Source organism: Cryptomeria japonica, chromosome 8 (assembly GCF_030272615.1).
Source record: "Cryptomeria japonica chromosome 8, Sugi_1.0, whole genome shotgun sequence".
In the NCBI taxonomy this organism is placed as follows: domain Eukaryota; kingdom Viridiplantae; phylum Streptophyta; class Pinopsida; order Cupressales; family Cupressaceae; genus Cryptomeria; species Cryptomeria japonica.
In genome coordinates this window covers 692,027,491-692,315,848 of record NC_081412.1, presented here as the reverse complement: position 1 = coordinate 692,315,848, position 288,358 = coordinate 692,027,491, and positions in this window count along the sequence as shown.

The window sequence follows — 288,358 nt, the reverse complement described above, 5'->3', positions numbered from 1 at the left end:
GTTACCTATTTGTTTTAACTTTATTTTATGTTACTGAACTATTTGGTTTATGCATAATAGTAAAGTTATTATTCAAGAAAAGTTTTGAAGTACTGATTCACCCCTCCCCTCTTAGTACATTAGCTTTCCATATTGGGCTTAACAATTGGTATTAGAGCTTGAATCTTGGGAAATGATTTAACTACCTAAAGAGAAAGATCTTATCAATGGAAGGCTATAAACAATCTCAGAGGATTGTATATCTACAAGAAGAGCTGGATCATGCAAATCAAGTGATTGCAGACATGCAAAGGCAAATGCAAAAATCTCTGAAAGTAAGAAGAAGATTATCTGATGACTTGTAGGATTCTCAAGAGTTAGTGGAACAAATTGAGACATCATCTGAGAACAGTATATCTGAAGAAACTAAAGAAATGATTGGAGTATTGAAAGAAAAGAACAAAGCACTGGCTAATCAACTAAAAGCAATGAAAAGAGAACATGAACATTTTAGCACACAGATGACTGAAAATCTAGATGTATTAAGGACAGTTGAGGATAAAGCAAGAGATCTACAGAGAGAGAAACAACAACTTGAAGTCTTAGTATCTAATAAGAATGATGAAATCATAAGGTTGATTGAGATTCAACAAAATATGATAGATCAACTAGGCTATGCACATCATGAAGCAATTCTAAAGAATGATGAGAATCAAGCATTGAAACTTGAAGTATCAAGGTTGATTGATGAACTTGAAACAAAGAAAAAATCCAAAGAAACATTGAAGAAGAGTTATGAAGCATCAAAGATGTTGGATGAGCAACTGAATACAAGAAGACCCAACAAAGATGTAGGACTCGGTTACAAAGGAAAAGACTCTACTGAGAAAGGAATTCATACTACTGAGAGAGGAGAATCATCAAAGCAAGCTAGAAATAGGAATAAAATCAAAAGGAAGAAGCCTATTTGCTACTACTATGGAAATCAAGGTCATACTGCCAACATATTCTAGATCAGAAAAGGTAAGCAACCAAATATCACTAAGTCAAATGAGTATTGTTACAATTGGCAATAAATATGGTCACACATCTAATCAATGTAGAACAAAGTCTGTTAACAACCATCAAAAGGAAAAATTCAAAGGGTTTTGTAAAAACTGAAATAGATATGGACATAGTACCGAGATGTGTTGGTTTAAGCAAAAGAACCACATGTGGTCTGCACACCGAGCAAACACTAGTGGTTACCGAACTCACACAGATCCTCACCGACAATATGCAGTAGTACCATGGGATTACAATACAAGGATATGGTGCGAATGTTGTGGAAGGTATGGACACATTAGTGCTAACTGTTTTATAAGGTTTGGAATGAACAACCGAAGATCATGGAGAAATATTGGTATGGCATGTTTTCATTGTCACAAAGCTCGACATTTAGCTGGAGATTGCAGAGATCAACCTAGAGGAGACACTGAAGAGATAAAAGAAAAATTCAAGATGATTTGGAAAAAGAAGGAAATCATGTCAAATGAAGAAAGAACCTTAGCTACCAAGTTAGGTGCACCTATTCCAAATTAATTAGAAAAGGATGAAGGGACTGCATTCTCTGAAGGTTAAAATCATAACAGTTCCTATTCTTTTATGTACTAAATTCAAAATCTGCATAGTTAAGATGCATTAGTAAGTTTGAAATTCTATCAAAAGTACTTTACAGAAAACCTGTCAAGTCGGTAAACAAGGAAATTTGGTTACTCGGTTAAAACGAAAGAAAAGAGAGTAAATTAGTTAAAGGTAAACCGAGTGCATTTAATGTTTTGACCTAACTCGCACGAAGCCCGATAAGATATTTTGTGTACTTAAAGGTATTTTCACGGTCATTTTCATTCACCAAGTTTTCAAGAGAGCAGAGCAGAGTGAATCAAGGTGATCAAACTTCATTCAAAGTGAATCCAAGGTATCTACATCAAATCTCATCACATTGTCAAGCTAGTTTTCTGATCTTGTCAAAAACCTAAGGATATGTCGTTTGAAAACCTATCCATTTTGCTATTATCTATCGAGTGTGAATCATCTGTCGTTTGAAAACCGTCAAAACCTAAGGATAGTTTGCTAAGTTTTATCTAAAATTTACAAATGGCACCCAAGATCCAAGATCCCGTAGTTGTCAAGAATGTGGAGAAGCCCTCACTAAAATACACTTTGACTCCTAAAGTTGCCTCTGAACCAGATGACAAAATTGCCTTTTCACTCATCTCGGATCAAGTCTTGTTAGTCGAAGATGTTAGATTATTCACCAAATGCCATGTTGAAGAACTCAGTCATGTTGAGATTAGTGACACGTATGATGAGCTATGTACCGATGGCAAAATGGATAGCAAGTTCAAGCATATCAAAATCAAGGGATTAACTAAAGCCCTAGCCTATCCCCGTGTGTTCAAACCCCAGTGGGTTAAGTTTGTTTTAAGTAGGGTTCATGATGATTTTATGTGGCTAGAGGAGCAACCATTCAAAATCACTAAGGAAATCATTCATGTGACCACTGGATATCCTATCTATGATCATGCATGAGCATAGAAAATGATATCACAGAAGGAGTTAATCAGTTTAACTAGAGTAGAATCTGATTACCGAGGACTGAAACTAAATAATGTCACTGATGCAGAACTTAAATTTGCAATTAGAGTAATTGGTTACTGTTTCTTCCAATTAGCAAGGGAAAACAGTGTACCCTTTGCAGCAGTTGACTTAGCCTATAAAATAGTGAAAAAGGGAATGAAAGTAGATTTATGTGAAGTGTTATTGAAAAACTTGTTTGAGAACCTGAACACAATAAGGAAGCCAAAAAAGAACAACTCGGCAAACACACTGAAGTTTGGTTCACTTCTTGTATGCATGTTTTTCTACTTTGAGAAGTTCTTTCCCTCAGTCGGTAAAGTAGTTTGGGAGCTACACCGACCTATCACCCATCAAATTAATGACTTTATCAAGAAATTGGGAGATAATTTTAATGATATCATGGATGACTACTTCAGAAAATTTCAAGAAAAGATGCACAACAGGTACCGGATTCCACCACAGCTGGTAGAGAAATATAAGGATGATATATGTTTTAAGGTAGACACTGATTACTACTATGTGAATGTTGTAGAACCTAGGACTCAATCTTTGCCACCAATGGGTTACAAGATTGACTATGATATCACACAACAACAAATTGATGCATATCTTACACTGCCAAGGCATGCTACTGAACTAAGATATGGAACTTATGAAGAAGTTAAGGAAAAGATGAAAATGAGCATTGTAGTACCTAAAGCTACAAGAAAGGCTACAAAGATGATAAATGTTTTATTTGAGAAATTCAGAGAAGAATCCTCCTCTACACCTATCAAAGGCACTCTTGCCATTACCAAAGAGGAATCTGAAGCTCAAGAGGTAGTAATAACATTGAGTACCAAGTTGCCTAAGGGAAAAGTTTTGAAAAGAAAGAAACTAGACACTACAAAGGCCCTACCGACTCCACCAACAAAGAGACCCAACACTAGAGCATTAGCTGCATCACCAAGTAAGAAACAAAATAGTGTTACTATTCCCAAGGTAACCAAAACCTACAAGAAATCTAATTGAAGACTCATTTTGGCAAAAGAGTCTAGTGATATAGAATCAAAAGATGCCAACAAATTCTAGATTGTAAAAAGCAAGAAGGTAAATATTCATAGTGTCGAAAACTTTTGTGCCAATCTTAAAGAATATGGTGGATTTGCAGGATTTAGATATGTCAAGTATGAGACTAGGAATAATGATGAGAAGCGACAAATTGAAGAAGTTGTCATCTGCACACTTCTAAAGTTTCGGCTAGCTCCATTAGAATTAGTAAAGTCACTTCTGAGTGAATTGTACTTACATATTGATAACAGGTGGAAATATGCAATGGACTCAGAGAAACAAATTAGAGAAAGAAGTCTAGTCCATCTATTTCCTGATATGTCTATAGTAGAAATAAAGGAGCATTTGACAACCTACAATTATAAATTTCTTGTCAAACAGAGAGCCTTAAAATTGATGAATGGGCTATACATTGATGTAGAAAAGGAGACAAAAGCAAAGTGGTAGGAAATCTTCAAACTAAAAGATGTCAGTGACCAATATCAAGTTGAAATTGTTGATGTCACCGAGCAAGATCCTGATGTCACCGAGCAAGGTCCTCATGCTACCAAGCAAGACCTGGCTGACACTATTCAAATTGATGAAGATGTCATGGATGTAGAAGCACCAGAGCAGGAATTAATAGAAGGAACTACCTATGCAAAACTTGTATCTAGTGAATTTGTGATAGTACAAGTTCAACCTTATACACCGGTCAAGCCACCTCTCTCTACCGAAGCTCCTAAAGATACAACACAAGGCACTGAAGGTCACAAGTCTGAAGCAGTAGAAGGTCCAACTAAAGATCAGACCTCTCAAGCACTGCCAAACACTAAAAATGTTACAGCTGAGACCCCTAGTACTGAGACACCCAAGGACACCACAACGGCTATAGGAACTGACCAAAGTGTTGCCTCTACCGAGCAACCTACCGAGGGTCAGCAAGCCTCACAAGAAATTGTCTTGGTACAACCAACCAAAGGTAAAGAGAAGAAAGTGAAAAAGCATAGTTTTAAAGTTGATTTAAGTAAACCGATAGTGTTGCCCAATGTGGATATCTCAAAATTAAAGGGGAAAGCACTTATTGATTTCAATGAACTATGCAAAGCAAAGGCTGAACAAGAAAAATAGATGGCCATTCAAAAGAAGAATAAAATACTACAGAAGGTGAAAACACTGCTAATAGAAATGCTACCATTAGCTACAGTGTCAACCAATGCAGCCATCCACATTCAACTGGATGAACTCCTTAATCAAATAGAAACATCTGGAGTTGATGCATCTGAGTACTTGAGCAAGCTAAAAGATAAAGAGCTTACTGCAAAAATGATAGAAGAGGTACAAAAAGCTCTAGCTATAGGAAAAGTCAAGCTTGTCAAATTCATTGCTGAGTTGTCCCCTCAACTCAAGCATATTCTTTATTTATTTCACAAACTTTGTACATTTTCCTTATTTATTAAAAATATCAAGAATAAAACTGATGCAATTGAGAAAGAGATCACCGATCTCTCAACTAAGTTGACCACAGAGCCAAATTCAGTTTAGAATTTTTATACCAAGCTTCAATAGCTCATGGCTCAACAGTTAGAACTCATAAATGAAGAGCATAAGATTAGGATGGATATAATGACCCTCTAGACATTATTCCTTCCTCATCTTTCATCAGTTCAAGAACAGATTCACTGAGCTACACACCTATCTACTACACAAGAGGGAAGCACTCTTGATGGCTTAATATCACTATTGGCTGATATTCAAGCACAAAATTCTTTAATGGAAAGTGTAAAGGATGCACTCTCAGTCGCACTCACCGACACCTGGAAGAAGTATAAATCTATTTTTGATCAGTTACCGCCCCCAGATGGAAATTAAGTTTTTAATGTTTGTCAAAAAGGGGAAGTAATACTACAAAAGGGGAGTAATATACTATATTTAGGGAGTGATACAATTTTGATAATACAGTTTTGAGTATTGTATACAAGGGGTATATACCGAGCATAGTATATAGAGTATGCAGAGCAAGTAGAGAGCATACAAAATCAGAGTTATGTACAATAAAATGATAAGGGGAGTATATCTGATTATACTATTTCATTGACTATTGTATATATTGTCATTTATAGTCATTTTGCAAAGTATATAGATTTTTGAGTTATGACTTTGAAAGTAGTTTTTGTCAAACATCTCAACTAATGTCAAAAGGGGAGATTGTTACTACTTATCAAGTTGCCATTAGTTTTATATTCAAAGTCATACTATACATTCTAGTTAGTTAAGCACTACCGAATCATGCAGTCGGTATACACACAGAGAAGTCGGTATGCATAGTCTAGTCGGTTACAGAAGAAAGCAGTTACAAAACATAGTATACACCGAGCTATCTACCGAGTATCTTTTTGAGACTATCGAGTAGTAAAGATGACACACCGAGTTGATATTCACCAAGTGAAATGTGTTACCAGATACATTGAACCTAGACATGCATATGAAAATGTGTTACAAGATCAAGGCACATCTAACCGTTATTACATTGGAAATTGCACCAGAAGATTGTGTATGATTTTGAGATCAATCTAACCAATGAAATATTTTGTTTAGTTATTCATTCGATAAATCTTGTTTATAAGATCAAAGCAATGAATTGGATCACTGTTTTAAGAGATCTATTTATACAGCATGAGTTAAGAGCAAGGTGTGTGCATGTATGAATGAAGGAAGACTGTTATAGAGACACAGAGGTCACCGAGAAGGTTTTCAGAGAACAATCGAAGAACAGAGTAAACAGAAGGGTTTAATGAGTTACTATATGGGTTACCAAGGTATGTTATAAGCAAGATAATCTTATTCTGAGCACATAGAATCTGCTATAACATTTCAGATGTAAAGTTGCAGATATTTGTAATGATTTTATTGTAATATTGTGAAGTTGAAAGAGAAACCTTTAATAGGGTAAAAGACTCTAACCAGGTGCAACATTCAGAATAAATGTTGTAAAATCCTTTAGCAAGGTAGATCTAATAGATATTGATACTCCTAACAGGGTAAGCTATCAGAAATAGCTAAATGTAGCTCTAACCAAGCATTCTTTATTATTGCAGTAGTGAAGTTGTGGGTGTCATCCCCACCACAGTTTTTCTCTCTAACCAAGAGTTTCTGCATAACCAAAATATATGTGTTATGGAGTGAATCATGTATGATTGTTACCTATTTGTTTTAACTTTATTTTATGTTACTGCACTATTCGGTTTATGCATAATAGTAAAGTTATTATTCAAGAAAAGTTTTGAAGTACTGATTCACCCGTCCCCTCTCAGTACATTAGCTTTCCATATTGGGCCTAACAAGATTGTTTTTGGCTTTAGCAGCACATTATAACTACAAAGTATATCAAATGGATATTAAATGTGCATTTTTGAATGGAGATCTTGAAGAGGAAGTTTACATTGAACGACTTGATGGATTTTCTTTGACAGATAGAAAATATATGGTTTGCAGGTTAAGGAAAGCTTTGTATGGATTGAAGCAAGCTCCAGGAGCTTGGTATGCAAGATTGGATAAGTATCTTTTAAAAATTGTTTTTTTTAAAGGTAATGCCGATAGTAACTTATACTATAAAGTGACTAATGGTGACATCTTGGCTATAGAAGTTTTTGTTGATGATATAGTCTTTGGAGGAGAAGATGGATTGTGTAAAGACTTTTCTATTAAAATGCAACAAGAATTTCAAATGTCTATGATTGGTGAAATAAAATTCTTTTTGGGATTGCAGATTTCATAGACTGACAAAGGTATATTCTTGAATCAATCTAAATACTTAAAAGAGTTACTTAAGAAATTTGGGATGGAGAACTGTAAACTGGTAAGCACACCTATGACTACAAATGACAAACTATCTTTAAGGGATGAATCTACACCTGTTAATCCAACAAGGTACAAATCTATGATAGGAGGTTTACTGTATTTGACACAAACAAGACCTGATATTATGAATGCAATATGTATTGTTTCAAGATTTCAGAGTAATCCTAGAGAAGTAAGGCCCTCCCCAACCAAGCTTTGATTAACTTAGCTGACCATGTTTTACCCTACTAATAAATGCTATAATTCAATAGGATGAGCTATGTTAGACAGATAGATTGGTGAGAAAAGTAATTGAACTAGGTTACAGAATCATTTCACCTTGAGGTGTACATTTTTTATGTATTATGGATTTAGAACGTATACGATTCCATGATTTGGATAACATTGCTATATGTTGATGCTTCATTTATATGCTTTATGATATAGAACTCTATATGATTCTAGAATAGGATGAATTTGAGATGATATATGTCATTATTGGATTTGCAGGACTTTACTATGATGATAGAAATATGATGCATGTTTTATGTGTGGATCAAAATTATGAGAATTATGATAATTGCTTATGTGGATTTATTTGGATATAAGATGTATTGATTTGTTTAAGTGTATATTGTATGCAAAGTGTTTGATGTGTATTCTTATTCATGTGTTTTATATTATATGAGATTATTTGAAATTACTAATGTGTAATTGAGATGCGCAGGAAAATTATCCATGTGACCATGGAAATATTATGGAGAACCAAACCTGGACCTATGTACATTCGTAAAACCAGGGTCTGTCTATTTGGAGAGAAAACACCCCGTTTGTATAGTATTTTATTTGTAAAAGTGGATGTTGCATGTGTGTTAGATTGAATTTATTTATTTGTGTAAATCCAACAAGAGACAAGATTTCATGTATAATTTTGTAAAAGTATTTTTATTATGTCACTTGACACATGTGTTGATTTATGTTTTGTTTTTTTAAAATTATCTCTTGCAGGGAGTTGTTTAACCATAGCTTTTTCAATTAATTTAATGTGAGTCAATAATTACCTTGGGAAGAGAATCTTTGGGGTGGTCAACTTAAGTTTGACCCAAAAATTAACTTCAGAGGTGTTTAAAAGGGGTTAAATGGATACCTAGGGGTAGTTTAAGAGTGTTTCCTAAAGCCCATTCGGTATATCTAAGGGTTAGGAGTAATTTTAGGCATGTTTCAACTCTCATGTGACCATTTAGACACCCTAGAAAGTGGGTTTCCTAAGTTGAGCGAAAATTGAAAATTAGAAGGCATCACCTAAGTTGTTAACTTTCCTTTTTGATGAGAGATTATTTTGGATCTTTTTCTGACTTTTCCTTTTTCAATTTTAGAAACCTATGAGAACTATCACTGAGGCCTTTTTAGGCAAGAATGAGAGATTTTGCGAGTAATCACCCACTCTCCATTTTTGGAGACAAGAATTTTTGAAAGAAAAGATAGATTTGGTTTTAGGAAATTGGCTAAGGGTAGAGAAGGAAGGAAATTGTGGAATTGGGTTGCTCATCCTCAACTAATCTAGCATTCCTTTGGACATTTGAAGGTTGGTTAAATTTCTCCTGTATTGTTTTTTATATTGCACGTTATGTTGAAAGGAATTGCTTGTATGGAAAAGGCTTGTTTCTTGTATTTTCCCCTATGAAAATTATTTTGTGTTCTACAGTTTACTCTTGCGTATATCTTGTGTTTCAGGCGTAACCAAGACCTCCTACTCCTGGGAGAGAGGATGGTCTTGTGGGTGGTAGAAGTTTTACAGCCCTCGAATGAGAGGCTCTTGTTAAGAGAGTGTTCTCAAGGGATTCCTATGTAACCCTTGCTGCATGACTTGTTTATGCATTTGGGGGTCATAAGGAGGGAAATAAGGCATGAATGCCTTGGGGGGCATAAGGTTGTGGGGTTGTTATACTTATGATGTATTTGGTTTGCCATGAGGTGGCTTTGTGTTTTGTCATACTTGCAGTCTCCTTAGGGTATTTGGTCCACTACCACCCATGTAAAGACATCGCATTGTGTGGTGCTGTGTAGCTTGGGTTGCGAATATGTTTGTGATTGTTTTCCCTTGTTTGTTGTGTTTGCATGTGTGTTACCTGTCTAGGGCTTGGTTCTCCAAGCTCGGGGGTGGCTACTAGTTAGCCTAGGCTGGGAGGTGAGCACTCCATGGTCATAGCTTTTGATTTATTGCAGGTTGTGGGAAGAAAGAAATAGGACAAGTAGAAGTGGTTGGAGTTATTGATGTAGAAAAATATTTGTAAATATAATTATTATTCTTTGAAACTCTTCATTTATTAGAAATGAGAGACCTATTTGTAAAGTGATGATAGTGTCTTTTAAATGCACTTTAAGGAAATGAAATATTTTATTATGCTATACTGCAGAAAAGAAATGAATATTTGTGGATTAGTTCCTAAAGTTCTGAAAAATAATATCTGATGTGTATATGATAATTTGAAAAGCAAGAAATTTACTTTATTCCTTATGAATTTAAAATGAAATGAAATAGGAAAGGAATGAATAGCTTCGCATGCATGTAGTAGGTTGGAAATAAAAAATTTAGATCTATACATGGAAGTGCAAAAGTTAGCTTATTTAAATATGTCATTTTATTTATTGTAGAAAATAAAATCTAAAAGTTATGATAGCCATCTCTAAAGAATTATTTTAATAAATTCTAGATTTATATAGTTACTGTTTTAAGTTCACTTAAATCTGTTATTTACATTTGCAACAAATTAAAATCTAAAGTTGAATGTCTATTTTAAATAATAACCTATTTATATAGTTGCTAGATAAATATATTTAATTCTGTCATTTGTTCATTTGCAGAAAGTAAAACCTAGGGTTAAACAAACTTTTCGAATTAAATAACATCATATTTCTCTAGATTGTTGTTTAATTTTTATTAGATTTTGTCAGTCATAAAAAGGGAGTACATTGTTTTTAATCTGGAATTTTATTAATGGATCTGTTAAAAGTTTTGTTTTATAAAAAAATAAAATATACATCATACATTGCATGAAAAAAAAAAGAGACTAACCCAAGAAATTCAGAGCATCTAAATATATAAAAGCATATTTTAAATATATATATATATATATATATGAATTTAATTTCAAAAAAAATATATATATAAAATAAAAAAGGGAAATTTTTTTAGGGGTTTTCGGGGGGGGGGGGGGGCAAACCCCACTGTGCATACACATAGTGGGCGGTGCCAAGGCACCGCCACTATGTGGGCACACAGTGGGTGGCGCCCGCAACACCACCACTATTTGGACACATAGTGGGTGGCGCCCGTGGCACCACCATCGTGTGCACACACAGTGGGCGGTGCCTAGCCGGGGAGAATCCAGCCACCGCCTCCTCCAAGCTACCTCTCAAACAAAAAAAAAACCCCTCCATGCATTCGTTCAGCCCTGTAATTTTGAAAAAAATATATATAAAAAAAATAAAGCCCTAGCCCAAAGATTTGGGGTTAGGGCAAGTAATGAGGTTAAAATAAAATAAAAGGGAGTTTTATAATATTAAAAAAAAGGATTAGGGTTTTCATGGACATTTTTAATAATGGAAAAATATAAAAGGGTTTATTCATATATATTTTCCTAGTTAGGGTTTACATGGACATTTTATAAATATGTGAAAATTATTATAATATATATATATATATATATATATAGTTTGAAAAAAGAATGGCTAGGGTAAATTTGATATGTTTTAATAAACATATGGACAATTATTTGTTTTGATAAACATAAGCATTTTTTTTTTTTTAAAAGAGGATGTTTAAAATTATATTATTATTTTGGAGTTAAATCTGATATAGGGTTCGAGATTAAACTTTATGTTTAATTGAATCGGTTATGAAGTTTATGAAGTTTAATCTTTTAGAAAGTTCATAACCAATTGGGGTAAGTTATTTTTTGGCTAGGGGAAAATAATTTTAGCCCTCTTAAATATAGGTATACAATGTGTATGCAGGAAAAGTGGGCGAATAAAACTTAATATGTGAAAATATATAAAAATGAATTGTCCACACACACACACAGGACTTCTTGGTGCAAGCTATGGAGTAATAATGTATTACTCAGCTTCCCAAGGAGGGTCCCATGGTTCTCTATCTCACAATGTCCCTCAAACCAATGTTTTTGCTCTCAGATCACTGAGCAAAATGGTTTAGGGATGGTAAATGCAAGAACGAGGGATGCTCTGATAGATTTTTAGAATGAGATGTGTTATAATCTATGTATGATAATAAACTAAATGATAAGATGACAAGATTAGTATGAATACTATCCTAGCATACTATATTTAGTCTATGATGGAACTAAAATGATAAAGAAAGTAATCTAAACATGCATATTTAATCTACTTCCTGATTTAAAGAGAGGCTAAATGATGAGCATATATGAAATGAAAGCTTGAATATATTTGAGCATAAGTGTGATGCTTCAAATTTGAAAGATGATTGTTTAGAATGGAGGAATGAGAGCTCTATTTATAGCAAAAACAGGGCAATGGATGGTCAAGATTGAATGGTTTAATCAAGGGTTGAGTTTGAAAGTTGGGGATCCATGTGCACAATTGGCACCAATGAAATGGTGACAAGTGTCAATATAGGATTGGGTTGAGAGAAGGGGTTGGAGGCATTAAAGGCCTGAGAAGACCTCATGGTTATCTAAAGGCTAAGGGTCAAGTCTAAGTTAGGCTTACCCACTGGATTAAGAGTTAATCCAAGGATAAACCTTTGTGCAAATGATTAAGAGATAATCATGGTCAAAGCATTAATGGCCTGATGAGACCCTTGGGTTGGATAGAGGTTGAGTCAAAACAAATTTTTTAACCATGTGGGAGGGTTTGAGTTAACCATTAATAGTTATTGGAGACTTTGGGGATTAAGTGGTTGAAGGTTGAAAGCCTTCAATGGTTATCAAAGACTTTGAGCCATTTAGTGGTTGAAGGTTGAAAACCTTTAATGGTTATCAAAGACTTTAAGGGTTTTGAGAAGTGACTTCCCTTTGCTTAGGTATGTGACAAAATTTAGAGGAGGGTTAGGTTGATTAGAAGTGATTAGAAGATTCTAGAAGGTATTAGGAATAGGTTTAGGATTTTGCAAGTGGATGGAGGGATAATAGGATTTAATTGAAATAATTTAATTCAATTTGGTTGCTATTTGGGGAAATTAAATAAATTAGATTTATTCAATTTAGGATAACTATTTAATTAAATTTGAATTTAATTAAAAGTGGATAGGGGGATTTAATTGAATAAAATGATTTATTCATTAAATGGTATAGTGAATTTAATTTAAATAAATTGAATAATTTATTTAATTAAATAGAGGAATGTGGGTAATTTAATTAAATTGGATTTAATTAAATAGAGAAATGAACATAAAATATTCATTTAGGAATATGGTCATTTTTATACGTCTACATTTTGCCCCTCTTTGAAGTGACGTGTGTGCACATGTTATTTCAAAGAAAATGATGCTTTATCATGATTTATGATTAAATGCAATTGTTGTGTCACTCTTTTGATTTGCCGGCCATGCCCTGGTTTTGATTTGATGCATGATGCCCCAGATTTGAGATTTGATGGTGATGCCCCAGATTCGATATTTGATGTGTGATGATGCCCCAGATTTGATATTTGATGGTGATGAATTTATCCAATATGAGTGTTGGTATAACTTGTTTTGATTTGTGGTTTTCCAAGTTATGTATAGATATCAATGTGTTGTATTGATCAAAATATGATTTATTTGCGTGTTCTGTTTCAAGTTCAATGTTTGTGAAAAGCCTGAGTTGTGTTACAAGCCAATATGGGTTGGAAACTTGAGTTGTGTTACAAGCTGATATGGGTGGGAAACTTGAGTTGTTTTACAAGTTTATGTGATTGTGGAGACTTGAGTTGTATTACAAGTTTTGATATGGTTTGTGATAACTTGAGTTGTTTTACAAGTTGATATGAAATGAGAGGATTTTGAACTTGATGTAGATGAGAAAATTGTTTCATGTTGTTGATGTAAATTGTATTTTGATATCTTTGTTTTGATGTGGAAACTGATATTGGATTTGATGTTGAGATTTGATATGATAATGCCCCCTCGGGAGATCATTTGTGCACACAAAGCATGAATGATCTCTCGAAAGAAGAAGAATGTTGTTTGAAAGATAGAAGAGTAGATAGTGATGGCATGCATGGGTTTGATAAGATTGATTAGATTGATTGGAATGAGAGAAAGTCCTGTTTCAGGTATGACACCTTCTGTATAAGACATGGATGATCAAGCATCTAGTTTCAAGAATGATACTACCTGTATAAGACATGGATGATCGAGTGTCTGATTTTAGGAATGATACTGCCTGTATAAGATATGGATGATCAAGCATCTAGTTTCAAGAATGATACTGCCTATATAAGAGCTGATCAAAACATCTGGTTTCAGGAAAGATACATCCTGTATAAGACATGATAGAAGATAGTTTAGAAGAATGATGAAGATAGTTTGGAAGAATGATAGAGATAGTTTGGAAGAATGATGAAGATAGTTTGGAAGAATGATAGAAGATAGTTTGGAAGAATGATAGAAGATAGTTTGGAAGAATGATGAAAATAGTTTAGAAGAATGATAGAAGATAGTTTGGAAGAATGATAGAAGATATGAAAGTGAAGAAAGATTCCATGATGATGTGATAGATATGCATGTGAGGGATGAAATGATGAATGATATTTTGAAAATGAGATGTATGATATGATATGCAACTAATTGTAAAATGATATGCAACTAATTGTAAAATGATATGTAACTATGTGTAAAATGATATGCAACTATGTGTAAAATGATATGCAACTATGTTTCTGGTAGCATCCTCATTCTGCATTTGCCATCCGATATAGTCATTTGTTTGCTTTCTTTGTAGATATCATCATTGAGCATTGATTTGTTTAGGATATGTTGAAAATTTATACAAGCATAATGGTATAATTGAACCATAATGACCTGAGAAAAATTTACATGATATTTGATTTTGCAAGATAGCACAAGCGTCAAGGTATAATTGAACCAGGACAACTTGAGTGCGTATTGCGTAAACAGACAAGAATTAACCTTTGTCCCATACAAATTAGAAATGTCCTCAGAGATATGCCACCTGATTTCTTCATAGGACAAATTTGCATGGTAAAAGACTTCACTCATAGATAGAAGACAAATAAAACATCACATTCCTTCCTTGCTTCTCTAGTCGTAAGACATCCTTGAGTCACTTAGGAGATATGATAAGCAAAAATTAACAACCATAAGTAATCATGCATGCTATTGGAAATGTATTCTTGTCAATTAAAACATCTTGCAAATAGATCTTTCTTTAGTTGAAATCAGTTCAAGTCTGTGATGTTTAGCCTTCTCGCATTGTCATTTGGCATTTGTTGGTTGTTTTGATCCTTGTTGTCTTGCTATGTTTTTGGTCTGATGTTGAAAACCTTGAAGGCAAGATGCCCCTAGCGAGGCCAGGATTTTGCCCCTTGCTGTTGCCCCTTGCTGTTGATACTACTTTGATATGGATATGTACACTGATCACCTAGCCATGGTGGGATATTATTTGGATAATTGTTTCAGATAAACCAAGGATAGTGACTATGCTAAGTATGTCCAAGATTGATAAGCATTTGTGAATTTCTAGTGATGCCTCAGATGGGTGGATATGATATGTACAATATGATTTGTGAAACATGTATTTCCATCAATTGATAAAGACAAGGCTAACTAGAACAAAACCCAGCAGTCATACTGATTGATGTCATTGTTATGATTTGGTCGATGATTGATAAGAATGTCTGGTTTCAAAGAGTGAGTACCCCGTATAAGACCGATCTGTCTGGTTTTGAGTGTACCTATCCTTGTATAAGACATGTTTGATGTTGATGTTGATTTCAAGTAATGAATTGATTAACAAGACAGGTGATAAGTTTGATTGCAGGCTTTGAGAGTTTTCCTATTGTTGATCTGATTTGATGGATGGTCCATGTGTTCATGCTTTGATTTTTTTTGATTTTGTTGATTTTTAGTTTCTGGATATTTTGATTTTTTTTGAGTTTTTGGATTAGAAGAAAGATGTATTTGGTTGCCCCTAATGTATATTAAGACAAGGAATGGATGAATGGATGACTGAACCATTGAGGTGGAAATAGATTTGTTGTCCATAGTTGTGATCAAGATCAAGGATGAAAAAGGGGATATGGATAGAGATAGGATATATATAGCATTGGATGATGGAAGCAAAGAATAGATAGGATAGATAGATATGAATTAGAGTGAAGCAAGATTGTAGAAAGAATTGGATGATAGAAGATATGAATAGATAGGATAGATAGATATGAATTAGAATGAAGCAAGATTGTAGAAAGAATTGGATGATAGAAGAAATGAATAGATAGGATAGATAGATATGAATTAGAATGAAGCAAGATTGTAGAAAGAATTGGATGATAGAAGAAATAAATAGATAGGATAGATAGATATGAATTAGAATGAAGCAAGATTGTAGAAAGAATTGGATGATAGAAGAAATGAATAGATAGGATAAGGGATATGGATTAGAGGACATGGGAGATATGGTAGGAAGAATAGAATGGATGAACTTTGCCCCCAAGCATATAGGTTTCCATTTGCAAAAAGGTGATATGTAAGATTGTCATAGTATTTAGCACCATCTGAATAAGTGTTCTCGAACTTTTCAAAGATAGAGACCCAACCCACACTTAGAACCTCTGGAAATTTCAATTGAACATTTCTAGCAACTAGGAAGTAGACTCACAAGGGAAGAAGAATCCCAAACTGGATCAAGGTACTTAGTCTTTGATTACCCATGTGTGTGCAAGTGGGTTCATTCTGGCTCATATGCTCATGGTAATCTTCAGAATCCAACATGGCGAGCTACATGAGTTACCTTGACATCAAAAGCATCTTGGATAGAGCCTCGCTGCCAGCAAGCGTCCATAGCCCCGATGAGGTTATCGCTGTAATCTCACAAATATTGCTCCATTGCCAGCCAGGCGTCCATAGCCCCGATGGAGTTACTTGCATGTTCTCATAGCCAATCATTTTGATATTGCATTTCATTGCCTTTTGCTTTTCTTGATATTCATTTTCTTGCTCATGCTTTTGATATTTTTTTTTTTTTCTTTTTTTTTTTCTTGCATTGGCTTGTAAGTGATGAAACTTACATGGGTCTGATAATTATAGTGGCGCTGAAGGAAGATTTTAGATTTTTCACTAGCCATGTCTTCAATTTAAGAGATCACAATGATTTAGAGCAATCAATTAAGTGTATGAGATATAGTAATCAAAAGATGTCGGTACCAAGATACGATAAGTGGTTCTTTTCTGGATTGAGTGTGTATCCCAACCAAAAGAAAATGTTAAAGAGGAACAACCTCGGATTCTAAAGCATTTCATGAATAGATATCTAAGAAAAGGACTGAACATGAGATTTGAGCATGGGCAAGTATGTGACAAAATGACACAAACACCTATCTCACAGATGAAGGATTTATGCAAAGGATTGAATGATAGGGATGGAAAGAGGTGTTGGATAATAGATAGAATGTTTGAAGATTTGTGCAAGGATAGATAGAAATGTTTTCAGGATGAGTGTTGGTACTTGAGAAGTGATGAAGAGATGGAGGAAAATTGAATTTTGGGATAGAAGGACCCAAAATAGATAGAGGAAATGATAGAAGAATAGTTTTGGAAAGATGTTTCGATAGAGGGTTGAAAGAATTTCAAAGATGTGCTCCTCGTTGATCTTTCTTATGGATCATTTGAGGTGATAGATTTGTGGATGGAGGGAAATAAGGACCCAAGATGGATGAAAGGGATGGAGAGTTTGATTGTGGAATGAAAGGACCTAAGATAGATTTAGAAGAAGAAGAGTTTGACTTTGGAATGAAAGGACCTAAGATAGATTTGGAGGATGAAGAGATTGACTTTGGAATGAAAGGACCTAAGATAGATTTGGAGGATGAAGAGATTACTTGATCTTGATCTTGACTTGGAGTAGGATCATTTGAGTTTGTGCTTTTCTCTTGATTTTGAATTAGAATAGTGGAGGATATGGAAGGAATATCATGATTTTGCTTAAGAGATGGATGTTGAATGGGAATCTGCTCTTGAGATGAAAGGGGAGCATCAGGGATGGAATACCAAAATTTGAGGGGATCATCATAAGATTCTTGACAGGTGGGATCTTGATAAAAAATGGGATTAGATTGGAGAGCCATGATATCTTGATCTTGATTTATGTTAGGACTCATTTCCTTTGACTGAGTTTCGTTGTCAAATGAGTTGGGTTGGTTTTGGATATAACGTTTGATGTGATGAAGGAATACCTGATGAGATTTGAATAGTTGATGATTGATGTATAAAAACTTATTTCTCTTGATGAATTTGAAAAAATTAGGTTGTTTCTTCAACGTGATGTTACGATAGAGGTTCTCTCTTCTCAGAATAAGGGGATTAGTCATGCATGAGTGATCAATGGTTTCCTTTGATTTGTTTGGATTCAGTTGATCTTGTTTGAAAAATTTCAAATCTTACTTTATTAGAGTGAAGGTTTAGATGTCCCTTCATGACAAAGCATGTCAAATGATATGGATAAAAGCTTCCCAATCTGAAAACTGGATTTGACAATTTGAAAATCTTAAACAAGTGTTTTGAGATAAAAATCCGTAAGATGGTAAAGGATTTTGTTGATACTGATGATGAAGTTTCCAGATTATGATAGGAGAGACATCCTCTATTGCGCGATTCGTTTAGGATTTTACAACTTCGTTTTGACACAAATTTAGCTCAAGAAATAGTTTTAATGGTTTGTTTTTGTCACTCTGGTTTGAGGAAAAATGATGTTTGATGAAAAAGGCTTCTAAATTTTTTTTTGAAATTTCAAAACTTTTCTCGGTTTTGCCCTCTGTTTTTCTGTTTTGGATCACGCACTAGAACAGAGTCTATATGTGCTACTGAAATTACTCAATGCGCTAAAAGAATAACTACACGTGCTAGGCTGCCCCCAGACACACGCTAAAGTTTGGACTATTTAAAAAATTGTTGTCTAACTGTTGAAAAAGTTATGCACTATTCTGGGCCTGTGACGTGCTAACTATTTGACTTTATGTGCTAATGTTTGGTTTCCACGTGCTAAGTTGTTGCTGCCACGCGTTAGGCTATTTTTTGGATGCGCTAAAGGATTTTACACTTTTTTGCCTTAAGATGAAAACGCTACTGTTTTAACCCAACGCGCTAATTTGAGGTTTGGATGTGCTAATAGAAGTACTTTACGCGCTAAGAAGTTGTTCTGATGCTCTAAACTGCTCTGATATATTTTGACTTGGTTGAATTTCTGTGATTTTTGGAATTTTTTAACACTTGTGATTTTGATGGATGATTTCTTTTTGGATACTCAAGCTTACTATGTCGAATAGATAAATTCTTGATTACTTGGTTTGATATTCCCCTAATCTTGTTGGATGAAAGTCTTTCCTAAAGATAGTTGAAATGTTGATAACCATCTCAAAAGATGCTTTGTTGGATTTGGAAATCTTCTCCACTTTATGATTCTTCCTTGTTTGAACTGACTTTTGAGTTTGATTGTTGGATACTTTGCAAGATATTTTAACATTTGTGACAAGAATACATAGCACACATGAAGACAATGATCATCCTAATGCTAAACATTGAGTGTATATTCTTTTGAGGATGTGTTCAAATCCCCGATGTTATCACTGGTTTGATTTACAACAAAAGACACATCAGATAGACTCTTTATTCAAAGGTCATTGACAATATCATAGCCCACTAGTCTCGATACTCTGTAAGCTCAAACAGTCGTGTCACCCCCTAGAGGGCGCCCATTTTTTTGCCTTTTGCCAGAAATTAACTCAAAGTGAATTGCTTCACAATTGAGTAGTTATCTTGGGAGATATATGGTGAGTAATCTTTGGGGCGTATTCTTCCCCACCCTTGCACTATGATATTGCCAATGTTTGGTGACTAACTCAGCTCAGAGTTTCTAATGCTAAGGTTCTTAATCAGGCTTCCTGTTTGGCCATCAGTGATAAACTCCCTTAGGAGGCTTCCCAACCTTTAGAACAAAGGCTTTATGTATCTCAAGGATACTGGGGGAAGGCTAATCACTGCGCGTAACCGTTGAAAAGGACTTTCGTCACTTTCCACATTTGATTATAGTGGGTTGGAATACTTGGCGTCAAAGTCGTTCCCCACTTAGATCGTTCCCTTCACACTAGCCAAAGAATGGCTTTAAAAGTTTTTCAACCCCTCGGGACGACAGGCCTGCTAAAGGATGTAAATGCTTGAAGTACAGAAAGCTTAAGAGTGGTTTGACTTTTTGGTCACCCAGTTATGGGGAGAGCATATACCTTTCACTTTCGAGACAAGGCAATCAAGTTGTTCTTTTTAGCCTTCAAGACAATGATTTGCTAACTTCTACTTGGAGATGTTGCTCCAACAAGCATGATGTTCTTTTTAACCTTTCATAGCAAAGTGTGTATTTCCATAAGTTTTGTAAAACAAGCCTGGTCAACAAAAGTAAGTCGTGATGTTTGGTCAACAAAATTAAAGTCGATAGGGGAAAACTTTCCCTCTTTGCTTTGCACAAAATGAAGATGAGGTTCTTTTACTTTGCAAAATGAAGTGAATCTTTTTAAACACCAAAGGATGGTGAGGTTATTTTTAAAACTTTTGCCAAAGTAAAGATTGTTGGTTCTTTTTACAGCTTCCAAAATGAAGTGTTTTTCCTCTAATCTTGCAAGAAAGCAAATATGAAGTTTGTTGTTCTTTTTACCTTGCAATAAAGAAAAGATGAAGTTTTATTTTAAAACACCAAAAAGGAAGGCATGAAGTTCATTTTATGCATCCAAATGAAATGATGAGGTTTATTTTAACTTGTGCAAAAAATGAGAGTGAGTTCTTTTTAACCAACTTTTGTTGAAAGAAAGTAAAAAAAAGAAACTTAAAGCCTCTAAACTTGCTCCTTCCCCTGCACAAAAAATATTAGAACTTGCACACAGTCAGTGATCAAATGTTAGTGTGGGCTTACACAAGCCTAAATTCTGATCTTGGTTACAAATTTTACAATCCTGATTCTGAAATGTCCTAAAATTTGACTAAGTCTGAAATTTGGAAGATCTTCCAAAAACTAGATTTTGCATTACAATTCCTAGAGGTCTGAAACCCCTCTCAAACATCCTGACAATATATATGGAATATAACTTAAAGTATAAGAAAGAGAAAAGAGAAGAGGAAATGTCACTTATACTCCATATATATAAATGTTATATTCCATATATATTATGCCTCCCACAAGCCTAATTTTTGACTTTGTCATAAATTTTTGGCTCTGCCAACTCTATGCACTAAGAAATGATGTCTATGCGCTAAGAAAAAGCACCTACATGCTATTATGTGCCCCCAATGCGCTAAGCTATTTTCCTGATGCGCTATTCTATGTTTTCTCTCATGTTGATACCTACAGAAAATTGTTCGAAATATGATGCGCTAAGGAAAAGACTTCACGCGCCATAGAATAGACTCCACGCGCTAAACAGTGAGTCGGATGCGCTATTTAACAGACCTGATGCGCCAAATTGTTTTTTAGATGCGCTACTCTATTTTTCTCCCGCGTTGATACCTACAAGAAAAGATTAGTGGAAGTCATGCGCTAAAAACAGGACTTCACGCGCTAGAGTATAGACCCCACGCACTAAACAGTAAGCGGGATGCGCTAGACTATTAACCGGATGCGCTAGGAAATGTTTCCCATGCGCTGATTCATGTTTCCCACGGACCTGCAAAAGTGGTTAAATTCAAAAACTGATTTGATATATGTGGTCGTGGGTTTGAGCCCCACGGTGGACGTCAGAAATGTATGCGGGAAAAGTGGGCAAATAAAACTTAATATGTGAAAATATATAAAAATGACTTGTCCACACACACACAGAGGACTTCTTGGTGCAAGCTATGGAGTAATAACGTATTACTCAGCTTCCCAAGGAGGGTCCCATGGTTCTCTATCTCACAATGTCCCTCAAACCAATGTTTTTGCTCTCAGATCACTGAGCAAAATGGTTTAGGGATGGCAAATGCAAGAACGAAGGATGCTCTGATAGATTTTTAGAATGAGATCTGTTATAAGCTATGTATGATAATAAACTAAATGATAAGATGACAAGATTAGTATGAATACTATCCTAGCATACTATATTTAGTCTATGATGGAACTAAAATGATAAAGAAAGTAATCTAAACATGCATATTTAATCTACTTCCCGATTTAAAGAGAGGCTAAATGATGAGCATATATGAAATGAAAGCTTGAATATATTTGAGCATAAGTGTGATGCTTCAAATTTGAAAGATGATTGTTTAGAATGGAGGAATGAGAGCTCTATTTATAGCAAAAACAGGGCAATGGATGGTCAAGATTGAATGGTTTAATCAAGGGTTGAGTTTGAAAGTTGGGGATCCATGTGCACAATTGGCACCAATGAAATGGTGACAAGTGTCAATATAGGATTGGGTTGAGAGAAGGGGTTGGAGGCATTAAAGGCCTGAGAAGACCTCATGGTTATCTAAAGGCTAAGGGTCAAGTCTAAGTTAGGCTTACCCACTGGATTAAGAGTTAATCCAAGGATAAACCTTTGTGCAAATGATTAAGAGATAATCATGGTCAAAGCATTAATGGCCTGATGAGACCCTTGGGTTGGATAGAGGTTGAGTCAAAACAAATGTTTTAACTATGTGGGAGGGTTTGAGTTAACCATTAATGGTTATTGGAGACTTTGGGGATTAAGTGGTTGAAGGTTGAAAGCCTTCAATGGTTATCAAAGACTTTGAGCCATTTAGTGGTTGAACGTTGAAAACCTTTAATGGTTATCAAAGACTTTAAGGGTTTTGAGAAGTGACTTCCCTTTGCTTAGGTATGTGACAAAATTTAGAGGAGGGTTAGGTTGATTAGAAGTGATTAGAAGATTCTAGAAGGTATTAGGAATAGGTTTAGGATTTTGCAAGTGGATGGAGGGATAATAGGATTTAATTGAAATAATTTAATTCAATTTGGTTGCTATTTGGGGAAATTAAATAAATTAGATTTATTCAATTTAGGATAACTATTTAATTAAATTTGAATTTAATTAAAAGTGGATAGGGAGATTTAATTAAATAAAATGATTTATTCATTAAATGGTATAGTGAATTTAATTTAAATAAATTGAATATTTTATTTAATTAAATAGAGGAATGTGTGTAATTTAATTAAATTGGATTTAATTAAATAGAGAAATGAACATAAAATGGTCATTTAGGAATATGGTCATTTTTATACGTCTACACAATGAGATTAAACTTTATAGGAAAATCCCATTATGGATTTAATTGATCCTTTAGTCAATTTAGTTTAAACATTTTTAATTATTGCTAAAATAAAAATATAGACATTTATAAACTAATTGCTAGGACTAATTTAATTAGATCCTAAAAAAACAAATAATGGTTATTGGAGATTAATTTTATCTTCATCAATTATTTTTAGAGAGTTTTTGATTTAATTAAACTATTGACTAAATTTGATGAGATAATAAATTAATTTCATTTAGTATTCTGCATTTAATTTTAAATTAATATCACTTACTTGAGTTAGTGGTTAGAATTAACTCATGCATAGTTAAGACAAATTTGCTAGTGCATTTCATATTACCGCTTTAATGTTATTTAGTTGCGATTTAAAAAAAATTATCCCATTCTTGCCCAAAAGTTTGGGTATGACATCATGAATCAACAGTAAAAAGGATTTTCTGGTACTTACAAGGCACTACAAACCTTGGATTATGGTATCCTAGAAATGAAAACTTTGACCTATGTGCATACACAGATGCAAATTGGGCAAGAGATATTGATGATAGAAAAAGCACCACCGGTGGAGTATTTTTTCTTGGAAGTAGATTAGTTTCTTGGTTGAGTAAGAAACATAGTTGTACATCTTTATCAAGAGTAGAATTAGAATATGTTGCAGCAACAACTAACTGTACATAGGTACTATGGCTTAAACAAATGTTGAAAGATTTAAAGGTAAAATGCAAGGAACCTATAACTATCTATTGTGACAACACAACATCAATTGATATATCTAATAATCCGGTATTACATTCTAAAACAAAACATGTTTCAATCAAATTGAATTTTCTAAGGGAGCATATTGAAGCAAAAGAAATAAAATTGGTTTATGTGAATACTAAAGAACAACTTGTAGATATTTTCACTAAACCTTTGCCTAAGGAGACTTTTGAATATCTTAGAGAATAGCTTGGGGTTATACCCCCATGGGTAGATACTTACAAAGTTGATGTGTGTCATCAACTGATAGAATTCACAGAGAAATATTTTACTCTGGCTTTCATGAGGAAGCTACTTCAAAGGTGGAGTAGTTGGTATATTTGTATTGATTGGTATTTTGTATATGAACTTGGTTTTGTTGTAACTTTGGCATTTGATGTCAAAGGGGGAGTGATATATATGGAAAAACACATTATCTTTTCAAGAGATTGGTAAAGAAAAACATAAGGTAACTCAAATTACTCTTAGGGGGAGAGATTGTTGGTTTTTATATTTGGCATTTGTGTTTTGGCACTTTGATGGTGTTGTCTTCAAAATCTGATTCACTTCAATATTCTTATAATAATATGATAACTCTGTGCAGAAGAGATATTAAAGGGAAGGAAACTCTTAGGACAACATATGACAAGGTTTCATTTAACATTCTACACTTCGGACGTACTCAGAGTCCAGGCGGGTATACCTTTGTGAACTAAATTCACACTTTAAAAAATAAATCCATAGCAAACCAGTCCAGAAAACCAGTGGATCTACTCACCTTAAAACTTACTGAAACAAAGGAATGAAAACCGTATTCATATTCAATATTTTGACCTATAAAATATGTAATAGACAACCTCAATCTATACCAGTGCCTTATCCAAGGTCACAGAGTCATCTAGGTTCAAACAATACTCTCATAGTCAAATATCGATACTGTAGCATAGGAAATAGGAAATCATCACAAACATTATAAACATTAATCAATAGCTCAATCACAAAAACTCATTACAATGATCTATCCTAAACAACACTCAATAGAGACATGAAACAAAAACATTCAAAAGCAAAGATTATGCAAACCATAGGCACGATTTGAATGCTCCTTCATGCGGCTCCATTGTTCTTCTTTCCTCTCCAAATGGTTTGGTTGTGGATCTCACCTACAAGCACACACACACAATTGAAAGCAAGTAGACGGGATTTTTGATCAAGAGTACTAGAAGCGTAAATTCGATAGTCTGATTACCAATTATTAATTAAGGGTTCAGGGATTTTATTGAAGAAAATTCATCCAATTTATAGAAGAATTGGAGAGATGACAAGATTAGCATGATTCAATTCAAATGGAAATTGCAAATCAATTATGTCAATTATGAAAAATTATGACAAATTATGACAAATAATGCACTTTCTATGCAAAATTTGTTGATTGATAATTTATGACAAATTATGACAACTTCTATGTCAAAATTGATTGATTGTTAATTATGACAAATTTATGACAAATTGACATGTCATTTCCATGAATTTTGGGAGAGAAATAGGAGGAAATTGAAATTAGGAATTAGAAAATTAAGAAATTAGGAAATTGATGGAAATTAGAAATTAGGTAAATTAATTAATAATTTGTCATTTATTAATTAATTCACAAAGAGGAATAATTAGCCAATTAAATGAACATTTAATTGCAACAAGAAGACTTAGGATAAATTATTAATCCTAGAGAGAGAAATGACACACAAGGTTAAATGATTAGCAATGCGAGAATGACAATTAGGTCTTGACAAAGGATAGTTGATATCGATTCGATCATGATTTTGAATTCATAAATGACTAGTGTGATAAATGATTTGATTGAGATTGGTTGACAAAAATCAATGACAAATTGACCAAATTGACATGATTGAAAAGGACAAGGATCGATAACGAATCAATCGCAATATGACAAGATTGACAAGGACAAAGATTGACCAAAATCATGACTGAAGATTGTTGTCGACAAGACCAAATTTGAGAGCGAGATGAATGAAGAATGTAGAAGAATAAATCGATGCTCGCAAATAATAAAGACCAAATGCGTGACATAGGAGAAATGTTAATGCGATGCAAAAACCCTAAAATAAGGCAATGCGCAAATGTTAAAGTATGATCCCGCAAGCGTTGACCATTTTTAGGTGTCTACAGATACATATCCCATTAGTTTGGCTTCTGTAGATCCCTATATATGCCTGACACATATAAGAATTTATGCATACCAAAGTAAACTATGCTCATCAAGATTCAAAATATCTCACAAGAAATTTACTGGTAGAAGTGATCCCCGCATATTTAATTTCCCTCCTAAAGAGAAAGCTAGCAAACACATCTACTGAAAGTTACCTTACAACCCTTATTCAAACAAAATAACCCTAGATTTTTCAAAATGAAACAGTAAACAATTGCAAACACATTTGAAGACGACACAAAGTTTTAACTCAACATCAATGGTTTGTATATTGAGATTATCTTCAAGAAAGTATTACAAAAAATTTTGAATATTCTCCATTAAACTTAGAAAACCTTAGATAAATTTCTGCACCATTGTCTTACAATTCTTTGCGATCATTTTTTTACTAGTCCTAGTATCCATTTATAACAATATGGATGCACATAGCTTCGGACTTTCCTAGGAGAATTTGTTACAATTATTGATTCTGAAGAAGAAGTTACAAAGATCTTTTACAAAAATGGTTACAAGTCCTTTTCGACTTCCGCAGCTTCTTCTACTTGTTGTCCGGTTGCAACCTCTTCTATCTATTCAGGAGTGCCCTCTAACTGCTTTACATCTTGGATGGCATATTTTCTTGTCCACTCATTGTAGACATCATCAGTTGGCCATGTGAAATTAGTCACTTTTGCCTTTTCCTTGGTTAACCTCTTCCAAGAATTTCTCATCTTGTTGACTTCTAAATTGAGAAAACCATAATGAGATTTGACTTTCTATATCTCCTGAATTGTTACAACAAAAAAGGAAGCATCATCTAAATCAACAATTCCTTTTATTCTGGCTAATAGTTTGGCCTCTAATTCCTTAAGCCACACTTGTTTGTCCTTCAGTTGATCTGGGCTAACAAAAACTCCTGGGAGCAATTCAAAAACCTGATCGGTGTACTCCTTGTATAAGTTGATTTTCCTGTCAGCATTATCCACCCCTTCTACCAATTTTACTAAGTCCTTGGTGGCATCACAAGTGGATTTGATGATAGGATCAGCCCTTGCTTCATCATAAGATACACAAATGAGCTCCAAATCCTGCTCTCTAGGCCTCCACTTGTCAAAAATAGGTGTCAAAATGGCCTTATCTCAATTAAGCTCACTCCACATATCCAAAATCCTACTTATGTTGTTGTACAATAGTGAGACACTTATGGTGTCTGCAAAACTTGGAATGGTAGCCCTTACTCTTTCTTCATACTTCTTTGCATACAAGGCCTAAGCTTGTTTTAAATTCTCCAATTCTTGGGGAGTAATCTCAACCATTTGGGAGCTACAAGGTGTTGGAGATGGTGGGAACTCAATGATGGGGCTGGTAGGTGGAGGTCATGTAGGAGAAGAGGAGATCATCAGTGTTGAAGACTCACCTTGATGGTACTATCCTGTCAACTGGCTTTGCAGCTTAGCAATGATGCTATCTTTACCTCTTACCTCTTCCTTAGCACTATTGTAAGCCTTCAAAATTGTCTCCAACTTGACTTGGAGATCTACTTTTTCCTTAGCTTCCCTTTCTGCTATTGCAACACTAAATTTTGCAATCTCTAGCACAGTGCTAGCAGCTTCCACCACCACTGTATTTTGCACTCTTTTTACTATCATTCCACCAAGGTAACTTGACCCTGGGGTGTCCTTATTTCTCCTATTTTCATCTCTTTTGAGGGACCACATGACCAATGCAGCATTGTCTTTGCTAAAAGTGATTCCCTCCATGGGCTTGGTTTCTTTTCTCACTGCCTCTAGTACCAAGGCATCTACTATGTCCCACTCAGGGAGAATGAGTACTCTAGCTTGTGCCACCATATCTCTTCCTTGCTCAGGGGTGATGGTTTTAAACTCATCCATCATTTCTTGCTTTATTTCCTCCTCCACTAGAGCTAGATCTTTGTGAGGTTGCTCACCTTTTCTCTTCTCACATCTTGCATTGTATTTGTCAATATTTTTCTTCCATACAAATTGCATGAATGATCCTCATGTAACAAAGTTATTGTCAGCCAAGAAGTCCTCACTAGCCTATTTGATCTTAGGATCCCACTCCTAGCCCTTAAATTCATTGGTAGTGATGTTCATCTCAGCAGCAAGGGGCTCTTCTGGCATTCCCTCTTCTACTTTATCATAAGTGTAGGCTATTTCTCCTAGACTGCCTAACTATATCAGTTGTTCAGCTACTGCCTGTTCATCTCCTATGTGAATAGGGGATTGGGATGGAGAGTACAAGGGTGTATCAGATTGTATCTCTTTTCCTACTCTCTGCTTCTTTGGGCTCTCTTGGATGTCAATGACATCTTGTATTTTCCTCTTTCCTTTAGAGGTAGAGGGCTCCCCTGTTGTAGGCATCAACACACTATAATTAGACTTCTTGTGCAATGTATAGTCACCGGGAGGGATTTCTCTAGTGGAGGCAGACCTACTTCGAACCATTCTTGCCTTTTCAGGGTTGCTTTTAACCACGACCTCCCTCTTTTCTTTCAAAGTCTGCATTACATCCTCAATGCAAACAATTAGGAACTTTATTTTCTCCTCAAAAGGGAAAAAGATAGACAATGGGTCATAGCTAGCATCAAACTAATGTACAAAATCTAAGGCTTTTTTATAAGCCACCCATTTTTCCTTCCTCAGCTCCTGCTCATCTAGATCAAACTCATTTCTAATGAGGTCTTTAGGAAACTGAAATTGATGGGGTCTACCTCTGCACACTGCTCTCTTTCTAAACATGCCATTGAAGAAATCTTCTGGATCAGCACACCTAGATATTGCAGTTAACAAATGATAAGCTTTGAGAAAATATTCAAAACAATTCCAACCTCCCTTGGTTATTATAAATTGATGGGCTATAGTAACCATAGGGAAAATAGTCCCTTTACCCCTGCCTGTCAACTCTGCCTCTTGCACACTACCAATTTGTCTGAGGACTTCTGTAATTCCCACTTTGAAAGGGACCTAATAGGGCAATAAGAATGGAGTGCCTCTGAAACCAAAAACTTTGAAAACTATGGAGACAGGGTATAAGTAAATATCACCCCAATTATGGACAATCTTTATACTTTCTGCAAATTCTTTTGGTCTAATAAATTCCAAAAGAACCTTGGGGATTCTTGGGTTTTCTGAACAGAGGAGAGTTCTAATCTTTGATGCAAAATATTTATCAAATTTTAAGAAACTGGCATCATCTCTATCCCATGAAAGCACAGTACTCCATAGTTGCACTGGCATCTTTTCTCCATCTTTCTCTTTTATGAGGTCTATTCCACTTGCAAAGTAATCACCACCTTTGAATAAAAATAGATGCATGAGGAGTGAATACCATCTGAAAGGCCTATCAACCCTCCATGGATAGCATTAGTAATAAAAGAAGCATAATCAAAGGTTACTGCAAGAGAAAGATTCAAAATCTGAGCAATCATTAACATGTAGTGATTGGGCATATTTTCCTTAGCATCCTCTCCTAAAATCTACCAAAGTGACCAATACAACCCCTTAGCCCTAAGGGTGAATAGATTCAATGAGAAGGGCTCTTCAGTGTTGGGTCCTACAACTATCAACCCACCTATTTTCACAAAAAATTCCTTAAGAGGACCATTTCTAAGGTGGTTCCTCTATGCACTATATATTTGTGCTAATGATTTGAAGTTAATGGGTTCCAGAAAATTGGTAAACTCATTAAGCCCAAAAGCACTTCTGAATTCCTCATTATTGATTTCAATGAGGGCTTTCCCATTTATATCCCTAATGCTCCTTATAACTGGATCATAATTATGTGCAATCTAAGTCAAGAGATCCATATCCATGAATACTCATGGAACTACCAATTTCCCTACATCTAACTCCTAGATGCTATTCTGCGGGGCTAGGGAGTTTCTCATGCCAAATTTGACTTTGAATAACCCCAACCCAGACAACCCAACCTATGGATCTCTCAACCAATTACCCTTATCATACAACCCTTCTCCTATTTTCAAATGAGGAGCTCTTGGCACTAATTCTCTCACTTTCAATGCCTGATTAGTCGACAATGTCAACTGCTCAAGAAAATCATCACAAATGGCCCTTTCTTGGTAATTAACTTTCCCTGAAAATTATCTCTTAGGTGCCATCTTAAAATATGTAGGCAATTTAAACTATTACCCCAATTGGTTTTGTTACAAAATCAAGACCTCAATTAGCATGCACTACTAAGGAATTACCACACAAAAGTACAAGAAAACCTATTTCAGCTTGAAGGAATCCACTCTGCAACTGAATGAATTTGCTTTGTATTTGAAGAAGATAGCTCTACAACCGCTCCTCTGCAATAATTCTTTGGAATGATACCTTTACTCAATCAACAGGAGATTATATATGGTACCCAGGCTCTTAACTGCAACATTGATACCACATGCTTCGACCATCCCTTCAGAATTGAATTCATGAGAGAATTCAAATTTTTCGCTCCAACGGGTCACAACATTTCTGCACATTCTTTCCTTTCGCTCTTTCGCTGTTTTGCAAAGCATAACCTACGGGCAATTTCGTTAAACGAAATCATGCCAACCGTTCGATCAAAAGAAACTTAATCAGCCTTTACACTGACTTAACAGCTTTGCGTTTGCATCGGACCCTACCTCCTTTTCGCCATTTCACGAAGCATATCCCTTGATTACTTTTCCTTCATGAAGCTATGCCAGGCATTAGATGAAACTTTAACTACTCGACATTTAACTCTTACCAGGACCGATAACTTCTTCATTAACCACACCTTTATCTTGACTGCTAACGGTCTTTCGCTATTTCGCATAGCTTAAACTGTTCTCAACTTAGGGCCACGAAACAACGTGAAGCATTGGATCAAATCAGAGATGACCATCCTTTAAGGGAGACCTTTATGCTTGCTTTACTTATGCCACCTTTTCATTGGTTACTGACTACCACGTGGCATTCAACCATTAGCTTTGGAAAACTGTTCGAATCTAGTTCAATGTCAGCCATGTGTCTCTCCCTTATAACCACCAGTTACACCTTGGTGGGCCCTCAACTTCTTCTGAAACCACGTGTCAATCGACACGTCACCATCTAGCATTACACCTAGATACCTTCTCTTCTTTTTGCTATTTCGTGAAGCATATCCTTCGATTGGTTCGCAACCGTGAAACAACATAAGCCCTTGGATCAAAACGGAGTTGATCCTCTTTTAACCTCATGCTTTATCTGACTTTGGGGCTGAAAAACCTTTTTGCCATTTCATGGGGCATAAAACATGAGCACTTTACCATTGCGAATTCACGCGGGCTGTTATATTATATTTGACTTGCTCGATGCTTAACAACTTACTGAATTTGGTAGATGTGGGCCCTCTGACTCAACTCCATCCACTTGGCATCTAGTCACTTTCAAATTGACAAGTCAGTCTTTCATTTGCTGAGAGAAAACACTAGGTTCCACCTTATCCTTGCCACCTGTATCTGCCAAGTCACTTCTTATCCCGCGACATAACTCACCTCTCAGACCCACCTTTTAATCCTTAGACCCGTCTTGCTAACTATTGTGGCCTTCTGCCACATGCCATCATCTCACTTGCCCTCTTGACTAGCTAGACCGTCTGCTTGGAGTGCCATGTCATTTCGCTACTTTGCAAAAGCTAACTGTCAAGCATCTTCATCCTATGAAACAACATGAACCGTCGGATCAGAATGGACTTGATCACCTTTTAGTCACTTAGAAAGTCTTCGCTGCAGGGTCCCACCAGACACTTTCGCCATTTCACAAAAGGTATTTCACTTGCAAGTTCAGGCTATGAAATAACACCAGCCATTGGATCTTGGATGAGATGAAGTCATTTTAAACTAGGCCAAATGCGCTATTTAGAACGCATTTCCCTTTCACCATTTCGCGAGTCATAAACCACATGCAACTTCGCCTAACGAATTAGTGAAAACCATAGATCCACCTGAGAACTGCGCACAACTTACTGGGCTTGACAACATTAGGAAGAAAAGACATAAGGCATAAATTTTTCAATTAATTCAATGATCACCTAGGCAAATGACATGGGGGGACACCTCTTACGACCCTAAGACCCATTACTTAAGTGGATAAAGTAACGTATGAATATAAACTAGAGGGTTTTAATCAGACATTTGAACGATTCAAAACCAAAAACCCTAAACCCTTAAGACCTAACACAGAGCTTGAAGCAATTAAAAGTGTGTCTAACTCAGAATTTCAAAAACTTAACCAATTATGGGAAAGGAAAACCCATTTTTTAAACAGTGATAACAGATGGTTTTTCCATCTTGTGTTGCCATCAATGCCAAAGGGGGAGATTGTTGGTATTTTGGTATGGTTTTTTCATTGATGTCAATACCTACTAAAACTCTAGCACTTTGGAGATCCAACAACATTTACCGGTAAGCAAGTGACTTTTGCAAAGTCACCAGTATATGGTGACACTTGGAATGGCATGGAAAACACTTGGTAATGTCGAAGACATTGTTTGGACATCTTACCTTGGAGAATTCTTGATTGGCATATTTGTATTTGCATATTTGCTATTACACACAAATAGGTCTAGGTTATGCACTGATAGGTTTATCTTTTCTAGATTAGCACGACATGCTATGGAGATGATTAATTATTGTTGTAAATGTATTAAGCCGACATGTTGAATTGGTTATTGCATTGGATATTGTATTATTTGTAAAATAATTTTATTGTAATATCTTGTAGAGCTGACCTACTAAAATTGGTCTTAGGCTATGGTATACATGTAAGATCTTAATTGTAAGATCAAGTGTGGAATGTGAAAAATATTTGTGTGAAGGTATATGTGAGATTAAGAAGAGCTATACATGCAAACATAATTTGAAGATGAAGCTAGGTTTTTGTAAGGACAATCAAAACTACATCGGTATTGAATCTAGCATATGAAGATGCTATTTTGAGTAGTACATTCTTATTAGATTTAACCATCCAATTGTAGTCAGTGTGACTCCCATTTGTGATGAGCAGTGAGCTCTAGGTGATTGGCCTTTCTGCATGTGCAGATCCCATCTATGTACACTTACTATCTACAGTAGTATCATCTGATTGTGGGTAAGGTTTCCCACCATGGGTTTTCCCCTTACAGGGTTTCCACGTACAAATATTGGTGTTATGTGTTGTGGATGACTTTGTCTTTTTGTTTTATGCATTAATTTTTACTGGTATTAAATAGTAAAATTGGTTAAGTTGTTTTGGTTTAAATTTATTTAGACAACTGATTCACCCCCACTCTCAGTTGCCTCTAGGACCTAACATATACCGGTTGACACAAAGTACTGGTTAGAGATAAACCTCTTGATATAACATACCAGTTATAGTATAAACAACTTGAAATATTGGTAGACAATATAATCATATGTGTGTGTCTGTGTGAGTGTTTCATCAATGGTGATATGATGAATACATTACAATCATCGTCAAGCCAACAATCTCCCCCTTTGGCATTGATGGCAACACTTAGAAAATTTTATAGTAATATCGCTAAGTGTACATACACAACAAATTTACACATATACTCATGCTCCCCCTTAATGCATACAATTATACAAAATTTTCAAAAACACACATACATATTTCTACTCCCCCTTTGACAACAATGCCAAATTGAAAAAGTAAAATATATATATAGATACAAAATTTGTATCAAATTGTTTGTAGCTCTTCTTCAACTATGACAAAGAATTGGTCCATGACTCCAACATGTTCTCAGTATACTCAAACATAGACATTACCTGTGAATGGAATTCTTCTATTGAGTTCAATGTGCAGGTTTCAGGAGTTGCAAGGACAACTTCTACATTTAAGTAGGCTATTTGTAGTATGTCTACTTGTTATGTGAGTAGACCCTCGAGTTATTTTAGAGCATGGAGTCTCTTTGCCTTCTCATTATCATAGATATCCAGCTTGTTATGCAAATCATCTACAGATTTGCTAAAGGAAATATAGAGTCCTAAAGTGGGACATATGCCTTGCATATCCTTTCTAGTTCTTGCTCTGTTTCTGTATGCCTTTTTAAAATGTCAGAATAAAATAAAGAAACATTAGAGGTGGAAGCAAGATACTTTCCTCCTATTTCAATAGCTTTATTCAATAGATCTTTATTGTGTGAAAGAGCCATTTTTCCACTATCTATATCCTTTGCCAGTTTTTCTCCATACTTCTTCTTGTGACTCTTTTCAACATAGAGTTGAGCAACATCTTCTAGTGACTTAATTTGATCAGATGCATCTGCAACTAATTGACCAAGTTTTCTAATAGGTGTAGGTAGATGTGTTGTTGATGTTTTCGATAGCAGACTAGATAAAATATCTACTACAATTTGAATTGTTTTAGCTTCAACCCTTTGCTCTTTTAGTATCTTCTTATGCATTGTAGACTGCATGACACTTGCAATCTTCATCATTTCCAATGTTCTCATGTTGTTCATATGATTAGGTCCTAAAATACTTAAAGAATCATCATCATCCTCATCAAATTTCTTTTGCTTTGTTGGTTCAGAGGATACAACCTTAATAATTATTTTCTTTGTATTCTTCTCCATTTCCTTTTCAGAGGACTGTGTGACAACAATTTCAGTAGACTCCTTCTAAGTAACTTGAATGATCGATGGAGATTGGGGTTTTTCCAGTTGTGTTGTTTCTAGTGGATTTTCCACTTTTAGTTGAGTTGTCAGATGCTCAACTATGGTAACCTGTACATTAGTAATTGCAGGAGGCTCCATATCTAGTTCAGTGTTGTCTCCAAATAGATCAACTATGTCCTGAACATCATCAAAAACGTGAATAATGGAGTCATCTTTTTTCTTGATATGGTAGCAATCATCAGCTTGAATAATCTCTTCTTCATCCATTTTCAGTCGATTAAAATCATCTACAATAGTATCGTCATTCATAGAGGATTGGATGAGTTCTTCCATTCTTTTGATTTCATAGGCTATTTGGTGGGTCTCAGTTTCAATAATTGCCTTATTTCCACTAACTAACTTCAGTCTTCTTGCTCTCCACAAACATGGATTTTTTTTTCCTAACAGGTGCTCTCTTTGTTGCAGGGAGGAGAAGTCTACTTGTCATATCCTCTACCAGTGTAATTTCAGTCAGGAAATCTAGAATATGATTTTTAGTAGGTGGAAGTTGTGTTGGGTTTTCCCGAATTCTTTGGAAGAGTTTTGGCAGCAATGGTTTTGTCCTACTTCCAATTCTAAGAATGTTGAGCTCTGGAAACTTACTCTCCCTAATGTTATATGGAACATTTGGAAGGAGTGAAACAAAAATATTTTTAGGGACAAAAGTGTTAACCCTCAAGTGGTGGTGGATAAAATCTATAGAGGGATTTTCGAATGTTTAAATGGAACTGATCATGGTTTAGCTACTAAAGAAGACTTTAATGAAAGATGGAATTTATCCAATAATAGAATCAGCATGGGTAAGGGTCGAGATGGTCTTGCATAGTTCTTTCCTTCCTAGGGATGGATTAAGGCCAACTTTGATGGGGGGTATAAGGGGAATCCAAGGAAAGCTCGTTATGGGGGAATTGTTAGGAATTTTGTTGGAAGTTGCATTATGGCAGTTGCTGGCCCCTTGGGTAATCAGACTAGTCATTATGCTGAAGCTACTATGGTGTTGAATGCTTTGATTATTGTAAAAGTTCTTAATCATGATAATCTATGGTTGGAAGGAGATTCTCTTAACATAATTAAATGCCTTAAGGGAGAAATTGAGCCTTCATGGACTATAGAAAATATTATTTTTAGAGCTAGAGAAACAATTGCTAGCTTTAAATTTATTATTATAGAGCATGCCTATAGAGAAAAAAATGGGATTACGGATGGGTTAGTAAACCTAGGCGTTATGTCTGAATCCCAATGTATATGGAATGGGGAAGTTAATATGAATTTTAATATTAAAGATCTTATTAGAAAGGACAGATTCATGGGGAAAGAGGGATCACATGATTAATCATGAATGTTGTAATGAGTAATATTCAAATTTTTAGAAAGGTAATTATGACACATCAAAATGGAAGAGTCCTAATAAAAAATATTAATTTACCGCACACTTTGTGGGTATTCATTTTCAAAATTCTAAGTGTCACTGGGAAGAAAGCTTTGAAGTTGTAGAAGAGAAGAAAGTATAAATCAAATTCTACAATGGGGGGGGCTCTAAGAAGAGAGGAACCTGATAATATTTCAACATGGAAGGAGATGCCTAAGGTTTGGGCTAAGCTGGAGAAAGGATTCATGATGGATTTCATGGAAAGGCTGGTCGACTATGATAAAGGTAATGTTAACCTAGCGGTCACGAAAATCACTGAAAAATTGGATTAATGGACCCTTCAAAATTCATGGCGTGAGGTTTAAGCTAGATGCAGATCTTATAGCAATGGTTACAAGTATGCCCCAATTTGGTCTTAACTTCTTTAGAGACCTGAAAGTGTCTAATAATGTTGTTAAACTTTTTCTATGAAAAGAGGAGAGAGCAAAAATAGGAAAAGCTATGGGGGGGGTTTTATGATGCTTCCAATATTAAGAAAATCTATGATTGTGTGCTCAATGCCATCATGGAATATATTACTATGGAGGGTCATTTTACCAGGGTCCACACATACCATTTTATGTTTTAAAATAATTTTAGACATGAGAAAAGGATATCTCTTTGTTATTACCTCTTTAGGTCTTTGTCGTGGTCTCTGAATAAACATAGCAAGAACCCTACCTCACCTGTGATTCATAGCGGCCTTATTTTGCTCATTTACGAGAATTGCAAGATCTTGGCTATCTAGGAAAACGAGAGATTATCGATGTCTCTGGGGAAAGGTAAGAGGAAGATGGAGGAAGGCGGGCCTAGCAAGGAAGAGGGTACACAGAGTAAAAAACGTAAAAAAGCTACTTTGGAGAAAATTCAAGAGGATAAGAGTAATCAGAAGAACACGAAGATTGATCATGAGGACATTGGTAAAGATGGAAATGAGATGGAAACCAATGAGTCTAATGGAGAGGAAATCTAGAAGGAAGAGGAAGTGGGAGAAGAGGAAGGAGGAGCTGAGGAAGTATCCGATCAAAATAGTTTGACCCATAGTATGAGCATAGGAATTGTTAACAGTCAGCCACTAGAAGAGAAGGACAAGGTTAATGAGGAAAAGGAAATGGAAATTGAGGAGAAAAAGGACAAGGAAACTGAGTAGGAGAAGGACAAGAAGAATTTGAGAAGGTGTCAGGATAAAGATGGAGAGGGGATTATTCTGGACAAACTCAAAAACTAGTTTGAGGCTCGCATGGATTTTGATAGGTGGGTTTATGAAGGAATCAAGAAGATGGAAAAAATTGAGAAATAGAAGAAAGAAAAAGGGAAGAAAGCCGAAATAAACTAGGAACAGTAGAAAAAAGGAATGGGGGAAAAGTTGGAGAAGTTGGAAGCTTAGATTGGTAATCTTGAGGAAGAAAAAACAGCTATGAAAAACTTTTTGATGATGATTCTGAACATCCTTACCTCAGTTACTAAGAATTTAGAGGATATTTCCAAGTTCCTTGAAGGTTCGAGGATCCCCAAACCTATAGTGGATCTTGATGTGGATGACGATACTATTGAGGGAGGAATAGTGGAAAGTTCTCTTGGTGATGCGGTGAAAAGAACAAGGGCAAGCATGAAGAAAGTTGTTGCAACCTCTTCCAAGGATATCCCTAAGCCTAGGGATAATATCAAAGATTTGCAAGGGATTAGCGGAAATTTGGCTAAAGCCCTAAAAAAAATGAAGTAATTTTTTTTTTTGTTTCGTTTATGTTTTAGTTGGAATTGGTTGGTTTTGTTGGGCTTTTATGCTGATTTATGCCCATGATTGTGCTGGTTTTTTCGTAGTTTGTCTTTTCTTGTTGCTTAATTATTTTATCTCTTAAGGATGTTATGTAAAGGATTTAAGGATCCCTTCAAAACCTTCTTTTCCCGTAATCAAAAAATTCAGTCTTCTTGCTTTCAATGTAAATTGAGATTGGTATCGAGTGACTAAGGCACTAATATCATCTTTAGAAAGTTCAGAAAAATAATGTACAAATATTTCATCATTGATTTATTTTTCTAATTTTATAGCTTCATCCCATTTACCCAAAATAATAGTGTACAAATAATTTGAGATATCATTTTCTAGTTCATGTGGATATCTACTATAATGACATAAATGAGTGATTGCCTGTTGAATGACTTACTCTTTCTCAATTTTTCAGTGAAGGAATCAAAATGCTCTTTGACATTGTACAACCTATTCCTCTCCAATGTCTTCATTGTTCATTAAAAATGTGTTTCAGGCTTGTAAGATGCAATATCAATAGGTACAATTTCCTTTGGCACTTCCTTAACTAATTTTGCTACTCTACCGGTAGCAATTTTCTTCTTAGGTTCTTCCTTAGTATCTGAAATTTTAGATTCTAGTTGGAGAATAAGTTTTTGATTCCTCTTCTTTGGTGCATTCTCCTTCTTTGTATATGCTTTAGGTGTTGGTTCCTTTTTGGATTGGATACTCCAAGTCACCCTTGTAGTATTTATCATTGGAGGTGATTCATCAGACTTCTTTTTTATTCTTTTCACATTAGTAACAGGAGTGGTAATGGTTTCTGATGGTGCAACTTGGACTGCCATAATGTCCAATTTTGCCTTCTTTTTGTCTTTAGGCAATGCTAATAGGGTATTAGCATAGCCAACCAGTAGATCATAGTTCACCTCATTACTCGTGTCTTCCATCTCTTTTTCTCTTGGCTCAATTGCTTGCATCAAGCAAAAGTCAATGGTAATAGTAAAGATTATGTCTTTTGCAAAGTGCCTCACCACATCTTTTGGTAATCTCATTCTCATGCTCAACTTTTTCTGAAATTCATTAAAATACTTATTCATGGCTGCAGGGAAAGTATTATTTATGGCCTTAATGTTGTTCTTGATTTGTGTAGAGACTAGTAGGTCTTTTGACCATTCAATGTCTCCAATTCCTGGTAGAAAGTTCTGGAAATAGAAGAATAACCCAACCAATAGCTGACCATATTTGAACTTATGATTGTTGTCCTTTTTAATAGATTGTAAATTTAGAAATAGTTGACTTCTGATAGCTTCGAAGAGATCATAATTTGCATTATCAACAGTCATTCTGTGAGCTGTATGAATTTCTACAGATGGAACACTATTAAGTCTACTAGAGTAAAATACTTGGTAGCCTATCACCATTGTTGCTAGTTTCACTGTAGGGTCTTTAATATTGTTAACAAAAAAGGCACGTGCATCAGAAGTAGAACCGATTAAGGGGAATACCATATCTTTTGAAATTTTTAACGAATAGGTACTTCACCTATTGAGAAATGACCAGTTACAACCTGAATGGCTTCCTTACTTATTGTGTGAGTTCTCTCTAAATACATGTTCTCTCCATGAAATCGACTCAAAATGATTCTGATATGTTCTTCCTTGAAATATTCAAGAAATAAAGTGGCATTATGAAAAGCCTTTTTGAAAACCCTAGCATACTCCACTCAACTAAGTATAAATGTATAGAGATCCTAGATCTTCTATCTTGCAATCAATATAACTGGATAAATCACCTTTGACCAGAACTCCACTCAGAACTTGTGACAATGCATTATACGACACAATTTGTTCCGCCTTTACAACTTCCATAGGCTCAGAAGTAATCTTTAATGTTTCTACACTCTTTGAAGATGATGCCATTCCATATGAACAGGATTCCAAGTAGGATGTTCAAAGAAATACCTTGTTTCATGCACGTTGCCCAATTTACTAGTTGAAATGCCCAAGTGCACACTAGTTTAACTTTTTGCAACCTTCAATTTAACTTGATTACACAAATCACAAAGCAATTTGACAGTTGACAACAAATAATCTTTCTTTGCTCAGCAAGCACTCCAATTTCTTTCTTGAATGCGTTAGGGTAAAAATGACAAAGTAAAACTCGCTTTTATTTTTTTTACCTACTGCATTAAATGCTCACCCGTTAGGGTTACAAACCATAATTTCACCGCTCAAGGAGAAAACCGGCTGATAACATATTGACAAAAAGTTACCAAAAATTTCATGCTTCAAAATTATTCTACCACTCATTTTTCTCAAGGGGTCAAGAGGTAATTTGACCGTTAAGCTCCCCTTAGCCATATGAAAAAGGCTTAAGTCACCGGTGCAGGGTTATCTTCACTGGGTGAAGGAACATTTTCTTCTCTAGGTGAGTCATCACTTTTCTTCTTCCAAATCCGACTCATTTTCTCTTTGGTTTCTTTAGCATTAACATTCTTTTCCTTTATGATCCTTATAAGAATTGACTATTTTGTTATTTCTAGATCTAAAAATTTTTGCTAAGGGCCCCAGTTTGTTATAGTGATGACATGCCATACCAAATGATCTCCAAGGTCTTGCATTTAATCTTCCTATTCTTCTTCTACAGTTCATAGCCACATGACTAAAGTTATTATAGATGGTGAAAATAACATTTGTTACCTTTTCCATCTCAAATGGACTAAACCAGTTGTCATAGCTTCATTGCCAGTTCAGATTTACCTGGTTGTCAAAATTCCTCATCTGGTCACCATTTGGTCTTGGATGCATGTGCGGTATAGAATTGTTTGCTTCATATCTACACTCAACATATCTATATCCATAAATTCCACATGTGAAGCAATGACCTTCAAAATTATTGGACTCATACCTAGCATTACTATTGAACTAGGATTTCTATTAGGTTTGTCTCTACAAACATTTGCAGTGTGACTGGGTTTATAGCAAACAAAACAAACAGGTTTAAAGACCTTCTTACTGTTAGGATTATTGATCTTAAGAGCAATTTTTTTCTTAAGAGTGTTTCTCTTTGTACTAGAGGATTCACCTTTTTTAGATATGTGAAAACCAAGTCCAAAGATATCACCCTTCATCCTTTGTGACTGAATTTGTTTTTCTAGCATGGTAGAATTTCTGCTAAACTTCTCCAATTTCTCATTGGCTTCAGTAAGTTGTTTGGTGAGATCTCCATAATGCTTTGACAAGGTCTCTCTCATAGATGATGCAATTTCTAGAACTAGTCGTAGGTTCTCCTTTTCTTCTCTTTCAGAAACCAAATTCTCATGCATAGTGATATTTTCCCGCTTGATCTTGGAAATCTCTTGATCTATTTCCTTGATAAGATCTTTAGCAACTCTTCTGGCTTCTAGTTACTGACTCATGTGGATATTGAGACCGTCTATCTCTCTCCTTAGATTTAGTTTATCACCATTTAACTTTTCAACTTCCTCTACTAAAGTATCAATGTTGGCTTCATCTGAAGAGCTATTATCATATATCTCTAATAGTTGTTTAGTTAGCTCTCTCCTTTTGACTTGTGAAGCTTTCAGTTTGACCCTAAGGGTTTCAAGCTCATTTTTGCTAGCTTCTATCTCTCTAGCCATCTTGAAGTAGCTCATGTCCCCCATGGTGGTTTCAAGGCTCCCTTCTAAGCAATTAGGCTTCAAAGAATTTAGGCTTTGATACCAATTGATGGACTTGAAAAACACTGAGGAGGGGGGTGAATTAGTGACACCAAATATAAAACTACTTCAAACACTAACCGATAGATGAACTTAACAAATCTTTTAAACGCAATTCATGCAATCCAAAATGATATAGAAACATCCACAAAGAGTAAAGAATCCACTATAACACAAGTGTTTGTATGTGGAAAACCCAAATAGGTAAAAACCATGGTTAGATGGAACTCACAAGTTAACTATCTGCAGTAATAGATAACTTACCGGTTAAGGTCTACAAAGTGCTCTCATGGGACCGAATCTTGTTAGAGATTGCAAAGCTTGATTAGAAGCTTATACCCTATTAAAGGTATTACCCTATTAGGAGTAACCTCAGTGGAGGATTTCTAAATCCAAACTAATGGATCACCCTGTTAGAGGATTTATTCATTGAAGCTTGTTAGAGCTTACTAGGTAAGGGATTTGATTCTTCTATAATTATTAGAAAACAACATGATTGGTTTGATCTGTTCTGAGTAGCACATTACTTGCTTGATCAGATCCTTCTAACATATTAAGCACTTCTCTTCTACATACTCTGCAACTTAACAATTTTTTCCTTTTGCACACAACATATAAATTTTCACTTCTGTCAAATAATTCATTGCGATGTGAATATATAGACCTTCTGATTTCATGTCAGGCTTAAGAAATCTTAACACAATTTCCTAGGTGTAGTGTGTCTGGACAGGTGATCATAACTCATCAAAAAAATTACTGCCAAGTAGTTGGTGCTAGTAACTCATCATGATATGTGGTAACTCATCACAAAATTACTGAATATCTGTTGGAACAACCAAATACCAGTTTTAGTAAAACATATGAACCATTATCCTTGAATCTCCACTTGATCTCCATCTTGATCTTTATATTGATGCCAACTAAGTATAATCACAGGTTGTCTCTTATGCACATACCATTTGACACAAAGTATTGGTTAGAGATAAACCTCTTAGTATAACCTCTAACATACCGGTTGTAGTATAACAAAACTTGAAGTTATACCGGTAGACAATATAATCATATGTGTATGTGTGTGAGTGTTTATTCAATGACAAACTATGATGAATACATTACAATCATCATCAAGCCAACAATCTCCCCCTTTGGCATTGATGGCAACACTTAGAAAATTTTACAGTAATATCACTAAGTGTGCATACACAACAAATTTACACATATACTCATGCTCCCCCTTAATGCATACAATTATACAAAATTTTCAAAAACACACATACATATTTTTACTCCCCCTTTGACAACAATGACAAATTGAAAAAGAAAAATATATATATAGAAAATTTATATCAAAGTGTTTAGCATATACAATAATAACCAAAAAACTTGAATCAAAGTTCAGGCATAAGCGATTCTCATGAAAATAACATTGTAGCTCTTCTTCAACTGTGACAAATCATTGGTCCAAGACTCCAACATGCTCTCAGTATACTCAAATGTAGACATTAGTTGTGAATGGAATTCTTCCATTGAGTCCAATGTGCAAGTTTCAAGAGTTGCAAGGATAGCTTCTGCATTTAAGTAGGCTCTCTATAGTATGTCTACTTGTGATGTGAGTAGACCCTTGAGTTATTTTAGAGACCAGAGTCTTTTTACCTTCTCATTATCATAGATATCCAACTTGTTATACAAATCATCTATAGATTTGCCAAACAAAAATATAGAGTCCTGAAGTGGGACATATGCCTTGCATATCCTTTCCATCTCTTGCCCTATTTCTGTATGCCTTTTTGAAATGTCATAATAAAATAAAGAAAAATAGAGGTGGAAGCAAGATACTTTCCTCTTGTTTCAATAGCTTTACTCAATATATCTTTATTATGCGACAAAGCCATTTTTCCACTATCAATATTCTTTGCTAGTTTTTCTCCATACTTCTTCTTGTGACTCTTTTCAACATAGTGTTGAGAAACATCTTCAACTAATTGACCAAGTTTTCTAGGAGGTATAGGTAGATGTGTTGTTGATGTTTCAGGTAGTAGACTAGATAAAATATCTACTGTAGTCTCAATTGTTTTAGCTTCAACCCTTTACTCTTTCAATCTCTTCTTATGCACTCTAGATTGCATGACACTTGCAATATTCATCATTTTTTATGTTCTCATGTTGTTCATATCAATAGGTCCTAAAATACTTAAAGGTTCATCATCATCCTCATCAAGTTGCTTTTAATTTGCTAGTTCATAGGATACAACCTTAATGATTGTTTTCTCTGTATTCTTCTCTGTTTCCTTTTCAGAGGATTGTGTGACAACAATTTCAGTAGACTCCTTCTGAGTAACTTGAATGACCGGTGGAGATTGGGGTTTCTCCAATTGTGCTATTTCTGGTGGATTGTCCACTTTTAGTTGAGTTGCCTAGTGTTCAACTATGGTAACCTGTACATTAGTAATTGTAGGAGGCTCCATATCTAGTGCAGTTTTGTCTCTAGATATATCAAATGTGTCCTTAACATCATCAACAACATGAATAATGGAGTCATCCTTTTTCTTGATAAGATAGACCTCATCAGCTAGAATTATCTCTTCTTCATCCATTTCCAATCGATTAACATCATCTACAACATTATCCTCATTCATAGAGGATTGAATGAGTTCTTCCATTCTTTTGATTTCATAGACTATTCGATGTTAGGATTCCCACAAATACTGAGAGGGTGGGGTGAATTAGTATCTAATTGGTCTATTAAATTTCTTAACTTAAAACATGTAGAACATATTAAAACTGTGTACCGGTAAACAAGAAGTAATGCAATAAATAGAGATAAAAGCAACCACATGAAAAACACATCATAACACAAAGATTTAATGAGGAAACCTGGTGTGGGGAAAACCTTGGTGCGATTTATGACCCACAATATTCACTTACTAGCCAATAAGAGAATATTACTGCTACAAGAGGGGCCTGCACATGCAGGAGGACCAAGTGCCTAGAGCTCACTACTCAATTACAAAATGGGAAGTCTCACTGACTTACAAAATGTATTATCTAAATCCAGTGTCTTGTACTTCTTCAAAATAGCATGTATAATGCCAAATCTAGTACCAGTTTCTACTCTGCTTCTTACATAAACCCTTGACCTATAATTTGCATAATAGTTTTGCCTTATTTCACCTAATTACATTCTACCATAATAATCCTCCTTTCTCTCAATGTTCTATAATGAACTCTTATATATATGAGTCATTTTACATCTTGCCAAGTTGGCTTACAATGTTTTTACAATAATAAACAAAATATATTACAACAAAAATCATGTCAGCCTCTGTGTTGGTATGCTTCCTTTCACTGCCAGTGCCATTGGTTTGAGTGCCGGTGTAGAGTCTGATCTTGCTAGTGTCGATGGAATGCCTTGTTGGTGTCATAGGATTGTAAGGTTGCCATCAATGACAAAATCTTCAATCACCTACAATGTCTCATTGGAGTGTGCATATGCCAACAATCTCCCCCTTTGGCATTGATGGCAACACTCATGAGAAAATTTCAAAAAGTGTATCCAAAACTTGTAATCCAAAAATTGTGTACCAAAAATATGTGAGCTCCCCCTGAGTAGATAAGTCTTTTGCTGATTATTTTCTCATACTACTACTCCCCCTTTGGCATCAATGACAAAGGTTGTCAAAGTGTCAATAGAGTTGTAGTTTTCTGTCTCAACCTTGTAACTAGGTGGTTACAATTTGAAAAAGATCTGCCAAAACCAAATTTATGCTTTCCAAAAACTTCTTACTATCTTTTATTGCTGCCTCTGTTATTTGAACTATACCAGTGAGGTGTTGCATATGCTCTATCGGTGTTTTCTGTCCTTGTACTAATGCCTCAGATATTTCCTTCCTCAAGGATGCTAGATAGTCCAGTCTTGGACTTAGTCTTAATCTCATATTCTTAGCCTTGTTTATTATTCTCTCCTTTTCTCTCTCCAACTTCAGTAATTCTTCCTCAAAACTAGTTATCTTTTGCTCAAAAACTGATAATGTATCAGGTGAATTAACAAAATTGTCAGCAAGTTTATTTATTTCTTCTTGTACCTTGCTCATTTTATTATCTATGTCAATTGTCAAGAAATTTGTCTTGCAGATGTCTCTGTACAGAGTTTTAAATTCCTTCAATGAACTGCATAGTTCTAGTAGAAGTGTGTCAAATTCCCTAGTACACTTCTTTATTTGATCCTCAAAGAATTTTTGTTTTTCAATTTCCAACCTGTCTTTGAATGCCTCTTCCTTTATTTGCTCAATTGTCACTGTGTTGTCAGTAATGTACTTAGACAAAGTGTCGAGTTGGCTCAAAGAATCCTTATTATCTACATTGTAGTTTGGAGCTATCATCTTCAAAATTGGGATTGTGTCATCTATAGCTTTATATGCCTGTGAACTACCTGTTATTCTCTTAATGGAGTCCAAAAGAACTTTAGTTACATTTGTTGATTTATATTATGTAGAGGAGGAACCAACATTCTAAATTCTGTCGGTGGAGGAAATAACCATGCTTGTAGTGACCTCTAGTAGGTTAGTCTGTGTTTCCATTTCCTTAAGCAAAGGTTTTTGTTTCTCTCCTATTGCCGGTGGCACTATTTCCACATGAACCTATTGTTGTTTCAGAGCTTGTTGCTCTTCTTGTCTCTCTGTTTGTTGATCTGTTTGAGTCTCTGTTTGAGTCTCTGCTTGTTTCCCTGTGTTATCATTTGCCTCTTTCCCTTCAGTGTTATTAATGTTATTAGTTGCCAGTGGTTGGCTGGCCATATCTGTGTTACTGGTTGTGTCCTCGTCTATCATAATGTTGATTTTTTGAGTATCAACAACAACTATATATAGTACCTTAGGATTAGGATTTGTGTCCTCTATATCCATACTCTCATCTACCGGTTGATCTTTAGTTGTTGCTATCGGTGGAGTAATTAGAGGCAGTGGGGATAAGTTATCTCTTATTTTGATACTAGGAGGTCCATGAACCTTTCCTTTTCCTTTGTCCTTGTCTTTCTGATATACTTTTATTGGTTTAGGGTTTCTGTACTCTTCCTATTTTTCCTTCTCAATAAGGAATATATCCCATGGATTTTCAGATTCCTTTGTTACCTCATTTACCCTTCCAACCATTAGTGCAATATGCCGGTGTGCAATAGAGAATGCTGATCAGATGGCTTCTGCAATTAGATCATTTATCTCCTTCGGTGAGTTAACTGGGTAAACAACAAGCAATTTTTCAACTTTAATTTTCTTATCAAGCTCTACAATAGCTTGTCTTCTTGCTTCCAGTCTCTTGAATATTTCATCTGGTAGTTCATCTACAACTTGCATTAAGAACTTCTTATAGATATCTAGGTGTAAAATAACACTATTTTCAACTTGCTCTTTTTCATCAACTAATAGTGTATCATATAATTTTTGTATGTTCTTAAGCTTTCCTTCCTCAGTTATTCCATTCAGTAGTTTGTCAATTGGGGAAATGTTTTGTTGAGTCCTTTTCTTCTTTGGTGTTAGCTTTTTCTTTGGAGTTGTCTTCTTGACCGGAGACCTCACTACCTATTGTTTTTGTCTGGTTCTCCTAGGTGAGGGTGTGGATGCCGGTGAAGGATTCCTTTTTCTTACAAATCTTTTAAATGTTGTTGGCATATCATTCTCTGAAGAAGTTGCTACCGGTGATAGGTGAGTTTCAGGTTGTAATGTTACTAACTCATCCTCAGTGATACCAGTTTGTTTTAGTACATCTTCTTTGATATCCTTAGCCTGCCTTCAACCTCTTCTCATAGTTGCTTCAACTTTCTTTACTCTCTTCGTAGATTGAATTTGGCTTTCAATGGTTTTAGCACTACCAAAGACCTCTTCCTTAGGTTCCTTGGGTGCATCCAGAAGGGCTTTTGCATATGTTTCAATGATGTGATCATTGATCTCATATCCCATCTCAGTAACCCAAATTGTTCTTGGGATAAATGCTTCCATCCAAATCTCATCCTTTTTAATCAGAAAACATATATCATCTTTGTATTTGTTAACAATTTCCTGTGATAGTCTGACTCTAGAGTTCATTCTGGCCTTTAGTGTTTGAAAATACTCATCAATATTCTTTTGTTTGCTTTCACCCATGTTGTTGAACAAGTTTGATAACTATTTCCCTACCGGTATGTCAAATCCAAGGTTCTTGTTACCTATATCAGGCACCTGTTTGGTTATGTGTAGCATTAAGCATACAAGTAAGTTGCCAAATGTAAATGCTCCTTTCCTGTCCTTCTTGGTCTTCCCTAAATTGTCAATCAATTCATCCTTTAACCATTCACATACATCAATTTTCACATTCTCATTTACCATATCATGTGCGCTTTTTATGCATAAACTGGAGACTGAGTTAAGTCTATTTGTATGAGTTACTTTGTAACCTAGAATCATGCTAATGAATCTTACATTTATGTTGGTTACATCATTAACCCTCAAGGACCTTTTGTTGGATGTTGCACCTCTTAGGTTTGTTACTAGGTCATTTGAGACCTTCTTTGTCTTGTCTGGTTTGTTACAGGTGGAAGGTAACCCTATTATAGCTTTCATAGCTTCCTTGTTAATTTTGTGAACCGAATCTAACCAAAAGAATGCACCATAAACTCTTCTCAATACTATCCTAATAACTTCCTTAGGAAAGTTTGGAATGCTAAGGATTTCAGTGAATCCTAGGGTTTCAACAATTTTATGTTCAAGTTTCACATTTCTAGAATCATCACATATAATAGTTTTGTACATGTTTTTGATTTCTTCATCTCCTAATTCTTCTATATGGCAATGGATATAAATTCTAGGGTCTTCTGCGTAAACAACTCCTTTGAGAATTTGGGAAAAAGCACCTACATTATCATCCTTCTTTGCTATCTCGGGAACTAGCTGAAATACGGGCCTAGGGTGCTTGATCACTTCCACAACAGTAGGGCTTGCTATGAATTTAGGTACAAAGGAGGATGCCATGATTATAAATACCTTTTTCTGCCTTTGGAAAGATTGCTTGCTGAAATGTCTTGCCTCTTTGCTCAAAATGCCTTAGCTCTAGAAATTTCATGCTCTTCGAATGTTTGAATGATTGGTGAAGTCAAATGGAGCCAAAACCACTAATTTATAATGTTAATTTGCCAACTACCTAATTTAATGTATGCCGATTAAGTAGTCACTTAACTTTATTTGCCAGTATAGAAGTAATTTTCTACTTTTCACCATCAACCGAGGGAATAATAGCATATTTCACATTGATTGCCAAACCCTCAAAGAAATTTCTTCAATTGGATGAAGAGACTCCTAATAGTGGAGTGCTACTCTGTTTTGCCAGTGGACGAGTATTCCTATCCACATTCAGTTTTGATTTCCTGATCCATTGTTTTGAAAATTCATGCTTAACTTCTTCAACTTTTTCTTTTCCTTTCAAACTAGAACTTTTGTTGTCTGCCAGTGATGCTTTACTTCTGCAGAATTTTGCAATATGTCCAATCCTGTTACATGCATAGCAAGTCACATTATTTTTCTAAATAGCTTTCCCATAACCTATGTCAGTTTGTGTTCTACATTGATTAGATAATTGTCCAAATCTTCCACAAACATAACATCTCACATTCATTTTGCAATTTTTAGAGTTATGACCAACTTTGTTGCATTTTGAACATTGACTGGTGGGGGTGTTGATATTCTAATAATTTCTAGATCTACATTGATTTTCTCTATGACCATACTTATTACAATTAAAGCATTTTTCATTAAACTTGTAAGTAGTAGGATGTCTTATCAGTTTGCCATGATCTTGTTTGTTTGTAGTACCGGAGCTTTCTCCTGCCTCAAAGCCAATTCGACAAGTGTCACCATTAGGTTTCTGAATCTTCAACAAGTCACCAAGTTCTTCTGAGCTTTTCTTGAATTTTTCTTTGTGCTCATTTGCAATATCTAGGTCTCTTTCTAAGATCTCTTTTTGCCTCATCAATTCATTTGAGTCATTCTGTGTATGCATCAGATTTGTCTTCAACAAGTCATTTTCATAGCTAAGTCTTGTTTTCTCATTTGCTGAATCATTTAGTCTTCTAGTCAACTCTTCTTCATTCTTCTTCCTATCTTCAATTTTGTTACAGAATCTCATAGTCATGTCCTGTATTTCATTCTTCATTGTTATGTTCTCTTGTTTCAACTTGCATATCTGATCATTAAGTGATTCCTTTTCATCATTTTGATTTTGCATCTTTTCACATCGTTATCTTCTCTTATTTCTTGCAATGGTAAAATTTTCTTGAAGTGCCTGACTGATATCCTAAGCTGCCTTTAGATCATCTTCAAGTTTGATGTTTTTCAATTTTTTCTATATCATAGTCTAAGAGAGCTGCTTCTAGTTGCTTCATCAGATTTTCCTTCTCTACCAGTGTCACTATCTTCCTCAAGTTGTTAGGCTTCTGAAAATAGAGGACCAAGCTCTAATACCAATTGTTAGGATTCCCACAGATACTAAGAGGGGGGCATGAATCAGTATCTAACCGGTGTATTAAATTTCTTAACTTAAAACATGTAGAACATATCAAAACTATGTACCAGTAAACAAGAAGTAATGCAATAAATAGAGATAAAGCAACCACATGAAAAACACACCATAACACAGATTTAACGAGGAAACCTAGTGTGGGAAAAACCTCGGTGGGATTTTTGACCCACAGTATTCACTTACTAGCCAATAAGAGAATATTACTGCTACAAGAGGGGCCTGCACATGTAGGAAGGCCAAGTGCCTAGAGCTCACTACTCAATTACAAAATGGGATGTCTCACTAACTTACAAAATGGATTATATAAATCTAGTGTCTTGTACTGCTTCAAAATAGCATCTATAATGCCAGATCCAGTACCAGTTTCTGCTCTTCTTCTTACATAAACCCTTAACCTATAATTCACATAATAGGTCTACCTTATTTCGCCCAATTACATTCTACCATAATAATCCTACCTTCTCTCAATGTTCTATAATGAACTCTTATATAGATGAGTCATTTTACATCTTGCCAAGTCAGCTTACAATGTTTTTACAATAATAAACAAAATATATTACAACAAAAATCCTATCGGTCTCTATGTCGGTATGCTTCCTTTCACTACCAGTGCCAGTGGTTTGAGTGCTAATGTAGAGTTTGATCTTGCTAGTGTCGGTGGAATGCCTTGTCGATGTCATAGGATTGTAAGGTTGCCATCAATGACAAAACCTTCAATCACCTAAAATGTCTCATTGGAGTGTGCATATGCCAACATTCGATGGGTCTCAATTTCAATAATTACCTTCTTTCCACTGAGTAACTTCAGTCTTCTTGCTTTGAATGTAAACTGAGATTTGTATCGAGTGACTAAGGCACTAATATCATCTTTAGAAAGTTCATAAAAAATATTGTACAAATATTTCATCAATGATTTATTTTTCTAATTTTATAGCTTCCTCCCATTTACCCAAAAGAATAGTGTACAAAGAATTTGAGATATCCTTTTCCAATTCATGTGGATATCCACTCTAATAACACAAATGAGTGATTACCTATTGAATGACTTGCTCTTTCTCATTTTCAGTGAAGGAATCAAAATGCTCTTTGACATTGCCAAACCTACTCCTCCCTAGTATCTTCATTGTTCTTTCAAAATGGGTTTCCGGCTTGTAAGATGCTTTATCAATAGGCACAGTTGCCTTTGGCACTTCCTTAACTGATTTGGCTACTCTACCGGTAGCCTTTTTCTTCTTAGGTTCTTCCTTAGTATCTAAACTTTCAGATTCTGGCTAGAGAATAAGTTTTTGATTCCTCTTCTTTGGTGCATTCTCCTTCTTTGTATATACTTTAGGTGTCGGTTCCTTTTTGGATTGGATACTCTGAGTCACGCTTGTAGTCTTTATCACTGAAGGTGCTTCATTAGACTTATTTTTCCTTCCTTTCACATTAGTAATAGGAGTGGTACTGGTTTCTGTTGGTGCAACATGGACTGCCACAATGTCCAATTTTTCCTTCTTTTTGTCTTTAGGCGATGCTAATAGGGTATTAGCATAACCAACCAGTAGATCATAGTTCACCTCATAACTCATGTCTTCCATCTCTTCTTCTCTTGTCTCAATTGCTTGTAGCAAGCAAAAGTTAGTGGTAACAGTAAAGATTATGTCTTTTGCAAAGTGCCTTAGCACATCTTCTAGTAATATCATTTTCATGGTCATCTTTTTTTGAAATTCATTAAAATACTTATTCATAGGTGGAGGGAAATTATTCTTTATGCCCTTAATGTTGTTCTTGATTTGTGCAGAGACTAGTAGGTCTTTTGACCATTCAATGTCTCCAATTCCTGGTAGAAATTTTTGGTAATAGAAGAATAACCCAACCAATAATTGACCATATTTGAACTTTTGACTATTGTCATTTTTAATAGATTGCAAAATTTAGAAACAGTTGACTCCTGATAGCTTCATAGAGATCATAATTTGCAGTATCAACAATCATTCTGTGAGTTGTATGAATTGCTGCAGATGGAACACTATTAAGTCTCACCATTGCCTCTAGTTTCACTGCACGATCTTTAATATTGTTAATAGAAAAGGCAGGCCCATCAAAAGTAGAACCAGTTAAGGAGAATACCGTATTTTTTGAAATTCATCTTAGAACAGGTACTTCACTGGTTGAGAAATAACCAGTTACAACCTAAATGGATTCCTTAGTTATTGTGTGAATTCTCTCTAAATAAATGTTTTCCCCATTAACTTGACTCAAAATGATTCTGATATGTTCTTCCTCAAAATCTTCAAGAAAATAAGCGGCATTATGAAGAGAATTTTCAAAAATCCTAGCATACTTTCTTTCAATCTTTTTGTTCTCATCACAAAGTGATTTCAACTAAGTATAAATGTATAGATATGATAAATCTTCTATCTTTCAGTTAATATAACTAGATAAATCACCTTTGACTAGAACTCCACTCGGAACTTGTGACAATGCATTATACGACACAATTTGTTCTACCTCTATAGCTTCCATAGGCTCAAAAGTAATCATTAACTTTTATATAGTCTTTCAAGATGATACCACCCCAGATGAATATGATTCAAAGTAGGATGTTCAAAGAAATATGTCATTTCACACACGTTGCCCCATTTACCAGTTGAAATGCCCAAGTGCACACCAGTTCAACTTTCTGCAACCTTCAATTTAGCTCGATTACACAAATCATAAAGCAATTCAGTAATTGATAGCAATTAATCTTTCTCATCTTAGCAAGCGCTCCAATTTCTTTCTTCAATGCATTAGGGTAAAAATGACAAAGTAAAACTCATTGCTATCCTTTTTACCTACTGTATTAAATGCCCGCCCGTTAGGGTTACAAACCCTAATTTCACCGCTCAAGGAGAAAACTGATTGATAACATATTGACAAAAAGTTACCAAAAATTTCATGCTTCAAAATTCTTTTACCGCTCATTTTTTCTCAAGGGGTCTAGAGGTAATTTCACCATTAAGCTCCCCTTAGCCATATTAAAAAGGCTTAAGTCACCCGTGTAGGGTTCTCTTCATTGGGTGAAGGAATAGTTTCTTCTCCAAGTGAGTCATCACTTTTCTTCTTTCAAATCCGATTCATTTCGTCTCTAGTTTCTTTAACATTAACTTTCTACTTTCCTTTGTGATCCTTATAAGAATTTACCGGTTTGCTATTTCTAGATCTACAAAATTTTGCTAAATGCCCCGGTTTGTTACAGTGATACCAAGCCATACCAGATGATCTCCAAGGTCCTGAATTTCCTATTCTTGTTCTTCTTCTATAGTTCATAGCCATATGAACAAAGTTATTACAGATGGTGCAAAACATTTGTTATCTTTTTCCATCTCAAATGGACTAAACCAGTTGCCATAGGGTCTTTGCCAATTCAGGTTTATCCAATTGTCAAAATTCCTCATCTAGTCACCATTTGGTCTTGGATGCATGTATGATATAGGATTGTTTGCTGATGCTCCATATCCGCACTTAACAGATCTATGTCCATACATTCCACATTTGAAGCATTGACCTTCAAACTTCTTGGACACATACCTAGCATTAGTATTGTAACTAGTATTTCTGTTAGGTTTTTCTCTACAAATATTTGCAGTGTGACCAGGTTTATGGGAAACAAAACAAACAGGTTTAAAGACCTTCTTACTAGTAAGATTATTGATCTTAGGATCAGATTTGATCTTAAGAGTGTTTCTCATTGTACCAGAGGATTCACCTTTTTTAGATGTGTGAAAAACAAGTCCAAAGATATCACCCTTCATCCTTTGTGATTGAATTTGTTCTTCTAGTATGGTAGAACTTTTGCTAGACTTCTCCAACTTCTCATTGGCTTCAGTAAGTTGTATTATGAGATTTTTATTATGCTTTGATAGGTTCTCTCTCAGAGATTATGGAAGTTCAATATCTAGTTGTAGGTTCTCCTTTTCTTCTCTTTCAACAATCAAATTCTCATCCATAGTGATGTTTTCCCTCTTGATCTTGGCAATCTCTTGATCTCTTTCCTTGATAATATTTTCAGCAACTCTTCTAGCTTCTAGTTCTTGACTCATGTGGATAGTGAAACGTTCTAGCTCACTCCTCATATTTAGTTTCTCACTATTCAAATTTTCAACTTCCTCTGCTAAAGCATCAATATTGGCTTCATATGAAGAACTATTATCATATATCTCTAATAGTTGTTTAGTTAGCTCTCTCATTTTGACTTGTGAATCTTTCAGTTTGACCCTAAGGGTTTCAAGCTCATTTCTGCTAGCTTCTATCACTCTAGCCATCTCAAAGTAGCTCATGTCCCCCATGGTGGTTTCAAGGCTCCCTTCTAAGCAATTAGGCTTCAAAGAATTTAGGATTTGATACCAATTGATGGACTTCAAAAGCACTGAGAGGGCGGGGTGAATCAGTGACACCAAAAATAAAACTACTTCAAACACTAATCGATAGATGAACTTAACAAAGCTTTTAAACACAATGCATGCAATCCAAAATGATATAGCATCATCACTAAATGTAAAGCATCCACCATAAGACAAGTGTTTGTACGTGGAAAACACAAATAGGTAAAAACCAAGGTGAGATGGAACTCACAAGTTAACTATCTACAGTAATAGATAACTCATCGGTTAAGGTCTACAAAGTACTCTGCTAGGAGCGAATCTTGTTAGAGATCCCAAAGCTTGATTACAAGCTTATACCTTGTTAAAGGTAGTACCCTATTAGGAGTAACCTCAGTGGAGGATTTCTGAATCCAAACTAATGGATCACCCTGTTAGAGGATTTATTAATTGAAGCTTGTTAGAGCTTACCCGGTTAGGGGATTTGATTCTATTGTAATTGTTCGAAAATAATAGGATTGGTTTAATCTATTCTGAGTAGCACAATACTTGCTTGATCAGATCCTTCTAAACATATTGCACATTACTCTTCTATAGACTCTACAACTTAACTCTTTTTTCTTTCACACACAACATAACACTTTTCACTTCTGTCAAATAATTCATTGGGATGTCAATATATAGACCTTATGATTTCATGTCGGCCTTAACAAATCAGAACGTAATTTCCTAGGCACAATGTATCTGGACAAGTGATCATAACTGATCACAAAAATTACCACCAAGCAATCAGTGCTAGTAACTTATCATGATTTGTGGTAACTCATCACAAAATATTGAATACCAGTTGGAACAATCAAATACTGGTTTGAGTAAAATATATGAACCGTTATCCTTGAATCTTCACTTGATCTCCGTCTTGATCTTCATCTTGATGTCTACTAGGTATAATGATAGGTTGTCTCTTATGCACATACGAGTTGACACAAAGTATTGATTAGAGATAAACCTCTTAGTATAACCTCTAACATACTGGTTGCAGTATAAACAACTTGAAGATATATCAATAGAAAATATAATCATATGTGTGTGTGGGAGTGTTTCATCAATGACAACATATGATGAATACATTACAATCCTCATCAAGCCAACACACTTGGTAGATAAGAAATTGGTATGAGTTAGTCTCTGAGATGTCTATCTCAAGTGTTGTTAATTGAAAGGATGCACAGTGAAATGGCCAAAAAGAGAAGAAACAACCAATAAAATGCTCTGCCAGTACCCTTTTCCAGTGTTGTCAAAGGGGGGGAGAAAGTGTGTAGTATACTAGATACTATAGGCATTGACATTAATGCCAAAGGGGGAGATTGTTGGAACTTTTTTGTCATTGATGTCAACTAGTATAGCATGGCAACCAGTATGGAAGATTATTTGCATTGTGTTGTTATTGATGTCAACCGGTATGGGATTTTAACTGGTGAGTAAGGAATGGATACTGGTATGGAATGACAACCAGTGAGTGATTTGTTGGAAATGTATGGTTGCCAACTGGTAAGCATATGACCGGTAAGAAAGAAAGAATGATCCATAAAGAATGTGTAGACAACCGGTATGCAGTTGGATGTTTGGGTGTGAAACAACAGGAATCTGACCGGATAAAGATGTTGTCATAGGATGAAGAAAAGGCTGACAAAGAGTGTGCTCAACTAGATCATATGTCAGGTTGAAGTTGTGTCTTCTCAAATAGGGATGACATATCTATACAATACTAGAAGTAGGATGTGTGAAAAGGATCTACTCCCACCAATAAGTGATAATGATCTGGGATAAGACAAAGAAGTTAAAGGTAGGTGACTGAAGGCACATACCAGAAGAACAAGTGAAACACAAAGATACCTCGGGTGCATGAAATCAGAGAAATGCACATGTTCAACAAGTGAAGGCATGATGTGCCACTGGAACATAAGAGGAAGAGTAATTGGTGATGAGGTCATCACTTTAGCAAACCGGTTGAGAGGAGAATCAGTGAAATGATGATGAAGGCAAGGTCTATCATTTGTAGACATGGTTTCAGTCTAGGTTGCTGATATCAATAGAAATGCCTATTGATGATTGATGTTTGAGATTATATTGCAATCGGTAAGAGAGAAAAGAGGAAAAGTGATGTTCTCCTATCAGATGGACATGAGTTTGAGTTTTGTGACTAGGCAAATGTGATCCAACCGACAGAATACTAAAGTGCAAACATGAAGGTTAACCGGTTAGGGTATAACCGACATGGTTAGAAAACCGATAGGTAAGCACCGATAGTGTATGATGTGGTTAATGATAGAGTCTAAAATGACACAATGGACTGAACTGAGTTGAATGTCAACAATGATGACACAAATACCCCACATGCCAAATATTTTATGGTCGGTGAAGTGTGAGTTGGTGAGGTAGTTGCTCACTAAATCTGCATTTGTAGTCGACCTCAAAAATTATGGGTGAGTTGCAGAGGTTTGTGACTCGATGTAGACTGGATATCTGAGTAATTCACTGATTAATGCATGTTGTGTAGATGGAGATCAGATTTGGTGACAAGGACCATGAACTCATTCATTATGATTGACAAGTACAGGCCAACATATAGGCCATATTTGCTAAATATAGAAAATGTGTTTTGGATACAATGGGATTGGTAGAGTTGAGTGATCCATTACAGGTGGTCAATCTCTGGGACAAGATCTGATTGGGTTTGTTACCCCTCATGGTCAATGAAGAAACACTAGGCATGCAAATTTTGAATGTCGGTCTTGGTAGGAAACCTCACATATAAATATGCAAACTAGAGATCATATTTGGTTGATGCTGCTAGATGATTAGGTGTCAGATATTGAACAAAAGAGTGTGAAAGTGCAGCAGAGAACCAACTAGTCAGAGAGTTAATCGAAGATCATAGTGACTGAGTGTTGGAAGGTGTAATTGGTAAGAGGGTTTAATAGACGCTTAAATGGTAAGGTCAGAGTGACCAAGAAGCTACTAAAGATTGTAACAGTCAAGTGAACCAATAGTGTTCCAACTAGTAAGAAGGTAACAAAGAGGGAAGCAGTGCAGTGTGAGAATCAGTGAAGATCTGACAAGGCAAGATCAGACTAGGGCTTGACTAGTAAACAAAGAACTGGCAATGATCAGAGTGAACATAAACAACAAATTGAAGAGTACTGGTGATGGTTAGCAGAAGTGTATCTAAGTGAGCAAAGAATCGATAGCGATCAGAGTAGAGGAAGACCAATTGAGAAGAGTAGAACCAAAAGAAAGATTGTAGAGGTTACAAAACTCATTTGTAATCGAGTTATTACTTTGTATTGATATATGTCATTATAATCACTGAATTAAAGCTTGAGTTCAGGGGTTGGTGCTCTATAATTTGTAATACAATGTTTATTATGAGGTTAGATTGGAGCAGTAGACTCCAACAAAATTTCTCACCGAGGTTTTCCCAATGTTGAATTTTCCTTGTACATCTGGTGTTATGTAATATTCATTTTGTGTGTGCTTGCATTTGAGTCATCTCCCTATCTCACTAGTATATCCACCTTGTGTTAGATCTTCTAACTAGGACTCATAGTCAAGGTTTAATAAGGCTTAAGTTTGGAAACCACTAATTCACCCCCCTCTCAATGGCATCTTGTGCTTTGCAATTGCCAACTCTTAGCCAAAAAATTACACGCCTTCAAATGAAGAAAGAGAGATCTTATGTATGAAACCCTAGATCTTAATTTCATCTTTAGGCTGACCTAGGATTTGAATTTTCCACTAATTTCTTGGGGTTAACTATTATAATATCATATAATTATGCTCTCCAAATTTTGAGAAAAATGTTAGGGACCATGCGTAACTTACACACGGTCCAACCAACTTTCGACCAAATTTTCAAGGTCATTAGATATGATGATATTAGAGTGAATCCCAAAGTTAAAACTAATTTTGAGATGTTTTAACATGCAAAATTGGGCCTTAAAGGTTGAAATAAGACATAATTAGGGTTTATGATTTAATGATTTATTGGAGGAAATAAAATGAAAAGGGCACACTTAAAGAAAACGGTCCCAACTTTATAATGTATGAAGTCATGAAACATAAATTTAGATTTAATTAAATTAATTAATTAAATGCTTAAAGGGAATTAGAAATGCAAGATGCAAAACACACTAAGGCAGGTGCTAAACCAACCATGGAATTGTACCACCCTAGCAAGGGTGTATAATTTACGATGCCACAAATTGGTATAAGAGCTAGATCCTCTGGAAGAAGCTTGACTACTTGAGGAGATCCAAGATGGAAACCTTTACTTTTAAAAAGGATAGTCCAAGATTTGATGGAATAAATTACACTCTCTGGAAGAACTTGATGGAATGTCATTTGAGATGCATTAGTGAAAACTATTGAAAGATTACTAAGAATGTGTATAATGTTGGCATTTGCATGAAGATTGCATTAATGATATGTTACATTGTCAGTGATGTCAATTGAACTGGTAATGATATTGTTGATATTGTTGTTATTGTTGATATTGTCTTATAGTCGGTAGGAAGAGTTTTGTGAAGGTTATTGTAAACCAGTATGTAAGTTTGTGAGTTGAACCAGTAATAAGAGTAAAAGGTTAAACACTTTCTATGTTATGTAACCGTTAAACCCTACCATTTTTTTTTGTTAAACCCTAACCGATTAAGGTTGTTGAATTGGTTATGTTGGTTTATGATCTGATGTTGAGTGGTAATGTGGTGACACGTAAGGTCATTGTATGAAGACAAGTTCAAGATGTTTTGGTGCATTTGTTTGTCTAGGGAATGAGAAAAATGTATTCCATCTAATGCAAAGTGTGTGATGAATTATTGAGCTCGATGAAGCAGTAATCAAGGAGTGGTTGAGGTTTTCTTGATTGATGTGTAGAGATTGCTATGAAATCCAATGGTCATGCTTGTACTGACTTTTTTGTAATCTCGATGAGAGGATTAGATTTTTGTTGTGTTATCGACCTAAGTGATTTGTATTTAAGGTCAATGAAGTTGTTTTGTTTAGAGTTGGCAAGAGTTGACAAAAATCAGTTGAGTGTGTGGTTGCCAAACCGAAGAATGAGTCTGTAGTTTGAGTAAAGGCAGATAGAAGCTTAAATGGATTTGATCAAAGAAATGTAGTGTTATTCAAACAGATCAAGAAACTCATGTTGTTTTCTAACAATTACAACAGAATTGAAATCCCTTAATCGGGTAAGCTCTAACAAGCTTGGTTACTTATTAAATCCTCTAACAAGGTGGTCCATTAGATTGGATTTTCAAATCCTCTACCGAGGTTACTCCTTACAGGGTATTTTCTTTTAACAAGGCATTTGTAGTCAATCCCTTAAATGGGTGATTCCTAACAGGATCAGTTCTTAACAAGACTTTTGTAAAAGCTTTAACAGGCTTGGCTCCTAACAAGGTGAACTTTAGAAGAGTTTAGATATTATCTTGTGAGTCTCATCTCACTGTTGTTTTTACCTATTTGGGTTTTCCACATATAAATACTTGTGTCATGTGGTGAATATTTTTATGGTTATGATCTTACTGTTGATTTGATTAACTATTTCTGATAAGGCATGATAACTGGAAGCATTGAGAAATGAAGTATTGGCATATGATAAAGCATTTGGATGTTTACAAGTTAAATGATGTTTACTGTTAAGTTGTAATAGTCAATCGGTATTCTTATGAGTATTGATCTTGACAATGATATTTTATTGATAAGTTTACCTTGTATTGTTATCACTATTTAAAAAATGGGTATTCTTGTCCCATAATTGGCTAAATCTATGAAAATTTTGAGTCTGGTATGGCCTTGTTACCTCTAATTTCTTTAGGTCCAAAGAAGGTTGAGGGTTTAAGTCTTAATTGCTCTAGTGTCTGAGAAAACCCCTCTCTTTCTAATTCTATGTTACTTTATTCACTTAAAGAAGGGTCCATTTGTCATGAGAAGTGTGCCCCCTTCTTATTTCTTCCTAGGCGGGTCTAGCAGTGCATTATTTTTCTAAGATTTTCCTAAAGTTTTTAATTTTTAATCGGGTTTCCTAACAAGTGAGTAGGTTCCTTTTAATCTAAAGGTACGCATGATTTTGCAGCCCTAAGATGCCCGTGAGTTACCATTTGCGAAGTGGCAAAAGGCGGAAGTGGGTCCAGCATCCAGGTTTTCACTAAAGATAAAGACTGATCAAGTTCTATTTGATCAGAGCGACCCACGTGGTTTCACAAGATAAAGGTGACTGGGATTTAACCTTTACAAAATGGCAAAAAGGAAATTGGCTCTGGCATGCAACCAAAGACTAAGGTAAAGAATGATCAACCTCCTTTTGATCAGATGGTTTTCGCTATTTCGCTAGATGAAGATGCATGGGTTTTAGCTTTCGTGAAGTATCGAAGTGGAGGATGGATCCGCGAGGCAGTAAAAACTGAAGGTAAGTACCGATCAAGTTCCTTTTGATCGGACGGTCGGTGCTATTTCGCAGACCTAAGGTGCCTGAGATTTAACCTTCATGAAGTAGCGAAGTGACATGGCAGCCACTTGGTCAATGTCATGGCAGAACGGATGGATTAGACCATTGATGATTAGACAGGTTGTCAGATACACATGGCGGACCTAAAGTGGATCCTATGGAAGTTGTTCGATGAATAAAAGATTGACACGATGGTTTCCTTTGCTAGTAGGTTGCCAGGTCAGATGGTGCTGAGTCAAAGGGCCCACTTCTACTGGTTAAGTTTGTTAAAGGGTAGGTATCTCAAAACGGATCCTACAGTGAGTGCTATTTCATAGCCCAAAGATGCAAGGCAATTATCGTTCGTGAAACAGTGAAACTGCTAGTCTTAAACGATTGGTGCACGATTAGTGGGTTAACTGCTAGTCACAACATAGAATAAAGACTGATCAAGTTCCTTTTGATCGGACAGCCTGCGCAGTTTCACTAGGTGAATGTGCACGATGTTTAGATTTCGCGAAATAGTGAAAGAGATCTAAGCCCCTCACTGGATGAAGAATAATCAATAAAGTGAAAGCCTTGCAAGTTTCACTGGATCTAATGGTTGGTGTGATTTTGCTTGATGAAGAAGCATGGATTTTAGGCTTTGTGAAATGGCAAAACATGAAAGTGATAGAAACACAGACATTTTGTGATTTGTTGGAGCAAAATTTTTGAATTCATTCATGAATTCAATTTTGAGGTGATGGTCGAAGCATGTGGTGTTAATGTTGCAGTTAAGAACCCAATTTTCATATATACGCTCACATCAATTGAATATAGGCATCATTTCGAAGAGTTATTGCAAAAAAGCTGGTGCAGAGCAAAGTTCTTCAGGCCGAAAATAGGTTTTCTTATATCTTGCTTACCAGTTCCTTGAAAGTTTGATTGAATTGTGGTTTTGTTCTATTAAATAATTGTTGTGATAGTAACTGAATTAATTGCATATCATTGAGATGGAACCCAGAAGGGACTTCACAGGGAAAGTTAATTACCAAGAGAGACCAATTTATGATGATTTCCTAGAATAGTTGTCTATGTACACAAATGTAGCAGCTAAGGTTAAAGAATTAGTGCCCAAGGCTCCTCATTTGAGAATAGGAGAAGGGTTGTATGACAAGGGTAATTCGCTAAGAGACCCATAGATAGGGTTGTCTGGTTTGGGTTTATTCAAGGTTGGATTTAGTATGAGACACTCCCCAACCCCAATGAACAATATTTGGGAGTTGGATGTAGGTAAATTGGTGGTCCCTGGAGTGTTCATGGATGTGGATCTCCTAACTCAGATTGCACACAACTATGACCCTATTACCAAAAGCGTTACGGATATAAATGGAAAAAACCTCATTGAAATAAATGATGATGAGTTCGGAAATGTATTTGGTCTCAGTGAGGTGTCCAATAATTGGGAGCCTAATAATTTTAAATCATTGGCTTAATGCATAGAGGAATCATCTTAGAAATGGCCCTCTTAAAGAATTCTTTGTTAAAATAGGTGGATTGACTGTTGTGGGACCTAATTCCATGGAGCCTTTCTCCTTAAATTTATTCACTCTTAGAGCCAAAGGACTATACTAGTCACTCTGCTAGATTTTTCAAGAGGATGTTGAAGTGAACATGCCAACTCATTACATGTTAATGATAGCTCAAATTTTAAATCCTTCTCTGGCAGTCACATTTGATTATGCCCCCTATATTACTGATGCAATCCATGAAGTCTTGATAGGGATAAAGAATGGTAAGGTGGATAGTCCTTTTCGATGGTACTCCCTTCTCATGCATCTATTTCTATTCAAGGGAGGTGACTACTTTGCCAATGAGATGGATCTGGTAAAAGAAAAGAATGGGGATAAAATACTAGTTCAATTATCGAGCATAGTGCTGTCATGGAACAGGGAAGATGCTAGCTACTTAAAGTTTGATAAATGCTTTGCATCCAAGATTAGAATTCTCTTATGCTCAGAGAATCCAAGGGTCCCTAAAGCTCTTTTGGAGTTTCTTAGGCCAAAGAAGTTTGTTGAAGGAATCAAAATTGTCCACAATTGGGGTGACATGTACTTGTACCCTGTTTCCATAGTTTTTAGAGTGTATGGTTTCAGAGGCACTCCATTTTTGTTGCCATATCCGGTCCCACTGAAAGTAGGAATTGCAGAAGTCCTCAGGAAGATTTGAAGTGTGTAAGAGGCAGAGCTATCTAACAGAGGAAAAGGGACCATTTCCCCTATAGTAACAATAGCACATCACTTTGTGATTACTAAAGGTGGGTGGAAGTGTTTTGAGGAGTTCTTTCAACCCTACCATTTATCCACTGCAGTGTCTTGGTTTTCTGACCCTGAATAATTCTTTAACAATATGTTTAGGAAGAGGGTAGTATGCAAAGGCAGACCTCACCAATTCCAATTTCCCAAAGACGTCATCAAAAATGAGTTTGATTTGGATGAGCAGGAGCTAAGGAAAGAAAAATTCATGGCCTACAAGAGGGCTTTAGATTTTGTGCACCAATTTGATACCAGCTATGACCCTTTGTCCAGTTTTCACCCCTTTGAAGAAAAGGCACAATTCCTAATTCTTTGCTTTAAAGATGTAATGCAAACATTGAAGGAGAAGAGGGAAGTGGTGATTAAAAATAACCTTGAGAAGGAAAGAGTAGTTCTTGTTAGGTCTACATCTATGAAAGCAATCCCTCCTAGTGACTATGTATTGCATAGAAAATCCAAGTATAGTGTAGTGGTGCCAACAATAGGGGAGCCTTCTACTTCAAGAGGGAAGAGGAAAATACAAGATTTCATTGACATTCAAGACTCCCCAAAGAAGCAAAGGGTGGGAAAGGAAGTGAAATATAATGAGCCCTTGTATTCCCCATCTCAATCCCCTATTTATATAGGAGATGAGCAGGCACTAGCTGAGCAATTGTCGTAGTTAGGGAGTCTTGGGGAGATAGCCTATGTCTATGATGAAATAGAAGAGGGAATGCCTCAAGAGCCAAAAGATGCTAAGATGAACATAACCACCAATGAGTTTAAAGGCCATGAACTAGATCCTATCATTAAAAAGGCCAGTGAGGAGTTCTTAGCTAATAGCAACTTTGTTACCTCGGGAGCTTTCATGCAATTTGTGTGGAAGCAGAATATCAATAAATTTAATGCGAGATGTGAGAAGAGGAAGAGTGAGCAGCCCCACAAGGATGCAGCTATGGTGGAGGAAGAAATAAAGCAAGAAATGGTCACTAAGTTTAAGAACATTACTCCTAAGCAAGGAAGGGAAATGGTAACAAAGGTTGGTGTACTCATCCTCCCTGAATGGGATATAGAAGATGCCTTGGTTCTAGAGGCAGTCAGGAAAGAGATGAAGCCTATGGAAGGAGTAACCTTCAGCAAGGATGATGCTGCCTTGTTCATGTGGTCTCTGAAAAGAGATGAAAATAGAAAGAGAAAGGATACCCCAGAGTCAAGCTACCTTGGAGGTATGATAGTGAAGAGAGTACAAAATACTAGAGTGGTGGAGGCTGCTAGCACAATCTTAGAGAATGCAAAATTTAGTGTTGCACTAGCAGAGAAGGAAGCAAAGGAAAACAAGGATCTCCAGGCTAAGTTGGAGATAGTTTTAAAAGCTTACAATGATGCCAAAGGAGAGGTAATGAGATGAGACACTATTATTGCTAATTTGAAAAGCCAATTGGCAGGTCAATACCATCAAGGTGAGACCTCAATCTTAATGATTGCATCGTCTCCTGCATAGCCTCCATCTACTAACCCTATCATTGCATTCCCACCTTCTCCTACACCTTCAAGTTCCCAATCAGTTGAGATCACTCCTCAGGAGTTGGAGAAGCTAAAACAGGCTCAAACCCTATTTGCAAATAAATATGAGGAGAGAGTGAGGGCCACAATTTTGAGTTTTGCTGACACTATAGGACCATCATTGGTATCTAATAATATGAGTAAATTTTTGGAGATGTGGAATGAGCTCAATGGAAACAAGGTTGTCTTAATGCCTATTTTTTACAAGTGGAAGCCTATGGAGGAGGATCTAGAACTTATATGTGTATCTTATGATGAGGTAGGGGCTAACCCCACTATCAAATCCACTTGTGACATGACAAAGGATCTAGAAAAGTTAGCAGAAGGAGTAGATAATGCAGAGAGGAAGATCAACTTGTATAAGAAAGAGTACACTGAGAAAGTATTTGAATTATTCCCAGGTCTGAAGTTTGTTGTAACAAACCTTTTGAAAAGGTCTGAAGCTTGTATGCATCCATGCTATTATAAATGGATACTAGGACTAATTAGAAATGATCACAAGAATTTGTAAAGAAACTCTGCAGAAATATATTTGGGATTTTCTAGTTTGACAGAGAATATTTTGAGTTTTATAAGATTTAAAAAAAAAAAAATATCAATATACAGACCATGAACTTTTGAGCCTAGAACTTGTGTTGTCTTTTGGTGTGCTTTCAATAATTTATTGGTTTCATTTGGGTAATCTAGGGTTATTCAATTGAACATGGATTGTAATGCAGTCTTTATAGATATGTTTCTTAGCTTTCTTCTTTAGGAGAGGAATTAAAAATGTGAGGAATATCTATGTCAGTATGTTATTTTTTGGAGACTTTGAATCTGATGAACACTGTCTAGTCTAATAAGGAAAGACACTTATATATGTCAGGCATGTATGGGTTTGATAGAAGCCGAAGTGATGATATGTATGGAGATGTTTAATTGTGTAATCCTTGTTTAATTTAGATGACTCTGTGGCCTGGACAAGGCACTGGTATCAATTATAGTTCTCTTCCTACATTTCTTGTAGATCAATACTGAACATGAGCATAAGCTTTCTTTTATTGTTTCAGTTTGTGTTTGAGGCAATAAGATTCACTGGTTTTGGACTGGTTTACTGTGGATCTATTTTAAGAGTGTGAATTTATTCAAAAGAGGTATACCTGCCTAAACTTTGGATAAGTTTGAAGTGTAGAAGGTTCTTGAAACCTTGTCATATGTTACTCTAAGGTTCTTTTTCCTTGATCTCTCTATTTGCAGACATAGTTACTAATTTCTTATAGGGGAAAGGGGAATCAAAATTTGAGAACAACAAAAGTGGTGAATCTACTAGGGAGAGTCATAGTGTGAATCGAGATGCAGATTGGCATTTGGATTAGTTCGGAATATTGCTTGGATATCTATGTTCAAAATTGTTTGTCTGACCTTTGATTCATGTGTTCCTTTCTCTTTCTGAAAATCTTCATGATTTTGATTTTTAAAGATCAGAAAATTTTCTGTGTAAAGCTTGTTCCCATATTTCCCACAGTCTTTGTGGGTGGCGACTCTAATAATCTTAACTAGTCCTTTTGAAATAATTGAAATAATTTAAGGAAACAAGCATAATGCAGGGAAGAAAAAACACTAGATCTCTCATGAAGAAGCATCCTCATGAGACATTGCAGGAAGGATTACCTAAACAGTCACATAGAGGTCAAAAGAGATCAGTGGTTCATGAAGCATAAAATGTTTCTTGGGTGCAGAAAAGCACTAATACAGGTAAGATATCTAAAAGACCTATTTATGCAAATTCAAATTCATCTTCTCGTGAATCTGAGAATGATGTTGTAGGTTTCCATTCTGGTTTATTTGGGAATGTAGAAGATGTCCATTTTTCAAATCAAAGGATATCTCATACTAGTTTTTTTTGGGAAAGACAGAACTAGTTCAAACATAGTCAGAGATTCTGTACCTAGAACAATTGATGGAAACATCAGTTTAATTGATATTGATCAAGTCAATATCTCAGACTCTGAAGAAATCTTCCTTGATGAAGATAAGGTATCCCAGGAAATAGAGGACCTGGATAGAAGAGTCCATCATTTGATCTCCTTAAGAACACAAAAGGAAGAAAATAAGGAGAGAGAAGTGAAAGCGAAGTTGATGGAGAGAGACAGGCTCCTAAGACAAATCGTTGACCTCGAGTTGCTTGCCCAACAAAAGGCTAAAAGTGAAGATGAAGGTCCTATGATTAGAGAGATTCTAGTTCCCAAGGCCAAACCAGCATATAAGTTAGTAGTCCAATCAAGTAAGAAAGTTCTTAGTGACCCACAGCCTGCTAGAAATGATGTTGATAAAGGAAAGCAAAAAAGCATGGAAGATGGGTCTAGATCTAAGAATACAGTGGAGATCTCTCATAGGCTTTCAACACATGAAAGAGAGATGGAGAGGATGAGAAAAGAGAAGGAAGCTTTAAAAATGGAATTAGAAAAGGTTGAATTAGAAGCAGCTAATCAAGAAGTCAAAAGGAAGATTAGCTATCTGAAAGCACCTCCCATCACATTTGCTTTAGTAGATCATAATCAGCCTGTTCCTCCGCAAATCCCACTCCTTCCTGTTAAAATTCAACCAACTCTGTCTGTTAGCATAACAACAACCAATCAAGCCTCTGGTACTAACCAAGGTAACCAGATCTGTCTAACTCAGAGCCCCAATGTAAGAATGAACATGGGTAATAACCATGCTGTTAATCCATTCTAGAGAAGACCTATTAACTTAGAACTGTATAGGAAGCTTTTTTTTTATGGAATCCTAGGGTACCCTAACCATGTTCCTACTGAGTTAAGAGATAGACCTCATAAATTTGTAGGAAATAATGCAATTAGTGCAAAAGAGCACTTAAAATCTTTTGGTGACTTGATTAATGATTATGAAATTATGGATGAAGATGTCATCATGAAACTATTTGTATAGTCTTTAGTAGATGATGCAAGAGACTAGTATAGAGGTCTTCCTATGAATAGCATTAGCTCTTGGGAGGATTTTAAAAATTGCTTTCAGGAATAGTATGGTGATAAAACAAATGTGAGCTTCATGCTTAATGAGTTTAACAATATCAGAAAGTTTGATAATGAAATAGTCACTGATTTTAATCCTATATTTCAGAAAGCAATGCATAGATTGTATCAGGTAATGAGATTAGATGATAACATGTTCCTGAACACTTATTACAATGCATTTGATTCCAAAATGGCTTATATTTTGAGGGATAAAAATCCACATAGCCTTAGGGATGCATTTATAATTGCTATCAATGTAGAGAGCAATAGAAAAGCATCTGGAAAATTAGGAAGAAGAACTGATGGTAGGCTATGGCAGGAAATAAAACAACAACCTAACAAAGTTGCTAAGGAAGAAGATAAAATAGAGAAGTTAGTGACTGCTATGAAATATCTTACTGCCAAGGTGAGCAAAAATGATAAACCCCATTATAACTGGCAAGACAGACCTCCCAGGTTGCATGACATGCCCTATAACACTACCTGGAAGGATAGTAAACCTTAGAATGAAAAGCCAAAAAATACTCAGAGCTAGGATACCCCTGATCCTTTAAAAGGAAAAAATATTCATAACATAGAGAACACTCTTTGGTGTATTGCTTGTGATGGGCCACATTCTCCTCATCAATGTGTTGTAGCTCAAGCCCTTGAGGAATCCATGAGACAAGAGGCTGAGCCTGATATCAATATGTTTGAAACTATCATAGAAAGTGATGAGGAGTCTCTACAAAGTGAGTTTAGTGATTGTGATGTGCTGGATAGTAAAAGGTCCTACCAAGGACAACTAACACTTGATTGGCATCCCACTTTGAATGTGGTAACAATCGAAGATGAAGAAGTTCATCTTAGGAGGCCTAGTGATGAAGAAATAAAAAATCTCACTAAGGCTGCTATAGCCAAAGCCAAGCACAATTACAACTTAAGGAGCACTAAAAGGGATAGTGATCAAGGTGAACCTGGTTCTATGTTTATAAAAGAGGTATCCAAGAAGAAAGCAGTAAGTAGTGCTATTGTGCCTCAAGCTGGTCAAGAGAAGAATGATCAAGTTAAAGAAGTACCCAAGAGTATAGATGATAAAGCTACTAATGATACACAAGGAGCTGCCACAACAAAGAAGGCAAGTCAGCATAAGGCAGAAAGAGCTGAAGCTAATACTAAGTTGAGCAGTAATTCCACATTTGATATGGCTCAGGCTCTTACCCAAATGAAAGTTACTGTCCCATTGATAGAATTATTGAAAATAAAGGAACATAGAGAAGCTGCTTTGTCTTTATTTTCTAACATATCTGACAGTAACATAGTTTTACCTACTGGTTCAATTAAAGATGAAAAGGATCAGGAGTTCCAAACCCCAGAGGTATATGTTGGAACAACTATTTCCCAATAACCCTAACAGGTGGATCCTTTCTATGTTACATTATTAGTAAATAACCGGTTGATTAAAAATTGTATGATAGATTCTAGTGCAGCTGCGAATGTAATGCCTTATGATGTTATAAAAGAATTAGGACTGTCAGTGAGCACAGTATATGGGAAATGCTATGCTATGGATAACAAAGAAGTGCCTGTGATAGTTACAATGAGAGATATTGAAGTGAAGATAGCAGCATTCCTTGAAGCGACATATAAGATGGATGTTATTGTAACTGACACCAAGCCTTATTATGGCATGTTATTATCTAGGTAGTGGGCTGCAATAGTAGGTGGAAATGTTCAGTTGGATTTGTTATATGCTACCATCCCAATTAATGGGAATCAAGTCAAATTGTATAGAGAACCACGTGCCCCTAGGGTAATTGAGAAAGTAGATCCTAACATGCTCAACTGTATGATTGATGTGGATCTTGATAATTTTAGATTACAACCAATATTACCCCAGTTAAAGAATACTGACTCCATTATGATTGAATTGGAATCTCAACAACATGGTTTGTGGTAGATGTATTTTGATAGAGCTTGCTCTAAAGAAGGATCTAGAGTAGGAGTTATTTTTGTGTCCCCATCAGGTATAACTTTTAAGTATTCTTTCTTGTTAGCCTTCTAGTGTACAAATAACACTACTGAATATGAAGCCCTGTTATTGGGGCTTGAAGTTGCAAAAAGGCATGGGATACAATTGTTGAGAGTGTTAGGAGATTTAGAATTGGTTGTTTCTCAAGTAAGATCCAAATTTGCATCCAAGAATGATAGATTGAAAAGATACAAACATGCAGTCTGGGATGTGATTGAGCATTTTAGTACTTTTTCTATAAATTGGATAGAAAGATCTAAGAATATCATGGCAGACTTCTTAGCAAATGTTGCATTAAAAAATGATGATGTAACATTAACTAGTATATCCACAGTGGAGATAAAAGCTAGGCCTGCTATTCCTGACAATGTGTATAATTGGCAAGTGTTTGCTAATGATGAAGATATTCTTAGGTTCATACAATGCATTGATGATTACGATGGACAAAAAATTGACTACAACGCCTTGGTGGAAGTGGTTGACAATAGAGAAACTATATTTGGAAATGACTTAGTCCAATTAGAAACTAATGAAATACCAAAAGGGTTGGTAGAGCTTGAAGGTATGTTCAGCTACAGTGACAGTCATCTGCACCAGCAATCAACCACTAAGTTGGATGAACTAGAGGAAGTAAACTTGGGGATAGAATCATCCCCTAAGGTGGAATATATTGGGAAAAAATTGCCTCCTCATGTCAAAATGAAGCTCATTAATTTATTAAAAAAATATAAACATGTATTTTCTTGGTCTTATGAAGATCTAAAGGCGTATAGACAGGATTTGTTTTAGTATGAAGTCCCTTTGCTTCCAGATGCTAAGCCTTGCAGACAAAAGCAAAGACCTATTAGCCCCTTGCTGGAATCCAAGATGCAGCAAGAACTAACCAAATTAAGGGAAGAGGAAATTATTAAGCCTATAAGGCATTCTTCATGGGTCTCAAATTCGGTCTCGGTGAGAAAGAAGAATGGGGACATAAGGCTCTGTGTTAACTTTAGAAACCTGAATGTTGCTTCCTTAAAGGATAATTATTCTTCTCCTAATATGGAAGCTATGTTGCAAAGAGTGACTGGCTATGACCTATTGTCAATGATGGATGGGTTCTCAAGGTATAACCAGGTGTTGGTAAAAGAATCAGAACAATTCAAAACTGCTTTCACCACCCCTTGGGGAACTTATGTGTATGTCAGAATGCCTTTTGGTTTGAAAAATGCTGGAACTACTTTTCAGAGGGCGATGGATGTCACTTTCAAAGAACTCATCAATATCATCATGGTAGTATATCAATATGATTTGACATGCTTTTCTAAAAGGGTGGATGACCACTATGGACCTTTTGAATAGGTTTTCAGTAAAGCTTTGGAATTTGGGGTGTCTTTAAATCCTGAGAAGTGTCATTTTGCTATTACTAAAGGGAAGATGCTAGGGCATATTGTCTCTAAAGAAGGAATAAGAATAGACCTTGAAAGAATCGAGGCAATAAACAATGTGCCTGAACCAAAGAATGTTAAAGGTATCTAATCTTTCTTGGGCAAAGTTAATTTTGTTAGAACATTTATTGCAAATTTTGCAGAGATAGTCAAGCCCATTGTCAAATTGCTTAAAAAGGATACAAAATTCTACTGGGATCAAGAAGCTTCAAAGGCTTTTGATGAGATCAAAATGGCTATTCAGGAGGCACCAGTGTTGAAATCCCCTGATTACAGTAAGCCTTTCTCTTTGTTTTCTTTTGCTTCATATCACACAGTGGTTGTAGTTCTATTAGAAAAGGATAATGAAGGATATGAACATCATATAGCTTTCTATAGCAAATCTTTACAGGCTGCAGAGTTAAAATATGAAATCATGGAGAAGCAAGCATATGCTTTGGTCAAAGTTGTCAAAGCTTTTAGGCCATATCTTGTAAATGCACAAGTAGTTGCATATTTCCCACATGCTGTTGTCAAAGATATCTTTTCCCAATTTGAGGTCATAGGTAGGAGATGTAGATGGATAAATAGAATCTAGGAGTTTGATTTGGAAATAAAGATCACCAAATTGGTGAGAGGTTTAGACCTTGCTAAGCTCATGGCTGAGTCAAACCTTCTTGATGTTGAAATAAACAATGTTGAAGTTGAGAACATCCTGGTCACCAGTATTGAAAAAGAGCCTTGGTACTTAGAGATAGTACCTTTCTTAAATGATGCAACGTTTTCAAAAGGAATGGCACATAATCAAAGAAGAACTCTGAAGTTGAAGTCACAAAAATATGTCCTCATTCGGGGTGATCTATTTTGGAGGAATAGAGATGGAATGCACGATGGAGTGTGTGGAGGTCATTACTCTGCTAAGACAACTATTGGTAAGACATTCTGAGCTGGATATTATTGGCCCACTCTGTTTAAAGATGCCCATGAATATGTCAGGAGATGTGACCCATGCCAGAAGTTTTCATCAAAGTTGAAGTATGAGGGAGCTTTACCCCTCAACCCAGTCACAGTGGAAGCCCCTTTTGTCCAATGGGGCATTGATTTTATTGGAGAGATTATTGAGAAATCAGGAAGAGGTCATAGGTGGATTATAGTAGCTACTAACTGTTTTACTAAACGGATTGAAGCTATACCCACCAAGAGAGCCACAAGTAAGGTTGTTATTGACTTTCTGATGGATAATGTTATAACTAGATTCAGAGTCCCTGTAAAACTAGTAATGGATAATGCCATGAGCTTCAGGTCAGAAGAGTTTGTTGAATTTTGCACTAGTCATGGAATAATTACGTCTTACTCTTCACCTTATCATCCTCAGGGTAATGGGCAAGCTGAATCTAGTAACAAGAGCCTCTTGAATATTATCAAGAAAATCCTGGAAGAGAATAAAAGGTCTTGGGACCAAAAGTTAAAATTGTCTTTATGGGCTGTTAGTTTATGGCACACAATCCAGGGTGCCTATCAATAATTTACTTCTAGTGTATAAGTTCCTGCGAGCTGAAGACATGGAATTATCTAAACCTATGGAAGACCGGATGATTCAGATAGTGGAAGTCGAAGAAATTAGAACTTTGGCCCACACGAGGAATCTAAAGGTCCAGTTGCAGTCCAAATACCTATTTGACAAGAGAACCTCATTGAGAAAGTTCTAAATTGGTGATGTAATTCTTCAATGGAATGTGAAAGGATAGGATAAGCGAAAGCATAAAAAATTTGAGTCATTGTTGATCAGCCCCTCTGTGGTCTGTGATCTAAATGGAAATGACTCATAGTTTTTGAAGAATATGAATGATGAAGTATAGGAATTTCTAGTGCATGGACAATTCCTAAAATATTACTTCTCTTGAAGTCCATGCATAGTAGGTCCTTGTTTGTATATATTTAGATTTGCTTTAGTTGTTTTATTTGGGCTTGTGATTGGTCTGTTTCTCCAGAGTTTCTAAATTCTTGTGTTGATCTGCCGATCAACCATCCCCAGTCAGAGCCGTTATTATCATTGTTTAAAAAATGGGTATTCTTGTCCCATAATTGGCTAAGTCTATAAAATTTTTGAGTCTGGTATGACCTTGTTACCTCTAATTGCTTTAGGTCCAAAGAAGGTTTAGGGTTTAAGTCTTAATCACCCCAGTGTCTGAGAAAAACCCTCTCTTTCTAATTCAGTGTTACTTTATTCACTTAAAGAAGGGTCTGTTTGTCGTGAGAAGTATCCCCCCCTTCTCATTTCTTCCTAGATGGGTCTAGCAGTGCATTATTTTTCTAAGCTTTTCCTAAAGTTTTTAATTTTTAATCAAGTTTCCTAACCAGTGAGCATGTTCCTTTTAATCTAAAGGCACACATGATTTCACAACCCTAAGATGCCCATGAGTTACCATTCATGCAGTGGTGAAAGGTGGAAGTGGGTTCAACATCCAGGTTTTCACTAAAGATAAAGACTGATCAAGTTCTATTTGATTGGACGGCCCGCGTGGTTTCGCAAGATAAAAGTGACTGGGATTTAACCTTCGCGAAATGGCGGAAAGGAAATTGGCTCCGGCATCCAAGCAAAGACTAAAGTAAAGATCGATCAAGTTCCTTTTGATCAAATGGTTTTTGCTATTTCACTAGATGAAGATGCACGAATTTTAGCCTTCATGAAGTAGTGAAGTGGAGGATGGATCCGCGAGGCAGTAAAAACTGAAGGTAAGTACTGATCAAGTTCCTTTTGATCGAATGGTTGACACTATTTCATAGCCCTAAGGTTCCTGAGATTTAACCTTCATGAAGTAGCAAAGTGACATGGCGGCCACTTGGTCGATGTTGTGGCAGAATGGATGGATTAGACCACTAACGAAAAGATAGGTTGTTAGATACACGTGGCGGACCTGAAGTGGATCTTGTGGAAGTTGTTCAATGAATAAAATATTGACACGATGGTTTCCTTTGCTAGTAGGTTGCCAAGTCGGATGGTGCTGAGTCAGAGGGCCCACTTCTATGAGTTAAGTTTGTTAAAGGGTAGGTATCTCAAAAGGGATCCTATGGTGAGCACTATTTCGCAGCCTGAAGATGCAAGGTAATTACCATTCGTGAAACAGCGAAAACCGCTAGCCTTAAATGCTTGGTGCATGGTTAGTGGGGTTAACCGCCAGTCATAGGATAGAATAAAGACCGATCAAGTTCCTTTTGATCAGATGACCCACATGGTTTCGCTAGGTGAATGTGCACGATGTTTAGATTTCACGAAATGGTGGAAGAGATCTAAGCCCGTCAATAGATGAAGAATAGTTAATAAAGTAAAAGCCTTGCAAGTTTCGCTGGATCTAATGGTTGGCATGATTTCGCTTGATGAAGAAGTGCAGATTTTAGGCTTCACAAAATGACGAAACAAGAAAGTGATAGAAACACAAACATTTTGTGATCCGTTGGAGCAAAATTTTCAAATTCATTCGTGAATTCAATTCTGAGGTGATGGCCGAAGCATGTGGTGTTAATGTCGCAGTTAAGAACTGGATTGCCATATATATGCTCACATCAATTGAATCTAGGCTTCATTATGAAGAGTTGTTGCAGAAAAGCTACTGTGGAGCAAAGTTCTTTAGGCCGAAAATAGGTTTTCTTGTATCTTTCTTACTAGTAACTTGAAATTTTGATTGAATTGTGGTTTTATTCTATTAAAGAATCGCTGTGATTAGTAATTGAATTACTTGCATATCATTGAGATGGCACCCAAAAGGGACTTCATAGGGAAAGTTAATTACTAGGAGAGAAAAATTTGTGATGATTTCCTGGATTAGTTGTCTATGTCCACAAATGTAGCAGCTAAGGTTAAAGAATTAGTGCCCAAGGCTCCTCATTTGAGAATAGGAGAAGGGTTGTATGACAAGGGTAATTGGCTAAGAGACCCACAGATAGGGTTGTCTGGTTTGGGTTTATTGAAGGTTGGATTTAGTATGAGAAACTCCCCAGCCCCAATGAACAGTATTTGGGAGTTGGATGTAGGTAAATTGGTGGTCCCTGGAGTGTTCATGGATGTGGATCTCCTAACTCATATTGCACACAACTATGACCTTATTACCAAAAGTGTTACGGATATAAATGGAAAAAACCTCATTGAAATAAATGATGATGAGTTCATAAATGTATTTGGGCTTAGTGAGGTGTCCAATTATTTGGAGCCCATTAATTTAAAACTATTGGCTTAGGTCTACAATGCACAGACGAATCATCTTAGAAATGGGAATCTTAAAGAATTCTTTGTTAAAATAGGTGGATTGACTGTTGTGGGACCTAATACCATGGAGGCTTTCTCCTTAAATTTATTCACTTTTAGAGCCAAAGGACTATACTGGTCACTCTGCTAGATTTTTGGAGAGGATGCTGAAGTGAACATGCCAACTCATTACATGTTAATGATAGCTCAAATTTTAAGTCCTTCTCTAGCAAGTCACATTTGATTATGCCCCCTATATTACTGATGCAATCCATGAAGACTTGATAGCGATAAATAATGGTAAGGTGGATAGGCCTTTTGGATGGTACTTCCTTCTCATGCATCTATTTCTATTTAAGGGAGGTGACTACTTTCCCAATGAGATGGATCTAGTGAAAGAAAAGGATGGGGCAAAAATGCGAGTTCAATTATGGAGCATAGTATTTTCATGGGACAGGGAAGATACTAGCTACTTAAAGTTTGATAAATGCTTTGCATCAAAGATTAGAATTCTCTTATGCTCAGAGAATCCAAGGGTCCCGATTAAGTACCGATCAAAGATTAGAATTCTCTTATGCTCAGAGAATCCAAGGGTACTGAAGGTAAGTACCGATCAAGTTCCTTTTGATCGAACGGTCGGTGCTATTTCATAGACCTAAGGTGCCTGAGATTTAACCTTCATGAAGTAGCGAAGTGACATGGCAGCCACTTGGTCAATGTCATGGCAGAACGGATGGATTAGACCATTGATGATTAGACAGGTTGTCAGATACACATGGCGGACCTAAAGTGGATCCTATGGAAGTTGTTCGATGAATAAAAGATTGACACGATGGTTTCCTTTGCTAGTAGGTTGCCAAGTCAGATGGTGCTGAGTCAGAGGGCCCACTTCTACTGGTTAAGTTTGTTAAAGGGTAGGTATCTCAAAACGGGTCCTACAGTGAGTGCTATTTCACAGCCCAAAGATGCAAGGCAATTATCATTCGTGAAACAGTGAAACTGCTAGTCTTAAATGATTGGTGCATGATTAGTGGGTTAACTGCTAGTCACAACATAGAATAAAGACTGATCAAGTTCCTTTTGATCGGACAGCCTGCGTAGTTTCACTAGGTGAATGTGCACGATGTTTAGATTTCGCAAAATAGTGAAAGAGATCTAAGCCACTCACTGGATGAAGAATAATCAATAAAGTGAAAGCCTTGCAAGTTTCACTAGATCTAATGGTTGGTGTGATTTTGCTTGATGAAGAAGCACGGATTTTAGGCTTTGTGAAATCGCAAAACATGAAAGTGATAGAAACACAGACATTTTGTGATTTGTTGGAGCAAAATTTTTGAATTCATTCATGAATTCAATTTTGAGGTGATGGTCAAAGCATGTGGTGTTACTATTGTAGTTAAGAACCCAATTGTCATATATACGCTCACATCAATTGAATATAGGCATCATTTCGAAGAGTTATTGCAAAAAAGCTGGTGCAGAGCAAAGTTCTTCAGGCCAAAAATAGGTTTTCTTGTATCTTGCTTACCAGTTACTTGAAAGTTTGATTGAATTGTGGTTTTGTTCTGTTAAAGAATTGTTGTGATAGTAACTAAATTAATTGCATATCATTGAGATGGAACCCAGAAGGGACTTCACAGGGAAAGTTAATTACCAAGAGAGACCAATTTATGATGATTTCCTAGAATAGTTGTCTATGTACACAAACGTAGCAGCTAAGGTTAAAGAATTAGTGCCCAAGGCTCCTCGTTTGAGAATAGGAGAAGGGTTGTATGACAAGGGTAATTGGCTAAGAGAGCCATAGATAGGGTTGTCTAGTTTGGGTTTATTCAAGGTTGGATTTAGTATGAGACACTCCCCAACCCCAATGAACAATATTTGGGAGTTGGATGTAGGTAAATTGGTGGTCCCTGGAGTGTTCATGGATGTGGATCTCCTAACTCAGATTGCACACAACTATGACCCTATTACCAAAAGTGTTACGGATATAAATGGAAAAACCCTCATTGAAATAAATGATGATGAGTTCGGAAATGTATTTGGTCTCAGTGAGGTGTCCAATAATTTGGAGCCCAATAATTTTAAATCATTGGCTTAGGTCTACAATGCATAGAGGAATCATCTTAGAAATGGCCCTCTTAAAGAATTCTTTGTTAAAATAGGTGGATTGACTGTTGTGGGACCTAATTCCATGGAGCCTTTCTCCTTAAATTTATTCACTCTTAGAGCCAAAGGACTATACTAGTCACTCTGCTAGATTTTTCAAGAGGATGTTGAAGTGAACATGCCAACTCATTACATGTTAATGATAGCTCAAATTTTAAATCCTTCTCTGGTAGTCACATTTGATTATGCCCCCTATATTACTGATGCAATCCATGAAGTCTTGATAGGGATAAAGAATGGTAAGGTGGATAGTCCTTTTCGATGGTACTCCCTTCTCATGCATCTATTTCTATTCAAGGGAGGTGACTACTTTGCCAATGAGATGGATCTGGTAAAAGAAAAGGATGGGGATAAAATACTAGTTCAATTATCGAGCATAGTGCTGTCATGGAACAGGGAAGATGCTAGCTACTTAAAGTTTGATAAATGCTTTGCATCCAAGATTAGAATTCTCTTATGCTCAGAGAATCCAAGGGTCCCTAATGCTCTTTTGGAGTTTCTTAGGCCAAAAGAGTTTGCTGAAGGAATCAAAATTATCCACAATTGGGGTGACATGTACTTGTACCCTGTTTTCATAGTTTTCAGAATATGTGGTTTCAGAGGCACTCCATTTTTGTTGCAATATTAGGTCCCACTGAAAGTAGGAATTGTAGAAGTCCTCAGGCAGATTGGAAGTGTGCAATAGGTAGAGCTATCTAACAAAGGAAAAGGGACCATTTTCCCTATAGTAACAATAGCACATCAGTTTGTGATTACTAAAGGTGGGTGGAAGTGTTTTGAGGATTTCTTTCAGCCCTACCATTTATCCATTGCAGTGTCAAGGTTTTCTGACCCTGAAGACTTCTTTAACAGTATGTTTAGGATGAGGGCAGTATGAAAAGGCAGACCACACCAATTCCAATTTCCCAAAGACCTCATAAAAAATGAGTTTGATTTGGATGAGCAGGAGCTAAGGAAAGAAAAATGGGTGGCCTACAAGAGGGCTTTATAATTGGTGCACCAATTTGACACCAGCTATGACCCTTTGTCAAATTTTCACCCCTTTGAGGAAAAGACAAAATTCCTAATTCTTTTATTTGAAGATGTAATGAAAACATTGAAGGAGAAGAGGGAAGTGGTGATTAAAAATAACCTTGAGAAGGTAAGACTAGCTCTTTCTAGGTCTACATCTACCAGAGCAATCCCTCCTCATGACTATGTATTGCATAGAAAATCCTAGTACAGTGTGTTAGAGCCAACAACAGGGGAGCCTTCTACTTCAAGAGGGAAGAGGAAAATATAAGATGTCATTGACATTCAGGACTCCCCAAAGAAGAAAAGGGTGGGAAAGGAAGTGCAATCTAATGAGCCCTTGTCTTCCCCATCTCAATCCCCTATACATATAGGAGATGAGCAGGCAACAGCTGGGCAATTGTTGCAATTAGGGAGTCTTGGGGAGAAAGACTATACCTATGATGAAATAGAAGAGGGAATGCCTCAAGAGCCAGAAGATGTTGAGATGAACATAACCACCAATGAGTTCAAAGGCCATGAATTGGATCCTACCATTAAATAAGCCAGTGAGGAGTTCTTAGCTGATAGCAAATTTGTTACCTCAGGAGCTTTCATGCAATTTGTGTGGAAGTAGAATATTGATAAATTTAATGCCAGATGTGAGAAGAGGAAGAGTGAGAAGCCCCACAAGGATGTAGTTGTGGTGGAGGAAGAAATAAAGCAAGATATGCTCACTGAGTTTAAGACCATTACTCCTGACCAAGGAAGGGAAATGTTAGAAAAGGTGTACTCATCCTCCTTGAATGGGATATAGTAGATGCCTTAGCTCTAGAGGCAGTCAGGAAAGAGACCAAGACTATGGAAGCAGTAACCTTCTGCAAGGATGATGTTTCCTTGGTCATGTGGCCTCTGGAAAGAGATGAAAATAAAAAGAGAATGGATATCCCAGAGTCGAGCTACCTTGGAGGTATGATAGTGAAGAGAGTACAAAATACTGGAGTGGTGGAGACTGCTAGCATAGTCTTAGAGAGTGCAAAATTTAGTGTTGTAGTGGTAGAGAAGGAAACAAAGGAAAAGGCAGATCTCTAGGCTAAGTTGCAGATAGTTTTAAAAGCTTACAATGATGCCAAAGGAGAGGTAATGAGATGAGACACTATTATTGCTAATTTGAAAAGCCAATTGGCAGGTCAATACCATCAAGGTGAGACCTCAAACTTGATGATTGCTTCTTCTCCTGCACAGCCTCCATCTACTAGTCCTATCACTGAATTCCCACGTTCTCCTACACCTTCAAGTTCCCAATCAGTTGAGATCACTCCTTAGGAGTTGCAGAAGCTAAAACAGGCTCAAACCCTATTTGCAAATAAATATGAAGAGATAGTGAGGGCCACAATTTTGAGTTTTGCTGACACTATAGGATCACCATTGGTATATAATAATGTGATTAAAGTTTTGGAGATGTGGAATGAGCTCAATGGAGACAAGGTTGTCTTAATACCTATTTTTAACAAATGGAAGCCTAGGGAGGAGGATCTAGAACTTATATGTGTATCTTATGATGAGGCAGGGGCTAACCCCATTATCAAATCTACTTGTGACATGACAAAGGATCTAGAAAAGTTAGCAGAAGGAGTAGATAATGTAGAGAGGAAGATCAACTTGTATAAGAAAGAGTACACTGAGCAAGTATTTGAATTATTCCTAGGGGGTTTTGCCAGTATAATTCAATTGAAGGATAAACAAATATGGCTTAATAAATTAGGAACCAATCTATCTTTAAGGGTAAAGGGAATCATTAATACAGATGATACTTCCCTATTTGTCAGAACGGTTGAAGAGATAGAGAAAATTAGATCACACTATGGTTTCCTAAATTCGAAGGTCAATAAAATGAGGAACTCTTGGAAGAGATTAGCCAAGACAAAAGGGAAATTTTTCAACTTCTCATGGCCTGCTGATGATGTGTACTAGGAATGGATAGGAAAGTATGTTGTTCTCGATGTAGAGGTTCAAGAAGAAGCCACAAAATGACAACTGCGAGAAAGGGGTTGTTAGAAAGTGGAAAAGATTTGCTACTTCTTGTTCAAACAAGAAGTTTGTTGTAACAAACCTTTTGAAAAGGTCCAAAGCTTGTATGCATCCATACTATTATAAATGGATACCATGACTAATTAGAAATGATCGCAAGAATTTGTAAAGAAACTCTACAGAAATATATCTGGGATTTTCTAAGTTTATAGAGAATATTTTGAGTTTTGTAAGATTTTTTTCAAAATAAATATCAATATACAGACCATGAACTTTTGAGCCTAGAACTTGTGTTGTCTTCTGGTGTGCTTTCAATAATTTACTAGTTTCATTTGGGTAATCTAGGGTTATTCAATTGAACATGGATTGTAATGCAGTCTTTATAGATATGTTTCTTAGCTTTCTTCTTTAGGAGAGGAATTAAAAACATGAGGAACACCTCTGTCAGTATGTTATTTTGTTGGAGACTTTGAATCTGATGAACACTGTCTAGTCTAATAAGGAAAGACTCTTACATATGTCAGGCATGTATGGGGTTGATAGAAGCCAAAGTGATGATATGTATGGAGATGTTTAATTGTGAAATCCTTGTTTAATTTAGATTACTTTGTGGCCTGGATAAGGCACTGGTATCAATTGTAGTTCTCTTCCTACATTTCTTGTAGATCAATACTGAACATGAGCATAAGCTTTCTTTTATTGTTTTAGTTTGTGTTTGAGGCGATAAGATTCATTGGTTTTAGATTGGTTTACTGTGGATCTATTTTAAGAGTGTGAATTTATTCACAAGAGGTATACTTGCCTGAACTTTGGATAATTTTGAAGTGTAGAAGGTTCTTGAAACCTTGTCATATGTTTCTCTAAGGTTCTTTTTTCTTGATCTCTCTATTTTCAGACAGAGTTGCTAATTTCTTACAGAGGGGAAAGGGGAATCAGAATTTGAGAACAACATGTATTTTTAAGTTTGAGTTTGGGAAGTTTGTATCAATTTTTCTATTTACTGATTCAAACCCCCTGTCTGTAATCTACCAGATACTTTTTATTTCATCATACCATCAATTGGTATCAGAGCATCTAAGGTCCTCTAAGGTCTAAGCCTAACAAATTGAGGAAAAGATTTGCTAGATCATGATGAAGAAGGAAGATCTGAAGTTCAATAGAGAAAACTATAGGATATGGAGCGACATAATGAAGATTTACATGAAGAGTCTAGGAAGTTAGTATTGGGATCATGTAGATACTAAGTATATTGCATTAGAGGCTATTATTAGTTCCCTATCCAATGCTGAATATGTAGATGTTCATGGTCTTGAAACTACATATGAAGTATGGAAAAAAATTGAAGAGATTTATAGTGGTTATGAACATGTTAAGATTGCTAAAGAAGAGAGTCTAAGAGGAAAGTTTGATGACATGAGGATGTCTAAAGGTGAGAATATCTAGCAGTATGGTCAAAGGATAAAAGAGATAGTCGGTTAAATTAAGAGTGCAGGAGGGAAAGTGGAAGATGCCATAGTAATTAGTAAGGTACTGAGAACCCTACTGTCGGTCTATGCTATTAGAGTTGCAGCTATTCAGGTGCTGAAGTCCATTGATAAAACTAAGGTAACTCTTGACTCCATCATTGGCCAGCTTACTTCTTTTGAATTAAACGGTTATGATGGTAGAAGTGTACAGAAATCTGATTCTATATTTAGACCTTCTATTTCTAACCCATCTGTGAGAAAAAGTAGAGATACTAGTCATGGTTGTGAATCTAGATCCAGCAGAGATGCTGATGATGAAGATAATTTAGTGGAGCTTGAAGCATTATTGACAAAGCAGTTGTCTAGAGGCACTGGTAAATACAAAGGTAAATTACCTTTAAAATGTTTTGCATGCAATAAGATTGGTCACATAGAAGCTAATTGTCCTAATGGTCAAAATGAACACAAGAGAGATAAATTCAAGAAGTATAAGGGTAAAGGCAAAAGAGATTTTCTTATTGCTATTGATAGTGGTATCAATGATGAAGAATCTGATGATGATGCTAGTGAAGATATTGTCTTTGTAGCTATTAAGGAAGATATATCAGACTAGAAGGCATTAGTATCTAGGATGGATAACTCTGATGATTGGATCATTGATAGTGGTTGTTCACATCACATGACTGGTGATTGGAGCAAATTTATTTCCTTGAAAGAATTTGATGGAGGTGTTGTTAATTTAGCAACGACTCACCCTGCACGGTTAAAGGTAAAGGAGTTATTTCTCTTAATAGGAAGAGCAATGCAGATGATGTCTACTGGGTTGAAGGACTAAAGAACAATCTTTTGAGTGTGGCACAACTCAATGAAAAAGGATACCCACTAGAGTTTAAAAATGGTATGTGCAAAATCTTTGACAATAAAGGTGAATTGATTGCAACTAGGAAACAAACTAAAGGTAACTTGTTTCATCTTAATTCTAAAGTTAGCAACTATTTTATTGCTAAAATAGATGATAGTTGGCTTTGGCATAGGAGATTTTGTCATATAAACTTTGATAACATTGTTAAAGTGAGTAAGTCCAAGGCAGTGAGAGGTTTGCCCCAGTTAGACAAATTGGTTAATGATCTTTGCAAAGAATGTCAATTAGGAAAGATGACTTCTTCAACTTTCAAAAGAAAATCCTTTTTCAGCGGAGCACTTATTAGATTTGGTTCATACTAATCTTTGTGGACCAATAAGAACAAAAATCATGCAAGGTGATAGTCATTTTATGATTCTCACTAATGATTGCTCAAGGATGACGTGGGTCACATTTTTGAAGGATAACACTAAAGCTTTTGGTAAGTTCAAGGCATTTAGGGCCTTAACTGAGAAAGAGAGTGGTATGAAGATAAAATGTCCGAGGATAGATCAAGGTGGTGAATTTACTTTTGAGGAATTCATTAGGTACTGTGAAGAGAATGGTATCAAACGACATGTTTTTGCACTAAGGACACCACAACAGAATGGTATCACAGAAAGGAACAACTGGTCAGTTGTTGAAGCTACTAGGAAAATGTTGATACAAGGAGGTGTGTCGAAAACCTTTTGGAGAGAAGCTATCAACATAGCTATCTACACAATGAACCAGGTTTTGGTAAAGAGAGGTAAGGAAAAGAATCCTTATGAATATTGGTATGGAAGATCACCTAATGTTAGCTATTTTAAGATATTTGGAAGCAACTGTTTTATTAAGAGAGGTGATTACATTAGAAAATTTAAGACCAAGAGTGATGAAGGCATATTTCTTGGAGATTCCACCAAGAGTAAGGCCTACAAATGTTTTAACAACTGGACATGGAGAATTGTTGAGAGTGTTGATGTTCGAGTGGATGAATTTCCTGAAGTCTCAAAAGGAACCAATTCAAAGTAAAAGGATGAAGATCCTTGCATTTAATTTTCGGAACCAAAAACTGTGAAATTTGAAACCGACAAAGCAAATTCTGATGCACCACTTCAATCAGAATAGATAAATTCAGAAGATGATGATGACAATGAAGAAGATTAACCTGAGATAATGATCATGTTATTCCTAGATATGTGAGACTGAATCACAATCCTGAGCAAATTATAGGAGATAAGGATGTTGGAGTGCTAACCAAAAGAAGAATAAGAGAGAATTATTGCATGAAATCCATCATTGAACCAATAACTGATAAGGAGGCATTTGGTGATGACCATTGGGTTAAAGCTATGGAGGAGGAATTGGATCAAATTGAGAAGAACAACACTTGGACCCTAGTACCCCAACCGGTAAATAAGAATGTTATAGGTACTAAATGGGTATACAGGATCAAGTTGAATGAAGATGGTGTTGTAGTTTGCAACAAGGCAAGATTAGTCTACAAGGGTTATGCATAGGAAGAAGGAGAAGATTATGGTGAAACGTTTGCACCAGTAGAAAGACTAGAAGGTGTCAAAACTTTACTTACATTTGTAGCCCATAAAAAGTTTAAGGTATATCAGATGGATGTTAAGTCTGTATTTTTGAATGGAATATTGGAAGAAGAGGTATACATAGAGAAACTAGATGGTTATGTTTTGACTGATGAGAAAGACATGGTATGCAGATTGCATAAGGCTTTATATGGATTAAAGAAGGCACCCAGAGCATGGTATGAAAGGCTTCATACACATCTAATGAAGATAGGCTTTATGAGAACTAGTGATGATAGTAACATATATCTCAAGTCTGAAGTAGATAAAATACTAGTCAGTGATGTATTTGTTGATGATAATATATTTGGAGGTAATGATGTCATGAGAAACAGTTTTGCAGATGAAATGAAAAATGAGTTTGAAATGTCTTTAGTAGGAGAAATAAAAAAATTCACAGGCTTGCAAATACAATAAATGAAGAATGGTATCTTCATTACAGTCTAAGTATGTGAAAGAGGTTTTGAAGACATTTGGAATGAATGACTGTAAACCAGTTGGGACACCAATGGTTACAGGTTGTAAGTTGTCCAAGGAAGATGAATCTAAGTCTGTTGATGAGAAGGAATACAAGTCAATGATTGGTAAATTGCACTATGTTGTTCATAGCAGACCAGACATAGCCCATGCGGTTGGCATAGTTGCTAGATTCTAGAAGAATCCTAAGGAGAGACACCTGATAGAAACCAACAGAATCTTTTGATACCTAAAAGGTACTATTGACTATGGATTATGGTATCCGTATGGAGGAAACTTTGATTTAAAGGCATACACAGATGTTGATTGGGTAGAAAATGTTGATGACCAGAAAACCACAACCAGTGGAGCATTTTTTCTTGGAGGAAGGCTTGTTTCATGGAGTAGTAAAAAATAGAGTTGTAGTTCACAATATACTGCTGAAGCTAAGTATATTGTAGCTATATGAATTGCACACAGGCTATTTGGATGAGGCGCATTTTGGAAGGTTTTAAGATGAAGATTTCAGAACTTATAAAGATTTTATGTGATAACACAAGTGCCATAAATATTTCCAAGAATCTTGTTTTGCATGCACAAACCAAGCACATTGAATTGAAGTATCATTTATTGAGGGAAAAAGTTTAGAGTAAAGATGTTCTCTTAGAGCTTATTTCTACCAAGAAGTAGCTTGTAGATATTTTTACCAAACCAATGCCTAAGACTACTTTTGAGTATCTTAGAAGTTATTTAGGGGTTGTCCCTCTTTATGAAGTTAGTTGAACATGATGTTGAGTGCATCAGTACCCGAATCCCTTGCAAAATTTTACAAGGGTTGATCTAGAAGTGGATGTATTCCACAAGGGGAGCATCAAGTTATAGTATGTTGTTGATGCACAATGAAAATTTGAAATTACATGTTTTACTTTCACTTTGGAATTATTGTCAAATGGGGGGAAGAATTATGTGATTATGGGAAGGAAAACTAGTGACAGATTGAAGACAGAGAGAGCATGTGAATACTTGGTAATGTAAACTAGGATTCCTATTCACAATCATAGTAGCAAAGAAATGGTGTTGATATTTCTATTGCCATCAATGTCAAAGGGGGAAATTGTTGGCATTTGCATGAAGATTTCATTAATGATATGTTATGTTGTCATTGATGTCAATTGTACTGGTAATGATATTCCTAATATTTTTGTTATTGTTGATATTGTCTTATAACTAGTAGAAAGAGCTTTGTGAAGGTTATTGTAAACCAGTATTTAAGTTTGTGAGTTGAACCGGTAATCAGAGTAAAAGGTTAAACCATTCCTATGTTATGTAACTTGTAAACCCTACCAGTTGTTTTTGTTAAACCCTAACCGATTAAGGTTGTTGAATTGGTTATTTTTGGTTTATGATCTGATGTTGAGTGGTAATGATGGTGCCACATAAGGTCATTGTATGAAGACAATTTCAAGATGTTTTGGCACATTTGTTTGTCTAGGGAATGAGAAAAATGTATTGCATCTAATGAAAAGTGCATGATGAGTTACTGAGCATGATGAAGCGGTAATCAAGGAGTGGTTGAGGTTTTCTTGATTGATGTGTAGAGATTGCTATGAAATCCAATGGTCATGCTTGTACCGACTTGTTTGTAATCTCGATGAGATGATTAGATTTTTTTTGTGTTACTGTCCTAATTGATTTGTATTTAAGGTTGATGAAGTTGTTATGTTTAGAGTTGGCAAGAGTTGACAAAAATCAATTGAGTGTGTGGTTGCCGAATCAGAGAATGAGTCTACAGTTTGAATAAAGGCAGATAGAAGCTTAAATGGATCTAATCAAGCAAGTGTAGTGCTATTCAGACAGATCAAGAAACCCATGTTGTTTTCTAACAATTACAGTAGAATTGAAATCCCATAACTGGGTAAGCTCTAACAAGCTTGATTACTTATTAAATCCTTTGACAAGGTGGTCTATTAGATTGGATTTTCAAATCCTCTACTGAGGTTACTCATTACAGGGTATTTGCTTCTAACAAGGCATTTGTAGTCAATCCCTTAACTAGGTGATTCCTAACAGAATCAGTTCTTAACAGGACTTTTGTAAAAGCTTTAACAAGCTTGGCTCCTAACAGGGTGAACTTTAGAAGAGTTCAGATATTATCTTGTGAGACTCATATCACTGTGTTTTTTACCTATTTGGGTTCTCGACATGTAAATACTTGTGTCATGTGGTGAATTTTTTGATGGGTATGATCTTATTGATGATTTGATTAACTATTTTTGATAAGGCATGATAACTGGAAGCATTGAGGAATGAAGTATTGGCATATGATAAAGAATTTGGATGTTTACTATTAAGCTACTATAATAGTGAACAGGTATTATTATGAGTATTGATCTTGACAGTATATTTCATTGATAAGTTTACTTTGTATGTTTGAGTTTGAGTTTGGGAAGTTTGTATCAATTTTTCTATTTACCAATTCACCCCCCTCTCAATAATCTACCAGATACTTATTCTTTCATCATACCATCATATAATACTCCTCAAAAAGGTCCCATCACTCCAAATGACATTAAGGATATTGAATTAAATATTAAAGTTAAGGAAGCATTGTTAAGTGCCTTGTCAGATTATAAGATGACTAATGTGATGGATTTGTAGACTACTCATGAGATATGGAAGAATCTGATTCCCCTTAAAAACCCTTATAATAAAATGATAAACTCTGTCTGCAGAAGAGAGATCAAAGAGAAGGAAACTTCAGAGCAACATATGACAAGGTTTTACAACCTTCTACACTTTGAACTTATCCAAAGTTTAGGCAGGTATACCTTATGTGAATTGACTTCAAACTTTTAAAAGACAAATCCATAGTAAACCAGTCTGAAAACCAATGAATCCTATCACCTCAAATCTAATTGAAACAAAGAAACAAATCTTATAATCATATTCAATATTGACCTACAAGATATGTAAAATATAACCACAATTGATACCAGTGGCTTATCTAGGCCACAGAGTCATCTAAAGTTTAAATAATACTCCCACAATCAAATATCTCCACACATACCATCACCCCAGCTTCTCTAAAACCCCACATATGCTTGACATACATAAGAGTTTATCCTTATGAAACTAGACTGCATTCATCAAATTCAAAATCTCCCACAAGGAATTCACTGATAGAAATGCTTCATGCATATTTAATTTCCCTCCTAGAGAGAAAAGCTAAGAAACGCCTCTATTAAGACTGCCTTACAATCCAATCCTCAAATGAATAGCCCTAGATTACTCATATTTGAAAATAGTAAATATTTGTAAATAGATCAGAAGACAACACAAAATTTAGGCTCGAAAGTTGATAGTCTGTATATTGATGTTAATTTTAAGAAAATATTACAAAACTCAGAGTATTCTCCATAAGACTAGAAAATCCCAGATATATTTCTATAGAGTTTTCTTACAAATTATTGTGATCAAGATCCTAGTATCCATTTATAATATCATGGATGCATAAAAGCTTTAGACCATTCAAAAGAAAGTTTGTTACAAACAACATCGTTTTCCAAGAAGCGGTTATAGGTCCTTTCCAGCATCTGTGACTTCTTCTGCTTGTTGTTCCATTGCACCCTCTTGTAACTGCTCCCGAGCATCTTCTTTCTATCCCATATATGTATCTTTCCACTCCTGATACACATCATCACTAGGCCAAGTAAAACTAGCAACCTTCTATTTCATATCTTCTAGCCGCTTCCAAGTGACTCGTACATGCCCAATCTCTATTTCCATGAAACCATAATGAGATTTCACTTTTTCAATTTCCTCAATTGTTTGGAAAAATAAGGATGTGTCATCAGTACTAATAATCTGATTGATCCTTAGGGACAAATTGTGGTCCACCTCCTTTAACCAAGTCTTCACTTCCTTTAGCTGAACAGGACCAATGAAACCTCCTAGAAATATTTCAAATTTATGATCTGAATATTCTTTTCTATAAAGTTGGGCTTTCATTTTTATATCTGTTCCTTCCACTGAAAGAATATTCATCTCTTTTATAAACTCACATGTGGACCTAAGATTGTCATTCTCTTCTGCATTTGCATGGGAGGAACACATGAGCTCTAACTCCTTACCTCTAGGTACCCACTTATTCAGGATTGGTTCCAAAGTGGCTTCTTCTTCTTTGAATTTGATCAAAATGTCAAGAATCCTCTTCATATTTGTTTATACATTGGAGGTTTTGACTGAGTTAGCAAACTTCAAAATGGTGGCTTTTACCTTCTCCTCATATTTGTTTGCATCCAAGGTCTGAGCTTGTTTCAACTTTTCCAACTCATGTTGGACATTTTTAGGTAATTGGGAACTAGAAGGCATAGGGGAAGGGGGGCATTCAATGATGGGACTAGTAGGAGGGGGCCTTGCTAGAGAGGAGGCTATCATGAGTGTAGAAGATTCACCTAAATGATGTTGACCTGCTAATTGACTCTGGAGTCTAGCAATTATGTTGTCTCTATTGGCTATTCCTTCTTTAACATCATTGTAAGCTTTTAAAACAGTCTCCAACTTCAGTTGGAGATTAGCCTTTTCTTGTGCCTCTTTCTCTGCTACTGCCACATTAAACTTTGCTGTCTCTAGTACTATGCTAGCAACTTCCACTACCCCTGTGTCTTGGACTCTTTTAACTATCATGCCTCCTAAGAGGCTAGAATCTGATGTATTATTCCTTCTTTTGTTTTCTTCCTTCTTCAATAACCACATGAAAAGAGTAGCATTATCCTTGCTAAATGTCACTCCTTCCATAGGCTTTGGTTCTTTCCTCATTGCATCAAGCACTAAGGCATTAGCTATATCCCATTCAGGGTGAATCAACACACCAGCCTTTGTTACCATCTCTCTTCCTTTCTCAGGGGTGATTGTTTTGAATTCTTCCATCATTTCTTGCTTTATTTCATCTTCTACCTGAGTTGTATTTTTGAGAGACTATTCACTTTTCCTCTATTCACATCTGACCCTGAATTGCTCCATGTTTTTCTTCCATACAAACTGCATAAAAGCTTCTGATGTAACAAAATTGCTATTAGCTAGGAATTCTTCACTAGCTTGCCTAATAGTAGGGTCCAATTCTTGGCCTTTTAATTCACCATCAGTCAAATCCATTTCAGCAGTAGGTGGCTCTTTGGGCATCCCCTCTTGGGTCTCCTCATAGGTATAGGCAATCTCACTGAGACTCGCTGGCTGCAATAATTGTTCAGCCACAGCTTGTTCATCTCCAATATGGATAGGAGACTGAGATGGAGAATATTGAGGCTCATCAATTTCAATTTCCTTTCCCATTTTTTGCTGCTTAGGGGAATCCTGAATGTCAATGACATCTTCAATTTTCCTCTTCTCTTTTGAGGTGGAAGGCTCACCTGTCACTGGCATCATCACAGTGTACTTTGACCTTTTGTGCATTACATAGTGACTAGGTGGGATATCTCTAGCAAAGGCAAGCTTAGCCAATACCATCTTAGTCTTATTAGAATCATTTTGCATTATGGCCTCCCTCTTTTCTTTTGAAGTCTATATGAGGTCTTCAAAATAAAGAATCAGGAACTTTATTTTCTCCTCAAATGGGTTGAAGCTAGAGAGAGGATCATAGCTAGTGTCAAATTGATGTATAAAATCAAGGGCTTTCTTATATGCAACCCACTTCTCCTTCCTCAATTCCTGCTCATCTAGGCTGAACTCATTTCTAATCAAATCTTCTAGGAATTGAAATTGATGTGGCCTACCTCTACACACTGCTCTTTTTCTGAACATGCCATTGAAAAATCCTCAGGATTTGCACATCTTGACACTCCAGTAGACAACCTATATGGATTGAAGAATTCTTCAAAAAAATTCCATCCACCCTTAGTAATCACAAAATGGTGAGCCATGGTAATAGTTGGGAAAATAGTCCCTTTACCCCTATTAGTTAGCTCAACCTCCTGCACTCCTCCAATCTATCTTAGGACTTCTGCAATCCCTATCTTCAATGGGACCTGATAGGGTAGTAAATAAGGCGTGCCTCTAAACCCAAACACTCTAAAAATAGTAGACACAAGGTACAAATATATGTCTCCCCAATTGTGAACAATCTTGATATCCTCGACAAATTCCTTTGGTCTGAGAAACTCCAAAAGGGCCTTAGGAATTCTAGGGTTTTCTCTGCATAGAAGAATCCTAATTTTAGATGCAAAGCATCTATCAAAATTTAGATAACTTGCATCCTCTCTATCCCAACATAGAATAGTACTCCACAATTGTACTAGCATCTCCTCTTTATCCTTTATCTTAATCAGGTCCATTTCCTTTGCAAAGTAATCAATACCTTTGAACAAGAACATGTGCATTAACATGGAATACCATCCAAATGGCCTATCCACCTTACCATTCTTAATTCCCACTAGCCCTTTATGAATTGCATCAGCAAGGTATGAGGCATAATCAAATGTTACTGCTAGGGAGGGGTTTAGAATTTGTGCAATCATTAACATATAATGGGTTGGCATATTCTTTTCAGCATCCTCTCCAAAGATCTGGCATAATGCCCAATACATACCCTTAGCTCTTAGAGTAAATAAGTTGAGAGAGAATGGTTCCATTGTGCCAGGTCCTACAACTATTAACCCCCCTATCTTTACAAACAATTCTTTCAGTGGCCCATTTCTAAGATGATCCTTTTGTGTGTTGTAAACCTAGGCTAACGACTCAAAGTCAATAGGCTCTAATAAATCAGAGGACTCACTGAGTTTAAAAACTTTCCTAAATTCATCTTCATTTATCTCAATCAAGACCGATCCCTTTATGTTCTTGATGCATCTTGCCACAGGGTCATAATTTTGTGCAATTAGGGCTAATAGATCTGCATCCATAAAAACACCTGGGATCACAAGGTTTCCTACATCCTTTTCCCATATGCCATTCAAAGGAGCTGGGGAATTCCTCTGCCCAAAATTGACTATGAATAGTCCTAAGCCTGACAATCCTATTTCAGGGTCCCTCAACCAATTACCCTTATCATAGAGGCCATCTCCAATTTTTAGACAAGGGTTCTTGGGTACTAGCTCTTTAGCCTTAGCCCCATCGTTAGTGGAAATGGTTAATTGTTCTAAAATATCATCTTAGATATTTCAGTCCTGGTAATTCACCTTTTGTGTTAATTCTCTTCTGGGTGCCATTCTGGTCAAACAATTATACCACTAGAAGCTAGCACAGACCTCCAATGAAGTAATTCACATAATAGTATTTGAGAATAAACCAAGAGTTATCAAGAAAAGCACAAAAAAACTGATTATTCACCTAAAGAAAATCGCCCTGCAACAATTCGCTCTGCAACAAACTTCGATGAAACAATATTTAGCAAAAAAGTTGATGTGGACTCAACAGGACAAGTTGGCATTTAAGTTTTTTGGAAATCAACTCTGCATGCTTTGGCTTTCTTTTCAGAATTGAATTGGCCAAATTGAATTCAAAACTGGCTCCAACGAGTCATAATTTCTCTAAGTCTTTCCTCTGTTTCGCTCTTTCGCTATTTTGCAGAACATAAAACCTGTGCTCTTTTCTTTCATGAAACAACGCTGGTCATTGGATCACGAGGACTTACATCACTTTTATCTCTGTTGATCTCTCTGCTTTAGTGTCGGACCCTACATCCTTTTCGCCACTTCGCAGACTTTAACAGTCGTTCACTTTTCCTTCACGAGGTCGTGCCAAGCATTAGATCAAACTCAAATCACCCAGCCTTTAACTCCAACCGGGACGGTCAATTTTACTTACTAACCATGCCTCATTTTGATGGCTAATGGTTTTTTTCCATTTCACTAAAGTTAAGCTGTGGGCATCTTCGGGCCACGAAACAATGAGAAGCATTGGATCAATCTTGAGATGAATGCCTTTTAAGTGGGCCCTTTATCCAGGAATTAGTTACCCCACTTGTTCTCAGGTTGAAAATTGCCACATGGCAGTCGGTCATTAGTCCTGGAAACTATTCTAGGTTCCACCTTTGATCTGCCATGTGCTATCTTTATTATTCCCACATAACTACCAGTTACACCTAGGCGGGCCCTCAACCACTTTTAAAACCACATGTCACTCGACACATCACTATCGAGCTCTACAAAAAGTGGCAGCTGTTATGCCACATCATGCCTCCATGTGATCTCCACCTGTCTTTCATGACTTCATGAACATTATTCTTCATTGGCTTGTAGCCACGAAACTATGATAACTATTAGATCAAAATAGACCTGATTTACTTTTAGCTTCATGCCCTGCCTATCCCTTGGGCCCACTAGCCTTTTCACCAGTTCGCGAAGGTTAGCCTGCTAGCATCTTATCTTCGTGAATTCACGTGAGCCATTAGATCTCAAAAACTTGCTCATTATTTACTCCTTTATATGACAACCTTGCTCAGGCCCACCATAGACCACCAATTGAGCGCCTCGTCATTGCTCTATCATTGCCAGCTGGACCTACCACATTCACTACCACCTTTAGTGGGACTCGCCACCTTTTCACTATTTCATTGAAGGTTAACCTTGTGCATCTCCCAGCCGTGAATCAATGCGAGTCTTTGATCTCTTTCCAACCTGATCATTCTTTAACCAAAGAAGATCGCTTGTCTCGGGGACCCACCAAAATCTTTCACCATTTCACGAAGGTTAAAACACATCCAGCTTGATCTCACGAAACCACACCGTCTATCTAATTAGATGAAAGTTGATTGGTGTTTAGCTTCAGTCCAAACCTATATACCGGGTCCACTTTTGCATTTCGCTACTTTGCAGAAGCTAATATTCGAGCACTTTTTGGTCGCGAATCAACGCGGGCCGTCAGATCAACAGAAAGTTGCATGATGCTTAAGAGGCTCGACGAACATTAGAAAAGGCATATTAAAAGTGAGCAAAAATTAAATATTGAAAAGGGACCACCTAGGTAAATGACAAGGGGGAAACACTTTTATGATAAAGGGACCCATCACTTAAGTGAATAAAGTAATGGCAAATTAGAAACCAAAAGGGTTCTTCTCAGATATTGAAGCGACTTAAAACCTAAACCTTGAACCCCTTAGGATCTAAAACAATTTGAAAGAAGATGGGCGTACTGGACACAAAATTTTCAAAAACTTAGTCATTTATGGACTAAAAACATTCATTTTTAAAACAGTGATAATAGCAGCTCTGACTCGGGATGGTTGATTGCAAGATCAACACAAGAAACTCAGAAACTCTAGAGAAATAGACCAAAAGCAAGCCCAAAAAGAACAACTAAAGCAAACCTAAATATATACAAACAAGGACCTACTGTGCATGGACCTTAAGAAAAGTAATGCTTCAGGAATTGTCCATGCACTGGAAATTTCTGTACTTCATCATTTATATTCTTCAGAAAGTATGAGTCTTTTCCATTCACATCATAGACCACAAAGGGGCCAATCCATAATGACTCAAACTTCTTATGCTTTCCCTTGTCTTGTCCTTTTGCATTCCACTGAAGAACAACATCACCAATTTGAAACTTTCTCAATGATGTCCTTTTATCAAATAGATACTTAGACTGCAATTGGATCTTCAAGTTTCTCTTATGGGCTAAAGTTCTGATTTCTTCCACTTCCACCATCTGAATCATTCGGTTCTCCATAGGCTCAGACAACTCCATGTCTTTAGCTTGCAGGAATTTATACACTAGAAGAAGATTGTTTACTAGCACTCTAGCTTGTGTACTGTAAACTAGTTCAAAGGGTGACATTCCAATGGCCTTCTTGATAGTAATTCTATCAGCCCACAAAGCTAATTTCAACTTTTGATCCCATGACCTCTTGTTCTCTTCTAAGATTTTCTTAATAATGTTCAAGAGGCTTTTATTACTAGATTCAGCTTGTTCATTCCCTTGAGGATGATAGGGTGAAGAGTAGGACATAATTATTCCATGGCTAGTGTAAAATGTAACAAACTCTTCAGATCTAAAACTCATAGCATTATCCATTACTAATTTTGTAGGGACTCCAAATCTAGTTATAACATTATGTATCAGGAAATCGATGACAACTTTACTTGTAGCTCTCCTGGTGGGTATGGCTTCGATCCATTTAGTAAAATAGTCAGTTGCTACTATAATCCACATGTGGCCTCTTCCTGATCTTTCAACAATTTCTCAAATAAAATCAATGCCCCACTGGACAAAAGGGGCTTCCACTATGACCGGATTTAAAGGTAAATCTCCTTCATATTTTAGCTTGGATGAAAAACTTTGGCATGGGTCACATTTCCTTACATGTTCATGAGCATCTATAAATAAGGTAGGCCAATAATACCTAGCCCTAACTATCATTCCAGCAGTTGTCTTAGTAGAGTAATGACCTCCACATACTCCATCATGCATTTGAATCAACACTTCCTTGGCCTGGAATTCATCCAAACACATTAACAATGCTCCATCTCTATTTCTCCAAAAAAGTTCACCCTGAATGAGAACATATTTTTGTGACTTAAGCTTTAATGTCCTTTTCTGATTGTGGGTCATCCCCTCTAAAAATGTAGCATCTCTCAGGAAATGTACTACTTTTGAATACCAGGGTTGTTGTTCAATACTGGTGACTACAATGTTTTCAACCTCAACATTGTTTATTTCAACACCAAGAAGATTGGATTCAGCCATAAGCTTGGCCAGGCCTAAGCCTCTCACCAATTTGGTGATCTTTATTTCCAAGTCAATTTCTTGGATTCTATTAATCCATCTGCACCTTTTTCCTGTGGCTTTAGATTGGGATAAAATGTCCTTGACTATAGCATGTGGAACATAAGAAACTACTTACGCATTTACAAGATATGGCCTGAAAGCCTTGACAACTTTAACCAAAGCATATGCCTATTTTTCCATGATCTCATATTTTAATTCTGCTACTTGTAAAGACTTTCTATAGAAAGCTATGGGATGTTCATGTCCCTCATTGTCCTTTTGCAACAACACTGCAGCTACTGTATGATATGAAGCAAAAGAGAACAAAGAAAAAGGCTTACTATAATCCAAGAATTTCAACACGGGTGCTTCCTGAATAGCTCTTTTAATCTCAGCAAAAGCTTTTGAAGCTTCTTGATTCCAGCAAAATTTTGTATTGTTCTTGAGTAATCTAACAATGGGCTTTACCACCTCTACAAAGTTTGCAATGAATCTTCTAACAAAATTAACTTTGCCTAAAAAAGACTGAATGCCTTTAACACTTTTTGGTTCAGGCACATTGTTTATTGCTTCGATCCTTTCAGGGTCTATCCTTACCCCTTCCTTGGAGACAATATGCCCCAGCAACTTCCCTTCAATAACAGCAAAATGACATTTCTTGGGGTTTAATGACACACCAAATTCAAAAGCCTTATCGAACACCTTTTCCAAATGTCCACAGTGGTCATCAGCCCTTTTAGAGAAACATGTTAAATCATCTTGGTACACTACCATGATGATGTTGATGAATTCTTTGAAGGCTACATCCATGGCTCTCTGAAATGTAGCTCCATCATTTTTTAATCCAAATGGCATCCTGACATAAACATACATTCCTCATGGGGTGGTGAAAGTGGTCTTGAATTGGTTAGATTCCTTCACTAGCACTTGGTTGTACCCTAAGAAACTGTCCATCATTGAAAAAAGCTCACAACCAGTTACCCTCTGCAGCATGGCTTCCATATTGGGAGAAGAATAAATATCCTTTAGGGAAGCAACATTGTTGGCATTATGTGAACCGGTATGAGGACATAATAACATTGTATGTTGTAATTGATGTCAATATGCTGAAGAGGTGAGAACTGACATATGTGAGAACCGGTATAACACTGTGAACTGGCATTTGTGCCAAAGTGAAGCGGTATGTTTGTTCAAGGTGAACCGACATATGGTTATGGGAACCGGCACATGGAAGCATTGTATAACTACCAGTTGGTAGTCTCAACTTCAGGGTTTCCAGTTGAAGTGCTTCAAGCCTGTGTGGCTCAACTGGAGACTTTGGCTGATGAGTTTGCATGGTAACAAAGAATAGATCATGTTGCCATGTAAGACTTGTGCACGTGAATGATCTTGCATGAAGGAGATTGTTCCTATCTACCTTGGGAATGTGTGAAGTTTGTAAAATGGTGATAATGTGTGATGGGTTATCAGCCGCCATGAAATTGGTGGAAATGGATGATGGAGAATGTCTTGAGATTGGATCAAGAACTGTTGCATTTAATATAGTGTACTCAATGGTCAGGATTGAACCATTTGAATTCCTTAACCTAACAAGTTTAGGGTCTAGGGTTTATGCTACCAACCTATCTATTTTCCTATAAGGTCGATGTTGTGTATCTTTCTGAGGTTGTTGGCAAAAGTTGTGTGTGTGTATCTAAGAGAAGGGATACATGATTCTTGCTGGACCAAAAGGAGAGAAGTGATACCTGTAGAGTGTAAGTACAGAAGGTGAAGAGGAGCTTAAGTGGATCTGCATTGGCATTGAGTGTTGTTACCAGATCATTGTATTACATGTTGATCTCTAACCACTTCAATAGTTGAGAAATCCCTTAACAGGGTAGCTTTAACAAGCTTGCTATAAATCCTTTAACAGGGTGACTTAAAACCATTAAGTTCTTGAAATCCTCTAACAAGGTAACCTTTAATAGGGTTTAACCCTTAATTGGGTATTCTAGCCATCCGTTAACCAGGTGATTCCTAACAAAGAAGATTCCACTATGGTAAGAAAAGTCCTGAGATCCCTATTGCCGATCTATGCAATAAGGGTTGCTGATATTCAGGAGCTGAGATCAATAGACAAGACTAAGGTATCCCTAGACTCCATCATTGCAAAGTTGACAGCATATGAGCTAAATAGTTTTGATGGCAGTGTACAAAAGACTGAATCAGCTTTTAAAGCTTCTGTAGTACCATCCAGAAAAGGAAAAGAAGCTAGCACTAGTGGTGAACCAAGACAGAGCAGAGAAATCAATGATGAGGAGATTCTGTTGGCATTTGAAGCTCTCTTTGCCAAGAAACTTCCTAAAGGAACTGACAAATACAAAGGTAAGTTACCTTTGAAATGCTTTTCCTGTAACCGAATAGGACATATTTATGTAAACTATCCTAATGGCGACAACAAGGACAAATAGGAAAGGTTCAAGAAATTCAAAGGAGGGAACCAGAGAAACTATTTTGTGGAAATTGATGAAGGTGTCACAGATGAGAAATCAGAGGATGAAGAAAATGAAGATATTGTGTTTGTTGCGATCAAGGAAGATGTGTCAGACAAGAAGGCTCTTGTCTCCCGGTTTGATAATTCCAATGAGTGGGTCATTGACAGTGGTTGTTCTCACCATATGACTGGTGAATAGAGAAAGTTTCTATCCTTGGAAGAGTATGATGGTGGTGTGGTTCACTTTGGCAATGATGCACCATGCATGGTCAAAGGTAGAGGGTCTATCTCTCTGAATGGAAAGAGTAGTGCTGACAATGTGTATTGGATTGATGGTCTCAGACACAACCTTCTGAGTGTTGCCTAGCTGAATGATAGTGGCCTCACTCTAGAATTCAAGAATGGAGTTTGCAGAATCAAAGGAGAGAATGGTGAATTGGTGGCCACCGACATGTAGACCAAAGGTAACCTATTTCAGCTAAATGCAAATATAAGTTCATGTCTTATGGCTAAATTTGATGATAGTTGGATATGGCATAGGAGACTCTGCCATGTAAACTTTGATAACATTATGAAGGCTAGTAAGATCAAGGCAATTAGAGGGTTGCCGGTGCTAAGAAAACTGGATAATACCTTGTGCAGAGAGTTTCAATTAGGGAAAATGTCTTCCTCAACCTTCAAAGGTAAATCTTTCACTACTGACAACTTGCTTGATCTTGTGCATACTGATTTGTGTGGTCCTATGAAAACTAGAAGTGTGCAGGGTGATCGATACTTCATGATTCTCACTGATGACTACTCAAGAATGATGTGGGTCACATTCTTGAAAGACAAGTCTGAAGCCTTTGTAAAGTTCAAAGCTTTCAGAGCATTAGTGGAGAAGGAAATCAGTAAAAGGATCAAGTGCTCGAGAACTGATCAAGAAGGGGAATTCACTTCCGGTGAATTCAACAAGTATTATGAAGAACATGGCATCAAGAGGCAACTGTCTACCCCTCGGACTCCATAGCAGAATGGCCTAGCAGAGAGGAATAATTGGACTGTAGTTGAAGCAGTTAGAACCATGTTGATTCAAGGAAAGGTAGCTCACACCTTTTGGAGAGAAGCGGTGAGCACTGCAGTCTACACAATGAACCAGGTACTCGTCAAGAAAGGTAAGGATAAAAATCCTTATGAGTATTGGACCAGTAAGATACCTGTGGTTAGCTACTTTAGAGTGTTTGGTAGCAAATGTTACATCAAGAGGAGTGAACACCAGAGCAAATTTGATGCAAAATTTGATGAGGGAATATTCCTAGGATATTCTACCAAGAGCAAATATCTCAAGTGTTATAACATTAGGACTCAGAGAATTATGGAAAGCATCAATGTAAGAGTTGATGAAACCTCTGAGAAAACTAAGGAAACTGGCAATGAGCAAGCAGTAAATGAACTGGTTGTAACATTCTGGGAAGCGGTTGTCAGTCAACCAAGTACCAGTAACAGTGTTCCTACACTGATAGATGTAGATGCTGATACTGATGAAGATGAGGATGAAGAAGAAAATCAAGAGGAATCCATTAAGACCATTCCTTAGTATGTCAAGCTGAATCATGATCCTAAGTAGATCATAGGAGATAAGGATGCAGGAATCCTTACAAGAAGAAAGGTCAGAGAAAACTCATGTATGATCTCTAAATTTGAGCCTAAATCATTCAAGAGGCTCATAAAGATGAAAACTAGATCAAGACAATTGAAGAAGAACTTGACCAGATAGAGAAAAATGGTACATGGTCTTTGGTACCCAGACCAGAGCATAAAAATGTCATTGGTACCAAATGGGTTTTTAGAAATAAGCTGAATGAGGATGGCATAGTGATTAGGAACAAAGCCAGATTGGTGTGCAAAGGATATGCTCAAGAAGAAGGAGAAGACTATGGAGAAACCTTTTCTCCTGTAGCCAGATTGGAAGAAGTTCGTATGCTTCTTGTATATGCAGCTTTTAAAGGTTTCAAAGTATATCAAATGGATGTAAAATCTGCATTCCTAAATGGTGTACTTGAAGAGGAGGTGTATATTGAGCAACCAGATGGGTTTTCCCTATCTAAAGATAGTGACATGGTATGTAGGCTACATAAAGCCTTATATGGTCTAAAGTAGGCACCTAGAGCATGGTATGAGCGTCTACTTTCCCATCTTGTGAAGATTGGATTTGAGAGAACAAGTAAAGATAGCAATATCTACTTGAAGTCTGAAGGAGATCAGATCCTGATCTGTGAGGTATTTGTTAATGACATTATCTTTGTTGGAGATGACAAGATGAGTCATGAGTTTGCAGATGAGATGTCACTCACAGGGGAGATTAAATTCTTCATTGGACTGCAGATCCATCAGATGAAAGATGGAATCTTTATCACTCAGTCCAAGTATGTCAAAGAGGTGTTGAAGACCTTTGGCATGGAAGATAGCAAACTAGTTGGTACTCTGATGGTGACCGGTTGTAAACTATCCAAAGAAGATGACTCAGCATTAGTCGATGAGAAGGAATACCGATCAATGATTGGTAAGTTGCATTATGTAGTGCATATAAGACCAAATATTGCACATGCAGTTGGCATTATTGCAAGATTCCAAAAAAGCCCAAGAGAATCCCACTTGGTTGTAGTCAAGTGGATTCTTAGGTATCTGAAGGGAACTATTGACTATGGATTGTGGTATCCATATAGCAAGGATTTCAACTTGAAAGTATACACAGATGCTGATTGGGTAGGCAATATAGATGACCAGAAAAGCACAACTGGTGGTGCATTCTTTCTTGATGGTAGACTAGTCTCATGGATGAGTGAGAAGTAGAGTTGTATCTCTTAGTCTACAGTGGAAGCAAAATATGTTGCAGCCTTCATGAATTGCACTTAGACAATTTGGATGAAGTATGCATTAAATGGCTTCAAAGCTCCTGTATCTGAACTGATAATTATTTTTTGTGACAATACTAGTATAATTAATATCTCCAAGAATCCGATTTTACATTCTAGAATCAAGCACTTTGAGCTCAAGTATCATTTCTTGAGGGAAAAGGTTCAGAACAAAGAGATTGCACTGGAACATGTTTCTAGTCAGGAGCAATTAGCAGACATATTCACCAAACCTTTCCCAAGGGCTACATTAATGTACTTAAGAGGTGAATTAGGGGTGTTGCCCCTTCAAGAGATAAACTAAAGGTATATGCTCCACATCAGTCAGATATTGCATAGTCAAATTTTTCTTCAGGATTGATGTGTTGAAGGATGCTACTCGTCAGGGGATGCAGCATAATGGAACAGGGAAGCTTGCGCCTCCACTTTGGCATTGTTGTCAGAGGGGGAGAAGATGTGAAGTGGAGAAGATATCTGTAGAAACTGGGGGAGAAGATATCTGCATAAATTGGGGGAGAAGATGTGAAGAGGAGAGATATCTTTATATATTGCCATTAATGCCAAAGGGGGAGATTGTTGGCATTATGTAAACCAATATGAGGACATAATAACATTGTATGTTGTCATTGATGTCAATATGTTGAAGAGGTGAGAACTGACATATGTGAGAACCGGTATAACACTGTGAACCAGCATTTGTGCCAAAGTGAAGTGGTATGTTTGTTCAAGGTGAACCACCATATGGTTATGGGAACCGACACATGGAAGCATTGTATGACTAATGGTTGTTAGTCTCAACTTCAGGGTTTCTGGTTGAAGTGCTTCAAGCCTGTGTGGCTCAACCAGTGATTTTGGGTGATGAGTTTGCATGGTAATGAAGAACAGATCGTGTTGCCATGTAAGCCTTGTGCGCATGAAGGATCTTGCATGAAGGAGATTATTCCTATCTACCTCGGGAATGTGCAAAGTCTATAAAACAGTGATAATGTGTGATGGGTTATCAGCCGCCATGAAATCGGTGGAAATGGACGATGGAGAATGTCTTGAGATTGGATCAAGAATTGTTGCATTTAATGCAGTATGCTCAGTAGTCAAGATTGAACCGTTGGAATTCCTTAACCTAATAGGTTTAGGGTTTAGGGTTTATGCTACCAACCTATCTATTTTCCTATAAGGTCGATGTTGTATCTCTTTCTGAGGTTGTTGGCAAAAGTTGTGTGTGTGTATCCAAGAGAAGGGATACATGATTCTTGCCAGACTAAAAAGAGAGAGGTGATACCTGTAGAGTGTAAGTGCAGAAGGTGAAGAGTAGCTTAAGCGGATCTGCATTGGCATTGAGTACTATTACCAGATCATTGTAATACCTATTGATCTCTAACCACTTCAACAATTGAGAAATCCCTTAACAGGGTAGCTTTAATAGGCTTGTTGTAAATCCTTTAACAGGGTGACTCAAAACCATTGAGTTCTTGAAATCCTCTAACAAGGTAACCTTTAACAGGGTTTAACCCTTAACCAGGTATTCTAGCCATCCCTTAACTGGGTGATCCCTAATAGGATTGGTTCCTAATAGAACCTATTGTATCAGTCTTTAACCAGACAAGGATTCTAACAGAGTGGACTTCTAAAGAGTTCAAAAACAAGCTTGTGGGTATTCATCCCCATCATGGTTTTTCCCTGTTGGGTTTCCACATGAAAAATATGAGTGTTATGTGTGATGTCTTCTTCATCTAATGCTTTGTTGTTTTCTGTCAAGCAGTGAATCTTGTTGATCTAGTTGCTCATATGTATATCTTTGATTGTAGATTATCTGTTCATGCATTAGGGTGAAAAGGAAATGAAGTGTTAGATTTTATGAGAAGATAAGTGTTAGCCGGTTTATGGTTGTCTTAGTTATTCTGGGTTTTGTTGGTTGTACATTGTTTGAGGACCAGTGTCACTATTTGTCTATCAATGTGTAGTGTCTACAGATAAACTAGTTCAAGAGTGTGTTTTTGTCTGTACTGATTCACCCCCCCTCTCAGTACTGGTTGGGTACTACTTGTTCATCATTGTGTTATCAGTTGTACCCTGAGAAACCGTCCATCATTGACAAAAGATCACAACCCATTACCCTCTACAGCATGGCTTCCATATTGGGAGAAGAATAATTATCCTTCAGGGAAGCAACATTTAGATTTCTAAAATCGACACACAATCTTATGTCCCCATTCTTCTTTCTAACTAGGACCAAATTTGAGACCCATGAAGAATGTATTATAGGTTTGATAATCCCCCCTTCTCTTAGCTTAGTTAATTATTGCTATGTTATCACTGATTAAAAATGGGCTTTTCTTTTCCCATGATTGGCTATGGTTTGTTGAAATTTTGAATAGGGTGCAATTTCACATGCTTCGACTTTGTTTTAGACCTCAAGAGTTTAAGGGTTTTTTATTTTAGATCCTCTTGTGTTTGTTTTAAAACCCTCTAGTTTCTAATCTTTCGTTACTTTATTCACTTAAGTAATGGGTCATGGGGTCATAGGAAGTGTTCCCCCTATTGGTTGCCTAGGAGGTCATGTTAATTAACCGAAAAATTTATGCCTCATATGTTTTTCTCCTAAAGTTGTCGGGCCCAGTAATTGGTGCACATCTCGCGGGTGGATCCACGGCTCGCGTTATTTCACTAGGCGAAGTTGCGCGTAATTAAAAACCAACGAAGTTGCGAAAATGACAAGGCATGCCACATAGACGGTCCAACTAGTTGATGATAGCAAGTAAAATGGCGGCACGCGGCGTAAGTTACAATAGTCAGTGGGTCAGGATTAAGGGCTAAAAGGTGGGCCCCATAGGTGAGTCAGGTCGCAGTTAGGAGATGACCTGGAGGATACAACTGTCAATAATTTACTAGAGCCCAGTGGCTTTCTCTCGACAAATAAAAAGGTGACAAGTCAGCTTCAAAGATGACTAGGCGCCAAGTGTTCAAAGTGAGTCAACGAGCCCACCCCTCTCGAAAGCCTTTTCAGATGGTTAAATGCTGATCAAGCTTCTTTTGATCCGACGGCCCACGCTATTTCACAAGGGTAAGATGCTCATTCTTTATACCCCACAAAATAGCGAGAGTGAATGAGAGCCATCCACGTGTCATGATGGCGGCCTTGGAGGATACAGCTATTAAGAGTTTGTTGGGGCCCTGTGGTTTTCTTTCGGCGTATAACAAAGTGACAAGTCAGCTACGAAGGTGACTGGACACCAGGTGTTCACAGTGAGTAAGCAGGCCCACCCCTCCCGAAAGCCTTTTCAGATGGTTAAATGCCGATCAACTTGAAAGATGATCTGACGGCCCGCGCTATTTCGCAAGGGTAAGATGCTCATTCTTTATACCCCGCAAAATAGCGAGAGTGAATGAGAGCCGTCCACGTGTCTGGTGACACGTGGTCTAAGAAGAAAGTATGGGCTCGCCAAGGTGGAACCGGTGGTATAAAGGAAAGACATGCGGCCAGCATTAAGTCGAATGCGAAGGAAATTTCAAGGCCAATGGTTGGGCGCCACATGATATCATATAGCCAATAGAGAAACGGGACCCTGCGCGGAGCAAAAGTTGTTAGTTAATCTAATGCTCGATCAAGTTTCTTTTGATCGGACGGTCAGCGCTATTTTTCAAGACCAAGCTGCCCAATAATTATGCTCCGCGAAGTTGCGAAAGAGAAAAATGAAACACTTGCAGGAATGTTGTGACCCATTGGAGTGAAAAATATGAATTCTCATATGAATTCAATTTTGAAGGGACAACTGAAGCATGTGGAATCAATGTTGTAGTTAAGGCCCTGAGTACAATATTTGATTTCCTATCAACCGGGTGAAGATACCTTTTAAAGAATTTTGCAAAAGAGTGAATGCAGAGTTATTTTCTTCAAGTACAGAGCAAGTCGATTTGGTTGCAGAGCATATTCCTTCAAGCGAAGAACAGGTTCTCTTGTATTCTTGTGTAGCACTTCCTGTGTAGTGTTTTAGATAAGATAATTAATTCATCACAGAATTGTTTGAGAGTGGTATTCATTTCTTACATTTTCAAAATGGCTCCTAAAAGAGAATTTTCTGGCAAAGTTAACTATTCAAAAAGGAGTGTCTGTGATGATTTTTTAGAACAGTTGACGTTGTCAACTAATCAGGCATCAAAGACAAAAGAATTAGTCTCCAAGGCTCCTCATGTAAAGATAGCAGAAGGACTATATGACAAGGGTAACTGGTTGAGAGACCCACAGGTTGGATTGTCTGGGTTGGAGTTTTTTAAAGTTGCATTCAGAATGAGAAATTCTCCTGCCCCGCAAAATTGTATCTGGGAATTAGATGTCGGGAAATTAGTAGTCCCAAGGGTATTTATGGACATAGATCTATTGACCCAAATTGCGCTCAACTATGATCCAGTCACAAGAAGCATTTGGGATATAAATGGGAAAACCCTTGTTGAGATTAATGCTGAAGAATTCAGGAAAGCTTTTGGGCTTAATGAGTTCACCAATTTTCTAGAACCTATAAATTTTACATCATTAGCCCAAATTTATGGTGCACAGAGGAGTCATCTCAGGAACGGGCCTCTCAAGGAGTTTTTTGTGAAGATACGAGGGTTAACAGTTGTAGGACCCAACACACAAGAGCCCTTCTCATTAAGTATGTTCACCTTGAGGGCTAAAGGAATGTATTGGGCACTTTGCCAAGTTTTGGGAGAAGATGCTAAAGCAAATATGCCAAATCATTACCTGTTAATGATTGCTCAGATTTTGAATCCTTCTCTTGCAATTACATTTGATTATGCCTCTTTCATTGTTGATGCTATTCATGGAGGGTTAATAGGAATCAAGAATGGAAAGGTGGATAGGCCTTTCGAATGGTACTCACTCCTGATGCATCTTTTTCTCTTCAAAGGTGGTGATTACTTTGCCAGTGGACTGGACCTTGTTAAGGAGAAAGAAGGAGAAAAAATGCTGGTACAATTGTGGAGTATTGTGTTGTCATGGGATAGAGAGAATGCTAGTTTTTTGAAGATTGACAAATATTTTGCATCCAAGATAAGGACTCTCCTCTTCTTTGAGAACCCAAGAATCCCCAAAGTTCTTCTGGAATTCATATGACCAAAAGAATTCACAGAGAACATAAAAAATGTCCATAATTGGGGTGATATTTACTTGTATCCAGTCTCCATAGTTTTCAGAGTGTTTGGTTTCAGAGGCACCCCATTTTTGCTACCTTACCAGGTCCCTCTCAAAGTGGGAATTGTAGAGATCCTTAGACAAATCGGTGGCTTACAAGAGGCAGAGTTGACAGGCAGGGGTAAAGGGACTATTTTCCCTGCAGCTACCATAGCTCACCAATTTGTAATAACAAAAGGAGGCTGGAATTGCTTTGAGGATTTCCTCAAGCCTTATCATTTGTCCACTGCAGTGTCTAGGTGTGCTGATCCAGAAGACTTCTTTAACGGTATGTTTAGAAAGATGGTAGCATGCAGAAGTAGGCCTCATCAATTCCAGTTTCCTGAAGACCTCATCAGAAATGAGTTTGATCTAGATGAGCTGGAGCTAAGAAAAGAGAAGTGGGTGGCTTATAAGAAAGCCTTGGATTTTGTGCATCAGTTTGATGCTAGCTATGACGCATTGTCTAGCCTTTTCCCTCTAGAGGAGAAAATAAAGTTTTTGATTATTTTCTTTGAAGATGTGATGCAGACATTGAAGGAGAAGAGGGAAGTTGTAATCAAGAGCAACCCTAAGAAGGCAAGAATGATCCTAAGTAGCTCAGCTTCCAGCAAAGCAATCCCTCTTGGTGATTATACATTGCATAAGAAATCTAGTTATAGTGTGTTGATGCCTACAACAGGGGAGCCCTCTACCTCCAAAGGAAAGAGGAAGATACAAGATGTCATTGACATCCAAGAAAGCCCAAAGAAGCAAAGGGTAGGGAAAGAAGTACAATCAGATACACCTTTGTATTCCCCATCCCAATCCCCTATCCATATAGGAAATGAGCAAGCAGCAGCTAAGCAACTCCTATAGTTAGGTAGTCTATGGGAAATTGCCTACACTTATGATGAAGTGGAGGAAGGAATGCCAGAAGAACCCATTGCTACTGAAATGGATATCACTACCACTGAACTCAAAGGCCAGGAGTGGGATCCTGAGATAAAGAAGGCAAGTAATGCCTTCTTAGCTGATAACAATTTTGTCACATCAGAAGCATTTATGCAGTTTATATGGAAACAAGACATAGATAAATATAATGCTAGATGTGAAAAGAGAAAGGTTGAGAAGCCCAATAAAGATCCAACCCTGGTAGAAGAGGAAATAAAGAAAGAGATGATGGAAGAATTCAAAAGCATCACACCTGAGTAGGGAAGAGATATGGTAGCACAAGATGGAGTGCTTATTTTACCTGAATGGGATATAGCAGATGCCCTGGTATTAGATGCAGTGAGAAAAGAGACTAAACCCATGGAGGGGATTAATTTCAATAAGGACAATATTGCACTCGTCATGTGGTCTCTCAAGATAAATGAGAGTAAGAAAAGCAGAGACACCCCAGGGTCAAGTTACTTTGGTGGGATGATGGTGAAGAGAGTGCAAAGTACAGGGGCAGTGGAAGCTGCTAGCACTATATTAGAGACTGTAAAATTTAGTGTTGCAGTAGCAAAGAAGGAAGCCAAAGAGAAAGAGGCCCTCCAAGTTAAGTTGGAAACAGTTTTGAAGGCCTATAACAATGCCAAGGAGGAGGTAAGAGGTAAGGATAGCATCATTGCCAAGTTGCAGAGCCAGCTGACTGGACAGTACCATCAAGGTGAGTCTTCAACACTAATGATCTCCTCTTCTCCTGCAAGACCTCCACCTACTAGCCCTATCATTGAGTTTCCACCATCTCCAGCACCCTCCAGCTCTCAAATGGTTGAAAATACTCCTCAAGAATTAGAAAACTTGAAATAGGCTCAGGCCTTATATGCAAAGAAGTATGAGGAGAGAGTAAGAGCTACAATTTCCAGTTTTGTAGATACAATAAATGCCTCATTGCTCTACAACAATGTAGGTAAAATTATGGGTATATGGAATGAGCCCAAGAGAGACAAGGCCATTTTGACACCTATTTTTGACAAATGGAGGCCTAGGGAGCAAGATTTATAGTTTATGTGTGTATCCTGTGATGAAGCAAGGGCCAATCCCATCATTAAATCCACTTTTGATGTTGCTAAAGTCTTAGTACAATTAGCAGCAAAAGTGGATAATGTTGATAGGAAGGTAAATTTGTGCAAAAAGGAGTACACTGATCAAGTTTTTGAGTTACTCCCAGGAATTTTTGCTAGCCCGGATCAATTAAAGGACAAAAAAATGTGGCTTAAGGAGATAGAAGCTAAATTGTCAGTGAGAGTTAAGGTAATTATTGATCTAGATGATGCTTCTTTCTTTGTTTTGACAATACAAGAGATAGAGAAAATTAAGTCACATTATGGTTTTCTTAATTCAAAAGTGAACAAAATGAGATATTCTTGGAAAAGGTTGACTAAGACCAAGGATAAAGTGATTAATTTCTCATGGCTGACAGAAGAGGTGTATGGTGAGTGGACAACTAAATATGCCACCCATGATCCACAACAGTTGGAGAGCACCGCTGAAAAGGTAGAAGAGGTTGCAACTGAACAACTTGTTGAAGAAACTGTAGAGGCCGAAAAGAGCTTGTAACTATTTTTGCGAAAATCTTGTAACCTCTTTATTTTGAAAGAAATGATTGTAACAAACTCTCCTCGAGAAGTCCGAAGTTTTGTGCATCCATGTTGTTATAAATGGATACCAGGACTAGAGGAAGGGGGATCACAAAGAATTGTAAGAAAATGTTGCAGAAATTTATCTGAGCTTTTCTAAGTCTAATGGAGAATACTCAAAATTTGTTGTAATATTTCTTGAACTAAATATCAATATACAGACCATCGGTTTTGAGTGAAGCTTTGTGTTGTCTTCAAGTGTGTTTGCAAATTTGTTTACTATTTTCATTCTGAATAATCTAGGGTTGTTCTGTTTGAATGGAATTGCAAAGCAATTTTAGTAGAAGTGTTCGTTAGCTTTTCTCTTTAGGAGGGAAATTAAAGATGCAGGGATCACTCATACCAATAAACTCTTTGGAAGAGACTTTGAATTGTGATGATCATAGCTTAATTTGGAATGCATAAATTCTTGTAGGTGTCAGGCATATACAAGGACTAATAGAAACCAAGCCAATGGGACATATAAAGATGTTTTGTTTGATGAGTATTATTTGAGTTTAGATGACTCTGTGACCTTGGATAAGGCACTGGTATTGATTGAAGTGGTTTATTGCATGTTTTGTTGATCGAAATGGTGAATTTAAGTATAGTTTCCATTTTTTGTTTTCAGTTGATTTCAAGGTGAATAGATCCACTGGTTTTCTGGACTGGTTTGCTGTGGGTTTATTTTTTGAAAGTGTGAATTCAATTCATAAAGTTATACCCACCTAGGCTCTAAGTAAGTCCGAAGTGTAGGAGGTTCAATCAAACCTTGTCATATGTTGTCTTGAGAATTTCCTTATCTTTGATGTCTCTTCTGCACCGACTTTAATCATATTATTTTAAGGATGTTAAAGGGAATCAGATTTTGAAGACAACAAAAGTGGCTACTCTGCTGGGGAGAGTTACAATAAAGATATAAACACAGATCTGTGTTGAGGCTTGTAAAGAAAATTGTTGTGTGTTTGTGGATAAGACTGCTTGTTTTCATAATTCCCATAGTTTTGTGGGTGGTGACTCTGTTACTTTTGAACCAGTCCTTGTGAGATATAAATTTTTCTAAAAGGAAGACAAGCGAGATGCAAGGAGCAAAAAACACAAGATCATTCATGTAGAAACATCCTCATGAAACTTTGCAAGAAGGTCTACCAGAAGAATCACAGAGAGGCTAGAAGAGATCTATGTTGCATGAGCCATCAAATGCTACTTGGGTGCAGAAAAACAATAGTACTGGTAAGATGCTTGATTGACATATTTATGCAAAGTCTAATTCATCTTCCAGAGATTCAGAGCATGATATTTTAGGTTTCCATTCGGGATTGTTTGGAAATACTAATGATGCACCTATTTTAAATCAAGATCTATCTCATGTTAGTGTTTCTGCAAAAGATAGAACCAGTTCAAATGCAATTAGGCACTCTGTTCCTAGGACAATTGATGGGAATATTAGTTTGATTGACATAGATCAAGTTAATGTATCAGACTCTAAAGAAAACTTCCCTGATGAGGATAAAGGGTCTCAAGAGATTGAGGATTTAAATATAAGAGTCCATCATTTAATATCCTTAAGAGCCCAAAAGGAGGCAAATAAGGAGAAGGAAGTTAAAACCAAACTAATGGAAAGAGATAGGCTTCTTAGACAGATAGTTGATCTTGAAGTACTTGCTAAAGAGAAAGAAAAAAGTGATAAGGAAGGCCCTGTGATTAGAGAAATTCTAATCCCCAAAACTAAACAAGCTTGTAAGTCAGTAGCCCAGCCAACTAGGGAAGTATTTAATGATTCCCAGTTTCCTAAAGCCAATCTAGATAAAGGAAAATAGAAATGGGTAGATGATGGAATAGAATCTAAAACTACAGAAGAGATCTCTCATAGGATTCTGGCACATGAGAGAGAGATGGAAAGGATGAGGAAGGAAAAGGAGGACCTCCAAATGGAACTGGAAAAGGCTGAATTAGAAGCAGCGAATCAGGAAGTAAAAAGAAAGATTAATTACTTAAAGGCTCCCCCTATTACATTCCCATCAGAAGATCTTAGCAAGCCTAATTCCCAACACATTTCCTTTCCTCAGGTTAATACTCAACCTACAGTACAAGCTAATATTGCCTCAGTAAGCCAAATACGTATGAATAAGTAGTACACCCAAGCACCTCAATCTCCAATCCCAAAAGATAAAATGACCATGGGAAATAATAGTGCTATTACCCCTTTTCAAAGAAGACCAATCAATCTAGAACAATATAGACAATTGTTCTTTAATGGGATCCCGGGATATCCAAATCATGTTCCCACTGAGTTAAGAGACAGACTCCATAAATTTGCTGGGAACAATGCAATTAGTGCTGAGGAACATCTGAATTTTTTTGGGGATCTAATAAACGATTATGAGATAGTAGATGAAGATGTTATTATGAAATTGTTTGTTCAATCCCTGGTTGATGATGCAAGAGATTGGTACAGAGGTCTTCCAGTCAATAGCATGGGTTCATGGGAAGATTTTAAAAATTGCTTTCAAGAGCAGTATGGTGACATGACTAATGTGAGTTTCATGCTAAATGAGTTCAACAATATTAGAAAATCTGAAAATGAAATGGTCACTAATTTCAATGCCAGATTCTAGAAAGCCATGCACAGATTGTATCAAGTGATGAGGCTAGATGATAACATGTGTCTTAATACATATTACAATGCATTCAATTCCAAAATGGCCTATATCTTGAGAGATAAAAATCCCCATAACTTGAGAGATGCTTTTAGAATTGCCATAAATGTAGAAAGTAACAGAAAAGCATCTGGAAAATTAGGAAGAAGGACAGATGGTAGATTATGGCAAGAAACCAAACAGCAACCTAATAAATTTGCTAAAGATGATGATAAAATAGAGAAATTGGTTACTACTATGAAAGATTTGACTGCCAAGGTTAAAAAAAATGATAAACCTCATTATAACTGGCAAGATAGACCCCCTAGATTACATGATATGCCATATAATACCAATTGGAAGGATGGTAAACCCCAAATTGAGAAGCCCAAAATTACCCAAAGTCAAGACACACCAGATCCTTTGAAAGGGAAAACTGTTCACAATATAGAAAATACTCCTTGGTGTATTGCTTGTGATTGACCACATTCTCCTCATTAGTGTGTAGTGGCTCAAGCTCTTGAAGAATCTATGAGACCAGAAGTAGAGCTTGACATTAATATGTTTGAAACAATTGTAGGAAGTGATGAGGAATCCATGCAAAGTGAATACAATGATGTGCTAGATAGTGAAAAGCTAGTGCAAGGACAGTTAGCCTTAGGTTGGCATCCTACATTGAATATGGTGACAATTGAAGATGAAGAGGTTCATCTTAGGAGGCCTAGTGAGGAAGAAGTTAGAAATCTCACTAAGGCTGCAATTGCCAAAGCAAAACATAACTATAATCTGAGAAGCACTAAGAGAGACACTGATCAGGGTGAGTTGGGTTCTATGTTTGTAAAGGAAGTTACAAAAAGGGGGGCATCAAGTAGTGCTACTACTATTCCTAAGGTCGGTCAAGAAAAGGGGGAACAAGTTAAGGATGTACATAAAGGCAAAGATGATAAAAATGTTGGCGATGTACAAGGAGCAGAGACAGTGAAAAGCACAAGTCAATTCAAAATAGAAAAAGTTAGGGTTAATACTAAAAAATGCAATAGTTCTACATTTGATATGGCCCAAGCTTTAACTCAAATGAAGGTTACTGTTCCATTAGTAGAATTGCTAAAAATTAAAGAACATAAGGATGCAGCTTTGTCTTTATTCTCTAGTATATATGATAGTGACACAGTATTACCTACTGGTTTAGCTAAAGTTGGAAAGGATCAAGAGTTCCAAACCCCAGAGGTTTATGTTGGAACCACTATCACTCAGGAGCCTTCTTAGGTAGATCCCTTCTATGTTACCTTGTTAGTCAATAACCGGCTGATTAAAAACTGCATGATAGATTCAGGAGCCGGTGCTAAGTAATGCCCTATGGTGTTATGAAAGAATTAGGGTTATCAGTAACCACTGTGTATGGGAAATGCTATGCCATGGATAACTAAGAAGTGCCTGTGATAGGTATAATGAAAGATGTAGAAGTAAAAATAGCAGCATTCCCTGAAGCCACTTACAAAATGGATGTTATTGTTACTGACACTAAACCCCACTATGGCATGTTACTTTCCAAGTAGTGGGCAGCAATAGTAGGGGGAAATGTTCAACTAGACTTATCTTATGCTACCATTCCTATTAGCGGAAATCAGGTCAAATTATACAGAGAGCCATGAGCTCCTAGGGTAATTGAAAATGTAGACCCTAGTATGCTTAATTGTATGATCGATGTAGATTTAGATAACTTTAGACTTCAACCAATTTCACCTCAATTGAAGAATACTGACCCTATTATGGTTGAGCTACAAGCATAGCAGTATGGGTTGTGGCAGATGTATTTTGATGGAGCTTGCTCCAAAGAAGGATCTGGAGCAGGGGTTCTTTTTGTGTCCCTGTCAGGTATAACTTTTAAATACTCATTTTTATTGGCATTACAGTGCACAAATAATACTGCAGAGTATGAAGCCCTACTACTAGGACTTGAGGTTGCAAAAAGGCATGGAATCCAATTGTTGAAAGTAATGGGGGATTCAGAATTGGTTGTTTGTCAGGTGAGATCTAAATATGTATCCAAGAATGATAGATTAAAGCAATATAAGCATGCTGCTTGGGATGTTATTGAGCATTTTGATGCATTTTCTATTAATTGGATAGAGCGAGCAAAGAATATTATGGCAAACTTCCTAGCTAATGTTGATTTGAAAAATAATGATGCAACCCTAATCGGTATCTCCACTGTGGAAATAAAATCTAGGCCTGCTATTCCTAACAATGTGTACAATTGGCAAGTTTTTGCTGATGATGAAGACATTCTTAAGTTTATCCAATGTGTTGATGATTATGATGGACAAAAGATTGATTGTAATGCATTGGTGGAAGTGGTAGACAACAGAGAGACAATGTTTGGAAATGATGTGGTCCAGTTGGAAACCAATGAAATACCTAAAGGGTTGGTGGAGCTGGAGAGCATGTTTAGTTATAATGATAGTCATTTATATCAGCAGTCTACCACCACGTTGGAAGAGTTAGAGGAGGTAAACCTGGGGACAAAATCATCCCCTAAGTTGGTATATATTGGAAAGAAACTACCCCCTCATGTCAGGACTAACCTTATTAATTTATTGAAAAGGTATAAGCATGTCTTTGCTTGGTCTTATGAAGACCTAAAGGCGTATAGACAAGATCTTTTTCAGCATGAAGTTCCTTTACTTCCAGATGCTAAGCCTTTCAGCCAGAAACAGAGGCCTATCAATCCCTTGTTAGAAAGTAAAATGCAACAAGAGTTGACAAAATTGAGAGAAGGGGGGATCATCAAACCAATAAGGCATTCTTCATGGGTCTCCAATTTGGTCCCAGTGAGGAAGAAGAATGGAGACATCAGATTGTGTGTAGATTTTAGGAATCTAAATGTTGCTTCCTTGAAAGATAACTACTCATCCCCAAATATGGAAGCCATGCTACAAAGAGTGACAGGATGTGATCTTTTATCCATGATGGATGGTTTCTCAGGATATAATCAAGTTGTAAAGCGGAAAATCGAACCCTAGGTGTTCCCCCACTCCAAGGAGAGAGAAAGGAGGTCACTAGGATTGACGTTTTTCACTTAGGAGAGACTTTACATTCAAAAGAGGGGTTGAAACTCACAAGATCCAATCCCACACAATGAAAGATTAAATTCTAAATGAGTTTCAAGGGTTGAGACATCAAGGATACCCTCTTTTGTAAAAAATGTAGGTAGAAGGATTGAACTAGGAATGTATGTAAATTTAAGAAAAATTCGCTTGTAGACGGAGATAGGGACACGGGATGAAGCTATGGACTTGAACTTAGCAATAAAATGTCGAGACAATGTTGTCCTACAAGTTTGAGTGAAAGTTGACTAGACGATGGCACCCGGAGTGCACACGGTCCTCCGAAAAATCCGTGAAACGAAGGGGGATCTGTTCGTCTCTGCACAAGGATTCCAGATCTTCAATTACAGCCGTGTACCTACAACCTACACACAAAAAAGAGAGGAGGATTGGGGGGTTAGGGATTAGGGGTTTGCCTTCAGGTCAAACCCCAATTTTGGAATTAACCAAGAAATGAGAATGTTGTATATGTAAATGTTTGTAATGTAATCAAGTATTGATACCTTGTTGTAAGAATGTTTGTATTCTTACATGCGAAGGTGTAATGATGCTGTATGTTGTATGTTATAGGTGATCTCCTCTTCAATATTTGAATCCTTGTCTTGAATGCAACACCTAGCCTTGAATGGAGACCTAGAATGCTCAATTGCTTGAAGGAATGCTTGAATGTTTGAATGTTTGAATGTTTGCCTATCGTTTCTGCTCTTGCACACATATGTTTTTTCCTTCTCCTCCTTTTTGGGAGGGGAAATGTAGTTTATATACTTGTCAATTAGGGTTAGGAGACTTATTTTTCCAACCTTAGGCCAACCTAGGAGCATTATTTTCCAAATTGCAAACTTGAAGACCCGATGCCCAACAAGAGACCGGGCCCAAAATAGGGCCAGGGACCAGGGCGCTGGGCACCATGGCCCTGAGGGACCAGGGCACTAGGCACCATGGTCTTGAGGGATAAAGGCGTTGGGCTCCATGGTCCCACCTCCCGGGACGGTAGGGTGCAAGGAGGATCAGGCCAAGGGGAAGAAAGATGCAGTTTTTGATGTCGTAAATAGGTTTCGGGGTCTCCATTCAGGTTCAACATTGCACCGCCATTGTGAAGACCCAAATGCAGTCAAAATTGCAAGTGTCAGAATTTTACGACACTACATTTATCCCCCACTTTAGTGAGAGTATAAGCGTACACCCATACTTCTGGTAAAGTACAAGGAAACAACATTGAAAGACTTTCACCATGTCAAGGAGGCAAGATAAACCAATCCCCCAGTGGACTAAGGATCTTATGACTTCAATTGACAAAGTAAAAGGTAAGATCATGAGGGAGAACCATGGCTGTCAATAGTAAGGTTCCCTCACTATGAGTCATGCAAGAAAAATACCAAAAATTTTCAAGGCAAAGCTAAGTTCGCCAAGAAATTTTTAAGAATCTCTAAGAGATATGAACAGAGTGTATGCCCCCCTACGTTAAAGTGATCGCACACGCCTCATAGAGGGTGATTGCTTTAAGGTAGTGATACACATAAGAAATGAGAAGGGAAAGGACCACGTTATCACAAAGATTTAGCCCACAAGTGTGAGATAAACCCAAGGATAATAGACACAAAACACAAAGCACAAGGTGACTTCGCTTTTCTTGGGGTCAGTATGTTGTATGATAATTGATGTATATCATATGTATGTATGCATAATTGTTCTTCATTCCCCAATCAAGGAAGATCACCTAGAAGAAGGGAACACATGTGTCTTTTGAGTCAACATGAGAGAGACCAAAAGAGATCTCAATGCTTTGCATCATCCTCAAGTAGACAACACTTAGGACAACAAATAGAAGAATGAGAATAACACATAGAAGAAGTAACAAAAGAGATCAAGAGAGGAGGAGAGAGTCTGCTATGCTAATGAAACTAGTCTAGCACGTCATCCACCCCCCGATCTTGCTGATCAATATTTTGGGAAGGTAGGAGACACGCTAGAGGAGGAACAGCCAACACAGCAGATGGAGCTATCACAAGATCCAAACAAGGGCTATGTTCATGTTCCAAGCCACATTGTTCTTGTCTAGGAGCTAGGATAAGTGCTTTAGAAAATTCGTTAGATAAATGGTTATCAACGTCAACATATTCATATTCACTATCAGAATGAAGAGGAGTAACATTTTCATCATGAATAACATTTTCATCTATATCATCATCAAGATTTATAAAAATAGGATCTTTAACTCACACATGATCAAAACCATCATGCATCTTATGTTTAGGAGATTTTGGCTCAATTTTTGGTTGAGGAGAAAATGGAATAATACTAGCTAAAGGTGTTTTTGGGGATTGCAAAGTTTGAGAAGCAACTGTACGAGCTCTAAGATGATGTTTTCGTCAGTGTTCACGTGTAGAATGATTTCATCTAGTCTTAGTAGGAAGTTGAGAAGATTGAGGAGGAGGAATGTTCTCATCCTTATCACTTGGGTGTTTAGGTTGTGGTCTCTTAGGTTGGACAATAGGAGAAGAGGAAGGTCTCTTCTCTCTATAAGAGGAAGGAGGAGGAACTGCTCCATATAAAGAAGGAATATCCAGTTTAGGAAGGAGACCAAGTCCATCATGATGAGGAGGTATAGGTCTACCTTTAGAAAGTTTATTAGACATAGACGTAGTCACATCCATAGGGATGGGTTGGGAATCTTCTTGAGGAAAGACATTAGTTTTATCTTTCAAAGGAAGAACTTCCTTCTCAAGAATGATAGGAATATCAAGTTTGGGTGTTCTAGGTTCACTTAGAGATAGGATCATATCTTTTTTCCACTTTTGATAAGATTTGAAAAGATGATCACTTCACGGTGGAAGAGATTGGAATTGTTTAGGCCAAAAATAATCAATAGGAACGATAGAAGTTCTTTCAGCTAGTTTAAAGAGATTATGATTGACAGTAACAACTTCACCATTATGGGGAAATTTCAAACACTTATGAATAGGAGAAGCAATAGCTTTCATGGAAGATAGCCAAGGATAGCCTAGCTTCACACGAAATTGTTCAGATGATGGAATAATAGCAAATATCACATCAAGGGATTTGTTATGGACCTCAATAGGTAATGTAATAGAACCAATTACAGGAGAAGAAAATGCATCAAATAATTTCACAACCACATTTTTTTTGTCATAGATCACTTGATTCAATTGCAAAGTAAAAAGAAATTCTTCAGTAATGACATTAACCATACAAGAAGGATCAATAAGAACTCCACGGCAAGGTGTATTCTTGACTTTTGCAACTATATATAAAGGACCATCAGGTGCCCTGATAGTTTCACTAGAATCAAATGTGATGGAAGGTTCTTTAGGGATTTTCTGCTGCTCTATAAAGTTAATCACATTCGGAGTCATAGACACAAGACCATCGGGTGAGAAAGAGGAATCATTAGTCTCAATCACATTAGAGGTATGAGAAGGTAATGGATCAGTAAAAATCTTAAGATTTTGGTTAGGAGGAGCTACAGATGTGTTGCCTTTATCATTCACACCTGAAACAGAGATAGTATTATTATCAATCAAATCTTGAATTTTACCCTTTAAAGCAAAACATTTTTCAGTATCATGCCCAGGTTGACGATGAAATTGACAAAAAGATTTGTTATCAAAATAGGGTGAATTAATCTTTGCAGGATCTATTTTCTTTATAGGAGGGAGAATAAGCACATTTTGTTCCAATAACTTATTCATAATACTATGCAATGATTCATTCAAAGGAGTAAACTTTCTTTCTTTCTTGAAAAACTTAGAAATAGGAGGTACACCTGATGCTGCATTCACATTGTTGTTGGTGATGTTTTCATTGAACTTAATAAACTCTCTGTTCGGTTTAAAATTCCCAAATGGTTGTTGACTACTATCACCCTTATCACTCAGAGCCATAGGATTTGATTGTTCTATTTGACTCACAGTCAGTTGATAATTGTGAAGAGTTGCGCACAACTATTGGAAAGAAGTAAACTCAGAAAACAGAAGTTTTTCTCTAATATCTTTTTGTAAATTAGAAATAAAGATTCTTTGAATATCATTGTCAGGTATTGGAAAAGAAATTTGAGCACACAAATGCTTATATCTACCAATGAAATCAGTCACTTTTTCTTTAACACCTTGTTTACAATGCATTAAATCAATCAAAGTAACTTTAGGACTTATATTGTTTTGAAATTGTTGAATAAAAGCATTTGTAAGTTGTTGGAAAAAAGTAATAGAATAGGAAGGCAACAAGCAATACCATTGTAGAGCCTTATCTCTTAATGTTCTAGTAAACAGTTTTGCAAGCAACCTTTGGTCATGAGCAAAATCGGTACATATTGTTTGAAAGGTCTTAACATGTGTTAGAGGATCACCCTTACCATTATAAAGCTCCAACTGTGGGATTTCAACATGCTTAGGGGGGATAGCTCGAACAATGTCAAGAGAAAGTGGGCTTGCAACATCAAATGTGGGCACACTAAACTTAGATTGATTCATAGAGGCAATTTGTTGTTGTAAAGAAGAGACAATTTGTGCAAGATTGTTAATGGTCGCTTCAGTCGAAGAGTTCATATTAGACATGTTAGATTGTGATGGAGGTATTATGTTATTGAAAGAACGTATTGAGTGAGAGTAAGGTGATGGGACAATATGATAGTTAGTCATAGGAGATGATTAGAAAGAAGGAACACTACAAGGAGGAATGGAATGGTTAAATGAATTTCCCCCTTGCATCATGTTCATTTGTGGAGATGTAATAGGGACACTCATTGAAGGAATGAATGAAGAAGTCAAATTGAATGAAGGAAGAGGGTTGATTGAAGAAGAGGGATTGCCCCCATGATTGGTGATTATAGGTGGAATGTTTTGTATTGAAGTAGTCATTATGTTTGATGTAAAAGTAGGTATACTAGCAATAGAAGTTGTCAAAGGGGTAGAATGATTGACTTGAGTAGGAGGTTGTGTATAATCTAAAGTTTTGGCACAACTCTTCATAGGCATCACATTCAAATCCACAATGTGTGCAATACTATGCAAAATATCAATTCCATTCTTATCACTTTGAACCATACATTTTAGACCCTCAATTAATGAAAGAGCTTGACTATCGGGGTATTCTTGAGACATCCATTGCTGAAAATCATCAAATTGGTTATCCAATTTCGAAAGGAGAGCTTCTTCATCATTAAGAGGATTAGATGAATTACCCATGTCCTCGTTAAAAAGGCCATTCAAATTAGGTTCCGTCTCCTCGGTAATTAAACCTTGGAAAGACTTAATTCTAAGGCTTTGTCTAATGGGAATAGTGTAAGTAGGGCTTATTGTTGTAAAACTCATGCACTAGAGAGAGAGAAGATTTTGAATTTTGAAAAAAAAGTTGGCAAAATTGAACAATGAGATATTGGTAATCCAATTTGAACTTAATTTTAATTGTTATCTTGGAAATTGAAATCTTGAATTTTGAACTTATTTTCGAATTTAGAGGTAGAAAATTTCAATAAAATCAGCCAATCTCCTAGATTTAAGCTATTAAATGCAATCATAACAATCTCCCAAAGTTTTAGAAAAAATGGCGGGGACCGTGGCGAACGGAGTGCACACGGTCCTCACAACTTTTTTCGAAATTTTCAGGGATGCAAGTTATGATGATTTTAAAGCTAATCTGAAAAAATTGAGTGATTTTACAATCTGTAGATAGGCCAAATTAAAGTTGCAATCTCAAAATTGAACCCTTCCAAGATTGTTGAAAAATGCAAAATTTGAATCTTGAAAAAAGAGAGGGAAACTGAAATTTTGAATTTTATGATTTTTAGAGGGAATACTAAAAGCAATGCAAGCTTTGAAATTTAAAAGTTGACTCAATTTCATGCAAAATTCAATTTTGAAAGTGGAAATCAAAGTTGTTGCAATTAAACACTTAATTTCAAAAGTCACAAACTGCAAGAATTTGAATAAAGCACTGAAATTTTGAATAAATTCCAACACACTTTTCAGATTTAGGACAGTAAGAAATACAATTTTAACACAAAATTTCAATTTCAACAATTTTTGAATGATTATAAGCCTTAATCCAAGCAATCACTAGACCAACTTTGACTTTAATTTTGAAAGTGTTAGAATTGATGAAATCAGCCAAGATTTTGGATTCTAGCAGAAAAATACAGTAAGATCCAGCTCCCGAAATTTCAGAAAAAATGTCGGGGACGATGGCGCTCGGGGTGCACACGGTCCTCGCAACTGTTTTCAAAATTTTCAGGGATGAGAGATATTATGATTTTGTTGCGGAATCCAAAGTTACAGCCGATTTGGAGGTGTTTTGATCAATGAAATCATCGGTCAAAGGTTGAATCAAGAGGGTTTTAAATATTAGGGTTTTGACACTTAACCACTTAATTTTCAAAATTAAAGCACAAATATGAATTGACAATTTGCAATAGAAGGGTAGATCTGAAACAAGCATTAACAATTAAACATTTCACAAGCTCAATTGCTAAAAAGAAAATTTGGGTTTTTATGCAATTAACCTCTAAAATTTGCAAAAAATCAAACATGGAAATGTAATTAAGGAAGCAAAAAAATTTTAGATCTAACCATGAATAATCAGAATTAGGATGTTCACGTTGGGTTCACCAAAATGTAAAGCAAAAAATCAAACCCTAGGTGTTCCCCCACTCCAAGGAGAGAGAAAGGAGGTCACTAGGATTGACAGTTTTCACTTAGGAGAGACTTTACATTCAAAAGAGGGGTTGAAACTCACAAGATCCAATCCCACACAATGAAAGAATAAATTCTAAATGAGTTTCAAGGGTTGAGACATCAAGGATACCCTCTTTTGTAAAGAATGTAGGTAGAAGGATTGAACTAGGAATGTATGTAAAAGTAAGAAAAATTCGCTTCTAGACGGAGATAGCGACACGGGATGAAGCTACGGACCTGAAATTAGTAGTAAAATGTTGAGATGATGTTGTCCTACAAGTTTGAGTGAAATTTGATAGGATGATGGTGCTCGGAGTCCACACGGTCCTCCGAAAAATCTGTGAATTAAAGGGGGATCTGTTCGTCTTTGCACAAGGATTCCAGATCTTCAATTACAGTCGTGTACCTGCAACCTACACATAGAAAAGAGAGGTCGATTGGGGGGTTAGGGATTAGGGGTTTGCCTTCAGGTCAAACCCCGGTTTTGGAATTAACCAAGAAATGAGAATGTTGTATATGTAAATGTTTGTAATGTAATCAAGTATTGATACCTTGTTGTAAGAATGTTTGTATTCTTACATGCAAAGGTGTAATGATGTTGTATGTTGTATGTTGTAGGTGATCTCCTCTAAAATGGTTGAATCCTTGTCTGGAATGCAACACCTAGCCTTGAATGGAGACCTAGAATGCTCAATTGCTTGAAGGAATGCTTGAATGCTTGAATGTTTGAATGTTTGAATGTTTGCCTATCGCTTCCGCCTCTTGCACACATATGGTTTTTCCTTCTCCTCCTTTCTGGGAGGGGAAATGTAGTTTATATACTTGTCAATTAGGGTTAGGAGACTAATTTTTCCAACCTTAGGCCAACCTAGGAGCATTATTTTCCAAATTGCAAACTTGAAGACCCGATGCCCAACAAGAGACCAGGCCCAAAATAGGGCCAGGGACCAGGGCGCTGGGCCCATGGTCCTGAGGGACTAAAGTTCTAGGAGCCATGGTCTTGAGGGACCAGGGCACTAAGCACCATGGTCCTGAAGGACCAGGGCACTGGGCGCCATGGTCCCACCTCCCGGGACAGCAGGGTGCAAGGAGGATCAGGCCAAGGTGTAGAAAGATGCAGTTTTTGATGTCGTAAATAGGTTTCGGTGTCTCCATTCAGGTTCAACATTGCACCGCCATTGTGAAGACCCAAATGTAGTCAAAATTGCAAGTGTCACAATTTTACGACGCTACACAAGTGTTGGTAAAGGAGTCTAAACAGTTTAAGACAACTTTCACTACTCCATGGGGAACTTATGTACATGTGAGAATGCCATTTGGATTAAAAAATGCAGGAGCTACATTTCAGAGAGCTATGGATGTAGCTTTCAAAGAATTCATAAACATCATTGTGTTGGTTTATCAAGATGATCTAACTTGTTTCTCTAAAAAAGTTGATGATCATTGTGGACATCTAGAGAAGGTGTTCAATAAAGCCTTGGAATTTGGTGTATCATTGAATCCCAAGAAATGTCATTTTGGGGTCACTGAGGGAAAGTTATTAGGACACATAGTCTCTAAGGAAGGGGTAAGGATATACCCTGAGAGAATTGAAGCAATCAATAAGGTGTCTAAACCTAAAAATGTGAAAGGTATCCAATCTTTCTTAGGTAAAGTAAATTTTGCTGGGAGATTCATTGCAAACTTCACATAGATAGTGAAGCCTATCGTCAAATTGCTTAAGAAGGATACAAAATTTAATTGGGATCAAGAAGCTTCAAAAGCTTTTGCTGAGATTAAGAAGGAAATCTAGGAGGCACATGTGTAGAAATCTTCTGATTATAGTAAGCCTTTTTCTCTATTTTCTTTTGCTTCATATCATACGGTGGCTACAGTATTACTACAAAAGGACAATGAAGGATATGAACATCCCATAGCCTTCTACAGTAAGTCTTTGTAGGCGGCAGAACTAAAATATGAAACCATGGAGAAACAATCTTATGCCCTAGTTAAAGTTGTTAAGGCTTTTAGGCCATATTTAGTGAATGCAAATATCATTGCCTATGTCCCACATGCTACAGTTAAAGATATTTTATCTCAGTCTGAGGTTACTGGGAAGAGATGCAGATGGATTAATAGAATTAAGGAATTCAACTTGGAGATAAAGATCACCAAATTGGTGAGAGGTTTAGGTTTGGCTAAGCTCATGACTGAGTCAAATCTTATGAATGTAGAAATTCACAATGTTGAGGATAGAGATGCTTTGGTCACTAGTATTGGGAGGCAACCCTGGTACACAGAGATAATCCAAATTTTGAGAGGTGATACACTCCCAAAAGAAATGACATACAATCAGAAAAGAACTCTAAAACTCAAGTCCCAAAAATATGTGCTTATTCAGGGTGATTTTTTCTGGAGGAAAAGAGATGGAGAGTTACTAATGTCTTTGGATGAATTTCAAGCTAAACAGGTGTTGATTGAAATGAATGATGGAGTATGTGGAGGTCACTATTCTGCTAAGACTACTACTGGTAAGATAATTCGGGCTGGGTATTATTGGCCCACTTTATTTAAAGATACCTATGCATATGTTCAGAGATGTGACCCATGTCAGAGATTCTCATCCAAGCTCAAGTATGAAGGAGCCTTACCCCTAAATCCAGTCTCTGTTGAGGCTCCTTTTGTCCAGTGGGTCATTGATTTTATTGGAGAAATTGTTGAGAAGTCAGGGAGAGGTCATGGATGGATCATAGTGGCCACTGATTATTCACCAAATGGATAGAAGCCATCCCTACAAGAAGAGCTACTAGTAAAGTTGTCATTGATTTCCTGATGGATAATATTGTAACTAGATTCGGAACACTTGCAAAATTGGTGATGGATAATGTCATGTGTTTCATATCAGAAGAATTTGTAGGCTTTTGTACTAGTCACGGTATACTCATGTCATACTCTTCACCTTATCACCCTCAAGGGAATGGACAAGCAGAATCTAGCAATAAAAGCCTGTTGAATATCATCAAGAAAATCTTAGAAGAGAATAAAAGATCTTGGGATCAAAAGCTGAAGTTAGCTCTGTGGGTAGATAGAATAACAGTTAAGAAATCCATTCGAATGTCACCTTTTGAATTAGTTTATGGTGCTCAAGCCAGATTGCCGGTAAATAACCTTCTTCCATTGTATAAGTTTTTGCAAAATGAGGACATGGAGGTATCTGAACCAATGGAAAACAAAATGATCCAAATTGTAGAAATGGAGGAGCTTAGGACTTCTGCCCATAAGAAAAATCAGAATATCCAGTTGCATTCAAAGTATCTTTTTGATAAAAGGACATCACTAAGGAAGTTTCAAATTGATGACAAGGTTCTTCAGTGGAATGCTAAAGGACAGGATAAGGGAAAGCATAAGAAATTTGAATCACTATGGATTGGCCCTTTTGTGGTTTGTGACTTAAATGGCAAGGATTCATATTTCTTGAAGAATATGGATGATGAAATGTAGGAATTTCCAGTGCATGGACAATTCCTGAAGCATTATTTCTCTTAATGTTCATGCGCGGTAGGTCCTTTGTTTGTACATATTTTGTTCCTTTCCTATTTTTCTATTTTGGTCTGTGTTTTGGTCTATTTCTCCAGAGTTTTTGAGTTTTCTTGTGTTGACCTTGTGATCAACCATCCCCAGTCAGAGCCGCTATTATCACTGATTAAAAATGGGCTTTTCTTTTCCCATGATTGGCTATGGTTTGTTGAAATTTTGAATAGGGTGCAGTTTCACATGCTTCGGCTTTGTTTTAGACCTCAAGAGTTTAAGGGTTTTTTATTTTAGATCCTCTTGTGTTTGTTTTAAAACCCTCTGGTTTCTAATCTTTCATTACTTTATTCACTTAAGTAATGGGTCATGGGGTCATAGGAAGTGTTCCCCCTATTCGTTGCCTAGGTGGTCATGTTAATTAATCAAAAAATTTATGCTTCATATGTTTTTCTCCTAAAGTTGTGGGGCCCAATAATTGGTGCGCATCTCGCGGGTGGATCCACAGCTTGCATTATTTCGCTAGGCGAAGTTGCGAAAATGACATGGCATGCCACATAGACAGTCTAGCTAGTTGATGATAGTGAGTAAAATGGCGGCACATGGCGTAAGTTACAACAGTCAATGGGTTAGGATTAAGGGCTAAAAGGCGGGCCCCAGAGGTGAGTCAAGTCGTAGTTAGGAGATGACCTAGAGGATACAGCTGTCAATAATTTACTGCAGCCCAGTGGCTTTCTCTTGGCAAATAAAAAAGTGATAAGTCAGCTCCGAAGATGACTGGGTGCCAAGTATTCACAGTGAGTCAATGGGCCCACCCCTCCCGAAAGCGTTTTCAAACGGGTTAAATTCCGATCAAGTTTCTTTTGATCGGACGACCCGCGCTATTTCGCAAGGGTAAGATGCTCATTCTTTATACCCCATGAAATAGTGAGAGTGAATGAGAGTCGTCCACGTGTCATGATGGCAGCCCTAGAGGATACAACTCTTAAGAGTTTGTTGGGGCCCCATGGTTTTTTTTCGGCATATAACAAAGTGACAAGTCAGCTCCGAAGGTGACTGGACGCCAGGTGTTCATAGTGAGTAAGCGGGCCCACCCCTCTCGAAAGCCTTTTCAAATGGTTAAATGTCGATCAACTTAAAAGATGATCTGACGGTCCATGCTATTTCACAAGGGTAAGATGCTCGTTCTTTATACCCCACGAAATAGCGAGAGTGAATGAGAGCTATCCACGTGTCTGACGACACGTGGTCGAAGAAGAAAGTGTGGGCCCACCAAGGTGGAACCGGCGGTATAAAGGAAAGACACGTGGCCAGCATTAAGTCAAATGCGAAGGAAATTTCAAGGCTAATGGTAGGGTGCCACGTGGTCTCATATAGCCAATAGAGAAGCGGGACCTGGCACGGAGCCAAATTTGTTAGTTAATCTAACGCTTGATCAAGTTTCTTTTGATCGGACGATCGACGCTATTTCGCAGGACCAAGCTGCCCGATAATTATGCTTCGCGAAGTTGTGAAAGAGCAAAATGAAACACTTGCAGGAATGTTGTGACCCATTGGGGTGAAAAATAAAAATTCTTGTATGAATTCAATTTTGAAGGGATGACCGAAGCATGCGGAATCAATGTTGTAGTTAAGGCCCTGAGTACAATATTTGATTTCCTATCAACCGGGTGAAGATATCTTTTAAAGAATTTTGCCGAAGAGTGAATGTAGAGTTATTTTCTTTAGGTACAGAGCAAGTCGGTTCAGTTGCAGAGCAAATTCCTTCAAGCGAAGAACAGGCTCTCTCATATTCTTGTGTAGCAATTCCTATGTAGTGTTTTAGATAAGATAATTAATTCGTCATAGAATTGTTTGAGAGTGGTATTCATTTCTTACGTTTTCAAAATGGCTACTAAAAGAGAATTTTCTAGCAAAGTTAACTATTCAGAAAGGAGTGTCTGTGATGATTTTTAGAACAGTTGACGTTGTCAACTAATCAGGCATCAAAGGCAAAAGAATTAGTGCCCAAGGCTCCCTGTTTAAAGATAGGAGAAGAACTATATGAAAAGGGTAACCGGTTGAGAGACCCACAAGTTGGATTGTCTGAGTTGGGGTTGTTTAAAGTTGGATATGGAATGAGAAATTCTCCTGCCCCGCAAAACAGTATCTGAGAATTACATGTCAGGAAATTAGTAGTCCCAGGGGTATTTATGGACATAGATCTGTTGACCCAAATTGCGCTCAACTATGATCTAGTCACAAGAAGCATTCGGGATATAAATGGGACAACCCTTGTTGAGATTAATGCTGAAGAATTCAAGAAAGCTTTTGGGCTTAATGAGTTCACCAATTTTCTAGAACCTATAAATTTTACATTATTAGCCCAAATTTACGGTGCACAGAGGAGTCATCTAAGGAATGGGCCTCTCAAGGAGTTTTTTGTGAAGATAGGGAGTTAACAGTTGTAGGACCCAGCACACAAGAGCCCTTCTCATTAAGTATGTTCACCTTGAGGGATAAAGGAATGTATTGGGCACTTTGCCAAGTTTTGGGAGAAGATGCTAAAGCAAATATGCCAAATCATTACCTGTTACTGATTGCTCAGATTTTGAATCCTTCTCTTGCAATTACATTTGATTATGCCTCCTTCATTGCTGATGTTATTCATGGAGGGTTAATAGGAATCAAGAATGGAAAGATGGATAGGCCTTTTGGATGGTACTCACTCCTGATGCATCTTTTTCTCTTCAAAGGTGGTGATTACTTTGCTAGTGGACTGGACCTTGTTAAGGAGAAAGAAGGAGAAAAAATGTCGGTACAATTATGGAGTACTGTGTTGTCATGGGATAGAGAGGATGCTAGTTTTTTGAAGTTCAACAAATATTTTGCATCCAAGATAAGGACTCTCCTCTGCTCTGAAAACCCAAGAATCCCCAAAGTTCTTCTAGAATTCATAAGACCAAAAGAATACGCAGAGAACATAAAAATTGTCCATAACTGGGGTGATATTTACTTGTATCCAGTCTCCATAGTTTTCAGAGTGTTTGGTTTCAGAGGCACCCCATTTTTGCTACCTTACCAGGTCCCTCTCAAAGTGGGAATTGTAGAGATCCTTAGACAAATCAGTGGCTTACAAGAGGCAGAGTTGACAAGCAGGGGTAAAGGGACTATTTTCCCTGTAGCTACCATAGCTTACCAATTTGTAATAACAAAAGGAGGCTGGAATTGCTTTGAGGATTTCTGCAAGCCTTATCATTTGTCCACTGCAGTGTCTAGGTGTGCTGATCCAGAAGACTTCTTTAACGATATGTTTAGAAAGAAGGTAGCATGCAGAGGTAGGCCTCATCAATTTCAGTTTCCTGAAGACCTCATCAGAAATGAGTTTGATCTAGATGAGTAGGAGCTAAGAAATGGGTGGCTTATAAGAAAGCCTTGGATTTTGTGCATCAGTTTGATGCCAGCTATGACCCATTGTCTAGCTTTTTCCCTCTGGAGGAGAAAATAAAGTTTTAGATTGTTTGCTTTGAAGATGTGATGCATACACTGAAGGAGAAGAGGGAAGTTGTAATCAAGAGCAACACTGAGAAGGAAAGAATGATCCTAATTAGGTCAGCTTCCAGCAAAGCAATCCCTCTTGGTGATTATACATTGCATAAGAAACCTAGTTATAGTGTGTTGATGCCTACAATAGGGGAGCCCTCTACCTCCAAAGGAAAGAGGAAGATACAAGATGTCATTGACATCCAAGAAAGCCCAAAGAGGCAAAGAGTGGGGAAAGAAGTACAATCAGATACACCTTTGTATTCCCCATCCCAATCCCCTATCCATATAGGAAATGAGCAAGCAGTAGCTAAGCAACTCCTACAGTTAGGTAGTCTAGGGGAAATTGCCTACACTTATGATGAAGTGGAGGAAGGAATGCCAGAAGAACCCATTGCTACTGAAATGGATATCACTACCACTAAACTCAAAGGCCAGGAGTGGGATCCTGAGATAAAGTAGGCAAGTAATGCCTTCTTAGCTAATAACAATTTTTTCACATTAGAAGCATTTATGCAGTTTATATGGAAACAACACATAGATAAATATAATGCTAGATGTGAAAAGAGAAAGGCTGAGCAGCCCAATAAAGATCCAACCCTGGTAGAAGAGGAAATAAACCAAAATATGATGGAAGAATTCAAAGCCATCACCCCTGAGCAGGGAAGAGATATGTTAGCACAAGCTGGAGTGCTTATTTTACTTGAATGGGATATAGCAGATGCCCTGGTATTAGATGCAGTGAGAAAAGATACTAAACCCATGGAGGGGATTACTTTCAATAAGGACAATGTTGCACTCATCATGTGGTCTCTTAAGAGAAATGAGAGTAAGAAAAGCAGAGACACCCCAGGGTCAAGTTACCTTGGTGGGATGATGGTGAAGAGAGTGCAAAGTACAGGGGTAGTGGAAGCTGCTAGCACTGTGTTAGAGACTGCAAAATTTAGTGTTGCAGTAGCAGAGAAGGCAGCCAAAGAGAAAGAGGCCCTCCAAGTTACATTGGAAACAATTTTGAAGGCCTATAACAATGCCAAGGAGGAGGTAAGAGGTAAGGATAGCATCATTTCCAAGTTGCAGAGCCAGTTGACTGGACAATATGATCAAGGTGAGTCTTCAACACTGATGATCTCCTCTTCTTCTACAAGACCTCCACCTACTAGCCCTATCATTGAGTTTCCACCATTTCCAGCACCCTCCAGCTCTCAAATGGTTGAAATTACTCCTCAAGAATTAGAAAACTTGAAACAGGCTCAGGCATTATATGCAAAGAACTATGAGGAGAGAGTAAGAGCTACAATTTCCAGTTTTGCAGATACAATAAATGCCTCATTGCTCTACAACAATGTAGGTTAAATTATGGATATATGGAATGAGCCCAGGAGAGACAAGGCCATTTTGACACCTATTTTTGACAAATGGGGGCCTAAGGAGCAAGATTTAGAGTTTATGTGTGTATCCTGCGATGAAGCAAGGGCCAATCCCATCATTAAATCCACTTTTGATGTTGCTAAAGTCTTATTACAATTAGCAACAGAAGTGGATAATGTTGATAGGAAGGTAAATTTGTGCAAAAAGGAGTACACTAATCAAGTTTTTGAGTTACTCCCAGGAATTTTTGCTAGCCCGGATCAATTAAAGGACAAACAAATGTGGCTTAAGGAGATAGAAGCTAAATTGTCAGTGAGAGTTAAGGGAATTATTGATCTAGATGATGCTTCTTTCTTTGTTTTGACAATACAAGAGATAGAGAAAATTAAGTCACATTATGGTTTTCTTAATTCAAAAGTGAACAAAATGAGATATTCTTGGAAAAGGTTGACTAAGACCAGGGATAAAGTGATTAATTTCTCATGGCTGACAGAAGAGGTGTATGGTGAGTGGACAACTAAATATGCCACCCATGATCTGCAACAGTTGGAGAGCACCACTGAAAAGGTAGAAGAGGTTGCAACTGAACAGCTTGTTGAAGAAACTGCAGAGGCCAAAAAGAGCTTGTAACTGTTTCTGTGAAAATCTTGTAACCTCTTTATTTTGAAATAAATGATTGTAACAAGCTCTCCTCAAGAAGTCCAAATATTTGTGCATCCATGTTGTTATAAATGGATACCAGGACTAGAGGAAGGGGGATCACAAAGAATCGTAAGAAAATGCTGCAGAAATTTATTTGAGCTTTTCTATGTCTAATGGAGAATACTCAAAATTTCTTGTAATATTTCTTGAACTAAATATCAATATATAGACCATCGGTTTTGAGTGAATCTTTATGTTGTCTTCAAGTGTGTTTGCAATTTTTTTTACTATTTTCATTCTGAATAATCCAGGGTTGTTCTGTTTGAATGGAATTGCAAAACAATTTTAGTAGAAGTGTTCGTTAGCTTTTCTCTTTAGGAGGGAAATTAAAGATGCAGGGATCACTCATACCAGTAAACTCTTTGGAAGAGACTTTGAATTTTGATGATCATAGCTTAATTTGGAATGCATAAATTGTTGTAGGTGTTAGGTATATACAAGGACTAATAGAAACCAAGCCAACGGGACGCATAAAGATGTTTTGTTTGATGAGTATTATCTGAGTTTAGATGACTCTGTGACCTTGGACAAGGCACTGGTATTGATTGAAGTGGTTTATTGCATGTTTTGTTGATCGAAATGCTGAATTTAAGTATAGTTTCCATTATTTGTTTTCAGTTGATTTCAAGGTGAATAGATCCATTGGTTTTTTGGACTGGTTTGCTGTGGGTTTATTTTTTGAAAGTGTGAATTCAATTCACAAAGGTATACCCACCTAGGCTTTGAGTAAGTCCGAAGTGTAGGAGGTTCAATCAAACCTTGTCATATGTTGTCTTGAGAATTTCCTTATCTTTGATGTCTCTTCTGCACCGACTTTAATCATATTATTTTAAGGATGTTAAAGGGAATCATATTTTGAAGACAACATGTTGCATCTTGGTTTCTAGCAGGGGATTAATAGGTCTTTGCTTTTGTCTGAAAGGCTTACCATCTGGAAGTAAAGGAACTTCATGTTGAAAAAGGTCTTGTCTATATGCCTTTAGGTCTTCATATGACCAAGCAAACACATGCTTATATCTCTTCAATAAATTAATAAGATTAGTTCTGACATGAGGAGGCAAGTTTTTTCCAATGTATACCAACGTAGGGGATAATTCTTTCCCCAAGTTTACTTCCTCTAATTCTTCTAACTTGGTAGTAGATTGCTGGTGTAGGTGACTGTCATTATAGCTGAAGATGCCCTCAAGCTCTACCAACCCTTTTGGTATCTCATTTGTTTCCAACTGAACCAAGTCATTACAAAATACTATCTCTTTGTTGTCAACCACCTCTACTAATGCATTGCAGTCAATCTTCTATCCATCATAATCATCAATGCATTGTATGAACTTAAGAATGTCTTCATCATTAGCAAAAACTTGCCAATTATTCACATTATCAGGGATGGCAAGCCTGGATTTTATTTCCACATTGGATATGCCGGTTAGTGTTGCATCATCATTTTTCAATGCAACATTGGCTAAAAAGTTTTCCATGATATTCTTCGATCTCTCTATCCAATTAGTAGAAAAAGCACTATAATGCTCAATGATATCCCAAACTGCATGTTTATACCTTTTCAATCTATCATTTTTTGATGCATATTTGGATCTTACCTGAGAGACAACCAATTCTGAATCTCCTAAAACTTTCAATAGTTGTATCCCATGCCTCTTTGCAACTTCAAGCCCCATAACAAAGCTTCATATTCTGCAGTGTTATTTGTGCACTGAAAGGCTAATAATAAAGAATACTTAAAAGTTATACCTAATGGGGATACACAAAGAACTCCTGCTCCAGACCCTTCTTTGGAGCATGCTCCATCAAAATAAATTTTCCATAGACCATGTTGTTGTGATTCTAATTCAATCACAATGGAGTTAGTATTCTTTAACTGAGGTAAAATTGGTTGCACTCTAAAGTTGTCAAGATCCACATCAATCATACAATTGAGCATGCTAGGGTCTACATTTTCAATCACTCTAGGAGCACGTGGTTCTTTGTATAGTTTGACTTGATTCCCATTGATTGGGATGGTAGCATAAGATAGATCCAATTGGACATTTCCGCCTACTATTGCTGCCCACTGTCTGGATAATAACATGTCATAATGAGGCTTAGTGTCAGTGACAATAACATCCATCTTATAGGTTGCTTCAGGGAATGCTACTATCTTTACTTCAACATCTCTCATTGTACCTATCACGGGCACTTCCCTGTTATCCATAGCATATCATTTTCCATATACTATAGTCACTAATAATCCTAATTCTTTCATGACACCATAAGGCATTACATTAGCAGCTGCACCTGAATCTATCATACAATTTTTTATCAACCGGTTGTTTACTAACAAAGTGACATAAAAAGGATCTACCTGTAAAGGCTCTTGAGTAATAGTTGTTCCAACATAAACCTCTGGGGTTCAGAACTCCTAATCCTTTCCATTTTTAGCTACATAGGTGGGTAGTAATGTGTTACTATTAGATATATTAGAAAACAAAGACAAGGCAACTTCTCTATGTTCTTTTATTTTCATTAACTCTATTAGTGGGACAGTAACATTCGTTTGTGTAAGAGCCTAAGCCATGTCAAATGTGGATTTGCTGCTCAACTCAGCATTAGCTTTAACTCTTTCTACCTTAGGCTGAGTCACCTTCTTTGTTGTGGCAGCTCCTAGTGTATCATTTGTATTGTTATCATTTGTACTCTTGGGTACATCTTTAATTTCGTCTTTCTTTTCTTGACCCATCAGAGGGGTAGTAGCACTACTTGTTGCCTTTTTATGAAGAACCTCTTTTATAAAAATAGAACCAGGTTCACCCTGGTCACTATTCAGAGTAGGATGCCAATAAAGTGTTAGTTGTCCTTGAAAAGTTATTTTACTGTCTAGCAAATCACTAAATTCACTTTGTACAGATTCCTCATCACTTTCTACAATGGTTTCAAACATATTGATATTAGGCTTAGCCTCTTGCCTTAGGGACTCTTCAAGGGCTTGAGCTACTGCACACTAATCAGGAGAATGTGGCCCGTCACAATCAATACACCAGGGAGTATTCTCTATATTGTGAACATTTTTTCCTTTTAAGGGATCAAGGGTGTCTTGGCTCTGAGCATTCTTAGGCTTCTCATTTTGAGGTTTACCATCCTTCCAATTGGTATTATAAGGCATATCATGCAATCTGGGAGGCCTATCTTGCCAATTATAGTGAGGCTTATCATTTTTATTTACCTTGGCAGTTAGGTCCTTCATAGCAGTGACTAACTTTTCTATCTTGTCTTCCTCCTTAGAAACTTTGTTTGCTTGTTGTTTTGTTTCCTGCCATACCCTACCATCAGTTCTTCTCCCTAATTTTTTGGATGCTTTCCTATTGATCTCCACATTGATAGCAATTCTGAATGCATCTCTTAGGCTATGTGGATTCTTATCCCTTAAAATGTAATCCATTTTGCTATCAAATGCATTATAATAAGTGTTTAGGCACATGTTATCATCTAGTCTCATCACTTGATACAACCTATGCATGGCTCTCTGAAATCTAGTATTGAAATCTGTGACCATCTCATTATCAGATTTTCTAGTATTATTAAATTCATTTAACATTAAACTCACATTTGTTTTGTCACCGTATTGTTCTCGGAAACAATTCTTGAAATCCTCCCAAGACCCAATGCTATTAATAGGGAGACCTCTAAACCAATCTCTTGCATCATCTATTAGGGATTGGACAAATAACTTCATTATGACATCTTCATCAGCTATCTCATAATCATTTATCAAGTCACTAAAGGATTTTAAATTCTCCTCTGCACTAATTGCATTATTTCCAGGAAATTTGGGGAGCCTGTCTCTCAACTCAGTAGGAACATGGTTGGGATATCCTGGGATTCCATCAAAGAATAACTGCCTGTATTGCTCTAAATTGATGGGTCTCCTTTGGAAATAGTTAGCAACATTGTTATTACCCATGTTCATTCTCATAGTAGGGATTTGAGTCTAAGAGATTTGATTATTCTGGTTAATTACAGGGGCTTGACTGATTATTATTGTATTGACAGGCAAAGTGGGATGAATTTTAACAGGGGGGAGAGAAACTTGCTGAGGAACAAGCTTATTAAGATCCTCTAATGGGAAAATGATAGGGGGAGCTTTGACATAACCAATTTTTATTTTAACTTCCTAGTTAGTTGCCTCTAGTTCAGCTTTCTCTAACTCCATTTGTAGATCTTCTTTCTCCTTCCTCATTCTTTCCATCTCCCTCTCATGTGTTGATAGTCTATGGGAGATCTCCACCACAGTCTTTGATCCTGACCCACCTTCCATGCACTTTTCTTTTCCTTTATCAACCTCATTTCTAATAGGTTGTGGGTCACTAAAAACCTCCTTACTTGGTTGGATTACTAACTTATATGCTGGTTTGGCTTTGGGGACTATAATTTACCTAATCATAGGACCTCTATCATCACTTTTTTCCTTTTCTTGGGCCAACAATTCAAGATCAGCAATCTACCTAAGAAGCCTATCTCTTTCCATCAGTTTTTCTTTGACTTCTCTCTCCCTATTTGCTTCCTTTTGGGCTCTTAAGGAGATTAAGTGATGGACCTTTCTATTTAAGTCTTCTATTTCTTGGGACAATTCATCTTCATCGGGGAAGATCTCCTCAGAGTCAGATACATTAACTTGGCCTATATCAATCAAGCTAATGTTTCCATCAACTATTCTAGGCACAAAGTGTCTAACTACATTGGAACTACTTCTATCTTTCCCAGAAAAGCTGACATGAGATAACTCTTGATTTAAAACTTGAACATCATCTATATTTCCAAATAATCCATAATGAAAACCTAAAACATCATGTTCAGATTCTTGAGAAGAAGAATTAGACTATGCATATATAGGTCTATCAGATACCTTACTAGTATTGTTACTTTTCTGCACCCATGCAACATTTGATGGCTCATGTTGTACTGATCTTTTTTGACCTCTTCATGACTGTTCAGGTAATCCCTCCTGCAACGTCTCACAAGGATGTTTCTTCATGAAGGACCTAGTGTTCTTTCCTCCTTGCATTATGCTTGTTTCCTTTTAAGAATTCTCTTATTTTAAGGATTGGTTGAACTAACAGAGTCACCACCCATAGATCTATAGGAAATATGAAAACAAGCTTTGAACAAAATATTGCAAATCCTCAGACCAGCATCACATATCAAATATCGTGCAAATTTTTTTTTTAAATGAATATATCAAGACAACACTCATATTTTATTGAAGCAACAATCAGCATATGGATTCATAGTATGACTCTCCCCAACAGAGTCGCCACTTTTGTTGTTCTCAAAATCTGATTCCACTTAAAAACCCTTATAATAAAATGATAAACTTTGTCTGCAGAAGAGAGATCAAAGAGAAGGAAACTTCAGAGAAACATATGACAAGGTTTTACAACCTTCTACACTTTGAACTTATCCAAAGTTCAGGCGGGTATACCTTATGTGAATTGACTTCACACTTTTAAAAGATAGATCCATAGTAAACCAGTCCGAAAACCAATGAATCTTATTGCCTCAAAACTAACTGAAACAAAGAAAGAAAGCTTATAATCATGTTTAGTATTGACCTACAAGATATGTAAAAGATAACCACAATTGATACCAGTGCCTTATCCAGGCCACAGAGTCATCTAAAGTTTAAAAAATACTCCCACAATCAAATATCTCCACACATCCCGTCACCTCGGCTTCTATAAAACCCCACATATGCCTGACATACATAAGAGTTTATCCTTATGAAACTAGACTGCATTCATCAAATTCAAAATCTCCCACAAGGAATTCATTGATAGAAATGCTTCATGCATATTTAATTTCCCTCCTAGAGAGAAAAGCTAAGAAACACCTCTATTAAGACTGCCTTACAATCCAATCCTCAAATGAATAACCCTAGATTACTCATATTTGAAAATAGTAAATATCTGCAAATAGACCAAAAGACAACACAAAATTTAGTCTCGAAAGTTGATAGTCTGTATATTGATGTTAATTTTGAGAAAATATTACAAAACTCAGAGTATTCGCCATAAGACTAGAAAATCCCAGATATATTTCTACAGAGTTTTCTTACAAATTCTAGCGATCCTTTTTTAGAAGGTCCTGGTATCCATTTATAATATCATGGATGCATACAAGCTTTGGACGTTTCAAAAGAAAGTTTGTTACAAACAACAACCTTTTCCAAGAAGCGGTTATAGGTCCTTTTCATCATATGCGGCTTCTTCTGCTTGTTGTTCTGTTGCACCCTCTTGCAACTGCTCCTGAGCATCTTCTTTCTGTCCCATATACTTATCTTTCCACTCCTGATACACATCATCACTAGGCCAAGTAAAACTAGCAACCTTCTGTTTCATATCTTCTAGCCGCTTCCAAGTGACTTGTACATGCCCAATCTCTGTTTCTATGAAACCATAATGAGATTTCACTTTTTCAATTTCCTCAATTGTTTGGACAAATAAGGATGTGTCATTAGTATTAATAATCTAATTGATCCTTAGGGACAAATTATGGTCCACCTCCTTTAACCAAGTCTTCTCTTCCTTTAACTGAATAGGACCAATGAAACCTCCTGGAAATATTTCAAATTTATGATTTGAATATTCTTTTCTATAAATTTGGGCTTTTCTTTTTATACCTGTTCCTTCAACTGAAAGAATATTCATCTCTTTTATAAACTCACACATGGACCTAATATTTTCATTCTCTTCTGCATCTCCATTGGAGGAACACATGAGCTCTAACTCCTTACCTCTAGGTACCCACTTATTCAGGATTGGTTCCAGAGTGGCTTCTTCTTCTTTGAATTTGATCAAAATCTCAAGAATCCTCTTCATATTTGTGTATACATTGGAGGTTTTCACTGAGTCAGCAAACTTCAAAATGGTGGCTTTTACCTTCTCGTCATATTTGTTTACATACAAGGTCTGAGCTTGTTTCAACTTTTCCAACTCATGTTGGATATTTTCAGGTAATTGGGAACTAGAAGGCATAGGAGAAGGGGGGTATTCAATGATGGGACTAGTAGGAGGGGGCCTTGCTGGAGAGGAGGCTATCATGAGTGTAGAAGATTCACCTAAATGATGTTGACCTGCCAATTGACTCTGGAGTCTAGCAATTATGTTGTCTTTGTTGGCTATTCTTTCTTTAGCATCATTGTAAGCTTCTAAAACAGTCTCCAACTTCAGTTGGAGATTAGCCTTTTCTTGTGCCTCTTTCTCTGCTACTGCCACATTAAACTTTGCTATCTCTAGTACTATGCTAGCAGCTTCTGCTACCCCTATGTCTTGGACTCTTTTAACTATCATGCCTCCTAAGAGTCTAGAATCTGATGTATTCTTCCTTCTTTTGTTTTCGTCCTTCTTCAATGACAACATGACAAGAGCAGCATTATCCTTGCTGAATGTCACTCCTTCCATAGGCTTTGGTTCTTTCCTCACTACATCACGCACTAAGGCATCAGCTATATCCCATTCAGGGAGAATCAACACACCAGCCTTTGTTACCATCTCTCTTCCATTCTCAGGGGTGATTGTTTTGAATTCTTCCATCATTTCTTGCTTTATTTCTTCTTCTACCCAAGTTGTATTTTTGAGAGGTTGTTCACTTTTCCTCTATTCACATCTGACCCTGAATTGTTCCATTTTTTGCTTCCATACAAACTGCATAAAAGCTTCTGATGTGACAAAATTGCTATCAGCTAGGAATTCTTCACTAGCTTTCTTAATAGTAGGGTCCAATTCTTGGCCTTTTAACTTACCATTAGTCAAATCCATTTCAGCAGTAGGTGGCTCTTCGGGCATCCCCTCTTGGGTCTCCTCATAGGTATTGGTGATCTCACTGAGACTCCCTAGCTGCAATAATTGTTCAGCCACAGCTTGTTCATCTCCAATGTGTATAGGAGACTGAGATGGAGAATATTGAAGCTCATCAGTTTCAATTTCCTTTCCCATTTTTTGCCTCATATGGGAATCCTGAATGCCAATGACATCTTCAATTTTTCCCTTCCCTTTTGAGGTGGAAGGCTCACCTGTCACTGGCATCATCACAGTGTACTTTGACCTTTTATGCATTACATAGTCACCAGGTGGGATATCTCTAGCAAAGGCAGGCTTAGCCAATACCATCTTAGCCTTATCAAGATTATTTTGCTTTATGGCCTCCCTCTTTTCTTTTAAAGTTTGCATGAGGTCTTCAAAATAAAGAATCAGGAACTTTATTTTCTCCTCAAATGGGTTGAAGCTAGAGAGAGGATCATAGCTAGTGTCAAATTGATGTATAAAATCAAGGGCTTTCTTATATGCAACCCACTTCTCCTTCCTCAATTCCTGCTCATCTAGGCTGAACTCATTTCTAATCAAATCTTTTGGGAACTGAAATTGATGTGGCCTACCTCTGCACACTGCTCTTTTTCTGAACATACCATTGAAAAAATCCTCGGGATCTGCACATCTTGACACTGCAGTAGACAGCCTATATGGCTTGAAGAATTTTTCAAAAAATTTCCATCTACCCTTAGCAATCACAAAATGGTGAGCCATGGTAATAGTTGGGAAAATAGTCCCTTTACCCCTGTTAGCTAGCTCAGCCTCATGCACTCCTCCAATCTGTCTCAGGACTTTTGCAATCCCTATCTTCAATGGGAACTGATAGGGTAGTAAATAGGGGGTGCCTCTAAACCCAAATACTCTAAAAACAATAGACACAGGGTACAAATATATTTCTCCCCAATTGTGAACAATCTTGATATCCTCGACAAATTCCTTTGGTCTGAGAAACTCCAAAAGGGCCTTAGGAATTCTAGGGTTTTCTCTGCATACAAGAATCCTAATTTTAGATTCAAAGAATCTATCAAACTTTAGATAACTTGCATCCTCTCTATCCCAAGATAGAATAGTACTCCACAATTGTACTAGCATCTCCTCTTTATCTTTTATCTTAATCAGGTCCATTTCCTTTGCAAAGTAATCAACACCTTTGAACAAGAACATGTGCATTAACATGGAATACCATCCAAATGGCCTATCCACCTTACCATTCTTAATTCCCACTAGCCCTTTATGAATTGCATCAACAAGGTATGAGGCATAATCAAATGTTATTGCTAGGGAGGGGTTTAGAATTTGTGCAATCATTAACATATAATGGGTTGGCATATTCTTTTTAGAATCCTGTCCAAAGATCTGGCATAATGCCCAATACATACCCTTAACTCTCAAAGTAAATAAGTTGAGAGAGAATGGTTCCATTGTGCTAGGACCTACATCTATTAACCCCCCTATCTTTACAAAGAATTCTTTCAATGGGCCATTTCTAAGATGATCCTTTTGTGCGTTGTAAACCTAGGCTAACAACTCAAAGTAAATAGGCTCTAATAAATTGGAGGACTCACTGAGTTTAAATACTTTCTTGAATTCATCTTCGTTTATCTGAATCAAGACTGGTCCCTTTATGTTCCTGATGCATCTTGCCATAGGGTCATAATTCTGTGCAATTAGGGCTAACAAATCTACATCCATAAGAACACCTAGGACCACAAGGTTTCCTACATCTTGTTCCCATATGCCATTCAAAGGAGTTGGGGAATTCCTCTGCCCAAAACTGACTTTGAATAGTCCTAAGCCTGACAATTCTATTTCAGGGTCCCTCAACCAATTACCCTTATCATAGAGGCCATCTCCAATTTTTAGACGAGGGTTCTTGGGCACTAGCTCTTTGGCCTTAGCCCTAGCATTGGTGGACATGGTTAATTGTTGTAAAAAATCATCACAAACATTTCGGTCCTGGTAATTCACCTTCCCTATTAATTCTCTTTTGGGTACCATTTTGGTCAAACAACTATACCACTAGAAGCTACCACATACCTACAATGAAGTAATTCACACAGCAGTATTTGAGAATAAACCAAGAGTTATCAAGAAAAGCACAGAAAACCTGATTATTCGCTTCAAGAAAATCGCCTTGCAACAATTTGCTCTACAACAATTCACTCTGCAATAAACTTTGATGAAACAATATTTAGCAATCAAGTTGATGCGGACTCAACATGACAAGTTGGCATTTAAGTTTTTTGGAAATTAACTCTGCATGCTTCAACTTTCTTTTCAGAATTGAATTCGCTAAATTGAATTCAAAACTGGCTCCAACAGGTCATAATTTCTCTAAGTCTTTCCTCTTTTTCGTTCTTTTGCTATTTCGCAGAACATATAACCTGTGCTCTTTTCTTTCATGAAACAACGCTGGCCATTGGATCACAAGGACTTACATTGCTTTGATCTCTGTTGATCTCTTTGCTTTAGTGTCGAGCCCTACCTCCTTTTTGCCACTTCGCGAACTTTAATAGTCATTCACTTTTCCTTTGCGAGGCCACGCCAAGTGTTAGAGCAAACTCAAATCACCCGGCCTTTAACTCCAACTAGGACAATCAGTTTTACTTACTAACCGTGCCTCATTTTGATGGCTTACGATTTTTTGCCATTTCGCTGAAGTTAAGTTGCGGGCATCTTCGGGCCATGAAACAATGAGAAGTGTTGGATCAATCTTGAGATGAATACCTTTTAAGTGGGCCCTTTATCCAGGAATTAGTTACCCCACTTGTTCTCTGGTTGAAAAATGCCACATGGCAGTCGGTCATTAGCCCTGGAAACTATTATGGGTTCCACAAAAATCTGCCATGTGCTATCTTTATTATTCCCACATAACTGCCGGTTACACCTAGGCAGGCCCTCAACCACTTTTAAAACCATGTGTGACCTGACACATCACTATCGAGCTCTGCAAAAAGCAGCAGCTGTTATGCCACGTCATGCCTCCGCGTGATCTCCATCTGTCTTTCATGACTTTTCAAACATTATTCTTCATTTGGCTTGCAGCCACAAAACTACGAGAATTGTTAGATCAAAACAATCCTGATCTGCTTTTAGCTTCATGCCCTGCCTATCCCTTGGGCCCACCAACCTTTTTGCCACTTCGTGAAGGTTAACCTGCTAGCATCTTATCTTTGTGAATTCACGCGAGCTGTTAGATCTCAAAAACTTGCTCATTATTTACTCCTTTCTATGGAAACCTTGCTCAGGCCCACTGCAGACCACCAACTGAGTGCCTCGTCATTGCTCTATAATTGCTAGCTAGACCTACCACATTCACTGCCACCTTTAGCAGGACCCGCCACCTTTTCGCTATTTCATTGAAGGTTAACCTCATGCATCTCCTGACCGTGAATCAACGTGAGCCGTTCTTCTCTTTCCAACCTGATCATTCTTTAACCAAAGAAGATCACTTGCCTTGGGGACCCACCAAAACCTTTCACTATTTCTCGAAGGTTAAAACATGTTTAGCTTGATCTCACGAAACCACACCATCCGTCCGATCAGATGAAACTTGATCGGTGTTTAGGTTCAGTCCAAACCTATATGTCAAGTCCACTTTTGCCTTTCACTACTTCACGGAAGCTAACATTCGAGCACTTTTTAGTCGCGAATCAACACGGGCCATCAGATCAACAAAAAGTTGCATGATGGTTAAAAGGCCCGATGGACATTACAAAAGGCATATTAAAAGCGAACAAAAATTAAATATTTAAAAGGGACCACCTAGGTAAATGACAAGGGAGGAACACTTTTATGATAAAGGGACCCATCACTTAGGTGAATAAAGTAACACCAAATTAGAAACCAAAAGGATTTTTCTTAGATATTGAAGCGACTTAAAACCTAAACCTTGAACCCCTTAGGATCTAAAACAATTTGAAAGAACATGGGTGTACTGTACACAAAATTTTCAAAAACTTAGCCATTTATGGACTAAAAACATCCATTTTTAAAATAGTGATAACACTTTGTATGAAGGTGACAGCCATCCGAAAGTTACTAAGTTGCAGAGCTTGAAGGGAAAGTATGAAATGCTGAAGATGGGTGAATATGAGAACATTACCTCATTTATGTAGAAAGTGAATAAGATTGTTTTGAACATCAAATGTGCCGGTGGAGTATTGGAAGAATCTTAGATTGTGGATAAAGTGTTGAGATCCTTGCCTCCTTCTTACAAGCACAAGGTTGTTTCTATTAAAGATATCTGGACTGTGACAAATGTGACTAGAGACATGTTGATTGGTGAATTTGTTGCTTTTGAGTTGAGTGAGTTTGGTGAAGCCCCTCCTAAATATAAATATTAATTTAAAGCTACCATATCTGAGAGGCATAAATATGATCGGAGAGAAAGTTCAGCAAGAGTATCTAGATATGAGAAGGAGATGAGAGAGCTTGAAGCCCTGATTGCCAGAAGATTGCCTAAAGGTGTCGGTAAGTAGGAAGGAAAGTTGCATTTTAAATATTTTTCATGCAATAAGATAGGACATTTTTCTTCAAGGTGTCCGGAAAGAGTTTCTAAGAATCCATTTGAGCTCTAAATATCTAAAGAAGTGCTACTTTATTTTTGATGAAGGTGTGATAGATGCGGAGTCTGAGAAAGGATATTTAGGAGATGAGTGGGTGTTCATTGCTATCAAGAAATATGATCCAGAGACTCCTGATTCTACTAGCTACATTGTTGAAGAGAAAGATTTTATTGCTAAAGTTGAAGAGAAACAAGAATGGATTATTGATAGTGGTTGCTCTTATCATATGATAGGTGATAAGAGTAAATTTATGAGTATGGAAAGTTGTTGGGAAAATGGTGTTGTACACCTTGCATAATAATGTTTCATTGTTGTTTATTTAATTATTGTGTGAGGTGGACATGGAATTATATTATAATATCATATTGTGTTGTTGCACCTAGGAGCACCTAGATGGACATGCAACATGTAGATATTCCCTTGGAATATTCTTATAACCACTTGATGAGTTGTATTGACACATTGGTATTATTATGTTGTATTTATTTAATATTGGGAAATGTAATTGTGATGAAGTACCCAATATTAAATGTGGGTCAAGTGTAGGTAGGAAAAATATTATATTTTATTGTCACATGGTTTTGGGCACATCATTTTGATGTAATACCACTTGGTGGTTTTGTGGTTGTTTGTCTCTATAAAAGCACCACAAGGGTAGTTGTTTGGGTTAGCCAAGTTAGAATTTGTGAAGGAGGAAGCATGGCATGGGATGTGTGGATTCATTCTTGGTCACATGAAGTGCTTGGTTATGTCTGGGTTTTCGAAGGATTTCCATAGTTGTATTGTAATGGACGCGTTACTAATAATACATGGTGGATGATGCTTTTGGAGGGTAGGTTTTTACATCATGAGGATTTTCCCAGGATATGTATTGTGTCACATTTTCATGGGTAGTTTGTCTATTCTTTGCATATGCCCTCTATGTGTTGATTTGATTTAAATCTTAAATGGGTTATGTGGAAATTGTCATAAAGATCGCTACAAGTTTCCTTACAAAAGTATGATGGTGGTGTAGTGAGATTTGGAGATGACAAAGCTGGTATAATCTATGGTAGAGGTGTTATTTCTCTTGATGGTAAGCATAACACTAGTGATGTCTTCTATGTTGAAGGTCTAAAGCATAATTTTCTGAGTGTTGGATAGATAGTTGATAAGGGATGACTTACAATTCAAGGATAGTAGATGTCAGATCTTGAGTAGCTTCGAAACTGAGATTGCATAAGGTACAAACACTAAAGGTAATATATTTCACTTGAATGTTGGTGGTAATAGTTGTTTGATTGCTCAGATTGATGAAAAGGGGTTATGGCATAAAAGGATATGTCATGTAAATTTTGACTGCATGGTTAAGATAAGTTCCACTCAAGTTGTAAGAGATCTACCTAATATTTTCAAGCCTTCTAACTCGACATGTAAGAAATTTCAATTAGGGAAGCAGACAAGAGTTTATCTCGAAAGAAAATAGTATACTTATAATGAGATATTGGATCTTGTGCATACTGATTTGTGTGGTCCCTCTAGAGTGAGAAGATTCAAGGGTGACAGGTATTTCATGTTGCTGATTGATGACTATTCAAGGATGATGTGGGTTACTTTCTTAAGAGAGGTGTCTAAAGAATTGGAGAAGTTCAATATTTTCAAAGCTATGGTTGAAATTGAGACTGGACAAAAGCTTAAGTGTCTAAGATTTGATAGAGGTGGTGAATTTATCTCCGGTGAGTTCAATTATTTTTGTGAAAAGATAGTTATCTGCTTTGTGGACCCCTCAATAGAATAGAATTGTGGAAAGAAAGAATGAGATAGTTCAGGAAGTTGCTAGAACCATGATGATTGAAGGAAATGTTCTACATATCTATTGGAGAGAAGTTGTGAGTACTATTTTGTATGCTCTCAATCAGGTGCATATTAAAGGTGATTTCGCTAAGACTCCTTATGAATTATGGTTTGGTCATGCTCCTACAGTTAGATATTTGAGATTTTTTGGTAGTAAATGCTATATCAGAAGAGATGAAGATCTAGGGAAGTTTGATGCTATATGTGATGAAGGAATCTTTCCTGGTTATTCTACTAAGAGAAAAGCCTACCAGTGTTATAATAAGAGATTGAGAAAGATAGTTGAAAGTGATAATGTGAAAGTGGATGAATGAAATAAGTATTAGCCCAAATAATCTAAAGATAATTTAGATGATTAGATTGTCAGTGTAGATAAAGAAAAGCAAGTGCAAACATAGAATCAAGTGCAGATTGCTCTGGGAAAGCCTGAGAATGAAGGAGAAGCTAGTGTAGAGGAAAGAGTTCAAGAGTCTGAGAATCATGAAAATCCTAAGACTCCCAAGTATGTAAGGTTAAATCATTCAGATAATTAGATTATATGTGATAAGAATAAAGGTGTGATGACTAGAAGAAGAGTTGTTGAAGAGTAATGCTTGATTTCTATGATTGCACCTAAAGATGTTGATGAAGCATGTAAAGATGAAAATTGGGTTAAAGCTATGGAAGAAGAGTTGAATTAGATTGAAAAGAATAATACATGGATTTTAGTTTCCAGACCTAAGGATAAGAATGTAATTGGAACTAAATGGGTCTTTTGGAATAAGTTGAATGACCAAGGTGAATTTGTTACGAATAAACAAAGACTTGCTTGTAAAGGTTACTCTCAGATGGAAGGTATTTATTTTGAGGATACTTTTGCTTCGATAACTAGAATTAAAGCTGTTAGATTATTTCTTGCTTATGCTTCTTACAAAGATTTCAAAGTGTATCAAATGGATGTCAAGTCAGTCTATCTTAATGGTGAGCTAGAAGAAGTCTACATTGAGAAACCAAATGGTTTTCAGTTGACAAATCAGAAAGATATGGTTTGCAGGTTGAAGAAAGCATTGTATGGATTGAAGAAAGGTCCAATAGCTTGGTATGATAGATTGTATAAGTATTTGATTAAGCTTAAATTCAATAAAGGTACTGCAAACAATAATCTGTACTTCAAGATTGATAATGATAACATCTTAACTGTTGATTTTTTTGTTGATGATATTATTTTTGGTGGAAATGATGGTTTGTGCAAGAATTTTGTTGATAATATGCAGAATGGGTTTGATATGTCTATGATAAGTGAGATGAATTTTTTTTGGGATTGCAAATTACTCAGTTGGATAAAGGTATCTTTATATCTCAGTCTAAGTATGTGAAGAAATTATTGACGAAGTTTGGTTTAGATGATGCAAAGCCTATTGGTACACCTATGGTGACCAAATGTAAGTTGACAAAGGATGATGACTTTCTGAAAGAAAATCAGAATAGATATAGATCTATGATTGGTGGTTTGTTGTATTTGACTCAGACTAGACCATATATTATGAATGTTGTGTGGCTTATTGCTAGATTTCAAGCTGATCCGAATGAATCTCATGTTGTTGTTGTGAAGAGAATTTTCAAATATTTGAAAGGGACAGTTGATTTTGGTTTGTGGTATGCTAGAGATGATGATTTTACTTTGAGTGCTTTTAATGATACTGATTGGGCAGGTGATGTTGATGACAAAAACAGTACTAGTGGTGGTGCATTTTTCTTGGCTAGGAGATTGGTTTCATGGATGACTAAAAAGAACAATGCTATCTCTTTGTCTACTGCAGAAGCTGAATACATTGTTGTTGCTAGAAATTTGACTCAGATGATCTGGATGAAGCAAATTTTTAAGGATATTAGAGTTATTTTTTATGAGCCTACTGCTATATATTGTGACAATTATAGTGCTATTAATATTTATAAGAATCCAGAGTTGCATTCAAAGACCAAGCATATATCAATCAAGTTTCATTTCTTGAGACAGAAGGTGAATGAGAAGCAAGTCAGATTGGAGTATGTATCTACAAAAGAATAGATTGCATATATCTTCATGAATCCTTTACCTAAAGATACATTTGAGTATCTCAGAGATAAGCTAGGGGTAATTTCCCCTTTTGATGAGAAGTAAGATGCATGGAATTGCATCAATCCGGTGGACTTCTTAGAGATATCTTGTGATCTAGATTGATGAGTGAGGCTACTACTCAGGGGGAGTAGTTAGTGGTGTGTTTCATATGTTCAGAGTTCTTAGAATGTGTCAAAGGGGGAGAGAATCAAGATTTGTGTTGTGTGTGCCTTTTGCATTGATTTCAAAGAGCGAGAGAAGCATGTGAAAAAACCTATGGAGGAGAGAGCTATGTGCATAATCTTAGGGGGAGATTGTTAGTTGTTGATTTCTTTCTTTGCATTTATTATTTTTCACATTCATATGTCGTTATCAATGCCAAAGGGGGAGATTGCTGGATTTTGCTAAGAAGTTTGTTGTAATGATGTGTTGTCATTGATTTCATCATATTATTCTATGTGTTGGTATTATGGATGTGTTGCATTGGTTTTTTTATTGATGTCAACACTTATCAATACTTATCCTTCTGAAGATCTTTGGTTATGTTGAACCATCACATTATGTTCACCAGCAAGTTCAATGACTTATGCACAGTCACTGATATATCATTCTGTTGGAACCCTAAATTTTGCAATTTTTAGAATTCTAGATTCCAAGATAAGAAATGAGAAAAATTCTAAATATATATATATATATATATATATATTGAATAGGTACAAGTAATATGTTTTATATTTGTTGCACAATATGAAACCATAACATAAACACAATAATGGGCATAAAAAATGGAGTGTGAAGCACCAAAGGGGGTATTTACATCATTTAAAGACCATTTATCCATTATATACCCATAAAATAGCCTTAAAATACCTCTAACATGCCTAAACAACTTGTAAAGTGACAATTAATTACATAAACTAAGGCAATTCGGGATTTGGAATTATTTTTATTTAAAAGGGAGGTGTCTTTTCACCCAAAGGGGTATGAAAACCATTCAAACACATATATATGTGTGATGTAAAATGTAAAGAGAGGGGAAGGAGGAGAGATAAGAATTGGAGGAAATTTTGTACTTCTAAACTTTTTATCAAAAATAACCAGTTGCATTTTCTTTCTCATATGTGTTGAGAGTTAACATATTTTTAGAAGGTAGTTGCTTATGATATTATCTAAAAGTGGATAAGGTTATTTGTGTTCTTCCAGTGAAATTTTGTGTTTTATATTGTAGATTTGGATCAAAAAGATTTACTCGCGAATTGTAATTGTTCCTTGTATTTCTTCCTTGGATGGTCTCTTAAAAGTTAGGGTTAAATTCATTCAAGCAGTTTACAATATAGACATTGAAGTAGAGCTCATAGGAAACAGTAACTGACAGACTCATTGAGAGGTGGTGGGATTAAAAACTGTCTCATAAGTTTACACAATAAGTCCTGAAGAAATATAAGACTCTGTAGCCCAAATAGGAGGAAAGGAATTGATCATTTGTAAACAAACCCTTTAACCATACCAGTTACCCTTTACCTTTAAGCATTAGGATTAGTAGAGTAGGTATAGTAGGTAATTTAGCCTAAGTGTAACATATATACTTTTGTAAGATACATAGATCAATACACACATCTAAAATTAGTCTGTTTAAGAAACTTATGCCATTTTGAGACTAGGAGATATTAGATTAAGACACTAAATCTGCTATAAAAAGCATTAGTTGAAGGAACAACTAGTGAGTAGGTATACCCGCCTAGGTCCTACAGAGCCTAAAGTGAGAGAGTTAGTAACCAAATAGGTTCACTCTATAAGTTGGCCAAGTCAATTGGAGGGTTTGATCATAGGAGTTGGCATTTCCTTAGAACCTATCCAATCTATTGAATTGAGACCCAACACATTCATCAACAGGTTATATTGTTCACCAGCACTGAGGATGACTTGTTATCATTTGGAGATTACTTGGTTATGTTAAAGACATGGTTTAGACACTTGGTTTTGGTACTTTGGTTATTGGTCTAATCAGGCTGACATATTTGATGTTATTGACAAATTGGTCTAGGTTATGGACCAATATGCATTATCTATCTAGATCAACACGACACATTATGGAGATGATTTGATTAATTGGATATTGTTGTAATTGTATTGAGCCAACATGATGCATCCCATCTTGACTTATCTGTAATTGATTTAATTGTAATATTCTTAATTAGCTGATCTACACATTTGGTCTTAGGTTTTGGTATATATGTAAGATCTCATTTGTGAGATGATGTAAGCAAGATATAGAATAGAGAGATGGTATATGGTTATGGTATTGTAACATGGTATGTGCGAATATTGAAAATTATATGAGAAGACCATAGAGAAGGTTCAAGGAAGGTTTGAAGGTGATTATCAGAGCTTAACTGGTACTGAATCCAACATTGGAGATGCTACTTTGAGAAGTACATTATCATTGGATTTAATCATTCAATTGTAGTGAGTGTGACTCCTATTTTGTGATTGACCAGTGAGTTCTAGGCGATTAGCCTTTCTGCATGTGTAGACTCCACTTGTATACACATACTATCTACAGTAGTATCATCTGATTGTGGGTAAGGTTTCCCACCATGGTTTTTCCCCTTACAAGGTTTCCATGTACAAATCTTTATGTTATGTGTTGTAGATGTTGTTTCTTTGTTTGTTTCATGCATTAAGTTTCACTGGTATTAATATTAACTACTAATTTGTCAACCGACATTAAGTTTGGTTTACTAGTATTATGTATCAAGTTTGATTAAGTTATATTTGGGTTGAAATTAATAGACAACTGATTCACCCCCCTTCTCAGTTGCTTGAGGGTCCTAACAATTAGTATTAGAGAAAATTCCTCTTTTGTAGAAGTTTAACAACTTGAGGAGATTCTATGGCAACTACCTTTTTCTGGAAGGACAGTCTGAAACTTGATGGAACTAACTATGGTATATGGAAGATGAGAATGGAGACACATTTGAATTGCATTGGAAAAGACATATGGGATGTTACAAAGAATGGCTATGTTGGTCGTACACCGAATAAACCTAATCCACCAATATTGGGTAAGGATCAAGAGAATGATTACAAAGCAAGAGAAGCAATCTTGAGCACCTTGTCAGATAACCAAATCATGGGATTATTAGACTGATCTACTGCTAAAGCTATTTGGGATAAATTGGAGACATTGAATGAAGGAGATAGCATTTTCAAAATTAGAAAACTAGAGTGCTTTCGAGTTAGGTATGAAAATCTGAAAATGGAAGAAGATGAAATAATTTTTTCTTTTATAGAAAGGGTTAATGAAATTGTTTTAGGAATACAATGTTGTGGAGGATCCTTAAGTGAAGATGAAATTGTTTCTAAAGGTTTGAGAGCATTATCGCCAACATACAAAATGAAAGTAACTTCTATTAATGAGTTGATAAAAATGCCTAATACATCAGTATCTAGAGATACCTTGGTTGGAAAACTTTCAACATTTGGGCTTGAGGAATTTGGTCTTGTTGCTACAATTAAGATAGATTTGGCCTTCAAAGCATCACCATCTACAACATCATCATCATCATCATCATCTGATAAATCTGATTGGAAATCACTTTATGCAAGAGAACTTGAAGATGTCAGAAAGAAAAATGAAGAACTGGATGAACTTGAGGCACTATTTGCAAGGAAAATGCCGAAAGGTCCTATTGGAAGTAAGTATGAAGGTAAAACACCATTTAAATGTTTTAACTGCAATAAAGTTGGTCATATGGCATCTAGATGTCCTAATAGACATGCAAGATTGAAAGAAGAAGCTAAAAGAACATATAAGCCTAACCCTGAATATTAGAGATATAGATTTAAGAAGAATATAGACAAATCATGTTACCATGCTGATGCAGGAGTTACTGATGATTCTGATGAAGAACTGACAGACAATGGATGGGCATTAGTTGCAATAAAAGAAGATCAACCAACACATGTTGTTCCACCAGTAGAGCAGGCCCTAGCAGCTAAAATTGAAGAAAAGTTTGAATGGATTATAGATTCCAGATGTTCACATCATATGACTGGTGATAAAAGTAAATTCTTATCTTTTCAAGAATACAATGGAGGTGTCGTAAGATTTGGGGATGATAAAGCTTGTTTGATCAAAGGAAAAGGCATTATATCTTTTGATGGTAAACACAATACTAACAATGTTTATTATGTTAAAGGTTTGAAACATAATCTTTTGAGTGTTGGTCAATTAGTTGAAAAGGGATTTCAATTACAATTCAAGAATTGTAAATGTAAAATCAATAATAGAACTGGTTTGGAGATTGCAAGCGGTAATCAGACTAGAGGTAATATCTTTCATTTGAACAACAATGAAAAGACATGCTTGATTGCACATATTGATGAAAGTTGGTTATGGCATAAAGGACTCTGTCATGTGACTTTTCATTGCATTATAAAGATTAGTTCATCTAAGGCAGTAAGGGATTTACCTAAGATTGTAAAACCTCATAATCTAGTATGTAAGGAATGTCAAATGGGAAAGCAAGTTAGAACAACTTTTAAGAGTATTTCTAAGAAATCCAATAATGTTCTTCATTTAATTTATACTAAATTGTGTGATCCGACAAGAAAAAGAAGTCTACAAGGAGATAGATACTTTATGATAATCATTGATGATTATTCTAGAATGTGTTGGGTTACTTTTCTCAGGGAGAAATCATAAGCTTTTGGGAAATTCAAATTGTTCAAGGCAATGGTAGAGAATGAAACCAGTAAGAAATTCAAATGTTTAAGATTAGATCAAGGAGGTAAATTTATATCTAAGGAGTTTAATACATTTTGTGAAGTGAATGGAATTAGAAAACAACTATCAGCACCTCAGACACCTCAGCAAAATTGAGTTGTAGAAAGGAAGAACATAACTATTCTAGATGAAGCTAGAAGCATGATATCAGAAGCAAATCTACCTCATGTGTATTGGAGAGAAGCAGTGAATACAATGGTTTACACTTTTAACAGAGTTCACATCAAAGGTGAAACTAGTAAGACACCTTATGAATTATGGTTTGGTAATACTCCTACTCTTAAATACTTCAGAATATTTGGAAGAAATTGTTACATTAGGAGAGATGACTATATTGGGAAATCTGATCCTAGAAATGATGAAGGAATATTTCTTGGTTATTCATCTAAGAGCAAGGCATATAGATGTTTTCATTAAAGACTGTAGAAAATCATTGACAGTGAAAATGTGAAGACAAATGAACAATTTAGAGGAAATTCAAGGTTTATGGATTCTGAACTGATAGTTGAGATGATCATAAATGAACCTATACAGAGTGCATCGGTACAAAATGTGGATCCAGTCACACTGGCATCATCTGATAATTCCATAATTACTGAAGAACAATAGCAAGCGAACACACCCAGGTATGTAAGACTAAATCACTCTAAAAGTCAAATAATTGGGAATAAGTATCAAGGAGTTCTGACAAGAGGAAGACTAGAAAATGAAGAGGTATGTTTAATTTTTCAAATTGAACCAACATTTGTTATTGAGGCATGTGAAGATAAACATTGGATTAAAGCTATTGAAGATGAATTAGAACAAATTGAAAAGAACAATACATGGACATTGGTTCCCCGACCTAAAGATTAAAATGTAATTGAAACTAAATGGGTATTAAGAAATAAACCTAATGAAGATGGTAAGGTAATCTGAAACAAACAAAGATTAGTTTGTAAAGGATATTCATAGAAAGAGGGAATTGACTACAATGAAACCTTTGCACTGGAAGCTAGAATTGAGGTAGTCAGATTATTTCTTGCATTTGCAGCACACAAGAACTATAAAGTATATCAAATGGATGTAAAATGTCCATTTCTGAATGGTGACCTTGAAGAGGAAGTTTACATTGAACAACCTGATGGATTTTCATTGACAAATGATAAAGATATGGTTTGCATATTAAGGAAAGCTTTATATGGATTGAAGCAAGCACTTAGAGCTTGGTATGCTAGATTGGACGAATATCTTTTGAAGCTTGGTTACACTAAAGGTAATGCTGACAGTAAATTATATTTCAAGGAGACTAATGAATACATCTTGATTATTGAAGTTCTTGTTGATGACATCATTTTTGGAAGAGAAGATGGATTATGTAAAGACTTTGCTAATAAGATGCAGGAAGAATTTGAAATGTCTATGATTGGGGAGATAAAATTCTTTTTAGGATTATAGATTTCACAGAATGATAAAGGTATATTCATATGTCAAACAAAGTACTTGAAGGAACTACCGAAGAAATTTGGTATGGAAAACTCTAAACTGGTAAGTACTCCTATTACTACAACTGATAAATTAACATTGAAAGATGATTCAACTCCTATTAATTTGACAAGATACAAATCTATGATTGGAGGTTTACTGTATTTGACACAAACAAGACCTAATATAATGAATGCAGTATGTATTGTTTCAAGATTTCAGAGTAATCCTAGAGAAAATCATGAATCATCAGTGAAAAGGATTTTTCAGTATCTACAAGGCACAACAAATCTTGGTTTATGGTATCCTAAAGATTAAAACTTTGATTTATGTGCATACACCGATGCAAATTGGGCAGGAGATGTAGATGACAGAAACAAAACCACCGATGAGGCATTCTTTCTTGGTAGTAGATTGATTTCATGGTTGAGAAAGAAACAAAGTTGTACATCATTATCAACAGTAGAATCAGAATATGTTGCAGCAACAACTAATTGTACTCAGGTATTATGGATTAAGAAAATATTGAAGGACATAAAGATAAAATGCAAAGAACCTATAATAATTTACTGTGATAATTCAACAACAATTGATATATCTAAGAATCTGGTATTTCACTCTAAAATGAAACATGTTTCTATCAAATATAATTTTCTGAAAGAGAATGTTGAAGCAAAAGAAGTGAGATTGGTTTATGTGAATACTAAAGAGCATATTGCAGATATTTTTACCAAGCCTTTGCATAAGAAAACTTTTGAATATCTGAGAGAGTAGCTTGGGGTTATACCCTCACCGATGGAGACTTGGACAATTGATGATTGGCATCAAACTGACATAATTTACAGAGAAACCTTTTTCCGACTTTGATGGAGGAGAGCTACTTCTCAGGAGGAGAAGTTGGATATAACAATTGGTTATTTGAATTGGTTGTATGTTTTGGTATTTGTATTGCTTTGGCATTTGATGTAAAAGAGGGAGAGATATCTATGGAAAAACAAACATTATCCTTTGGGGAGAGATTACTTATTGGGGGAGTGATATATACTCTCTACATTTATATTTTGATTTATGGTATTGATCTATTCTGGAGATTCTTGGTTTTTGGTTTTTGGCACTTAGATGTTTTTCCATCTTGTGTTGCCATCAATGCCAAAGGGGGAGATTGTTAGTATTATGGACATGTTGCATTGGTTTTTTCATTGATGTCAACACTTATCCTTCTGAAGATATTTGGTTATGTTGAACCGACACATTATGTTCACCAGCAAGTTCAGTGACTTATGCACACTCACTAGTATATCATTCACTGGCAATTTATATTGTTCACCAGCACCGAGGATGACTTGTTATCATCTGGAGATCAATTGGTTATGTCGAATACATGGTTTGGACACTTGGTTCTGGTATTGTGGTTATTGGTCTAATCGGGTTGACATATTTGTTGTTACTGGTAAATTGGTCTAGGTTATGGACCAACATGCATTATCTATTCCAGATCAGTACGACACGTTATGGAGATTATTTGATTATTTGTATATTGTTTTAATTGTATTGAGCTGACATGATGCATCACATCTTGACTTATTTGTAATTGATTTAATTGTAATATTCTTAATTAGCTGACCTACACATTTGGTCTTAGGTTTTTGTATATATGTAAGATCTCATTTGTGAGATGATGTAAGCAAGATATAGAATAGAGAGATGGCACATGGTTATGGTATTATAACATGGTATGTGTGAATATTGAAGATTATATGAGAAGACCATAGAGAAGGTTCAATGAAGGTTTGAAGGTGATTATCAGAGCTTAACGTGTACTAAATCTAGCATTGGAGATGCTACTTTGAGCAGTACATTATCATTGGATTTAATCATCCAATTGTAGTGAGTGTGACTCCTATTTTGTGATTGAGCAGTGAGCTCTATGCGATTGGCCTTTCTGCATGTGTAGACCCCATTTGTATACACATACTATCTGCAGTAGTATCATCTGATTGTGGCTAAGGTTTCCCACCATGGTTTCTCCCCTATAGGGTTTCCACATACAAATCTCTATGTTATGTGATGTGGATGTTGTTTCTCTTTCTGTTTCATGCATTAAGTTTCACCGGTATTAATATTAATTGCTAATCTATCAACCGACATTAAGTTTGGTTTACCAATATTATGTATCAAGTTTGATTAAGTTATATTTGGGTTGAAATTAACAGACAACTGATTCACCCCCCCCTCCCTCTCTCAGTTGCCTCCGAGTCCTAACACTATGTATTCCAGTGTTGTAGTCAGATTATATGAATTGATTTGGTGAGTGTGTAGTTGTTGAGCTATTGTGGTTTAATGGTTTAGAGATACTTATCTATAGTTGGTTCAATAGAAGATTCAGTGATTTGCATGTTGATTTGATTGAGCTAAGAGGTTTGACATTATGGTTGATATTTAGTTATCCGTGTTATTCAGTATTTTGGTTTGTGCTCCGCATTGCTCCAAAATTGCATTATCTTGGTTTGCAGATTTGGTAGAGTGTTTGGGAAATTCATATGTGTCCTCAATTCAAATGGTTCATGCTTTGGAAGTCCACAAGTGAATCTTTTAGTTTGACAATCAGTTCAGCGTGTGTTCTTCAGGTTTGGTATAATGATGATGGAAATTATAGTAAGTGGTGATGTTGCAGTTGTTTCTGGTGCGATACATGTTGCTTGTGGATGTTTCTAAATTGGGTCCTATTCATGTTGATGGTTTGCATTGATTGTTGTGCACATTATTGATAATTTTCTTGATCCGGTGGTGTTTTTCATGTTATGCGACATTATTGGTGATTGTAGCACGTTGTGAATGTTCATGGTGTTTCTTGGTTACGATACTGATTTTGGTCTAGACTATGTCTTAGCTGGCATGTTTTGGTCTGCATGTGTTGTTGTAGTGTGTGAGGTTAATATTTTGTAATTTGTGTTGAGGGTTTAGCTAACCTTGAAATATAGGCTGATGATTTGTATAAATATATGTAATATTCATTTGGTAGATGTATCTGCATGTGCAAACATTGAATTGATCTTTCAGTAGCAGAGTAGAAGTGTGAAAGAGTGAGAAAGAGTGTGAAGAAGTGGAAAGAGAAGAGTTTGAGTATTTGTGCTTAACGAGAACTACAATCAAGCATTAGGAGATGCTATTTCATTAGTTCATGTAATTTGGATTGTTGTGCGAATCTTGTAAGATAGTGAGTCTTCCTCAGGTTGTAGCCCTTCTTGTGATTGAGTAGTGAGCTCTAGGTAGTGTGCTTGAAAGGATGTGCATTCCCCATTGTAATATTTGCATTTATTCCTCACAGGGTTTTATCTCATTGTGGGTAGGTTTTCACCATGGTTTTTGCCTTAATAGGGTTTTCTACAACAAAAATCTTGGTGTTTGTGTTATTGGTGTGGAGTTGATTTATGTTTTCATCATTCATTATCAGATCTGAACTAAAGATTGAATTGTGTTGAGTTTGTGAGCAAACTGATTCACCCCTCCCTCTCAGTTTGTTGCATTACTGACAATAGACCTGACCATCATCTATAGGAATTCATTCAAGTCTACATGGCCGATGTCAATATCTGTGATATCCCTATCTGAAGAATGTATCTATGTAGGTGGAAGGTAGGAGTCAAACTTTTACTTCATGGAAACTACCCTCAATATAGACATTAGCGATTATAAACCCCAAAAGAGTCGTATTAGGAGTCTTATTATTAAACAAAAATAAAACAAAAATCAACTAAACTAACTAGTACAAACACCTTATTATCCAGACTAAGCATAGTTTGTATAAAATTAGGGGTTAGGGATGGGAACATACCTGATCCCCCTTTTAACACAATTCCAATATGTTTGGGGGTCGGGGAGACCATGATGCCCAATCCCTACTTATTATGCATGGAAAAGCACACTAGGGGTCAAGGATCATGGATTCCATGATTCCTAAAGGATTGATGTACAGGGCAGGGGTCGAGGATGTTTGCATCCTCGAGGTATTGGGGGTCAGGGATGGGAACATCCCCAACCTCAAGCATCAAGGAAAGAAAAGCGAGGGTCGGGGATACCAAATCTCACCACCCCAAAAGTGGGAATCCAAATTTGGTATCCCTAATCCCTGAAGGAACTGAACACACACAACACAAAAAAGTGAAAACAGGAAGCCCTAGTTTGAAGATCAGTGATTCCAATCCAAAAGCAGTGTTACAAAATGATCAAAACAAAATAATGAAAACAACAAAAATAAAAACCTAAAACAAAATAACAAAACCTAAACAAGAAGAAAAATAGGAGAAGTGACACAGAGGGGAAAAAAAAAAACACATGAGAAAGAAGAAAAAAAAGGAATAGAAATAGCGAAGGAAAAAGAACAAAAGAAAGAGAGGCAGACATACCTCCAAGCAGACATGGGTCCAAAGTGCAACATTGATTTCAACACACAATCTCTCCACACAAGCTAAAAATCACGAGCAGGAAGGTACTAAATTTTCAAAAGAAAGCATGAATTCAAGAACATTAGTGAGAAAAATGAAGTGAAGATGCCTACTTATATGCTTGAAAGTGGAAATTAATGCTAGCACAAAGGTGGGACCCATCAGGGGTCAAGGATTGGAGATCCCCGAAAAGGACACCAGGAGTCAAGGATGTCTCCAACTCTAATCCCCAAAAAAGAGAAAGACACAAACACGAAAAGGGGGGTTTGGGGATTAGGGCTTCTTGAATCCTCGAAAAGGGACAAAGAAAAAGGAAAAACTGATCACTAATCCTAGAAAAGAAAAAAAGGAAAAGGCAAGAAATAAAGTAGAAAAGAAAAGACAAAAAGAACAAGGAAATAAAAAAGAGAGGAGGGAATGAAGGACAAAACAAAAGGAATAGAAAAAAGGGGGTCCCCATTTCTCAAAATGAGAGATGGGGTGTGAGTTGTGGAGGCACAACAATACCCACTGGTGATAGATTGTGGATTCAATGCCCCCTTCCATTTGGGTTTTGTGTAGAGATTTTAATATGGTTGAGGTGGCATCTAACAAAGAAGGATTATTGCCTTTTCATTAGATATCTGGTGAATAGGAGGCGTAGTTCTATAAGCATGGGGTTTTACGATTTCAATTCTTATTATCATCATCCTCAAGTTTTTTGGCATACATGAAATGATTCCAAGCAAGAAATGATAGAATACTTAAATGGATTGATTGTGCCATGATTACAACATAATATGTTTTTCATTTTCATCTTATCAAGCTCTACTAGTTATACCTCTCCTTGAGGTCACCTTGTCATATCACTACCCCATTAATTTTGGTATTGAATGGCATGCGGGCTTGACACGTCCTTCCAAAATGTAGTTTTCTTGAGTACTTCTTTGTTGAGTCACAAGACCATGTTTGCCCACATACAACAGGTTTAGAATCTTGAATGTCATCCCACTCAGCAATTTAGGTGGATTGCTTGGTGGAGTCATGCTATCCAATGCACGTCACACTTCATTCACATTTATGGGCATCAACTTGTTATATTTTGTCAGTTGTCCTACGAGGGTACCACCTTGGATCTCTTACATGCCATGGAAGCTCTTGTCGTCAATCCCTTCTCGCCAATTTTGCAAGTCTAGGTTGTCTACTTACATTAGCAGAAGAAATTTTTTGATGACTATTCTAGCAGAGGTGCTCAAATCAAGGGCAAACTTCATTGGTTAAAATTTGGTGATCGAGCTTCTAAAGAGTTTTTCAAGCTCTTTGTGCTTGTCACTCCTCACCGGGCATTCAAAAAATCAAAGAAGGCTAAATGGTTCTCTCTGAGCTACTAGATATTCTTCAAGCATTCGTTCACAATTATGAGAAATTTTTCATTGATCAAGATGCTTCCTTGAGAAAGATTGTGCTCTCCAAAATTGTCTTGGAGTTGTGCGACGTTGGCTCTCTTAGGACTAATATAATTTTTGTGAGAAGTTTCTCACTTCGGAAGACTTGAAAGAGGCCATTAGTTCCATGGCAGATGACAAAGCTCTTGGTTGTGATGGTTTCTTGTGCGAGTTCTACAAAGCCCTTTGGCCTCGTGTTCTAATTTCTAGTCTTCATAAGGTCTACCTAGAGGCTTTCCATAACCAATCTTTAGGTACATTAATCAATAAAGGAAACAATAAATTCATACCTAAACCTAAAGATCCAAAAGATATTTGCAATTGGTGGTTGATCACTCTCCCCAGTGTCTTGTACAAGATTATAACCAAAGCCTTGGCTTTGAACAAGATAATTTTCATGATTATTTTTAAAAAAAAGGTTATAAGGTTTTCACTAAACTTTTAAAATATTTATAATTTTTCCTACTCTAAATCTTTTATCCTATTTTAATTGATTACATTTCATATATATTTTCTACATAATATACTTACACAAATTAATTATCACAATTAAAAATTAAAAATTTCTAACATGATATTAGAGACTTTATTAAGCAATATTAATTTTATTTTTAAAAATAAGTATATATTAAAAAGCATTTGAAAATATTACATAAATCTATATGCATATTGATAAAATGTTTGTGGCCTTTTTTTACGAATAGTAGCCATTTCTATCAAAAGAGATAAAGTACACTATTCACAAAATACTAAACAACATCACATCCACATCATTACAAGTGGCATTAAAAATGCAGTTGATGGTTATATAGGATCCAAACTATCAATAACCTATGCTAAATGTGAAGTATTTAAGTCACTTGTTATTGAATCCAAAATCCAACATTTGGATTTGTTGGTGTAAATTATGTCTCATAATTAAACTTTATATAAGTTGACTTAGGATAATTCATTCATTGTAGTTTGCATATGAGGTACTTAAGGAATTGCATATCTAGGGAATATGGTTGTAGGAGAAATCTCACCTTTGACACTAGTGTTATCTTGTTATCACATTTTCATATACAATTATAGTAATGATAATTCCACCTTTGGTGTGTGATCCACCTTTATTGGAAGTATCTATTGTTTCTCCTACCTACCCTTGTATCTCATTGGACCACATGTCATGATTATGTGCTCTCATTTCCCTATGGCCTTGCCTTTATTAGTAGGCTCATGTTCATTGTATAGTTGATCGATTTTCGCAGCTTAATGAAAATACAATTCGTTCTTGTCTATTTTTGTCTCTCTTGTATTTGTGCTATTCATTGATTTTTAGATTTTAGATTGCTATAGACAAATTCTTATAAGATTAAATAAATCAAACATCTATAATAATTCATTTAATATTTGATTGTCTCATCACTACCTAATACAAAGGCATAACTAAAGGTTATGAAATCAGGAGATTAGATTGGAGATTGACATCAATGAAACCCTACCAAAGAAATAAAATTATAACATAAAATATTTGAATCAAATCTACCAAAGGAATCATTTCATTCATTTGGGTATTAAGGAGTTGCTTTGATATTCAAGAAACGTATATGAAATTATTCCAGTGGCAGGATATAAATAGACCTAAAAAATATACTAAGTAGAAAAGAAACGATTGACAGCTCTGTTTCATGGTGGATTAAACATGTTTCCTAATAATAAAAGTGTCCTTTCTTTAGCACAGGCGTGTGGTTGAAGCAGCCTTGTACACAATATTAACTGGTGTTTCGTCCATTTCTGTAATATAGTGGGTGTTAAATGACTATTGCCCTTGTTGATTTTGGAGCTGCAAAGCTAAGATATCCCTCCATTACACTTTGAAATGTTTTTATGTAAGTCAGCCTCATACCTTTGCATTAATAAATGATGTAACCTTTAATTGTTCGGAAGCGAACATGATGAGTTGGTTTAACATACCAACTTCAGATTCTCTAGATCTAGTCAAATATGGACTAAACTCAAATATGATAATTAGAAGAAAGAAATCCACCTCATTTTGCCTTCTTTACGTATAACAAAGTGGCAAGATATTTCATATCACTTAGTCTTGGCAACTCTTGAAGAGGACAAGTTTCAAATGATGAACTCACTCCACTAATAAGTGCAGATTTAGTCAAACAAGTAGGTTTTCTATATCATAAGTAAGCTAATGTCATGATTTTCACTTTGAATCTTTTATATAATGTATGAATTTTTTATTAAGAGGGTCTGCTTTTGGGATACACAACAAAGTAGAAAGATTTGTTGATCATTTCAACATAATAATTTGTTAGAATAGATAGGTTCTAATAGATCTAGTTTCTTGTTTTTATGTGAATTTAATTTATCAATGTAAAGTATGAGTTATAATAAGATTTATTAAAATATCTCTTGAAATTTGGAATTATTTTGCATATCTGATAGAGATTTAATAGTCATATAGATATACAAAGTATATGAATTGTTTGACAAAATAGTTGATGATTGCTGGAAGGAAAAGTATGTTATGCAATGTTTCTAATTTAAATATAACCAATTTCTCCTAGCCCCTCAAACTTGTCAATCCAATAGAATGACTATCTTCATGTCATATTCTTATTTAAAAATCGAAGGACCTAAGTTATGTTGCAAGAAGTAGAGAGTAAGTTGATAATGTATATATAGATGAAAGAAAAGTGATTTTTATTGGCAAAAGATAACAAACCTTTATAGACACAATTGGACATTAATGGATTATTTATATTGTCATTTTCCTTCTTCATGCTCGAGCGCATCCAAGATAATATCTTCCATTGGATCAAAAAGTAAATAAATTTATTTCTCTTGGCTTATAAAGAGAGGCATGGAAATTAAATTAGGACATGTGTTTTGATTAAGTAAAAACAGGTATTTGAAAGGTACCCGAACCTTTTACAAGCTAGGAGAACAGAAAAGCATAAAAAAGTGCCTAATCACTTCAAAAAGTCAAAATGAACCCACCGGAAGGGCCCAACTTAAAACATCATTACATAAAACTCGGAATAGACAGCAAAAGGAAAGCAAAAGACAACAAAGAGACAGAACCAAGGACAACAACTGGAACTAAATACTATTCAGGATCTCCTCAGCATGAACAACCATTTGTTTCATGTTGTTCGCTGAGGTCTTCATATCCTCTAGCTCACGACCTTCGATGTCGACCTTATTCTTTGTGTTGGCTCTGGTCCTCCTTTCATGACCCTTCTTGTTCACCTGCTCTTTATCACCATCCTTCTCTGCACTGTTCTCGTACCTATTGATAAAGATGTTCATGCTGTCCACCAAAGATCTAAGGATTTGGAAATTTTGATCAGCAAGTTGCTTGACATTGTGCTCTAGCTTGTCAATTTTGCTGCCAAAATCTTTCAGTTTGTTGTCCATTTCCTTTCTATCTCCCATCTCATTGACCTTTTTCTCCATGGCTAAGATTTTTCCAACCATACATTCAATAGCTTGCGCATTATGCAGAACAGACACTAACTCTTTAACATGCTCCGCCAAGGGCTTGTCACCAACTATAATTCTTGCTAAGGCATGTGTATCTGTTTTCAAACTATTAATATCCTTCACCAAAGTAGTAATGGTCTCACAAAAAGCCTTAATGGTATCTTTGTCACCACTATCACTTTCACCCCCTTTTTCCTCGTTATGCAGTCTAGTGGTGTTCACAGTCTCCACGGTTTCCAAATTATCCTTAACCGGGTTACCCTCCCCTTCTTTGTCCTGACTATCAATCCTCTTATTATCATCATCCTCCTCCTCAGACTCAACCAGAACATAATTGAGATCAGAATTGCTTCCCTTTTTAGTGTTCTTTTTCTAAGCCTTCTTTCCAGAGGCTTTCCCTTTCCTCTTTTTAACAGGTTTTTCCTCAAGGGAATTAGTTTCAGAGTCCGACATTTCAGATTCCACAATAATCCTCCTCTTCCTAGCCCTAATCCTCCCTTTTTTGCTAGTTGCTTCCGGCTCTCCCTTGGTCTCAAAATCAAAGTTGAAACCACTATCCTTACTTTCCGTAGTCTCATCTCTGGCATTTTTGCCTTTAATAGGCTTTTCAATGTACTTCCCCTTTAGCATTTTATAAACTAGGACCATAAGCCCCTGGTGGAGGGCATGATCGCCTTTAGGGTCCTTCTAGATCTCCTTTATAGTATGATTGATTGAACAGGCTAGGTAATAGGGAAGGCTCACCCTTTCACCATGACGAAAATGGTTAAGAAGGACGAAGTGATGCCCATAAGCCCTAGTAAACCTACCATCTAAGGTAATATATTCAATAGAAGCAAATAAGACAAACCTCCATGGCTTGCAAATTCTCTTCGGGGAGTGGTAGGAGTTGTCAATTTTGATCATCTTTCTTCTCTCACCATCTGTAACAGGAAACTTGTCTGCAGCTTTATCTGATATCCCTTTGTCCCTATAAAATTTCATACCCTTGGTAGTCATCCCCATGGCCTCAGCGATAACCTCTTCATCTACATTCATCATATGTGATCCAATCAGAACTTTTCCATTTTTCCAGTTCTTGATGAAGTAGCTGGTAATTGTGGGGTCCTTCCCATTCAGTCATTCCATGAAAACATTGAGACCCCCCTGCTGAAGGATACTCCAGACTTCTTCCTTCTTTCTCCATTTAGAGCAGGATGCAGGTTCAAATCTCTTCTTGTTTCCTCCCATGTTTCCAACACCTTCTTTGCAATGCCTTCTCTCATTTTGATAACTTTTCCTCTGGTTTCTGTGGTTATTCTGTAAGAGTGCCCATAATCCGTGCCAAATAATGATGATATGACACCTATTTAATAGCTCATTATCTTCAAGCAAGCCCTACATCAAAAAAGGCATAAAGGTCATTAGAAATAATGATTAAAAGTACCACGTTTCCTTGTATAGCTTCAGTCCTGATTGAGAAAGGATTTCATTTCACTTGCAATCTCCATTTCACCATAACTAGTGATGATGTCTCCCGATTGGCAAGCTAGGTTGGCTGCCCAATCAGCACAAGAGTTGGCCTCCCTATAAACATGTGTAAAAACACACATTTCAAACTCTTCGCTGATTTTCCTTGTTGCTTTAATAGCATTACTAATCGACCATGACGGTGGGAATTTCATATTTAAACAATTGATAATGTTTAAGGAGCCTCCTTCACACCAAACTTTAGTGCATTTGGCTTCTTTGGCAAGGATAATCCCATGATAAGCCACCATGGCTTCGGCAACATGGTTGGTCTGTTTTCCTATAGGAATACATTTTATGATTTTACATATTCCCCATTCATCCCTTAGGACCACTCCACATCTTGCAACCCTCGAGTTTCCCTTAGAGGCCCCATCAAAATTGATTTTCATTCATCCCCTAGGTGGATTGGTCCATATCACTCCCTCTCTAGGGTTACTCTGGATACTCTCTTGAGCTTTTAATCTCCAATTTTTATAGACAAATTGATCCTCCTTAGTGTTAGGATTATCAATACCACCTATAATATTCATATTTTCCACTATGCTTCTTCTTATTTTTTCAAACACAATGTTAGCCTTAGTCTCTTTTCTCTGAAAATCTTATCATTTCTCTCTTTCCATATACCCCAACACATGTGTGGTAAAGCAATTCTCCATAGCAAGGTTGTGGTTCTGTTTTTTGAAGGATGATGCCATGACTTGAAAATCTCCTGAATTGAGTTGGGGAAGCTCCAACTGATATTGAATTGATCCAGACAACTTCCCCAAACATCATATAAGAAGGGGCAATGAAAGAGAATATGATTTATTGTCTCCTCATTCTGCTTACAGAGTGTACAGAAACTTGTTATGTTGATACCTCTTTTTCTTATATTCTCTGTAGTAAGAACTATAGTAAGAAATTAGGATATGTGTTTCTATCTTGTGTCTATCATATATTCTTAAGCATAAGACATCATTTGTGTTGTTTTCAATAGATATAGTTATGTTATTTGTATAAAATAAAAAAGTATGTTCACCTCTATGACAACCAAGAGATAAAGGTTAGTAACTTATAATTGTAATATAAAAATTTCATAATCATGATACAAAATTATAGGTCTCATATATCCTTTGTATAATCATATAATATCTTAAGGAGCTATACAACCTCACATAGTTACATGGGATGGAATTTTATTAATTGATACAAGAAGTGATCATAGTTGAGTTCAACATTCTACACATATAGGTTTTAACAAAACTCTCTTGGTATTGAAATTATAATGCACATTTGTGTTCTTGTGAGTGAATAAGAAAAGATCTTCACTCATGTTAAAAGGTCACAAATAAAAGTAGTTAATATCTTAGGAATAGTCAACCTTATGAAATGAGTAGAGTTGATTGTGGACTCATATCATCAAAAATTTCAACCACGTTGATCTTATGATCCACTTAAACAATCAATTATAATAAGTGCCATGAGCAATGAATAGTAACTTTCAACAAATTTCTTTATTCTTGCACTTTATAATTTTTAAATTTTAAAAAGTAAGTAATGCAAATAATGTAAATGGCATATAATGGGACACTCATCATGAATGTAACCAATTGTACAAATAGGAAAATCCCAAAAATATATTGTTATAGAGGTAGGGCCCTTATAAATACTATTAGATGTGACAATCATATGATAATACATAAAATCTACAACACCACAAAGTAAATAGAGGGTGTCATGGGAGGATCCACAAATTTGGCAAAGGTAATAATCTTAGCTTATTCCTATAAAGGATATCTAAATAAAATTATGATTTATGTCTAGGCTAAGGTGGAGTAGGGAAAAATGTGTTTGAGGGTTTAGGAGAGGAGGAATATTAGGCAAGGGCAATAATGAAGGAACACTATAAGAGGAAGGTTTGGGTTGGGGTGGTGGAGATTTTAATTCAAATCTTGGTTCAAAGTGGCCTGCAACTTAGATTGAGGAGGATGTTGCGGCTATTCCTTTTCTAGCTAGTAGCATGGTTGAGGGAAAGGAACATGTCTATAAGGTTGTTAGGTGACTCTAAGACATCAAATATGATATTCTATAAGATAAATATAAACTCCCTTTCATGGTTGTAAAGTGGAAATATAAAGCACTATATAAGGAAAATAGAATGCATAGAATGACTTGCATGTGTACCAACCTTTTATTCTAGGTAGTAATTATATATTTATACAAAATTGTATCATGTCACATATTTGGTACAAAATATTTTGAGATAGAAGTAATCTTGATAGGGAAATTTATTAAATTTTACTAACAAGTGGTATCATGAAACCTAATAAAATGACTCCCTAATTATCATATATGAATTTTAAGTATGGGTGAATTTCTAAGGAAATTCCATTAGAGTTTGAGAGATCATATAATGATTTGATATCATATTCAGCATAGAGGAGAACTCTTTATACAATGCATAGGAGTGTTAATGCATATGATAGTTGATAAATAACCAACCACACACACAACTACATATATAGTTATCAACCAACCGCAACAACTACAACTACAATGTAATACTAATACTAATTATGCTAATAGAGTTTTCAATCCAACGACATTTGAGACTAATGTGAAATAAATTTTAAGAGGGAATAATATGATTATATAGAAGAAATTCTCCTTAGGAGAATATTAGTGGGAAGAATAACACAGTCATGAATGTCAATCAATAGGCAATTATACCATTTTAAGTGACCCTAGATGTCACATTATAGTCTTAATGATTATGTGTGTCATCTAAGTATTCCTCTATAATGATATTAAAGGGAAATTTTAGATCTACTAGGGACCATAAAAAGATTTAAATTCAAAATCCATTCGATATTCATAGGTCTATTATTATTAGGAACCTCGTTAGAAAAGAAAAAAATAAGAGCGAAAAAAGTAGAAGAGAAGAAGAACCAATAGCTATGGTATAAAGAGATCCAATAATTCCATCAAATGAGACCATGATGATTTGTAATATAAAATAAACAAGATTAGAAAATGTAATGGAAGAAGGATCTTCACAAGAGAGGAAGATCAATGACCTTAGTTACATGATTTAATTATTTAATTGATTTTATTACTAGGAAGGGATTTGTTTGAATTTAACAATTTTGATTTTTTAGAGCCATTGATTTATTTAATATTGTATCCTTCCACTTGAATTATATTTTAATCAATTAAATTTTATATTTATTAAAACCAATGCATCACACTTAGCATCATGTCTACACACACAACAATATTGAAAAAATGTTGATTTAGCACTTGAAGTGGAGAAAAAGAAGTATCTAACAAGTATATTAGAGAAATAAGAAGTGGTTTCTATGATCAATATTTTCCCAAGTATCAAGAACTACTTAAATTTATGAAGTATTTCTTAGGTTGAACATTGCTTGAAATTGACTATTAGAGTAAATGCATGAGTTCAAGGCAAGGGAGATTCATAAGAAAGGTATATTATTTCAATTCGGTATTTTATTTCAGATCTAACCTCTATTCTGCAACGGTAAGCTCTCTTCTCTATCTATTCTTCATTTTAAGGTCAACTCCAAACCTATGGCTTGACCTAGGCAAACCCCTATCAACCCATTGCCATTTTTCCTCTCATTTGTGTGCATGTTTTAGGTTTAGCACTAAAACGAATACTATTAACAATATCTATATTACAATCTACATTTCTTGCGATTTTATGATTCAGGAGTCTTGTTATTCATAACTAATCAATTATTTGGATTTAACGTGTTTATACACATGCTAATCCTATAAGTAGCAATGTAATATGCTTTTATTATACAAAAATATAGAAAATGATATTTAAAATAATTTAAGCTTTGAGTTTTAGTTAAATCAATACAAATGTTAAAACAACATTTGAAATTATTAAAAAACACAAATTATTGGCATCTAGGTTTGATTCTTCTAGATTTTCATTCACATGTGTGGAGGGTAGTTCATGCAAACAGAGGTTATGATGTTTTGTAAGGACTTCACTTCACAAGTCCCACCATGTATTGATTTCTCCATTTAAAAAAAGGTTCATGCATTTTGAAGGAGTTTATAATGATATGTGTTATGACTTCATTTCATAGATTCTACCATATAATGATTTCTCCATTAAAAAACATGTTTCATGAATTTTAAAATAAATGACTAAAAGCATTTTTGATAGAGGTCACCCCAAATTTATTCTACATGTTGAAAAACCTTTTATTTAAAAATTAATGTCATTTCCTAAATTTGAATGAAGTTGAATTTAAAAATCATATTGTTTTAATTCATTTGAATAGAAGTTATAGTAGTGTGTGTCAGGGACTTTGCTTCATAGACCCCATCATGTATGATTCTTCAATTAAAGAAAAAAATCATGCATTTCAAAAGAGGTTATAGTAGTCTGTATTCCTCCATTATAAATAGAAATAACAATTATCTTGTATTTGAAAATAACCTATGAAAAACAACATCTTCTGATAGGAATGGCTTAAATCACACACATTAAGGATATATTTTTAGACTTAAACATATTAAACACTCAAAGTTGACTTGACATTTTTTAGGCTTAATATGTTGTTTGAGGTGTGTGGTCATACTAAGAATACATTTCTAGACTTAAAAGTATTACACACTTAAAATTGACTAACATTCTTTAAGCTTAATATATTTTTTAATGTGTGTGATTTAAGACTGACTGTTCCCATAGAACTCGCCCCACACTCATTCCACATTCCACAGGTTTTTAGATTTGATTCCATTTTCCAAATTTGAATGGAGTTGAATTTAAAAATCACAATGATTCGACGTGCACATGTGGCTTGTTATCAATCTGAGTGGTGAATTTGATGCAAAGAAAGTATGATTGCCATTGTAGGAGTGTGCTACCACCTCACATGGGTCTGTGATTGTGCAGTGAAACGTGGCCATAGAAAAACAGTAGTTGCACGCGTGATGATGAAGTAACTGCTAATTATCACGAAATTAACATTTTTCAGTCGGATCAAGGAGTATGTGTAAAATACTCATTGCTGATTTGAATTAAGCTTCACAGATCTTCTCCACGTTCTACTTTTTAGGTCAACTTCTTTCTATTACTACGAGCCAATCGTTCTAATTTCAACCCACTTTCATATGATGCTAAGAGACATTTTGTTTCTTTAGAAATGTTTGGTCAAATGCACACAAGGTGTGAAACGTACGTCGTAATGTCTACATAGCATTTAGGATATACTTTTGATTGCATTTAGTAATTAACTTAAAATTAAAAAAGTTACTCTATTTTGATTTTTAATTAATTAATAAATACAATCAAAAGTGCATCTTAGATGTTGTATAGACATTGTCGTGAAACGGAGAGTTATGGTTTAGCGAGGATAGTCAGAATCTTAACTATCATTTGTTTTCTCTTATCTAATATCTTTTCAAGAAAACTTTTGGACTTTCTTTTGTTGACTACATAGATTGCTAAGAGTCATATGAAAGGTTGATAAATTTATCCCTCCACAATTTCCTTTTAAACTTCTCACTTCTTATATCAAGGCTACAAATTGTTTTATTCTTATTTCCAGTCACTCAACTAATTAGAATTGATTCTTTTCTTTAGACAAGTTCTTTAGTGGATTACTTTTTTATCTCCTTTAATTATTTCGCTTATCTTTTTCTTGTTAAATGAGATTTTTCCTTCCCTGATTATATTGACATGTGTGCAATTGACTCTTAGTCCATCTCTCAATTCTTTGCGCTTTGTCATTTTACTAATGATGTATGGGGTTTTATTCTTTCTAAATTCTTCATAGCCTAGGCCTTCCCCTCTCTCTTCCTAAGTTTATATCTCAATGAACTTCTCATTTCTCTAATCCCTCTCTAAATTTAATTTGGTCCCTAGTTTTAGTTGATGTTTTATGGGGTGTTTCTTTGGAATGATATACTAGAATGTTTAGTGATGAGAAATTTGATGTTTTGGGGGTGGCTTCTAAATGTTCCATTACTATCAAGGAGAATTTTTTATGACTTGTAAGAATAATTATTCCTCTTTACTTGAACTGTTGGATTTTTACATATGGATTATATGCTGGCTTGATAAAAGAATTTAGGTCTGAAGATTAGGTTGACCTTGAAGAGCGTTTCTAAGATATAATTGGTGAGATGATTTGGTCCTTAACCTTTCTAAAGTTATATTTTTAATGGGGGCTCCCAAGGTAAATCAAGTCCTATTACTAGTAGCAGAGGCATTAGGGACTGCATGGGAAGATTTATTACTATATTATTCATTAGTGTAGGTATTAGAACTAGCCATTTTACTAAACCCTCTACTACTTGTTTGCATGTAAAATTCATCTTATAAAATATCAATTAGAATCAAAGGGAAAATCACAAATCCCTATCTAATCAAAGAATTCTAACAAACAGACAATGAAATAACACAATCAAGCAAAATAGGAACTATAAATGAAATCAATTAAAGACACCCTATTTCGTGACTGCATATAACTTCCATTACTCTTATCTTCTATGTGGTATGATGCTCTCAGATATTGCGCTGGCGACCTACCAGTGACACAAGGATTCAAAGTTCGTCATCATTTAGAATGGAGATTGAATGCTCAATTTATAGATTTTTGGAGAAGATTGATTGAAAGGTGGAACATATTGATCAAGAGGTGGAACTTAGGTGAGCTCACATGCTGATTGATAGTTGAACTGTTGACTTGGAGGTGAAACATAATAGATTGAATAGATTAATTTAATCAACTGATTGAGAAAAAGCTAACTGAAAGAAGAAAAATAATGATTCGAGGAAATAAAGAAGATGACAAAGAGAACTAGAAGATGAAAATAGAGACCAGAGAGATAAATGATTTAATTAATTAATTGATTGAATTAATTAATTTAGCATGTGCTTGCATTTAGACTTAGATTTTCAATTTAATCTTTGCATGAGATTTTAATTCAAATATTGAATTTATTTAATTCAATTTAGTATTTGAATATATTTAGAACTTGACTTTGATTTTCAATTTGGTTTTTGAAATCATGCACATGTAATTGAATTTGGAAGAAATGAGAAGAAATAAGAAATTAAATGAAATTAGAATTTGGGGATTTGAAAATGGAAGAATTAATTAGTTAATTAAATAATTTAAAGAAGCTATTTAATTATGCTAGAAATGGACTTTAATTAAATAATAAAGATTATTTAATTTAAAGGATAAAATCACAATTAATTAAATAATTAATATTTAGAAGAGAGTTGAATGATTAGATGATTAGAGATAGAAATTGGGAATTAATTTATTTAAATAATAAAGATTATTTAAATTGGGGAATTAAAAAATGGTTAAAATGATTAAATGATGATAGAAATAGAAAATAGAATAATGAGTAAGATGATGAGGAAATATGAAATTAGAAGAAATAGTTAATTAAATTAATTAAAGAATTAAAGAATTATTTAATCAATTAGAGGAATAATTAGTGCATGATCAACGAGACATTTTTAGGTGTCTACATATGCCCCTCTTTGAGACAAAGTCAAAACGACATTGTTTCAAAGAAAATGAAAAAATTCTGCCCCAGTATGCCTTGGTATTGTTGTATAGTGTAAATATGCCCCCCCGGAAAAGGTGGTCGGAAAATTCAAAAAATGAGACCATGTTTTTGAAACCAGTGTAACAAGAAAACATGTGAAGTTTCATGCGATTTTGAGATCGTTTGAGTAGGCTACAAGTTGTTTGAAGCTGGCGAGGACAACGGGCGTCGAGATGTCAAAAAACCCTAATTTTGAGCTATAAATAGAGATTTTAGGTTTTCATTTGCTCATTTGGTATTCGGTAAGTTCTTTGTTTTCTCTGCGAATCTTGTGCTTTCTTTTGAGTATTTGATCATCATGGCTGGTTATAGAGCTCGATTGCACGTGTCTGACTGAGTACATTCATATCAAAGACCCCCTGGGACTGGCGACTGTTGGCATATGCACACTCCAATGAGACATTGTAGGTGATTGAAGGTTTTGTCATTGATGGCAACCTTACAATCCTATGACACTGGCAAGGCATTCCCCCGACACTCCCAAGATCAGACTCTACACCGACACTCAGATCACTGGCACCGACAGTGAAAGGTAGCATACCAGCATAGAGGCCGACATGATTTTTGTTGTAATATATTTTGTTTATTATTTGTAAAATCATTGTAAGCCGACTTGGCAAGTTGTAAAATGACTCTTATATAAGAGAGATCATTGTAGAACATTGTGTGTAAGTAAGAAGAATGTAATTAGGTGAAATAAGGTAGACCTATTATGTGAATTATAGGTTAAGGGTTTATGTAAGAAGCAGAGCAGAAACCAGTACTGGATCTGGCATTATAGATGCTACTTTGAAGCAGTACAAGACACTGGATTTATATAATCCATTTTGTAAGTTAGTGAGACTTCCTATTGTGTATTTGAGCAGTGAGCTCTAGGCAATTGGTCTTCCTGCATGTGCAAGCCCCTCTTGTAGAAATAATATTCTCTTATTGGCCAATAAGTGAATATTGTGGGTCACAAATCTGACTGAGGTTTTTTCCACATTGGGTTTTCTCGTTAAATCCTTGTGTTATGGTGTGTTTTTCATGTGGTTGTTTTTATCTCTATTTATTGCATTACTTTCTGTTTACCGGTACACTATATTAATATGCCCTACTTGTTTTAAGTTAAGAAAATCTATTAACCGGTTAGATACTAATTCACCCCCCCCCTCTCAGTATCTATGGGAATCCTAACAATTGGTATCAGAGCTTTGTCCTCTATTTTCAGAAGCCTAACAGCTTAAGGAAGATCTTGACACCGGTAGAGATGGAAAACTTGATGAAGCAACTTGAAGGAGCTCTCTCGGACTATGATGCAGAAAAATTGAAAAATATCAAACTCTAAGATGATCTAAAGGTTGCTCAAGATATCATTCAAGCACTTCAAGAAAATCTTACTATTTCAAGAAACAAGAGAAGAGAACTTTGTGAAAAGATGCAAAATGAGAATGATGAAAAAGAAACTCTTAATGATATGATAAACAAGTTGAAGCAAGAGAACATGACAAAAAAGAATGAGATGCAGGATATGACTATGAGATTCTGTAAAGAAATTGAAGATAGAAAGAAGAATGAAGAAGATTTGGCTAGAAGACTAAGTGATGCTGCAAATGAGAACACAAGACTTAGCTATGAAAATGATTTGTTGAAGACAGATCTGATGCACACATAGAATGACTCAAATGAACTGATGAGGTAGAAAGAAGTATTAGAAAGAGAATTAGATACTGCAAATCAACATAAAGAGAAATTCACAAAAAGCTCAGAAGAACTTGGTGACTTGCTGAAGAATCAAAAACCTAAAGGTGACACTTGTGGAATTGGCTTTGAAATTGGTGAAAGCTCTGGTACTACAAACACACAGGATCACAACAAACCAATAAGACAACCTACTGCTTATAAATTTAATGGAAAATGCTTTAACTATAATAAGTATGGTCATAGAGAAAATGAATGTAGATCTATAAATTATCAGAATACCAATGCACCCACCGGTCAATGTTCAAAATGCAAAAAAGTTGGTCATAACTCTTAGAATTGCAAAATGAATGTGAGATGTTATGTTTATGGAAGATTTGAACACTTATCTAATCAATGCAGAACACAAACTGGCATAGGTTATGGAAAGGCTATTCAAAGAAATAATGTGACTTGTTATGCATGTAACAAAATTGGGCATATTGCTAAATTTTGTAGAAGTAAGTCCTCACCGATAGACAACAAAGGTTCTAGTTTGAAAGGAAAATAAAAAGTTGAAGAAGTTAAGCAAGAATTCTCAAAACAATGGATCAGGAAATCAGAACTAAATAGTGTTGGGAATACCACTCCACCGACAGAATAGAGTAGCACTCCACCGGCAGAAGTCTCTTCATCAAATTGAAGAAATTTCTTTGAGGGTTTGGCAATCAATGAGACATATGCTATTATTCCCTCGGTTGATGGTAAGAAGTTGAAATTACTTCTATACAGACAGTTATGTTAAGTGATTACTTAATCGGCAAGCATTAAATGTGGTAGTTGGCAGATTGACATTATAAATTAAAGTTTTTGGCTCCATTTCACTTCACTGAGCATTCAAACATTTGAAGAGCGTGAAATTTCCAGAGAAAAGGCATTTTGAGCAAAGAGGAAAAGCATTTCAACAATCAATCTTTCCAAAGGCAGAAAAAGGTATTTATAATCATGGCATCCTCTTCTGTTCCCGAATTCATAGCAAACCCTACTGTAGTCGAGGTAATGAAATGCCCTAGGCCTGTATTTCAGTTAGTTCCTGAGATAGCTAAAAAGGATGATAATATTGGTGCATTTTCCCAAATTCCCAAAGGAGTTGTTTTTGCAGAAGACCCTAGAATGTACATCCATTACCATATAGAAGAATTAGGAGATGAAGAAGTCAAAAACATGTACAAGACTGTCATATGTGATGACTCTGAAAATGTAAAACCTGAACACAAAATTGTTGAAACCCTAGGATTCATTGAGATCCTCTGCATTCTGGAATTTCCCAAGGAAGTGATAAGGATAGTATTGAGCAGGGTACATGGAGAATTCTTTTGGCTAGATTCAATTCATAAAATTACCAAGGAAGCTGTGAAAGCTGTAACAAGGTTACCTTCCACTGGTAACAAACCAAACAAGACAAAGAAGGTCTCAAATGACCTGGTAATGAACCTAACTGGTGCAACATCCGACAGAAGGTCTCTAAGGGTTAATGATGTGACCGACATAAATGTGAGATTTGTTAACATGATTTTAGGTTACAAAACAACACATGCAAACAGACTTAACTTAGTCTCTAGTTTATGCATAAAAAGTGCACATGATATGGTAAATGAGAATATGAAAATTGATGTAAGTGAATGGTTAAAGGATGAATTGATTGACAATTTAGGGAAGATCAAGAAGGACAAGAAAGGAAAATTTAGATTTGGCAACTTACTTGTATGCTTAATGCTACACATAACCAAATAGGTGCCCACTATAGGTATCAAGAACCTTGGATTTGACATACTGGTAGGAAAACAATTATCAGACTTGTTCAACAACATGGGTGAAAGAAAACAAAAGAATATTGATGAGTATTTTCAAGCACTAAAGGCTAGAATGAACAAAAGAGTCAAACTGTCACAGAAAATTGTAAACAAATACAAAGATGATATATGTTTTGTGATTAAAAAGGATCAGATCTAGATGGAAGCAGTTATCCCAAGAACAATTTGGGTTACTGAGATGGGTTATGAGACAGATGATCACATCATTGAAACATATGCTAAAGCCCTTCTGGAAGCACCAAATGAACCTAAGGAAGAGGTATTTGGTAGTGTTGAGACCATTGAAAGCCAAATTCAATCTAAGAAGAGAGTAAAGAAAGTAGAAGCAACAGTAAGGAGAGGTTCAAGGCAGGCTAAGGCTATAAAAGAAGATGTAGTGAAACAAACTAGTATCACTAAAGATGAGTTACAGGCACAACAACCAGAAACTCACCTGTCACCAGTAGCAACTTCTTCAGAGAGTGACAAGCCAGCTGAATTTAAAAGAGTTGTAAGGAAAAGACAACCTTCACCGGTATCCACACCCTCACCTAGAAGAACTAGACAAAAACAATAGGTAGTGAGATCTCCAGTAAAGAAGACAACCCCAAAGAAAAAACTAACACCTAAGAAGAAAAGGACTCAATAGAATATCTCTCCGATTGACAGACTGTTGGATGAAATCACAGAAGAAGGAAAACTCAAGAAAATAGAAAAATTATATGATACACTATCAGCAGATGAGAAAGAGAAAGTTGAAAATAGTGTCATTTTACACTTGGATATCTATAAGAAGTTTTTGATGCAAGTTATAGATGAACTACCAGATGAATTATTCAAGAGACTGGAAGCAAGAAGACAATCTGTTGTAGAACTTGACAAGAAAATCAAAATTGAAAAATTACTTGTTGTCTACCAAGTTAACTCTCCAAAAGAAATAGATGATCTAATTGCAAAGGCCAACCAGTCAGTATTCTCTACTGCACATTGACATATTGCACTAAAGGCAGGAAGAGTAAATGAGGTAACAAAAGAAATAGAAAATGGATGGGATATATTCTTTGTGGAGAAGGAAAAGCAGGAAGAGTACAAGAACCCCAAGCCTATCAAAGTCTATCAAAAGGACAAAGATAAGGGTAAAGGAAAGGTTGGTGGACCTCCTAGTATCAAAATAAAAGATAACTTATCCCCACCGCCTCTGATTACTCCACCGATAACAACAACATAAGACCAACCGGTAGATGACAGTATGGATGTATCACAAGAGGATACTAATCCTAATTCAGAGATACTATACACAGTTGATGTTGATACTCAAAAGGTAAACATTGTGGTAGATAAAGACACAACCTGTAAGACTGACATGGCTAGTGAGCCATCGGCAACTAACAACATTGATAACACTGAAGGAAAAGTGGAAGATGATAGCACATGGAAACAGACAGAGAGTCTGAGACAAGCAAAGCAACAAGCTCTGGAACAGGAACAGGTTCATGTGCAAACAGTGCCACCGGCAACAGGAGAGAAACAAAAACCCTTGCTTAAGGAAATGAAAACACAGACTAACCTACCAGAGGTCACTACAAGCATGGTCACTTCCTCCACCAGCGGAATTTAGAATGTTGGTTCCTCCTTAGCAGATTACAAATCAACCAATGTAACTGAAGTTCTTTTAGATTCTTTGAAGAAAATAACTAATTGTAGTTCACAAGCTTATAAAGCTATAGATGACACAATCCCAATTTTGAAGATGATAGCTCCAAAATGCAACATAGATAATAAGGATTTTTTGAGTCAACTTGACACTTTGTCGAAGTATATTACTGACAACATAGTGACAGTTGAACAAATAAAGGAATAGGCATTCAAAGACAGGTTGGAAATTGAAAAACAAAAATTCTTTGAGGATCAAATAAAGAAGTGTACTAGGGAATTTGACACACTTCTACTGGAACTATGCAACTCATTGAAGGAATTTAAAACTCTATACAAAGATACTTGCAAGACAAACTTTTTAATTGCTGACATAGATAAGAAAATGAGAGAGGTACAAGAAGAAATAAATAAACTTGCTGACAATTTTCTTAATTCACCTGATACATTATCCGTTTTTTAGCAAAAGATAATAGGTTTTGAGGAAGAGTTACTGAAGCTAGAGAGAGAAAAGGAGAGAATAATAAACAAGGCTAAAATTTTGAGACTAAGACTAAGTCCAAGACTAGACTATCTAGCATTCTTGAGGAAGGAAATATCTGAGGCATTAGGAGAAGGACAGAAAACACTGGAAAAGCATTTGCAGCACCTCATCGGTACAGTTCAAAGAATAGAGGCAGCAATAAAAGACAGTAAGAAGTTTATGGAAAGCATAAATTTGGTTTTGGTGGATCTTTTTCAAATTGTAACCACCTAGTTACAAGGTTGAGACAGAAAAACTACAACTCTATTGACATCTTGACAACCTTTGTCATTGATGCCAAAGGGGGAGTAGTAGTATGAGAAAATAATTTGCAAAAGACTTATCTTCTCAGAGGGAGCTCACATATTTTTGGTACACAATTTTTGGATTACAAATTTTGGAATTTTCTCGTGAGTGTTGCCATCAATGCCAAAGGGGGAGATTGTTGGCATATGCACACTCCAATGAGACATTGTAGGTGATTGAAGGTTTTGTCATTGATGGCAACCTTACAATCCTATGACATAGGCAAGGCATTCCACTGGCACTCCCAAGATCAGACTCCACACCAGCACTCAGATCACCAGCACTGGCAGTGAAAGGTAGCATACCGACACAGAGGCCGACATGATTTTTGTTGTAATATATTTTGTTTATTATTTCTAAAATCATTGTAAGCTGACCTGGCAAGTTGTAAAATGACTCTTATATAAGAGAGATCATTGTAGAACATTGTGTGTAAGTAATAAGAATGTAATTAGGAGAAATAAGGCAGACCTATTATGTGAATTATAGGTTAAGGGTTTATGTAAGAAGCAGAGCAGAAACCAGTACTAGATCTGGCATTATAGATGCTACTTTGAAGCAATACAAGACACTGGATTTATATAATCCATTTTGTAAGTTAGTGAGACTTCCTATTTTGTATTTGAGCAGTGAGCTCTAGGCAATTGGGCTTCCTGCATGTGCAAGCCCCTCTTGTAGCAGTAATATTCTCTTATTGGCCAGTAAGTGAATATTGTGGGTCACAAATCCCACCGAGGTTTTTCCCACACCGGGTTTCATCGTTAGATCCTTTTGTTATGGTGTGTTTTTCATGTGGTTGTTTTTATCTCTGTTTATTGCATTACTTACTATTTACCGGTACACTGTATTAATATGCTCTACTTGTTTTAAGTTAAGAAAATCTATTAACTGATTTGATATTGATTCACCCCTGCCTCTCAGTATCTCTGGGAATCCTAACATCGACATGGTATTTTTCCAATTTTTTCTTGATTTTTTGCTTGTTTTTCGCTATTTTCCAAAAAAAATTTAGTGATCATTTTTTCCTTTGTGTCATGCATTAGCATATCGATTTTCATGTATTCACCTTAACTATACCACAAACACCTTAACTGTTACACAATCGCCTTAACTGTTACGCATTAGTGTAGAATGTACCGCATTCGTGCATATCATCACGCATAAGTGTTTAATGTTACACGTGCTCATATCATTACGCATTAGCTCTAAATGGCACGCAGAATCTATAAGTGTACTACATTAGTAATAACTATCATGCATTCGTTGTATGTGTAAATTTTTGCCATGCGTCTAAAAATATTTTAGTTTTTTCGTGATCCGATATCTAATATTTTTAACATTTTCTCATTGCAGGAGAACATTGGAGTGTTATACTGCCGACAGAGCATACCCAGTGGACTTGATCTTTGTGCTGACTTACTTGATGAGGATATTGATCATATCCGCCAGCTCGGTTTATATCATGTATTACACTTACCAGAGGTTATGGCCAATAGGGCCATGATTATGGCTTTGATAGAGCAGTGGCATTCTGAGACTTGTTCATTCTATCTTCCGACTAGGGAGGCATCCATTACGTTAGAGGATGTATGCCGTATACAACATATTCCGATTCATGGTGAGAGAGTTGTGTATGACCATGATGATGGCATTGCTGGATTGTGTGCACTTTTCGAGTGTGAGATACAAGATTTGCAGATCAGTGGCCGATATGACATCCCTTGGGCCCGGTTAGATTACGATGACATGACTATTGTACTATGTGGTGTTGTTGGCGGTTTGTTGATACCTGACAGATGAGGTCACGAATTTCCAGTGGGATGGGGTAGAGTGCTCCATGATATGATTTTTCATCAATGAGTATATGTGTGGGGTCCATGTCTACTAGCCATGTTGTATTATCAGATGCATGGGATTGTATATCTTGGATATCGGTCTATCAATTGTGGTGTGACACTGCTCCAGACTTGGGCATAGGAGCATATTTCTATTTTGAGGCCTGTTATTCATGTTGATTTGCAGCCTGGTGAGCCTTATGCTTTTAGGTACATAGCAGGTATCAGACATAGGGGTTCAGGTAACACCTTATATTGGAGACATTAGTTTGACATACTACAGCATTTTATTTGGAGACCATACTTAGATTGCCTTGGTTGGGTGGATGATGTAGTACACTCACCTCTCTATCGACAATAGAGGTATCTAATCGGTAGGACTTTTGAGACGCAGCAGATTATAGAGATGTATCTCCCAGGTCGAGTATTGAGACAGTTTGGAGAGGTATAGGTGACACCAGTTGTTACTACTTACTTTGCTCGTGTATCTTGGGAGATATCTGATTAAGGGGTGTACATATAGCCACATGTTGCTTCTATTGAGTTTGATGCTCTTCAGCTAGTACTTTGGGGTTGGGGTAAGGTGTAGCGGATCCAGGGATGATGCTAGAGTATGATGCATGGTTTGCCAGACACAGGCCGATTCCACTTATTGATCCTGCTGTTCTGATTACAGCACAACAGATTCACCATCCTAGACAATGCTTGAGGATAGACATGGGGGAGAGAGTCAGAGGAGGAGAGGAAGGTGGAGCTAAGGGAGGAGGTGAGGGAGATGAGGGAGTAGAGGGAGAGAATGAGATAGGAGATGAGGATGTAGACATTGGTGGAGACACCGAGTCTATCAGCAGTGGGGATAGCAATGATTCTTCAGAGTCATCAAGTAGTGAGGATGGAGATGATGATGATATGCCAGAGCTAGAGGACGTGCCTTCTACAAAGGGTGGGAGAGGACAGGTGGGAGATGAGGACGATCCACAAATTCTTAGAGCACGGATCTAGAGTTTGGAGGAGGAGGTCGCTAGATGAGATGTCAAGCGAGAGGTCTACCGTGCAGACTACGGTGCTTTAGAGGTTGAGAGGGATCGTCTCCAGAGGGAGAGAGATGATGTAGTTAGATGGTCGTAGATGATTCAGGCTGCATATGACCAACACTTTGCTCCGGGTACTGATACATGGAGTGAGTCTAATAGACTTTACTACGATGCACAAGAGGCTTTTTACTACTGACAGCTTTATCATAGCATTGTTCCTGAGGGATAGAGAGCTCCTAGTTTTAGTGTTGTTAGAGGTCATTCTAGTTCTAGTAGGACTTCCACATGAAGGACTAGTAGTGGTGGTGTTATGGGACCACCTCGGCATCCTGGGACAGGACCTAGTGGATAGGATCCACCTGCTAGCAGAGGCAGTGTTGGTTGAGACATTTTGTATCATGTTATCTGAGCCTTCGAGCCTGTTTATTGTATTCATACACATTATCATTTTTGAGTTATATATATATGATATGCAGTTTTTGGCAGCAATATATTTATGTTTAGTTTTCCACGTATGCTTATATGATGCTATGAATTATATGATGCATATCTATTTGATTCTATATGATTCATAAATGCAATGGTAGTACATATATGTTTCAATGATGCTAATGAATGCAATGGTAGTTATATGAATGCATATTAACTAATGTTTATGAATGCAATGGTATCTATATGAAAGTTTAATGGAATCTATTTTTGTTTTTGTATGATAATGCCAGAACAAATTTTTTACTCTAATACACCGTGAAGAAATGTTAGTTGGAGGGTAGAGAGAAGAGATTGATGATAGAAAGAATGTTAGAAAGAATGTGATTTAGAGATAAGATGAGAAATCAACAAACTATCAATAAACATATGAGATGAGAATGAAATTGAAAGAATCACAAATCCATGTCACATATTTTATTGTGCAATGTATATTCATCACTAAGCCTTATTATTGAACAATGAAGCTTAGCACATCAGGGTATAAGGAACCAAGATGTAAAGATATCTCATTGTAGAAAAAAATACGTAGAAGACAAGGAGTGAACCCTCCATTCTGGGAATTACACTAGGGGTTGAGGTATGTGTGGCATCCAATAGCTGAATGCTCCTATCACAGACACCCACTAGAGCAATTTCCCTAGAATTTCATTGGTTCACACCATAAACAACAAATAAAGAAAAAGATAATACCCATCATAGCTCCTCTAGTCACTTGTGGACATCCCTGAGTAGCATAGGAACATAATCTGTCACCAAATGATAAAAGATAAAGACAGACCTAGACAAAATTCAGTAGCTATACTGACCTTGTGCCTTCGTTCTCAGTTGTTTGATGTGATGGTTGATAATGTCTGATCTCAAAAATTTGCGGACCTTGTTTAAGATTGACCTGTCTGATTTCGAGTGTATCCTCTTCTGTTTAAGACAAGATAATGATCACTTTGATATGGATATGATACGATTGATAAGATAGTTTGATTAGTTGATTGCAGATGTCTGACTGGATAGTTGTATCCTTTGTTAACTTCATGCAAAGTGTTTGCTGGATATCTGCTAGGGTATTTGTTTCTCACAAGACATTTTATTGCAAGTTTTTCTGATTGATTGATTTTTTACTTTTAGTTCTTATCCAAGAGCTTTTTTGATGTTTTTGGATTATGTAGATTGATATTTGAATGTTTTTGATTGATTTTTTTAGGACATTTTGCAAATGTTTTTGGTTGATTTTTCTAGACATTATATGGATGTTTTTGGTATTTTTTGGTTTTCACTATTTTTGGATTTTGAGTTTTTCATGTTTTTGGATTTTTTTTTAAGGATGTTATATGATTTTTATGATTTTTCAGGACTTTATATGATTTTTTAGGATTTTTTTAGGACTTTATATGATTGTTTAGGATTTTTTCAAGAATATACAATTTTTTAGGATTTTTTCAGTTATGCCCCCATTGTGCAGACCTGTATGACATGATGATCTGCAGACCTGTATGACATGATGATCTGCAGAATGCATGTGGAGACAAATGAATTTTTTAAATGACCTATGTTAATGCAATATGCATGATGAAGATTCCTTTCCTATTCGAACAAGGTTGACTATGTTTGTTTTAGCATTTGTAATACACCAATTGAAATGGAGGTGCAAAATATTTTATAGATAAGCAGGTAATCGATCCCTAAGGCCCTTTGGAACATTCAACTCAACACACTTAGTGACTAGGATTTACATATGGAGACGCGGAAAACTTCCCCATTGGTTCTTGAAACTTTGATCTTCTTTTTCCCATGTGTGTGCAAATGAGTTAATTCCTTCTCTTGTATTCACTAAAGATCCTTAACATCCTATATGACTAGCTACATGGATTATCCTAACTTCAAAAGCATCCCGAATAGAGCCTCACTACTAGCAAGCCTTGAGAGCTCCGACAAGGTTATAGACTGTAATTTCTCAAATATTGCTCCATTGCTAGCTGGCGTTCATAGCCCTGATGGAGTTACTTGCATGTTCCCATAGTCAAGTTTTTTGTTGCACTTGCATGCATGATATTTTAGTTATGTATCATTGCTCTTTTGCCTTGAGATGAATATTTGGCATAGCTATTTTTGTTTTTGTTTTCTTGCCTTGACTTGTAAGTAATGAAACCTACTTGGGTGTGACAATTACACCGGTGCTGAAGTAGAATTTTAGATTTTTCACTAGTCATATGATCAACTAGGTCTCTAGAATGAATTAGAGATCTTCTTAATATGCTTGAGATATAGCAATTGATATATTTTGGGTTAACAAGTCTCAAATAGTGAAATCACTACCCAACCATAAGTAAAGCATTGTCACAAGGTAATGTTGAAAATGAATGACCTTAGGATCTCAAAGACTTCATGTATGAATATCTAAGAAAGGAGATGACCCTTGCTTCTCTTGAATGCAAATGAATGATAAAATTAAACAGTTGCCTTGTTTTATTGGTGCTGCTATATGAAAATGCAGAAACTTTTGAGAATGCGATGCATTTAAAAAAGAAACTATATGTAATGCAATGCTTTGAATAATATGATATGAAATGTGGAAAGTAAAACTTAAACTAACCCAACCCTTAGGTATAATATCGCTTAAGGTGCATGTTTTTCATAGTCAGAGAGTGGATCTCCCTCCATGGTAGCCAAATTATATGCTCCATTGCCTATAACCCTTGTTATGATGAAAGGACCTAGCTAGTTAGGTTCGAATTTCCCTGGCTTTTCTCATTCTGCTACATTCCTTTGATTCTCTTTAAGGACTAGATCTCCCACTTCAAAATTTCATGGGCAGACTCATTTATTATAACTCTATCTCAATCTATTTTGATAACCTTGTAGATTATTGAACACTGTTTGTCTTTTTTCATCAAACGTTTCTAGTTTTTGCAACCTTGCTACTCGGTAGTCTTCCTCTGATATGATGTTCTGTAAGGAGACTCTTAGAGATGGTATTTCTATTTCAATGGGGAGTATTGCTTCTGTACCATAGACCAAGGAATATGGTGTTTCTCCTATAGGTGTGCATACTCCTGTGCTGTAAGCCCAAAGAGCAGGATTTAACTGGAGATGCAGGTCCCATCCTGTGTCAGTGACAACTTTCTTAAGAATTTTCAATATTTTTTTATTTGTTGCCTCTACTTGTCAATTGCTTTGCGGATAATATGGCATGGAAAATCTCTGTTGTATGTGAAATTTGTCACACAAATCTTTCACTTCCTAGTTTTTAAATGGACATCCATTATCTGTCACGAAGCACAGTGGAATCTCGTATCTACATATAATGTAGTTGAGCATGAATTTTTCTATATGTTTTCTAGTAGTGTATGTAAGAGGAATTGTCTCAACCCATTTGGTAAAGTACTTAGTGGCCGTTAATATGAACTTGTGCCCATTAGAAGAAGTAGGGTTGATTTTACCCACTAGATCTAATCCCCATTGTGGAAATGGCCATGGTGATGTAATGGGTTGAAGATCTTATGTTGGTGCATGAATGAGGTCTCTATGCATTTGGCATTGCTTACATTTTTGTACATACTTATAAGCGTCCTTTTCCATAGTTGGCTAGTAATAACCTGTTCTCAACAATTTCTTTGACAATGGTGGACCACTTTGGTGAGACCCGCAAATTCCATCATGGACTTCCTTTAAAGCAAGTTGCGCTTCATTTTCATCAAGAGATCGAAGAAGAGTTCCATCGAATCCCTTTCTGTACAAAGTATCAGCTATAATTGTGTATCTAGATGCTTGACGAATAAAGGTCTTCTTTTGATTTCTGGACAGATCTAGTGACATGTATCGAGTATGTAAATATGTATATATTTCATTGTACCAAGGTGATTATGGACCCACAATTGCACATACATAGTCTGTTGGGGGAGTCTTATATGTCGGAAGCATCAACTATTATATGATGAACTCAAACTGAGTTTTGCTAGTAGGCATATTCAGAAGAGATCCTATGGTAGCCATGGTATCTGTTGCCTTGTTTTGTATCCTTGGGATCTGTTCGAAGGTAATTTTGCTGAAGTACTCTTTGTAATCTTCTGCCATATTTTTATAAGGCATGAGTTTGTCATCCTTCATGTTATAATCATCATTGACCTGGTTTACAATCAATTGTGAATCACCATAGACCTATAATTCTTGTATCCTCCACTATACAGTTGTACGAATCCCTATGAGGAGAGCTTCATATTCAGCTATATTATTTGTGCATTGCAAATTGATCCTAAATGATAGGTATAGAATCCCCTTGAGGGGTGATGAAAATAATCCCTACTCCAGATCCATGACTTGTATATGACCCATCAAAATATAATTTGAACCACATTATAGATGCAGTCAATGTAAACACAGAATCATCTAGAAAGTCTATCAGCAATGGGTGATTGTCCTCTAAAGGAGCCACTGCTATAATTTGTCCTTTGATGACTTTTCTGTCTATATATTCTATATCAAACTCGCTCTAGATCATAACCCACTTAGCCAATCGCCCAGTCAATGGCACTCTGCTCAATAAGTACTTGAGTGGGTCAAAGCGTGCAATGAGTTGTACCTTATGACTTAGCATGTAATGTCTCATCTTTTGGGATGCAAATATTACTGCTAAGCATACTCTCTCTATAGGGGTATAATTAAGCTCATAGCCGATCAAAGTCCTACTTATATAATAAATGACTCTTTCTTTTCCTTTTTTGTCATGTTGTGCCAACAGAGCTCCTAGAGCTGATTTTGTTGATGATATGTATAACAACAGAGGTTTTCCTAGAGTAGGTGATATTAACACTGGTGTGTTTAAAAGATAATCTTTCAGAGCTTGAAAAGCTTCTTAGCTTTGTTTTGTCCATTTAAAAGTAACTCCTTTCTTGAGTAAATGCTGGAAGGGGTGACACTTATCTGCCAACTATGCTGTGAATCTCCTTATGGATTGCAATCTTCCTTGTAACCCTCTTAGTTGTTTAAGTGTTGATGGAGGTTGCATATCAATTATTTCCTTGACCTTGGCAGGGTCTACTTCAATTCCTCTATTGGACACAATAAACCCTAATAGTTTACCTGATGTTATGCCAAACACACACTTCTTCGGATTTAGTTTGACATTATATTGCTCCAACCAATCAAATATCTATGAAAGGACCGTAAGGTGACCTTCTCTTGTCTATGATTTAGCCAATATGTCATCCATATAATCTTCCATTATGTTGTGGATCATGTCATGAAACAACGTTGTCATGGCTCTTTGGTATGTTACTCCGACATTTTTTGAGACCAAATGACATCACATTCCAGCAGTATGTTCCCCATGGGCATGTAAAGGTTGTTTTATGTTGATCTTCTAGTGCAATTTTAATTTGGTTGTATCCTAAGAAACCATGCATTAAGGATAACATTTCATTTCTAGCTATTAGGTCAACTATCATATCGATATTGGGTAGCGGGAAGTCATCCTTAGGACAAGCTTTATTTAGATCCTAGAAATTTGTGCTAATTCTTATGCCTCATGTGGGCTTAGTCACATGTACCAGGTTGGATATCCATTCCGCATAGTCAATAGGTCTAATGAAACCTACATCCAACAGCTTTTGTAGTTCTATTTTAACCAGTAACGCAATACTTGGATACATTTTTCTCAATTTTTGCTTGTAAGGTTTAACTCCTGGTATCAAAGGTAAATGATGCAACACTAATTCAGGGTCTAAGCCTGGCATATCTGCATATGAACATGCAAAATTGATAGGTTGTTTCTTGAAAAAATGAATGGATCTGTCTTTTTCTTATTTGCTTAGTGATTTTTCCAAGTGGATGTTATGTACAATCTCTCCTTCTCCTATGTTTACTTCTTCTATTTCTTCTATAAGCACTACTGAACTTTCTCTTTCAATAGGAAGGTTACCCAACTCGCTCTTTCCATTATGGGTATTTTGATCTTTATCTTCTATTGTAGAAGTACTTTCTTCTCCAAAGTATGTTGTTCTATCCAAGTCTACAACAAACCCTGCTTTGTGATCACCTTGTGGAAATCCCTCTATGACTCCGAGAAATTGTGCAATTGCTTTGCCATTTTCAAACCAATCCAGTGTTGGTTTTCCTTCTTGCCCCCAATCAATCAAGTGTGAATGTATAAGGGGTAAATTATTACTCCCTTCCATAGTAGACTCTGATAACATGAAGACTTGATTGTTTGAATAACTTTGTGTATTTTCATCTTATATAGGCTTTATTTGATACCTTAATATGACACTTGCTGGTGGGCTAGAATCATGGAGTGACAAGAACTCATAGTTGTGAGAGTCTATCTCACTTTCAATGTATGTTTCATCATGTGAGCTATCATCACTTATTTCTTCTTGATCTTACTATTGATTCTATTGTAGATTGACTGGTCTTCTTTGGACAATAGTTACCCTTCTTAAGCTTGGTATAAGCCTTTGTAATCTTTCTTCATCTGTTTCATCTGATTGAGCCTAAGTCATTTCCTGTGGTAGAATTAGTGATAATAACCATGGATTAGACTCATTTGTTAGTGGTAAACCTACGTCTGTTACCACATTAGCTTGTATTGTTGTGTCAACAACTGCATCATTTTGTGACTTAGTGGTAGGTTCTTGCAGGAGTTGCCTCATGTCTGCTCCATTTGATTCTGCACTAGGCAATGTGGGTACTTGATTACTTGTTTGAGATGAATATGGAAGCTCCTGCATGGACAAATCCCTTTGTGGTGTGTAGTCTGATGGTTTCATTGGTCAATTTAGTATATCAAGGGTACGTTGTCTTGCCTCTATGATATGTGGTACATGCTTATACCCCAATCCTTGATTCCTTGGATTATCATTAGGAACAATAGGCTCTAGTATTCCTTGCTTCTATAACCCCGAGCCTTTGGTACCATCATATCCATGTCTCTGGAGCATTTTGAATCCATTGCCATACTAATTTGTGGGTATTCTGGGTATTGTCATATGATCTTCTTCTCTATATATCCAATGATTAACATCTTCGTTCAGGGATTCTTCTTGTAAGTCACCCCATCTAATGAAAGAGCATGAGTTTGTATATCTGACAATTTCTTTTCCTTTGTCTTGTTTCTATACTGTATTGTGAGGTTTCCCAAAAGACTTAGGAGAAAGAGACAAATGTTTCCCACTTAAAGTATTTGCAATAGAATACTCTCCACAACCCATATCTTTTATTTGTAAGGAGGATGTTGTAGGCATATCCTTTTTTGTTTATGTGATTGTTAATGCCTCTAGTTGTGTAGTGAGAGGTGCTGCTTGATTAATAGGTACCTGATTATCCACACTTTCTTTCAAGTAATTGTAATGTTGGAAGGGATTTGGATCACCCTTTATGGTGATTTCAATACCATTATATGGGAATTTGACACACTAATGAAATGTAAATGGTACTGCTTGCATGGTGTGGATCCATGGGTGGCCCAATAACATGTTATATCCCAGTTCTCTATCCAAGACTTGAAAAGCGACCTCTGTTGTTATAGGTCCCACTTGTACGAGTAATGTTACAATGCCTTTTGATGGACGTTCTTCATCATCATATGCCTTGATATTTATCCTCTTGGATGAATCAATGTGAAGTTTAGAATATCCCAGTGCCTTAACCAGTTTTAAAGTACAAATGTTGAGACTGGCTCCTCCATCTACAAGTACTCTTTTGATTCTTCTCTTATGTATGTAAGCTTCCAGATGTAGTGGGTCATTATGAAGCAGTCTATCACTAGGAATATCTTGTTCTATGATAGCAATATGTGTGCCTTGTGTCAAATTTCCTACCATAGACTGAAAGGCATTTTCATCTATATCTCTCTCCACTACCAAATCTTGAAGTTCTTTGTCCAATATAGCTCTATGAGTGGGTGAAATACGCAAAAGTTTGAATAATGATATATGTGCTAGAGTTCTCTTAAGTTTCTCAACAACATTATAGGTCCCTACTGCTGGTGGATGATTCTGTGGTATTCCTTGTAAAGTTACCTTTGATCTGCAAGTAACTACTGCACAACCTCTGTCTCTGGGAGTTATAGTGATCGTAGCCATTGTATCATATGACTTATAGGTTTTGTCGGTATCATATGTTGTGTTATCAAGATTTATGTTAAATCCCTCTTCATAATCTTTATGTGTATGTTTGACATCCATGATGCATTCTATGAGTTCATCTTCAAACCAACCTGAATGAGATGGTTGATCATGCCCCCAGTCTCTGAGACAATGATTTCTATCATCATCATATTTTGGTTCCTCTGATATCATATAAATTTGGTTATCATCTGTGTGAGTGTCTTGATATTGCTCATCTTGATCAAGTGTTTCATGTGAATCATTGCTTACTATATCTCCTGAGCTAATGGCATGAATAGTGTAGTCATATGAGACCTTTGTGTAGTTAGTTGTATTGTCTTGAGTACCTAATGTGGCAGCTTTCCCTTTGTCATGCTTAACAAATGCATCCTTAAAGATTGTATGATTCATGTTTGCCTAGGTTTTATCAGTATCGATTGTGATGTCACCTTGGTCTATCATATCTTGGACCAAGTTTTTCAACTTGTAGCAACTTGTTGTTTTGTGACCTTTTGTCCGGTAATCACAAAAATCATTATTGTTCCACCATGTGGGTTTGAAAGGACCTGGTTCATATACTCTTATTTCCGGTAAAGTGATCATGTTTGTCTGTATTAACTTTTTGAGTGTTGACTCAATAGGTTCTCCTAAAGGTGTGTAATTCCTTCTTGGAGCATTTACTCTGGGGTACCTTGTGTTCATGGTTTGTGTAGCATTTACATTTGTTGAAGTAAGGTTATTCTCTATACATGGATTTGATGATTGACTCATTCCGAAAGATAAAACCTGTTGAGTTCTATTTATCATTCTGGCATCTACAATACCATCATTGGTCACATTTTTGTTTTTCGACCAAAACTTGGATTTGTCATTGTTGTTGGTGTTGCCATACTTAATAAGGCCTTGTTCCACTAGTCCCTTCTCACATTTGAAATCTTTTTACGTGAATTGTTTGAATGTGTTTAAACATTGCATTTGTATTGGATATTTAATCTTGGGAATCAAGTTTTCTGTGAACATATCCACTTCCTCTGTTTCTAAGATAACTGTCTTGCACCTCCTATAGAGAGCCCTCCATCATTGTATGAAGGATGCAAATGTTTCATTCTCATATTGTTTAGCGGCACACAAGTCCATCAAAGTAATAAGGGTTTCAATGTTATGTGAGAAGTTTGCAATAAATTGTTCAGCTAATTCTCCCCACAATGTGATGGTTGGTGGTAAATGTGAAAACCACTCTAAAGCCGGACCCCCCAGACTTTTAGGAAATAGTCTCATTAAGTAAGTATCTTCTATTGCAACCTTTATACATGTCATAAATAGCTCTCTGATATGGTCTCTAGGATCACCCTTCCCTCGATATCTGTCAAATTTAGCTGTTTCAAAATGTTGTGGGAAAGGTGACATGTATAATGTGTGATTGAATGGTTAAGGACATACGTCCTGCATTGTATAGCTCTTTTTATCATTACCAGTCTGCATGGTCATCATTTGTTGTTGCAAATTCTGTAATTGTTGTGTCAAAATATCTATTTGGGTCAACGGTACACCTTGTGTTTGTGTATGTCCCACAAAAGGATTCATGGTTGCATAACTAGGAGGTTGTTGGAAGGTACCATGATTATAATTTTGTGTTGTGCATTCCACTAGGTACCATGAAATAAGTGATATGCGAACCCATGTTTGGTGGAGTTGTACTTGTTGTATTGGTACGACCTAGATTTGCATTTTGGTGACTACATGTCAATCCTATAGAATAGGAAACCAGAGGTTGGGTTCCACTTGTTGCTTGTGTTTGAATAGGTGCTGAGACACTTGATATTATTGATATGATCTGTGTTGGTATACTAACATTTATCACCAAAGATGATGCACTTGTTTGAAAGTTTGCATTTGTATTGACATTTGTTTGGATAGGTACATTTTGAGGTCGTTGCTTTCATTTGTGTTATGGGCGGTGTTTGACTGTTATCTTGACCTAAAGTTATTCCCAGTGGTAAGATCTTTGTGACATCAAAATCTTCAGGTAGTTTTGCCCCATTTTGTAATAACAATGAGAGATATTTGTCCCTATCACTATGTATAAGTGCATCTAAGATCATAAGGACATGTGGATCTTGTTGAGCTGACTCAATTTCTTCTTTTGTTAAATGTTGGTGTAATTCTTTTAGGGTAGACATTGTTTGAGAACCTGATTGTTGACTAGTTGATATGTCCATATTCCAAGTTGGGTTTACAGACTGGTCGTTGTTTGGGTCCATTATACCTTTTTCCTTTTGTGACCTTGTGATGGGCATTTAAGACTACTATATGAGGGTGGTTTAATGCAAGACGACGACTAATGCTAGACTGTAGACATAGGTATGAGGTATGCAAAACTAGACTAGACTCTCTATTGAGGATTTTGATGTGAGACTTGTTGAGTATTTTGGATTTTTGAAATGCAAGTTTTTCCATGTCTTCTCTTAGACGTTTTGCAAGAATTTCTCTATCAATCCTACGAGCAATTTTGTACTCGATATTTATCTCGTACTTGACTCCTATATACTGAGGTGCATTTGTCCTTGAGTCCTAGGCTAAGTTAGCTAGACCTTCAATGATTTCTCATTGACCACCATTTGGCACTAGATTAGGTTGCTCGAAGGGGAGAAAACCATCACCTGGGAGACCCATTAAGACACATGCTATGACTTTGTAGGATGATTATGTCAATGATGACGGACTAAGACAGATGTATATGAAATCTAGATGAAGACGTATATGGGGATGATAATGGGGATGTTAATGAGGACTATGCAAGGACTAAGGATGATAGTAAGGACCTAAATGAAGACCTATGCAAGGACTTAGGATGATAGTAAGGACATAAGTGAGGATTGTGCAAGGACTAATGATGATAGTAAGGACATAAATGAGGATTATGCAAGGATTTATGATGATAGTAAAGATGTAAATGAGGACTATACAAGGATTTATGACAATAATAAAGATGTAAATGAGGACTATGCAAGGGGTCACAAGTGTATAAACCTTTGAGTTTTGACATTTCAAAAATGGACTTTGTTTTCAGTAATTCTATGTATAGGACTAGTTTTGTGGTTTCTTCAAGTCTGAGAACAATTGTTTGGAGGTAAATATAGCTAGCTGAACTATTTTTTCAAACAATCTCAGAAAATTTAGAGATATGTAGGATAGGGCCTGAAATAGCCCAAAGGACTAACTCAATACTAGTCTGACACAACAATACATAAAAAAGAACAAAATACAATCTTAGGCTGGAAAGTGGACACCATTCAATGAGGCCCTCGCAACAAAATACCGAAACAAGACAAACAGATAGAGAGTCTAGCAGCACTAGCTCCATAACACACACTTCTTGAGCATACCAGTCTCTCTTACCCTGAAGATCTGAAGATCTTATCACTGAGGGATTTCTGTCTCATAATGTAAGGTACATGAGGGGTATCTATGGGGTACGATCTGCATTCCCAGAATCACTGAATGTATGATTTTGGGCTACTAAATTGGTTTATAATATAAGGTTTCAAGGGGTCCCGATCCAACGATGGATTCTCAGAGCAATCCACTTAAGACTTTAGTTGAGCTTATTGGTGTAGGGAAGGCCCCCACATATGTCAAATTCACTCAACACTCTATCCGCCTGCCCAATATATTTATATAGCGGCTTGAAAAACCCGCTTAAGAGTATGCTGGGAGAGATGATATCCCCAACGTGTCCCATTTTGAAGTACCTTTGTGGGGTGATGAAATCCCGAGTCAAAGATAGCCCTCATTATGTGGAATAAAATAAAATTGGATGTCATTGTCACCTCATTCCTTTCTCCCAAGACCCCGAAGGTAGGTGGAAAGTTATTTAATGCAATAGTAGGTCCACCCCAAACATGATAAAAATTATTTACTTTAAGAAAACTAAATATGATTTAATCTAATGCATCCTGATTCATGTTCCTTTTATAGCCCAAACTGAGGTGTTGAATACACAAGTGCATTTCCATTTTAAACACCAAATTGAAATATGAAGGCATGCATGTCAATTTTAACCATTGTTGATTTTAAGCCCAAATCAAAGTGTTATACATGCATATCAATTTTAACCAATGTTAATTTTAAGCACCAACAGATGAACTGTGAGATTGTTCATGCATGTCCATTTTAACCATTGTTGGTTTTAAGAACCAAAAGATGAAGTGTGAGATTATGAGTGCAATTGATCTAATACTAATCCGATCCTTTCTGTAAATTCACCACAGGCTACAAACAGATGATTAGTAGTAAAATCAAATCAACAAAAAATAGAGAATCAAAAATTGACAGAAACGAATGCATGCCAATACCTGCATGATTGCGTGACACTGACAGAGCCAATGCATGAACATAACATTAGCGTATGCATAATTCTCATAGCTTGAATGCATGACAATAATAGATTAATTGCATAATCCAAACATGATGATTGAGTGATAGACAAGGAGATAACACAAAAAAATAAAAATTAATCTAAACCCAATCAGAAACCTGCAAAACCAATTGTGAGGCCATAGCTAAATTTCTCATCATCTAGTCAATATTAACTAGATCATATTTAAGTTGATATGAGAGAAGTAAGCTATTATATCTATCAAAGGCTGGTTGTTCTTCCCAATCTTGTATCTTCTTTTTTGCTTGGAGAACCCTTTGATAGCGTTTGGCCTGTCTTCTTTGTTCCTTTGTCCTTCTAGCCCCTGAGATCCTGAATTGTACCTTTTGTGCCACAAAATATTGTAATAAAATCATGCAAAATAATCCATTTCCATATTTACTCAATTTTAGACAAAATTAAACATATCAGAGAATAGAAAGGATATGTGAATAGAAACAATCAAACATCAATTTTCCCTACGAATGCGTGATCTGTAAAGGGCGATTATGTGGCCCTGTCTGGTCGAATGCATGAACCTGAAGGGTCAAATGCATAACATTGTCTATGCAATTATGTGATAATGTAAGCATGATTGCTTGATGACAAATATGTTCTCGAAATCCATGCAAAATCTGTAAAAAATATAAAAAAACCATATGACCTGCAAAAATTACATAGAAAACAGAGAAGGTAAATTAGTTGTTGATCATGTCAGGTTCACCAAAATGTGTGCATGTAAAATTCATCTTATAAAATATCAATTAGAATCAAAGGGAAAATCACGAATCCCTATCTAATCAAAGAATTCTAACAAACAGACAATGAAATAACATAATCAAGCAAAATAGGAACTATAAATGAAATCAATTAAAGACTCCCTATTCTGTAATTGTGTATAACTTCCATTGCTCTTCTCTTCTCTGTGGTATAATGACTCTTAGATATTGCGCTAGTAACTTGCAAGTGACACAAAGATTCAAATTTTGTGATCATTGAGAATGGAGATTGAATGCTCAATTTATAGATTTTTGGAGAAGATTGATTAAAAGGTGGAATAGATTGATCAAGAGGTGGACGTCAGGTGAGCTCACATGCTGATTGAGAGTTGAACTGCTGACTTGGAGGTGAAACAAAATAGATTGAATAGATTAATTGAATCAACTAATTGAGAAAAAGCTAACTGAAAGAAGAAAAAGAATGATTGGAGGAAATAAAGAAGATGACAAAGAGAACTAGAAGATGAAAATAGAGTCTGGAGAGATAAATGATTTAATTAATTAATTGATTGAATTAATTAATTTAGCATGTGGGGTATGTGCACAAAGATGGTGGTCAGAAAAGTGGAGACCACCCAAAAAAAACATGGAAAACCAAGCAACACGTATGTGGTTTTAAAATTTGAAATTCCCGCGTATGCGCTTAGGTTTGTTCTTCCCGAGTGTAGGGAAGGTAGCGCGTACATGTTGCTTTTAGGAAAATGAGCACATATGCACTACACCTAGGAAAATGAGCGCATACACGTTGCTCATAGGAAAATGAGCACTTACATGCTAATAATCCAAATATAACTGCGTATGCGGTGCCTGTTAAAAATTAAAAAAAAAAAATGGGTCTCATTTACCTGTGAATAGTGCATTTTTACTTCATTTTTTTTCCATTTCCTCTCCTAAACTGTGAATGGGGTGCTAGATTTGTCCTCCAAGCTATGGATCAAGGTTAGTTTTTGTTTATTTTTGTCTTTCTTTCCCATTTGTTCAATTTGTTTTACATTTTGAATTTAATTTCATTAATTTTGATTAGGTTTTTTCATTTTTTGTTCCAAAAACTAGATTCTTGTAATCCATAACAAGAACAACCAAATGCATCTCCTAAAAACCCACAAGAACAACCAAATGCACCTCCTAAAAACACACAGGAACAACCCCCAATTCCTCCTTTTGACCACACACCCGAAACACAGGAGCAATTAATTAATCAATTAGGACAAAATACGTCTAAAATCAATAGAATGATTGTTAAATTGAAAACTTCTAAACTTGAGCATCATCAATCCCTCAACACTATCCTAGAAACATTAGCTAGTGGTTCCATAGTTGTTTCCACATAAATTACCAAATGGGGAAGCTTTAGGGACAAGTGTCGTCAATTCTATGTTGATGGGCTATCATACGATGGAGTAAAAAACAAAAATATTACTGAACAACAAATATGTGCCCTTTTCATTGATCCCAAAACTGGCCAGTCATTACCTCTTAATGCAAAGAGGTTTCCCATACATTGGTGTACCAATGTGCAGATGAAGAATCTTTTTTGGCAGAAGTGGTGGATGGTCTTTGATGATCCACCTTGTAATAATTATGAGGTGCCATTGTATTTTTTGAGAAAAGTATATTGTGAGTTTGGGCTCAATGTGCGCCCAAACTATTTTGACATGAGAGAGTTCCATGGTAGAGGTGGTGGCTCTCCCCAAGATAGACCTAGAGCCTGTAAGTGATTACTTGCAAAGAGTCGCCGCCCCCTAGCACCCAAACCCAAGGTGCATCAGGCTGTCCCAGTAGAGCTGAAAGAGTTGATGGAGCTACAGACTCTTCAGGCAGCCACATCATTGACTGGTGCCATCATCCAGCATGGGACATCATTAGCACACCCTATTGTATTAGATGATGAGCCATTAGGTGGCGATAGAGAGCCCATCCAGCATATGTGTGTCAGTTGCTTAGGGATATGCTCAGGGATAGATGATGAAGCCGATGCAGATGGATCCTCATCTCATCTATGCACGATTTGCAGGAGTAGATGTTAGGCCCGCATGGCTAAGGATTTCAAGCTGACAGATGAGTTGATGGACATGGTGTTTGCCCATGAGTGACAGACACAGGTGTGTTGATTTGAATTCATAGCATTTTATTTATTAGTCACTTTAAATTTGTAATTACATAAATGAATTTTCATTTATACATTGATTTAAATTGAGACAAATAATATGCATTTCAAGATGCAGCAGCGGTATCCCATACTCCTCCCTCAGTTACTATAGTTGCAACTTTGATGCTTGCGGTATAAATTTTGTAACATGTTAAAATAGAATAGTACACTTTGAATTCAAAAAATACAAGATATACTAACTATATTTAATGCTTGGTCCAATTTTTGGTTTGTAGGTGTTGATAGGGGATGAAATGTCCCAGATTGATGACATCACACTCTCAGCAATTGATTTTGGCCTACAAGGCTATACGGTATCATATTTTGTACAACCCTTTGTATGTATTGTTTTGATGGAATATGTAAGTCATTTCATTTTAGATTTTTAAAATTATGTTTAATTTATTATCTCTACTAATATCTCATGTTAATTTTGTTTTTTTAGGGTACCCCCTTTGCGTCTAGGGCTCGTCCTAAGAAAAAGAATTCCTCGAAGATGCCAAAATGTGGGAAGAAAGTAATTGAACACATTTTTAGTTGTACAATTGTTTGAAAATGTTGAAATCAAGTATTAGTTGGGGTTTGTAGATTGATTAATGTTTTTTGTCTATTTTACATGTTCAACAACCATTGAGCTATGTGGATTTGTTGAATGCACCTGATTCACTTGTGGATCAAGAGAGGGTGGAGGTATGTATCCCTACTTTATTTTCTTGATTTCATGATTATATGCATGCGTACATGTGAACTTGTGATATATTATAATCTTATAATTTTTTCATATAGGAAATATTCATACCTATTTCATCAATGGTGAACCCTCCTCTGTGCCTTGGAGAAGCATATCAGGATCCGGTACACTTTTGTTTGATATGTAAAATTAATTGTTTTTAACCTTCAATACTTATCATTATAATAATTGTATTTAATCTTTAAACATTTTTTGTATAGGTAATAGTGACAGTTTCTACATCGATGGTGAGCCATCCTCAGTCCATTGGAGAAGCATCTCAGGCATAGGTACGTCATTGTTCTCAGTATTATATCTTTTAAGTGTTTTTGATATATTTATGTTAGTACATTGTATTAATTGTACATTTAATCTATAATAGACCCCTTTGCGGTATGACCATAACGTGGATCCATTTAAGTATGTCTTCAAGAAAACTCCTAAGAGTGACAAGGAGAGGAGAGCAAAGGCATTAGCTCCTAGATTAGCCGATGAGGTAATCTACATTTCAATTGCAAAGGAATTAAAGTTAAATGTATATTTATGTTGTTAATTGTGAACTATTTTCTACAAAAGAATTCTAACTTGGCTTTTGAATTGTGGTTTTGCAGCCATCTACAAAGCTGCATACTACATTGAAGAGGCTTGATTTTGATGATCCACCACAAGTTTAGGATCATATATTGTTAGTTTTGGTCATAGAATGACCAATACATGTAGATATATTCTACATTTTTATTGTATATCGATTTGGACATGGCATATGCCACATTTTTGTAATACTTGTATTGACTTGGCAGACATGCCTTTTTTTATATATATAAATATCGATATTCGATCTAATAAATGTGTACTGAGTTCATTATTTTGTATTCATTGTATTTTGTGGTTGTCCTTTTATAAATTTAAATGAATATTTTCATATGTAATCAACAATATGAATATAAACAACAAAAATATATGATATAAAATATTGCAATCATGGAATATGATTTGATAAAATTTCTAAAATATTGAATTAACCCTACAAAACTCCTTGTATTAAGTTCATTATTATGTATTCTCTATATTTTGTCCCTGCCCTTTTATAAATTTAAATGAATATTTGCATATGTAATCAACAATATGAATATAAACAACAATATGTGTTTGGTGCGAGAGCATCCTCACGCTCGCAATGGTCAAATTTTGTTCGTCATGTGCACAAACCGACATCACGAGCATGTCCAGGTGGGCAGGTTTATGCTAGGTATGCCCCTATCATGCATCCCAAAGTGCCAGAACGTCGAGAGTCATACCATACCGGTGTGATCTCTGAAGTGCCCTCAGTCCAAAAAATTATCAAAATTTGATAGACTGTTTCTTCAAATCTAGGACACATATGGTCAATCCGTTTGAACCCGTGGGTCATGTGAGGCTCCTCTACAATGGCCTATCTTGGTTTTGATGAGTCAAAGCCATTTTCAATTAGTTGCATTTTTTTGCCTGCTGCAAAAATCGTTAGTTGCATGCAATGCAAAGTTGCAAGATTGGATAGAATTGATTCGGTTCATCGTGTGCACAAATAGACATCATGAGAGTGCCTGGGTGGGTAGTTTTACACTAGGTATGTGCATTTTGTGCATCCCAAAGCACCGAAACATCGAGAGTCATACCGTACCGGGGCGATCTCTCAAGTGCCCTAAGTCCAAAAAATTGTCAAAATTTGATGGACAGTTTCTTCAAATCCAAGACACATATGGTTGATCCGTTTGAACCCATGGGGTCACGTGAGGCTCCTCTACAATGGCCTATCTCATTTTTTGATGAGTCGAAGCCATTTTCAATTGGTAGCATTTTTTCACCTGCTGCAAAAATCGTCAGTTGCATGCAATGCAAAGTTGCCAGATTGGCTAGAATTGATTCGGTTCGTCATGTGCACAATCCGACATCATGAGAACATCTGGGTGGTAGGGTTACACTAGGAATGCCCTTGTTGTGCATCCCAAAGCACTGAAATTTTGAGAGTCATATCGTACTGGGGCGATATTTCAAGTGCCATGAGTCCAAAAAAATTGTCAAAATTTGACGGACTGTCTCTTCCAATCCAGGACACATATGTTCAATCTGTTTAAACTCATGGGGTCACATGAGGCTCCTCTAAAATGGCCTATCTTAGTTTTTTATGACTCAGAGCCATTTTCAATTGGTAGCATTTTTTCACCTACTTCAAAAACTATTAGTTGCATGCAATGCAAAGTTGCAAGATTGGCTAGAATTGATTTGGTTCGTCGTGTGCATAATCTAAAGTCACAAGTGCATCTGGGTGGGAAGTTTTATGCTAGGCATTCTCTTTTCATGCATCCCAAAGTGCCAGAACGTCGAGAGTCATACCGTACCGGGGCGATCTCTCAAGTGCCATGAGTCCAAAATATTGTCAAAATTTGATGAACTATTTCTTCCAATCTAGGACACATATGGTCAATCCGTTTGAAATGGTGGGGTTGTGTGAGCCTCCTCTACAATGGCCTATCTCAATTTTTGATGACTTGGAGCCATTTTCAATTGGTAGCATTTTTTTTGCCTACTGCAAAAACCGTCAATTGCATGCAATGCAAAGTTGTAGGATTGGCTAGAATTGATTCGGTCCGTTGTGTGCACAAACCGATGTCACGAGCATGCCCTTATCATTGGCTAGAATTGATTCATTCCATTGTCTGGGTGGGTAGTTTTACACTAGGCATGCCCCTATCATGCATCCCAAAGCACCGGAACGTCGAGAGTCATACCCTACCAATGCAATGTAGAACTTGCTTGACAACTTTTTTGACAATTTTTTTGACAATTTTTGCTCAAATTGTATCTAGTCTGAATCTATGACCCCTATGACCCAATAATGACTGAAATAATTTCCATGATTATACAAGAATCAAGAATGCTCATGATTGACCAGGGACACATCACATATACTCAAAACATAGTCACAAAACATTGACACACAAAATAGTCACAAAACATTGTCACATATTATTCAAAAATTTGCCTTTAAATATGGTCAAATCAGCTCTTGGCTATTTGATTATACAAAAAAATGTCTTAAAAATCATCTCATGGGCTTTTATACAAAATTTGGCATTACAATATGTGCGATTAAACTCATCGCCATTTTAATATACAAATCAGCTCATGGGCTTTTATACAAAATTTGGCATTACAATATGTGCAATTCAGCTCATCGCCATTTTAATATACAAAATTTGGTATGTACATATGTACAAATCAGCTCATTGCCATTTAATATACAAAATTATACACCTAAACATGTAAAAATTAGCCCATGGGCATTTATATATACAAAAAATGAATATAGAATAATTCGTCGACGATTTATACAAAATTATCAAAATCATTCTACTCTGAACCATAGAATCAATCAAGTGAGCCTTCAGGATCGGCTCTAACCCGTATTGTGTCAAGTATTGCCTCGTGGTCAGATTCATGAACTTTCCATAAAATCTTGTTATGAGGTCTACCACAATACTTAATCAAATGAATATTTGTTGCAACAACAAGGTTAGAGAAATGAAGAATATGTTTGTGTGTTTCAAAGTCCTCGAACAACCAAACATCAAAATTCTTGATAGGGTATCTCCGAAGCCATGTTCTTGTCACGACAATAGACCCTATTGGGTACTTAATACCCTCTCCGTCAATGATTGTGGTTGTCAATTTTTTTTTTGGCTCAACACAATGACACAAATAGTAATATGTTCCTTCTTAATTGTTCTCTTCTGCAACAACTGCATACACATGACCTGCATTTTATAAAGTGTTAATTAATATAAAAAATAAAGTATGATGTACAACAAAATGAACCAAAAAGAATACTTATAAAAAATTAACTCAAAAAATCATCTGAATCCACTAGGTTGGATACATGGTTAAAATCCACTGATGTCTCCATCTGGCTCAATTGTAGTGCTTTGGGAATTTGATATGAATCAATGGAACCAACGGTCTACAAGACCATTTGTCAACCCACTCTTGTGATTCACATTCTTCCCACAAACAATACATGCATGAAGAGCAAAAACATACCATCTGTCTCGTATAAATTACCAGTGAACTTGAATTTGAACTCATAAATGAGTGCATGTCACTTGATCTTGCAAGTGTACAACAATCTAGATAGTTTTTAATGTTAGATTCAGTGATCAACCAAAAATATCTATGAACCATTGACATACCTGGATTACCTGGACCCATCATAGACTTACACCATCGCACAATTGTTTCTGCATCTATCAACTCAACACCACCTCCGTACTTCAATTATTCCCTAGCTAGGGCTCTTTTCACACATGCTCTTGCACTATCGTGCTCTCCCTTACCATATCCAACCTCAATGAAATTCCAAAAATGTTGTACACCGCTCATCATATGCATCCTTGCATTCTTGAATTGTGCGGTGCAATTATTTGACCATATTAAGTGTCGGTTGTATCATATGTTCCTTTCCCTTAAACTATCATAGAAAACTTTAAAGCATCCTTGTACAAACTCCAATGAATGAGTACGATCATCACTTATGTAGAAGTGATACTCTCTTACAACCTTTTTATCCTCCTCTGTGCTATCATCTGCATGTATGAATGCTATGTGTACAAAAATAGAAACTTGTGTAGAGTGATAAAAAATGAATTGCACTTCATTTTGAGGTTGTAGTGTATAATTTTCAGCAAAATCAATGATAGAGACAATGGTGCCAAGAGGAAATGTGTCCTTACATAACTTGAATTGCTCATCTAACCATCAAGCTCTATGTGTATTCATTTTGTACTTATAAACTAATTTCTCTTGAAACATTTTCATAAATTGAGCTACACATATATCATTTTTCACTAGCTCGCATCTCTTCAAATCTTTTCCATCTTTAACTCCATATGAGACTGTCTTGTATTTTCTGAAAGAAACTAGTTTCGTACCAATTTCATGTGTTCTCTCCAAATGTACGCATCTTGGTAAACGTTGTAAACAACCACATATAGAACAAGAACCTTCCAAACAAGGCATCTTATAATAAATGCAACCATCATGTCTATTACATAGCACACTTGAAATAAATTCTCTTACCGACTTAGGAGGTGCTTGTATATTACATTCCTACAAAACATCGTTAGTGTGCAAAGTAGAACAAATATGATGAAAAATATCATAATGCATGTAAAATTCAATATGCATCCTACAAAAACACATGGTGCATACATGATTAATCTTAATATAAAAAGGTTTTGCCATTTCAAAAAATCTTTGAGAAATTCTTATTTGAGGAAACTTTTGAAGGAATCTTTCATAAAATTTAGTTTGAGTCATATCCAAATAGTGTTTGGCATGTGGCTCATGATTTGTAGACCCAATTTTCCTTCTAACAACATCTCTTTGGTTGGGTAAAACTCTTGTGTTGTCATGCCAAAAAAAATTAATTAATGTTTTTAGTGCATCAACAACAACCTTGTCTTTGTGTGGTAGTCTACCCAAGAATGCCCAAAGAGAATTATTGTTAGGTTCCTCTATTTTTTCCTGCCTCTTTAATGCTTTACTTAATGTTGTTCTACTAACGTTTAATGACTTACTTGTTTTTCTTATCAAACGATCTTTTTTTATTTTCTTGCTCATTATGTTTGATGTAATGACACATCGAGTAGCATTAGAATCTTTAGTACATGATTTTGAACCAATAGCTTGATATGCACCAAATAGATTTCTCACAATAGTTCTTTCAATGTTACTTTCAAATGATCTTAGGCCTAAAATTTTCATTGTCTCTCTAAAATTCAAATTTTTAATCATTTGAACAATTAATTGACATCTTGCGGTTTGATTTAAGTTTTCAAAATAGTTTTGCCATATTCTTTTAACCATTTGCCTACAATTTCGTTCATTCATTTTATTGGGCATTGGATTGAATATATTCTCGTCAATGTCAATTAGATACTTTGGTTTCCTACAAATGATTCTTGGAGGTGTTAACATTGGTGCATTATGTACATTCAATTCATCAAGTAGAGAAGGTGTAATATGTTCATCATTTAATTGATTATTCAATGTGGTATCTTCTTCAATTGCATTAGGGTTCATACGATAAATCAAATGTCTCTTCTTCAATTGCATTAGGTTCATTATATTCATTTGGTAAATCAAATTGAGATGTTGAGGATGACATACCTTCTTCTCCCATTATTCTTATGCCACACAATTTCTTCATATGCTGCCTTTGTCTTTCCTTTTGAGCCTCTCTTTGTTCCATCGTTCCTCGCTTTTTCTTTCCCATGGTTGATATCGGTTGTCCTAAATAGAATCATATTACATATATATGTAAACAAAAGTTTATAAACAAACAAATAACCATAAATATGCATCTTATCACTATTTTGTGGAATCAAACTATTAAACAATCACAATACTATTGACAAAACTAATAAGAACAACAATTCAATCATTTGAAATCATGCAAAACAAAAAATTCACTTACTTCTATGTATAAAACAGTGATAGAAGTGCAGACACAGTTCCAGTGGGGCCTTCAATGACCTCAAAAACTTCTTTTGAGGCCGTTGAGCCTCTTGGGTAACTAAAACTATGTCTATGTACCGTGTATGCACTACATTAATAACCGCGTATGCGTTGTTAGTCCATAAAATGTTGGCAAGCCCAATGGTATTCTTTTTTCCCATTCTGGATTGATAAGTAGTGTGTATGTGCTCCTAAGCCTAAAAAATGTTATCGCAGGGTAGCGAATAATGGGCTCAGTACCCCGTACGCGCTTACAAGTAATAAGTACCATGTATGCACTAGTGGTAGTAGAAAAGATGTGAATAAAAAGAGAGAGAGAAAGAGAGAGAGAGAGAGAGAGAGAGAGAGAGAGAGAGAGAGAGAGAGAGAGAGAGAGAGGAGTAGGGGGAGGGAGAGAGGAGAGGGGGTGGAAGGGAAGGAGGGAGGGAGAGAGGGAGAGAAGAGGGGGGAGGGTGGGAGAGAAGAAGGGGTATGGAGGAAGGGAGAGGGAGAGTAGGTTGGAGGGAGAGAGGAGGGAAGGAGGGAGAGGGAGAGAGGGAGAGAGAGAGGAGGGAGGGAGGGAGGGAGAGGTAGAGAGAGAGAGAGAGAGAGAGAGAGAGAGAGAGAGAGAGAGAGAGAGAGAGAGAGAGAGAGAGGGGACACCATATGACTGATCTTGATTGTGACTATATGAATTAAAGAAGAAGAGAAAGAGGGAGGGAGAGAAGAAGAGAAAGAGGGATGGGGTATGGAGGAAGGGATAAGGGGAGAGAGAAAGAGAGAGAGGGATGGGGTACGGAGAGAGAGAGATAGAGAGAGAGAGAGAGAGAGGTATCAAATCTAGGACACAATATGACCCCCAACAACATCTAAGGGGTCATAGGGTGTCCTAAGGTGTCATATGACACTATATTATCCCCGAGCACACCATAGGACCTATAATGACACCAAATGGTGTCCTAAGGGGTCATAGAACACCATAGGACCCTTTAGAACACCATATAGTGTTGTTATGGGTCATTGGTGTCCTGAGGGGTCATATGACATCCTATGACCCCTTAGGACACCATATGGTGTTGTTATACGTTGTATGGTGACTTAAGGGGTCATATGGTGTCTTAAGGGGTTAGAGGACACCATATGACCTCTTAGGAAACAATACAACCTCTAATGACACCTAAGGGGTGATATGGTGGGCTAATAAAATGATATATTAAATTAAAGTTATGAATAGAACATCATACGACGAGAATCCAAGCGAACAAACAGTGAGGCTTCGCTAAAAAGAAAGTGTAAGAGCTTGACCTAACCCTAAGATTACTCCCTAAGTTCTAAAACATATGATGCTATTAAATTTGCAAGGTTATAAGACTGATCTCGATTGTGATTATAGGAATTAGACACTTGATTTCTTTCATGGGTATGTATCGTTCCAAGCTGTTTGACAAGTGATAATCATCATATACTACCACTGCCATGCAAACAACAAACTTTAATTTCTTTAGGTGACAAGTGTTGTGTAACAAGATGGGAACTCTCGCATACCCACCACTATCATTCTCCAGGACATCATCTGTGTTACTCTCCCTCTTTCTCTTCCTACCTATTGTTTCCTTCTGAAAAACATATTGTAGGTATTCTGACTCATCATGTTGCTTTGTTGACACTATTTTCCACATCTGCTCTAGTCATTAAAAACACATTTGAGAAGAATATTGCTGCAGGTTTCTTTGTTTGTCATGGTAATACACCCGTGGTTCAATTTCAAACCCTATTCCTCCTATTCAATATACACACACAAATCCATCAATCAATTTTCTTAGGAGAGCATACATGATAAAATTCAAAGAGGAAGTTGCAGACAAGAAATAAATTCACTTACTTCTATAGAAGTGCAGACACAGTTGCAGTGGGGTATGGAGGGAGGGAGGGAGAGAAGAAGAGAAAGAGGGATGGGGTATGGAGGAAGGGACAAGGGGAGAGAGCGAGAGAGAGAGAGGGATGGGGTATGGAGGAAGGGATAAGGGGAGAGAGGGAGGGATGGGGTATGGAGGAAGGGAGAAGGGGAGAGAGGGAGGGAGAGAGAGAGGGATGGGGTATGGAGGAAGGGAGAAGGGGAGAGAGAGAGAGAGAGAGAGACACCTTGTAGACAATACACTTACATGTGTATATATGCTTAATATATTATATATATATACATATATATATATAAATATTATATATTATATGTATATACACATATTATATATACAATATCATATTATACACATATTATATATTACATATATTATATGTATATACACATATTATATATAGAATATCATATTATACAATAACGTGTACGTGTTGTTTATAATAAAAAGAGTGTGTACACGCTGCTTACACCATAAGTACCCCATACACGCTTTTTAAACCATAAGTACCTCATACGCGCTTTTGACTATTTAGGCTTGGAAATAGGTCTAGCTAACAAAACTATGGTTTGGAAGTTTGATTTCCCTCCATTTCTCTCATTTTTGACGTGTTTTATTTTATCAACTTGGTTTATCATCTTTGTCATCATCAGGTTTACACTTCATCAAGTGGGTATTTCTAAAATTGCCACCATATTTTCACCCATCTTCTGAGCTTTCTAACCATATAATTTTTTTCAATTTGAACAACAATAACATATTATTATTGAATTTCTTTTACCAGTGTCTCCATAGTTCTCACAGACATAGGTGTGCCATTTTTTCAATAACTTTTGATATACTTGTCCAATTTTTTTTAAAATTATATATTATTGTAGTGCACTTAATCCTTTACAATTTAAAAAAAAAATGTATTTTCGATTTGTTTAGTGCAACTTATGCTTCGCGCATGAACTAGTACCTAATTTTCAAGATGTGCTCGATTGGAAAAATCATAAAAAAAAAATACTAAACAAAAAATTACAAAAAAATACACATCTTCTAGTGATCACTCTTAACAATCTTTCTACCAAAGGATTTGTTAAAATACTAAATCTAACTATGAATTTTTTGATGTGCACGTCAGACACTATGTTATGTTTTTAAGAAAAAATCAGGGTCTGTTTTTCATGCGCGAAGGATTTGACCCCTTTAATCTTATCCAATTTTGAAAATTTTTAGTAGTTTGGAAACTAGATTCAGAGTAATACAATATTTGTTCTTTGATTATCTTCATATCTTGAGTGGATGACTTTCAAATTTTGCCTCCAAGTTCAGGTTCACCTGATTTCAGAAAAAAAAAGTGTCCACTTATACCCCCTTTTTGACCACCATCTTTGTGCACTTACCCTGACATGCTTGCAGTTAGACTTAGATTTTCAATTTAATCTTTTCATGATATTTTAATTCAAATATTTAATTTATTTAATTCAATTTAGTATTTCAATATATTTAGAACTTGACTTTGATTTTCAATTTGGTTTTTGAAATCATGCACATGTAATTGAATTTGGAAGAAATTAGAAGAAATAAGAAATTGAATGAAATTAGAATTTGGGGATTTGGAAATAGAAGAATTAATTAGTTAATTAAATAATTTAAAGAAAATATTTAATTATGCTAAAAATGGACTTTAATTAAATAATAAAGATTATTTAATTAAAAGGATAAAATCACAATTAATTAAATAATAAATATTTAATTAATATATAGAAGAGAGTTGAATGATTAGATGATTAGAGATAGAAATTGAGAATTAATTTATTTAAATAATAAAGATTATTTAAATTGGGGAATTAATCAAAATTAATTAAATAATAAATATTTAATTAAAATTTAGAAAATGGTTAAAATGATTAAATGATGATAGAAATAGAAAATAGAATAATTAGTAAGATGATGAGGAAATATGAAATTAGAAGAAATAGTTAATTAAATTGATTAAATAATTAAAGAATTATCTAGGAATAATTAGTACATGATCAATGGGACATTTTTAGGTGTCTACACTACTTTTTGTGGGTGCTTTGTAGTTAAACAATTCAAGACCTCATATATTATAATGGAAGGAGATTATTTGAATGTTTTTAATTTTCTTTTTGAGTCTCATACCCATAAGTTGTTACTTGGATCCATTGTATATGATTCCTTGGGAACTATAGCCTCCCTCCCTATGGGTGAAGTCATATATACCAATATGGCCATTGATCTCTTTGCTAATTGGGCTATTATTCATGTTGGTTTTAATATATTGTTAGAGGGAGTTGGTCTACCAAATGATATCTATCCCCTTCTCCAAAAAATGTATCATAAGCCTTATATTGATTGAGTTAAATCCCCAATGATTATGATTAATTTTATCAACATGATGTATAATCAGGATAGCTCTTTAATGATCAACTATCATAGGACATATTAGTTGTCATGGTGGTGATAAGAATAGTTTGGAGCTCATTTCCTCTTATTTGGTGGAGAAAAACCTCAATGTCTAAATAAACCTTAAAATGAGGGTTATTCAACTTTTTGGAGAGAGTTTATGTTTTTGATCTGATTCTCTCCATGGAATTTTTTAAAAGACTACAAATCTAGAGTTGTTTGCATGAAGGTCTTCAAACTGAATTTTTCTAAAGAGATGATGATGATGATACCTATCTATGGAAGGAATTAAGGTTTATATGGATTAAGGATTTATAGTCTGAGGAAGTGCTAAAATCCTTTCTCAAGACTAATAAAAAGGTGAAGCACATCTAGCTAGGATATGCAAGAAGCTCTTTTCCTCCCTCCCTTGGGTGATGGTGCTCTTCAAATTATGGGGTATGTGATATTCAAGATTTACTTCTAGAAGTCATCTAAACCTATAATTTCACTCTACTAAATCACCTGTCCCATAGTTTCTTGGTGATTTCTTAATATTCCTCTTATCTTTGTTGGAGTATTTAATTCTTGAGCTCAAAATAGGAATTGGGGTGGCCCCATTCCACTAGGCTCTCATCATATTATTGATTAAGCATGATCTCATATCAAGATCCAAATCATATATTGTCAATGCTAGCTTCCATCCAATTCTTCCTCCATTCACATTCAACCCCACAATTTTAGGCATTATTCTTTAAGGTCCAATAGGTTTACTTGTGTGGATTGTGTGATGGTGGGTTGTTTGGATTTAGCTGTGGAGATTGGCCATCCATTGAGAAGGTTTCTAAGAGATTATTGGTTAGAAGGTTTTATTTGTAACTTTGTTACAAAAAGTTAATTTTGATGGAGCCTCTAAAGGTAATGGCATTATTGCTAGTGGTGGCAAGGTCATTAAGGACCACCTAGGGATAGTTTTTGGTGCATTCTCTATTAGATTAGGTATCCAAAGTTGTCATTTTTTTAATAATTCCTGACTTATTGGGGTGTCTCCACAACTAAAGAGTTTGGAATTTCATATCTTGTGATGGAAGGATATTCTTTGAATGTTTTTACCTCTTTCTAAGTCTCATGCATGTTGGATAGTTAAATACAATATATATGAGTCCTTTGAAATTCTAAGCTCCCTCCCTATGGTTGAAGTCATGCATGCTTATAAGAAGATAATGTGGTTGTTGAATTTTATTTTTACTTATGATGGTTTAAGTATATGGTTTTAGGGAGTTGGTCTACCTCATATGTAAACCCAATTCTCAACAATGATTTATAATCATAAGCCTTGGATTGATGGTATAAAATCCCATATTAACACAATTAAATTTATCATGACTTATAATGGGCAAACATATTTGATATTTGAGTTCAATTTATTCTCTTAGTTTTCCAAAAGAATTGTGGCATATTTCATTTTCTAGTCAACTCAGAAGGTAGAGACTACTAGAGTGACCAATGGAATCAATCCTTTAGGATCACTTGGAAAACCAAAAGACACCTTTCCCAATAGAGCAGCAAGAGAAAAATATTACTTAAATATGTGCATAATGGATTACATTGATGTTGGATAAACTATACATACGATTCTTTTTTTGTAAAGGCAAGGTTGAGATATAGGACTACACAAGATTATGACAAGTATCTTAATCCTATGTCATGAGACACAAAAAGTAAATCTCAAGACAATATGGGATAAGATATAGATGACAACTACATGCTGCTATAAATATTCCTACCTCTCAAAGTAAGCCTAACATGCAAACTTCTATGGAAAAGACCTAACTAGGAAGAAGTTGCATAATATGCCTAGTTCACACCAAATTCCTTAAGTGCTTTTCTATTTAAATCAATAAAAAATAATTTAAAAACTTTACTTATAGAAGATTGGAATTACTGGAGGTAATATAGAGATATTCAAGAAGGACATGGAAGCTCTTAAGAAAGAAATCAGTGAAATTAAAATGAACTTATGGGATTTGGTGCACTTCTATAAATATATCATAGGAAATCAACCAAGAGTATCAAGGTGCTTCAAGACAAATTGAATCTACACACTAATCAATCGTTAATTAGGGTAAAATCACAAAGTTGTATCAAACTTTCAACCAACTAAATCTTTTCTAGGAAAATAATTTTGGCCATAAAGGATTTGGATGAAAGGGGTTTTCTCAAAACCATAAGGAAGTAGAGTTTTAAGAAAAACCCTTTCACCTAAAACCTTAAAATTAAAATTTTTCTTTTAAATCTTGAATCACGGTTAAACTAGCACATGCAAAGGTCAAAACCCTTTCTACCAAAACTGTCTATGTGGCTTCCCATGTGGTAGATTAACCCCTCTTTTGGGACAACTTACAAAAAAAAAAGTTATTGAATTTCTCTAACTAGGTCATTTTTAATGAAAATCTAAAAACACCTTTTGCAGAGCCTAGAGTCTAGAATCAACACACACATACACGTGTGTGCACCCATACACAAACATCACTTTTAGTATGGATTTTAAAAAATATATATCATAGGTTGATTTTTAAAATAGTGCAAGAGGCCGACTAGAAATTTTGAAAATCATATGGTGTCCTAGCGGATGGAATCCTCTCTAAAAGGGTGTAATTTATTTTTTGAAAATGATAAAAAAAAATCAAACAAAAGTTGACGTTATATGAAAGCTATGACATTCTAGTATGTTTGACTTTAAACATTATTACGAAAAAAAATCTCATCATTTTTTTTCCATGCACTATATAATGAAGTTATCTATTTGAAGAAAACCAAGAAACAATAAAATTGTTTTCTCTTTTTCTTGTGATGTTAACTCTATTGGAATCAAGGAACACTGAGAGGGGAGGGGGGGTGAATCAGTGTTCTACTAGTAAATAAACATTCAAACTTGTTCTTAGACCATTAGAAGCAAATGCAAGAAAGTAAAATGCAGAAACACAAGATAATCAACCACATAATCATAACACCTAGATTTTTATGTGGAAACTCGAAAAGGGAAAAACCATTGTGGGATTGGAGCCCACAATATTCATATATTGTGATCAGGAGTTCATAAATATTACATAAGGGGAATGCACTTGCATTTAGGCACACTGCTTAGAACCAAAGGTTCAATTACAATATGGAAGTCTCACTGACTTACATATCAATTACAATGATAACTACAGTTATTGAACTCCAATATAGTATCAAATGATGCTTGTATGATTTTCGGTTAAGTGCATAAAGTTTGACTGTAACACCTCTACAACTCTTCTCTATTCTGATTCTTAGTCAGCTACTAGATCAAGAATGCGTACATGAAACTCTGCTAAATAGGTTTCTCGATCACTACTGACTCATATCTATTACAAGCTAGGGTTGTCGTTGCACCAAAAGATCAACCCATCAATGCCCGATACAACCACTAGACTTATAGAATCCACAGGAGGCTGTTAAACTATGTCGTGAATCCTCACGAGAGACGCTGGGCCATTACTAACAATCCCCCTCCCAATGTCACTCACCACGACTTGCGTGATTTGAACCTACGACCAAGCTCTGATACCACTTGTTACAAGCTAGGGTTGCCATTGCACCAAAAGATCAACCTGTTAATGCTCGATACAACCCTAGACTTACAAAATCCACAGGAGGCTATTAAACCATGTCACGAATCCCTACAAGGGACGTTGGCCCACTGCCAATGTGATCATCACCAAAAATATCTTCTACATCAGTCATATATATCTGCAACCACAAAATAAACATTCATTAAGGCGACCAAGCACAATATGCAATGTAATGTGTAACCAGGTGTCGGCTCAAACCGGATCACCAAAAGATATGTGGATCAACCAAATAATAACAAAATTATTTCTACATGTCGGCCCCATCATCCCATGCTTGAATTTAACCACCTCAACAATTCTAGACCAAAACTGCTTTGCATATCCTGAAATATTGGTGATAGATTATTGAATCACTTTCTCCACCAGATATCAAAATCCATGACTACCGAATATGATTTCTAAGGAGAGTTTCCATCAATGACAACCCTAATCCATTATCCATGCACTAAAATGCATCAAATGATTTTCAATTTACAACAATCTCCCCCTTTGGCATTGATGGCAACACTCATGAAAAATGACTAAGTGTTGAAACCTGTACACTAGATCAAAATTTCTAAGGCTCCCCCTTAGATCAAAATCTTAAAGACTTGTATCATTCTATACATTTTTCACTCTACTCTCCCCCTTTGACAACAATATCTAAGCTGGGGTACTGCACCAAAAATTATATAGAGGGGTATATACCAGATACTCTATACATAGTTGAAGATAGCTACAAAAATGGTCTTCAAAAATCCTAAGTGGGTATCCCACCCATTCTTCAAGTGATCCAAAACTATAATGAAGGCACTGAAAACATAGACATATATCTCTACATCCTTTAATTCAAATGGAACAAGTTGTGTCATTTTCTTTGAGCAATCAACTTTATTTCTCAACATGGTGTCCATCTAGGGAGCAACAAGGTTCCAGAGCTCACCGACCCACCTCATAATTCTCTCCTTTTCTAAATTTAGGCTCAATATTTGTGTTGGCAATTGACACTCATTGGATTCATTTTGTGTCATTGATGGAAACAAGATCAGATGGAAGTCATATATCGGCACTAGGAGGCATATACCAACAGATACTGACTTTCGAGTATTCAGGGCTACACTGACATCAGTACTTGAAGGAGGCCGACATCAAGGAGGCTTTACTTAATAAATTATTTTGTAATTATTGTCAAGGCCAACATTGAATATCTTTTGTAAATGTATTGTAAGCTGACATAAGGCATATTGTTTGTAATGGGTATATAGGTCAATCTGCTAGGTCATTTTGAAAACATGAGATATATGAAATGTGTGAATATAGGAGAATATAGCAGAACTGTATAATGTGAAAAAAATTTATGAAGATCATTTTGTATGCGAATGTTATACCATGCAATGATCTGTAGATAGCTTGGAAAGCATTCTTGGAGGAGAAGAGATATTGGTAGTAGTCCAAGGTTTATGAACCAATACAGAGCAGAGCCAGAACCAAAACTCTATTTGGCATAGAAGATGCATTCTTGAGTTCATTTTTCAGTAATTTACTTTAGTAGAAAGCTTGTAGTCAGTGAGGCTCTTTAGTGATGAGCAGTATGCTCTAGGTAGTGTGCCTTCCTACATGTGCAGGCCCCTATTATATGTAATATCTTTTCATATGGTTAGTGAACTGATATTTTGGGTCACAAATCCCATCGTGGTTTTTCCTCTTTGAGGTTTTCCATATATAAATTTTGTGTGTTATGGTGTTCATTTATGTGGATGGTTCATTTTCTTCTTGTTATATGTTTATTTGTTTACCGGTTTATATGTGTATGGTATAAAAGGATAAAAATTATTCATAACAACAGAACATTGATTCACCCCCCCTATTAGTGTTCTTGGATCCCAACAATTGGTATCAAAGCTTGGTAACTCAGAAGAAGTTTAACAGCTTGAGGAAGATCCTGAAACCGAAATCTTTGAACATGGCTATGGAGAAGCAACTTGAGATGGCTCTTGATGATTATGATACTAAAAGGATAAAGAACTTGAAATTGCAAGAAGAATTGAATTCTGCAAATGAGTTCATTCTTATCCTACAAGAAAGGTTATCATCAGCTCAACCCAAGAGAAAAGAACTTTTGCAAAAACTGGATGATGAGGAGAAGAATGCTCTTAAGGAACAATGTCAGAAACTAAGTCAAGAAAACATGCTCATGAAGAATGAAATGCAAGATCTGACTATGAGGTTATCAAAAGATATTGAGGATAGAAAGAAGAAGGAAGATAATCTTGTTATATCTCTAAAGAACAAATTTGATGAATGTGGCAGATTGACTCATGAGAATAATTTGTTGAGAACTGATTTGGCACACTCCCGGAACAATGAACAAGAACTTGAAAGACAAATAAGTACTCTAAGACATGATCTGACTACTACAAGTGAGTATAAAGAAAAGTTTAGGATCAGTGCTGCATAGTTGGATGACTTATTGAAAAGACAAAGACATATTGATGATTCTAGAGGACTTGGATTTGTACAAGGTGAATGCTCCGGTACTGCAAATGAAGATCAAACAACTGGTATGCAAAACTCATCAGAATAGAGGAAACCAATAAGGCAAATTAATGCTTATAAATTCAATGGTAGATGTTTTGTTTGTAGTAAATTTGGGCATATGGCTAAACAATGTAGAAATAAAGCAAATCAAAACTACAATTTTGTGCCCGGTCAATGCACAAATTGCAAGAAATATGGTCATAGACCAAAAGATTGTAGAATGAATGTTAAATGTCATGCGTATGGAAAGTTTGAGAATTTTGCTAATCATTGTAGGTCAAGGAATGACACCGGATTTGTCAAAGCAACTCAGAAGAACAATGTTACATGTTATGCATGCAACAAAAAATGTCATATTGCTAAATACTGCAAAAGCAAGACTCATCTAGTTAGAAATGATAAAGATAATGAGAAAGGAAATCAGAAGGTAGATAAAATACAACAAGATCACACTAATAGATGGGTTAGAAAGTCTGAAGAACCAAGTGGAGATGGATCTACACCGGTAACTCTACTGGCAGGAAATTCCATCGGTAACTAAGGCATAAGACTTAGGGGTTGGAAAAGTCATTGCCAAATCCTATATATTACCCCTGAGGAGATCTGGAAGAGATCTAGAGAGTTGTCTTCATCATTGATGAAGGTTCACCTGGCACAAGACTGTGAAACCAACATGCGTAGGGTTGTTAGCAAAGCATTTATTACAGAGAAATATTAGGGTTTTATTCATTGACAAAAGGGGTAAGTGAATTTATTTTCACTCACCGAGCATTCAAGCATTCAGAGCGAAGAAAAGGCAAATTTCAGGTGAATTAAGAGAAAGAAAAAGGATTGTGAAAGGATTTTGAGTAGTTATCTGAAGCACTCAATCTTCCATCGATGTTCACTTTAAGGTATTTTTTGAAATGGCATCTGGATCCTCAACTCCTACATTCATTGCAAATCCCACCATTGTCGAAGTCAAGGATAGGTTAAGGCTTGTATTTAAGGAGGTTCCTGAAATTGCTAAAAAGGAAGACTCTACGAGAGCATTTTCTAGGGTTCCTGATAGCGTAATTTATGTTGAAGATGTGAGGGCATACATTCACTACACCCTAGAGGATTTGGGCACATAAGACATCAAAATGTTACTACTTATCAAGTTGCCATTAGTTTTTATATTCAAAGTCATACTATATATTCTAGTCGGTTAGCACTACCGAATCATGCAGTCGGTATAAATAGAGAAGTCGGTATGCACAGTCTAGTCGGTTAAAGAAGAAAGCAGTCACAGAACATAGTGTACACCGAAGCCGTCTACCGAGTATCTTTTTATGGCTACCAAGCAGTAAAGTTAACACACCGAGTTGATATTCACCGAGTGAAATGTGTTACCAGATACATTGAACCTAGACATGCATATGAAAATGTGTTACAAGAATCGAGGCACATCTAATTGTTATTGCATTGGAAATTGCACTAGAAGATTGTGTGTGATTACAAGGACAATCTAACCAATGAAATATTTTGTTTAGTTATTCATTCGAGCAATCTTGTTTGTAAGATCGAAGCAATGAATTGGATCACCGTTTTAAGAGATCTATTTATAAAACATGAATTCAGAGAAAGGTGTGCGCATATATGTATGAAGGAAGACTGTTACAGAGACACAGAGGTCACCAAGAAGGTTTTCAGAGAATAGTCAAAGAATAGAGTAAACATAAGGGTTTACCGAGTTATTATATGGGTTACCAAGGCATGCTATAAGCAAGGTAATCTTATTCTGAGCACATAGAATCTGCAATAACATTTCAAATGTCAATTGCAGATGTTTGTAATGATTTTATTGTAATATTGTGAAGTTGAAAAAGAAACCTTTAACAGGGTAAAAGACTCTAACCAAGTCTATAAATTGTAAAGCCTCTAACTAGGTGCAGCATTCAAAATAATGTTGTGAAATCCTTTAGCAAGGTAGATCTAATAGATCTTGTTACTCCTAACAAGGTAAGCTATCAGAAATAGCTAAACATGTAGCTCTAACCGAGCATCTTTATTATCGCAATAGTGAAGTTATGGGTGCCATCCCCACCGTAGTTTTTCTCTCTAACCAAGAGTTTCTACGTAACCAAAATATATGTGTTATGGAGTGAATCATGTATGATTGTTATCTGTTTGTTTTAACTTTATTCTATGTTACTACACTATTTTGTTTATGCATAACAGTAAGGTTATTATTAAAGAAAGGTTTTGGAGTACTGATTCACCCCTCCCCTCTTAGTACATTAGCTTTCCATATTGGGCCTAACAATTGGTATTAGAGATTCTATCTTGGAAAAGGGTTTAACTACCTAAAGAGAAAGATCTTATCAATGGAAGGCTATAAACAATCTCGAAGGATTTTATATCTGCAAGAAGAGCTGGATCATGCAAATCAAGTAATTGCAGACATGCCAAGGCAAATGCAAAAATCTCTGAAAGTAAGAAGAAGATTATCTGATGACTTGCAGGATTCTCAAGAGTTAGTGAAACAAATTGAGACATCATCTGAGAATAGTATATCTGAAGAAACTGAAGAAATGATTGGAGTATTGAAAGAAAAGAACAAAGTAATGGCTGATCAACTAAAAGTAATGAAAAGAGAACATGAACATTTTAGTACATAGATGACTGAAAATCTAGATGCATTGAGGATAGTTGAGGATAAAGAAAGAGATCTAGAAAGAGAGAAACAACAACTTGAAGTCTTAGTATCTGATAAGAATGGTGAAATCATAAGGTTAACTGGGATTCAACAAAATATGATAGATCAACTAGGTTATGCACATCATGAAGCAATTCTGAAGAATGATGAGAATCAAGCATTGAAACTTGGAGTATCAAGACTGATCAATGAACCTGAAACAGAGAAGAAATACAGAGAAACATTGGAGAAGAGTTATGATGCATCAAAGATGTTGGATGAGAAACTGAATACAAGAAGACCCAACAAAGATGTAGGACTCGGTTACAAAGGAGAAGACTCTACTAAGAAAGGAATTCATACTACCGAGAGAGGAGAATCATCAAAGCAAGCTGGAAATAGGAATAACATAAAAAGGAAGAAGCCTATTTGCTACTACTGTGGAAATCAAGGTCATACTGCCAACATATGCCAGATCAGAAAAGGTAAGCAACTGACTATCTCTAAGTCAAATGAGTATTGTTACAATTGCAATAAATATGGGTCACACATCTAATCAATGTAGGACAAAGTCTATTAACAACTATCAGAAGGCAAAATTCAAAGGGTTTTGTAGAAATTGCAATAGATATGGACATAGTACTGAGAAGTGCTGGTCTAAGCAAAAGAATCACATATGGTGTCCAGATCGAGCAAACACTAGAGGTTACCAAACTCACACAAATCCTTACCGACAATATGTAGCAATACCATGGGATTACAATACAAGGATATGGTGTGAATGTTGTGGAAGATATGGACATATTAATGCCAACTGCTTTATAAGGTTTGGAATGAACAACCGAAGATCATGGAGAAATCCTGGTATGACATGTTTTCATTGTCACAAAGATGGACATTTAGCTAGAGATTGCAGAGATCAACCTAGAAAAGACACTGAAGAGATAAAAGAAAAATTTAAGATGATTTGGAAAAGGAAGGAAATCATGTCAGATGAAGAATGCACCTTACCTACCAAGTTAGCTCACCTACTCCAAATTAATCAGAAAAGATATGAAGGGACTACATTCTCTAAAGGATAAATCATAACAGTTCCTATTCTATTATGTACAAAATTCAAAATCTGCATAGTTAAGATACATTAGTAAGTTTGAAATTCCATCAAAAGTACTTTATAGGAACCCTGTCAAGTCAGTAAATGAAGGAAATTTGGTTACTTGGTTAAAACAAAAAAAGGAGTAAATCAGTAAGTGCATTTAATGTTTTGACCTAACCCACACGGAGCCCGATAAGGTATTTTGTGTACTTAAAGGTATTTTCGCGGTCATTCTCATTCACCAAGTTTTCGAGAAAGCAGAGTGAATCAAGGCGATCAAACTTCATTCAGAGCGAATTTCAAGGTATTTACATCAAATCTCATCACACTGTTAAGTTGGTTTCCAATCTTGTCAAATTGCTATTATCTACCGAGTGTGAAGCATCAGTCGTTTGTAAACCATCAAACCCTAAGGATAGTTTGCTAAGTTTTTACTTGAAATCTTCAATGGCGCCCAAGATCCAAGATCCCTTAGTTGTCAAGAATGTGGAGAAGCCCTCGCTGAAGTACTCTTTGACTCTAAAGTCACCTTTGAACCGGATGACAAAACTACATTCTCACTCATCCCTGATTGAGTCTTGTTAGTCGAAGATGTTAGATTCTTCACCGAATGTCGTGTTGAAGAAGTCGGTCATGTTGAGATTAATGACACATATGATGAACTTTGTACCGATGGCAAAATGGATAGCAAGTATGAGCATATCAAAATCAAGGGATTAACTGAGGCCCTAGCCTATCCCCGTGTTTTCAAACCCCAATGGGTTAAGTCTTTTTTAAGCAGAGTCCATGATGATTTTATGTGGCTAGAGGAGCAACCATTCAAAATCACTAAGGAAATCATTCATGTGATCACCGGGTATCCTATCTGTGATCATGCACGAGAACAGAAAATGATATCATAGAAGGAATTAATCAATCTAACTAGAGTAGAATCTGATTATCGATGACTGAAATTGAACAATGTCACTGATGCAAAACTTATGTTTGCAATTAGAGTAATTGGTTACTGTTTCTTCCAATCAGCAAGGGAAAACAGTGTACCATGTGCAGCAGTTGACGTAGCCTACAAAATAGTGAAAAAGGGAATGAAAGTAGACTTATGTGAAGTGCTACTAAAGAACTTGTTTGAGAACCTGAACACAATAAGGAAGCCGAAGAAGAACAACTCGGCAAACACACTGAAGTTTGGTTCACTTCTTGTATGCATGTTTTTCTACTTTGAGAAGTTCTTTCCCTCAGTCGGTAAAGTAGTTTGGGAGCTACACCGACCTATCACCCATCAAATCAATGATTTTATCAAGAAATGGGAGATAATTTTAATGATATCATGGATGACTATTTCAGCAAATTTCAAGAGAAGATGCACAATATGTACAGGATTCCACCACAGCTGGTAGAAAGATATAAGGATGATATATGTTTTGAGGTAGACACCGATTACTGTTATATGAATGCTGTTGAACCAAGGACTCAATCCTTGCCACCAATGGGTTATGAGATTGACTATGATATTACACAACAACAAATTGATACCTATCTTTCATTGCCAAGGCATGCTACCAAACTAAGATATGGAACTTATGAAGAAGTTAAAGAAAAGGTGAAAATGAGCATTGTAGTACCTAAAGCTACAAGAAAGGCTACCAAGATGATAAAGGTTTTATTTGAGAAATTCAGAGAAGAATCCTCCTCTACACCTGTCAAAGTCACTCTTGCCATTACCGAAGAGGAATTAGAAGCTCAAGAGGCAGCAATAACATTAAGTACCAAGTTGCCTAAGGGTAAAGTTTTGAAAAGAAAAAAACGAGACATTACAAAGGCCCTAACAACTCCACCAACAAAGAGACCCAACACTAGAGCATTAGCTGCATCACCGAGTAAGAAACAAAAGAGTGTTACTATTCCCAAGGTAACCAAAACCTACAAGAAATCTACTCGAAGACTCATTTTGGCAAAAGAGTCTAGTGATACAGAATCTGATGATGCAAACAAATTTCAGATTGTAAAAAGCAAGAAGGTAAATATTCATAGTGTTGAAAACTTTTGTGCCAATCTTAAAGAATATGGTGGATTTGCAAGATTTAGATATGTCAAGTATGAGACTAGGAATAATGATGAGAAGCGACAAATTGAAGAATTTGTCATCTGCACACTTCTAAAGTTTCGGCTAGCTCCATTAGAACTAGTAAAGTCACTTCCGAGTGAATTATACTTACACATTGATAACAGATGGAAATATGCAATGGAATCAAAGAAACAAATAAGAGAGAGAATTCTAGCCCATCTATTTCCTGATATGTCTGTAGTAGAAATAAAGGAACATTTGACAACAAACAATTCTAAATTTCTTGTCAAACAGAGAGCCTTAAAATTGATGAATGGGCTATACATCGATGTAGAAAATGAGACAAAAGACGAATGGCTGGATATCTTCAAACGAAAGGATGTCGGTGAACAATCTCAAATTGAAATTGTTGATGTCACCGAGCATGATCCTGATGTCACCGAGCAAGGTCCTAATGCTACCAAGCAAGACTCGGCTGACACTATTCAAATTGATGAAGATGTCATGGATGTAGAAGCACTGGAGTAGGAAATGATAGAAGGCACTACCTATGCAAAACTTGTATCTAGTGAATCTGTCTTAGAACAAGTTCAGCCTTATCTATCGGTCAAGCCACCTGTCTCTACCAAAGCTCCTAAGGATACAGAATAAGGCACCGAAGGTCACAAGTCTAAAGCAACAGAAGATACAACTAAAGATCAGAAGTCTCAAGCACCATCAAGCACTGAAAAATGTTACAACTGAGACCCCTAGTATCGAGACACCCAAGGACACCACAACGGCTACAGGAACGACCAAAATGTTGCATCTACCAAGCAACCTACCAACGGTCAGCAAGCCTCACAAGCACTTGTCTTAGTGCAACTGACCAAAGGTAAAGAGAAGAAGGTGAGAAAGCATAGTTTCAAAATTAATTTAACTAAACGGATAGTGTTGCCTAATGTGGATATCTCAAAATTAAAAGGAAAAGCACTTACTGATTTCGGTGAACTATGCAAAGCAAAGGCCGAACAAGAAAAATAATTGGCCATTCAAAAGAAGAATAAAGTACTACAGAAGGTGAAGACACTGCTAACAGATATGCTACCTTCAGCAACAATGTCAACCAATGCAGCCATCCACATTCAACTGGATGAACTCCTTACTCAAATAGAAACATCTGGAGTTGATGCATCTGAGTACTTAAGCAAGCTAAAAGATAAAGAGCTTACTGCAAAGATGATAGAAGAGGTACAAAAGGCTCTCGCTATAGGAAAAGTAAAGCTTGTCAAATTCATTGCTGAGTTGTCCCCTCAACTCAAGCATATTCTTTATTTATTTTAGAAACTTTGTACATTTTCCTTATTCATTAAAGATATCAAGAATAATGTTGATGCAATTGAGAAAGAGATCACCGTTCTCTCCAATAAGTTGACCACCGAGCCTAATTCAGTTCAGAATTTTTATACCAAGCTTCAATAGCTCATGGCTCAATAGTTAGAACTTAGAAATGAAGATCATAAGATCAGGATGGATATAATGACCCTCCAAACATTATTCCTTCCTCATCTCTCATCAGTTCAAGAGAAGATTAACCAAGCTACACGCCTATCAACTACACAAGAGGGAAGCACTCTTGATGGCTTAATATCACTATTGGCTGATATTCAAGCACAAAATTCTTTAATGGAAAGTGTAAAGAATGCACTCTTAGTCGCACTCACTGACGCCTGGAACAAGTATAAATCTATTTTTGATCAGTTACCACCCCCGGCTGGAAATTAAGTTTTTGATGTTTGTCAAAAAAGGGGAGTAATACTACATATCATACTACATAAGGGGAGTAATATACTATATTTGGAGAGTGATACAGTTTTGATAATATAGTTTTGAGTATTGTATATAGGGGAGTATACTGAGCAGAGCATGCAGAGCAAGCAAAGCACACAAGCACAGAACAAAACCGAGCATGCAAAATCTGAGTAATATACAAAATAATGATAAGGGGAGTATATCTGCATATACTATTTCATTGACTATTGTATATATTGTCAAGTGTAGTCATTTTGCAAAGTATATAGGTTTTTGAGTTATGACTTTGAAAGTAGTTTTTGTCAAACATCTCAACTAATGTCAAAAGGGGAGATTGTTACTACTTATCAAGTTGCCATTAGTTTTTATATTCAAAGTCATACTATATATTCTAGTCAGTTAGCACTACCGAATCATGTAGTTGGTATAAACAGAGAAGTCGGTATGCACAATCTAGTCAGTTAAAGAAGAAAGCAGTCACAAAACACAGTGTACACCGAAGCCATCTACCAAGTATCTTTTTATGGATACCGAGCAGTAAAGTTAACACACCGAGTTGATATTCATCGAGTGCAACATGTTACCAGATACATTGAACTTGGACATGCATATGAAAACATGTTACAAGAATCGAGGCACATCTAACTGTTATTACATTGGAAATTGCACTAGAAGATTGTGTGTGATTACAAGGACAATCTAGCCAATTAAATATTTTGTTTAGTTATTCATTCGAGGAATCTTGTTTGTAAGATCGAAGCAATGAATTGGATCACCATTTTAAGAGATCTATTTATACAACATGAATTAAGAGCAAGGTGTGCGCATATATGTATGAAGGAAGACTATTACAGAGACACAGAGGTCACTGAGAATGTTTTAAGAGAAAAGTCAAAGAACAGAGTAAACATAAGGGTTTATCGAGTTATTATATGGGTTACCGAGGTATTCTATAAGCAAGGTAATCTTATTCTGAGCACATAGAATCTGCTATAACATTTCAGATGTAAAGTTGTAGATGTTTGTAATGATTTTATTGTAATATTGTGACGTTGAAAAAGAAACCTTTAACAGGGTAAAAGACTCTAACCAAGTCTATAAATTGTAAAGCCTCTAACGAGGTGTAGCATTCAGAATAATGTTGTGAAATCCTTTAGCAAGGTAGATATAACAAATCTTGTTACTCCTAACAGGGTAATCTATCAAAAATAGCTAAACATGTAGTTCTAACTGAGCATCTTTATTATTGTAGTAGTGAAGTTGTGGGTGCCATCCCCATCGCATTTTTTCTCTCTAACCAAGAGTTTCTACGTAACCAAAATATATGTGTTATGGAGTGAATCATGTATGATTGTTATCTGTTTGTTTTAACTTTATTTTATGTTATTGCACTATTCTGTTTATGCATAACAGTAAGGCTCTTATTAAAGAAAATTTTTGGAGTACCGATTCACCCCTCCCCTCTCAGTACATTAGCTTTCCATATTGGGCGTAACACAAAAGAATGTATCAATCCATGATACTGGGAGACTCCAGAACCATCAAATCGGAATACAAAGCAATTGAGGATCTAGGGTGAATTGATATTATGTACATATCAAAATTCAAGGATGAAGTTATCAGATATGTTCTAAGAAAGGTTCACAACGAGTTCATCTGGCTGGATAGGCCTTACATGATCACGAAGGAGGCTATTCAAGTAGTTGCCGACTTACCCAAAGTCAAACAAGAACCTGACAAGAAAATTTCCAACACAGAGGTCAAGAAAGTCACTGGTGTAACTCCTGATAGTAGATCAATGAGGATCAGCACAATCACTGACACTGATGTGAAATTTGCAAGCATGATAATAGGTTATAAGGTAACTCAATCCAATCGATTGAATTTTGTTGCTAGTTCATGCATTCATGCTGCATGTCAGATGTTGAGGAATAATGCAAAGTATGATTTATGTGAATGGATGAGGAGTGAATTAATGTTGAACCTTGGTAAGATCAAAGGAATCAAGAAAGGCACTTTTAGATATGGAAATTTGATTTTTTGTTTAATGCTTTACTTCCTGAATGAGCTACCTAGTCTTGGCAAGAAGCATTGGGCTCATGACATACCGGTAGGTATGCAGATCAAGGAAGTAATCACCAATATTGGTACCGACAGAGATGAGAAACTTTGGGGGTATTTCAAGACATTACAAGAAAACATGAGGCAAAGGGAGAGAATATCAAATAACATTGTGGAGAAGTATTCCACTGATATCTGTTTTATGGTAAAAACTGATGAAGCTCTTATGGAAGTAGTTGAACCAAGGACAATATGGGTGACAAATCTTGGATATGAGGTGGATGATAGCATACTCTATGCAAAAATGTTGTTAGATGCCCCATTAGATGATAAAATAGAGCATTTTGGTATAGCAGGAGAGAAGGCTCTTGAAGTGAAAACCAGTTTTAACAGGAAGAGAAGAGAGAAGAAAATAGAAAAGATGTATGCATATGTACAAGATGTAATTTATAAGATAGATACTCAACTAGGTGCAGGTTCCAAATAGGCAGCTAAACCGATAGAGGTTGGTACTGCAGAAGTGGAGAAGCCACAAGTTCATGTTTCCCCTATCACTTTTGATTATGAGGATAATGAACCTCTGGCATTCAGGAAGGTACAAAGGAAGAATGTGGTACAACCATCAATAGAGTAGAAGAAGGCAGAGCCTAGGAGGAGACTTGTTAGAAAGGCAACTAAGCCTACTGTACCTCCACCATCGGCAAGGAATCCTATGCAAAAGAGGAAACCCGTCACATCCACAACCACAAGAAAAAAGAAGGGTGATGATACTAAAACTAGTAGGACCACAATGACCTATGCTGAGCTTCTTGATGAAATTACAAAAGATGGAATATTGAAAAATGTATCAAAGTATTATGAAGATTTAGAAGAGAATGAGAAAAATGAATTAGAAGAGGCTATTTTGTTGTATATAGACATTTCTAAGAAAGCCTTAGTTGAAATTTTGAAGGAGATACCTTTATCCTTGTATAATAAACTTGAGGCTAGAAGACTTGATGCTGTCAAGAGAGATAGGGAGATTAAGGAAGTATCACTTTTGGAAATGCATGGTGTTGTAAATAATGAAGAAATGAAAAGATGCATAGATACTACAAATAGGATAGGTTTTAGTAGTAAACCCTGACAGATAAGCCTTATGATGGGGAGAGTAAATGAGGTGATAAATGAGACTAGTAAGGGATGGACCAAATTATTTCAGAAAAACCCAGATTTTCTCACATCTCAAGAAGAATTTGCAAGGGCAACAACTTCCACCATTCCTGACAAATCAAAGGGGAAAGGTATTTTGGGCAATTCAACTCCAATTTTGACACAACCAGTAGTAATGGATACTGCACCAAGTGGCAAAGCCACCGGTGCAAAAGAGGTTGAGATGGACAAGGTAAAAGCAACTGAGTCCATACCAGAAGTTAAAACTGATTCCCCAGAAAAGGTTTTGGCAATTGACACTTCTCGGGTTGCGAAGAAATCAGTCTTTGAGTTGAGTCCAACTAAATTGATGATGATGGCTACTAAAAAATTACTGAAAGAAGGTACTACAGATAAAGGAATAATTGATCAATCGGTCACAGTGTTGCACAGATTAATACCCGACTGTCAGATTGAAGATGGAGCAAGCCCTTCAGGCAAGCTCAAGACTCTAACAGAGCATATCTCTAACAATTTTCAATCTTCGAGGCAGATTGCAGACCGATGGGCTCTGGATAAATTCACAACAGCTAAAAGAATAGCTTTTGATCAGATTATAGAAACAAAGAAGAAGAAAATTGAGGACAAACTTATTCCTATTGAGGTTAGTTTAAAACAATGTACAAATATCTACAAAGTGTGTTGTAACATAGAAATTCTTATAGCTAATGTAGATGGAAGATTAAAGGAGTTATATGATAAGATAGCTAAAATTGATAATTCTTTTGATGGATTGACTGCACTGACCACATCTATTGATGGACAATTCTTTTCCTTGGAGAACCAATTTTTTCTTTTGAGAAGGAGAGATAAAATCATGTGAAGAGAAAGAAATCTAAGAGGATTGGTAAGTCCTAGATTAGATTCATTGGGTGTTCATAAGAGAGAGTGCATGGACATGATAGCTAAACCCACACCAGCAAATGTCCAAGAGAAGGAAACACTTGCCCACTTACTAAGTGGACTAGCATCCATTTCTAATACTTTCAAAACTAGCTGGGATACATATCTTCAGTTATTGCAAAAGGCATACCCATAAATCTTGAAGATGATTAAGCTCCAGTGAAACTAACAGTATTCATTTATTCTTTTGTTCTGAAAATCTTTCAATTATTTCACCGGTCTTTGGCATTAATGTCAAAGGGGGAGTATGCATATATATGAAAAATATCAGAGAATACCAGATAAAAACACATGGGAAGGATATCAGGATATCAGATGGAATGTATTGCTCAGGGGGAGCATACCGACAGGGAATCCATTTTTCACATGAGTGTTGCCATCAATGCCAAAGGGGGAGATTGTTGGCAATTGACACTCATTGGTTCCTTTTTGTTGTCACTGATGGCAACAAGATTAGATGGAAGTCATATACCAGCACTAGGAAGCATATACCAATAGATACCAGCTTTGGAGCATTCAGGGCTACACCGACACCAACATCAGTACTTGAAGGAAGCCGACATCAAGGAGGATTTACTTAATAAATCACTTTGTAATTATTGTCAAGGCCGAAATTGAATATCTTTTGTAAATGTATTGTAAGGCAACATAAGGCATGTTTTTTGTAATGGGTATATAGGTTAGTTTGCTAGGTCATTTTGAAAACATGAGATATATGAAATGTGTAGATATAGGAGAATATAGAAGAACTGTATAATGCAAAATATATGTATGAAATCATTTTGTATGGGAATTTTATACCATGCAATGATTTGTAGATAGCTTGGAAAGCATTCTTGGAGGAGAAGAGGTACCAGTAGTAGTTCAAGGTTTATGAACTGGTACAGAGTAGAGCCAGAACCAGAACTCTATTTGGCATAGCAGATGCATTCTTGAGTTCATTTTCAGTAATTTACTTTAGTAGAAAGCTTATAGTCAGTGAGGCTCTTTAGTGATGAGCAATATGCTCTAGGCAGTGTGCCTTCCTGCATGTGTAGGCCCCTATTATATGTAATATCTTTTCATATGGCCAGTGAACTGATATTGTGGGTAACAAATCCCATCGTTGTTTTTCCTCTTTGAGGTTTTCCACGTATAAATTATGTGTGTTATGGTGTTCATTTATGTGGATGGTTCATTTGCTTCTTGTTATATATTTATTTGTTTACCGGTTTATATGTGTTGGTATTATGGATGTGTTGCATTAGTTTTGTCATTGATGTCAACACTTATCCTTTTGGAGATCTTTGGTTATGTTGAACCAGCACATTGTGTTCTATTAGGATTAATGGCAGTCCCAAAGAAACTGAGAGGGCGGGGGGGGGGGGGGGGGGGGGTGAATTAGTATCTAACCAGTTAGCAGAATATTTAAACTTATTATGAACTTTGCATCCCAAAATAGTGTATCGGTAATTAAGAATTAATGCAGTAAACATGAACAATAAAGACATCTTAGAAAACACACCATAACACAAGATGTTTAATGAGGAAACCTCGATGGGATTTGTGACCCACAGTATTCACTCACTGGCCAATGAATAAATAGTACTTACAATAAGGGGCCTGCACATGCAGGAAGGCCAACTTCCTAGAGCTCATTGCTCAATAAGAGTCACACTAACTAAAAAAGTGGACCATGAAATCCAATACAATGTACTACTTCAAATCAGCATCAACTATGCCAAGTTCACCAAAACCTTCACTGTCAACTATATCTCCTTATACAAAATATCATCCATATATTATCTCCATGCATACTACCTTCTCAACAAAATGACCTATAAGATCTCATACATATATATGAGTCTTTTACAATATGTCATTTTAGCTTTACAAAAGATAATTATATTTAAATACAATAAACAGAAGTTTATTCCCTATCGGCTGGGGTGCCAGTATGCATTGTTGCCGCTGTCGGTGAAGTGTCTGTTAGTGTATGTAGATATCTATGCCAGTGCCAGTGGCTTACTAGATGAATTCCAGAAGGTTTCCAGATGGTTGCCATCAATGACAACACCAACTATTCTCATAAGAGTGTAGAATGCCAACAATCTCCCCCTTTGGCATTGATGGCAACACTCATGAGAAAAATCCAAAAATTGTTCCAAATAGATGTGCTCCCCTTGAGCAAGTGATCTCCTCTAAATAGTCATTTTTCTCTCCACTACTTCCCCTTTGACATCAATGATAAAGGTTGTTAGAAATTGTCAAACGAATGCAAAAACAATTTCACCTCAAAGTTTGTAACCAGTTGGTTACAATCTGAAATATGTCTGCCAAAACCAAATTTAGACTCTGCATGAATATGTTGCTGTCATTTAAGGTTGCCTCATTCTATTGGATCGTGTCGATGAAATGATGCATGTGCTCTTCCGGTGATCTTTCTCCTTGAAGTAATGTCTTAGAGATTTCATTTCTTAGAGAGATAAGGTTGTCCAATTTGGGACCAAGTTTATACTTAAGTTCTCTGGCATTAGCCTTAATCCTTGCCTTCTCTTTCTCAAATTTATCCAATTTCTCCTTAAAACTTGCTATTTCCTGCTCAATAACTGATATAGGTTTGGATGAACCAATTATGTTATCAGCTATGTCATCTATTTCTTTCTGTACTCTTCTTATTTCCTTTTCTATGTCCTGTGTCAAAAGATGTGGTTTGTATGTTTCTCTATACAACTCTTTATATTCCAAAATTGTAGTGTTCAGTGCCGCTAGTAGTGTATTCATGTGTTCTATGCACTTCTTTATTGTGTCCTCATAGAATTTATCCTTCTCCTTTTCAACTTTCTCTTTAAAGGTGTCCTCATCCACCTTATCAACTGTTATTACATTGTCATTAATGAATCTGGACAATGTGTCCAATTTACCTAAAGAATCCTTTACATGATCTATGTTACATTTTGGTGCAATCAATTTAAGAATTGGTATGGTGTCATCAATTGCCTTGTAAGCCAATGCATTACAATCAATTATCTTCTTGATAGAGTCTAGGAGTACCTCTGTTACATTAGTAGGTCTGAATTCACTTGATGAAGTACTGGATGTCTGACCTATTACCTTAATTACATATGTGCTTCCAATATTTGTAAGCATTGTTCCTATGTTAACTTTCGGTGGATCAGTCTGAGTTTGCATTTCAACTAGGAATGGTTTTTTTGATTGTTTAGGTATCTCAGTGATTACCAGTTTCACTACCTCAATATGTACCTCTGCCTCTATAGATTTCTCTATGTGATAAACTATCGGTGTCTCTTTCTCAGTAGGTTTCTTTGTGCCAGCATCTATACTTTCACTATTCATTCTAGTATTCCAATGATTGCTCTATTTGTAAATTTTTCTCTATTGGGATCTCAACCTCAACAATCTCTACCGATTTATCAACAATGTTGCCACTATCAACATTATCAACCTTAGCCTCTGTACTGTCCTTATCCACAACAATATTCACTTCCTGAGTATCCACATTCATGGTGAATAGTATTTTAGATTCAGGATTAGTGTTATGATGTGTGACACCTTCAATGTCAGTAACTGGTGGATCAATGGTATGTACTAGTGCAGTATCCAAGGGTGGTGGCAAATTGTCAGTTATCTTGATGTTCGGTATTCCACCAACTTTACCTTTCCCTTTGTCTTTATCCTTTTGATAAACTTTGAATGTTTTATTTGGTCGGTTCAATTCCTCTTGTTTTTCCTTTTCCACAAAAAAGATATCCCATTTATCAGCAATCTCCTCTACAATCTCATTTACTCTACCTGCCATCAAACTTGTTGGTGGCCACTAACAAAAATGGATCTGTTAGCCTCACAAATTAGGTCATCAATCTCCTCTTTTGAGTTAACTGGATGTACAACTAGAAGTTTTTCCACTTTTAGTTTCTTGTCCAGTTCCATCACTATAATCCTCTTTGCATCTAACCTTCTATATATTTCATTAGGCAAGTCATCCACAACTTCAATTAAAACTTTCTTGTATATATCCAGATGTAAAATTATACTATTTTCAATGCTTTCCTCATCTGAATCATCAAATGTGTTATACAATTTACTCACATTAGCCAAATTGCCATCATTAGTTATTTCAATCAACAAATTATCCAATGGAGGTATAACTGGTTTATGTTTCTTCTTGGGAGTTAGTTTCTTAGCCAGTTTCCTTACTAGTTTCTTAGCCGGTTTCCTTATTGCCTATTGTTTCTTCCTTAAAGTCCTTGTTCTTTTGGATGGAGGAGAGGGTACAGGTGAAGGTTTTCTCTTCCTTTCAACTCTTTTGAATTCAACTGGTATCTCACTGTCAGAAGATGTGCCAACCAGTGAAATGTGTGCCTCCAGTTGCAGTCCTTCCAGCTCACTAGCCGATATACCAGTAATGTTCATAACATTTTCTTTGATTTCCTTTACCTGCTTTGATGCATCCCTAATATAATTTTCTCTTCTCTTCCTTTGTTTTATTATTTTCACATCACTTTCAATTGTTTCTGCACTACCAAAAACTTCTTATGTTGGTTCTCTTGGTGCATCTAACAAAGCTTTTGCATATGTCTCAATAATATTGAGATCTGCCTCATAACCCATTTTAGTTACCCATACAATTCTAGGAAGTACAACTTCCATCCATGTCTCATCCTTCTTGATGACAAAACACATTTCTTTATCATATTTGTCCACTACACTTTGCAGTAGTCTTTCTCTAGTTTTCATTTTAGCTTGAAAAACTTAGAAATATTCAGTTATATTGTTGTCCTTTGCAGTTCCCATGCTGGTAAAAGTTTCCTATAATTTTTTTCCTACTAGTATGTCATATCCAAAGTCTTTCTGTCCTATACTGGGATTTCCTTTGTGAAATACAGCATTAAGATTACCAAAATGAAATGTCCCTTTCTTATCTCCTTTAATCTTTTTCAAATTATGTATGAGTTCATCTTTCAGCCATTCACACACATCAATCATCACATTTTTGTTGACCATTTCATAAGCACTATTAATACAAAGACTAGAAACTGAATTAAGTCTATTTGCATGTGTAGTCTTGTAACCAAGTATCATACTTATGAATCTCACATTGATGTCCTTGATGTCATTCACTCTTAGTGATCTACTGTCAGATGTTGCTCTAGTTAGGTTCATTACTTTATTGTTAGGAACTTTCTTTGTTTTGTCTGGTCTACTACCGGTTGAGGGTAAACCAGTTACTACCTTAATTTCTTGTTGGGTGAATTTGCGGACAGATTCTAACAATAGAAATTCTCCATGTGCCCTACTTAGGACAATTCTCACTACTTCTTCTAGAAATTCAGGGATATTCAATATTTCAACAAAACCTAAAGTCTCCACAATCTTGTGTTTAGGTTTGATAGTGCCATTTTCATCACAAATTACACTTCTAAACATTTTCAACAATTTTGCACAACCTAATTCTTCAATGTTGCAATGTATATATATCTTAGGGTCTTTAGCATAAGCTACACCTTTAGGAATCTTCAAAAATGCTCCTATGGAATCATCTTGCTTAGCTACTTCGGGAATAATTTTAAACACGGGCCTAGGGCGTTTTACGTTTTCCACAATAGTAGGGTTCGCAATACATTTGGGAGTAGAAGAAGAAGCCATTTGAAAAATACCTTTAGCTGCATGATAATGTATGAATGCTTGAAAGAAATCGCTTCACACCTTCACCTTGAATGCCTTTTCTCAGTTTTTGCACTCTGTTTATTTGAATGCTCGGTGAATCAAAAATGAGGGAAATCCGATGATTTATAATGACTTTTCTGTCAACAACCGCATTGAATGCTTGTCGGTTAAGTGAAAACTTAACACATCTATCGGTAAAGAAGAAATATATCTTCTCACCATCAACCAAGGGTAATCTGCATGATATTCAATTTGTTGCAATACCCCCAAAGGGTTACTTCTCAGTTGGATGAAGAATCTCCTGTCAGTGGAGTAATACTCTGTTCTACTGGTGAATAAATAGTCTCATCAACATTCTGATCTGTCTTCCTAATCCATTGTTTTGAATATTCCTACTTTACCTCATCTACCTTTTCTTTGCCTTTCAAACTGGATCCTTTATTATTTGTTGGTGAAGTCTTGCTTCTACAAAATTTTGCAATATGTCCAATCTTGTTTCAAGCATAACAAGTCACATTATTCTTCTGAATACCCTTTCCATATCCTATGTTGGTTTGTGTTCTGCATTGTTTAGATAAGTGCCCAAATCTTCCACAAACATAGCATCTCACATTCATTCTGCAGTTTTCTGAATTATGACCAACTTTGTTGCATTTGGAACATTGACCGGTGGGTGCATTAATGTTCTGATTGTTTCTAGATCTACACTAATTTTCTCTATGACCATACTTGTTACAGTTAAAGGATTTCACATTGAATTTGTAAGCATTAGGTTGTCTTACCAGTTTACTATGATCGTGATTGTTTGCAGTACCAGAACTTTATCCAACTTCAAATCCAAGTCCATTTGTATCTCCATTAGGTTTCCAACTTTTCAGCATATTATCAAATTCCTCTGAACTTTTCTTGAATTTCTCTTTGTGTTGATTTACAGTAGCCAACTCATTTTCCAAAATTCTTTTTTGTCTCATAAGCTCAGTTTTATCATGTTGCATGTGAATCAGATCTGTCTTCAACATATCATTTTCATGACTGAGTCTTAGATTTTTATTTCTAGCATCATTGAGTCTCCTAGTCAAGTCATCTTCATTCTACTTCCTGTCTTCAATGTCTTTATAAAACCTCATATTCATATCTTGCATTTCATTCTTCATAGTACTGTTTTCTTGTCTCAACTTGTTCACAAGTTCATTAAGAGTTTCCTTTTCATCATTATCATTTTGCATCTTCTCATGAAGTTCTTTTCTTATATTTCGAGATATAGTAAGATTATCCTAAAGTCCTTGAATGAATTCATGTGCAGTCCTCAGATCATCTTCAAATTTGATATTCTTCAACTTCTCTGCATCATAGTCTACAAGAGCTCCTTCCAATTGTTTTCTTAAATTCTCCATCTATACCAGTGTCTGAATCTTCCTCAAGCTATTAGGCTTTTGAAAATAGAGGACCAGGCTCTGATACCAATTGTTAGGATTAATGACAGTCCCAAAGATATTGAGGGGGGGGGGGTGAATCAGTATCTAACCGGTTAGCAGAATATTTAAACTTATTATGAACTTTGCATCCCAAAACAGTGTATTGGTAAATAAGAATTAATGCAGTAAACATGAACAATAAAGATAGCATAGAAAACACACCATAACACAAGATGTTTAATGAGGAAACCTGGTGTGGGAAAAACCTCGGTGGGATTTGTGACCCACAATGTTCACTCACTGGCCAATGAATAAATATTACTTACAATGAGAGGCCTGCACATGCAAGAAGGCCAACTGCCTAGAGCTCACTGCTCAATAAGAGTCACACTGACTACAAAAGTGGATTATGAAATCCAATACAATGTACTACTTCAAATCAACATCAACTATGCCAGGTTCAATACCAGTTTAAGCTCAATCTATAACCAAAACCTTCGTTGTCAACTATATCTCCTTATACAAAATATAATCCATATATTCTCTCCATGCATACTACCTTCTCAACAAAATGACCTATAAGATCTCATACATATATATGAGTATTTTACAATATGCCATGCTGACTTTACAAAAGATAATTACATTTAAATATAATAAACAAAAGTTTATTCCCTATTGGTTGGGGTGCCGGTATGCATTGTTGCAGCTATCGGTGAAGTGTCTGTCAGTGTATGCAGATATCTATGCCAGTGTTGGTGCCTTCCAGTGGCTTACTAGATGAATGCTAGAAGGTTTCCAGATGGTTGCCATCAATGACAACACCAACTATTCTCATAAGAGTGTAGAATGCCAACATGTTCACCGGCAAGTTCAGTGACTTATGCATGTAGTCACCAATATATTATACACTGACACTGGTGATGACTTGTTATCATATGGAGATCACTTGATTATGTCAAAGACATGGTTTGGATACTTGGTTTTGGTATTTTGGTTAATGGTCTAGTCGAATTGACATATTTGTTGTTACTAGCAAATTGGTCTAGGTTATGGACTGGTATGCATTATCTATTCCAGATCATCACAACATGTTATGGAGATAATTTATTGATTGGATATTGTTGTAAATGTATTGAGCCGACATGATGCATCACATCAAGACTTATTTGTAATTGATTTAATTGTAATATTCTTAGTGAGTCGACCTACACATTTGGTCTTAGGTTTTGTATATATGTAAGATCTCAATTGATGAGATATAGGAGATGAGACATGGTATGTAAGGTTATGGTATGGTAATATAACATGGTATGTGTGAATATTAAAGATCACTTGAGAATACCATAGAGAAGGTTCAAGGAAGGTTTGAAGGTGTTTGTCAGAGCTTAATCGGTACTGAATCCAGCATTGGAGATGCTATTTTGAATAGTACATTATTCTAGGATTTAACCATCCTACTATAGTCATTGCGACTCCCATTTGAGCAGTGTGCTTTAGGCGGTTGGCCTTTCTACATGTGTAGACCCCATTTGTATACACATACCATCTGCAGTAGTATCATCTGATTGTGGGTAAGGTTTCCCACCGTGGTTTTTCCCCTTACAGGTTTTCCACATTAAAATATCTATGTTATGTGTTGTGGATGTTGTTTCTCTTTCTGTTTCATACATTATCTTTCATCGGTATTAATATTAACTGTTAATCTGTTCACCGACATTAAGTTTGGTTTACCGGTATTAAGTATTAAGTTGAAGTAAGTTATATTTGGGGAGAAATTAATAAACAACTGATTCACCCCCCCTTAGTTGCCTTCGGGGTCCTAACAATTGGTATCAGAGCTTAGTCCTCTTTTTGCAGAAGCCTAACAACTTGAGGAGATCTTATGGCAGCTAACATTTTCAGGAAGGACAGTCTGAAACTTGATGGAACTAACTATGTTATATGGAAGATCATAATGGAAACACATCTGAATTGCATTGGAATAGACATATGGGAAGTTACAAGGAATGGCTATGTTGGTCCTACACCGAATCAACCTAATCCACCAACATTGGGGAAAGATTAGGAGAATGATTGCAAAGCAAGAGAAGCACTTTTGAGCTCATTGTCAGATCAACAAATCATGGGATTATTAGACCAATCTACTGCTAAGGCTATTTGGGATAAATTGGAGACATTGAATGAAGGAGACACCACTGTCAAAATTGCAAAACTGAAATGCTTCCGGGTCAGGTATGAAAATTTGAAAATGGAAGAAGATGAAAGAATTTTTGCTTTTATGGAAAGAGTTAATGAAATTGTTTTAGGAATACAATATTGTGGAGGATCCTTAAGTGAAGAAGAAATTGTTTCTAAATTTTTAAGAGCATTTCCACTGGCATACAAAATGAAAGTAACTGCTATTAATGAGTTGAGAACAATGCCTAATACATCAGTATCTAGAGATACCTTGGTTGGAAAATTTTCAGCATTTGAGCTTAAGGAATTTGGTCCATTTGCTACAATCAAGACAAATTTAGCCTCCAGAGCATCATCATCTGTAGCATCATCATCATCATCTGACAAATCTGATTGGAAATCACTTTATACAAAAGAACTTGAAGATGTGAGAAGGGAAAATGAAGAACTAGAAGAACTTGAAGCACTATTTGCAAGGAAAATGCCTAAAGGTCCAGTTGGAAGTAAGTATGAAGGTAAAACACCATTTAAATGTTTTAATTGCAATAAAGTTGGTCATATGGCATCTAGATGTCCTGATAGACATGCAATATTGAGAGAAGAATCTAAAACAACATATAAGCCTAACCCTAAATATCAGAGATACAGATTTAAGAAAAATAGAGACAAATCTTGTTACTATGTTGATGAGGGAGTTACTAATGATTCTGATGAAGAAGCGACAGACAATGGATGGGCTTTTGTTGTAATAAAAGAAGATTCACCGACACCTACTGTTCCACAGGTAGAGCAGGCCCTGACAGCTAAAATTGAGGAAAAGGATGAATGGATCATAGATTTTGGATGTTCATATCATATGACTGGTGATAAGAGTAAATTCTCGTCTTTTCAGGAATTCAATGGAGGTCTAGTAAGATTTGGTGATGATAAAGCTTGTTTAATCGAAGGAAAAGGCACTATATCCTTGGATGGTAAGCAAAATACTAAAAATGTTTACTATGTTGAAGGTTTGAAGCATAATCTTTTGAGTGTTGGTCAATTAGTTGAAAAGGGATTTTAGTTATAATTCAAGAATGGTAAATGCAAAATCAGAAACAAAACTGGATCGGAAATTGCAACTGGTAATCTGACTAAAGGTAATATCTTTCATTTGAACAACAATGATAAGACATGCTTGATTGCACATATTGATGAAAGTTGGTTATGGCATAAGAGACTTTTTCCTGTAAATTTTTATTGCATTGTAAAGATCAGTTCAACTAAGGAAGTAAGAGATTTACCTAAGATTGTGAAATCTCATAATCCGGTATCTAAGGAATGTCAAATGGGAAAGCAATTTAGAACAACTTTTAAGAGTATTTCTGAGAAATCCAATAATGTTCTTGATTTAATCCATACTAACTTGTGTGGTCCGGAAAGAACAAGAAGTGTACAGGGAGATAGATACTTTATGCTAATTATTGATGATTATTCTAGAATGTGTTGGGTTACTTTTCTCAAGGAGAAATCAGAAGCTTTTGTAAAATTCAAATTGTTCAAGGCAATGGTAGAAAATAAAACTAGTAAGAAAATCAAATGTTTGAGATCAGATCAAGAAGGAGAATTAAAATCAAAGGAATTTAATACATTTTGTGAAGTGAATGGAATCAAAAGACAACTATTGGCACCTCGGACACCTCAGTAGAATGGGATTGTGGAAAGAAAGAATAGAACTATTCTGGAAGTAGCTAGAAGCATGATATTGGAAGCAAATCTACCTCATGTGTATTGGAGAGAAGCAGTGAATACAACAATTTACACTTTCAACTGAGTTCAAATTAAAGGTGAAACCGGTAAGACCCCTTATGTACTATGGTTTGGTAATACTCCTACTCTTAAGTACTTCAGAATATTTGGAAGCAAATGTTATATTAGGAGAGATGCATATATTAGTAAATTTGATCCTAGAAGTGATGAAGGAATATTTCTTGGTTATTCATCTAAGAGAAAGGTATATAGATGTTTTAACAAAAGATTGCAAAAGATCATTGAGAGTGCTAATGTGAAGATAAATGAACACTTTGGAAGAAATTCAAGGTCTGTAGATTCTGAGCCGGTAGTTAAGATGATCATAAATGAACCTATACACAATGCATTGGTATAGAATGTGGATCTAGTCACACTGGTATCATCAGAGAATTCCACAGTGACTGAAGAACAACAACATGTGAATAAACCCAGGTATGTAAGATTGAATCACTCAGAAAATCAAATAATTGGGAACAAATATCAAGGTGTTATGACAAGAGAAAGACTAGCAAATGAAGAGGTATGCTTAATTTCTTAAATTGAACTAGCATCTGTTATTGAAGCATGTAAAGATGAACATTGGATAAAAGCAATGGAAGATGAATTAGAACAAATTGAAAAGAACAATACATGGACATTAGTTCCTCGGCCTAAAGACAAAAATGTAACTGGAACCAAATGAGTATATAGAAATAAACATAATGAAGATGGTAAGGTAATCTGGAACAAAGCAAGATTAGTGGGCAAAGGATATTCACAGAAAGAGGGAATTGATTATAACGAAACCTTTGCATCGGTAGCTAGAATTGAGGTAATCAAATTATTTCTTGCATTTGCAACTCATAAGAACTATAAAGTATATCAGATGGATGTAAAATGTGCATTTCTAAATGGAGATCCTAAAGAGGAAGTTTACATTGAATAGCCTGATGGATTTTCATTGACAAATGATAAAAATATGGTTTGCAAATTAAGGAAAGCTTTGTATGGATTGAAGCAAGCTCCTAGAGCTTGGTATGCTAGATTGGACAAATATCTTTTGATGCTTGGTTACACTAAAGGTAATGCTGACAGTAACTTATATTTCAAAGTGACTAATGATGATATCCTGGTTATTGAAGTTTTTGTTGATGATATCATTTTTGGAGGAGAAGATGGATTCTGTAAAGACTTTGCTAACAAGATGTAGGAATAATTTGAAATGTCCATGATTGGGGAGATTAAATTATTTTTAGGATTGTAGATCTCATAGACTGATAAAGGTATATTCATATGTCAAACAAAATACTTGAAGGAACTACTGAAGAAATTTGGTATGGAAAACTCTAAACCGGTAAGTACTCCTATGACTACAACTGATAAAATGATATTAAAAGATGATTTAGCTCATGTTAATCCGACAAGATACAAATCTATGATTGGAGGTTTACTGTATTTGACACAAACAAGACCTGATATAATGAATGCAGTATGTATTATTTCAAGATTTCAGAGTAATCCTAAAGAAAATCATGAATCGACAGTAAAAAGGATTTTCCGGTATCTACAAGGCACAACAAATCTTGGTTTATGGTATCCTAAAGATGAAAATTTTGATTTATGTGCATTCACCGATGCAAATTGGGTAGGAGATGTAGATGATAGAAAGAGCACCACTGGTGGAGCATTCTTTCTTGGTAGCCGATTGATTTCATGGTTGAGCAAGAAATAGAGTTGTACATCATTATCAATAGCAGAATCATAATATGTTGTAGTAATTGATATATCAAAGAATCTGGTATTTCATTCTAAGACTAAACATGTTTCTATCAAATATAACTTTCTGAAAGAGAATGTTGAAGCAAAAGAAGTGAGATTGGTTTATATAAATACTAAAGAGCAGATTGCATATATCTTTACTAAGGCTTTGCCTAAAGAAACTTTTGAATATCTCAGAGAACAAATTGGGGTAATACCCTCATCGATAGAGACTTAGACAGTTGAAGATTGGCATCAAACCGACAGAAACTAACAGAGAAACCTTTTTTCTGGCTTTGATGAAGGAGAGCTACTTCTTAAGGGGAGTAGTTAATTATATTAATTGGTTGTTCTGGTATTTTTTTTGCTTTGGCATTTGATGTCAAAGGGGGAGAGATATCTATGGAAAAAATTTGTATTTAGGAAACATTATCCTAGGGGGAGAGATTATTCATTGAGGGAGAAATACTTTACTCTCTGCATTTTAATTTTGATTTCTGGTATTGATCTATTCTGGAGATTGGTGGTTTTTGGTTTTTGGCATTCTGTTTTGGCACTTAGATGTTTTTCCATCTTGTCTTGCCATCAATGCCAAAGGGAGAGATTGTTGGTATTATGGATGTGTTGCATTAGTTTTTCCATTGATGTCAACACTTATCCTTCTAGAGATCTTTGGTTATGTTGAACCAGCACAATGTGTTCACTGACAAGTTCAGTGACTTATGCACAATCATTGATATATTGTACACCGACAGGTTGTATTGTTCACTAGCACTGATGATGACATTTTATCATCTGGAGATCACTTGATTATTTCAAAGACATGGTTTGGATACTTGTATATGGTATTTTGGTTAATGGTCTAATCGAGCTGACATATTTGTTGTTACCGACAAATTGGTCTAGGTTATGGACCAGTATGCATTATCTATTCCAGATCAGCACGACATGTTATGGAGATGTTTTATTGATTGGATATTGTTGTAAATGTATTGAGCTAACATGATGCATCACATCAAGACTTATTTGTAATTGATTTAATTGTAATATTCTTAGTGAGTCGACCTACACATTTGGTCTTAGGTTTTGTATATATGTAAGATCTCAATTGATGAGATATAGGAGATGGGACATGGTATGTAAGGTTATGATATGGTAATATAACATGGTATGTGTGAATATTGAAGATCATTTGAGAAGACCATATGGAAGGTTCAAGGAAGGTTTGAAGGTGTTTGTCAGAGCTTAATCGGTACTGAATCTAGCAATGGAGATGCTATTTTGAACAGTACATTATTCTAGGATTTAACCATCCTATTGTAGTCATTGCGAATCCCATCTGAGCAGTGTGCTCTAGGCGGTTGGCCTTTCTACATGTGCAGACCCCATTTGTATACACATATTATCTGTATTAGTATCATCTGATTGTGGGTAAGGTTTCCCATCATGGTTTTTCCTCTTACAAGGTTTCCACATTAAAATCTTTGTGTTATGTGTTGTGGATGTTGTTTCTCTTTCTGTTTCATGCATTATGTTTCACCGGTATTGATATTAACTATTAATCTGTTCACCAGCATTAAGTTTGGTTTACCAGTATTAAGTATTAATTTGAAGTAAGTTATATTTGGGTTAAAATTAATAAACAACTGATTCACCCCCCCCCCCCCTCTTAGTTGCCTTCCGGGTCCTAACAATATGTGTATGGTATAAAAGGATAAAAACTATTCATATCGGCATAACACTGATTCAACCTCCCCCTCTCAGTGTTCTTGGATCCCAACAATTTGATCTATTAGAGCCATCACCTGACCTTCAACACTATTGGCAAGGAAAACATTTGAATCAAATGACTAAGATATACTGTCAAGTTTGCCTTGGCAAGCACTAATCTGTTTATCTACATTAGAGGTGAATTTGGATAGTGAAAGGCATGACTTGTATATCTTTCCTCATTTACTCAGAGCCTTGGAGATGGTCTTCAGTCCTTTATTTAATCTAACTTTGTCATATTTAGTCATTTTCTAGAAGGTCTGCATTCTCACCTCCTTGAATCTATCCAATACCTTCCTGGTGGTTGCCTTCTCCAGTGATTCAAAATTGGTATTGATATTGTTAATTAACTGTAAGAGCTTACCAGAGGAGTTAGAATTTGGATCTGGTTGCACTTTCGGTGCCACCTTTTGCAAAACATTCACAGACATCTCAATCAACATCTTATCCTTAGTTCCGATTTCACTAAGTCTTGACTAGCTTGAGCCTGGACTATTGCAGCTATCATTAACCTTTCTGCCAGAGACATATATGTCTAATATCAAGAGATTTATTAAAATTAATGGAGATCTGCAGGAGAATTATTTTTCCTTTGTCCTTTGGAGTGCCAATTGCCATGACTACTGGTACATTGTTAGGTTTCTTCTCTCCCTCCTCATGTACCTTATCCTTATCAGCCTCTTCTCTTCCTGCAACCTTTCCTTCTTTATCCTTTTCCTTTTCTTCAGCTTGTGCACCAGTGTCACCACTTGGTGGAGTAACATCTTTAGGTATCTCTTGGGCCACTTCACCTTTTAGTTCCACTGTGGTTAGATGATCAACCAAAGGATTTTCACTATCTGTAGCATCAATGGTTGAATGGGTCTGGTCTACTGGATGAGAGGTGTCATCCCTTTGAGATTCATCTTCATTGATTGGCACTCGATTGTTCTTTAAGAACCTTTTCCAAATTTCTTCAATCTCTTTTCTTACTCCCTCTACCCTACCAACCATAAGCCTATTCACTCTGTTTTTGCTTCTAAATTCCTTCTGGTTGGCCAGCTCCATGAGATTATCAACTTCTTCTTGAGATATGAAAGCATGGATGTTTATCAATTCATTCTCTTTCATTTCCTTATCTAGTCTTCTTGTAGTTAGCCTTATAGCATCAAGAATATTATATAAATATTTCAGAATACTACATTGTATTTCAATTAATGACTTGTTGAAGTTATGCAAATACAATACAACAACTTCCTCAACTTCCCTTTGTTCATTTTTATCAAAATTATCATAGTATACACTAATGTTATTAATATTTCTATCCTTCACTATTTCATCAGTCAACTCTTTTGTAGTTAATGGAGGAATAAAGTTATATTTACCTTCCACCTTGTCGGATTCAAGGTCCTTATCAAAATTTGTTCTCACCCTTCATCCTCTTTTAGGCCTACTAGTTAGAGAGGGTTTTCATTGTGTTTTCTTGCTCGACTGGGCACCACTGAAATGCGGTTTCCTAATCACCCTTATAAATTCTGCTTTCTTCTTTGCTTTCTCTACTTCCTCATCTGACTCAATCTCAGAGGAAACAAGAGACACAACTACATAAGTTCTTTTAGGCTTTTGCTTTCACTTCAACACTCCTTTTCCGGATGATCTTTGAGTTCTAGAAGGCTTCACTAGAGTAGAGAAAGACTTAGTCTCCTTAGGCTTTGACTGGGAGGGAACCAGTTTAGTCTTAGGCTTCTTAGATTCCACTTTTTCTTTCACCTTAGCCTTCTTAATGGCTTCTTTGGTAAAGCCCATCTGCTAAGTCACTTCCTCTACCATTTTTGTTACTTTTCTCTTCCTTTCTAGCTGAGTGAACTTCTTGTGTAACTCCATATATTTTTCTTTGAATGTCCTGATTTTTTCTTCAAAAGGGTCAACCGGTTTGCTCAAAATATGTTGAGCATAGGCTTCAAGAGTTTGAGCATCTACCTCATAACCCATCGGCATTATGCACACTGTTCTAGGCTCTACTAACTCCATATGGCACTGGTCCTTATCTACCATGAAATATATAGAGTCTGCATATTTGTCTACTATCTCCTTAGGGATCTTTACTCTGTTCTTCATTCTTCCTTGGAAGATTTTAAAGAAGCTCCATAGGGCAGTTGTCGGATTCTCTCTATTTCCCAATTTCTGTAAACCTTGTTTGATCTGATTTTCCACCAGTAAGTCATATGTCCATTGGACTCTGCCTATGTCGGGGATCTCATTCATGAAGTATAGTGCAAGAAAAAAAAATTAGTGAATCGAATTTGAAGACATTCTTCTTGTCAGTTTTGATTTTCTTCAAGTTGCTCAAGATCTCTTCAAGAAGAACTATGCACAAATCATACTACATATCCTCTTTTACTGTCTGATAGGCTGCATATATCGTTGTACAGAAGACAAAATTTAGTCTGCTAGACTGATAGAATTTGTAGCTAATAATCATAGATGCAAATCTCACATCATGCTCCAAGATATCATCAATGGTCATAGATTTGCTGTCAAATTGAGCACTAGTTAGCTTTGTAATGGTAGGGTTCGTTAACTTCCTCAGATTAGGTTTTCCACTACTTTGATTAAGGCATGTGATTGCATGGATCGCCTTCTTGGTTATCTTGTAGTTTCTATCCAACCATATGAATTCATCGTGGACACAACTCAAAATGTACCTCACCTAGTCATCCTCATCGAATGTCGAGAAGTGAACAAACTGTGTGAAAGCCTTCCTCTGCAATTGTGCATATTCCAGTTTAGGATTTCCAACTTCATCCATTATCTTCTTAGTATACAGGGTTAAGATGTCATTTTTTTGGTTTCCTCAATTGAACAGTGAATGTATGCTCTCACATCATCAATATGCAAAACTCTATATGGAACAAACGAAAAAGAACCATTGGGTTCATCCTCAATAAACTTGAATGGATTTCTTTTGAATTGTGGTCTTGCTCGCTTAGAAACTTCTACTACCAAAGGAGTATCAACAGAAGAAGACACCATGTAAATAAATTTAGGGTTCAAACACTTCAATAAATACCTTTTTCTTCTGTCAGATGCATAAGAACTCTTTGTCAGATGAATTCAAGCCTTCTGATCACCTTGGAAACTGGTTCGCCTCGCTCTACTATCTCAACTCTTCATTCCCAATGTGAGAAATGATTCACATTTCTCCCTTTTTTATTTCGCAAACCCTAACTTTAAGTTTAAATAAATACACTAGTAAGGTTCAACCGGATGTCTTTTTTAGCATACTCCACTCAATTAGATGTCAAGATTGACATGAAGAATTATGGATAATCATCTCCAAGCATCTGCAATCAACCTTGATCAATCATATATCTTTCAAGGGGGTTCTACAAAATTGTGCATGAAGATGCCACCCCCTATGGCCAAAAGCCTTAGTTACCAAATGAAGATCCTACACTGGATTTAGGTGCAGATCCATTGTCTGCCTTGGATGCATCTTTTCTAACCCACAACTTCTCATGCTTGTTCTTGATCTCTTTTACCTTTTCTTTTCCTTTCCTCATCTGATTTGCCTTTGTTTACTGGATCATTGTTCTTGCTTCTACAATACTTTGCAATGTGACTAGTTTTGTTGCATGCAGGAAAAACAACATTTCTTTGCATAGGTTTGAAATTCATTTGATTTGATCTAATCCTGCATTGGTTAGAGATATGTCCAAACATCACACAAGAATAATATCTCTTATTCTAAAAATTGTTCATGACTTCTCTACACATGTTCGACTTGTGACAAAAATTATTGCATATGAAACACTGACTGGTGAAGGTAGGACCATTGTTTATATTATTCACTCCATTATTCATCCTACTTCTGCATTGATCTCCCATATGACCAAATTTATTGTAAGTAAAACATCTACCATTGAATTTATGGGCATTCTAGGTTGTCTTACTGGAGGATTCTTGCTCTTCTTATGATTAGGCTTTGCATTGCTCTGTCCAGAACTAGAGGATTCACCTTTCTCAAATCCAAGTCCTCTCATATCTTTTCCATGTCTCTAACTTTCCAACATCTCATCAAGCCTTGCTGAGCTGGCATTGAATTTGTCTTTGTATTAATTTGGAGTAGCAAGTTTATCTCTTAGAGCAACAGTCTATCTTTCAATTTCTTGACCATTATTCCTTGATTGTGTCAACTCAAGCTTCAACTGATCATTGCCATAGGTAAGCCTGAAACATCCATATGCTCTATCCTTCAATTATTGAGTCAAAATTTCTTCATTATTCTTCCAGTCTTCAATCTCCTTAGTCAGCTTCATCACAATGGATTGCATCTCATTCTTTAATACAACATTCTCTCTAGCAAGCTTGTCACATTCATTAGCTATGTCTAGATATTCCATGCTTTGATCTTCTTTTTCCTTCAGCTTGTCCATCAACTCTTTCCTCATCTCTTGAAGTGTTTACTTGATCCTTCAAATCACTAATGAAGTATTATGTCGCATTCAATTTTCTCTTTAAGGAACTTATTTCATTTCTTGCTACATCAAGATCATCAAGTGTTACACAAAGTTGTCTCTACAAACCAAAATCCATCGATTCAATCTCTCGGACCTTCCTCAAGCGGTTAGGATTCCTTGGAGGAAGTAGACTCTGATACCAATTGTTGGAATCAAGGAACACTGAGATGGGGGTGAATCAGTGTTCTGCCAGTGAATAAACTTTCAAACTTGTTCTTAGGCAACCGGAAGAAAATTCAAAAACACAAGATAATGAACCACATAATCATAACATCGAGATTTTTACATGGAAACCCAAAAAGGGAAAAACCATGGTGGGATCGGAACCCACAATATTCATATACTGTGATCAAGACTACATAAATATTACATAAGGAGAATGCACTTGCATTCGGGCACACTGCCTAGAACCAAAGTTTCAATTACAATATGGAAGTCTCATTGACTTACATATCAATTACAATGATAACTACAGTTATTGAACTCAAAAATAGCATCAACCGATGTCTGGATGAGTTTCATTTAAGTGCATAAAGTCCGACTATAACACCTCTGCAACTTTGCTCTATTTTGCTTCTCAGTCAGCTATCAGATCAAGAATGTGCACGTGAAACTATTCCAAATAGGTTTCTCGATCACAACTCGCTCATATCATCACCAAAAAGATCTTCTACATCGGTCATATATATCCACAACCACAAAATAAAAATTCATTAAGTCGACCAAGAACAATATACAATGTAACGTGTAACCGGGTGTCGGCTCAAACAAGATCACCGAAACATATGCGTGAAACCAAATAATAACAAAATGATTTTTACATGTCGGCCCCATCAACCCATGCTCGAATCTAACCACTGCAATCACCGCAATGATTCCAGCCCAAAACCGCTCTACATATCCTGAAATACCGAAGATAGATTACCTGATCACTTTTTCCACCGGATACCAAAATCCACGGCTACCAGATAGGATTTCTAAGGAGAGTTACCATCAATGACAACCCTAATCCATTATCCATGCACTAAAATCCACCAGATGAGTGTCAAATGGCAGCAATCTCAACCACGTTTTTTAATGAAATTTTAAGAAATTTAAATTCTACTTTTAAATTTATAAAAAAAATATCAAACCAATTTTTTTCATTTTTTAAAAATTATAAGCATAAACTTGATCAAATGTTCTACATTTCAATAGTTTACATCATTTTGAAATTCAAAACATAAAAGCCAATTTTTTATGCAGTTGAATTTGAAAATTATTTGTTTGTGCTAACCAATTTCTTTATAAAAGTGTGGCAAAGGTTTTTATGTTTACCTATTAGCCCTAGTGTTATGAGAAAAGGAAGCAAGTATAAGGTAGTGAAAGAGTGGATGATGTTCCTAGCATCAATAAACACTACAAAGATCTATAGTAGGAATCGGATTCTATCATTGCTCTAATTGTGCTACAATTTTCAGTGTTGTGGTTGCTTCCTTATTTTGTTTATATCGTATTTGTTCCAATTATTTTATTTCAATTTGTTTTCTATGTTATTTTAGTATATTTATAGCAAGGTGGATTCTCTTTTACTTTTGTACAAGAGTTGGATCCCTTTCAAACCACACAAACTTTTACCCTCTATCAAAAATTCAACGCCACTAGAATTTAACATTGTGAGTTTGCAAAAAAACAAAACAAACTAAATTTAAATATTAGAATGCTACAATCAGTATTACAATTGACATAAACATTAACCAAACTAATAATGGCAATTCTCCTTTTTCATGTCCTATCCATCAAATACAATTATTAATATTAAACTTCACTTCTATTCAAAATAAGCTATATATTATTTAATCAAATATAAATAGATGATTTCTTATGGGATTATCCCACAACTTTGTCACCACACTTGAGCCATAATTTAAGTAGATGTACATTTTAGAATCCATTTATTAATTTGTAATTCCTTAAAAACAAATATATATGAATGTTATTGTTAAAAAAATATATGTTACAATTTATATTTATCATGTTTTATGATATAAGATTCTAGTTGTCTGTATCTAATGAATTGTATGATTTAATCTTGTTTATACACAATCTAATTACTTTATAAGTAGCAATGTAATGTGCTTTTATTAAATTAAATTGCAATAAGTGACATTTCAAATAGTTTAAGCATTATGTTTTCGTTAATAAATAGAAATATTAAAACAACAAAGTTGTAAAACGACAAATGATGGTCATAGATTCAATTCTTCTATATTTATCCTTACATAAGTAAAAATAGAAATAGAAATAGATACTTTTATAGTCCATGATGTGATGTAGACTGATCTATTTTTTTTGGATATATACAATTTAAACCATGAAAAACATTTCTCATAGAACCCGTAGAGGACAGCTGATACAAACAAAAGTTATAGTTATACACATTAAGAGTTCGCTTTACAAATCCTACCAAATTTTGATAATGATTGAACTCAGCCCATATTTATTGCACATGTTGCTAAAACATTATGTTTAAAGATTTCATGTCATCTTAAGAAGCTAAATCTTCTTAGATTTCAATGGGCTTGAATTCAGAAATAATTATGATTTGACGTGCCCATGTTCTTTGTTATCAGTCTAGGTACTGAATTTGATGCAAAGAAAGGAGTCTGCTACCACCTCACATTGGTCTGTGACTCTACAGTGAAACGTGGCTATACAAGATCTTCTCCACGTTCTACGTTTTAGGTCAACTTCTTCTTATTATTACAATTTAGGTCATAGAGGAGACATTTTCCTTCGGCCATTGATATGATTTGAAGGTGCGACAGTGACAGATTTCTATGATGTTCTCACATGGCATTTTTTTTTAACTTTTGGCTGATGAGTAGATTTGCTTTAATGGAGTTTGAACGGTATAGTAATTCTGATTGTGAGCTTAATAGTTTTAATTCTGATTGTGAGCTTAATAGTTTTAATTCTGATTGTGAGCTTAATAGTTTTTTAATTTGACTATTTAGACAATTGTATCATGGAAGTTGTTTTAACAATTAGTTTTCTTAACAGTTAGTTTGATAATTTCTGAAATATAAATTGTTATGAACATTTCGAATCATATTTTATAATTCATCATTAGAATGAATTCTGATTAGAAAACAAAATCGAACTATATCATTATGTTACTATATGAAGAGCACAACAAAATTTTCATACAATCTTACTTTTTTTATTCGTGTTATTTTATTGTTTCTGAGTTTGACATCTTTAATATTGAATTTGATTTGAATGGCTTAATAATTTTGAACAATTTTATCACTGATGTTTGTACTCCATGATCCATCATCAAAATAAATTGACTGATTAGAAAAAAAAAATTGAAATATACCATTATACCACGACACCAAAAATACAGCAAAATTCAAATTCAATTTTACTTCTTTCTTTTTCTCTCCTTGGGAGACGTGTCATTTTTGAGAATCTTAAAGCAATTTCTTATGGATATTGACTCCTTTTATGATCAGCGCATTCTGATATTCAGAAGAGTATCAGATCTGATTAGGTTAAAATCCCCGCATCTCAGATCTAACTTTGGTTAATCACGGCTTATAGAGCTTCATTGATTCTATGAGTTTTTCTGTTTTTTTGTTTTTCCAGCTAACTAGTTATTAAAAAAGTTAATGTGAACCAATCACAAACAAGTTTTAACTTTCAATCTTTTTATTTACCAAATCCTAGTTGTGCAATTTTTAACATTATAAATTACAAAAATTATTTTTCTGTACACTTATTGGCTAAATTCAATTTAGCTGTTTTAGAGCGGTTTTTTACGAAATCCAAAATAAATGGATTTAGTGGCAACTATATAGTGGGAATTAAAATGTGACATTATAAATAACAGAAAGATAAATTATATAAAACAAAACAAATTAAATTAAACAATATATTAGTTGCAATTAGTAAATTACTATTTCAACTGCAATTAACAAGACAAGAAAGATAAATAATATAAAATAAATTAAATAATATATTAATTACAATTAATAAATTACTTTTTCCACTACAAATTAACAAGACAAGTACTGGCCACTATGTGGCACTTGTTTAATACATTCCTAAAAACTCAACTTTAATAGGAAATATCAGTTAAGACTCGAGTTAATAAATATCTTAGAACTTACCACTAGGAGATAGGTATTGACCAAAAAATATTATAATGATGGATAACATTTTCATCATTTCTTTTATATTATTTTTTACGATAAGATCATATTTTTTAAACAATCACTTTATTACCTTTTTTTTAATAAAAGAATGTTGGATTTAAGCATAAAATGCAATAATATGACAAGATAATATAGGGTCTTAAAAGTATATTAGACTTTAAAAAAATATACTTTTAACTTCATTTTGATTTTATTTGAAAATCTATTCATTTATTTGTCAAAATTTTAATCATTTTTTAATTGTTATTTTTTATCATAAAATATATATTTTTAATAATTTTGTAATGTAACTTTAATTGAATCCTAACCCTAAATAAGTTGTAATCGTATTTGAGCCTAAGTATAATATTAATTGAATGTTAATTATAAATTAATTAAATCCTAATTTTAACACATAATAATCCCTAACCTAAGTTGAGCACTAATCTTAACACTTACCCTAACCCTATTTTAACTCTAATAAAATTCATGTCTCTAATTCCAATACCTCTTTGAATCCTAACAATAATTTAACCCTAGCACTAAATGAATTTTTTTACATATAAGTCTAATTGATCCTTAACCCTAACTCCATTTTTTAACTTTACCTTACCCTTGCACTAATTAAATCCTTACCCTAACCATGTTTGAACTATAACCATAATTTAACCCTAACTCAAAAAATTATTTTATAACTTTAATTAAACACTAATTGAATCATTGTCCTAACCCTAATTGAACCCTACTCCTAATTAAACTCTAACACTAAGCTATAAATCTAACTTTTTCAAACAATTAGCAAATAGAAGAGATTAATTAAAATAATCATTCAATTAATTATATAAAATTAATTTAATTATTTTTTTTCAATTAAGAATACTATAACTCTTCTAAAATTTAATATTTATTTGAGAATGTGATTTGTGAACACATCATAAATTATACCTAAATAGTAGTAAAGAAAATTTAAATATTTGTTATAGCCAACGAGAGGAAAGTGAGAACAATTTTGATTTATATATGATTGTATTAATATTCATTATATTATATTTTAGATATTCATTGTATTATTTTTTTAAATATTATTATTTTGTATTATCTTACATTAAGCATAATCTAATCTTATATTTTATTAGTACTTGTTGTTAGGCAAATACTATTGTAATGAGTTTTTCTTTTTTTATAGTTAACTAGTTATTAAAAATTTTAATTTGAACCAATTACAAACAAGGTTTTATTTTTGTTTTTAAAAATATTTTTATTTTCTAAAGTTACTTGTGCAATTTTTAAGTTTACATATTATAAAAATTATTTTTTGTATCATGATTGGCCAATACAACTTTTGTTGTTATAAGTGGATTTACTTATCTTCCTTGTATTTAAAAAGGCCTTGCATTCGTTTGTCTGACACCGTTCCCAGAAAAGGGACCAGTTTCTTCTCTATTTTGAGAGTGAAGTTATCCTCCATTGAACCTGCTCAAACCTTGTTAATTCCAAAAAACTAAACTGCAAAGACACAACAAACCTTCATTAATCCGGTTTTTTACTAATACATTGCTCATAAATCAAAAATAGTTATAAATCCACCGTCGTTTGCGATGAGACATAAATGCATAATCTGTGATATTAATGGAAAGAGATTTCATGGCAGATTTACTGCCCACCGCCATTGTCTCAAACAAATACTCTGTGCTTTTGAACTACTACATTAATTACGATGCCTGTGATAGTGAGTACTCATCCTTATGAGCTGTCTTGCGTGCTTACTAGTTTTTGTGCTTCTCGGACTGCATTAATTCCACTTCCACACTCTACCATTTCCCTTCCACCACTTGGTCATTTGGCATGTCATGTCACATCCAATATTGGAGAGGAGGTCTGCCACTGCATTGGCACCTCGCCTGACATGGGAGACCCGAAAATCCTCAAAGGAATTGATTTTTTCTCGTATTATCTCCACCCAATGAGAGAATTTCCATGATGGGGTGTTACCCTTCATTATTGCATTGATAACCACTTGGGAATCCCCTTCCAGGTGCAATTTTGATACTTTCATGTTTATGGCCAATTTTGTGGCTATTAGTGCTGCCTATGCTTCAGCTTCGTTATTTGTCCCATTTTGTAGTCGTCGAGCCCCCTTGAATAGGATAACCCCTTTATCATTTCTTGCGACTACTCCCACTCCTGAGATTCCCAAGTTTCCCCTAAAAGCCCCATCAAAGTTTATTTTAATCCACTCCTTAGTTGGTGGTTCCCATTTGACCTCTTCTTTTGCTGATTCTAAAAGGGGATTAACCCTCTGGGCCCCATTAACGGGTTGGCAATTCACAAGTGGCCAGTTTGCTTGGATAGAAATGTCTTCACTAGTATAGGGATGTTTTGCTAGATTATGATTTCTAGCTGCCATTGACACTGATTCTATTATTGCCCTTTCAACTCTTGATAACAAACTCTCTGACGATTCCTCTTTCTCTTGGAATATCCTTCTGTTCCTTTCCTTCCAAATCTCCCATACTACAAGAGATGGCACCACTAACCATACACTGGAAAAGACTGATCTGTGACTTAGTATATTCTAGCTAGAGAAAAGTTCAATGACTATATTAGGTAGAGGAGTTTGCTAGCCTAACTTCCCTAACAGGAAGTTCCATACCATTTGTGCTTCCTCACATTGTAAGAGCAAGTGATCCAGGGATTCATCTGCCTTCTTACACATTGCACATCTGAAAGGGCCCAAGAACCCTAGTCTACACAATCTTTCTCCTGTTAGGATGCACTTTTTCAGAGCAAGCTAGGTAAAAACTCCTGCTTTTGGAAGAATTGGGGAACTCCACATTAGCTTTAGGGGCCCCTCCTTTTTTTCCTCGATTTTGACAAGGATGTTGTAACCAATCTTTACCAAATACTGTCCCGATTTTGAGCCACACCATCTCATAGTGTCCTCCTTTACAGACAACATAGGGGTATACTCCTGCAAGATTCTCTTTAGAATCTCCTTCTAATTTGCTGATAATGGGAGATTTTCTACCTCTTTCCATTTTCACACATCAACCCCTTGGATTCTCCTTTTCAAGAGAAAATCTCCTACCTTCTCTCCCCATTGAATTTTAGTCATCTGTTTAATATTCTCAATGTCTTGCCTATCTGAAAGAGCTAGTCTCCCTTCCCATGAATCTGTCCAGAAATTGGCCATTGTCCCATTACCTATTTCCTAGGTGAGATGTTCAGTGATAACATGTTTGCATGTGGTAATAAAATTCCAAATGGATGAACCTTTTGGTAAAACTGAACTTGTGAATATTCGTTCCCTGCTCATCTGGTCTAGATACTTATGCTTTAGAATTTGTACCCATTTCTAGTTTGGCTTAGCATAGATCTGCCAAATCACTTTTGCCCCCATAGCTTCATTTAAAAGTTTCCAATTCCTCAGTCCTACTCCCCCTACCTATTTGTCTTGACAGACTTTGTCCCACGCAACCAAAGGAATTTTGTCATTTACCTCTTTGCCATTCCACAAAAATTTTCTCATTCCCCTCTTAATAAAATTTATCACTTTCTCCGAAATCTTGAGGACTGTCATGGAGAATATGGGAAGAGAAGAAAGGACCGCTTTAAGTAGCATGATCTGCCCAGATAACAAAAGCCATTTGCTCTTCCAACCTTCCAAGTGGTTTACGCAAGCATCAATGAGGTTATTCCATAGGCTCGGGTTGTTCCTACCGCCCAACAGGGGGGTACCAAGAAACTTTCCCAGAAGGTTCCCCATTCTGACCCCTAAGATATTTGAGATTACTTGTTGTCTGTCTATCTTTGTATTAAAGAAAATAGCTTCCGATTTGGACCAATTAACTTGCTGGCCACTTGCTCTACAGAAAACATCTAATGTATTTCTCATCACTCGGGCCTCTTGAAGTGAGGACTGTCAACAAAGTAGGGTATCATCTACAAATTGTTGATGAGTCACTGGGTCCATCCCTTCTACAATTTTGATACTTTCCATCTCCCTCGCTGTTGTTGTGATTGAATTAATCTTCCCAGCACTTCTGCTAGAATAATGAATAGGAAAGGTGATAATGGGTCCCCTTGTCTAAGTCCCCATGTGGTTTGAAAAAAGCCTTGAGGGCTACCATTGACCAAAATAGAAGTCCACACTCCCCCTATGCATGCCCTTATCCAACTAGCCCATTCTTAGGAGAACCCAAACCTCTGCAATACCTGGATAAGAAATTCCCTATCCACCATGTCATAAACTTTTCTACTATCCAATTTAATCATCATTCTATCTACCTTCACTTGGTGAACTGTGTGAATTGCCTCATGCGCAATGATTATCCCTTCCACAATCGACCTGCCCAGAACAAAGCCACTCTGTTCTTCTAAGATAATAAGGCTTAAAATAGGTTTTAATCTATTTGAAATCACTTTAGTAATGAATTTGTAAATGGTGTTGCATAAAGAAATTGGTCAAAATTCACTAAAATTAGCGGGGTGCTCCACCTTAGGAATAAGGGTAGTGAGTGTGTAGTTAAGCTCCTTTTCCACACTCGCCCTACTTCAAGATTCCTCCACTACTTCCCAAACCTCAATTCCTACAATCTCCTAGAAAGTTTTTAAAACTTACATTTTAAATCAAATAAAACACAATAAAAATCAAATTAAGTTTTTTAAAAAGTGTGAAAATTGAAAGGGGTTTTTAAGTCTAGACAAACAAGGACATGGTATGTTAACAAGCTACAATAATAAGACCATAAGAAAGGTAAAACTAACATGATGTTTTTTATCTCTTTGTATAACATGTTAGTGATGATAATACTAGAACTATGAAAAGGGTATTTAAATTGAAAGAGAATAGTCTTGTAAGAAGGCTATGGATGAAAAAATGGTGGCTTTGGACAAGAACACGACACATAATATTGAAAAGTTAATTGAATCTCTTTACTTGTAAATGTGGATTATTAATGAAGTTCAACTCAAAACATCAAATACAAAATACAACGTACTTGATGGCTAAAGAGAATTCCAAGGTTAAAAAGAATAAATTTCAATGTGATATTGTTCTTAACTACTAGATAAATTTCAATTAGATTTTTTTTTTTTAATTTATTGTCAGTACTTTTGATATTTGAATGGAAGAGATTGGTCATAGGATAGTGTTCTTAGATGGAGACAATGAAGACAATCTATATTTCTCAACTAGGGAACTTCATGGTTAAAGGAAAGGGGGATTTGGGTTGTAGATTAAAGAAAATTATCTATGTACAAAAATAATCATCGAGGAAATGAACTCAAAATTTTGATACCTCTATTAGGAATCTTAGATTTATTACAATACATTTAATTGTCATGTATATTTCCAGTAGATTGGTGATTAATTTGTTGTAATTGAACATTTAATATGTTAATTATATGTTACTTATTGAAAATAAATTATAGTTTGTTATGAAATATTTAGGAGTTGGAAAATTTATCTTACATTTTAATTTTAAAAATATGTTAGCTCTATTAAATTTTTCAAAATTATGACATTTTCATCGCAAAATGGTTAATGTTCATATGTAATGCCCAACTTTTACACCAGTACATTAGTAGATAAAACACAAAACACCATAATTTATAAGCAAAAAGTAAAGCATAACTACATAGAAATACATTATGCACGAGGTGTCATGTACAACCCATGATAACACACTTTTTCTACACAATGAGAAAAATAGAATGATTCGCATGAGAGATTTGGCACTGCCTTGGATTATGAAAATAAGATCATTCATAAAAGATGTATCATTTCAAGAAAGAGTAGGTCCTAATAAAGGAACCCAAATGCACGTGCATGAAGGATAATTTTATGCAAGAAAGGAAATCAAGTTATGAAAAATGCAACTCAACAAAAGAAAAGTGAATCCAAGTTAGAAAGAGGAAATGATTGAAAAACTATTCTTGCTCCCAAGCATGGAGACATGAATAAATAAACTATTATGTTTCTCATTGAGCATGATTGTACCTAAAATTGTACCGCCATGAATGAGAATGAGACCCCAATAGGTAAGATAACAATGAGACATAGTGAGGAGCAACATAATAGGAACTTAAATATTATGTAGAAGGAATAAGATGAGAGTCCAACTCATTGTCATCTAGTTTTTGAATTATACAATTTACAATAAGTTGTTGGATTTTATTCTCCAAGTGATGACATGCATTGGTGGAATGGCCATGGATTTGATGATACTTGCAAAAATATGGATTGTGTTATATTTATTTATAATTATTTCTTTGATTTTTTAAAGAGAGAGTAGTCAATTCGGCCTTAAGAAGCTCATACAAAATACTCCCTTGTTATGATGAAAAATTAGGAGAAGAAGACATAGATGCACTAGATAGTGGGGGGAGGGGATGTTGACAAAGGAGGAGGTTGGAAACCTAGACCTTTCTTAGAAAAGTGTGATGTATATTTCTCATTTGCCTCAAAACTTTTTTACACACATCTTTGCTATAAAATTGAGTTGTTGAGTTGTGTTATCATTGATGTCAACCTATTTGGTGTTGTCATTGATGTCACTATGTGTTGTATATGGTCCAGAACTGAGTGTTTGAATATGGTGAGTGGCCTAGTGGTGATGTCCAGGTATTTCTCGTTGGTTGGTGTAGTTGAAGTTTCAATATGCAGGAAATAGTATTTATATGTAGGAAATAGTATTTAATTTCCCAATGAAAATTTTTTTTGCATTCCTCTAGTTTGTGAGGATTATGGATTGTAGGTTTGGATATAATGTTTATGATCTATGTATGTTGCACTAGATTATATTTTAAAGTCCTCTGGTGCTCATATGGTAGAGTTGGTTGTTGCTATTTTTTACAATAACATTGTCTGTCAAAATTGGTCTAGAGAATGATTGGTGGTTCTTTGATATGTGGATTCAAGTGTTGTAGCTTGGAGGACATATTCAGTTGGTTTGTGTAGTGTTCTAGTTTAGTTTTCTAGTGCTAGTTTGATTGGCAAGTGAAGTTATATTGTTTTGTGTTCAATGTTGTCTATCAGTTTGTTCTTTGGTTGATAAAGGTCATGTATCATGCTCTTTTAGTTTGTGTATGCATTGGAGGTTGAGTTTGGATGTTGATACGGATCTCACTGTGGCATGTGTAGATCCACAATGTGTATTTTACATTAGAGGATGTTTATGGGCTGACTGATTAACGTGCCTTATTGTTTATCTACACATTTCATTTGATGTCGACTTTAGAGGATGTGTTAATGTGTGTGGTTCAATGGAACCATTTTAAAAGGATGTTTTATGATGTGTTTGGCCCCCCTATCTCATAGAGTGGACCACATTTGGTATTATTGGTTTGGGTGGCCTAATTTATATAATATTGTATATTTTGTTTGTGGCTAACCTAGTTGAGGATTTTAATGAATGATCTTGTATATATAGATGTGCAGTTGTATGAGTTGTGATATGGAATGTGAGTGAATTTAGGTGAAGTGGATGTGAATGACAGGCATTAATATTTGGTGCGAAATTCAATTCAAAGTGAATATCTTTGTACTCGACTGATTCAAGACCAAATGTTATGCATGTTATTTATTGTAAGGAAACTTGCAACCAACTTTATGACAATTTCCACATAACCCAATTGATATTTCAACAAAATAATCACATAGAATCCACATTCAAAGAATAGACAACACACGCATACAAAATGATACATGATATACCCTGAAAAACCCTCACGAGGTAAAAACCTAAACTCCAAAAGCATCCATCATCCATGTATTATTTAATAATGCAAAATTATAATACATCCATGAAATCCTTAGAAACCCTATCCATCAACAAGAACTACATGTGAACAAGCGTGTAACCACACATCCCATGCCATGCTCCCAACCTCCACAAATGCTAAATCTGGCTAACTAGCTCACTAGCTAACCCAAACAACTATCCTTGTGGTTGCTTTTATAGACACAAGCTCCCACAAAGACACCTTGAGTGGTATTACATCAAAACCATGTGCAAATACCATCATGGGCTAACTAACCCATTGACCCTGCATCTAATATTGGGTATTTTATTAAATTAATTTCCCCAATATTAGATAAATACAATATAATATATCCCAATGTTACAATACAACTCATCAAGTGGTCCCAAGAATATTCCCAAGGAATCTCTACATGTTACATGTCCATGTGCACCATCAATTAAATAAATATTACATTACATGTCCATGGGAAACTCACATAATAAATAAATATTACAATTATAAACATTATTATGAAAGATGTACAACACCTATTTTCCCAACATTCTCCCACTTGATGTATACATTGCACAAGGGGAAATAAGTAACCACAACACAAACAAGGAAACAATCCCTCTAGCACATATACCATCATGGAATCAAAGTGCTCCATGTGCTCCATCAAGATACCTACAACAAGAAACAAAGTGACTGCCATCTCATACATGAATTCTCTCACCCTCCACCATGCTAGTTCTAGTGGAAATAGAAAAGGTCATCCAAAGAGAAAGCCACACAATCTATTGTAATAAATGATAATTCATCTCTCAATTAATATCCAAACACAAACACTCAATCCAAAGGTAATAATCATTGATAGCTACCAAGAACCAATAACCATAGCTGAAATAGAACCCACAACAAGTGCTAAGAAATCCAACTATCCATACCTCCAAGGTATAAATATCAAGTGAATCTCACATCATCAACATATACAACCCATAAGATGCAACCATAAGCTCAAAGTGCAATACTTGTCACATATGTCCACCTAGAAACTCCCACTGCATAGGTAATGTCAAATCTAAAATGAATGCACTAATAACATCTCATAGAAGTGTAACCATAACCATGTAGTATCAAGGAAAATCCACATCAATATGAATAACCTATAAACCAATAACCTACAAGTTAAAATCTCACCACAAGTCTCCATAACTCTCCCGTGTTCTCCACAACCAACAAAAGAAAGATATAAGGGAACCTCCATGTCATCTCCCATGTGACAACACATGAACACAAATATAGTGAACACATAGCTCCAAACAACCTCAAATCAATGTAATGTGAAACCAAACATCCAGGAAGATAACCAAGACCAAAGAGAGAAACAATGTAAATCAAAACCTGTATCATGTACTTCTACATACACCTTTAAATGGAAGTACTATGTCAAGTATGAACTCCTCCATAAAACCCCAAATGAGAATATCATAAAAACACCCAAACCAGTTCAGTCCCTTGGAACAAACAAACATATATATCATGCAATCAACATGGATTTAAGCTTGTCATAACCAAGAAGATCAAACCAATATCATTCCCAATCCCAAGGGAATATGCTCAATAAACCATCTCCCAACTCAATATCAATGAATTTCATCATAATAATAACTCAAATGCAAAAGGAGATAACCAATGTCAAACATCTCTCAAATTTAATCCTCTGGAACTAACCATTTATCCATAGCTCAAGATCCATATTATGAAAGATAAGCATAAACATACTTAAGGCACTTGAAAGGAATAATGGGCAATACCTCTCAAGTAGTAAACTGCCGAGTAGACCAAGAGTGGTGAATGAGAATCCTCATCAAGCTATCCAAGTCATCATGACTCAAACTAAGAGAAACCTCCTCTCAAGTCCATACCAGGTGAATGCTCCTTGGTCTTCCTGTTGAAACCATCAACCATTTCAACACGTGTCTTCAATCACTAGAGAGTACTAGCATCACCTATTTCTCCATGTATTCATGAGTACATGTAACCAATCAATCCATGCCAAACTCCAAATGCAACATAGTATCACCATGAAGTAATCAAGCAAATGATCATGTACTCAATATAAAGAGAACTACCAAGATCAATGCCAAAGCTCCAACCACAAAATCAAGAACATAAACATGACAATATGATCTAACCATCTCCTCCAAGGAGATAACATGCCAAAACTCTAATCTAGCCATCAAGAGTATACCATGACATAATATCAACCATCCTGTCAAGCAAGGATAACATGTCAAATGAAAGCATAAACCACACCTCAACCAATGAACTCCATGAGTACTCCAAAATGTCCACATCCTTAAATATCATGAAGATCACCATCTTTTATAAGTGTACCCACAAACATGAAAGACCCTTCTATAGCAACGGGATCTAAGGTATCCTCCAAACATCTACATGCTAAGATCATCATTAATCATCCAATGGTGAATACACATCACTACCACAAGCTCCCACTGAACTGTGATACTGAGCTCTTCATAGAATCATGATAACCATCTCCTAAATGAAGATCATCCAAGTCTACACTATTGGCATTATGTAAACCGATATGAGGACATAATGACATTGTGTGTTGTCATTGATGTCAATATGATGAAGAGAAGAGAATCGGTATAATATTGTGAACCAACATTTGTGCCAAAGTGAAGCGGTGTGTTCAATCAAGGTGAATCGACATATGGTTATGGGAACCGGCACATGGAAGCGTTGTATGACTACCGATTGGTAGTCTCAACTTCAGGGTTTTCGGTTGAAGTGCTTCAAGCCTATGTGGCTCAACTGATGACTTTGTGTAATGAGTTAGAATGGTAATGAAGAACAGATCGTGTTGCCATGTAAGTGTGCGTGAAGGATCTTGCATGAAGGAGATTGTTCCTATCTACCTCAGGAATGTGTGAAGTCTATAAACAGTGATAATGTGTGATGGGTTATCAACCGCCATGAAATCGGTGGAAAACGAATGATGGAGAATTTCTTGAGATTGGATCAAGACTGTTGCATTTAATGCGGTGTGCTCAACGGTCAGGATTGAACCGTTTGAATTCCTTAACCTAACAGGTTTAGGGTTTAGGGTTTATGCTACTGACCTATCTTTTTTCCTATAAGGTCAACGTTGTGATTCTTTCTGAGGTTGTTGGCAAAAGTTGTGTGTGTGTGTCCAAGAGAAGAGATGCCAGACCAGAGGAGAGAAGTGATACCTATAGAGTGTAAGTGCAGAAGGTGAAGAGGAGATAAAGTAGCTCTGCATTAGCATTGAGTGTTGTTACCAGATCATTGTAATACCTGTTGATCTCTAACCACCTCAACAATTGGGAAATCCCTTAACAAGGTAGCTTTAACCGACTTGCTGTAAATCCTTTAACAGGGTGACTCAAAACCATTGAGTTCTTGAAATCCTCTAACAAGGTAACCTTTAACAGGGTTTAACCCTTAATCAGGTATTCTAGCCATCCCTTAACTGGGTGATCCCTAACAGGATTAGTTCCTAACAGAACCTATTGTATCAGTCTTTAACCAGACAAGGCTCCTAACAGAGCAAACTTCTAAAGAGTTCAAAAACAAGCTTGTGGGTGTTCATTCCCACCGTGGTTTTTCCTAGTTGGGTTTCCACGTGAAAAATATGTGTGTCATATGTGATGTCTTCTTCATGTGATGCTATGTTGTTTTCTGTCAAGCAGTGAATCATGTTGATCTAGTTGTTTATATGTATATCTTTGATGGTAGATTACATGTTCATGCATTAGGGTGAAATGGAAATGAATTGTTAGATTGTATGAGAAGATAAGTGTTAACTAGTTTATGCTTGTCTCAGTTATTCTGGGTTTTGCTAGTTGTACTCTGTTTAAATACTAATGTTACTATTTATCTGTTAATGCACAGTGTCTGCTGACAAACCGGTTTAACATTGTGTTTTTGTCTGTACTGATTTAGCCCCCTTCTCAGTACCAGTTTGGTACTATTCATTCATCATTGAGTTATCAATTGGTATCAAATCATCCTCTAGGTCCTTTGTGTTATAAGCTTAACCGCTTGAGGTAAAGATCCCAGTCTAATGATGAAGAGGGAAGGTCGAAAGTTTAACAGAGAAAATTTCAGTATATGGAAAGACAGAATGAAGATATACATCAGAAGCATGGGTGCTCAACACTGGAGCTATGTTGAGAATGCCTATGTTGCTCCTACCGGTACTCTCACTGATGACCAAAAGAGAGAGATGCAAGAGAATGGGCAAGTCATGGAAGTCCTAATTAGTAGTTTATCTAACATTGAGTTTATTGATGTCCAATATAAGGTAAATCCCAAAGAGGTATAGGATACTCTTGAAAATATCTATGGCGGTGATGAGCATGTAAAACAAGCTAAGGAAGAAAGCCTTAGAGGGAAGTTTGAAGACATGTGGATGGTTGAAGGTGAGACCATTCAACAGTATGGAATAAGAATCAAAACCATTGTTGGATATATCAAGAGTGCAGGTGGTAAAATAGAAGATTCCATAGTGGTAAGCAAAGTCCTGAGATCCTTACTACCAGTCTATGCAATAAGAGTTACTGCTATTCAGGAGCTGAGATCAATAGACAAGACTAAGGTATCCCTAGACTCCATTATTGCAAAGTTGATAGCCTATGAGGTAAATAGTTTTGATGGCAGTGTTCAAAAGACTGAATCAGCTTTTAAAGCTTCTGTTGTACCATCCAGAAAAGGAAAAGAAGCTAGCACTAGTGGTGAACTAAGACATAGCAGAGAAATGGATGATGAGGAGATTTTGATGGCATTTGAAGCTCTTCTTGCCAGGAAACTTCCTAAGGGAACCAGCAAATACAAAGGTAAGCTCCCTTTGAAATGCTTTTCTTGTAACTGGATAGGAAATATTGCTATAAACTATCCTAATGGCGACAACAAGGACAAACTAGAAAGGTTCAAGAAATTCAAAGGAGGAAATCGGAGAAACTGTTTTGTGGCAGTTGATGAAGGTGTCATAGATGAAGAATCAAAAGATGAAGAAAATGAAGATATTGTGTTTTTTGCTGCCAAGGAAGATGTGTCAAACAAGAAGGCTCTTGTCTCTCAGTTTGATAATTCCAATGAGTGGATTATTGACAGTGGTTGTTCTCACCATATGACTAGTGACCAGAGAAAGTTTCTATCCTTGGAAGAATATGATGGTGGTGTGGTTCGCTTTGACAATGATGCACCATGCATGGTCAAAGGAAGAGGGTCCATCTCTCTAAATGGAAAGAGTAGTGCTGACAATGTGTATTGGGTTGATGGTCTCAGACACAACCTTCTGAGTTTTGCCTAGCTGAATGACAGTGGTCTCACTCTAGAATTCAAGAATGGAGTGTGCAGAATCAAATGAAAGAATGGTGAATTGGTGGCCTCCGGCATGCAAACCAGAGGTAACCTATTTCAGCTGAATGCAAATATAAGTACATGTCTTATGGCTAAATTTGATGATAGCTGGATATGGCATAGGAGACTTTGCCATGTAAACTTTGATAACATTGTGAAGGCTAGAAAGATCAAGGTAGTTAGAGGGTTATCAGTGCTAAGAAAACTAGATAATACCTTGTGCAAAGAGTGTCAATTGGGGAAAATATCTTCTTCAACCTTTAAAGATAAATCTTTCACTATTGACAATTTGCTTCTGCTTGTGCATACTGATTTGTGTGGCCCTATGAAAACTAGGAGTGTGCAGGGTGATAGGTACTTCATGATTCTCACTGATGACTGCTCAAGAATTATGTGGGTCACATTCTTGAAAGATAAGTCTGAAGCTTTTGTAAATTTCAAAGCTTTTAGAGCATTAGTGGAGAAGGAAAGCGGTAAAAGGATGAAGTGCTTGAGAATTGATCAAGGAGGGGAATTCACTTTCGGTGAATTCAACAAGTACTGTGAAGAACATGGCATCAAGAGACAATTGTCTGCTCCCCAGACTCCACAGCAGAATGGCCTAGTAGAGAGGAATAATCGGGCTGTGGTTGAAGCAGCTAGAACTATGTTGATTCAAGGAAAGGTAGCCAACACCTTTTGGAGAGAAGCGGTGAGCACTGCAGTCTACACAATGAACCGGGTACTCATCAAGAAAGGTAAGGATAAAAATCCTTGTGTATTGGACTGGTAAGACACCTATGGTTAGCTACTTTAGAGTGTTTGGTAGTAAATGTTACATCAAGAGGAGTGAACACCAGAGCGAATTTGATGCGAAATGTGATGAGGGAATATTCCTAGGGTATTCCACCAAGAGCAAAGCTCTCAAGTGTTTCAATAATAAGACTCAGAGAATCATGGAAAGCATCAATGTAAGAGTTGATGAAACCTCTGAGAAAACTGAGGAAACCGATAGTGAGCAAACGGTAAATGAACCAGTTGTCAGTCAACCGAGTAACAGTAATAGTGTTCCTACACCGGTATATGTAGATGTTGATACTGATGGAGATGAGGATGAATAAGAAAAGCAAGAGGAATCTATCAAGACCATTCCTTGATATGTCAAGATGAATCATGATCCTAAGAAGATCATAGGAGATAAGGATGCAGGAATCCTTACAAGAAGAAAGGTCAAAGAAAACTCATGTATGATCTCTGAATTTGAGCCTAAATCATTCAAATAGGCACATAAAGATGAAGAATGGATCAAGGCAATGGAAGAGGAACTTGACCAGATAGAGAAAAATGGTACATGGTCTTTGGTACCCAGACCGGACCATAAAAATGTCATTGGTAACAAATGGGTCTTCAAAAATAAGCTGAATGAGGATGGCACAATGATTAGGAATAAAGCCAGATTGGTGTGCAAAGGATATGCCTAAGAAGAAGGAGAAGACTATGGAGAAACCTTTGCTCCTGTAGCCAGATTGGAAGGAGTTCATATGCTTCTTGCATATGCAACTTTTAAAGGTTTCAAAGCATATCAAATGGATGTGAAATCTACATTCCTAAATGGTGTACTTGAAGAGGAGGTGTATATAGAGCAACCAGATGGGTTTGCCCTATCTAAAGATAGTGACATGGTGTGTAGGCTACATAAAGCCTTGTATGGTCTAAAGCAGGCACCTAGAGCATGGTATGAACGTCTGCATTCCCATCTTGTGAAGATTGGATTTGAGAGAACAAGTGAAGATAGCAATATCTACTTGAAGTCTAAAGGAGATCAGATCCTGATCTGTGAGGTATTTGTTGACAACATCATCTTTGGTGGAGGTGACAAGATGAGTCATGAGTTTGTAGATGAGATGAAGAAAGAGTTTGAGATGTCACTCATAGGGGAGATTAAGTTCTTCATTGGATTGCAAATCTAGTAGATGAAAGATGGAATCTTTATCACTCAGTCTAAGTATGTCAAAGAGGTGTTGAAGGCCTTTGGCATGGAAGATAGAAAACTGGTTGGTACACCGATGGTGACCGGTTGTAAACTATCTAAAGAGGATGACTCAACATTGGTTGATGAGAAGGAATACTGATCAATGGTTGCTAAGTTGCATTATGTAGTGCATGGAAGACCAGATATTGCACATGCAGTTGGCATTACTGCAAGGTTCCAGAAAAGCCCAAGAGAATCCCACTTGGTTGCAGTCAAGCAAATTCTTAGGTTTCTGAAGGGAACTGTTGATTATGGATTGTGGTATCCATATAGCAAGGATTTCAACTTGAAAGTATACACAGATGCTGATTGGATAGGTAATGTAGATGAACAGAAAATCACAACCGGTGGTGCATTCTTTCTCGGTGGTAGACTGGTCTCATGGATGAGTAAGAAGCAAAGTTGTATCTGTCAGTCTACAACGAAAGTAGAGTATGTTGCAGCTTTCATGAACTGCACTCAGACAATTTTGATGAAGCATGTATTAAATGGCTTCAAAGTTCCTATATCTGAACTGGTAAGTATATTTTGTGACAATACTAGTGCAATTAACATTTCCAAGAATTTGGTTTTACATTCTAGAACCAAGCACTTTGAGCTTAAGTATCATTTCTTGAGGGAAAAGGTTCAGAACAAAGAGATTGCACTGGAACATGTCTCTAGTAAGGAGCAGTTAGCAGACATATTCACTAAGCCTCTCCCAAAGGATACATTTATGTACTTAAGATGTGAATTAGGGGTGTTGCCCCTTCAGGAGGTAAACTAAAGGCATATGCTCCACATTAGTCAGGTATTGCATAGTCAAATTTTTTTTTGGATTGATGTGTTGAAGGATGCTACTCCTTAGGCAGAGCAACATAATGGAATAGGGTAGCTTGTGCCTCCACTTTGGCATTGTTGTCAAAGGTGGAGAAGATGTGAAGCAGAGAAGATATCTGCAGATACTGGGGGAGAAGATGTGAAGCATAGAGATATCTTTTTATATTGCCATCAATGCCAAAGGGGGAGATTGTTGGAATTATGTGAACCCGTATGAGGACATAATGACATTGTGTGTTGTCAATGATGTCAATATGATGAAGAGAAGAGAACCGGTATAACACTGTGAACCAACATTTGTGCCAAAGTGAAGCGGTGTGTTTGGTCAAGGTGAACTGGCATATGGTTATGGGAACTGACACATGGAAGCATTGTATGACTACTGGTTGGTAGTATCAACTTCAAGGTTTTCGGTTGAAGTGCTTCAAGCCTGTGTGGCTCAACCGATGACTTTGTGTGTTGAGTTAGCATGGTAACGAAGAAAAAATCATGTTGCCATGTAAGCCTTGTGTGAGTGAAGGATCTTGCATGAAGAAGATTGTTCCTATCTACCTCAGGAATGTGTGAAGTCTGTAAATGGTGATAATGTGTGATGGGTTATCAGCCGCCATGAAATTGGTGGAAAACAAATGATGGAGAATGTCTTGAGATTGGATCAAGACTGTTGCATTTAATGCAGTGTGCTCAATGGTCAGGATTGAACCATTTGAATTCCTTAACCTAACAGGTTTAGGGTTTAGGGTTTATGCAACTGACCTATTTGTTTTCCTATAAGGTCCATGTTGTGATTCTTTTTGAGGTTGATGGCAAAAGTTGTGTGTGTGTATCCAAGAGAAGAGATACGTGATTCTTGCCAGACCAAAGGATAGAAGTGATACCTGCAGAGTGTAAGTGCAGAAGGTGAAGAGGAGCTAAAGTGGATCTGCATTAGCATTGATTGTTGTTAGCAGATCATTGTAATACCTGTTGATCTCTAACCACCTCAATAGTTGGGAAATCCCTTAATAGGGTAGCTTTAACTGGCTTGCTATAAATCCTTTAACAGGGTGACTCAAAACCATTGAGTTCTTGAAATCCTCTAACAAGGTAACCTTTAACAGGGTGTAACCCTTAACTGGGTATTCTAGCCATCCCTTAACTAGGTGATCCCTAACAAGATCGGTTCCTAACAGAACCTATTGTACTAGTCTTTAACCAGACAAGGCTCCTAATAGAGAAGACTTCTAAAGAGTTCAAAAACATATTGTGGGTATTCATTCCCATCGTGGTTTTTCCCAGTTGGGTTTCCACGTGAAAAATATGTGTGTCATATGTGATGTCTTCTTCATGTGATGCTATGTTATTTTTTGTCAAGCGGTGAATCATGTTGATCTAGTTGTTTATATGTATATCTTTGATGGTAGATTACATGTTCATGCATTAGGGTGAAATGGAAATGAAGTGTTAGATTGTATGAGAAGATAAGTGTCAACCGGTTTATGCTTGTCTCAATTATTCTTGGTTTTGTCGATTGTACTCTATTTAAAGACCGATGTTACTGTTTGTTTGTTAATGCATAGTGTCTACCGACAAACCGGTTTAAGATTGTGTTTTTGTCTGTACTGATTCACCCCCCCCCCCTCTCAATACCGGTTTGGTACTATTCGTTCATCATTGAGTTATCATACACACATATAATTGAAATGTCATTAACATCAAGTAAATCATGATCTCCAAGCCAAGAAGATACAAAACCACTAGCAAACAATCAGGAACCAATCCTACATCACCACATCATCACCGTCAATAGCTCCCACTAAAGTGTAACCAATCTATCCATGGCATCATGATAAAACCATCCTCTACATGAGAATCAAGTGCTCACATAACCAAATAACTCAACAAATATAATTAGGAATCCAAATAAATAATCACCAATCAAAGAACTTTCAAATCCAATCATGTCATGCCAAAGTCCCTAAACATAAGGAACATATATGACATAATGATCACATCCATGAACAAGCACCTAAGTCTCAAGTGCCCAACTTGTTAGCATCACATAGTCAACAACATAGGTCCTCCATCATGACTGTACTTGGTAACAACATCTCTCCTCCTCAACATGACAAAAAAATCAGCAAACCATGTGACTAAACCAAGCCACCAAACTGAATATGCATCAACAATGAAAGATCTATGGGCATAGACAACCCGTATCCAAGCCATATATGCAATCCTATAAGTATAGATGGTCGTCTACAACATTGCACAACTTGTAGACCCAGCAATGCAGCATACATACATAAACCAAACTGATAACCATGTCAACATGAGAGAAATTGAGATACAACATCGAGTGTATAATGACATAAGCTCCAAATCTCAAAGACTAAACATGCCATAAACTCATAATGTCACCATGGCCAAAAGAACTTATAAACAGACCAGATCAAAATATTAGAAAATACATCATTTCAAACCTGCTCCAAATCTGAACCAAAGTATATTGTTCTACAAGAACTTTCCATCAACTATTCAAAGTCCAAAATCTGACTTCCTATACCTAAGATATGACCTCTCAAAGATAAAAAGGTAATTGTCACTTCTAGCTAATATTTCACTACCCAAACAACAAAATATAGAAAAAATGATTATATAAACATCTAGTACGCTAAACCACCTTTCCAATGACTATAAGAAGTCAAAAATTAGATGCTCCTGGCTCGAGTTATGCTCCATAGAAGAAAAACAACCCATTAGGCTATATGTAAGCATGGACTCCAAAAAAATTAATTTTGCCAATATCCCATAAAAATAATTTTTCATTTTTCCTCCAATATGCAATAAATAAATCTTCCAAATTTTTAAATAATCTCATGTGGGACCCACTAGTTGGGCCCACCCACCATTCTAACTAGGCATATTAAATAATTGTATGCAAGATTAATTTCAAAGTTTTTTTTATTTATAAAAATGGCAGAAAAACTTTTTTATTTATTTAACACCCCCGTGGTGGAGCCTAGCGTCTCCCACATGATCAGGGTTGTCATATCTCAGTATCCCCAGCACTAGGAGGTACTGGATGGGACATGTCTCATTGGTACCACCGACGCCAACGGTATTGAGTACCATAGCCTGGGGCCTGTGGCTGACAGGCCTCCAATTACCTATCGTTACTGCAGGTACCTATGGTACCATGGATAAGGGGGTCTGTGAATCCCCTCCCATCAATTTTTATATTTTATTTTTTATTATTTATTTATTTGACCTTTTCAAATATGTTATTTTTAAATTTTAAATCATTTTCAAAACAAAAAGGCCCGACGGGTTTTTCATGTAGGGTAAAATAGTTTTTTTTTAATCTCTTATGATATTTTTGCAAGCGGTATGGTTGTACAACTGTATCATCTAAAAAATTTGCATCTCAAGTCTCCATCACCAAAGGAGGTTGAATTTTATATCAAAATTTGTCTCCTGGCCTCCCTGATCACAATCATGGGGTATGTTTTGTCTCATGGGGTCAAACCTCAAACTTTACCCCCAAAATGCAAATCCATGGAAACCCATTTTGAAATAAATTTTTATAAAACTAGATCTGCAAAAATACTCACAAATATGTAACCTCACAACCTACAATAAACCTTCATATCTTGTCTTGTCTTTCATTCCAACATGCATTCATGGATTCAACATCTAGGGTTATAACACTATAACTCTGAGACCACTTGTAAGGAAACTTGTAGCCAACTTTATGGCAATTTCCACATTATCCAACTAAGATTTCAACAAAATAATCACATAGAATCCACATGCAAAGAATAGACAACATACCCATAAAAAATGACACAAGATATACCCTAAGAAAACCCTCATGAGGGAAAAACCTAGCCTCCAAAAGCATCCATCATCCATGTATTATTCAATAATGCAACATTACAATACATCCATGAAAGCCTTCGAAATCCTAGCCATCAACAAGTACTCCATGTGAACAAGCATTTAACCATACATCTCATGCCATGCTTTCAATCTCCACAAATGCTAAACCTAGCTAATTATCTCACTAGCTAACCCAAACAACTATCCTTGTGAGTTCTTTAATACACACAAGCTCCCACAAAACCACCAAGTGGTATTACATCAAAACCATGTGTTACAAAACCGTGTGAAAATACCATGGGCTAACTTACCCATTGACCCCACATCTAATATTGGGTACTTCATTGAATTAATCTTCCCAATATTAAATAAATACAATATAATATATCCACTTTTACAATACAACTCATCAAGTGGTCTCAAGAAAATTCCCAAGGAATCTCTACATGTTACATGTCCATGTACAACATTAGTTAAATAAATATTACATTACATGTCCATGGGAAACTCACATAATAAATACATATTAAAAATTTATAAACATTATTATGCAAGGTGTCCAACACCTATTTTCCCAACATCGATTTGGTTGCCATCTACATCAAGCTGATCCAAAGCAATCTCATGATCAAGTAGTGAAAATGATATTCAAACATTTGAAAGGGACTCTAATTTTTGGGTTGTGGTACAAGAAGAATGATAATTTGACTTTGAAATAATACACATATGCTAATTGAGCTAGACATGTTGATGATGGAAGAAGTACAAGTGGTGGTACATTTATCTTGGGAGACAAATTGGTCTCTTGGTCAGGCAAAAAGAAGGATTCAGTGTCATTATCTACAACAAAGGGAGACTATATTGTAGTAATATCTTGTTGCAATCAAGTTATGTGGATGAAGCATACTCTTAGAGATATCAAGGTGATGTATGATGAGGTAATCCCTATTATGTGTGATAGTACAAGTGCAAGTAATGCTTTAAATAATATGCTAATGCAATTAAGGGCTAAACACATTTCTATATGGTATCATTTCTTAAGAGAGAAGGTTGTAGAGAAGGAAGTCAAATTGGAATATGTACGTACAAAGGATCAAATTGTAAACATATTTACCAAGGCACTGGCAAAAAATAACTTTGAGTATCTCTACGAAAAATTAAATATTATTGCCCCTCCTTCAAACTAGATGCATATGGGTCATACATCTTTCCTTGGGCAGATTCCAAGTTTATCTTTTATCTCATGGATTTATGCGGTGACTACTTTGAGGAGGAATAGTGGAGATTTTGGTTTCTTGGTTTTAAGAAAATGGTTGCAAAAGAAAGATATCCTTGTTAGGGGAAGTGTGGAACCTATTAGAGTTATGCCCAGAAGGGAGAGAGAGAGTTACTATTACAATGGAAAGTCATTATTTGCAATATTACACCCTTTTTCCTTGATGTCAAAGTGTGGGAGGGATACAACTAGAGAGAGTTTATTGCTGGTTGGTGGTACAAGTGTTGGCACCAATGAAAAAGGGGGAGATTGTTGAAAAATTGAGTTGCATTGTCATTGATGTCAAACTTGTTTGGTTTTGATATCAAACTTGCCTAGTGTTGTCATTGATGATATAGTCTATTTTGTCTGTGATTGTGTGTTGAGGTAACAAAAGTGAAAAAGAAGTTGTAGTTGTTCAATTATGTAGATGTAGTTTATGACCTAGAAATGAATGTTTAGATGTCGTTATGTTATCTAGCGGGTGCTACACTATCATGTTTTTAGGTGCTCAATTGCTCAGATGATGGAGTTAGTTGTGTCAATTTGTTGATAGCAAGGTTGTCTGTCAAGACTGGTCTGAGGAATGTTTTGTATTGCTCTATTATTTTGGTTCAAGTGTTTTAGCTTAGAGTACATGTTCATATAGTTCATGCAATGTTCCAGCTCATATTTCTAGTGTTATTTTGATTAGAAAGTAAAGATATGTTGGTCTATGTTCAATTATTGGTCTTTGCCCAACTCAATTAATTTATCTTACTCAAATCATACTCTTTTAGTCTAGATATGCATTGGAGGTTGAGTTAGAATGTTGGTATGGGTCTTACTATGGCATGTGTAGATTTGCATTGAATAATTTCAGCCCCCCTCTTAGTCTAGTGGTGTGTTCAACAATTGGTATTAGAGCGAGGTTCCTCTTAGTGAAGCTTACCTACTTGAGGAAGGTTTGGGATAGAACAGGAAATTGATTTCAAGGCATCAAAGTTTGATGGCACAAATAATTCTTCTTAGAAGTCACAAATGGAATATTATTTTTATTTTTTGTCTCTTAGAATATGGGACATTATCAAATATAGCTATACTGCTTTGAATGGTGGTCCTATTACTCCAGATGAGATCAAGAATCATGAAAATAATGCCAAGGCAAGCAATATACTCGTTATCAGTATGAGTGACTCAATTTTTTTTGAGATTAATGAATGTAATAGTGCAAATAAAATATGGGATAAGTTGAGCAACATTTATGAAGGAGATGAGAAGACCAAGCAAGTCAAGATGCAGAATCTAAAGTATAGATTTGAGATAGTGAGGATGTCTGGAAAGAGTTTATTGATGGTTGGTGGTACAAGTGTTGCCATCAATGACAAAAGGAGAGATTGTTGGAAAATTAAGTTGTGTTTTTATTGATGTCAAACTTTCCTAGTGTTATCACTACTAACAAAACCTGTGTTGACTATGATTGTGTGTTGAGGTAACAAAAGTGAAGAAGAAGTTGGATTTTTTTAGTTATGATGATTTAGTATATGATCCAGAAATGAGAACTTTCAGATGTTTTTATGTGGTCTAGTGGATGATGCACTATCATGTTTTCAGATCCTTAGTTGCTCAGATGATGGAGTTGGTTGTGTTAGTTTGCTAACAGTGAGGTTGTCTGTGAGGATTAGTCTGCAGAATTCTCTATATTTCTCTATTGTGTTGGTTCAAGTGGAATGGCGTGGAAGATATTTTCATATGGTTTGTGCAATGTTCTAGTTTATATTTATAGTGTTGGTTTGATTGACAAGTGAAGATATGTTGTTTTGTATTGGACATTGTCAGTTGTCTTGGTCTCTAGCCAACTCAGTTGATTTATCTTACTTGGATTATACTCTTTTGGTTTGAATATGCATTGGAGGTTGAGTAAGAATGTTAATGTGGGTCTTACTATTGTGCATTGAGCTCTATATTGATTAATTTGCATTGGGTGGTTTTTTTGGGCCGACTAGTTAATGTGCTTCATTATTTTCTACCAATTACATTGGATGCTGAATTTGGAGAATGTGCTAGTGTGTGTGGCTCATTAGAGTTGATCTAAAATGACGTGTTATGATGTATTTGGGTCCTCTTTATCTCCTAGAGTGCACCACATTGTGTTTTTCTGGTTCGAATGGCAAACTTTACATAATTCATGTATATTTTGTCTGTGACCAACCTAATAGAGGGTTTCAATGAAATTTCTTGTATAAATGGAAGTGTGGATGTATGAATTGGTGCATTAATTGTTGTGAATTGGATGTGAATGGCATGCAACTGTATGTGAAGAATCATAAGTGAGACTTTTTATTTTGTGATGAACTTTGATGATCATATCTTTAGTGTGACAATGTTTTGAAATAGTGAATGAGCTGAGATATATGTTTGCCATAATATTGTTTGCTTGACACAGTGCTTCAAGGACATCTTCATAATTAGGAGAACTTGTTCATTTCAATTTATCATTTCCCTATACCCAGTGCAAGACAATGAGTTTTTTGGTAGCTTGTGCAATCTCTATATCTTGCCTTGGGATTGTGTTTATGAATATTGTAAGTCCTTTATATCTTGCCCCAAGGTCACGCGTCTTAGTTTTGCAAGTTCAATCAGGTGCAGTGGGCTTCCTTGGCCTTGAGACTAAAACATTGTAATCAAGTTATTCTTATAGTGAGTGTGATTGTCATTGTGGTTTTTCCCCTCTTGGGTTTTCCACGTAAATCTGGTGTTCTTGTGTTTATTGTGCTTTATGGTTTCATGTTTCTTAATTAAGGAAATGAGTTAATTATGATTTGAAGTTTAAAGGATTATAAATAAGTTTTTTTAATGTTTGGACTGATTCAACTACCATCTCCCCCTCCCCCTCCCCAACCCCCTCTCAATCCTATGGTGTCTTCAACAAATAAATATTCATCTATTTACTTGGTTGAAAGCAAAGAAGGGGAATAGAAGAATAAATTGATTTTGTTTATTCAACTATAGAAGAACAGTTAGATAATCAAATAATTAAAATTATTTTATTATAAAGGGGATAGAGAAATATAAAAGAGATTAATTAATTAATTATAGGAAAATGATCAATGAATTAAATAATAAAATTATTTAATTAATATTAGAGAAATGGGAAAATGAATAACTCAATTAAATAATTAAAAAATATTTAATTATTGAAGATGATTGATGCATAGAAAGGGTTAATTTTTGGTACCTACAATTATAACAAATTATATTTTCAATAATTTAAGCATTATGTTTTAGTTAAAAAAAATAGAAATATTAAAACAACAAAGTTGTTGGAAAACACTTATGATGGTCATAGGTTCATTTGTTCTAGATTTATCCTCACATGAGTGAAAATGGAAATGGATCCTCTTATAGTCCACAGTACTAAGGGACCCATTTTTTGGGTTTGTTGATGGCTAATAGTGTATGATACTACCTCATACTCCATGCAAGAGGCACCTAAATGTATTACAAATGTGGTGTACATATCGTACCCACTACATGATGTGATCTCTCTTTCAAGAGTAAGTTATCCACCATTAGGCCAACTTAATTGTACTAGTGGTTCATATTATGACTTTGATTCATGAATCCCATCAAAAATTGATTCCTCAATTTGAAATAAATATATCAGTTTCATTCACTTTAGAACATACAATTATAAAGTAAACCACATAGTTTAAATATTTCTTCCATGTAGTTTAAAGATTTCATGTCATCTTAGGGAGCTAAATCTACTTAGATTTCAATGGGATTGAATTTAGAAAAAAATATGATTTGACGTGCACATGTTCTTTTTTATTATTACTCTGGGTATTGAATTTGATGCAAAGAAAGTATAAATGCCATTGTAGGAGTCTGCTACTATGTGATTGTTCAGTCCATATAAAAATTACACTATTCAGTCAGCATGGACAGATCTTTGCCACGTTCTACTTTTTAGGTCAACTTCTTCCTATTATTTCAGGATTCAATCAGATAAGAGATACTTTTACATTTCCAATTTAGGTCATAGATGAGACATTTTCCTTCGGCCATTGATATGATTTGAAGGTGCGACTATGACAGGTTTCTATACTATCATTTACAAAATACTAGATTTACATTAATGGGTGGAACTTATCATGTGAGTTTACATTTCCAATTTAGGTCATAGATGAGACATTTTCCTTTGGCCATTGATATGATTTGAAGGTGCGACTATGATAGGTTTCTATACTATTATTTACAAAAAAATAGATTAACATTAATGGGTGGAACTTATCATGTGAGTTTACACTTCCAATTTAGGTCATAGATGAGACATTTTCCTTTGGCCATTGATATGATTTGAAGGTGCAACTATGATAGGTTTCTATACTATTATTTACAAAAAACTAGATCTACATTAATGGGTGGAACTTATCATGTGAGTGGAATTCAACCAAGAGATACTTTTACATTTTCAATTTAGGTCATAGATGAGACATTTTCCTTCGGCCATTGATATGACTTGAAGGTGCGACTATGACAGATTTCTATGATGTTCTCACATGGCATTATTTTTACTTGCATCTCATTGATTATGCCATCTCATCATACTCAACTCATTTATTTAATAAGTTCCTACAAGCACTAGTGGACATTAGTTCACACTCTAGTTAAGAAATATCATTGAACTTACTACTAGGAGATATGAGGTGGTATATTTGACTTAATAGGAAAATGAGAGTATTCTTGACCAAAAAATATTATATTGATGAATAACATTTTAATCATTCTTTTATAGTATTTTTATGATAAGATCACATTTTAAACAGTCATTTTATTATTATTTTAATAAAAGAATGCTGGATTTAAGCATAAAATGCAATAATATGACCAAAGAATATAGGGTCTAAAGTGTAATAGACTTGAAAGAAATTATTTTTTACTTCATTTTGATTTCTACTTGTTTCTAATTCAATATTTAATTTCTAATCTTTTCTAATTCAATAATAATATTTGAAAATTTATTCATTTATTTGTCAAAATTTTAATCTTTTGTTAATTGTTATCTTTTATCATAAAATATTTCTTTAAACTAAAAGATCTATAAAAACATCTATCAACGAATAAAGAAAACAAAACTATCACTCCATTATAATTTTGATAAAAGAGTAATGTATTTAAATGTGAAATGTAATAATATGAAATAGAAGAATACACCATCCCAAAGCATGTTAGATCCCCCCCCCTAAAAAAAATAATTCATTTAGGTTACTAATAATTTTTAATCATCTATTAATTTTTTATATAAGTATTTCAAATCTAAATTTTATAGATATTCAATCAGTTAATAATTAAATTCAAAATTGGATAGGAGTAATTTATTTTTTTTAAATCAACAATAGACTCAATTTTAACAATAAATCTACTGATGGTTTCCATGCAGGATCCTTACCGATTGGTCATTCTCTTGATGGCCCCAATGAAAATATCATTTGGACTATTGTTTGTTGCAAGCGGAAGGGGAATTCCTCCCTACCCCCCCCCCCCCCAAGGTTCGAGTGTCCATACCCCTCCTTGAGTTGGGTTTGAGTTGCAGAAGGTTGGACAAGTGTTTTTCTTTTGTTCGGCCTTGCTTGTTTCGGGCTTGCTCCAATGTGTTGTTTTTACTGCTACGAACTTTTCTTTTTTATAGTCTTTGACTATGTAAAGGGTCGACGCCCTAGTTAACGCTGCTTTTTTAATAAAAAATAATAAATATTGAAATAAATTGAATCTTTTAAACCATAACTTTAAAATGTGAAAAATCATTAAAACATACATTTTAAATCAAATTAAACACAATAAATATCAAATTAATTTATTTTTTTAAAGTGTGAAAATTGAAAGGGGTATTAAGTCTAGACAAATAAGGACATTCTATGTTAACAAGTTACAATAAAAGATCATTGGAAAGGTAAAACTAACATGATGTTTTTTTATCTCTTTGTATAACATGCTAGTGATGATAATACTAGAACATTGAAAAGTGTATTTCAATCGAAAGAGAATAGTCTTGTAAGAAGGCTATGGATGAAAAAATTGTGGCTTCAGACAAGAACAAGATATATAATATTGTCAAGTTAATTGAATCTCATTAGTTATAAATGTGGATTTAAAATGAAGTTCAACTCAAAACATCAAATAGAAAATACAAGGTACTTGATGGCTAAAGAGTATTCCAAGGTTAAAAGGAATAAATCTCATTGTGGAATTGTTCTTAACTATTAGATAAATTTCAATTAGATTTTTTTTTTAAATTTATTGTCACTTATTTTGATATTTGAATGGAAGAGATTGGTCGTAGGATAGTGTACTTAGATGGAGATAATGAAGACAATCTATATTTCTTAACTAGAGAACTTTGTGGTTAAAGGAAAGGGGGATTTGGTTTGTAGATTAAAGAAACTTAAATCTATGTACAAAAGTAATCATTGAGGAAATGATCTCAAAATTTTGATACCTCTATTAGGAATCTTAGTTTTACTACAATAAATTTAATTGTTGTGTATATTTTTAGAAGATTGGTGATTAATTTGTTGTAATTGAACATTTAATATGTCAATTATATGTTACTTATTGAAAATAAGAAGGATATAGTTTAGGATATTATATCTTCATTTTCATTATAGTTTGCTCTGAAATATTTAGTTTGCTCTGAAATAGAAATGGATCCTTTTATAGTTCATGATACCGACTGATCTATTTTTTTTGCTATGTAGATGGCTTACAGTGTATGAGACTACCTCATACATCAAACAAAAGGCACCTAAGTATGCTACAAATGAGGTGTACAAAATATCCACCATTAGGCCAACACATTTATACTAGTAGTACATGTTAGGACTTTACATCATGAATCCCATCAAAAATTGATTCCTCGATTTGAAATAAATAAATACAATAGTTTCATTGATTTTAGAATGTACAATTTAAACCATGAAAAACATTTCTCATAGAGCTCTCTCCAAATTTATTATACATGTAATAAAAATAATTTGTTTAAAGATTTAACCGCGCATAAGTAGAGGACAGCTGATACAAACAAAAGTTGTAGTTATACACATTAAGAGTTCGCTCTACAAATCCTACCAAATTTTGACAATGATTGAACTGTGCCCATATTTATTGCACATGTTGCTAAAACATTATGTTTAAAGATTTCATGTCATCTTAAGAAGCTAAATCTACTTAAATTTCAATGGGCTTGAATTCAGAAATAATTATGATTTGACGTGCCCATGTTTTATATTATTTTTTACGATAAGATCATATTTTTGAAACAATCACTTTATTACTTTTTTTTTAATAAAAGAATGTTGGATTTAAGCATATTATGGCTGGGAGAGGAAGAGGAAGAGGTCTTAATGTTGGATTTGATAATAGGACAAGATAATATAGGGTCTTAAAGTATATTAGACTTTAAAAAGATATACTTTTTACTTCATTTTGATTTCTTATTATTTCTAATTATTTCTAATTATTTGAAAATCTATTTATTTATTTGTCAAAATTTTAATCATTTTTTAATTGTTATTTGTTATTTAAAAATGAAACTACCACTCTATTATAATTTTGTTAATGTAGTGGAATTTATGTGGAAATAGCTAATTAATTAATTATATTATAAGGAGGGGAGCGAAATGGCGGTACTGGATGGCAGCAAGATCGGCATTGGCGATAGGAGCAGGGTTACTGATGTGCGCTATTCCGGCGCTCAATCTTCGAAGGTTGGATCTTGGAGCGATGAAGCGAACATTCCCCATCGAGACAGGTAAATTGCAGGGTATTCAACAGCCGATTAATGCTGGGAAAGTAGATATGGTCCAGGGCAGTAGACATTCCAGACTGCGGTTAAACTTTGGAAACCCTTACTCAAATGGCAACCAATGCCCTATTGACCAGCATAAGTGGAAGGAGAATGGTCTCATTTGGAATAACAAAGGTTGGTTTCGTAAGGCTAAGCATCCCGCATTCGTGGCTCCCCGAAACTGGTATCCACTTCCTGAACCTAGCATTTCCGGTGTGGCCCCCGAGAGAGGCAATCCTCACACTGAACCTTTTTTGGTTCCCCCGATTGATCATGGTAATCCCCAAAAGCGGAATGGGCGCTTCAGACAATACAACTCAAGGGCAAACCAAGCTAGGTTTTGGAGATCCAATATCCGGCCTAACAATCAGAACCCTTGGTAGAGCCTCGAAAGACACCCTGACTTTCGAAGAGCAACCTCCCTCCCTCAGCGACCCCGTTTTCATAAACCGGTAAGAAAAACCTCAAGACCCACCATCTTTTTGGATGAGAATAAAATTAATTCTGCTAGGTCAAATTTGCTTGAGTCTTGCCTTTTCATCAAGTGGGCTGGTGGAAAGTGGGTTAAGGATAACTTTGAATCTTGGTGTAGAGCATAGTGGGGTAAGGATATTAACATTAATATCCTCCCGAATGATTTCTATATGATTGAATTTATGAGAAATAAGGATAAATGGCAAGCGAAAAATAAAGGTCCATACATCTTAGATGGCATTGAAGATCACGCCATTGATTGGCAGCCCAATTTTAACCCCTGAACGTATGTACTACTGGACATCAAGGTATGGATAAGACTGTATAATTGTCCCTCAGATTATTGGCACATTGATGTCATCAAGGATATATGCAAAGACCTTGGCACCTTTGTATCAGCAGATGATATCTTGGAGGATAAATTATGGAGAAGCTTCCTCAGAATTTGTATTAGCATAGATCAAATAACCAAGATTCCCGACGAAGTCAAAATTATTGGGGCAGGGAAGATCTGGATCCAAAATATTGATAGAGAGGATCAACTGCATATTTTTCCTAAATGCTTTTCCTTAGATCATACCGGTATTAGTTGTGATGTTTCAGCTACAATTCAGCGAAGTTATTCTTGTATGCAATCTCCTATTGAGGTCAATCTGCAACCGGAACCTTCTATTGCCTTTGACACCAGGGAAGCTATTTGCAACAACACTCTTGACAATGAGAATGTTCCACTAACAGAAGCAACCCCTTTGATAATAATTCCTCCCTCATCTGGTCAATGCAAAAGTCAACAAGATCTTCTCACACTTTTGGAGAAGACCAAACCCTACAGGCAGATATTGAATCCAAGTTAGCGGATTCACTTCCACCCTCCCCTTGTGTGCCTAGGAATCAACTCGTAATTGAAGATGGAAATCTTTTCACTCTTCAGTTATAGAGATTGGCATGTTGATGGAAATGGGAGGGCAGATCTGCTCCTCGATAGGCATTGAGCTGGAAGATGGTGAAATTGAAACCTCCGCCTCGAAGGGGGAGGAAGACTTTGAACCGGACTCAGATCTTATTCTGGAGGGTACTCCAAAAGGTTTTGGTAAATCGGATTCAACTGTTGACAAACCTAATTTTAAGCCAAAAGGTGTGCGGGGGTGCAAGTCCAAAAAAGTTATGCTTGTAGTGGCTGGTGCTGCCTGTGGTCAAACCAAACTTAATTTAGGGAATGGAAATACCCTTCCCTAGGAGCAATGAAACTCCTATCTTGGAACGTTAGGGGCATCAATGCCCCTGACAAATGGTGCTTGATTAAGAGTCAGATTGATGAAACTAAAGGAGATATTTGACTACTTTAGGAAACTAAATGGAGTATGACTGAGACTGCTGCTAAAATGAGAGTTTGGAAATAGTGGAATGGGATTTTTAGGCAATCGGATGGATCCTCTGGTGGCTTGGGTATCATTTGGAACCCATTGAATGTTAAGATCTCACTTGTAGGGGAAGATAAGTATTGGCAACACTGCTCGGTTACCATTCTTGGACGGAATGAGAATTTCAATCTTTTCAATATGTACGGACCATCTACTGTCGATGATAAACGAGCTCTCTAGGCTCTCTTATCCAGCAGACTAAACAATATTACCGATGGTAGTTGCATGGTAGCCGGGGACTTCAATGCGATCCTCTCTGGCATTGAGAAAAGTGGGGGTATTCAAAGAACTGGTACGTCCTAGAAGGACTTTTTGGATTTTGTTGAGCAGAATCACCTTTTAGACATTGTTCCGAAAAATGGTATTTTCACATGGACGAATCGGAGAGCAGGTTTTACTAATATTGTTGAACAGCTTGACCGGTTTCTTATCTCTGGTGAGTGGTTAGGACAAAATTTAGCCTTAGAATCGTCGATTCTCCCGCTTATCGGATTAGATCTCTACCTGATCTGTCTGGAGGTCACCTTGGGTCAAGCGGAGGGAGGCACCCTGTTCTGGTTTGAGAAAATGTGGTTCAGAGTGCCTGAACTATATGACCTTATAACCGCTTGGTGGAATGAACCAGTTTTTGGGAATTATTCGTGACTTCTCATTCTCAATAAAATGCTCAAGTATATTAAGGTCAAGCTCAAAGATTGGAATAAGAGCCATTTCAAAAATATTCATATGGAGAAATGAAGAATTAAGGTTGAACTGGCAAACTTAACCAGCTCTGTTATCACTTCTGGAATGACTGAGGATCTATTTATCAAAGAAAATTCTCTCAAGTCTGACCTAAATGAAATCCTTCAGTGTGAGGAAATTCATTGGTGTAAAAAATTAAGGGAGTTATGGCTTAAGGAAGGTGACAAAAACACCAAATTCTTCCACCGATCGACCATTGCCTATCGAAATAGAAACAAAATATCGGAGATTACGAGACTGGAAGGAGTTACTATCAGGAATTATGAGGACATTGTGCAAGAAGCTATAAGATTCTTTGACTTTGTTGAATTGGGTCCATCAGATCAATCATGAAGCAAGAACCAAAATTCTGAACTCAATCCCTTCTGTTATATCTGGTAATCAAAATATAGCTCTCTGTACTCTTATTTCAATTGATGAGGTAAGGATTACCATATTCCAGCTGAAACCAGATAAGACTCTTGGCCCAGATGGCTTCCCTACTGCTTTCTTCTATCATTTCTGGGACATCATTGCTCGAGATCTACATCTTGTAGTATAAGAATCAAGAAAGAAGATGACTATGTTAGGGGCTTTCAATCACACCTTTTTGACTCTAATTCCGAAGAAGCAAAATCCACAACATATGAGTGACTTTAGGCCCATTGCTCTATACAACACTGTATATAAGATTGTAACAAAGATCATAGCTAACAAATTGAAACCCCTCCTTAATCACATTATATCAAATGACCAAAGCAGTTTTGCCCCTGGAAGATCCATTGTGGAAGGCATTATCGTTGCTCATGAAATGCTTCACACAACCAGGAAAACCAAGGACTCCTGTATGGTTCTAAAACTGGACATCCTGAAAGCTTATGACATAGTGGATAGGGTTTTTTTATTTGATGTTCTTAATAAATTTGGTTTTTGCAAGGAATGGCTCACTTAGGTCACCAGTTGTCTTTCTTCCCCCAAATTCTCTGTTCTAGTTAATGGCTCATCCCATGGTTTTTTCTCTTTGACAAGAGGAATCAGACAAGGTGATCCAGTATCACCTTTTTTGTTTATCATAATGGCTGAAGCTCTAGGTCGATCTATTAGAGCTCTTCAGCAAGATGACCGTTGGGTTGGAGTTAATGTGGCAACAGGGGTTGAAAAAATGACTCATCTCTAGTTTGCTGATGACACCATACTGTTTGGTTCAGCTTGTAGGAGGGAAGCTAGAACTATTAAATCATGCCTTGATGATTACTGTTTGGCATCTGGGCAGAAAATCAACTGGCATAAATCTAAAGTATTTTTTGTCAGCACCCCGCTTAACCTACAAGTTGTATTATCAAGGATTCTTAATCTCAGAGTCACTAACTTCCCTAGGAAGTTTCTTGGTACTCCCCTCTTCATTGGTAGCAACAGATCTCACTACTAGAAGCATCTTATTGATAAGTGCAAATCCAAACTTGCATCTTGGAAAGGCAAGTAGTTATCCTCTGTTGGGAAGCTTACTATGAAAAAATCGGTTCTTTCAGAGCTACGGGTTTTTTCCATGGCTTGCCTGAGATTACTGGTGGCAATTGAAGATGAATTAATTTCTCTAATGAGAAACTTCCTTTGGAATGGTTTGGATGACAAAGGTAAATTCCCTTTGATAGCCTAGAAAAAGATCTGCCAACCAAAAAAGGCAAGAGGTGCTGACATTCACCAAATCTCAATTATGAATTTAGCAATGGATGCTAAGTTGGTTTGGGATATCTATAGCGATAGGAAGCAAAAATGGGTAAGGCTCTTGAAACATAAATATTTGGATTCCTTGGAGCATAAAATGATTTTGACTATCAACAATCCTCCTAGAGGCTCGGCTATCTGGAATTTCATTATGGACAATAGGGAAATCATCAGTGATCAGGTTACCTCGGATGTCAGGAATGGCAGAGATGCCTCCTTTTGGTTTGATTCTTGGTCTAGTGATGCTACCCTATGCCACAACCCCTCTCTGCAACCTATTATGGCAGAAACCTGTCGCCTTTAGGGGCACAATATCTGTGATTATGGTTATCTGATCCAAGAAAATGGTATTTCCAAATGGAAATGGAACTCTTTGGATCAGCTAGACTTGGATTAGCATCAGAAGGACCTATTTACTGACATTCTCAACAAAAGGTTTATTTTCCCTTCCCCTGATAAGGACATTATTCGGTGTTGCAGCTCCTCCGATGGCAAATACAAAGAATATTTTGGTTATAAACTGAAAGAAGCATCTATCGACAAACAAGACTGGCCTTTTAATCTTTTTTGGCATCAACATCTCCTTCCCAAAGTGGGCTCCTTTTCCTGGATGACTTGTCAGAGAAAAATCTTAACTCAAGAAAGGCTCTAGTCAATGGGTATCAATGGACCCGGCAGATGTCCTTTATGTTTGGAAAAGGAAGAGACTATGGATCATCTTCTTCTCCATTGCAAATTCTCCAGTCACTACTGGTGGCATTTCATGGGTAAACTACGAATCTTTGGCCCCTTCCCAACAGGGGTAGACAACTGGTTTTTGCAATGGCCTAAATCGGCAGGTAAGGTTGTTTTTGCTGATTTGCCTTTTATCCTCCCATCTCTTCTGATCTAGGAAATTTGGAAAGAAAGGAACCGCGAAATCTTCTAGGGTAAAGAAATGAGCCTATTGTCTCTTTGTGGGAAAATAGAGAACTGTCTGACTGAACTCCTGAATGAGGTTGTGCAATCCAAATCATTAAAGAAAAATTTGTTCATGGACTGGGATTGTAAGATTAAGCTAGTTTTTCCAAACCTCCTCATCCCTCCCATCTTCGAACTGGGTACCCCGGTTGATCAAATCAATCCAAGAGTGGGGGTGAAATGGGATGCGCCAGAGGTTGGGTGGTGCAAGGTAAACTTTGATGGTGCGTCTGCAAGAAATCCGGGTCAAAGTGGAGTTGGCTGTATTCTGAGGGACTCTGATGGTCTTTGTTTAAAAAAAATCTTTGAAAAGATTGGTGTGGCCACTAATAATGAAGCAGAATTCAGAGTGGCTTTCAGAGGTCTTCAATTAGGGAAGGAGCTAGGGGTGTAGAGAATTCATTTGGAGGGAGACTCATTAAATGTTATTAATGTGATCCACTGTAATAGGATCCCTAGTTTCTGTCTTAACCAGTGGCTTCAACCGATCTTGGCGCTGCTAGATACCTTTGAGGAATTTCAGGTTAGCCACACCTATAGGGAAGGTAATGGTGAAGCTTATAGACTTTCTAAATGTAGGTCCTAGGGACAACTGAGAGGGGGGGGTGAATCAGTTGTCCAATAAATTCAAACCAAAATCTTATTAACCAACTTAATGCTTAATACTGGTAAGACAGTTAAATGTGCCAGTAAACAGTGTTAATACGAAATGCTCTACCAGTAAGAATTAATGCATGAAACATAAGCACAAAGTCAACCATAACACATGACACAAATATTTGTACATGGAAACCCTATAAGGGGAAAAACCACGGTGGGAAACCTTACCCACAATCAGATGATATTACTGCAGATAGTAAGTGTACAAAGAGGGGTCTGCACATGTAGAAAGGCCAATAGCCTAGAGCTCACTACTCAAACACAAATGGGAGTCACACTAACTACAGTTGGATGGTTAAATCCAATGAGAATGTACTGTACAAAATAGCATCTTCATATGCTGGATTCAGTACCGGTGTAATGCTGATATGCTTCTACAAAAACCTAACTTCACCTTCAAATGATGTCTTTGTGTATACCTCAGCTTAATCTCTCATATACCTTTTTACAATTCTTTTTCACATTCCATACTTGATTTTACAAATAAGATCTTACATTTATACCATACCCTAAGACCAATTTTAGTAGGTCGGCTCTACAAGATATTATAATAAAACATTTTACAAATAATACAATATCTGATGCAATAACCGATTGAACATGTTGGCTTAATGCTTTTATAACAATAATAAATCATCTTCATAGCATGCCATGCTAATCTAGAAAAGATAAACCTATCGGTGTAACCCTAGATAACCTAGACCTATTTGTCGATAAAAGCAAATATGCAAATAAAAATATACCAATGATATTACTTCAAGGAAAAGTGTCCATATGATATCTTCGACATTACCAAGTGTCTTCCATGTCATTGCAGGTATCGGTGAACATTATATCCTGTTGGTTAACCATATACCAGTGAATGTTGCTAGATCTCCAAAGTAGGTGTATTTAGCAGGTGTTGACATCAATGACAAAACCATACCAAAATCAACACTAAATTGGCCATAGCGATAGCTGATCCCGCCTGATTATTCACCGATGATGTTTTTTGGGGGCTGGTTGGTGATGTGGCATTGGTTCCACCAGTTGACATGCTATCCTCGCTCTCCGTTTAGGGGCTCTATTGATGGTTGTGCACTCTCCGGTTCATTCCACAACTTCTGGCTATGGAGAAAATTGCTTCTTTGCTCCCTGGTAGCCGCTTTACCCCCGGTCATGGTTTCCGGTGGAGAGATCAACCATTTGCCCTATTTACTTATTATGGTCTCTTCTCACCAACGTGATGTGACGCTTTCCTGACATCATTGATTAGTGTCGGTTTTGGCCTCGGGGCAATTAAATATAAGTGTACTTTAACATATAGTCATGACTAGATTCTCTCATGATTTGTTTTCAATCACTTGATGCTTAAAGTCGATCGACACCAAGTTGAGGAGCTCTGGCATAGATGGTTTGTGGATACTGGATATTTATTGGGTATGAATTGCTTGCAAGGTGTTGTATTCTCTGGTTTGATGTCACGCTATTTAACAATGGCATACCCTTCTTTCCATCAAACAATTTCTTTTCTTTTTGGCGTTTCGCTATGGAGACCCCAATCCTCCTTGAAGCTACTTGTCACCAAATGGCTTTCCTGGGTGAAATCACGAACAAACTTCTGCAAGAGGTCCTCTTCTCTTGGCATCCTCTCATTCTCCATAGTGTTAAGAGGATTCTAGGAAAGGAATTCCTCATGGCGTATCACAGGGATAGAGCCAACGCCGATATCCCAACCTTTTTTCTTGAAATGATAATTTACATGGGCACTACTAAGCAGAAAGAAAAACTGTTAACACAAATGATGTTTAAGCATCACTTGTTGGGGGAAATAGATATTGTATTAGACAATATTGATGCCAATCTTAGAATTCCGCTACCCCAAAACTACTATATGTCGCTAGGCAATGGAGCAGAGGTTAAGAAGCTTGTGATTGTTAATTCTCTAGATTTCGAGTCTCTCCAAGAAACCTAGCTTGGCATCTCCAGGAACATTGATTTTCCATTTAAAGGGGCTGGCATACAAAGCGGTTTCACTTCGGAATGGTGAGCAAAATTTCTTTGTGATGAAAATATTGCGGTTATCGATGACTTTGGTATTTTGGAAAATGGAGATTTGGTGGATGGAAATGACTGGGGTTTTGGGTTGGGCGAAGAGTGGATCCCAGATGACTACCGGCTCCCAAAGGAGAAGGCAGAATCGACTGCTCATTCGAATTGTGGTACGGAATGTCCCATTGTTCTGGATGCGGCTAATGCACTAGCGAATGATTCTTTTGAAGACTCTCTTTGACTCCAGTTGTCACTAGGCCCTCCAGTCTCTCTGCTTTTTGATCTTGTATGTTTTTAAACCTCTATTTTTGTAAGAGGTTGGTTTATGTTTGTACTATTCCATCCCTCAAAGCTAGTCTTTCTTGTCTTAGACTTGAGCTATGGTAGGGGGTTTTCTTCCTGATTCTTTCCCCCTACCGCTCTTTTTGATTCAGGCCTTGTATCCTCCTTTTTGTTTAATACAAGGGTGCTACCCCTATGCAGCTATTTACTTATTAAAAAAAAAAATTGTTAATGTAGTGGCTAGCACTTGCCACTTAGATTTGTAATAGTAATTGAGTATGTTTTTTTGCAATTAATTAGCAATAGAAGAGATTAATAATTTTGTAACGTAACTTTAATTGAATCCTAACCCTAAATAAGTTGTAATCTTATTTAGCCCTAACTATAATACTAATTGAATGTTAATTATAAATTAATTGAATCCTAAATTTAACACATAATAATCCCTAACCCAAATTGAGCACTAATCCTATTTTAACTCTAATAAAAGTCATGTCTCTAATTCCAATACCTCTTTGAATCCTAACAATAATTTAACCCTAGCACTAAATGAACTTTTTTACATATAAGTCTAATTGATCCTCAACCCTAACTCCAATTTTTAACTTTACCTAACCCTTGCCCTAATTAAATCCTTACCCTAACCATGTTTGAACTATAACCATAATTTAACCCTAACTCAAAAATTTATTTTATAGCTTTAATTAAACACTAATTGAATCATTGTCATAACCCTAATTGAACCCTACTCCTAATTAAGTTGTAACACTAAGCTATAAATCTACCCTAATTGAACTATAATCCTAACCTTATTTGTATAGTAATCAAATTTTTTTTTTCAAACAATTAGCAAATAGAAGAGATTAATTAAAATAATCATTCAATTAATTATATAAAATCAATTTAATTAATTTTTTTCAATTAAGAATACTATAACTCTTCTAAAATTTAATATTTATTTGAGAATGTGATTTGTGAACAGATAAAAAATTATACCTTAATAGTAGTAAAGAAAATTTAAATATTTGTTGTAGCAAAAGAGAGGAAAGTGAGAACAATTTTTATTTATATTAGATTGTATTAATATTCATTATATTGTTTTTTGGATATTCATTGCATTATTTTTTTAAATATTATTATTTTGTATAATCTAATCTTATATTTTATTTGTATTATAAAAACATTAATTTTATACCATTAATGTCAAAATTATTAGATTATTATTTTTATTATTCTAATTACTAATGTATTATATTGTTGACTTAATATTATTATCAATATTAGTACTTTAATTATTAGAATATTCTTATTTTAAACATTAAATTACTATTTTATAATTTTTATCGCTATATTAATAATTTTTTATATTATATTATGTTATTATTCAATAATAATGAGTTAATGAAAATTGGGTACAACCAATTGCAATGGTACTAGCCTAACAACAAGTACTAATTGTAGTCACATTAATCTGTCCACTTAATTAAATGAATATTTAGTATTTATTTGATTATTTAACCATCAATCAATAATTAATTAAATTAATATTTAATTAATTCATCTTCCCTCTTCTCCTATTAATTAAATAAATTATTGAATTTATTTGATTTAATTCACTTAACCAAATTCAGACCATTAAATAAATAAATAAATCATATTTGTTTAATTAAATCTTCTCTCACATTTAAATAAATTAATATTTATTTAAATCCCCCAAAATCCCATCTCTCACATTTAAATAAATTAACATTTATTTAAATCACCTTTATCCTCCACCCACTTGCATTTTCCTACAAATGCAAGTTGCACAACTATTTTAAATAAATTATTTATTTAAAATCCTATTAATCCTGACCCACTTGAAACCTTTAATGGTTTCCCTTAAAGTCTTCAAACTTAATGGATTCCTTCTAGAGTCTTCTCAAACCTTTAATGGTTTCCCTTAAAGTCTTCAAACTTAATGGCTTCCTTCTAGAGTCTTCTTAAGCCTTTAATGGTTTCCCTCAAAGTCTTCAAGCATTTAATTGCTCTATCTTCCTTTTTTCTCATGTAAATAAATTAAGATTTATTTAAATCCAAAATTCACATTCACATTTAAATAAATTAATATTTATTCAAATATCTATCCAAATGCAAATTACACCATTTAATTGAAATAAATGATTTTATTTCAATTGAAAATCCTAAAATTCCTCCCACTTGCATTCTCCTACAAAATCCACTTGCATGCCTAAATCCCTTCTAGATTCTTCTAACTCCTTCTAATTAGCCTAATCCTATCTTAATCATT